We start from the raw sequence: 288,358 nt of genomic DNA, 5'->3' as shown, positions 1-288,358 counted from the left end.
TAGGAAGGAGACTAGCTCTTCAAAAGAGCCAAGTTGCATTAGTTTGAATAAGATTCAAGTAAAATCTTGCTTCTGTGGCAAGAGATATCACCTAAATCTCTTGTCTCAGCCTGAACATGTTTCCATTGTAGCAATCACATAATATGTAATGCTGTGAAGTGAATTCAGTATTGTATATCACATAACATTTGGTGGTTGAATAAAAAAAAATATGTATTACAAAGAACTCCCTCAAAACCATCGCTTCTCAGCAGTAAACAATTTTTAGATGCACAGGACAATGCAAAGAGACAGACAGTAAGATAGGGGAAGAAAGCAGGCAGTGCCAGCCCTAATAGCGGTCTGGTCTATCAAAACACACAGTAGCTTTCTCATGCGCCTTGCCAGGAGAGGTAAAATAATTCATATTTAGTAGAGATGCCTTTTCCACCTAGCATGTTTCTACATGCACAACAGTGAATCTAATGAATAACATTAAAGATTACTCTGCAGCACTTTATTATCGTTTTTAAACATGCACTTGCCTCCAGGTCACATAGATAAGCATCTTCTTCAAGGGAAAACTCAGACAGAATCTGCCAACCTACCTTCAGTCTCTGCTTTGCACCTCCCTGTCATTTATACATCCTGTTTCTCAGCTCATTTCTGTGGCATGAAGGAGAGCGTCAGATTAGCAGCTCCTTATGTCTGGAAGTTCTGCTGCCTGTGTATTTGCCATTTGCAGATCACAAAGGAGCTGATGGCACAAAAGCATTCAGCATAAAACCCGCTTATGATCTCTATGGTCTTTCAGAGACAGCTTGTCAAAACAAGAGATAAAAAGCCTGAAGACTTTGGTGCCATGGAAACAGAACAATTAACAAATGTACTTTTTCTTATTTCAGATGGAACTGTGCTTGAGCCGGTCTTTTAGCAGAAAACTGTTAAAAACCTCCCTGTGACTTAGGTAGCAATGGAGTGGACAAAAAGCACTGCAAAGAAAAGCTATTTGGGAAGTATGGAGCAGCAGGCAAGGGCAAGTGACTCAGGGAAGGAGGAAGCTTGGGGGAAAATGTCAAGGCTAGAAAGATTAGCAATCTGACACCTGACATTTTTACATAACAAAGCAACATTTATTATGATTCAGAAGTATATAGAAAAGGCAGGGGGAAGATGTGAGGGACCTCAGGCAGCCTTATTCTGTAAGGTGCTTTGCAGCAAAGGTCACTGTCTTTTCCTTCGGCACAGTACAACATTTACTAGCAGCTCCTGTTCCACAGACCTGTGACATAACAAGAGGAATACTTTTTCCCACCAATGCTCTTCACTTTGGGACTCACTAATTGACAGTGGCTTCTGGGAACACCTCTTTAAGTTAAACTAAACCAAAGGCCTCCTGCTTTACTTTCCAGCCCTGGCCATACTCTATATTATTTAACAAGGAAGAAGGAGATGACCAAGCACCATCACAGGCTTGGCAATGGGCCTGGGCACCCTGCTCTGGGTGGCCCTGCTAGAGTGGGGCTGGGACCTGATGGACCCTAAGTCCACCTCAGCCATGTTGTGACTGTGAACTTTATTAACCAGTCTGCTCTACTCTGGTACATGTCATGGTTTCTGTTTCCTTCAATGTTTTACCCTTCCTATTCCTGGTTATCTGCTATTTAGGCATCTCTAGAAGACAAAATTTGAACTGATGATTCAGTAGCCTTCGCTGCAGTTTATTAAAACACACTGAAGAAAAACTAATTGGATGTACATGGAAATCACCTCCAAGTCCCTGAGTTGAAAAAAAGAGAGAATAGGAACTAAACTGAAGGAATTCATAGAATTACCCAGGTTGGAAAAGACCTTGAAGATCATCAAGTCCAACCACAGCCTAACCAGTACCCTAACAACCCTCTGCTAAATCTTATCCCTGAGCACCACATCCAAACGGCTCTTAAACACATCCAGGGATGGCGATTCAACCACCTCCCTGGGGAGCCTATTCCAGTACTTAACTACCCTTTCTGTAAAGAAGTTCTTCCTAATATCCAACCTAAACTTACCCTGGCACAACTTGAGGCCATTTCCCCTCGTCCTGTCACTTGTCACTAGTGAGAAGAGACCTGCCCCACTCTCACTGTAAGAACCTTTCAGGTACTGGAAGATGGCAGTAAGGTCTCCCCTCAGCCTTCTTTTCCCCAGACTAAACAGCCCCAGCTTCCTTAGCCTCTCCACGTAGGGCTGATTCTCCAAGCCCTTCATGAGCCTCATTGCCCTTCTCTGGACCTGCTCCAGTACCTCCATGTCTTTCCTGTGCTGAGGTGCCCAAAACAGGACACAGTACTCGAGGTGAGGCCTCACCAATGCCGAGTACAGGAAATAGGATGAGAGAGAATGGCCTCAGGTTGAGCCAGGGGGCATTCAGATTGGATGTTAGGGAAATACTTCTCTGAGAGAGTGGTTACATGTTGGAATGAGCTGCCCAGGGAAGAAATACTGAATGTGCAATTACTACAGAATTACTGCATAACATGCCCAATGTGTTACTTGTCAAATATTCATCTTCTACCATCACCAAAATTAAGATGCTTAGAGTGGCCATATGGTTTCACCAAATTATTGGTTTCACCAAACTAGCCTCACATTAGCTTCTGGTACATCTGTTTGTTAAGCCAACATACAGAAGCAGAAATCTCTCCAAAAGAAGTCCACATGTGTAATTAGAATACTTCATCTGTTCAATTTCCCTGGGCAGCTCATTCCAATATGCCCCTATTTACATGGGAAAAGAAGCCAACCACAACCTCACCTTTAGGTTTTAGAGAGAGAGAAAATCTCCTCTAAGGCTCCTCCAGAATGAACAATCCCAGCTCCCTCAGCAACTCCTCATAAGACTTGTGCTCCAGACCCCTCACAGCTTCATTGCCTTGCTCGGATCACACTCCAGGGTCCTGATGTTCTTTCTTGTAGTGATGGACCAAAAACTGAACACAAGATGCAGCCTCAACAGGGCTGAGAATATAAGGATGATCACTTCCCTGCTCCTGCCAGCAATACTATTTCTGATACAAGCAAGGATACCACCGGCCTTCTTAGCCACCTGGATGCACTACTGGCTCACATTCAGCTAAGTGTTGACCAATACACTCAAGTCTGTTTCCTCTACACAGTCTTCCAGCCATGCTGCCCCAAGCTGGTAGTGTTGCCTGGGGTTGTTGTGGCCAAAGTACAGAACTCTCAGCCTTTGCCAAGCCATATAAGCATCCCATCTGACTATGCAGACTCCATTTTCTAGGACCATCTCATTTGAAAATCATTCTGATATTATGCCAGAACTTTGCAAAAGTATAGTGAAGACGTGTTTTGCCTATATATTGATATAGCTGTGTCAGTGTGCAACAACATGCACACTTAACTCCTACTAAATGCATCTTGAGCAGGGACCTAATGTCAGCAAATTTACAAGATTAAGTTTCAGGTTTATTTTCACTGCATTCCACAGGAGCCAGTTAAAAGTACTGCCTTTACATTTGAGTGCAACTCGGCATGATTAAGTTATTCTCTTAGATAAGAAATGCAGTTACTTGTAAGTTAATTGCATTTCATTGTCTTATGCTACTAAAATAACAATGTCATCTGTATTTTTCACAGCCAGTCTTCACCAAAAGCACATCTGTCATGATCTCAGGATGAATATCTCTTCTGCTTCACTTGTGACTTTTCTCAGTTCCCCCTTCCCTACCTTTCCCTCCCCAAGCAACATTCAAGGACTCACTTCCTTCTTCCAAATCCACCTCTGAAAAGTAATCAACTTGTCTTCCAGGAGTCAGACACATGCTGTCTTGTGCTAGCTGTTAATTTTAAAGAGTCTGCGATTTACAATTGTGCTGACATTTACTCTAGAGGATTTGTGCTCCTGAATACATTTATGTAATTTATTTAATCCCAGTTGTTTTTGAAACCTAGATAACAGTAATTCTTGATCATTACAATGTATTGGCCTTGAGTGTTTGTTAACTACTTTGAGGATCCCTTTGCTTCTTGCACCACTTCTGCAACTACTGTGCTACTTCAGCCATCCCTGAATGCTTAATAATCTAATTTAGTGCATCTTCAATAACTTTAGATAGACGGATAAACAAAAAAATGTATCATAACTCTGTATGTACAAAAAGCATCAATATAGATGCCTACTTATTAACTTGTATCTAACATGCTCCAAGATGCTTACATTACACTTGAAACATAATATAATGAAATTAAACTAAAGAATCCTAAAAGAAACAACAACAACAAAAAAATTAACTAGCTGAACAGGAATGCTTTTCAGAGATGAAATTGGAATGAATAAGATAAAAAGTCAGATTAAGCAAACGAGCATAATAGTGTGAGAGAGGGCTGGATGAAGAAAAAGAGAAAGAGCAAGTGGAATAGCAATACTAGGGAAAAAGATTTCAAGTTATAAGCCTGTAAGCTAGACAGTAGACAAGAAGCCACTGCACAGCTCCTTTTCTAACAGAAAACATATACTTCACAAGTTCAGTATAATTTAGTCTCAGTGATCTAAGAAGAGACAGACTCCATTTCAGTAGTTAGGCTCATTAAAGCTTTAGCATAACATAACTTGTTGTTAAGAAATAACTTAAAAATTCAGCTAATTTTAACTTAATCATGAAACTCATTAGGGTAAGTAAACTGTTGTTTCAGTTTTACATTTTATTAGGCTATAAAAACACAGTTTAAAAAATTCCAGTGGTAAACAAGGTCTTTTACTTCTATTGTAAGGTGTTGTGGTTTAACCCAGCAGCAACTCAGCACCATGTAGCCCTTCACTCACTGCCTCCAAATAGGATAAGGGGGAGAAATGTAAAGAAAACAGAACTTGTAGGTTGAGATGAAAAACTAATTATTAAGTCAAAAAAGGAAACTGGAAACAAAAAAATTTCAATGGTAACTATGTATCTCTAATATCTACTGATGTTACAATTACTCACCACCTGCCAACCAAAGCCCAGCTAACACCACAACTACCCATAAGCTGACAGCCCATCAGCAGCACAGCATCTCACTACTTACTGAACAATGCCTGGCAACCTTTGAACAGTGGCTACCTCCACAGTTTTATGGCCTTCTGAATGATGTCATGTGGTATGGAATAACCCTTGGTCTAATTAGTGGCAGCTGTCCCAGCCCCTCCCCACCCCCTTCCTGTTGTTGTAAAGACAGTGGCCCTTCCCTATCAATTGTTCTGGTCAGCTCCAGGTGTGCTCCCATCATTTAGCAATAGCCAAAACGTTGATGTGTTCTTAATATTTTTTCAGTTGAAATCAGGACAGAATCCATCCCTTATTGACTACCGTTTATATTACGCTTATGTTCTCCACTTACCTGTGCATCCTAATTAATCAGACAGATACCATTCTTCTAAATTGTCTATGGAGTTCATTTATTCTGTAACTTGGGTTCCATATATCATGAAAAATTATGACACATTTTGAAAATATGACATATCATAGAATCATAGAATTACCCAGGTTGAAAAAGACCTCGAAGATCATCAAGTTCAACTGCAGCCTAACCATAGTGCCCTAACTCTAACAACCCTCTGCTAAATCATATCCCTGAGCACCACATCCAATGTCATCTTTCCTTCAGAGCAGGAGAGATGCGTGGTGCTGAGTTGTTGCATGGCAGAGCCAGTTCTGGTTTGGAGAAAAAGGTCAGATTTCTTTTTTTAGTTTAGTCTGGGTGTTTTTTACTGTAATACCATTGTTTACTGGGCTGTTCTCACCCAACATTCAACTGCCTTGAAGTATGTTTCAGAACTGCCCATTCTTATGCGCTATCCACCAAGTGCACCCAGGTTCTTGAGTAAAAGTAATCCCACAGATGGTCCTAGCCAGCATGTTTTTTATGTGTGCTACAGGGACTTTATCCTTTTATGGTACATGACAGCTTTTACTGAGCAGGGCCACCTCAACTGGTAGATCCCTGACTGTTGACTGTCTACATGGCTTTTGCTGGCTTTAGAGTACACTGTGTCAATATCCATTAGAACTTATACTCCTGTGGTTCTGATGTGCCAGGTCATTGAATCCACACAATCCATGACCATATAGGTAAAACCACAGAGTGGCATGTGGTGCCACTGTACCCAATCCATTGAACAGAGGAACACTTACCTCTAATAGCTAAGACACTCTTCCATACATGTGAGGAGTAGGACATACTGTCTTTGAATTGGTGGAACTCCCAGAACAGTTTCTCCACAGCCAAGACACAGGCCCATTGGCAGGATGAGAAATTTTCTTCATATCGTCAAATCAGCCTCCATAGGTAAAACACTTGTGTTTCTTTTCCAATTTGTTTATCAATGACATCTTCCCTAGAAAGGGATCCCAGCTGCCTGGCTTCACTGCTCACTAAGTTAAGGGTATTGACCCCATTTTCCCAACACTGGAGTACACAGGTGACAGTGTGCTCCTTCGGATGTGGCTGAAGTCTTTTTGGATATCTTGCAACGTGCACATAGTTAAGGGTTGGATGGTTGTTGCCTGGATTATGAGTTCTTACTCCTCCTTCTCCCATTTTTGTGATGGCCCTGCTTCATCCTCAACTTCTTTCATTTTCATTTCAATAGGAATACTGGTGCAGATTGGTTTTCTGATAAACTCAAAGCCTACTTCAAAGTAGGCTCTTTGAAGTCAACAGTAAAAATGTTTTGTGGTTTTGTTCATATTTGTCAAAGTTAGTACTTCTAGTAGTCAGTTATGTCAATAGCTAGGTTACTTTGTTGTTCAAAGCCTAAATGAACAGCGAGCAGAAAGGAGAGAGAAAACAAGACCTTTTCTACCAGAGTAAAACATAATGGGCAAATGCAGTATCTCTATTATCAGAAAAAAACAGAACCAAAAACCGCATGAAGAATCTCCCATCATCTGTGATTGACTTCAAATACCAGTGTAAACAACAAAGTAGTTATTGCATTTGTAGTATACTTGATGACAGTAGTTTTTCCTTGTCTGACGTAGGAGCTAGATATTACAGTCAGAATAACCTGACAAACCAAACTATAGACTATAATCATTGATGTATAGACAACTTGCTCCCATGTAAGACAAAAGGTTGTGTGAAGCCCTTACATCATTTTGCAGATGTAGATGCATGTAAAAACATCCTGGAGATGCTGTTGCTGAATGCTAAGGAATCCTTGCACTGAGTTTAGCAAAAAATACTGAATTGCCCAGCTGGAAATGGATTGGAAATGGATGGAAATTGCTCTTTTACAGCACAGAAGACAGAGAAGTGAGATAGCACAGGACTGATTATTGCTGGAGCTAAATGGGGATGAGATGAGCTATTTTCTTTCAGGAATTTTTGGGGCTTGGGATAGAAGCAAAGCTGTCCCTTGAGACAAATGAGAGAAATATATTATATATAGTACGGACAAAGAAGGTAAGAAAAAGCTGTCAGGGGCTAGGAAGTTTTACTGTTAATCATTGCCCTTCTAGTGGACATTTCTAAGACCTCTGAAGTCTAATGAAAACCTGTAATTTCACAGCCACTTTACAATGACGTAGAGCAGATTCTGCTGTCAGTCTGTCTCCTTCCTGCAAGTGTTCTCTCTGCTTAGTTCCAGTAAAAACTGGGAGTGACAAAAGTAGTGTTCATGTAGAGGTACACTAAATCTCATTAAGATTATGCCAGCTTCAGGTGGTGACAAAACTCATGTTACAGTTTTGACAGAGTGAGAGTAGAATCCGGACAGCAAGTAAAAAACAAAATGCATATATCTATTATAAATTAGGAAAAAACCTTTTTCCTCACATATGTTAGTGATCATTAAAAAATTCACATTTACATTGTTTTGGTGTGGCTGTTAATCCATCTGTTCCTGTCTGAAAAGTTTGTTTTTTACTGTCCTATATGGTTGGTACATCTTTGTGTACACTTATCACACACATCTCCTCAGTTGCCAACGCTTGCAATTAAAAAATAAAGAGATATGAGAAAAATCTTTTCCAAAAAGTTTTGAATTCCATAGGTAGTGCAAGATATATTCTGTGATGTGCATCCTATTAATTTTATTTAATATCTTTTCCTGATAGAGGCTATTTGTGCGTTGGCTTTTCTCTTTCCTATTTCCTCATTGTCTTTGTTCAGACAAATGATCTCCACAGAAGATACACAACAAACGTAAGCTGTGGAGGTGTTCTCAGCATCAGTGGTAACTGGCAGATTTACAGAAGTTGTGAGCCTGTTTCATTATCACTACATATATTTGACGTGGGATTTGGTAGAGAAAAAGCTTCTATTTTAGAATTGCTAAAACAGCTTTCCAAACAGCAGCAGTTGCTTTTGTCTATTCTTTGCCATTTCAAGAACCCTTATTTGTAGGCAAAAGCATCCCCAGGCTTTGGAGTGAGGATCATAGAATCATGGAATCATAGAATGGCCAGGGTTGAAAAGGACCACAATGATCATCTAGTTTTTGCTATGTGCAGGGTCACCAACCAGCCTGCCCAAAGTCACATCAAGCCTGGCCTTGAATGCCTCCAGAGATGGGGCATCCACAACCTCTTTGGGCAACCTGTTCCAGTGTGTCACCACCCTCTGTGTGAAAGATTTCCTCCTAATATCTAACCCAAACCTCCTGGTTCCCAGGATGACAAGTATTTTCATAGCAGATCTTCAACTGGCAGAGAATGGCAATAAGTAGATAAATAAATAAATAAATAAAATAATAAAAAGAAGGCAGACGCCAAATGCCATTAGATTAGAAATACACAGACTGGAAAGGAGGAGTTGGCCAGTGCATCTCGATTTCTTCAGACAAAGTTTGGTCTTTTGATTCAATTTCTTCAGATCAGGGCTGGATGCCCTTTCTGGAAGATCGATTTTACTCAAAGACAAAATTATTGACCTCAGCAGAACAATATGTGGATGCAAGCCCAATTAAAATGAATAGCATACAGCTGCAATCACCTCACATCAATGAGGAGTGTAACTATATCCATCAGGTCTAACATAAAGCTTTCTGCCCTTCTCTCATTCTGGCCTTTCTGGGAGAAATCTGTATCTGAGGTGATGGTGGATGAAAGTCTATGACTGATGTCATAAAGGAAATTTGTCAAAAGAAAATGACAGTTCCTCTCCTATCTTATAATGTATCAATTTGTAATTACCATTAACTTTTCTAACTGTGCACAGTAACAAATATTACAAATATCACAAATATTATCAAAGCTATGCTATACGTTGCATCTATTATCAGATGCACTACTTTTGTCATTATTAAAATGCTGGAACACTCCTTCCTATTAGTAACTGTAGATCAGTGTTAACAGTCTGGTAGTAAATAATGCTGCTCATTTCAGAAAGTTTGATTCTAATGGTATTTCGGCAAGGAAAAGGAGGAAAAAATGGAGATCTATCAAAGTAAGTAGTTTCAAATATCAAAGCTTCAGCTTGGAAACGAGCCACATACGCAGAGAATTTTCAGTAAATTAATTTCAAAACCTGACTCGTCTAATTAGAATTTGCTGTTCTTTTAAAAATTTGTTCTGTAGTGATTTGTTTTATTATCGTGTAGTTTGGCAAGGTAATCTCTCTGCAGCAGCTGGGGAGAGACACGCAAACATTCAATGCAAAGAAAGATAGCAGCCTTTAGGAAGCAATTTCTAGAAGATCTGACTGTCAGATTGTTCAGATTATTTATTTATTTATCTAGGTGAATTGTTATCTTGTCAATAAGGGGGACAAAGCTTGAATACAGTTGCTTGGTGTGCAAAACATATGAGGTTTAAGGGCTTTTATGTAGGTCACCCTGAAAGTAATGGCAGCTATTTATTTCCATGGAAACTACAACAGAGACAAAGAGCACAATAACACTATTTGATAAAGCAAATTTTCAGCCACAAAACACTGCTTTTCAACAGTCATCACCAATAGGTATGCATTTTTCCTAGCAATGAACAAGAACTTACATTCCGCATTCATAATGATCTGCACCATGGAGGTGGTCCACAGTTTCACAGCTGCTATGATGGTCTGAACAGATGGAAGTTGGAAGGAGCCAAATCCAGACTATGCAGTGGGTGTGGTAGGACAGTTCATCCAGACAATGTGCTCCATCTTCTTCAAACTGGTATGGAGCTTGGCACAGTCACGTTGCTAGAGAAAGACTGTCTCCTGCTCTGGCCTTACTCTGGAAGTTTGAGCCTTCAGCTTAGTCAGAGTTGAGAGTTGATGGTGTGTCCAGTTTCCAGAAAATCCAGAAGAATCACCCTTTTCCCACCCCCAAAGTGTGCGCACAGTGCTTTATGTGCTGAGGGATGTGTCTTGAACTTTTTCTTCGATTCACATGCCACCACTCCATGAACTGCCCTTCTTACTCCATCTCATAGCAGCAACACAAAGTTTCATCACCAGTAGTGATGTTAAACAGGAAACCGTCACCTTCATCCTTGCCTTTTTTCAGAAGACAAGTTTGAATACGGTGCTCTGTTCCTTTTGTGAGCATTTGTGGGACCCATTTGTCACAAACTTTGCAACATCCCAACATTGTTACAAATGCATTAATGCTCTGTATACAGTTCCCTGGTCATAATCCACCAATTTGTGTTGATGATGAGCTGATCAAGACACTCTTCATTTTGTGGTGCAACAGCTGTGCGTGGCCATCTGGAATGTGGCTTTTCTTTCATGTTGTTGGGTACCATTCAGTCACTCAGCAATGAAAATCTGATCCCTGTTAGACACGAACACGTGACTGCATTTGTGTTGAAATACTACAGCAAACAATATGGAATTTATATCAGCTTATGCCAGGTTTTACACTATTTGCAGGATGTTATCTAACATAAGACTTACTAAGTTAACCTGTCAACATTTTCTGAAACAAAACCAACAAAACCACTTTGTATCATGAGGGTGTGGGAGTTCCCATATTGAACTATTGGCTTAATATCAGAATTTGTCATCAAATGCCATGGCTACCTCACCAGCTAGCTTTTTTTTATCTCATATATTTACAGTAATAAGCAGTATTACAAATATCTCATTCCAGTTGCAACCAAAATGCGTGAATTAAAATGCGTATGCAGAGCAGTAGAAATGCAAACTGATGTTGGTACAAAAGAGCAACAGAAAAACGTGCTTTTAAATTACATGTAAGTCACTGTCTCTGATAAATTATGACAATCATGAATTCCAAACACTTTCTATCTGCACCATAGTAGAAAAAAATTAGACTCATAAAAACCCATTGGCTCTCTAGAGCTCTAACTCTATTAATAAACTTGTGATTTCTCACTCAAACTGGTTAAAGTTGAATGATCTCTAATCCTCTCCTATTAACATTACTTAACTTTCATTACTTCCTATGCTTCTGCTTGGAAACAAACAAGGACATTTAAAGATGATTAAGCAAATACAAGAAACAAAACCTTAAGCCACTCTGATGGATAGTAATACAGCACAGTACATTTTGCCAAAAACAGACATCATTTTACAGTATCCTCACATTTACACATTGTGCGTGAAATATTTATTACCCTGTAAAATACTGCATATTTTCTTTCTTTGTTATACTCCATAGTTATGAGAATACAGTCTTGTTTTATGTGTTCAATTCATGCAGAGCTATTTCTCAGCTCCTAATACACACTTAATACATAGAAATTTAAAACGGGATAAATATATGTAATATCTAACTCTCTAAATATGGGAATTGTCTGCTCTGTCAGAGGTTTTATATGACACTTCTCTGGAGCTGCCTAGCCATCTCTGTGCCATTAGTACAAGTTAATTATCGGCTTCATCTTATGGCTAAAGTGTTGATGAGTTTGTAAATAAAAATGTAAATCATTTATCTCAGGACCTTGAGGCGTTGCCATCCCTGCCTGTTCCTGCTCACCTCTGGGTCCTGCATAGCCTGGGGCCGTCAGCCCTCAACCCAGCAAGATGTGACTTTGGCATTTTAATTCAAGTGATGAGCTCAGTGATAGCAGCCTGGTGAATGTTTTATGACAGTTTCTGATGTCGTAAGCAGAAGACATTGCACAGTTTTCTCTTGGGTATTTCTAAGACTGTCACACATGACCATCTCTTCTACTCCCCAGCTGACAAAATCCATTCTAAAAGCTAAGTAGCAAGTTTTATTCAAGCTTATAACATTGCACTCTTTCATCTGTCAGGTTATTGGTTCTACTCCAATGCCCAGAATGGCAGAGAGCAATCATGGTGACTTTCTAAAACAGTATTCTATAGCTATTGCCCATAAAACAAAATTTGGCATTACATTAACTAGTTAGGGATAACTGACCTCCATAATATACGGTTGCCTATTTTTGGATGGTACAACTGGCTGAATTTCTACAGATCAAGTACCAAGGCTTATTTCTTCTAAATAAGAGTCAAATTCTGCAGAGTACTTTATCGGGCAAAGAATTATGTATTGAGATGTACCAAATAAGGGCTCTACTAGTAATACTGTTACCACTTTTCCATTTCTGCCTTTGTGCAGAAGAGAGGCAAAGGTTCCTTGTATACAGCAAAGGAAAGTGGGTGGGAGTTGGTGGGAAAAGAGAAGAGCAACAAGAATAACTCAGCTATACAGATTTTCCATTTGTCAGTACCTGCAGGGTTCAGGGAGAAACAATGTTGAGCAGATAGAAAGGGGGAAAAGAACGGAGAAAATATATATATATTGCCTAGAGTTTGATTACTGGAAACAAGGTGTGCCAGTAAATTATAAGTCTGTACTTCCGTAAATCTGCACGACAAGTAAATTATCACCTGCCATCACTTCTATGCTACTGAGAAAGTTTCCCATTGATTCCAGTGTACTCTGTGTACAAGAAGGTCAAGTAGTCACCGTAATAAATTGCTCAGCATGTACGTACATTCACCGTGACTATGCCTTTTAACTTACCAATCTCAAGTTAAAAATATGCGTTTCCTTAAAAAAACAGAATGACATGCTGAACAATCGTATATTTAGTAAGACAACTCTTTGAAAGGAACACACTTCTTTTTTCCTAGTTTATCACAATAGAAACATGCTTCTTCAAATGTCAGAATCTGGAACTGTATTCTTATCTCATTTTCTGTTTTCTCTCTGCCATTCTTTTAAGTATTTGCCTCCAAAACATATTTTTAGCCAGCATCTCAAACTCTATAACTTACTTTCTGAGATGATAAATGCAAACCTTTAACCTAGTCAATCAACATAACATATAAAACATGTTGCTGAGGTATGAAATAATAGTTGTGCTGATAATTGTCTTGGTTACACCTAACCCCAACTTTTTTTTTATCCTTGACATCACTGTCTGGGAGAATATGATGTTTTAACTGTGAAATATAGCTTAAGGAATGTGGAAAACATTTTCTGTGTTTCGGGACTACAGTCCAGTAAAAATAATAATACAAAAAAGTATTAGATTCACACTTTAAGTTGTGCTATGGGCTAAGCTTCTATGAAAAAAATAAATAAATAAATATATTTAAATAATATATATAAATATATATATATATATATAAAGAAATAAAATCAAAGCACCCTCAGGTTTTTAAGACACACCAAATATGATGGGAAGGAGAAAGTGCCTGGTGGCCTGCACCAGGCAGCTGTGAGTGATCAGTCACTAACAGAAGTCTCTCACAGCTGTTATGCTTCAGGCTGCCATTCCAGCTCTTGATGGGAAAGATTGCCTAGGTCTTCGATAATGATCTATACTGCCAGAGCTCAGCCACTGGAAGACACTTCTCATGGGGTTTTTAGGGAACAGCAACTTGGTGTCACAGTTACATCTAGGAAGGAATACTGTCAGGGAACATCATGGCCTAGAACATCCAGTTGGTTCATTATATTAGTTATACCACTATTTTCTTGGGGTTTTTTTCTACTGAAAGTGATAGAAATGCTACCCTTTACATCAATAAAAGCACATGTTGACAAATAAGCAGTTAGGATACAAAACAGTAGATAGGAAAAAACTCTGAAGAAAGCTAAACCAAAATAAGCTTTTAAAATGTAGCAGAAAACTGCTTTGAGTGATTTCACTGAGGCTGTCTTGCAGCTGCAGTTACAGAACTCTTAGAGGTAAAATCTTGTAACACAATTAACTTCACTGAAAACCTTGTTAGAAGTAGTGAAGATTTAGCACAGTAAACAGACACGTAGAGATGCATAATGTTTTATAGACACCTACTCCAGTCTGCCTGTTTCTAGTTTAATGGAACAGAGTGTCTCAGAGCTCCTAATGAGATGATAATGCTCACAAAATGAGATGTTCTGCTGACATCTGTTTGGTATCTCTGTGAAACTTAGGTTCGTCACTTCCACTTGAATAAACCAACTTCTCTTGCTTCCTCAGGGATATTGTAGTACTAGAGCTAGTAACCAGCTCAGAGATAGGTGCAATCAAATGTGGCTGATTTACTACTAGTACTGCATGTAATTCAAACACCATATAAACATATCAGGTATAAAGAACTAGTACTGTAGAGCTATGATGTTGGTTTGTTTTTTTTGTTTGTTTGTTTTTTGTTGTTGTTGTTTTTAATAAAAATATTAACTATTAAATAAACAAAACAAAAAAAAGGAAAGGAAGCAGAAAGCATAAAGTAAACCCTGAAGCAATGCCAGGGTAAAATATAGAGAACAGTGAGCACAAATTTTCTCCAGTTTTTAAAACTAGACTAAAAATACTGATTAATATTCATTGACTCTATGAGGCTATTTTCTAATTCCTTAACTGAATTACCATTGGTATCATGCAAATTAGGTTTTTTTTAAGTCATTTTCCCTGTTTTTTGTTTTTTTGTTTGTCTGTTTTGTTTTGTTTTAGAAGTAACTACATTTATATTCATTTGGTACTAAATGATGTCATGTAATGTTCAAGCACCATCTAGCTGTTTCATTATCCCATAAATCCATGACCTTATTAAGAAGGAAGAATGAGGGAGATTGACTTGTTTAGCCTAGAGAGGAGAAGGCACTGAGGAGACCTCACTGCAGTGTTCCAGTACTTAAGGCTGAGCTTAAAAACAGACTTGTTACATGGTCTGATAGTAATAGGACAAGGGAGAATGTCTATATACTAAAAGAGGGGAATTTTAGGTTAGATGTTAGGTGGAAATATCTTACTCAGAGGATGGTGAGTCACTGGAATGAGTTGCCCAGAGAAGCTGTGGATGCTCCATCCCTAGAGGCATTCAAGACCAGGCTGGATGGAGCTCTGGGTGGCCTGATCTAGTGATTGGCAATCCCAATCACAGTAGGGTGCTGGAACTAAACGGTGTTAAGGTATCTCCCAAGCTAAGCCATTCTATAATGTGAAGCTAAAGAAATTTGAATAATTGCTAAATCACATCAGGTGATGCATCACAAAACACAATATGCTGGAGATTTGCCCAGGAGCCAAATAGTAGTTAATATGCTGGGTATCAGAATGGTTCTACCAAATAGATAACCTGAAATCCCACTTTTTCTTTAAATACCTTTTACTGTCATATATTTATGGTGTTAACTTTTACTTTCCTTCAGTAATGTCTATACAGTTAATTAAGAATAACTTCTGTTATTTAGCTGAAGTAGAGTAGAAGTTATCAATACAACTATAATATAATAGAGTTCATTTGTTAGGAAGAGTTTCATTGTTTCTTTTAATGAAAACAAGGGATGACTGACTTAGTCACCTACACAAACACACAGCAGTAATGGATTAGTTTTTCCCTTTTTTGCACTTGTATTGAACTCTCTTGACTTTCTGAATGTAATATAATACATACTTTAGAAATACAGCCTTGAAAGTTTTCTCCCTCTTCTTTCTCTCTTATATGCAATTATTTTTGGTAGGATAAAAGTAATTAAGAAATGGATTTTCAGTAACAGTATTGTATTGTGCTTTGTTGCTTTTTTTTATGGATTAGAAAAGCAGGACATGCATAGACATTCAGTTCTGTGAATTTTAATTTGTTCAATACATGTTTTTTTTAGAAATCTGTATTACGAAACAAATATTACATTCAATTTTCATCTTTCCAGCCAGGAAGAATTAAATATTACAAATATCTTTCACATAAGAAGAAATGGTTACAATTACAATTCAAATTCAAATTTTAAAAATAAAGCAGTATTTGCACCATAGCTCCTTCTATAATCATTTCCTTTGTATCAGACACAAAACAGCTGTTTATTCAGTATGTTCTTTTAAACTGATGCAAGTGATTTCATTTAAAATTGTATGAAAGTCAGTATTTCACAATGAAAAGAAAGAGAGATCACTAAATAGCATACTTAAGGACTGATAAATATTGTAAAATTCAGATCAAAAGTGGGAAAGTCCATTTACTTGCATTTGTACTGAACTAAGCCATTGATAGTAATGCTGTTTTATAAAGAGGAACTATCATTCATCTTTTCTTATTAATGGCAACTACTGAATAAATAATGTATACATAATATGCTATGTCATATACATATGACATAGAAGGCTTCCGGATACTGTGAAAATAGAAAAAACAATACAATCAAATTAAAGAGATTTCTGTGGCTACAAAACTTCCTAAACATAGAATCGTACTGTAGAATAGTTTGGATTGAAAAGATGTTTAAGATCATTCAGTTCCAACCCCCCTGCAATAGGCAAGGATGCCTCCCTCCAGACCAGGTTGCTCAAAGTCCAATTCAGCCTGGCCTTCAACACTTCCAGGGAGGGGGCATTCTCAGACTCTCTGGGCTACCTGTTCCAGTGTCCCACCATACTCACAATAAAGAATTTCTTCCTGATATCTAGTCTAAATCTACCCTCTTCCAGTTTAAAGCTATTTCCCCTTGTATTGTTGCTACCTGCCCTTATAGAAAGTCCCCTCCCAGCTTTCCTGTAGGCCTCCTTCAGGTGCTAGAAAGCTGCTATAAGGTCTCTGTAGAGCCTGTACTTCTCTAGGCTGAAGAGCCCCAGCTCTCTCAGCCTGTCCTTGCTGAGGAGGTGTTCCAGCCCCATCATCATCTTCGTGGCCCTCTTCTGTACCTGCTCCAACAACCTTGCATCCTTCTTGTGTTGGGGGCACCAGACCTAAATGCAGTACTCCAGGTGGGGTCTCATAGGTGCAGTCTAGAGGGGTCGGATCACCTCCCTCAACCTGCTCATCATACTTTTCTCAATGCAATCTGAGATGTGTTTGGCTTTGGGTGGCTAGACTGCACAATTTACAATTAGAGTCAGATTCAAGTCCTAAAGGAGAAAAGCAAAACAGGGAAGACCATTTAGGTAAATTTATATTTTTTTCCTGGAGAAAAACATTTATTAGATTTATTTAATTTATTAGAACAATTAATGAAATTTAATTATAAAGCTTGAACTTAAATTGGAAGGCTGGAAAAATTGGAAGGCTGCTATAAAGTCTCCGTGGAGCCTTTACTTCTCTAGGCTGAAGAGCCCCAACTCTTTCAGTCTGTTCTCACAGGAGAGGTGTTCTGGCCTTGTCATCATCTTTGTGTCCCTCCTCTGGACCTGCTCCACTGTCTCCATGTCCTTCTTTTGTTGGGAGCCCCAGAACAGGACTCAGGACTCCAGGTGGGGTCTCACAAGAGCAGAGTAGAGGGGAAGAATCACCTCCCTTGACTTGCTTGTCACTCATCACTTGATGCAGCCCGGGATACAGTTGGCCTTCTGGGCTGCTTGGGATTGTCCCAACCCAGGTGAAGGGCCTTGCATGCAGCTTTGTTGAATTTCATGGTGCTGACATGGGTCCACCTCTCAAGCCTGTTCAAGTCCTTCTGGATATTATTTCTTCCCTCTGCACAACTGAACTTCACGTTGTCTGCAAATTTGCAGAGAGTGCAGTCAATCCCACTGTCCATGTCACCTACAAAGATGTTAAGTAACAGCAGTCTCAGCCCCGATCCCTGAGGAGTGCCATTCAGCCAATTCCTTATCCACTGAGTGGTCTGTCCATCAAATTCATTTTTCTCCAATTTGGTGACCAGAATGTCATGAAGGACAGTGTCAAATGCTTTGCACGAACATCCTTGTTTTCTCATTAATCTGAACAGTTGTTTCTATACATATTTATGATACAGTTCTGCATTACTTTTAGCCTTAGCATTTTTCTAGCTTGGGATAATAGTATAAGCATTATTTCCTAACAAGTTGCACAAATGAGATGAAAATTATAAGTCCAGACTTGCACCTTCTTGCTGTGTGTCTTTTTCCCCCTAAGAAGCAGTGAAGCAGGGTTACTTCCCTATATGCTTAACAGATTTATACATATTTATACGTAAATAGTGCCTTGCAGAAAGGTGTCTACTGGAGGTAGATCTGGAGGTAAAATGAGCCTTTTTATTTCAAGATCACTGCAGGACTTAAAGAGAACATTTAAGTCTTCATCCATGTGAAGACAAGAGCAACTGAAAACACATATCAGAACAACTTTTTAGTGCAACAAGGGACAAGGAAATAGAAACATGACTCTGCAAGGCTTGTTCAACATCAAGAAATAACTGTAAAAATAATGATAAAAATCCAGAAGATTCTGCTCATTTATTATATTGATAAACTGCATACAAACTACGAAGAAAGCATTGTCTATGTAGAATTAAAAGTTGGAGCTCTAAATACATTCCTTTTACTAACAGTGATGTTCTCCAACATTTCCTTCACTTCTTACCCTTTCTTTTCCTCCCTCGATATTAATAAATATGTATTACTTTTCAACTGTAGCATCAGGCAACATTATCAGGATATCCTTGAATCTTTACTTACCACAGACAAAACAATGCCCTCCTGTAGCACTGGGGGTCTTACATAGGACTTTTCAGAATTCTTGGAAACAGAAGAAGTGACTTTTGCATCTATTTTCCCATATTTTAACCCCATAGGAATTTTGTGTGGCAGAAGGGCAAGGAGGAATGCAGCAGTTCATTGTGGAAGGAGTGCGTGTAGCAGATACATACATATCTAACTGCTGACAGCAGGCTAAGGAAAAGTCTTTCCAAAGGACAAGAGTTCACAATTAGAGCTCTGTACAAATCCTGCAAGTGAACAGAATTCAGGACCCAGGATATACTGAAGCTCTTAACTTACTCAGGACACCCAGAGCAAGTCCGGTTTACCTAACCAGCCAACCTGAATAAATCTCCCCAAAATGCTGACTCCTCTATCAGAGCTGTGGCAGGTCATATATGTTCATGATACCATTAGTTTTCACAACGTTCCATTTAAGTAGAACTGAAATGTAAATGTGATTATGAGAGACTTCAGCTTGTAAATATTTCCAACAGTGCTTTGCAACAGGATGGTAGAAAGCCATAGCTTTGACTGAAGGTCCAAAGCATGCTTACTGCCAGGTGCTCACAATGTGCTGGCAAGTGTCATATCATGGTGCTCACGAGAACTGTAACTTGCTGTTATGCAGTGATTACATTTGAAGTGTTTATAGCAAAAAGTAATTAAAACAAAAAGAGAACAGCATATAGCATTGTTTAACTTCTTTCTCCAACAGATGTGTGAGGAGCAGCTGAGGTCCTCTGGTTAGCTCAGCACATAGCCGAGGAACTGAGGGGAGACCTGATGGCAGCTGCAGCTCCTCACAGGGAGCGGAGGGGTGGTGCTGAGCTCTGCTCTCTGTGACAGCTACAGGGCATGAGGGAATGGCATGGAATCTAAAAGAAGGCTGTAGAGAGGTGGAGTTGGCCTCTTCACCCAGTTAACAGCAATAGAGAGAGAATGGCCTCAAATCACACCGGGGGAGGTTCAGGTTGGATATTAGGGAGAATTTCTTCTCCTAAAGAGCAGTGATGCAGTGACACAAGCTGCCCAGGGGGGTGGTGGAGTCACCATCCCTGGAGGTGTTCAGGAGCCGTGCTGATGTGGCACTGAGGGACGCGGTCAGTGGACATGCTGGGGGTGGACTGATGTCTGGACCAGATGGTCTCAGTGGTCTTTTCCAACCTAGACGATTCTGTGATTCTATGATTCTATATTGGCACAGAGGTATGTGATGTAACGGAGCTACTTACTAACCATATCTCAGATTAAAGTGAACATCATTTTGAATGTATGCTGAAACATTTAATTTGCTTTTAAAAAATACATTTCATTAGGTGTAGAACTGATTATATTCTGGTTTCATGTTCACATAGATATTTTACTGTCTTGAAACAGCCACTGCTCTATGTTATGAAAATCTGCACACAAATATACATCAATTTGACTGCCTCCTTCCAAAAGTGGAGCCTCTTAAAGGTATTTATCTAATAAAAAAAGGTGTAGATTTCATATCATTGAAGTATTTTGTTTCTATTCGTATTCAAATACATGGATCTGGTTCTGTTTGTTTGTCTCTTAAGCAACACATGAATCACAGAGATTGAAATTGCACTTGAATAAGAAATTTCAATAAGTTCCATTGATTTCAATTGACTTTGAGCAGCCTAAATGAAAGAAAGATAATACATCCTTCATTTAGGTGCTTGAAAATGAGAATGTTTTTTATATCAGTTAAATTTTCTTATGGGTATTTTCAATCTGTAATGATATCAAGCGATGAACTCTATTGAGTATCACATACTCTACTTTTCCTGGGAGTTTTCCAGAGGACACTGCTTGTTTTCAAATTCACTGCAAAAAAATGTGTAAGAAAATGACCCAGTATTTCATGTTATATAGAGAAATAGAATACAGATCTACTGGGAAAAAAAAAAAAAAAAAACAACAAAAACAACACAAAAACAAAACACTTGAATATTCATGCAAAGTACAGTATATCTTAGAACAACTGTGTTATTTTACGTTCATTATACACTGAAACAAACACAACTTTAATTTCTTCATCTTCAACATTTGTATGTGTACTGAATACATAACACAAGCACAAGCTCTTTAAGATAGAAGCTGATCTTTTCTCTGAATTTAATCTTTCCCAAAATACAACAGATATTGTTAGGTACAATGTGACACATCACACTGTAAAGCAGCCATGAGGATAATAATGTCTAAAATAATGTATTTCCAACATTGTTTTATGTAAAGATCCCTCACTTGCACTATAACGTGGGGTTTAAAGACAATTTTAACTGTGACAATAAATATACAAAGCTAAATGATTATCTCTCAGAGATAGTGATATAATTAATAACTCCCAGTTATTAATTAATTTTATTTCAAATTTATTTTTAATTAATCAAATCCCAGTGCTCAACATGATGTTATGATGTGGAATACCGATAACAAAAAGTCATAAAACCATGACGTGTATAATAGATTATGAAAAGAATAATAGCATTTAAGAAAGAATCACATATACAGAGCGAATAAAAGGCTTGAAGGATTGAAAGATATCATTAAACTGCCTTATATTGTGAAAAATTAAGTGATTGAGAAAATAAATGTTTTTTGTTTTGTTTTGTTTTGTTTTTTTGTTTGTTTGTTTGTTTTTTCAGTGTTTAAATTTAGAAAAAGTCTCTAGAACAAGTTGTAAATAACCAGTGATACAATTGATTTCATCATATAAAATACTCACAGGATGTTATGGCTACAGTTGGGAACACCTGGCTACAAAATTAGTTTGCTCCTCATCATACAATCATGATCATTTCTTACACTGGATTTCAGACAGCCTTGTTGCGCATTTATTGTTTCCTCTAGCATTCGATTTTGTTACCCACCTTAGACATGAGAAAAAATGCTAGGAGCTTCTATGTTTGTTTTTATTTATATGAAATAATTTTTATGAAATTCTGAATGTTTCTACTACATCGCAAATGTTTAATGCATACTTCTGAGTGAAAGTTATGTGTGTTTATGTGTTTATGACTCACACAGAAGCAGTCATTAAGCTTTATCTTCACTCTGAAAGAAAGTTATTATCTCCTTCAAAAGTGCTTAAAGGGGTGATAGAGTTATCTGTCAAGTTAGCACAGCTAGATGTGTAGGCAAGAAAGTTCACATCATTTTCCAGCTTATTTGCATGTGATGTATAGTATGCTTGTTAAGTGCTGATTATTATTATTATTATTATTATTATTATCATTCATTTAAATATGGATTTGAAATCTGGTGTAGTTATAGTACTCCACAGTGTGCACACGGGTCCACACTTATCTGGAAGGACACAAAATATACAGTAGACTATATTAGCTGAAGAAGAGCACAGCTGTAATTTTTTGTTCATATAACAGCTTTTACCAGACTTCAAATGCTTACCCCAGACAGGTAGGGCTAACACTGCATGAAGAACCCTAACGGAGCCATTTCCTGGTTTCTTTTAGACATTAACCTTCACAGTTCCAAAGCTCCTTTGACACAGTGTTATATTGAAATTTTCAGATTTTTTTTTAAAGCAAAACTGGTAAAAATATAAAATAAAATAAATAAAAAACAACTAAAACCTGAAATTCTAAAACATGAAATGCAAAATTGGCTGGAAACCTGCTGAAATGTCCTACTGTAACCTCAGGAGATGGACAGAACTGAGCTCTGCTACAGAGCCTGCTAAGAAATGTGCAAGAAATGAGACATTAGAATTCTCCCGTGTTTCTCTTCTAAGATACATTTTTAAGTACTGAACAACTCCTGCTGCTTGAACTGATGGGATACACTTCTACTATCGCCAGTGTTAATTGCATACTAATTATGTTTTTAATTTCAGGAGATACTTTTGAGACAGAACAAAGAGGTAGCATTTTGACTCTGTACGTGCAATGAAATTTCAGGGAGCTTATAAATAAATATGTCAGTAGCTGTTGCTTTTGGGGATCTCTAATTCTCACAATGTTTTGAAAAATACTACACATATGTACAGTACTTAAAGAGGAATTACAGAAATTATTCCTGTTGCCTATTTTAGTTGGTATGGAATAGTATTGCCTTTTTAATACAATAGAGTGGAATTTTTTTATTTTTATTTTTTTTTTTTTGCTTCATTGTACACTGAAATTAATGTTTTTGGTTACAAATGTGTAACAAAGCACATTAAACAAACAAGTGTGATGAAACTTATTCTTTGCCTTCCAAAAGAAATGATAATCTGTCAGCAAACTCAGAACTTTGAGTCAGGCAGTTTGTCAGGGGTAATCAGTGCCTGTTCCCTTGTTTTCTGCCCAAATTAGCAATGTTTCTGGCACAAATCCCTGCACAACTCTCCACCTTCTCAAGGCTTAGCCACAGTTCACAGTATTTAATACTGTTTTAACACTAACATCCTCTGGGTCACAGTGGACACATCAAAGCCATAGTAGAGATACTGACTAAAAGTGGTATGTCTTAGCCAGGAAACTGAATTCTGGAGTTGCAAATGATTCTTAATGCATCTCTGAGAAGTAAGTTGCAAGTTTTACTGACACACTCAGAAATCAGAGAGGCCACTATAAACATGTTCTTACTGCAGGCCTTCCCCACTTCTTCATCCTTAGAATTTCAAACTGATGAAGTCCTGTTACTGCCTATGATATCACTAGGTTTAAAAGGATTTACAGTCAAGAAGTGCAGTTTCCTCCTGAAATCATAAATTAGGGTTAACTTTATATTAGTGTAAGCTTGTATTTACACTGTAATTTCTTATTCAAATAATTTTTAAAAAGGAGAAAAATACAATTTTTGGAGCTGCAAGATCACCAAATATGTTATAAACTCAAGTGTAGTCTGATAGTGACTTAATAACTTGAGTGACTGGAATCTGAAAAAACTGAAAGCTCAGTATAACAGTAACATTGTGCTAGACTATTTTCCTATTGTCAAATCTAACCCAGAATCTAATCCAGCTATAGATAAGCCCTTCTTTTCCACTTTTTTTTTCTTGTATATTTTGTGCTCCTAGCAGTAACTTCAAATTGCTTCTTCATACAAAGGACTAGACACAAATGTCATGTGCGCACCAGCATGCCTTCAATATTATTTTATTGATTCCACATAGACAACACTGACATGTAAACAGGCATCTTCATTTGAGTTAACCCTCCATAACTGACCACTAAGTCTGTAAAGAAAAAGGCATCTGACAGAGCATCACAAAATTATTTAACATCTTTGAAAAGCTGGACATGAGCCACCTGTGTGTTCTTGCAGCTTGGAAGGCCCACTGCACCCAGGGCTGCATCCACAGTGGGGTGGACAGCAGGGTAAGGAAGGTGACTGTTCCCCTCTACTCTCCCTTTATGAGACCCCATCTGGAGTACTGCATCCAAGCCTGTGGCACTGAGCACAGGAAGGATGTGGAGCTCTTGGAATGGTTCCAGTGACGATGATTACAGGGCTGGAGCACCTCTCCTATGAAGAAAGTTTGAGAGTGGTGAGGAATTGAAACATGTTGCCCTGACCCACCCTGTGGATGTCCCATACCTAGAAGTGTTCAAGGCCAGGTTGTATGGGGCCCTGAGCGGCTTGATCTGGTGGCTCATCAGTTATGACTGATGAGCTGCTGAATTGTTGTCCTTGTAAATCTTCAAAACATACCTAGACAAGATGTGATATGGATGTGAGGGCAGCCCTGCCTTGAGAGGATCCCAAGAGGTTTCTTCAACTTAATTTGCTCTATGATTGCGTGGGTCATGAACATAAATGGTAAAAGTATATCACGCTACAGCTAACAATACATCCTCAAAATACTGAGGCCCTCACACTTTTTATTTATAATTTATATTACACACTTTGTACTGATTTAAGTGTATCCTTCCAAAATTCTCCATTTTAGAGTCACATTGTATCAAACCTCTATTAGAACTTTTAAAGGACTGCAGTTTTTAAACACGCATTGCTTGGATTTACTTTACGGAACATAATATTTTAAAATATATATTCATATTGCACATTTAAAACTGTACTTTCATCTCAGACTCAATAAAGTTAACAAAACACGCACACACACATAACACACATGCAACAGCTAAAGGAAAGCTTTCCTCAGACAAATTTCCATATTGATAGAACTTCACACAGGCCATAAACAAAACCTTATATAGTGTACACAAAAGTTCTGTGTATGCAGTAAGGCAGGCATACAAAGAGGTAAAAAGTACATCATCATTCACTATGTTACATTAAAAAGATAGCTGAACAGATAAAATCGGTGTTGCCTCTCTAAAGCAATCGCCTCAAATTGTATGTGGGTTATTTCAACTCAAAGTCAGATCCCAATTTTACTTTAAAAAGGGAAAAGACATTGTCAAAATAACCTGAACAGAGAATGAAACTTTTCCTCTCTGAAACTGTTGTGCCACAGTATTTCTTATCTGTAAGTCAGAAAATTTAGCCATCTCTTTGCTTCTATGGAGTAAGATGTGAGGAAATTCGGTGATTTACCCATAGCGATGAATACCTCTTGTATGTTACATTTGAATGCTTATGCACATTATGCTTAATGAACAGGAACACACACGAGTCATCACCAATGTTTTGTTTCTTCTGAATTATCTTTCAAAGGTCAGGAGCTTCATTTGGCAAAGCAACAATATAAGGGAGCAGCCCACTTTTCCTTCATACCAGTTTCATGAACATTTGCCACAAATGCCGCTTCATTACCTTAAATACCTATTAGCTTTATCAAGAAAAAGCTGTGATAAAGCTCATTGTGCTTTGTTTTTCAGAAGTGTCATTCATTCACGCAGCTGAAGAGCCAGCAAACAGGACTTTCTAAAGTTCACACATGTGTACAGTTTGTAGATGGTGGTGTATCTATCCGACTCTTATTTTCTTTAGCATCATTCAGAGGTGATTCGTTACCTATCTGGCACTTGAAAACTTGTTTGTAGGCCTTTCTAAAATTTTCAGAGAGAAATGCATAAATAATTGGGTTTACAGAAGAATTGCTGTAAGCCAGGCAGTGTGCAGCTATCCTGAAGAGAAATGAGGCTTGAGTCAGTGGGAAAACTCCAAATTCAGCCCAGAGATGAATCACATGATGTGGCAGCCAGGAGATGCCGAAAACCACTACCACCACCAACACAGTCTGTGCTGTCTGAGACAGGGAAAGGAAAACACAGATGTCTTATGAGTATTAAAAACAAGCTTATGATACCATTATTTAAATGATAATAATTATAAAAGTAGACAGATAGAACACACTTTTGAATGTTTCTTAATCATTTAACTTCATTACCTACATGGACTTTATTCTGTAGTACTGCAAGAAGAACATCAGCTTTCAAGCTCTCCTTCCTCAAAGGCAAAGAATGATGTTCCTCACTCCCTAGACAAAGTACTAGCCTCTTCTGAGGTGGACTCAGGATTTATGCAATAAATTGATAACACAGGCCTCTGGGAAATCTCATCCAGATCCAATGAATCATACTTTAATACAGTACACGAGGTTTTCTGAGCAGATTTCAAGGGAGATCTACTGTACATGGGGGCAGGTAGTGAAAGAGATAAGAGCAGTCTGATTAACCCTTTGCTCAAGAGTCTAAAGCAGGGGCAGAGGTTGCAGTCTTTATGAAGTTTCCTCTATAAGCATAAAACCTCCATTGGAATCATCCAACAGTACTCTGGGATACAACTAGGAAAACAAACAAACAAACAAATAAAAAGAACAAGATTTCTGGTAACTATACATTTAACATAAGGAGCAAAATAACCTTCATTCTACCTCTTGACTCCACTTTCAGTATTTTCACAAGAAAGAGACATTAGTTTGTTAGATCCCCTCTGACAGTATCAGTCATCACAGAGCTTTCAGTTACTGCACGTGTTTTTCCAGGCACAGTGGAGTTTGTTTGACAACATTTTCTTTAGGTTTTGTTTTCTTCCAAAACTGCAGTTACTGCTTTGCAGGTGCTGCACAAAACGCATTTCTCTAGCAAGTGCCACTTTCCCTAAGAGCCCAGTAGCAATTCCAAAGCATGTTATGTTACGGGCCATTATAACTACTCCACTAACACTTTACAACATAATTCTTCAGATAACTTCAGCTCTTATTCACAGGCAAAACTAACTCACAAAGTGATATATGCTACAACACAGACTTTTTACTGATATTACTGTTTTATCCTGATCTATACTTACTTGAATTGAATAATGCTCAGTAATGATAAAGGACTTGCTTAATTATTATGTGACTTAATCTGTAGGAACTTGAAGGGGAAAAGTCTAATTTCTGCAGCAACAGCCTGAAATAACTTATGACAAATATTGTTTCTGGTTAACAAAATCTCTAGTAAATATAATTTGTTCAGTCTCAAGGGTTCAAATTTATTCACAAGCCTTTTTTTTTTTTTTTCTTTCTTTTTTTCTTTTTTTCTATTTAACCCTATTAAGCTTAATGCAATTGATGCTAAAGCAGCCACACAAATATTTCCTCTTTCAGCTCTCATCAGGAAAGCTGCCTTCCTTGTGCTAACAAGGAGGCATTAATAAAGAACAGTTGATTCTCAGATCCCTTCAGTGCATTAATATTCCAGCTGCAAACATGCTGTCTGGTTATTGCACACACAGTTAATTCTTAAAAGGTGCATTACTTCAGTTTGTCCTTTTTTTATTATTATTGTCATTATTTTATTTTTTTATTTTTTAAATCGACACCAGGAAAATCACTGACTTTCAATAGACTGTATAAATGCAACTGAAAGCTGAGGTTGACCATGTGCCTCTCATAACTATTACACTAAGATATTTCATATTTGTGGAGTAAGTAATTTCCCATAATGAATCCTCACAGCATCTCTTTTATCCCATTATTCCTCCCAAACCTCACTTCAGAGCTTACCTTTCCACTATCATCACTATAATTTGCAACCAAGGTAACACTAAAGGGAAGCTCTTTTTTACATAACAGTATCATGCTTAGGGTTTCTCATCATCAAATAAAGAAAAAAACTTGAAATGCCTATTGATGTTTCCTGGCCAAAAAGCATAAAGAACAGCATTAAGGTACATTTATATTTTAAATTTACTTTTTAAATTCACACACGACAAATTAAGATTCTGCTACTAAGAATCTTTTTTATTGGTCTAAGCAAACTTGACACAATGATATCCATGGGCCCTGAAGGGATATACCCAAAAGTACTGAAGGACTTGGCAGAAGTGATTGCCAAGATGCTCTCTGTGATCTTTGGAAGATCATGGAGAATGAGAGAGGTGTTTGAGGACTGGAAGAAAAGCCAGCATCACTCCAAGTCTTCAAAAAGGGCTAGAAGGGTGACTCAGAAACCTATAGATCAGTCAGCCTCCCCTCCGTCCCCAGGAAGATGATGGAAAGTCTTCTGGATGCCTTCTCCAAGAAAGTGGAAGAAAAAAAGGTTATGAAGAGTAGTCAGCATGGATTCACCAAGGGAGAATCATGCTTGACTGATCTGGTAGCCTCTGAGATCTCATGACTGACTGGATAGATGTGGAGAGAGCAGTGGATGTTGTATACTTCAGCAAGGCATTTGGCGTTGCCTCTTGTAACATCCTCATAGGTAAACTCAGGAAGTGTGGGACAGTCAAGTGGATGGTGAGGTAAACTGAGAACTGGCTGACAGGCAGAGCTTATAGGGTTGTGATCAGCAGCACAGAGTCTACTTGGAGGCCTGTAGATAGTGGTGTTTTCCAGGGGTTAGTACTGGGTCTTATCTTGTTCAGCATTTTTATCAGTGATCTGGATGAAGAGATAGAGTGCAACCTGACTATGTTTGCTGGTGATACAAAGCTGGGAGGTGTGGCTGACACACCAGAAAGCTGTGCTGCCATTCAGTGAGACCTGGACAGGATGGAGACCAGATAAGGTTCAACAAGGGCAATTGTAGAGTCTGAAACATGGGGAGGAATAACCTCCTGCATCAGTATAGGTTAGAGGCTGACCTGCTGGAAAGAAACCCTGTAGAGAAGAACTTGAGTGTCCTGGTGGGCAACAGGTTGGCCATGAGCCAGCAGTGTGCCCACGTGGCCAAGAAGGCCAATGGTATCCTGGGTTGTATTAAAAAGAGTGTAGCCAGACAGTCAAGGGAGATGATCCTCCCCTTCTACCCTGCCCTGGTGAGGCCACATCTGGACCACTGTGTCAAGATCTCAGCTCCCCAGTTCAAGAAAAGTTGGGAACTTCTAGATAGAGCCTGGCAGAGGGCTGCGAAGACTATTAGGGGCCTGGAGCATTTCCTGGAGCATTTCCCCAATGAGGAAGGACTGAGACTGCTGACACTGTTCAGCCTGGAGGAGAAAAGACTAAGGAGGCTTATAAAATACTTGTAAAAATCTAATGGATGGAAGCAAGTGGATGGGGCCAGGTTCTTTTCAGTGATGCCCTGCAACAGGATGAGGGGCAATGTGCACAAACTGGAACTCTGGAAGTTCCATGAACAGGAGGAAAAACTTACCAACTTGGAGAGAGACAGAGCATGGAACAGGCCATCCAGAGAAGTTGTGGATTTTCTACCTAGGGAGATATTCAAAACCTATCTAGATACTTTTCTATGTAACATATTTCAAGGAGCCTGCTTTAGTGGGGAACTGGACTAGATGGCTTCCAGAGGTCCCTTCCTACCCATACGATTCTGTGATTCTGTGATACTAAAATTTTATAAAGCTCTGAATAAAGCTGTAGAACTGGGCCTTAAATGCTTTATTCTTAACATAAACAGCAAGGAAAAGAAGAAACGGTAACCAGACAGATAAAAGATACTAATGAAAACAGAATTATTTTGAAATCGTGAGCTAAATAAGGCCTTGGGTTCTAAGTCAAGAAAGTTTACCACTTCATCTTGTTTGCCTTTCCAGTACTGAACCCTGAGATACCTGAATAGTCCTGGACATACAATAATTTTCCATGAAACTATGAAAGCAAATTCATAGCTAGATATGATTTTTATTTGCATAAAGAGCTTGGACCTAGAGGAGATGCAGATATACCCAGTTTGAAAATAACATACATAAGAACAGGGATGCCAACATAGAGAATTCCTTTCAAAACTACAACTTTGGCCTTGATGAGATTAAATGCAAATTATTTATGTTAAGTATTTTACTGCATCAGAGACATAATGCTTTTAATTTAGAAATAGAAATCTGTTGACTAAGATATATATATATTTTAAATAGAGAATGCATAAATAATGTATTATTTATTCCCCTTTGAGCCCATGTATATCTCATTTACATTGCAGACAGTCTGCATGCCCATATGGTAATAGCAATCAGATCAAACAAAGAGCTATAGCCTAAGGGCTGTTTCTGACTCCACATTCATAAACTGAGAAGTTAGTCAAATTATTACTGTGGTCAAATCTGCTCAAAAATCAGAACAATATTATATTATCTGACAAAATATCTACACAAACACATCTTTCAAATATTGCTCTAAATTGCAAAGCAAATGTTGTGCTTCAGAGACCCTTCACAATTCCATTTGTAGGCAGTATATAAGTGAAGCCTTGAACATAAAAGAAAAAAGGTTTTATGGAAAATCGTAAAATCATGAAAGTCTCTTTTTAGACTCCTATCAGGAATTGCAATGAATCTCATTTGGAAATCTTATCATATAAGCTAGGAATCCTTCATTAACTGCTAAAAATGTTCAGCTAGTTAGGAAAACAACAACAACAACAAAAACGAGTAAAGAAAAAAAAAAAAGAGATTTACAATTTAGGGAAAAAATTCTAGTGAGGCAAAAGAAACATTTACATTAGAGAGAGGTAATCTCTTCATGACTGAATTTCACATGCTCCAGTGTTCAAAATATGGGGATTTCAAGTAATGGCTTGACCACTCTGATGGAAAATCCCGATCAGAAAAGACTCTTATTCTGCTGTGGCACTGAATATGTCATCAAATGCTCCATTTCAGATCCTTCTCTCCATTAAATCTTTGGGAACAAGCAATAGAACAGCAAATCATCTTACCCATAAAACTACAATGTAAACAAATAGGAATTGGCAATAAAAGCAATCTACCTTTTTCTTGGATGCTTCTGACTTCTTTGACATGTTTCTCAACTTTTTATGCAGATGATTAAGAACCTGAAAAGATTAATTTGCAATTTGTATTTCACCATTTTCTAAAATTCAAAACCATTTTTTTTAGAGTACATTCACCAGGACTGCATGAGTTGCTTAGAAACATTAATGATCCAATTTAAACATTTCAAAAGTCCATATTTTAAAATCTAAAGGAATTACTTATCTATACCTGTAGCTAATCAGCAAATAGGAAACATATCACAATTGAATTACACTATCAAAATACAGTTGCATTACATAACATATACACATTACAATCAAATGAGCCGATAAATTGAAACCTACCCTACAACTAGAATTAGCAATTATTCTTTCATAAAAATCTCAGTGCTCATTAATTTAGAATGACCTTTGCTGCATGTAACATAAGAAGTGTATGTTTTGAGTCAGAGCTTTTCTGAGTCACCTGCATAATTTGCTTTCTTCAGATGGATGTTTAGTTAATATAATCAGGATGTTGGCACTATTTGATCTTCGAAAGATGCCTAGGCTTTTACAAAGAATTTATACTAAGATGCATCTCCCATGAGGCGTGACCTTTATGAACAATTTGATGATACTTGCCATGTACCTTTCACAAGTAATTTTTTAATATACTTCAAAATGATTCATCAGCCGAGAGTAGCTTTTCACATAAGAGTTTGGACAGTGGATGCATAGAGGAGCATACCCTCCTCTATCTGCAGTCATTACGAGCTGAATTTAATATACTCATATAGTGTGATTTGAAGGTATGCAGGGAAGCAGGGTATATGCTCTTCAATTGAATGTGTTGAACATGTTGTAAACCATACCAAATTAAAAAATGGATATACTTAAGTATACTCAAGGGTTTAATTATAAAATGGTAAGAAGAATTTGTTTATCAATTTATACAAAAAGTCAGAACATAGAGTCTTCAGTTAGATGACTGTGATGTCAGGGTTGTGCTTGACATACCTCCAAGATGAACTGAAAACGATTAAATAGGTAAGATCATCCAGAATTAAATACGCATTAAAAGATATTCTTTTGAAGGAATAAAATGCTGAATATCAGATCTTACAAAATAGATTTCTTGAGGTGTGAAAAGTGTAGAAATTCTCTTATTCCATATGAGGATGTTTTCTCTGATTCCTTTAGAATGTACAGCTAACCACTTCCAGGACAGGATACCAAACAGGATGACAGAAATTAAATCCCACTGTGGTACTTAAGACTTACAAACATACATTATGAGTTAGGAGAAACAGAAACAGGACAATGTCTATGAGTAAATATAGCTCACAGTGAATTCCATTTTTTAAGTGTCTGCTCTTATCTACCAGTGAACCAATAATAATAATGACAACAATAATAATAACAATAAAAATAATGAATTTCAACATAATATTGGAAATGCAGATCTGCTTATATGTGCATGAATGTGTCTGTGTATGACTCAGCCCAAAAACTTCTTTCTCTGAAATACCAGCCTGGCTGCCACCTGGCCAGTCTGAACCCAGGAAAGGCAAATGTGTTTTCTCTGAGAAGGTCCAGCTTTGGCTGGATCTCAATCATTATTCCCACTCCAGGATGAAAGTGACCAGACATAAAGGACAGAAGAACCCCTGAAATGCATCACAGGACTGAGGAGATGCTCCTCTGGCTCACACATGCTTTATTCACCACGTGCAGCAGTGCTGAATTGCTTAGTCCATGGGTGTGAAAATATAAGAGCATGGGGAAAATACCATTCACTTCCCATTGCTTCTTTTTCATTTATCCTTTGCCTTCACTGGAACAGACTTCCCTGGGCAGTGTCACTGCCCCAGGCTGCTGGAGCTCCAGAAACATTTGGACAACACTTTCAGACATAGGGTCTGTTTTTGGGTGGTGCTGTTAGCAGCCAGAAACAGGACTCAACAGTCCTTATGAGTACCTCCCAATTTGGGATGTTCTAAGGTTCTGTGATTCATGTAACTTCAGTAGATGGGCTTTTTCCAAAGGACCTTTGCAGATCCTGTTTCCTGCCACCCTGAACCTGTACTATACTAATATATATTGTGATTTTCAATTTTTAAGTTAGATGCACTCTTCCAAAAACTCAGAACTGCAAAATCTTCTCTTGAAATTATAAACTTCAGTTCTCTCATTCTAAAACTTTTAACACAGCTTTTTTCATTTGAAACTTCCTCCGGTCCAAATAGAGATGTAGTAGGTAAATCCGTTACTAAAAGTTCTGTGTGAGTTGAAGATTTAGCCAGTAACTTTCCAATTAATCTTTCTCAACTCTCTGTCTTTCAGACTGTGTACATGCGCTGTGGAATAAGGATGTGCAGCCTCTGCAGTGAAAACATGCTGGCTCTGCATGGCATTGTACCAGATGGTATGCAAACCAGCAGCAAGAAACAGGCAGAATTGAATTACCGATCAACAGCTGTGGAACAGGACACAGAGCTACACAGAGAGATGCAGAGGGTTATTAAGAACCATGTTTATGCACAACCACAACAAAGCAAATTAAAGACACCTCTCCTCACCACCCTGTTTGAATTATCTCTTCTCTGGGCCAAGAAATAATTAATTGTTCCTCTAACAGCCACTTCACCTGAATGAATATTAATTCTGCCTGCTACTCTCATTTTGTCTCAGGCTATTCCTTTAAAGAAAATCTCTCTCACAATATCCACTAATACATCTACGTGTGCATATTTAACTCGGGTAGTAAAATATTAGCCCTGCTAAAAAAAGTCATAACCCGTTACATGTTTTAAAGGTTACATTTTAAAACAAGTTCATGTCCGTGTAAAAATTGGCTTTTCACATGAAACTGTTAACTCTGGCTTTCATGTAGCTGTTGATAAGATTTCACATATGGCTTCTGGGGAAGGAATATCTTTGCTGTGCTCTGGAGATGGGTTTATTCAGGACAAGAGTTATGCTTCTGTGACAAGAGGGTGTAAAAAGACTTGAAGGATGACACAAATACAACAATTCCAGGCTAGTCCAGTCTGTGCAGTCAAAATTATCACTGACAGCATTTGGAGGGGAGGCTTGCTTTTGCCTACAGACTATTACATTGTGTTTGCAGCTGTTACAGAAAGTACCTTCAGATGGCTTGGTAGCACAGACTGAGACACTATGGCCAAAAGAATCTGGAAAAGGGATTTTGTAAAAGGAAGGGGAAAAATAGCATAAGCTATCTGCGCCTACTCATACAGGCCTAGCAAATAATACAAAAGTTCGCAATCTGCACTGCTTCAAAACATGTTTCCTGTCTGTCTGTATATAACCCTTCCACTGACTACATCTTCATTATTTGTTACTTTATCCATTTAAAACATACAGCAGGAAAGCCTGCCCAAGGTCATTATCTAATAAGAGTAAACTGCTTGTTTAGCAGAGCCATAATGTGACCACTACGTTCTGAACCATATTTTGTATTATTAACCTTATTTAAATTCAAGTGTCTTTACCTGCAATCCAGTTTTTAAAGCAGTGCAGCTACTTTTATTGTCACAAAAGATCTTTCACCCTCTTTCATTTAATAGTGTCACTAATGTGTCATAACTTTTTATTTTTCTTTTCAGTGGAGTTTAGTCCTCTATAAAGTTTTCCCTCTCTGCTTAGTAAAATTTAAGATACAATATCTGTGGCTAAGAACCATATAAACGTGCTTTAATGTTAGAGCTCCTCTTTTTTTCTTTTCTATTTTTTTTTTTTGTATGGCTTATTTTTAACCAACCCTATAAATCATGCATGACTTTCTTGAATTCAGAATGTTCAGAATGATAGATAATAATGGAAACATTCTTCAGGCAAGAAATAAATTAAAAAATAGCTTTTAACATTATACATCTATAAAAGGAAAAGTTTGCTAATGATTTTAGGTGTCCAGCCTGGAGGTTTGAAAGGGTTCAAGCCTCATAATTGAGTTCTCAACAGCAGGGACACCCAAAACCCGTCATCACACTGTGCTGCCTTGACAAGTGCCGACTGGTGGAAGCTCGGTGTGCATTTATTACTTTCCCCTTTAAGAACGTATTAGTAAGTAAACATACCAATGTTATGCAACACATACTTAAAGTAACAAAATACCACGGCAAATAAAACATGATAAACTTGATAAGAATACAGACTGTCTATGCGCAGTGCTGTAACTCAACTAATGTCCATATAATGACCAGTGCTCTGCCTAAAGTTGTGAACTCCTTTAAAGAGCAGCTCTGAAGGCTCTCCATGGCCAACAAAGGCTGACTTTCTGAGGATATGTGATTTCTTGACCACAAGTTCTCAAGAAGATTAGCTTCGCTGTGAGCAAGCACTTCACAAGACCTCTTCCCCATGTGGCATGTCTGCTGTTCAGCAGCTGGGTACAGACCGACTCTTTAAAGAACACAGAAGACTGAGACTCTTTGTCTTCTACACTGGCTCCTGTTTTCACAAAACTAAGGAAATATCATGACTTCGTCTCATACCTTTACTCCCATACCACATTTAGTTAAAACTGACCCAAAGGTATCTGTGGGAGAGGGGAAATGGAGAGCTCAGAGCACACAACAGAGCATGAGCCCTGTTTTAAGAGCAGATTATTTGAGATTTCCAGTTCTAGTTCTGTGGCATATACCATTATTTCATCACTATCTATCTGTGGTTTGTAACAATACTACTGTCCACTGGGGACAGAACCCCATGAAAATGAATCTCTCCTAACACAATTTAAGAGCAACTGAGAGAGGGAAAGAACTCAGTCCCCTGTTAGAGCATCTAAAAAAATGAGACTTTCAGAACTGAAAGTTCAATTGCAATTTGCTTTAAAAGGAAACAACAGAAATGCCTTAAAGGAGCCTGGAAAAGGCAATATATTCAAATAGAGAAATGTGTCTCCTTCATCTTAATTTACTGCATCAGAAAATTGTGTTATTTAGCTGATCCACAGTTCATGAAAACCAGCAAAGTCCATAAGAAACTAATGTGTTTATCTTCGTAATACTTCTGAGGCTATTACGGAGCTGCTATCTTTTAACCCTGCATGCACTGAGAAGCCAAAATATCTATGGTACTTTACACCATTTTAGGGACATTGATAAGAGCCCTTTGAGATCACTTGGCTGGAGACCCAGGAGAGTAGCAATGGTTGTGACAAAGGGAAAATGTCAGCTCTGATTTTCAACTTCTACCGTCCTTGATTTCTCCCTCACTGTAACCCATGTGTCACAGTACTGCAGTCACAGATGTGCTCATGGCTCTTAACGAGGGCAGGGATGAGCCTTTGTGCTGCAGAGTACAAACACTTCCAATAGCTTCTTATTAGCCATGGCATTTTTTCAGCTTTATTGACACCAGTGGGAATACAACATGTCTCCTGGAATTCATTCTTCAGCTTGAGTCTGCAGCAAGCAGGGCTGTACATACAGGCTCAAAACAAATCCATCCTCAGCCCAAGCAGGGCTGAGACTCAAGACTGGCAACAGTGTGAGCATGAGATTTTATCTGTAACTTGGAGTGGCCTTGCTTTTATAGACTTTTTCTGGGTATGTATTTCACACAGCTTGTTGTTTTTTAAATACACATACTTGTATTTATATGGAGGTATTTACCATAATATGAGGGCTTTGTAACATAGTATGTTCTGTTTACTACACTTGTAGTTTTAAAAATACCCCTTATTGTAAACTATGCAGATTTGTCATAAGTTTTAAGACTTGCTTTCAGTTTTCTGTTATATAATTATATATATTTGAGGCTGGTAATTAAGCTGAAATTGAGGATAGTTTGGCTTTTCAAAATATAACAAAGAATTCATAATAGCTGAAATTCTCTCTGTATTGTTCTTAAATCTCTGATGATACAAGGCCATGGTAAGTTTCTTTCCTCTTAAAGCTGTTACATTCATCACATTAGAACAGGTGCCAGTGTATTTACCCAGGGAAACCAAAGTACAGTTTACATAAGAAAACATGTTTTGTTTTTTCTCCATTTGCCAGGCTGGACTTGTTTCACTACCAACAATAGGTTAAAAACATCATCCTTTGAGTTCTGCATAACTCAAAGTTTTAATAGAGTTGGATGCTGTTCCAACCTGAATTTCCACAATTGAACTAACTATATATATATACACGATACATACAACTGAACACAAAATTATCTGTTCAGATTAAATACATTAACTCAACCTTTTTAATGTGCTAATTAAAGATGGGACTTTGTGACACCTAAGCAGTCCCCATCTGCAAAGGTGGTTCTGTCCTCTTGAACCCAAATTACTGCCTAGGGAGAAATCCCGTGACTGATGTTGCTGACACACACTAGGAGGATCTCTGTGCAGCTCACTGGGTCACAGCCTGTGCTCAGTTTCTTCTTGATACTGCATCAAAAGCTGAAATTAACATCTGCAGAAAAACATGACCGTTTTCCAGAGCAGAAAGCCCTTAAGTACACCCATTCAGGCAAATGCACTAACTGATTTTGTACTCAGGTTCTTACTTGTTGCTTCCTAGCACCTGACCTTGCTTAATTCAGAGGTAAATCTCCCTCTTCAGAGCAGGGTGAGGTTAACAATGATCAGGCAACACTGTATTCCTTTTGTTCATAGCATTTTAATGGGATCAGACCAAATTGGTGGGATTTTGCTGTCTTGTTTTCAGCACACCTCATTTCAAAAGAGCTGCACTGCTTTGTTGGAAGCCTGAACAACTTGTTGCTTGGTTGCACTTCACTCGAGTTAAACTCCTCATGCAGCACAGCAAGGAAATGAGAGAGCTGTGGTCACAGAGGAAGCAGCAGAGCACTGGGGCTTCCTGACACTTTGTAAGGAGAGGGGACCTGTAAGTGTCTGAAGAACACACAACACCCCCAGCTACTCCATGCAACCCTCGACCTGCCTGCACCACACACAAATGTCCCCAGCTATCCCTTCCCTCCACTATAAAACCCATCCCCACAAACTCATTCTTGCCCCATCACCTCCTAATGCTGCTGGTTCCCAACAATGCCATGTCCATCAGTGCACCGGACATGTCCCCACAGCTCACGGATACCCACTACTGCTGTCACCATTGCTTTTTACAATCCCTTCCCCACCACCTGCCCTGCCCCACCTTGGCATAGCAGAAAGAGATGAGCAGCAGAGGGAGCAGATAACCGAAGACAAAGGTGCAGACCACGTAGACCTTCTTGTGGCGCGGGTTGGGCCAGTGCTCCCAGCAGAAGGTCTGGTCGCTGCCATTGCGGTGGAAGAGGCGCTGGTGATGAGCCACTGGTGAGGCCATGGCAAAGGAGAGAGCCCAGATGAGCCCGACTCCCAGCAGCGCGTTGCGGGGGACACGCAGGGTGGAGGAGCGTCGTGAGTGCACGATGGCCACATAGCGGTCCACAGACATGGCCGAGAGCGTGAAGATGCTCACCAGCATGGAGACAGTGAAGAAGTAATGGATGAACTTGCAGATGAAGGCGCCCAGCACCCAGGTGGGCAGCACATAGACCGTGGACTGGAAGGGGATGCAGAAGAGCAGGTAGGCCAGGTCGGCGATACTCAGGTTCAGGATAAAGATGTTGGTGGTGCTGCGACGCTTGCCCGGCTTGCTGCGAGCCAGCACCGTGATTACCAGCGAGTTTCCCAGCACCCCCAGGGCAAAGATCAAGCCGAAGACGATCAGGGTGATGAAGTTCTCGATGCCGATGCCGAAGAGAGGCTTCCCCTCCGTCTCCGGCAGCCCGGAGGCGTTGAACTCCCCGCGGGGCGTCTCTGCCCCCTCCTGGGAGCGGTTGAGGGGCTCCCCCGGTTCCATTCTCTCCCGTTGACGCCAAGCAAAGTTTCCGCAGTTGGAAGGCGGAGGCAAAGCCCCGCGACAGGTGGCGGCCGCCCCCGCCAGTGCAGGGCAGGGGTGGATGATTAGAGAGTAGGAGGAGGAGGAGGAAAGCACCGCCGCCGCCCAACGTACGCCGCCGGGTGCGGAGGAGGATCAGCAGCCCCGGGCAAGCTGCGCTCTCCCTCCGCTCCGCTCCGCTCCGCCTCCGCCAGGCTCGCCCCGGCTCCCGCTGTGCCGGCAGGTCGGGCAAAGCGGGGAGTAGGGGGACTTCTTTATTTCCCGATTTAGACGGTAAGCGGCTTCTCAGGGCAGCCACCTCGGAAAACTTCTTTCTGCCTCTTGTGCCGGCTGTTGGGCAGGCTGGAGCGGCGGCAGGCAGGGCTGCGGGAGTTCTGCATCGAGCTCGGACAGGTAGCAGGCAGTGGGAATTCAGACGGACTTCTCAGAGCCTGGTCTCACTGTTTTCACCTCCCTCACGGGCTGCTATTATATGTTCCGTCATGGGCGGTAGCTCGCCCGGCAAAAAGTGGCAGGCACTGTTATTTCATACAAGCAAATAAAAGACCACCTTTCACGTACCAATCACGAAGAACGCGTTCCCAAAGCTCCCCGTTGCTCTGCTCTGTGCCCTGTTAGTCAGCGATGAGCTCAGAGCCGGGCAGCAGCAGGGAGCACTTCCAGGGACCAAAATTAGAGCGTCTAAATAGCGGTTCTTGTCAGAGCTGGGCAAAATGCAGAGCCCCCCGCAGGCTGTGTGTATGAGTTCACGTAAATACTCTCACACACGTGCACCTTGCCAATAAAACAGGATTGCTAGGGAGTTCTTGAAATGTTTTCAATCTGTGTGCTACATCCGATGATAGCATTGTTTCGTCTCTCTTCTCAAGGGATGAAGCTGTGAATTGTTGCAAATCCCCTCCACCCATGTGGAGGTAAGGGCTGGGAGAGCCACGTCTTCCTTCAGATACTTCTTTTATGTGTCCTATTTACTCAAGATCTCAGTGCTACTTTGCAACACCTTTCACGTGGGGAGCAGTGGGGACAAAGAGAACCAGCTGTTCAGATGTGTTTCCTTAGGACACGAGCTTTTGTTTGCTTCCCTTTAGACCACAGTTTAGCGTTTTTTCCCCCCCACCTTTCCTTTTGCTGCTTGTTTTAAGACAACCTTTCAGAAGCTCTGCATCAGCTGACTGTAGAGCTATTGACTTCTGCAGATCTAGATGGGAATTAATACTACTTATCATCTGGTGCATTATGTCAAAAGTAAAACATTACGGGAGAGCGCAATTCAGTTTCTATAGATTTCTATGGATTTAGATTGAGCTGCTTCCTATATTCATCATGACTCAGTTTTAGAGTTACAAATAACTACAAATAAACCACTGAAGACTCCTAAGAGATTTGAGGGTTCCTATGTTGTTGTTGTTTTTAGTGTGCATACCTCATCACTATATTGACATGTTCAGTTACTGCTTGGACATACTACTAGTGTATACTTCTGTTAGGGATTTGAGAACAGATGTTCAACTTTTTTAGAATGTATCAGATACAGTGGACTTATCAGAAATACTCCAAATGTAAGGTCAAAAAAATGGAAGTATACATAAATTCCCTTAGTGTAACCGATGCCTATGTTTATTGCTACGAATTCCTTTATATGAGATACAAGAAGTTGATGTTTTGCTTTTGAATCAGAGAATATCCTGAGTTGGAAGACATCTACAAGAATCATTGAGCCCAGCTCCTGGCTCCACATGGAGCAACCAAAATTCAAACCCTTTGTCTGAAAGCAGGGACCAAACACCCCTTGAACTCCAGCCCTGGGCAACCCTTTCTATGCCCACCACCCTCAGGTGCAGAAACTTTCCTTAACCCCCAGCTGTCCCCTCCTCTGATGCAGCTCCATTCTGTTCCCTCAGGTTAATCATGTGCTGTTGCCAGACATCAGCTTTTTTTATTCTGTCAGGAGTGAAATCTTAGCCTTGCTGAAGCCAGTGCTAACATTGCATTAATTGCAACTCTCCATCTGAAATGTGTCATTAGTCCTCATTGCTCAGGCCTTCTTCTATTTTCTCAGGAAATATTTTCTTTTGAATGTTATAGTCTAAATGATGACCAAAGAATATCAGATTGTGGTACTGGAAAAATGAGCAAGGAAAATGGATACAGAAACAAAATCAGTTTTAAAAGAAAGCAACCTAAAAATTGCATTAGTGGGCTGGACTGGGGTGTTGGCTTTATTAGTTTCCTGAGATGTTTTATTGCCAGTTTTGCAGCTCAAGATCTGCTTTACTTTTATGCCTGTATAACATATATAGTAACATACACAGTTTTGTAAGGTCTCAGCTGTGAATAAGGAAAAAGAAAAAAGCAGCAAACCAAACAACAGTGAGCACAATCATGTTGTAGCTTTTCTTTCATAGGAAAGAAGTTGACAGACCCATAGGCTTTTATATCAGTAAAGTTCACATGTCGACAGAACCCATGACTCCTGTTAAAACTGATGTAAGCACACAGGTGTTGACATTTCAATCCATTGTTCTTATTATCTAGATGGAGTGAACAGCTAAAATAACAGAAAGTTCTAAAGGGAAAGTTCTTACAAAGTCAGTACAAATAATTTTATAATCAAATTTAAGAATTACCTGGGCAAGTGGGAGAAGAAAAAATCAGTACAGAACGTACATCACAGTTCAGGAAGATAATTTCCATCTCTTTCCAACAGAAATCTCTTAAGCATGTGATTCATGCATTTCCTTGGTTCTAGTTTTATTGAATCTAGTCCTGAACACAAAAAGATCTCATTTTGTCAAAAAATAGAATAGCTTATGAACTTCAGAAAGAGCAAAGCTAGATGCGTTGGGCAGATAACAGGAAATTAAATGCAATTTTCTTATGCCTGTGGACAGCATCTACAGTATTCTTTGTCAGCTCCCCAATTTTCCAAAGTAATTAGTGGTAAAAATAATGCAAAGAATCTAGAAAGTGGATGGGAACCTGAGTACCTCGTTAAGTCCAGGCTTACCCGTTTACTCCTTGGTGTATAATCAGGAAGGTAATACTGAGAGGAAACATCACAAAAATGTCCTTCCTTTCACTCACTTTAGTGATGGGCCTGGAAATGTTTTTTTTTCATATGGCTCTGATAATAAAAGTATTTGAATTACACTGGAGAATTTTTATGTCAGAAAAGAGAACTCATGATTTGACAATCCAATGAATGGATTTAAAACATTCATTACCGCTACAATCTTTGTCACTATGAAAAATATATATATAAAACATATAATCACAGTAGTGTCCCTAAAATCCATTTGTATTTGAGAATGAGTATTTAGCTAGCACCTCTTGAATATTTTAGTTAGCATGGAAACAATAAATAGCGCACGTGTTAACACACATTTCCTGCTGGGTTTTAGTTACATTCCAGCTTGTCACTTTTAGGACACAATGAGTAAGTGGGGTACAAAAATTGGATGCTGGTTATTCTTGTGTGCCCCCAGTGGCGCAGTGGTTTAAGCTGCTGCCTGCGGCACTGGAGGGCCCGGGTTCGAATCCCCCCTGTGGCGCAGGGGTAGAAGTGCCACTTCGCTACACAGAGGGCTCGAAACCCGGGAGTTGGACTCGATGATCTCTAAGGTCCCTTCCAACTCGCACGATACTATGATACTATGATATGATATGATATTCTTATGGGTACACAAATTTCTGTTTTTCTATAGTGTACCATAGAATATGGTGTTAATAATAGAGCATACAACCTTTTGTCAGAAAAAGTGTTTCAGTAAAATCTATTCACTTCTGTATAAACTCTTGAGCTGAGCTGGAGGTGAGCTTCAAGCCTCTCAACTGCACAGCAGAGTCTATATTGTTTTCATTCTACCCTACTGTACTCTGTTCTATGCTTTGTTTATAAAACACAAAGCTGAAAATAGGCTGATTTTCAAGACTGACTTTTACTTTTTATTACCACAATTGTATTCCATTATTTCTGTTTACCAAGATTCCTGGAGTAGAAATTCACATTTTAAAGGCAGATATGAACTTTAAATACCATTCAAAAGCTGAGCTAAAAGTTCATGATTCAAAAGTCACCTTTGACTCACCTGTTACACAGTTATTAGGATGGAAAAGCCAAGAATTTATTGGCATTAACTTGCCTTCTCTATATATTCTTGGGAACAGTGTAACCATGAGGTCACAGATGTCAGTACATTCAAATTTCTGTGGAGGAGATGTGTCAGTAATAAACTGAAGTTTATTGCTCCTTGCTGACATTTAGAAGGAAGCGAACATCTGTCCCTATTCATTTGAGACACTGCTATTCCATCACAGAATTTGTGCTGCATTGTTTTCCCCAGTTCTCTCTTCCAGTTCTTAAATTGCTCCCAAACAGCCTTTAGAATATAGACATTCAAAAACAGGGAATTAATTTTGAAATGATAGCTTCAAATATTCTTTAGTTTTTAAAAAGGCATTCTAAATACTCTATTTAAAAATTAAAACAGTTCCTTTGCTTGATTTGTGACAATTGCTCCATGAGATCCTTCCTAATATAGGCTGCCAAAGTGACTTGCCCGGGTGTAAATACACAACTGTGCTTTATCTAAAACAGAGAGGATCAATACCTGGTTTCTCTTGAAGTAACCAGAGTACTTTGATGAACACTTGTTACAGAGTACAACAGAGCAAGCACTGCAGACTCTGGGGAGTGCAGCAGGCACCCAGGCCATACGCAGAGCACCTACAGGAGTCATTTCGGTGGACCCTTCAAGCAGCTGCTTAAGATGGGCACCTGACACGTTTGAAGTAACAAAGGAAGAATAGAAAATGTTAAGTTCTGCAATATCAACTTTGTGTCCTTGTGCAGGAAATACAAGCTAGAAAAGATACCTCAGTCGTATGGAAAACACTGAGGTTACCCATATTAAAGGAGATAACAGTGGAAAGAAGTAGCTTGGAAAGCAAGACTGCTGCAGCAGCAGCTGCGTACTGCTGGTAGAGCAACCAAAGGGCTGCAGGCTGCTTTGCACGGGGTCAGTTCGGGGCACAGATGCTGGGAAGAAGAACAGGACCCCAGGGGACCTTGGACAGCACATCTGCTCTTTGGGCAAAGAGAGAAAACTGGCACGTAGGAGCGCATTAACCAAGAGAAAAAGGATAAGCCTCAGAAAGAGCTCTGGTGTCAGCTGCAGCCTGGCCTTGTCTTGCTGTCACCCCTGGCTTATGCTCGAGAGAAGCAAAATCCAATTTGCTAGCATTGCTGTAGAGCCTAGAGGTATCTGCAAGTACAAATCTGTGAGAAAATATAATAGGTATTGTGCAGATATAGTGTCACCAAACATGTAAACTATGTGAATCTGATTGCTCTTGGAATACTGAAAACTTGTTATATGGGTACCTATGTAAGCAGATCATTATGGTTTCCAATGAAAAGGCACAACTATTCTTCTTTGGCTATGCAAGAGCCTTGTGCAGGTGCAGCAGGGAAGAACAGGCTTGATTTTGCAGCCAAAATCTGCTAGTGTCTTCACTGTTTCTTTTACGGCAGACTGTGACCATATAAACTGTGAGGCAGGAGCAGAAAGCCTTAAGGCAGAGTCAATGGTCTCCATTAAAATTATTTTTACAATTACAAACAGATTCTGAATGCTTTATAAGACATGTTTCCTGCCAAAGGCATCCTAGTTTGTATCAGAAATAGCGCAGCCAGGAGGAGCAGGAAGGTGATCATCCCTAAGTACTCAGCACTGCTGAGGCTGCCCCTCAGTACTGTGTTCACTTTTGGGCCCCTCACCATAAGAAAGATATGGAGGACCTGGAGTGTGTTCAGAGAAGGACAGTGAAGTTGTAAAGGGTCTGCAGCACACATCTTATGGGGAGTGGCTGAGAGAACTGTGATTGTTCAGTCTGGAGAAGAGAAGGCTGAGGGGAGACTGTACCTCACTCTACAAAGACCTGAATGGAGATTGTCATGAAGTGGGGGTCAGCCTCTTCTCCTGGGTAACAGCAATAAGATGAGAGGGAGTGGCCTTAAGTTGCACCACAGAAGGCTCACGTTGGATATTAGGAAAGCTTCTTATAAAAAGCAGTAATGCAGTGGCACAGACTGCGCAGGGAGTTGGAGGGTCACTGTCCCTCCAAGTGTTCAGGAACCATATGGATGTGGCACTGAGGGACGTGGACAGTGGGCATGGTGGGGGTGGGTTGGCAGCAGAAGTCTTGCAAAGTCTTACAGGTATTTACAAGGTTGTTTTTTCTTTTTCAGAGGATTTTTTTTGCTGCTTATCACCTCACTGCAGTTATGACTTCATCTGTGTCGGAATTTAAGAAAAAAAAACAACAACATTGAAATATAGAGTTCATCGTGAAAAGGTAAAAGCAGAAAAACACACGATTGCCTTAGATCTTAACTAAAGCTCTCACAGATGCCAGGTGTCAGGCTGCTGTCGGCAAATTTCAGCAATTCCTTCTTCCAGTTCTCATCATTGTTCTGATAGAAGATAAACTGTTTTTATTTTCAGGTAATTAGTGAGACTTTGTATTGCAGTAGATGGAGGCAGCTTCCACTTGATTTTGTTTGAGCCAGACATCTCTTCTTTATTGATTCTAGTAACTACTCAAGTTGGTGCTTATTGATTCAGGCACAGCTGTACGGTATTTTAGTTTGTTCTGGGACAGGAATTTGTTGAGATTATTAGACTGATTCAGTTTTTCATTGTTCTGAGATAGGGATGTTATTACTCAGAGTTTATTTGAAGTTCTCTGTAAATCTTGCCGAGGTTGCCTTCATTTTCATTGTCTCACAAAGCTCGCTGGGTGCAAGAAGAGCAGTATGAAAGAGAGTTCTGCTGGAAGATTTCCTGCCATGCAGAAGGCACAAAGAAATAAGAACAAAGCAGATCCAATTTATGTATCACTAATCTTCAGTACTTCAGACAAGCACCTCTCTTTTTATGCTTAGGAACTCCATTGATGGAAACTCCACCACCTTTGTAGAAACTGTTTTAGTACTCAGCCATTATTTCCAGTCAGAAAGCTGATTGCTATCATCTCACATTTCCAGTGGTGCAATATGCGTGCTCTGTTCTGCTGTGTGAACATGGGAAACAGGTTTTTTTCTCCTTTTGCATTCACTTTTGAGTATCTGAAGACTCATAGTTCATGTCAGAGTTCAGAGGCAGAGGGGTCCACCTGACAGAGGGAGTTGAGGAAAGGAGATAGATCCAAACCACAAAGACAGCCTGTGCTTGTCTTTCTGGAAGGAAAACTGCAACACCTTTCTAGTAGGAAGGCATTTGGATAAAAACAGGTCATTTTTATGAAATTCAGAGGATCATAGAAGCTATCCTGAAGAAGCTCTGAAATTAGATACAAGGGAAGAATGTGGGTACTTTCTGTAGGTGTCCCACTGCAACTTTCACTTCTGTGTCACTGACCCCAATGTGGAACAAGGGAAACTGTGACCTTTCCCCCGACATTATTTTTTACATAGTTCACTGTGGAATTCACTGCGCACCTGTGAAAAGCAGCACACAACCCAGGCAGTTTCAAGCTTAGCATTTGTTGAGCATATGCAGCAAAGAAGGTTGCAGGAGTCAGTGTGAGAAAAACAACAACACTCTTTTCCTGTTACAGAGTATATGTGTCTGTTAAAGCAATCTAGTGCGTCTTTCTCAATGCTGGATAAATTGTGCAATATTTTGGAAGCCTGGTACTCTGAAAAGATTTTATTAACAGCAGGAGTGCTCTTCCATGAAAATCTGAGTCCTTCTTATCTCAGATAATCCTGAAGAAAATTATTTCAATGCTGTCTCATGAGGTAAGTCGTGTCCAGGTGCCTTAATAGATCACACTGTCAGGTCCATAGATTGAATAATATGTGTAACTTTATGAATCCCTTTATACGTGTACAGCAAGATTTGACTGTTAGATTCTAAGGTTGAAATCTGCCATTAATATAATTTGGCTCAGATGAAGTACCAATTTTGAACCCAATTCACAAATTTTCATTTATGAAAGCAACTAAACAACAAACGAAACTCTTCATTTACGTATTCATTTTAGACTTAAATGGCAATTAAATAAGAGTGATTTAATAGCAGTGGCTAAAATGCAAGATTTTTAGTTTTGTTATGGTAACCCAGACTTTTCTAAAAGATAAATTTCAACACTAAGAAGGAAAGGTATGGATACAGAAGCAAAGCAGCAAGAACAACTTTCACTGACTTCTATCTCATTTCTCATGTTTCTCATGTTCTCATATTGTGTGTACGTGCATTCACACTGAAGACATTCGAAGGAAAAATATGCAGAATTTGCATACAGAGTGTATCCATAGTTCCTTCGATCTGTATGATAACACACCGATGCTTGTTAAGCTATTTCCATAGCAAAAATATGGTTTTATTCATTTATAATTATCTCTAAATCAGAAAGATTTTAGGTAGATTTGTGTTCTACTTGAATCAGATGTTACATATAGTCTTCTGCAACAGAGTCAGAAGCTTGACCTCCTCACCAAATGGTTTAGTCTTATTTCTGTTCATCTGCAAAGGTGATGCAGACTGAGTAGACTTTGTAAAGTACGTGATCCACCATCTGTGTCTGCCTTCTGGAAAACACCACGTACTTTTTTGTACTCTGATTTAGTGAAAAGCGTGGTCAATAGAAAACTAAATAATATTGACATTTGAAAATTAAAATGCTATTTTTTTTTCCTTGTGTTTTTAGAAGTGAATTTTCATGATGTCATTCAAGGAAAGGTTTTTCTAAAATCATTTTAAAATCCAGCCCCAAATTCTCCTATGTTCATTTGCAGTATCCCAGACATCAAGTGAAAATCCACATCCACACTCCAGATAAATGGCATTGTCAGATGAGAGTGAGTATGGCAGTCCCAGTGTACCAGAGAATTTTGCCTGAATACTCACAGATATTAAAAGTTACTTAACTGAAATTGTAAATTCAGTTGTTCAGTTTGGATCATTAAGAAAGATATAATGGGATATACATTATACAATTAACCCACTGGTTAATTGTATATTTTAGTTCTCGTTTTCCAGATCCCAAAAGAATTTGACGAAAAGGAAACAAAACAACTTAAGCAGATTTTTAGAATGTTTTAGTACAGAAAATAAAGGACTACGTTCTAGATGAAAGAATTGTAGGCTACATACAGCCTCAAGCTCTAATAAATTTATCATGTCTTCATTATTATTAAGGAAAAAAAACACTCTAATGAGTTAGCAGTATGTAATCTGTGGTTTTTGGTGAGGATATGGCTGAAGCTATGATTTTCTTAGGTAACCACCAGAGGGAGCCTGGTGAATCTGTACAGAGAAAAAACAAAACCTGAGTAGAAAAAATGTAGAAAAGGAAGAGGAAAGAAAAAAGAAAACAGAAAAAAACAAAAAAAAAAAAAAAAAAAAAAAAAGTTAATTAATCTTTCTTTTTTATTTTTATTTTTGCCTTCCTCCTATACTTGAAAGCAGCTTAAAAGCAGGAGGGGGACTGAAATTTTATATGAGTAGATAGTGATAGAATTAGGGAGAATGGCTTTAAACTAAAAGAGGGGAGAGTTAGATTGGATATTAGGAGGAAATTCTTTACTCAGAGGGTGGTGAGGCGCTGGCACAGCTGCCCAGAGAAGCTGTGGTGCCCCATCCCTGCAGGAGTTCAAGGCCAGGTTGGATGGGGCCCTAGGCAGCTGAGCTGGTGGGGGGCAGCCCTGCCCATGACATGGGGTGGGGATGGGTGGGCTTTGAGATCTCTTCCAGGCCAAGCCATCCTGTTACTCTATGATTTTCCTGTACAAGAAGCTTAAGAATTTTCTGCACAAGCTGATGTTTCCACTGATTCTTGCAGTAAAATCTGAATGCCTGACCAGTGTCCCGAGTGAAATTCTGCAAGATGGCAATGAATATTAAATGATGCATCTTCTTTTATTTAAATCACAAACACAGACTTTTCTTTAATTGATTGTGCATTGCATAAACAGTAGCTAAAATGCTTCCTCCTAGAAACTTGTGATTCATAAGGGCTATCCTTAATTTAATATAGACAGCAAATGAAAGGACTTCATTCTGAAAACTCAAACATGTTTTTTTTGTTTGGTTCTGGTAATACCCCTCATAACAGAATGAAACTATAACTAGTGAAACTAAGGTAACATAACTGTATTAATGAAATTGTTAAGTAAAGAGTTGAAAACATCCTAGACACAGTTTTCTGGTTTACCAGAGGCCCAATGTAAAAGTCTACTAATGTACAGAATGGAATAGCAGCCAGAAGTTTTACTTTAGTCCTTTTTAATAATTTCAGCAGTTATCTAAATTGCAGAATAAAAAATAGAATCAGTAAATTTTTGACAGCTTTTTTGTCACTACTTTGAAGAGTAGGTTTGAAATACAAAAAGATCTGAAATAATCTGAACAGTATCACTTTGTGGTGGAACGGTATCTGTGCTAACGTAGGTGAGGAGCAACAGGTGAGGAAACAGTGCTGTAGGAAAACAGTCTAGGAGTCACAGTGGGTAGTAAGCCACACCATGAATAAACAATGTGATATAATTATGAAAAAGCAAATAGATATTGGAATGAATGAATAAATCTGTCTTCTGAAAATCTTGGCTAAAATAAGTTACTATGTGCTTTATGAACTGATGAAAATACAGTGATAGAAAAGTTCATTACTGAAAGACTTCTAGCTTATAAGTGTCTTCTTCAAATATACATATAAGGAAAATGAGTATTCTTCCACCTTCTTACTGCTTTGGCACTAATTACAGAATTTATGTGGAGTACTCTGTCCGTCTGGAGTACTGCATCCAGGCCTGGGGCCCCCAACACAAGAAAGACATGAAATTCTTAGAACAGGTCCTCTGGAGGGCCACTAAGATGATCAGTGGGCTGGAGCACCTCTCCTATGAAGAAAGGTTGAGTGAACTGGGCTTGTTCACCTTGGGGAAGGCTCAGGGGAGACCTCATTGTGGCCTTCCTGTACTTGAAGGGAGCAGATAAACAGGAGAAGGAGCAGCTGTCAACACGGATGGATAGTGATAGGACAAGGGGGAATTGGTTCAAACTAAGAGAGGGGAGGTTTAGGTTAGATATTAGAAGGAATAATAAACATCAGGTGAAATACTACTTTAATTGTGGTTGTAGCTAAGGCAGTGAAAATACCCCAGAAGAAGCTTCAATGATTTATGAGTGTATGCACCGACATTTTGACACCAACTCAATAAATGGACTTTGTAAAACTCATAATGATTGCATGGTACAAGGAATATGAATGTGTTTTATCAAAACAGTTCCTCTCAGAGCTAAGCATTGATTTTTATTCAATACCACATAAATTCAGTTCCCAACACCAGAATGAACGCTTATACCTTGTCCACTGAGAACCACGGTAAAGGTACAATATTCTGTTCCGTGTGCAATAGTTTCCCTCCAGCAGTCTCTCCAACTGGCAGTACGTATGGAATGAAAAGTAATGCACTGAACCAAGCCTGCAGAAAAGAAACTGAACTTCAGTTTGTGAAACGTTATGTTCCTTGCGTTACGGTACAGTATCTCTGATTCAGAAATTGTTCCATGATGTGACAAAATCCATGAGACCAGAAGTGAATAAAAGTTTCACTATGGTTAGATCTCCTGCACTGTTGGTAAGAAATAGGGGAAAATAGTAAGAATTCTCTTGGCTTGTCTTATATGTTGTAAGTCACAAAAGAAAATTGCTATGCCTGGGAAAAGGCTTAAAGCTGAAAGACTGACTGAGTGATGTAGGCTCAATTCTTCCCACGGCAGCATTTTTTTGTGCAATACTGAGAAACTGATCAGAATCCGTGTTTTTCTCCCTTGCCATTAGTAAATTTCCAGTTGGTTCTTCAGATGCTCATATACACTGCTCACCTCAGAGACAGACAAGTACTGCTCAGAGACAGACAAATACCCCATGTAGAAAATGGTCAATATAATTTTTTCTTCTAGACCCAATGGCAACAGGTAAAATGAACTGTGTTTCAGTTCCCTGCTTGTATTGTTGCGTTATTGTTCCTCTCCAAACCAGAATGTATCTTCATTTCCTACAAAGTGAAAAGGAACTGATTAATAAAGAGAACAGTAACCCTGAGCTCCAAACTGAAATTGCAGTATCATTCAAGCATGCAGCTGTTTGATCTTTCTAAGCAATTCCCTCTTTTGATCAATTCTAAAAACTCTTCTGGGTTTTATTTGTTCTAAAAAGGCAACATCTTCCAATTGTTAAATTCCTACCATTTTGATAAGTGTCTGCGATCAAACAATATCTAATTACTCCTCACACTTAAAGGAAATGCAAATATTCAGTTGCTACTTGGATAGTCATGAAGCAAATGCCAAGATGTGTAGAAAGTTACATAGCTTCTATAGATAGGACCATCATGGGACTTCACGCTGATTTCAGTAGAACAAACAGAATAGCTAATTTTGTGCTAAAATGTTATAGCATGACCAAATCCTTGGAAGATATTTTGATACACTGGTGTAAAGCCAAATAACCATGCAAAAAGGTTTTAATTTTCTATTGTCCTTATTTTTCCATCTAACTTACCATAAATAGCATGATATATAAAAAAAAAAAAATAAAATCCCTTCAATCAGTACACTTTTATCACTAACAACAGTCAAACCTCAGGAAGTGGAGCTCTTGCCTACTTAGGAAGATTTATAAAAGAGCACTTGTTGCCTTTCATGATTGGAATAGCAAAAGTATTATGGCCCACTTCACAGATGAAGATTGGGCTGAGCTCAGTTCTTACAGAAGTGAGCATTTGTTGTCTGCACTGCATTTGATGTTACAACCTGCCAGAAACAAAAGTGATAATAAAAATAATATAAAAATAGCAGAATATAGAAATACAATAAGAAGCAGGAGGGATCATACGGCGTCTCATTGACTGCAACTGTGCACTCACTGTCTTTCAACACAGGGAAACTTCAGGGTCAAATGAAATATTTACTGCAGTACAAATTCCTTCAATCACGCAGCCTTTTAACATAAATTAAAATCCTCCATCATAGACATGAACTGTCAGTAGAATTATTTTCATTTAAATTTAACCTACAGACCAAAATTTATCTAGAATACACCAGTAAGGAAGGAAATTGGCTCCCAAATCCAGTGACATGGAAAACAAGCAGAATTACATATAATGGTGCAACCTTCAATTCAGCAGTTGCCTGCAACATGTTTTGTAAAATCTACATAGGAGGTTATTGCCTAAATAAATAAACCCTCAGTACAGCAAAAGAGAAAATTAATTTGATTCTGCAGTACTGAAGTCAAAGGGAGTATTTTCCAACAAGGTGCTTGGAAAGTGAATCAAATGTCATACTGTTGTCATTTGGTTTATCACAGTTTCCATATTTTCTGCAAATGAGGTCAAAATTATACTAGACAAGGATGATGTTTTGCAGGGCTGTTTAAGCTGATATATGTTCGTAGTGACTGATTCTAATACTGCCATGTTTTATGATCAAACTCAGGACATGCTGATTAAGAAAGACCTAGTGTAATGAGATGTCGTTTCCTCAGAAATCTCTAACTTTAGGGTAATACTTCTGAAAGTATCTGTCTCTATAGGGCTTTGTATTACTTGTATTGATAACAAGCAAATAATAATAAGCAATGTGTCCTTTCCACTGAGAAGGCTGACAGAATTCTTGGCCACATTAGTCTGGAAGAAGTGATCCCTCCTCTCTGTTCAAAACTGATGATTTTGCAACTGGAGCACTGTTTCCAGTTCTGGGGGATCCGGTTCTCCACCCCAGTGCAAGAGAGATGTGGACATACCAGAAAGAGTCCTATGAAGTGCTACCAAGATGATCAGCAAGCTGGAGTACCTCTCCTGTGAGGAAAGTCTGAGAGAGCTGGAAGTGTTCAGCCAGGAGAAAAAGAGGCTTAGAGGATCTCATCGAAGTTTACAAATACCTGAAGGGAGAGTACAAAGAAGATGGAATCAGTCTCTTTTCAGTGGTATCCAGTGCCAGGACTAGAGGCAATGAGCACAAACCGGAAGAGAGGAGGTTCTGCCAAGACACCAGGCAGCAGTTATTCGGTGTGTGGATAACCAAGCTTTGGTACAGGGTGCCCAGGTGGTGTCTCCTCCTCAGAGATCTTCAGACTCCACCTGGCCATGGGCCTGGGCACCCTGCTCTGGGAGGTCCTGCCGGGGCTGGTTTGGGACCTGATGGACCCAGAGGGCCCTGCCCATCTTAGCCATGCTGTGTCTGTGATTCTGTATCACTGCTACATTGTTTCTCTGGGATACAATTTTTCTAATTTCTAATTATTCAGAGATTAAATCTGTGTTGGAAAGGAAGCATTATTGGTTATGGTTTCAAAAGTGACATGAAATTTATGGAAAAAGAACCAAGAAGTCTAAAAGGAAAAGAGAAGCTGCTTAAAAATATTGATCCCATAATGATGCTAAATATTTTGATGCAAGGAAAGTATATATGAGCATATAGAATTAAAACCTGTAACAGCAGATAAAGTCAGACTGCAAATTGGAATGCTAAAGGCTTAAGTAGCTGTAACAGCAGGCATAGCAATCTCTGTATTTTAGGTTCTTCACATTAAAAACCATCATGATCAAGATCAGATAGACGTAGATCTCTTTCTATTTGAAGAACCCACCTGTTTCCACGTGAGTAACAGGCCGAAATATACTAGCTGTCCATTGAGATCTAAACTATGTACACTGTTCCTATGCACTGTGTACATATCTGTTCATGCCAAAGAGTGGGCACCAGCTCTAGACCACAGGTCAGTTCATCAGACATCTGCTATTTCAAGAGCAGCACCTTTATGCTTACATTCGCCTTTCACATTGTGTACCTCATTGAGCCTGTAGACATGTAAAGCACAGAAGTACACAGAATACTGGAAATACAATATTGTAGTTGATGCAAAACTTGACAGTATCTCACATATTTTTAGGCAGGACTGTGAACCTCCGTATCTAATACTAGAACATGCTGTCCAGGTCCCCATCCAACCAGGCCTTGTACACCTCCAGGGGCACATGCACACAGCCTTTCTGGGCAGCCTGTTCCAGCACTTCACCACTCTTGGTAAAGAATTTCCCCGATATCCAACCTAAGGCTGAGGCCAGTACAAAAATATTTGAAGCATAAAATGCCACTGCTTGATTAACTATTGTTTATCACTTTAGAGAAGGTCTGATATTCTTCACATAAATGCAATAGCAATCACAGAAATACAGTTAAGCATATTTTTGAAGCTCTAGCCATTGCCTTCTTTTCATGCTGGCCATAGTGTTGAACTCTATTTTTCTTTGAGGTTTCTTTTTTGTTAAGTTTCCCTCTCACACACCAAAAAAGAAATACTTGCAGTGTGCTAGACATCAAACTCATTAGCTTGAGCAGAATTATCAATACAGATAACACAAAATGTCAAAATATCTGCACAACAAGGTCCATATTTATTTTAAAGTCTAGTGTGTAGTCTAGTGAATAACAACTAGGAACTAAGCAATTGGAAGGGCGCTCCAGTGAGTTTCATTGAAATAGGAAACTTGTTAAAGAATTGTGTCCAAAGAAAAATCCCTGCAGCAGATCAATGTCATATGTCCAAATACCTTTGGGTAAGCTTACTCTCCCTACATCTACAGTCCCAAACCTGCCACAGGTATGAGCCTGAATAAATTAGGCACTGGAGATTTACTCACAGTAATTCTTGCCTAAGTTCTTACCAAGGGCAGTAGTGAAGAATGTGAAAATCACTTAAATTAAAGCTTTCTGCAAAGAAACCCAGGGGTTCACTTAGAGCATGGCTGCATTATAGATTTAACTTAAGGCTGCTCATCTGTTGATTTGTAAATGACCTGTTGGGTCTGACAGACAGGTTCCCTTTGTACCGTGCTAAGTGGCACCACAACACAGCTACCATCCAGTTCTTCCCCGAAGGTGGGATAAAAACCATGGAGCAGTAGCTAGTCTGATGCACAGGTGAAGCAATTTATTTAGTCTGAGCCTCAGTTTGTTGCCTTAGGTTAAACAGAGGTACATTTTGTACTAAGTAGAATACTTCCAGCAGTTTTTGTTTCTGAGAATAAGTATGAAGTCATTAGCCTTGGCCTGTGCGTCCTTCCTGGATGGATCTGCTTGAGGTAATGTGTGTGACACTCAGGATCTGCCCCTGTATCTCCTTTACTGACAGTAATGAAGAATAGTAAAATTTTGAAAAACAAAGAAACATTTGCACCAGTAGTTTGTAACTTGCATTCTTATTCAGCTGCTGAAACTATAGTGAAAAATTATTAGTTATCTTCTCTCATTCTTGTCTTCCAGAACAAAAGCATGTTCATAAGGCTAATCTTAGAGATTTAGTGTTGTTCAGTAGAAAATTCCTAAGAAAAACAGATTTGAGCAGTGCTTGCCTGAGCAAGCCTATTAATCATTCCTGCTGAAAGATTCCCCGCTTAAGACTCTGTATTAAAAAAATATATCTCAGTGGGAAATAATGAAGTTGAGCTTCTTGCATTGTTAGAATCACTTAATGAGTTATTAAAAGTCAGGGCTGCTCGTATCAAACTTTATTAATTGCAGAAAATAGGGATGTAGTGATAAACCCAGACACTACTTACTGTAAACTCATAATGGCTTACAACAAGCTTTGTTCTTCACAGAAAATTAATAATTAGCAGCAGCTGTGAGTCTTTTTATTTTAAAATGCCAAATAGTTTCCTTCTTCATATGCATAATACAACTGCTGTAAAGATGCTTCTCTGAGAAACAATGAGCAGAAATGAAAGTGATTCAAATTAATTTATTTGTCAGTTATCTGAAGTAATTCAAGTCTGGAAAGTACCTCCAGGTCAAATGCATTGCGGGTAATCACTGCAGAAAGATAACATATGTTCCTCTTTCAGTATCAAGGAGCAGCAGCAATTTCATCGTTATTAGTGAAGTATGGCTTCCTCAAAAATATCCATTTTATTCATTTCCTTTCCCCAAAGCCCTAGTGCCCTAGTTCTTAGCAAACGTTGATTGAAAGCAACAACAACAACAAAGACCTTCATTGAACATTTAAAGGATCTAAATACAACACACAAAGTTCGTTCTTTGGTTCTCTACCTAAACTTTGAAACTTCAGGTTTTATGTAGTTAATTTTCTAAGCATCTTGGGAATGTAGAGCTCTGTGTGTGTGTGTGTGTGTGTGTGTGTGTGTGTAAGTGCAGGCACGTGCTTAGGCTGCAGTCCAGGAAATAGAAATGTTTCAGATCACATTAATCAAAACGACAGAAAAATGTTAATACAACTAAGACTCTAGGCAGTAAAAACAAAACAAAACAAGCAAACAAAAAACAACCAATGCATGTAAAAATAAACTTTCAAAAATAAATCAGAGGCATCAACAACTACAGAGATTTGGCTGCTTTGCCAAAACTCGCACCCACAATTCAACCTCTGAGTACAAATTTTAGTCAGTGACCCTTTTACCTCACGGCTACTCATGAAGATAGACAACATTGTATGTAATTTTCCTACTAATTAATCAAGTAACATTGTATGTAATTTTCCTACTAATTAATCAAGTAACTTTGCATTTTTGTGGCTTTCGTTTTAGGAATTCTAGAATCACTGAACCGAAATTTGAGAAGTTGTGGCATACAGTCTGGTATTTGCAAGTTTTATTTCATGTTATTATCACAATTTCTGATATCAAGTTGGCTGTCATTTAATAATTTGAATACCAATAAAGGACTTTTTTTACATCTAGAGAAAAGCATAATCAGCAGCAAAAGATTCCATTCTTTGTACATCACATCATTGCTCACTGCAACAATTCTTACAGGTGAAATGGGTTAGAAAAGCAAATGTTTTCAAGACACATTTAAAAGAGCTTCTCAGTAATTTATACTAATGAGGATATTCTGATACATACATGTTCGAGGGTACATTCGAGAGTAGATCAAGCTTTACAATTAAATTTCATTTTTACCTCTGTCTTGCTCTAATAAATTCAATAAATCTAATAAATGTTTTTCTCCAGGAAAAAATATAAATTTACCTAAATGGTCTTCCCTGCTTTGCTTTTTTCCTTTTGAACTTGAATCTGACTCTAATTGTAAATTGTGCAGATGGTCAGGCACTGGAATGGGCTGCCCAGGGAGGTGGTGGAGTCACCGACCCTGCAGGCATTCAAGAAATTTTAGATGTTGTACTGAGGGACATGGTTTAGTGGGAACTACTGGTAGTAGGTGGGTGCTTGGACTGGATGATCTTGCAGGTCTTTTCAAAACTTGTTGATTCTATAGTTCTGTGGTTCTATAACTTACTGCTGCTACCTCAGAAAGAGAAACTTCAGGTAGTCTTTATTTTATTGTCAGAAGTACAAACTTGCATTTGTAGTGCAGATATAGCTTCATAACTTCAAGTTCTGTTTTATCCTGGATTACTTTATGTATCTCCTTTTTTAACAGTTTCAGCAATTTTATTCTCAAGATGCACTGCATAGCTTAGCACAGCAATACTTTGTGTATCTCTGTGTATGAGACATAATTTTTTTGAGGTTAAAAATAAACAGAATAAACTATAAAACAAAGTAAAGAAATATTTATAACTTATTGGAGCTACTTATTTTTTAAGGAGAAATTCTCCTGAGATTTCCTCAAGCAGAAAGTAAAATTAATACTGCTTCCATCTGTCCCAGCATCCACCACACAGAACTGAAAGCTGTTGAAAAGTCTGCACGTCTCCCTTGATTACAATTGCTGGCAGTAGAATGAAAACAATTAAGTATTATTAGGCATTTTGAATTTTGTTTCAGCAGAACATTTTAGTGTGTGTAAACATTGCTCTGTGTATTCCCAACACCGCACTTAGTGTGGTAAGAGCTGACCCTGAGTGATCGCTACCTGAGGGCTGAGAGTGCTCAGTAGCAATCTGCAGAAGTCACTGGCTTTCCTGCTACCTTCCAGCACCTTTGAGTGATCTTTCACCTACCTGAGTGCAAAGTTGGACCACAGCTGATATTTTGATGACATTCTTCCTCACCGCATGGCTTTCTCTTTCCATAAATAAATTGCCTCTGTGGGTTTTTTGTTTGCTTGTTTTTGACAGTATTTTTAATGAATATGAAGTAGCAGTTATGGATGTGAAATACTAATTTCATCTTGTTCTCATCTTCACAATTATTTTACTCACTCTCTCTTGTTTATTGACTCACAATAATTGCATTATTAATATGCTTATGCTGATCTCTTGTATTGCTTAGTAGGTAGCCTTCTTTCTTCAAACAAGGTTGATCTTAAAATCAACATATTCCCCTCAGACTGAGAAAGAGGAATTACTTATTTGAAATTCAAGTACAAGATGCATTCTAACCCAGCTAGTCTTTTATGGTAGCTTCATAAAAGCATGCTACTAGGGAGTCAATTCCTCAGAGAAGCTGCAGGAGCAGGAACTGTTCTCAGCTTTCTCCCCAAACAGCATGTGCTCAAGGCAACTTATTTGTTCTGCTGATTTTTGTTATTTAAACTCAACTCGTAACTTATGCAGAGGTTGTGAGTTGGTTTTTGTTTGTTGGTGGTTTTGGTTTTTACTATTATTTATTTATTTTGAGGTGGGCTGTGGAGGGAGAGCTTGTAGAATCACAGTATCATAGAATAGGGTTGGAAAAGACCACTAAGCTTCAAATACAACAGTCAACGCCCACTAATCATGTCCCTTCATGCCACATGGTTCTTGAACATCTCCTGGGATGCTGATTCTACCACCTCCCTGGGAAAGCAGAGTTATAGGGTTCAGTTAGTGTTCAGTCTGCTGTATTTAAATAGACCACTGTGAACCCTTTCCCTAACCGCCACTCCCAGTGGAAAAGACATGGTGTGGCAGAAGGGCCACCACTTGAACTACCTGTTAAGCTATTGCTATTGAAGATGCACTCACTATATTAGATATTTTCTGATTTGGGTAATATAAGACACCATAAATGACTCTTCTTGCCTGTAATTTTCAAGTTTTGACACTTCATACAATGATTCATTTTCTGGAAGTTCTTTGTGGATCTCATATTTATTTTGTCTAGGAGGACGAGAGTTAAAAAAATACATAGCTGGTGTCTCTTCTTACCACAGTTTTTTAGAATTCTTCTAATGAAGCAACATGAAAAAGGCATTTTAAAAATTTACCTCATTGAATGTCCTCAAAAACATTAAAAAATAATTAAAAAAAATACTTTTGAAGGAGTTTTGTATAAGTTATTCATAGGAGATAAGGTCACAATCTTTATAGTTACCTGAACAAAAAAGTATTGCTAGTGAATTTCTTCTTTATTAATTTTGCATGCAATCTAAATCTCCACGGTGTTATGAAAAAGCTTTTGTATGATTCAGCTTAGAAAGGACTCTGGAACAACTCTCATTCTTTATTCTGACTGAAAAATGTGTTTGATAAAATATACTGACTCAATTTTTTTTGAGACGTATCTGGCCTAATATCCTAACAACTCCCAGTGGTGTTCTATTGTTATACACAGGAGCAGAACAAAGATATTTTTTCTGTATTTGACAATGCAGCATTTGGTCTCCCTGGGTCTTGGGATAGTAAAAATAAAAAGAGCCTGTTTTTAAAGTTAGCATAAATTCTTACCCATAAAATTGGATTTGGGACCTTTTGTTAACTGATAGTGCAAACATTTGTAATACGTTGAGAGAAGTTATCTCCCACATAACTAGTGATAGGACAAGAAGTAATAGCCATATGCTGCACAAGGGGAGGTTCTGATTAGATATTAGGAAAAAATTTCCAGAAAGAGCAGTGAGGCAGAGGCCCAGGCTGCCCAGGGAGGTGGTGGAGTCATTACCCCTGGAGGTGTTCAAGGAATGTGACACTGAGGGACATAGTTCAGTGGTATGATTATGGGGCAGTGGTTAGACTAAATGGTCTTAGTAGCTCTTTCCAATCTTAACAATTCTATGATTTTAAGTGCAAAGGAGAAATATGCTAAGAAGTAGACTAGAAAAGGTGTCTCTTCATAGGCAGACATGGCCTAGCTTCTAGAGACAGAGGTGCAGCTATTATCAATTTTCCTGGTGAATATTTCTAAAAGCTGAGGTATTCCTAGCAGGGAGTAGAGAAACGGGAAAATCCTATTAGGAACAGTAGCAATTTTTTCTTATAAAGCATGAGAACTGAATGTCCCAAATGAAAGAGACAGCATCTTTCCTCATTTTGAAATGAGCTTGTTAGCTGAAGTTCAGGAAAATAATTAGTTACTGACAATCTTTAACTGGCAGAATTATCCCAAAGGAGCTTAGTTCAAACTGCAATCATCACATTTAAAAACTCATACTATTGTATGTCCTGCTTTTGAATTATTCATTCTTCAAGCCTTGTAAACTAAAGTTTTGACAAGGCAGTTAAGCATACAATTGTAAGGTGAAAATAATACAAAGATGGTAATAATACAAGAAGGATGGTAATAAATATCCAAAAGGTTATCTATAGGAAAGACTCACCAGTATAGAAGCCTTCAGTCTGGCTGGAAACTGATAAGACAATCTCCACAAAGAAGCAATCTCCAAGAGATGCTGTGTTAGTAGTGGTCAGCCCTTAAATGAAGACTAGAAAAGGTGGAGTCAAGCTCCACCCCTTCTGGGAGCACAGCTGAATTACCCTCATCTGTGTTCCCACAGCTGACCTGGCAGTTGCCTCAGCTGATTAATCAGAGGTCCAGGCTGTGATTACCAGTTTCCCATAAGACAATGTGTGCTTTTCCCCACATATACTGACAAGAACTTCTTCTTCAGCATTGAAGAACCTAAATTTTTCAAATTTTATGAACATTTATCATGAAATGTCCTCAAAGCACCTCCATTTCTGTTTACTCTTCAGCCATTAATTTTGGATGTATCTTGTTATAAATGTATTTTTCTGCAATTTGATCCATTTGGGGTTAACTGTAGTTTACATCCCAAAATGCCCAGTCATACGCCTACTTTATTTTCTCTTGAAATACATCCGTCTCAAGTGTCTTGCTACAGGCCTGTAGGAACAGTTACGAACCTGACTGATGGATAAGTAGGTTCCTTGTATATCTGAAGATACTGCCTAAGGTGGCCTGATTCTCCAAGAGACTTTGTAATGAAAGTGCCATGCTGCACTTCCTCCTGCCGTTTCTTCTACGTCATTTTGAATCTCAACTCACATTTCACATTTCTCACATATGTGAGATTCCTCAAACAGCCTTCAACTATGTGTCAAGAAAGCTGTTTCTTTCTAGAAAAGTATTTATGTTGTTTTTCAGCTGTGAACAGTTTGCTGCGTCACTGTCAAAGATGGATGAGATCTCCGTTGCTTGCTTTCTTCTATCCACAGCCATATTTCAGGGGTTGGTGAAATGTAAATGAAGATAAAAAGGTAATTACACAGAAAAGTTGCAAGTTTGTGGAAGAGTTAGTGATACCACAGACAAAAACAAGTAGTGCTTCTTAGCAAATCACTGTATTCAAATTGCTTGGAAGAAAACTTTTAAAGATTTGAGGTAGAAGCTGTGGAAATTCATTCTACAAATCAATTCTATAAAATTTATTAAAGCATTATACATTTTCCATCCAACAATTTTGTTTTTATTTCTGTAAAATGAAAATGAAATGTGTAAGTATAATGCCATTCTCTGCTTTGAGACTACGTGATTACCAGTGTTGGGTGGACTGTGCTGTGCAGTGCTTCTGGAAAATGCTGATGGAAAAATAGATCACGCAACCTCCTGCAAAATCATCCATGAGAGATGGTAGGACCTTTGGCACAACCCATGCCTTCATGGGTTGCTGATGGCCACCTTTGCAGATCATCATAGTATCATAGTATCATAGTATCGTGCGAGTTGGAAGGGACCTTAGAGATCATCGAGTCCAACTCCCGGGTTTCGAGCCCTCTGTGTAGCGAAGTGGCACTTCTACCCCTGCGCCACAGGGGGGATTCGAACCCGGGCCCTCCAGTGCCGCAGGCAGCAGCTTAAACCACTGCGCCACTGGGGGCACACAGTGCCACTGTGTGGGTATCACAGCCAGCACTCTACCTGTTGTCCTTAATGTACTGAAGGTAGGGACAAATGAATAGTACTTTCAGAGACACAAGAAAGATTGAAAGCATTGCTCAAGGTCTCTCACTCTTGTACCAAAACTTATCCATGGACTCATTGCTACGTAATGCCAGTTAACCCTATTCTGATTTTTTTTCCCTTCTCTGTATTCTCCATCTTAAATCCAAGACTGCAAAGTAATCTCTAAATCATATCCCTGATACATTTTTCATCATTTCTCATGGTGCGTTCCACCTACTGCAGACCGCATCATCAAGAAAAAAATGCCCCAGCGTGTTTAACAGAGTTCACATAGCAGCTATTTCTCTGGGAGCATTGGCTGCAGTTTGCCTATAATGATTGTAATTTTTTAATAGCAAAAGTATTTGAGAAAACTTTACAATATGTAATTAAAAATTTCGGTTGATTGCAGCAACATGTGAGTTGAAGAGTGCTTGTGATGCAAAGCATGCAGTGATTACACTGTCTTCTACAAATAACAAGGAAATGAATTAACTTTAGTAGAGGAAACGGCTTTACAAGGAAAAGCACTGTTCCCTTTCAAAATTGGAATAATCTCATATAATTTACAACCCTTATTATAATCTCATTTATAACTTGGAATGTATACAATGACTTGATTTGTCACCACAGACTTTTCCATCTTTGTCTCGTTTTTCCTTAGTTCATTGAATATAACATTTTGGGAGCAGCCAGGGGATTTGTTCAAAGCCTGGCATATGCACTTGTTCAAAGTCCCTATAACAAAGACATTATCCACGGTGTCCCTATAGGTATTACAGCAAAATAAATAGCTTCAGAGACAAGAACATTCAAGAATATATATTAGGGGACATTTAAAGAAAATGCCATGAAAAGTAGGGAAATAAAATGGAAACCATTCTTCTCATTGACAGCTTTTAAAAGAAATGTTCTAATAGAAATGTTTTCACACAAACAGACTACTAATGTTTCTTGTGTTCATACTTTTGTCCGCTTTTGAGCGGACTGTATCTTTCCTTTAAGAACAATATTTTTTTCTTTAAGAAGAGTAACTTATAATAGAAATGTACTCTTAGAATTAAAGCATCAGCTGTTGCAGAGGCTACAGGATCATAAGCCAGTCACATGCTATGTATCAGCTGGGGACTTGAAAACTCCTGCGCCACTTGTAGCTAATTTTTCCTACTTTGGATAGCTCAAGTTTGTTGAATAAACTAATAAAAAACCATCATTTTTTTTCTTTTCTTTTCAAAGAAAAATAATATTGTTAACAGAATATTGTGGAGTATAAATGGCCTTCATATATAGTGTTCGTATACAGACATTCATTAACATATCCTTTTTCTTCCTTTTTTTCTTTGCTTCGTTTCTTTTTTCAAAGGATTATTGGTATTAAAAGTAATCAAAACAGTACTTTTATTTCATGAAGAGTTTTCACAGTCTCAGTTCCTCTGTAGATAGAAACAAAGCCAACAATATTTTTCTTGCTTCATAGTTTAGCTAAAATTAATGAATTAAATTTTAAAAATTAACTTTACAGAATACTGCTTTTGTTAAAGTATTTTGTACTATACCATATTACTTACTGCTACTCCAAACAACTTCATAAAAATTATATCATGTTCTGTGGTTCTATGATGCCATGAGTTGATGTAAAAAAATGAAATGAAATCTGTGTTGATTCTATTTCTCAAGTTTTCCAAAACAAATACTCATTCATTCAATGAAGTTCCATCTGTAATGTTTTTTGTTGTTATTTGTGGGAGTTTTTACCCATACTGCTATTACGTTTTGTGGAAAAAGACCCGAATTAAATGCAACCAAAAATTTCTTTGAGGTGCCCTGGTGACCAGTGTGATCACTGTGCATAACCTTCAGTGGAGACTGAAGATCTGCCCAGTGCTCTCACAACTGCTGCTTGGGTGAGTGCATGGTGTAGCTCCTCAGATACAGAGCACAGCAGGGCCCTGGAAGTCTGACTGATGCAGACACTTACCCCTCTTACTAACCAAGTGCACAGTAATCACTATCATTTATAATGGCAAATTTTATTTTTTCCTCCTGGGCATCTTTTTCTAAAGAGTATTTCTATATGTCTTTTATTTGTCTGGCACCATGATGCAAAGACAACTAAAGGTTGCTATTGGAGTTTAACCCATATCCAAGCAAAGATGCTGGCAGTTTTCCATCATACTGAGCTTTGTTTGAAGGAAACCAATTGTATTCACACTTTCTGTAAGCACAAAGACTAATATCTATTTTGAGAGTACATCATCATAGTGAACAGTATGTTCTCTGTTTAATGTGTCTCTACTGCCTGGAACAGAAGATAAAACACAAAGTGGAGGGGAAACTCTATTAAAAGTAATATGAAGGTGGCCCACATAATTTTATTCAGGTTCTCATATATGTCATGTTTTACAAAAATCATTTAAGGTATAAGGAGGATTATGTTACCTTTGTTTAAAATAACCTGTAACATTAGAGTAAGGCTTTTATCTGGCTCCACAGTGTCATAGAAGAAAGGTTGTTCAAGACCCAGGACTGTGTCACATGATGAAACTTCCAACAGGCAGGGAAAACACTGATAGTCTAAGACATAACACATGCTCATAGGATTACTCTTCCAGAGTGGTAATTCCCACCCACCAGAGGTAAAGACACATGGCCCCTGTTCATCACAAGGGAGTTGGACTAGATGACCTTTCATGGTCTCTTCCAATTGAAATGATTCCCTGATTCTGTGGTAATGATTCTGACTCCACAGCTCCCTGACAGGAGCTCAGGGAAGCAGGCTCTTCTCCCTTGCCACCAATGGCAGGATGCACAAAGCTGCACCATTAGAGGTTCAGACTGGACATGAGGTAGAAGTTATTCTCTTCCATTAGAGTATTTGATGTAAATATCATTTTCAGCCTCTCTGAAGAAGTGTTATAATTTTCTTTCTATACCAATTACACTTAGAAAGGTAAAAAAATAAGTAAAGGCTGATGCCTGCATCCAGTTCCCATATGCTTTGTAATTACATACAGACATCCTTACCAGCTTTATCACCATCATTCACAGTGCACAAGAACAAAAGGCAGGAAGCTTTCTGTTGGCTATGATATAATGAAGAAATAAAACCAAATGTTAGGGAGACAATCCAATTTCCACATCACAGCAGTACAGATCAGCCAATGCACTTACTTGTCTAGCAACTACAAGGAACAATGAGAAGAGCAGAATCATTGAATCATAGAATCATTATATTATAGAATGTCCTGGGTTGAAAAGAACCACAATGGTTGCGTAGTTTCAACCCCCCATCTGTGTGCAGGGTCGCCAATCACCAGACCAAGCTGCCCAGAGCCACATCCAGCCTGGCCTTGAATGCCTCCAGGGATGGGGCATCCACAGCCTCTTGTGCAACCTGTTTCAGTGCATCACCACCCTCTGTGTGAAAAACTTCCTTCTAACATCTAACTCAAACCTCCCCTCTCTTAGTTTAAAACCATTCCCCCTTGTCCTATCACTGTCCACCCATGTAAACAGTTCTCCCTCCTGCTTACCTGCTCCCTTCAAGTACTGGAAGGCCACAGTGAGGTCTCCCGAGACTTCTCTTCTCCAAGCTAAACAAGCCCAGTTCACTCAACCTTTCTTCACAAGAGAGGTGCTTGAGCCCTCTGATATCTCAGTGGCCCTCCTCTTGACTTATTCCAAGAGCTCCATGTCTTTCTTGTGTTGGGGACCCCAGGCCTGGATACAGTACTCCAGATGGGGCCTCACAAGAGCTGAGTAGAGGGGGACAATCACCTCCCTCTCCCTGCTGGCCACCCCTTTTTTAATGCAGCCCAGAACACAGTTGGCCTTCCGGACTGCAAGTGCACACTGCTGGCTCATGTCCAGCTTCTTGTCCACCAAAATCCCAGAGGAAAGGTGACAGGTCCAGCATTCCTACATGTATATTTTCAGTGGATTGTGGTCATTACTGTTAGAAGAATAATGGTTGGTTTAAACTAGCTTATATGGTATCCTTCTGTAAGTGGGAGACTAGAATTAAGCAAGCTGACTTCTTAATAGCCAATTGCAGAATGAAAGAAAAAGGATAGAATAAAACACCTCAACATGTGATGAATATTAGATATCCCCCATTTTTTAAATTTTCTGAAGATTAAAAAACGTGCCCAGAGGCCAGGATTTGCCTGATCTCCTGTTGGCTTTCTACAGATGGGCAATTTACTCTTCCTGTCCTACTTTCTACCTCAACTGCCTGCCTCTTAGCCATTAAGACATACAAAGAGAGACAATGTCACATATACATAACATGCTTATGTGCTGACCTAGTGTTAGCATCTTTTACCAAAATTGTCAGGCATCATAAGAAGCTAGTTTTTTACAAATAGTATGCACTATTGCTAATAAGCAGTTATTCTCCATTCAAGTATCTGTCTCAAGCACAGAAATTTGCAGAAGTCTCTGCCCAGATGGTTCAGCTACTTCTGAGAAGAAGAAAATCCATAGCACATATCCAAATTAAAAATAAACCTGATCACCCTTTCAGAATGGTGTCATATTTATATCCATTCAGGAGATGCGAGGAAGATCTTTGGCTGCTACAAAGCTTTCTGAACACTACTGACTTCCCACAGGAACCAGTATAAGCAAAAGATAGGAGAGTCTTAAATTAAGCATAAAAATATTCTCATTTTCTCACCAGAAGAGTTTAGCTGGGTCCATTCTGCACGTACATTTGGTGCATAGCATGAAGGGCCTTTTCTGGTTGTGGAATTCACTTGTTTCAGCTGCTTGCAATAGAAATAAATAATAAAATAAAATGTGGATCAGCCTACTTCCCCTGGGTTGATGGAAAAATTCTTGGTCTCTTGGTTTACATTTCTACTATGCAATATTATTTTGTACTGTAAAGCTCAGCATCCTTTCTTTTACAATAAGCTAGTAACTTGATGTTAGTATGAGACTCTCCCTGTGTACAGAAAGGAAGGCAGCAGGACGTCTCTTCACTAACACTGGCCCTAACAAAGTATGAATGAGTCCAAAGGGTTCAAAAAGTATTCTGTTAACAAAGAGGAGTTAGTAAATGAAGCAATTAATGAAGTTTTAAAGGTTTCATATGCTTTGTTATCTGAAACTGTATCCTGTTCATAGACTGACACTGGAAGAATCTAAATAGAGCTAATTAGCAGGTATTTTGGATGTCTGCTCAGTTTAATTCTCTTTCTGCTTCCTGAGTACCCAGAGAGTAATCATGAAGAAGCCTTGGTAAATCCTCTTTTCGCTGTGTGGCTGTACATCCTGAGTGACTGCTCTTACACCCTCACAGCACATATTATTTTATTACCTAGTTGAGTGGATTTTGCTATTAGAGATGCAAGAAAACACTTACCTGTACTGGTAAGGCTGAGAAACAGAAGGAACATTTTTAATTGATTCAGTTACTTAGAAAAAACTACAATACAGCCAGAGCTTTCAGGTGGTATTTTGTTACCAGACTCATCTGAGCCTCTCAAACAGAAGGTGCAAAAATAATGGCTTAACAAATCAGAATGATTTCTCAGGGTAATAGTGGAAGTTATAATTGAAATGCATAAATACAGTCTAGACAGCTTATGAGCATACAGAGACTTTGCTGGCTATCCCACACTCACGCAGAAGGCTTCCATGTCACAACAAGGGCTAGTGAGGAAAAGAGGCACACCTTTGGGCAAGTGGTATCCCTTTTTAAATGTAAATATTATGCAGTACAGTCTTTAGATCTGCATAATGTCACTGGAACCATCTGCAGATCTTCACTTTCCTCCAATCTTATTACTTTCCAGACAGCCATAAACTGATGCTTCAAAATGCAACACGCTTAACCACAGCCAAAAAGGTTTCCACCCACCAAATAAAATTCTTCTGCTGGAGAAACAGTCCTGTGGCAACAGCAAGAATAAGCTAGGGTTTGTGGCCTTGTCATGAAGAGTGGAGAGAAGTCACTCACAGTTCTTGTTAATTTTTGAAAGTTTCACTTCTCTACCATGACCTTTCAGATACCAGCATGCTTTTTTTCCCCTTAAATCATCAGCTGATTGTATCACTTGACTGCAACTTCTACAGCATTATTATTCCTTCTGTAGACAATTAAAAAGCCAGATCACAAGGGAAACATATCCACACCTCTACTGTAATAAGTCTCTACCACCTTTAAATCAGTTGCATGGCTTTAGATGCTGGATGGGTAAGATTTCATCTTGACATATTAGAATATTTGGGCTTGCAGTGTTTGAGTAAATGCAAAGTAGTTGCAGATGTGCTGGGATAACCTGCTGAAATATCCATAGATGCAACGATGGCTGTTGAGTGTAACTTTCTGCAAACCACATCGTTTCTGGAAATTTAAATAAGAACAGATTTTGTTTTTAGATTAACTCATTTCATTTAACCATTATAATTTTATTAAGTACATATTGGTTTAATTGAAACTAGGAAGAAACTGTTGTTATATTAAATGTTTATGCATTGAAATCAAGCTTTTAGAAGCATTGATAGATGGGATTTAACTGGTTTTACTGGTAGATTTTATGCTGTAGGCTGAATCTTCTGCAGGAGGTAAAAACAAGTAGAATGATAGTTCTTCCAGCATTAATCTTGAAAAGTAGTTTTTAAGTCAGTTGTCTTTAAGTCAGTTGATACAGATGTGCATTTAGGTGTGAATCTCCCTACAAAACAAGAAAATAATTAGACTAAAAGTTCAAAATTATTCGACAAAAGCATGTTGAACATTTTTAGCAAATTAGAGGAAAACTGAATTTGCATAAAACTGCTGTGTGATGAAAGCCAGTTTTAGTGACAGTAGAGGTGGGGGAATTACTGTCCCTGGAGGTGTTCAGAACTGTGTGGATGTGGCACTGAGGAATGTGGTCAGTGGGCGTGGTGGGGGTGGGGTGATGGTTGGGCTAGATGGTCTTAGAGGTCTTTTCCAGCAAAAAGAATTTCAGAACACTGAGCTTTCTGTCTTTCATCTTGCAAATGAAGGATCTTTATCTACATTCAGCAAGTAACAAATATGGGAAGCAAAGCTATCTCCTCATTCCTTTGATTCTCTCTTTAAACCAATGGATCAATGAGGATATACTTTTCCAGTCAGAAGTAGCTGCTTCAGAACATAAGATAAAAATATGAGATAGATAGATAGATAGATAGATAGATAGATAGATAGATAGATAGATAGATAGATAGATAGATAGATACATTTTTAAAAAACAGTGAAAATGTCATCCAATTCAGGGCATTTTATGATTCTATGATATGTTCCTTTTCTTCCAATTCAGATGAAGTTTATCTATCTTCCAATCTTATTCTGTATATCATGGGTAGACAGGTCTTTTGCCTAATTCCAGAGGATGTCAGGTGCAGATAATAAATGTGAGATAATATGTTGCTTCCTGTAAAATGTGAATGTGCTACTCTAAGGTAACACCATTTGACCTCTTCATCTTAGATAACTACTCAATTTTTGACAGAAGTAAAAACTCAGACTGTGAGCAAAAGGCCCTTTGCTTCTTCACTTGCATGAGAAAGTGAATTGTATTTGTCCGATTTCATATTGTTTTATAATTAAAAATCCTGAAAATTTTGCAAATTTTGTGCTACAGACTGATTGCATCATTAATATAACTCAAACTGTAACTGCCATATGGTTTGTAAAAGCCAGTTTGTAGCCACTGTCCCTGATGTGCATGACTGCAATTACTGTAATCTCATCTCCCATTTCAGTAGTACAAACAGCCTTGTGAAATACGGACACTTTTTTTTCCATAATCACAAATCAGTGCAAACTGCAATTCTTATTTAGAAAATCTGAGAGCCCACCAACATACAGGCAAAGTAGTTACAGTGGGGGTCACAGTTTCATCCCACATCAGAGCTGAAAGTTTTGATCTATATTTAATACAGGTCACAGTGTAAGAGGAGGCAGTCCTTTCCCAAACTGTGCAGCTGAACAGCGATGTCTACACCTTGCATACTAATAGAGCTTAATTTTATGCTTCTTTACTATCAAAACCCCTGAGTGGATGACATTCTTGCATCTGTTGCTGGAATCTCTCTGGTTACCTTATTCCTTATCTTGTTGACAGCTCCTTCTGACATAACAACAGATCATTGTAAATGTCAAATCCCCCCAAACAAATTGTTATGAGGATAGAATCAAACTTTTAAAGAACTTCTTAGTAGAAGAACTTTTTGCTTAAACCAGGCATGTCCAACCCAGGGGCCACATGGCCCAGCACAGTCCATCCTGTTGCCACCCCCTGCCCCATTTCACCATGGCACTGTCTCTGCCTCACTGAGCACCCATTGCACAGCAACAACCAAACATCGATGTGCTATTAATGCTGTCTGGGCTGAAACCAGGACACAGGGAGGGCAGTGCTGTGCCATGCTGACTCAAGTGATGGCAAGTAATTGTATGCATTTTGATACACTGAGTAAACACTGTTCTGTGAGCAGTGAAAAATAGGCAGCCTTGCTTCCTGATTTGATTAAGGAATGTGAGAAGAACTTCCAAGATTGCTGAAAAAAAAAAAATCATCAGTATTTTTCTTTAGTGGAGATTCCATTCTCCATTGATATAAATAAATAGCCTGCACATTTTCAAATGGAATGTATAGAGCTACAAGCAGATATTTAATTCAAAAATCTGATTTTTACCAGACTTTTATAGACTTATCTTACCAGAGAAACCCTCATTTCACAACCACACCTTATTCGTGTTATCACTTTTGACAGTACTCACATTTGTGAACAATTGTTTTCAAGGGTGAAGCACAGGAAGAACAAAATTGCATCAAAAATCTCTGAATAACACCCTGAGAACTCATTAGAAGTGCAACTGCTTCCACTGAACCAGGCTGATGGATTAGTTATATGAAAACAAGATTGGCTGTCCTCCTAGTTCTATGTCTTATGGCTCTCTTTTTAAAAACGTTTTTATAAAAACATAAAAAATAAATGTTGTTACTTATACATATTAAAAATATATATTTTATATGCAGCCCAAGACAATTCCTTTGCACTGAGTGTGGCCCAGGCAAGCCAACAGGCTAGACACTCAGGGCTTAAATGTAAGTACTGCATAGCAAACTTGATTAAATCTTAATGCAGTAAAACCAAGTGTGAAAATAAGTTGCATGTTCATATCACCAAGCTTATAAAATCTCCATTAGAAGAATGAAAAAAGCAATTTTAAGTTCATCCTCTTTTCCGCTGTGGTAGCACACATATAAACTAGAACTGTCATTGAAATACCTAAATGGAAATGGAAAAGCACTGCCACTTTTCCTTTTAAGTCTATCTACAAGAGTTATTATAGTTTCTCATTTTTATAAATGCACGACATTCAAATTGCCATCTCACTTTCCTTATTTTTGTAACAGGTTTTTATCAGAGACTTGAGATAGACCAGATGTGCTGAGATTGAAATAGGGAAAAATTAGAGGTTTCTTGCTAATGTTCATAAATAAAGCTGAGAAAGGTTCTAGGAAGGTAGCCTTCAATCCTGTCCTCTCAGAATAATACCATACTGCAGAAAGCATTGTGCTTTTCTGTGGGGTGACAGAAGAAGCAGTAGCAACCTCTGTTTGTGCAGGAAATTGTTACCTCTGGCCATGAGAAAATCTTGTAGTTATCACTGTCAGTCCTGCAATTTTGCCTGCTTTTCTTCTGGGCATACAGTGTGCTGGTTACGTGGGATGATAGTTTATATAACCACACTATATTTGTTCACGGAAGCGTAGTCTCACTAAGTGAGACTGTGAAACCCTATGGGCTAAATTGAATCCTTCTGTTCTCAGCTCCACAAGTACAAGCTAAGTCAAGGAGCCCTGTGCTTTATACATTCAAAATGTGACACTGGAGATGTAGACATTTCAGACTGCGTATCTAAATTAATAAAAATTTATGTATTTAAATTCTGGCTGTATGCTTCATGCTGTGAAAAATAATCACAGATTCGTATCTGTCCTTGTATCATATAAGAGTTTGAGAAACATCCTTTACAAGTATGCTACATTTACAAGCAGTATTAATATTCATGAGAAGATAAACAATTCTGGTTTTAGAACAGCGCAGGGTAGATACGATAAATAAGACATAGTAGGCATTACCTGCACGTTGAGTGGTTAAAACCAGCCAAAATAGTGAATAGCTGTCTATTTCTAGAACACTGTCCAGTCCATTTTCTGGAGAAAGCATGGATTCTGATGAAAGATATTGTTATGTACTTTGAGAGTGGTGGTCCTCGTCCTTATATTCCTTAATTTGATACTGACTTAACAACTCTCCTATCTTTGGGTAAGAGATTTTGGAAGCGTCAAGGAATGCTGAAGTTCTTGTAACATAGTAAACAACAATTAAGATAGTGTTCACATGTCCTTACTTGGCACTCTTGTAATGATGACTTCTTTCATATCACCTAATAATAATCTCAAAGGAAGAGGCAGGGGAACATTCACATCTGTTACAGAAAAATGTAATAGCTTTGTAGTGTTATACCATTCATTCAATTTTTTTCTTTCCCTTTCTCTTCTTCCTGTTAACATTCATTTGGGATTGGTCTTTTCTGCTTCTCCATCCTATGTTGTCACCTGTATTTCAGGAATGTTACCGCTGAAAATATATCTAAATATCATAATAAAAATAAAAATGCAGAAAGTGATTTGGAAGTTCAGAATTCTGGCTTTTTCCATGTAATATGTTTTCAAAGGTGCAAGAATTTCACTAATGAGAGGAAAAAGAGAATAATGAGGAAAAAATACTTTGGGGAAAAAAAAGACACACTGTACTCACATTTAGAAGAATGGCTTTCATTGTTAAACTGCTAAATTTCTGTCAAAATCACTACTAAAGTACTGCATGAATTGCTGGACAATTAATTACATAGCTGAAATAAAAATCAAATGCATTATGAGTATTTAAGGTAAAATCAGTAGAAGGCATGAAAAAAATACATTACAAATGCTATTTGTAATAACAAGATCCAAAATTTTCCAGCTTGCATTCAGAAATGACTGCACGTATTGTTCTCAGGGCTGAATTGTTATCTGAATTCTGACACAGATCTGTAATATTTATTTCAAAATAGCTCACAGCCTAAGAATTCAGTAGCGTCTCCTTTCTTCAGTTTTGTCAAGTTTCCAAGCCATTTCCTACTGTAAATTTCAATACTGTACTTCCCCTTTCAGATGTGACAACAATAGCTGCTGTGAGATACACATACATCAAAACTAAGAAGCTTGTGATTGACAACCTGGTAACACTGTAAACGCTTGCCATCAGTCTGTAGACAAAGCCCCTCATTTCTGTGTTGTAATAGTTCATAAAAAATAGCAGATTCATTCAGTGCAAAGAGAAAAGGAAAAACCTGTAGAGTTGCATAAATATTCGGTTACTAGAAAATGTTTAAAGCTAATAAACAATTACTTATCTTTATATAAATTTATGTCATATTTGCTAAAGGTCATCATCTAAAACAAAATTAAACTGTCCTGTAGGACTAATATGTCAGCAATGCACAGCAGATTTCCATGTTTTGCACAGTTTGTAGCTGAATGCATGCCATCTGCATGGCAGTGGCAAGTTGCCACGGAAATGTCAGATTCCCTGGCCTTAAAATGGCATGATGAGGACGGCACATGTGCATCAGTGCAAAACTGAAAAGAATTCAGGAAGAATAGGGTTCAGTGATCATTTTACAGAACACCGGTTTTCTTTGTTTTTACTAAAGAAGGACAAAACCAACACCAGCATTAAGTTCAATTGTACCTCTCAGGAAAGTAAGTATAGAATCATATTATCATCAAGGCTGGAAAAGACCAACAAGATCATCCAATCCAACCATCCACCTATTACCGATAAAATAGTATTTTAATGTTTCACAGAGCTAATGTCTCTTGTGTCACTAAGCACAAACAAATATCATAAGACAAAGGGATCCGAGTTGATAAGAGAAAGGTTTAAACCTTAAGAGAAAGGTGTCAGTGGGTGTTGGCTGGAAGGCCAAGCCCAGAAAAGGCACACTAGCAGTAGATGGCAGAGATGCTTATTTAGGGTGGTGGCACAGAGTGGTAGTAGAACAGAGACACATAGCAAGGCAGAAGCTACTGCTGCTAATGGAGCATAGCTGCCTGGGAGAGCACCTACTGCCACCCTAAGGTGCAACTCAGACACAAAACAATTGTTAAAGATTATTGTAGCAAAACGGTTTTGTCTTTTAGGGCATTAGCTGTGACATGTTTTCTCTGATTAGCCTTCATAAATCAGGCCTAAAACAGCTGTTGGATAAAAGACTGATGTTTGTCTGGGTTCTTCTGCCCGGAGGCTTCTCCTTTTTGCTGCTTTTCTGTTAGTTTCCTGCTTTGGGTGAATGAGTGACATTATGGATAATGAATGTACTGACTGAAACTTCTGTTAGCCATTAAGTTGTAATAAACATTTGCCCTCTGTGTGGGTGGAAGAAGCTGGGTTTCATTATGGGATCAGAAGGAAAGATCAATGTATTAATTACTGTATTAGAAAATGACAGCCAGGATCTCTGGATCTGATTTCAGGCTCTATTATAGCTGCAGTATCTTACACAATGGTTTTTCAAGATATAGTCAGAGTTTGTTCCATTAGAAGACTGTTCACATTCCCAATTTGAATTAATTTCTATTAAGCTCCACACTAATAGCTGATAGTCATCCTTAGAAATATTGACATATTCATCACTGTAGATCACTGTCACGACTCCAGTAACATCAGTGCAAAATCAAAAGTGAAAGCGAGATGGAATTATTTTCTGTATTCTTGTAATAGGTTTACCAGAACACTGAAAAATGGAAATATTCCATTTATAGTGACTGCCTTTGTTAAGGAAAGTCTTGTTATCTTTATTTTGTGTCCCTCTACACTTGATGCATACGCTGATAAAGAAATTTCACAGCTCTTGGCTCCATAGCTGGACTACAGTATTTGCCTTCTAATTACTAATCTTTAAAGCATTAAAAACTCATATGCATGAGCATGCTTGCTTCTTGAAATGTGAAGCTTTCTCAGAGAAAATCCTTGTGCATACCACTGACTTCTTTTTGCTTGCTGGTATCCTTCCTTTCTTGCCCTTCTATCACCTCTCTAGTCCATGAGTTCCCTCAGGCATAGTCATTATAATTTTTCATGCATTCACTTTGTTCATTTTCGCTAGAATGTATTTGGTTCTCTTTAAATGTGTTTTGAATGGTAATCTCAAGACAAGGATTCTTTATCGGTTTTACCTGTAGTTTTAAACTGTTTGTAAAATACTCATTTAACTGCTTTTAAGACTGTTTCCCTACAGGATTTTTCTTCACCTTCGAGAGTAACTTCTTAGGTTCTGAAATCATTGACAGCTTTTCACCACTGTCCAGATGCTGCTAAAACTCAATCTCATATTCAATGGTTCTCATTAGGAACTAAATCATTTCTTATATCCATTAATTTAAATGTTCTTTGGCAAGAGATGCTTATTCCACAGTTATTAATATTCTACTCTCATACTGCTCATCTCTGAGTGACTGCAGCTACCACTAAGTATTCCAAGAGGCGTGTAATTAATGAGAACCAGAAGTGTGTTTGGTTAACTAAAAAAACATTAGAGAATGAATTAAATGTCCTCTGCTGAGTAATATTATTCTATCTAAGGAAAGGAAAGCTGATGTACCTGGATGTTGTTCATTTAATTATATGCATTCAAAAGGGATTTTGCTTTTCTTATTAGTGGCAGGAGGCGCAGAACATTTTGTGCTATAGTGTCTCACTTGGGATCTTTCCTTCACCTGCTGTCCATTACAGTTAGAGTTTTCTCTCTCCATCCTTCTCCTTCAATATTTCTGTGTATCTGAAGTAAACGGGGTGTATAAAAATGGACAGGAAGAAACCTAGAGGTCTAAATTGTTGTGGGTACATTTCAGATGAGGAAAACTGAGTTTCAAACTGACCTATTTTTTGTATTTAAATTGAGCTGAGTCTTAGAAAATGCATCCCCTTCCTTCTGTTCAGCAGTAGCAGCTCAAGTCATCCTGAAAGTTTTTCAGTAGCCTATTTATTTCCTCCCTGCTGGTTTCCAGGCATCTTGGAGGTCAAGATCATTAAGGGCTCCCCATAGCGTCCACCAAGACAGGGCCTAGCTGGCAGAGGCCATCTCACTGCTGCAGCCAGGGCACAGAGATAGCCCCAAAACCAGGCATTGAGCATCTCACTGAGAAAGGGTCAAGGCTGGGTCTGGATGTGGGCCTGTAGTAGGGTCTGGCTGTGTGAATCTGGAGCCCAGCCCTACTGTGGCCTTGCTGGGGCAGGGTCCGGTTTCCCCAGGACTGATACAGGGACCTGGGCTATGAGAGAACCCTGGGAATGGACAAGGACAACCAGGGCTGCTCATGCCTTGTGACACTGCAGTTAGAAACTAATGGATGGTTTCAGCTTCTTTCCCACAAAGAGAAAAATACTATGTGTATAAACATGACCAGGAAACTATTTAAATTGCTGAAGATATTCAACTACAAATAACCTCAGTGAGGAAATGGCTGTACACACTTCCATGCAAAAGTTGCAGAGTATTGACATTAATGCATGTAGCGGAATGGTACCATCTCTTTCCATATAGCAGAAGAGCCTGTTGAGGTGAAAGCATCCTAAATGATCCTAAATGTGGAGAAGGCTGAACCAAACTTAGTGTATGTCTCTGCTGCTATGAAACAAAAAACAAGAAACTGTTTCCTTCTGTTTTGCCTATCATTCAAAAATGGGGAAATCTCCATATTTAACTGTCATTTAAACTTCTTATTTATCTATATTCCCCATTCTATATTTATCCCCATTTGTGGTGATTCAAAACTACATAGGATAGTTTTTTAGAATTAAATAATTAGAATTAATAAGACATCAGAGCAGATCCTGACTGCTGGTGCAATCACCACATGCTTCAAAATTACTTGCTGATAAAACTTCAGACAGTAAAATCTCAAGAGTGCTATTTTTTTCCCTAAATATTACCCAGAAAGGTTGGATACAGCTTTGTCAACCTGCCACAGTTATATACCACTGGACACAGTAATAGTAGTAAGTTGACCAAAAAAAATGACAAAGAATAAATGGATTGTACATATTCACCCACTTATTATTAGCCTGCAATCCATTTATTTTTCCTGTTGATCTCTTTTGAAGTCTCGAACAAGGTATTTTGCACCAGATAGTAAACAGTATATGTTTTATGTTGAATGAAAATAAACTCCTTTTTCCTCTCCTCTCCATTTCCCTCCCCTCCTCCAACATCTCCTCTACTCTCCTCCCTTCCCTTCCTCCTCCCCTTCTCTTCCTTCCCTTCCCTCTCCTTAAGAAAAATGAAAATTGTAACATATCTTGTCTGTCATTTTTTTTTACCTTTTAGTCACACTCTTGTTAAAACCGTGTTAGACACTGAAGACAAAAAACATCTGTAACATTTTCTAATAACTGTTCTCAATTAGGATACCAGAGCTCTTCATATAATAAGCATTCCGAAATGAAATACACTGTATTTTCCAGTTCATAAATGGGAAAGAATGAACTTAGCTATTCTATTATTGATGTCAGCTCTCTGACTTGGACTCCTTCATCTTCATAAATAAGCAAGCCATGCACCAAAACACAGATGCCTGGTTTTGACTGCTTTATTCTGAAATGTATCTACTCTCTGTCCCCATTGCATAGCACCCAAAATTAGGCTGGGAATGTTTTTTTTAAACCATGTTGGATTTCATTATCTTTGTTCATACAAAGTACTTAACAATATGTACCTTATGCTAAGTGCTACATAGGGTTTTCTACCTAAGAATTGGGTCTATCAAACAGTTTCAGTTGGCATATGGGAAATCTAGCAGTTGTCTGGATTAATTTTTCTGTATTTGTGAAGAGCCACTCATGTTCCCTGCCCACATGGGCCTGTGCATGTTTTTCATTACCTCTTAGCTACTGTGTGCTATGGTATCTTCCTCCTGATTTGAGCCCTCAGCCAGTAGTTAAGGATTATGTAGCTCGTGATGCTTTCTCTTTGCCATTGACATGTGCTTCAGGGAAAATTTGCTTATAAACTGTCATCTGATTCATTATTTTTTTCCATTCATAAGTTCATTTCTGCACAGAATGCTACAGTTTTTCATGATCTGGGGATAATATCAGCAAGCTCAAGGGAAAAATTGAAAAAAGGAGAAGTAGTTTAATAAAACAGAAATGATGAGCATGGGCTGATTCATTGTTATAATTTTGCCCCCAAGTATATTTTGTGTAACACTTTGATTTGTGTAATTTGGATAAACTGCAGACTTCAGATGTGTGCTCAAACTACTTCAAAAATACATGTGACATGTTAGTTTTAGTAAGTTGTGAGCTTTCTTTAGGCACAGTGGCAGATAAATTCCAGTTGTCTGTTAACTTGTCTTGTTCACTCTGGCTGTTTTTCATCTTGCACAGCAGTTATTACTGTGGTTTTTGACTCTGCCACTATAACAGGCAAATATAATCTTGTCAATTTCTTGCAAGCAACAGTAATTTAAAAATATAATACTGACACATACTTGATGACTAAACATTATCTTAATGATTATTTAGTTTTTACAAATGATACAGAACACAGAAGGAAAAAGTTTCTTGCTGCACATACAGCTTTGTTAGCCAAGAGGTTGCAGCCTATTTATATCTAGCTAGTAGACAGTACTTTCCTTGAGTAAAATTTCTTTTACCTTTATGCATAATTTTGAACAAGTTGCATTGAAAAGAGTAAAATCAAAACCATGCTGGAAAGATGTAATCCATCATTTCATTTCAAAAGTGAAAGTGGCAGATTTTCTCTGAAATAAAGCTAGCAATGTTGAAAAACTGCATAGGATGAGAAAATGGTGGTTTTGAGATGGAGCTGAAGGAATTATCAATACCAGGGACGGTGATGGTGCTGTCTTCTAAAAAATCATTGGGTTTTCTTTGGCATAAGTCACCTACCTGAATCACAATACCCAGAAGAATTAAGCTCCTTAGAATATAAGTGGCTTAATGTAAATTTTAATTTCCTATTGTTGCTGCTGTGTAATCCAATGTATATGCATGAGCCTTCCCACTAATGAAAAATGTTTTGGTCAATGTCTAGGTTTGGTAATTGCCTCAGTACTAGGGCTCTGACAAGGTTTAGAGAGCCCACTCTTCTATTACATGAAAGATCTTACATCTAATATATTCATTATCTCAAAAGTGAGTAATTTTATGAGCATTTCCCTTCAGTCTCCTAGACTACTTGAGGTACTTATCCCAAACACTTGTGATGGGAAGCCTCAACCAGAGACTTCTTCATAAGATCTCAATATAAAAATGGAAAAATACAGGGAAAAAAAAAAAAAAAAAACCTATTGCCATTTCATTTTGTGATTGCAGTCAAAAAGCACTGCCAACAGTTACACAACTCTACTGCTAACTTTTTGTCTTGCTCTGAAAAGAGAACAAAATTTACAATGGACTTGGGGGAGGGTAAGCAGTTTCATAATCAGTAAAAAGTTTTGTGCATCAAAACAGCCGATGGGTATGTCAGGTGCTAATAGTTTTGCATGAACTCTGTGAGAAGCATCATAGTGCTTTCTTTCTGAATGTCTTTTTCTGGAGCAAAAATTGACTGAGGAAGTGCTAGCAATAAAGCACCTGTCTGCCTGCTATTTGATTGCTTTCCTTGTAGTTGAATCATCAAAAGAACCTTGGCTTAGAAAATGTTCTCAGTTTCTGTAATGGAAAAGCTATTTTGAAAAAGAATAATAGAAAAAAAAAAAAAAAAAAAAGTTATCCTTCTGAAGGCTTTAATTAATTCTAAAATAAATTATTTTCTAAACTAAAACATTCTTTCTTTCTTTCTCTTGAGTCTCCCAAATCATCTGCATTTATTGCTCAGTTACAGCATATTTATCTTCTTTTACAGGCAGGAAAAGTAAAGGAAAGCATTTGGACTTTTTCACTGACAGGACTGCTTTTAGAGGAGCAGAAGGTAAATTACACTTTTCTTAAAAAAAAAAAAAAAAACACAAAAAAAACCTCCGAAATATGTCAAATGACAAGAAAGTCTTTCATCACTTGCCCCAGAAAAGTGTCGAATACACTATTTTTATCTCTTTTCAGAGTAGTTCAATCTGAAGCCTGCCATCATAGCTGAAAAGTTAATTTTCAGTTTCAGTGGAAGCTGGACGTCGAATTGGGCCTTAGAAGCTGAGGACTTAACTCGCAGATAGCCTTGAAGTGGAATGACGGCAACAGTTTCTGCAGAAAAAGGCAGGTGGCAGTGCTATATTAGTTAGTTTTCTAATCATGTAGACAGGCAGAGACACTCTCCTAGACCTATTAGTTCAACACCTCTTGAGCAGATCATGTGCTTGTGTGAGCAGATCATGTGCTTATGAGAGACTCTTGATAAGACGGATCCCTGCACAAAGGCAATTTCACCTAACCTCACACCTCATATACTGAAGAAAAATTGCAATTAATGTCACTGTTTTCAATGGGAGTGTTTGTGGGATAAGTACTCCTCACCACATTAAGAAGTTGAAAGATCCAACTGTAATGAAAACTTTTTTCCAAGTGCAGGCGTGAGATAAAAGTGCACTGTGTCAGTAATTGTGTCAGTAATTTTCACTAACGTTGGATAAAGTAGAAGTACTTATTTTCTTTTTTTCTTCTAAAATTTAATGTGTGGAGGGAGAGAGAGTGATTGACCACACAGAAATAATTTTCTTCCCAGTGTAGTACTTTATGAAATCAGAAAGTGTTATTCTGTTAATGGCCAAAGACTTAATTAACAGACAGTGCTGAGTGAGAGACATGTACAGTGTCTATAAGTGCTTGTTTGTGCTTGATATACTTCAATTTAAGTTAGTATTTCACTTAAACAGCAACCTGCTGACAAAGGTTATCACAAAAAAATCTTAATAAAAAGGTTTCCAGTTCATAGCTACTACCATCATCCTGAATTAGATCCCTGACAGCAGGCTGGATGCTGCACATGACAGAAAATTCAATTCCTCTCCCTGAAGAGCTTAATGACTGACTTAGCTCCCATCAAAATCAATGAAGATTTGCTCATTAACTTAAGAGAACGGGCCTGATTACATCGGTCCCAGTTCTGACTTCAGGATCACAGTCACATATTGCTTTGGGTAGGCAGTTTCAGTGAATCTAAGACCAGGATGACATTCAGCAAGCTTCTTTGCAAGTGGAATACCTACTGAAAGCACTTTTTCCCCACTCAAAAATATGCTTTCAAATGAAAAGAGTAAAATGGTTTTGGTGCCAGGCACTGCATTCAGCACATGCTGAGCAAGATACAAGATGAGGTGGAAAAGATGCTGCTCAGCTTGCTCAGCCGTCAGAATCAACAGAAGAGGCCTGATCCTGAAAGGAGTCCTTTAATTTTTTGCAGTTTAGTTTCAATGGAACAAAAGCAGAAATTTATCCTAGAAATCTATTGCTGTTTCCATTCATTGATTTATTTAAAGGCATGCATATGATTTTCTAACAAGTGATTTAGGTAAATTCTCTCCCTTTCTGTAGGAAAAACAAAAACTAAGGGCCATGAACTAAATATGTTTGCTCATTGTTAAAACATGGGTTTTTTTTTTGTTATTTTTCTTTCCATCTGTCTGAAAAGTAGATCATATTGGAGCCCTTTGTTTGTGCCAAACCAGCAGGAGGTAGGCATTTTCATTAAACACGTAGGAGCACAGAATTCTTCAAAGATTTTCATGAACTACAATCCCACAGCACGTGAAACTGATGTAGTCAAAAGAAAGTGAAAAAAAATAATCTCTAATAAAAGTGTGCTAGCTGTAATAGTGTTTCTTAACGTCAGGATGAACCCAAGGTAGCTTTGTAATAAATGCTTTTTCCAACATGAAAGTAAAAGCTGGTTATTACTACAAAGACTTTAAATATTAGACAAGACAGCAGATGGACACAAGCAGATGGGAAGGAGTATAAAGAGACAGGTCACAAATACTGTCCATCAGCTTGCCTGGCAGTTATCTCAGTACACCAAGAGCTTAACTATAGCTGTGCTTTGGGTGGGTGTGATTGTTTAGGGCATGACTGACTGGGTGTTTTAGGGGTTCTGTTTTATCTTTTATTATTTTTTTGTTTGTTTTAAATGCAAGCATTATTGCAACTGAAGGTATTAAAGCAACTTGAAGCAGGATAATGAAATAACTCTGTAGATACTGACAGGGAGAATCAAGGGCACAGATAATCCCACAATGTCATTGCTACTTTCCTCTCTAAGGATTTGTGTCACTTTTATACACTCAATAAGTAAATAAATGGCTTCAGACCATCCTGCTTGCTATTATACCCCTTCCTTAATTGTGGTATCAGAGAACTTTAATTGCATGAATTAATTTGAATCTTGATATTGCGTATGTATATACAGTTCTGAGGACTTTCTGATTTTATTCAGGTTTTCACAAACTTGATAAAAAATTGTAGGAGAGGAACATGGCCTAACTTCACACTTCTACCAAAACTGAAATTTAATGCAACATTAAACAATGATTTATGAAATGTGAGGGAAATGATACACAAACTAGTAGTCGATACATACAGTATTAACTCATTAAAGATGACTCAAACAGAGCTCCTTTCAGAAAAAGATTTCCTTGGCCTAAGGCTGAACTGCAGAGAAGGGTGGTCTGAAATAAAAGTTCTTACACTGATATTTTCACAGGGATAGTTTTAGCCATTGGCAGTTGTCCAGCTGATGTTCATTTTTCCAATGATTTACATCTATCACTGTATAATTACAACCTGTAGCTATAAATATTGGCCTCCATGGGTTTTATTGATTCAGAAAGACATGGCTGAATAATCTGGGTTGAAACTTTAAGATTTGAATGCATTTATGGAATTATAAAATATGTCATTGTTTATTAACACATTCATGACAGTTCTAAGCTCCATGACTCACTGAATTTGGCCATTCCCTAATGGAGGTGCTGGTGCTACTTTAAAATAAGTTATCACAAAGATAACTTGATCAGTTTGATTGCCATTTTTTATGTTTCTTCTTGGAAATTCAATGTTGCACAGACAAGTAACTCACAGATATTCCTGTTTTCCATTCTAAATGGTTATTTTTCCCTTGAAATGTCAAGTTTCCAGTTTATATCATTTCTCTTGGTGATGAACAGATCTCAGTCTTTCTAAAGCTGTGTAAGCTGTGCAACAATGGAGTAAACTTTGCAATTTCTTCATTTGAGAAAAAGGGCATTCTTCCAAAACACTGAACACTGCATGCTTCATCACACTAACCAAAGACAGCACACAGACACTGATTTATGAATTATTTAAAGCTAGTTCTGCCTCTTCAACACTGTTGTTACCCGTCTCTTTATGGGCAACCCTTGCCTGTAATTAGCATGCTAACATCCTAATGTCTTGTGTTTCATTTCCATACAAAAACCAACATCCTTATTTCATCTATGAGCAGAAGTGGAACAGAGATACCATATTTGTACACAGTCTTTTTCTTCCAGTGTTTAGCCTTTCCCTAATTTTGATTTCCACATTTAAGAAAACAAACCTTCAAATATCATTTCTATTCAGAAAAATAACAACAATAATAATAATAAAAATGGCAAGAAAGATTATGTTCTGCTTATTAGTTCTCTCAGCCAGCATTAGCACAACACCTTCTTTAGACTTCTATATGACATTTAACCAAAAGATTTCTTCCCAATATATAGTATTTAATCCTTTGCCAGTTTTTTGGAACACTTTATGTTGTCTCCATAAGAAAGTAACATCAGTTGTGGTCTGGTGCCATGGCTGCATTCTTACCTCAATAAGCACTATTACTCCTGATTTGTCCTCATAGGGATATTCTGGGCTACCAAAAAGATCATGCATTCACTAAAGAGAGGCCTATGTAGATTAACACAGCTTGCAGAATCACTGTTTAGTAAAGGTTATTCACTTATTGTCCCATATTGAAATACAGCTCAAAAAAGAGTTACAAAACTGATTTGAGGTCTCAAATGTACGTATTACTGTGAAAGATACAGAGGTCAGTCTACTTGAAGGTTAGGAAGGATTTGATGTTAACTTCCAAAGAAGGGCAGCAAGTCTGTGGAGGGTCTGAAGCACAAGTCTTATGGGGAGCAATTGAGGGAGCTATTGTTCAGTCTGGAGGAGGCTCAGGGGAGACTTGAATTGCTCTCTATAGTCACCTGAGAGGAGGTTGCATTGAGGTAGAGTCAGCCTCTCATGAACAGAGATACTGTTAAAAACTGTGATACTGTCAGTCTTTAGTATCTTTAGTAGTATCTTTAAAGATACTACTGACGTCTGTGCTTTCTGGACCTGCTGGTGATGCAGCACCCTACAAGGGTGTCATATCCTCCTTTTTAAAAAGCAGGTGGAAATGGCTTCCTTTTCTTCTTCACCCTGATTTTGAAGATGTAGACTTTAAGGGAGGGAACACTGCACACTGCCAAAGCCAGCTAAAGTCAGTAGCAGAACAAAGTTAGGCACACTTAATTAACATGTATTATTTAACAAGTGCAGTTGACAGAATTCCTTATTTACATCGTGCTAGCTGCTTAATCTGCTCAGACTGAAAGATGAGTAGTTAACACTTGCCACGTATGAAAAAGTAGTTCCCAGTGAAGAAAAAGAAGGCAGTGCAAGCAGATATGTGTCCTGTAATCATGCATTTAGCATGGATTTATACTGAAAACTGCTTTTTGTTTTGAAATCCCTCTAGATGATGCACTAGAAAATCAGGAAAATGGAATGCTTTTCCATCTTGCGAAACTGAAACCCAGCTGCAATTTGTCATTGTTTTTGTACTATGAGAAGATACAGTAGAAACTGAAAGGCCTCAGCTCAACTATTAGAATTTTTTGCTGTTTTTTCCTATGCTGATTCAGCAGCAGATGTATTCAGGCAGTACGTTTTATTTCTGAGACTGGTTGACTTCCTCCCATTGGAAATGCTCTGAATAGCAATAAAGCAGCACTTTGTAGATGTCTGCCCACACAGTGACTACAGCCTTTTCTCTCTTTAGCAGTAGGAGAAAGCCTAATGATGGCTATCATGTTTCAGATTTATAGAGTATGTATTACTTAGCATGAAATCAATCTGAGCACACGTTGCATTTTTTCTGGAAATAATTATATTCCATCTGCATTCTGTGTTTAAGTTTCCAAATGCACTTAATCCAGAAACCGGGTGATCCAAAATCACACGCAGCACACATACTAAATATTGTGGATTTTTGATTCCAGAATCACACTGTTTCCAGAAAAAAAGTAGTATATTTTCATCCTATACCATATACTTTAATGTATCTTCTGTCTCCCTTATATAAACTAATTAGCAGATTTCAAATACCAGAATCTTATAGTTACCTGAAAAATCCTTTGGAAGTCACTACACTGTGGGCACCAGGCAATTGCTGGTAATTACTTTAAATGTGTTTTTATATTCTACATCCAATTACTCTTATGGGAATCTTTCACCTGGGGAGTTGCAAATCTTCTTTTTTTAAACTGAGCAAAACACGTTCTTCCTTCTTTTTTTTTTTTTTTTCTTTTTTTTTTTTTTTTTCTTTATTTCTATGAGGAAAAGGGTGAAGAACTCCCAGTTGGACATCCTTGCATATAGCATTTCCAAATTCAGTGAGACGAGAGGCTTTCAGAAGGCTTGCTTTCAGAAATCAAGCTTATCTGTCTGAATGGCTTCCATCAGACTTGCGTTACAAACGAACAGGCACTTCAGCACACTGCAGCTTGATCTGCGAGAATGGATCTTGGAAGAGGACGCATCAGCTTGCTTGTCTAGAAATATATATGCTGAAATAGAGGAAGCATTCTGTGGGCTCTCACAGAGAAGTTCCAATTCTGAAGAACAAGCTATATAAAAGCAAAGGTATAAGAAGTGGAAAAGGAAAATGAGCAGCACTTCAATGGAGATGGAGTACTGTATGCATCCTCTAAAAGTCAGCTTTCTGCCAGTGCATGGAAACCTTTAGTACGTGTGGTTTCAGAAAAACAGGATGCACATCAATAATACAGATGTACATGTGTGTGTGCTTACAAGTACTTAGTGAGAACACATACACATTAATTTGTAGAAGAGAAGAGGAATTGACACACAGGCTTGCTTTCTATTCATTTGTTTGTGAATTAACTGAGCACATCAGGCATATTTTCTCTGAATTAAGTGCCGGTGAACAACAGAAACGTGGTAACATGCTTAATAGCGCTTGAACACGCCAGGTATTTCTGACTGACTTTTCCAATAGCTGGAATGTTTGTGCTAGAACAAACAAAAGAGTAAAAATGGCTTTTATCGTAGAAACAGACTTTGTTAGACCAAGACTGCAGCAGCATATGCGATCTGTTTGAAATATCCTGTCAGATGATCAGTTTTAGAGAAAATGGGGTTATCAGAGGCAACAATTAGATGAAGACAAAGAACTACAAAACATAGAAAATGATTTCGAAAGTCTGCCTTGTTCTGCTTCACAGAGCCATGCTTCCAAAGCTGTCTGATATACAGCATTTTGATCCTTTTCAGAAAACAGACTATTGGTGGTGTCATAAAAATAAAGTTCCTCTCTTGAAAAACACTTTGTAACTTGAAGATAAAATATTTAGGGAAACATTTCTGAACAAAAATTCATGTATGATTATTGTTATTTCTGCTCTACAGTGCTGTATGGGAAATTGGTAATCACAGCTTAAAACTCTGCTTAATCAGCTGAGGCAACTGTCGGTCAGATGTGGGAGCACAGGTGAGAGTAATTTAGCAGTGCTCCCGAAAGGGGTGGAGCTTGACTCCACCTCCTCTAGACCTCATTTAAGGGCTGACCACCACTAAGGCAGCATCTCTTGGAGACTGTTCCCTGGTAGAGGTTGCCTCAGAATTTCCCAGTGAAGGTGTCCATATTGGTGAGTATTTGTTAAAGAAGGACATATTCTGATTTTTATTTTTTCCCCATTTGATAGAGATCTCGTAATGTTTGGCCACCACAGCTGTACAGAAATTCTTAGCAACCAAGTCCATTTTTGGGATTTGTTAATGACTAAATCATAGTTCCCAGTCTGTGATAGAACTCTGCTTCTGCATATTATAGTATCCTGTTTGAGATTACTCAAATAAGCAATTACAGAGCTGACATTCTTATACTGAAATTTGCTTGCAAAAATCTCATTCTAGTTCTGCTTATAGAAGTATTTTTAGTCTTGTGTTATTATTTCCAAACGATCAAATACAAAGCAGATTTATGAAATACTGAGACCTTGTAGGTCTTTATAACTAATATTCAATTATAAGACTTAAATGAAAGAGTTATCATCCAGAGTTCACTGAAGGTTCATTCATGAAAAATTTTGCATGGGATCATAATTGGATCTAGATTATGTTTCCTTCATACTTAATGCTCAGTGTGGTGAATCTTGCATTGGCAATCAGCATTGTCTCACTGATGGCTGGTTCCTCCTTACAGCATTTGCCATTTGCTATGTTCAGCTTTTGAATAGCCATTCTTCATTTTAATTAAATAACATTCTATGAATTTTAATTAAATCATTCTTTGAGTTTATCCAATAGTGATCTGGTTACCCATTATCAGGCTTTCATACTTGAACTATAGTTTCCCTGCAAAGTCTAATATGTTGGACAATCAGGTCAATTGTTCCACATTGATAGTAATAAATGGTCAGTTCTAGTACAAACACATAAGTATTATGCAAATTCTGCTATCATTCCATTCCCTCTTCTTAATTTGCAGAAAGGAAACTTGACTCAAGCAATTTTTACCAGACCAATCACTGTGGCATTTTGCTAACAAAAAGATTAATTTCCCTGTCTTGCTAATCTTTACAACTTTCATTTTTCCAGGTAGAGCTCTCAACAGCGGCCGAAAGAACAGAGATGAAACAGCGTGGAGGAATATCTTAAAATGTGATATTTTTCTCTTCACTCAATAGGAAGTAAACAGAAGAAATGGTACTGGCTTTGTGGGCCTGGACATATAACTGCTGCTGAATATACATATGTACATGCTTCCTTCATGAGCTTTTCGGGAGCTACTCATTAGTAGCAAAATCATAAGGGAAATAAGGATGTCTAAATTTGTAGCTACAAATGCTGCCCAATGACTCTAGTGTTCTTGCAGAAGTTTAACATTGATGAGTACGTATACATTTGCCTACATCCCTCAAATTCCAAGAGAGACTAAGGAAGCTGCAATCTGAAAAGTTGTGTGTTCTTCAATATATTAAGAGAGCTGGTACAAGCATGCCATATCACAGCTGTAAAAAGGCAAGGATTTAAAAAAAACCCACAGATTTCCACGTGCAATATGATAACCCACCACATTCTGCAACTGCAGCCCTCTACCAACCTTTAGGCCTCAATTAAGTAAATGTGTGTAAGTGTGTGTAGGCTCTTTGCTATGACTTTATAACTTGTTGTCTTAGCGTGCTGTCTAATAAGAGTTCAAACTTAATTTTACATTACAATTTTATATAACTAAGGGCAGAGGTGCTTATCTGAGGACTGAAATTCAGTGTTGCCTTTCAAAGTTGATAATTGTTTAAAATCGTGCCAAAAGTGAACAGTTATCCTTGAAAACTATGCATAAAGCCTAATCAACTCCTTTAACATGCTCCTCAAATTTCCATGACAAGAAAGTGGTATTTTTCACAAGCGAAGGAGTGTGGGAAAAGAGAGCAGCTCAAAATAGTGTTGCCTGTCCTTCAAATATGAAATTCCCAAACTTCTGAGCATGTGTACTGCTGATATTCCACCTATTCCTTTCCTCTGCAATCCTTTCTTACACCTGTGATTATATTTTTTTAATCTCGTACCTCAGTGTTCTAAGCAGTCAGTATGGTAGCCTATATATTACTATTAATAAAGGCTCACACTGCGAACTTCTCACTGTGAGGCATTACTTATAGGAAGTTCCCTCCATACAGTGAAAGTATTTATCCAAATGACTGCTCATCTGTAAGAGCCTACAGTTTATAAAGTGACCAAAAATATTGTCTAAAACCTCCTCCATCTTCATAGACGAGCAGCAAGCCAAAAAAAGATTTACATACTGAGGAATTAGTGGGTAGTTGACATAATAACTCTCCATCTGCCAAGGCTTAAACATGATGCACTTGACAGGTGCAACAGATAAATAGAGAAATCACAATAAGCCTCCCAAACATTTGTTTAAAAAAAATAAAAAATAGTAAATTTGAAAGAAAAAAAAAAAGAAAAATATATATATATAAATTTACTTCCTATTTCTGAAGAAGTAACCCATAATATGAAAAAATATTTATACTTAACACTTGCACAGGACAGAAACAAACATGACTTGTCCAAGACACTCATCGATGTGAACTTCCCTTCCAAATTCAGATGAAATTAAAAGGGTAGTTTCTCTTTCTGCTAGGATACTGAGCACCGTGAGGGCTTGTGCTTTCAGACTTCTCCCCACAGACGTGGCCTAATTTTGACTGTGACACCAAGCCACGGACCAGGTGGGATTTACCACGGGGTAAATCGAGGCCTGGCGAGGCAGAAAGTTATGCCAACAGTCTCTGCCTGACCAGGCACAGCACAGGGTTCCATTTGCTGGCACACGACTTATGACTTTTCTCCATGAGGCCAACTGCCATGAGTGACGGGTACCCAGGGCTGCCAGACCGCAGAAAGCAGCAAGCAGGCAGGCGGCCGCTTTTTGCTTCCCCACAGCCCTGAGGAGGCAGGAACTCCCGCACTCCAGGGGGAGGTCGGAGCCCCAGGGGCAAGCCCGTGCCTCCCGATCTCGCTCGCTTTCCCCGAGTTGAGCAGCAGGACGCCCGGTCTCCCCGCGGGGCAGAAGGGGCTCCTCAGCCCCGGCTCCTCCGGGCGGAGCGGGGCACGACGGTTCCCCCTCCCGCTGCCTCTTCCTGGTCGGAGACTGCCGTGCGCGGCGGGGAGCGGCGCTGCAGCCACCGGGACGCACCTCCGGCACAGGTAGCGGGGCCACGACTGGAGCACCGTGCTGCTCGAAGGAAGGAGGCAGGGCGCGGGGTAAGGAGGCGGCGAGATAGCGACCCGCTGGTACGACCCCGGAGCGCCGGCAGCGAGCGGGAGGAGCCGTTTCGGACGGAGGAAGGGAGACGCACGCAGCGGAGCGGAGCGCGGATCACCTCTCTCGGCCGCCACCAGGAGAGAGGGGCTGCCTGCCCTCTCGCCCGCACCCGGCTGCCCCCGTCCGCGGCGGATGCAGAGCGCAGCCCCTGGAGCGCCTCAAGCCAGAAGGAGACGCCGGTGCGTTGCCATATACTGCTCCGCTTGGGTTTATTATTGTTTTTCCTTCCGGCGGGTAGTTGCGGGAGGTGGTGCGCTGCGGGGAGCGGACCGAGCGGCTCCCCCGGGGCGGAGTGAGCAGCGTTGTGATTTGCTCTTCATCACGAGCCCGAGCCCCTCGGAGCACAAGAGGGGCGGCCGGCGCCGCGGGACACCCGGGGTGTAGCTCAGCGCAGGTGGTTCCGACACAGCAGGTGGCTCCGGGCCGCCCGCTGCCCGCCCGCGGGACAGGTACGCGGGGATGGCCGTCGGGCGGGGCGCGGGGCTGCTCCCTAGGCGGGTGCCGTGCATTACACTACGGCCCGGGAAGGGGGGACGGGTCCCGGCCGGCAGCGGGAGGCCCTCGCTCGGCCCCGTGGGCTTCCGGTTTCACATCGCGGCCGTGCCCAGAGTTTTGCTGCTTAACAGCGAACTTCTGCTTTTTAACGTTAACCCCTGATAGGCGAGCTGCGCCGCAGGCGCCCACGGTGGGCTGAGGAGCGAGGCAGATGCTGGCCGTGGGGCCGGTGCTCACGTCTCTCTCCTTTCTGTCCCGGTGTCTTTTAAATGATCTTTAATACATATATATATATGTATTTAAACTGCCGTACCCTCGGTGTGCTGAAGCCGAGCGATTTCTAGGTAGGGTTCGGCAGTGTTTACACTAAGTGTTATCAGCTTGTTTGTGGTGCTACCGGCTGCTGGGTTACCAGACTGCGGTTTCGGGGTGTTTTTCTCTTTTAGTGTGTTCGTGGGGACTTGTGGAAAATCGCTCCGTGGTTTATCCTGGAAGGAATGTAAACGCTTGTCTTTGTAGTTTGGAATAGGTTATTCGTGGCAGTATTTCTTACGAGCATCGCATTGATCCCTCAGAGCACCTAGGGCTGCATTCGGAATGCAGCTGGCTTTTGTAAAAGAAAGAGGAAGCAGTGAAAGGGTATTATGAAATTACAACATTTGAAAATGCTGGGAGCATTCTTGCTGAGGAACTGAAATTTTTCCCTTTCTTGTTTGGGCCAGAACTGGGTCTCAGGTGGGTGGGACTAACAATGCGTATATCACACTTTTTGTCGTGTCTGGTAGTTGTTTTCAAAATGCTGACATTGCGAAGTATAAGGCTGTGTCTGTAAAATCATAGAATGATTCAGGTTGAAAAAGACCTCTAAGATCATCCAGTCCAACCATCAGCCACCCCCACCGTGCCCTCTGACCACATCCTTCAGTGCCACATCTACACAGTGCTTTAACACCTCCAGGGATGGTGACTCCACCACCTCCCTGGGCAGCTTCTGGCACTGCCTCACCGCCCTTTCTGAGAAGAGATTTTTCCCAGTACCCAGCCTTACTTAATACTCTCCCCTGGCACAACTGGAGCCTTTCTTGTTCCCGGGCAGGTAGACTTAAACTGTAAATTGTGAGGTGATTGTATCTAAACTGTTGGCTGGAAGTGATGACAAAGTGCTCTCTGTCATTCAAGGTGAATAACAATGGAGCAAGAGAGCTGTCTTAAGGTTTGTGTTAATGATTTGTTGATCACTGCTGGCAGCTGAACAGGAAACAGACTTTGATGGTCTTGGACCAGTCGATGGTGACTATCAAAGCTCTCCAGCATTGTGGGGTTTTTTTACATTGGCTCTGCCTATATGCATTGTGAATTATTAAAAACACCCCAGCAGGATATACCATAGCTTCTTCTGGAGCAGGCAAGAGCAGATGCCAGAGGAAGGCTCACAGGGATCTCTAACCAGGTACCTGTGGTTCAGAGAGTCCCTCAGGTGAAGAGTTGTTGCCTTTGTGTTGGACAAACCTTTGTCTTTCTGTGGTAGGCTTGAACCCATTTAAGCTTCTAGTAAGAAAAAAGGAAGTTACCTGAGGAAGTAAGCAGTATTACAAATGTTATTGATCAAATGGGACAGTTGAAAGTCAATTTCTGGTTTGTAAAAGCCAGTGCCTAAGAGTTATATTAATGAATATTGACTTACTGAAGAATGTCCATGCACTGGGCTATGAAATTATCCATTTTAGATAAAGCTTGGCGTCTATAACAAGCAACAATAAGAAGTAGTGTTACACTCTTACAGTGCATCCTAATGCAGTGAATTCAAGTTCGTTCTCACTGAGCAGTAGACAAATTTGAAGTTATGTTATCTTCAGTGGATTTATACTAACTAGACAACTAAAAGCAGAACTTGAGCATTTACACCATTTTTAAACCAGACTATACATTAACAACAACAAAAAAGGCACGCACACTTTCCAAGTCCCAAGTCCTGTAATGATAATAACTATGAGTAAGATAGTGGGTATTTATAACATGTCTGGTCATTATCATAGTGATAATGTAATAATAATATCACAGTCCTCCACAGACCTTTATAACAGGAATTTTAGGAACTTAAAAATCGTTTCAGGTTTTTTAGTCACTTAATTTTGTGCATTTGTGAAAATTTTATTGACAAAGTGGTTCTTGCATTGGACTTTATTAACTTGTTGTTGTACAACATCTAGAGTAAGCTGAGGCCTTCCATCATCTTGGAAGACAAGCCTGTTGGAAGTACAACAATACCAGATGCAAGATATTCTGCACATGCTGAGAAGAATAGTGTCCGCTTTCCAGGCATGGCAGCAGCCAGGGCTTATCACTGATCACCTCAGAAATTAATAGCAGAACTAGGACATGCTTCCACTGCTTTCCAGCTTTCCCTGCTTTCCAGCTCTGAGAGTTTGAGAAGATGAGTGTTAGCGGTGTGTTGGATTAGAAATGAGCTTACGTAGAATAGTAGTGGTAGGATCAGGCAGAAGAGCAGCTTGGCCTTGGGGAATGCCAGTGAGCTCTGTGAGCATTGCTGGGAGAAACACAGAATGTGGAAAATTGATGCTCGATGTCTCAGTGTTGCTGCATATGCGCAAATTTCCCGTTTGTTCTTTTTTGTGATGTTTTTATTCAGTACTCCATATAAATTATTCATAAGATTGAAATAGCCACCTCAGTTATTTATTCCATCAAATAGAACATATCATTATAGTTTAGGCTCTAATTTTTTCTGCTACTTGATTGTTATGACTGAAGAAACACTTTCATTATGAACTGTTGAGAGAATACAGATTAAACTGAAACCCACATCTCATACTTACTTGCAGCATAAATAGCAAAAGTTGTAAATGTTCAAATGGTACACTGCCCATTTTCTGTTAACTTCTTCCCTGCCAGAAAGCAGTGATGTGAAGTAGATGGGTGCTTGTATATCAGAACACTGAGCAATTTGATTCCAGTTTTTACTTACCAGAACTAAATTAAGTTAGTCTTGATGAATACAAGCAGTTTAAGTATTCAGCAAAACATACTCAGAATTTTATGTGGGAGAAACCTAGTGTTCCTTGCCATAGGCACTGACAGCCTGTGTTTGGCAAGGGAGGAGTCTAGAACGTTTGCAATTCAAGACTCCGATCCTGCATAGAGGTTTAAAGTGTAAAGTCTATCACAGATTAAAGGGTAGCACAGTTTAACTGGTGAGGTGCCCAGATGCGTAGTGATGTTACCTATGCACTGCTGGCAGCAGTAGGGCTAGAATGTCTAGATGCAGTTTTGATGCAGCCAGATGATACCATTGTATGAAACAAGAGTTTCCATCCTTTCTTTAAAATGCTCCGATGAAGGTGGCAAATGTAAAAGCTGATTCGATGCTCTAGAATTGGTAGGTGCTGCCAAAAAACCCAACAAAACAAAAAACCAGCGGGACACTGTCATTTTTGAAGAAGCCTGGATTTATTTATTTATTTATTTATAATGTATAAAGTAGAGGTAACAACCAATGGAAGAAGGATCAGAAAAAGGATATGTGCTCTAAGTTCTTCACTGCTCAAATATTGGGAGTTTCAGGCAGATAACACTGAAATCTGGTACTGTATTTATTACTTCTATTAATAGCCATTTTCAGGGGCACCCAGCCTTCTGCATAAACTGTTTAATTTGGATCTAATTAGATATTGAGTGTAAAATAAACAAGTTAGTCTCTGAGAGACTAATTCAGTTGTTCCCGATGCCCGAGGCAGTCACTGGCTTCAGTGGAGATTACATTATAACTGTATTACCGTACCCTTTGGTCATGGTTCTGGGTCTTCTTACGCTAATTGCTCCACAGGAAGATTGCTCCTTCCCTGAGGATCAAGCAAATGCTGCATTTGAACTAAGTAAGCCCAGTATAGAGATCTTTATCAGGCAGTAAATTAAAATGGCAGAATAGAAATCTAGTTCTCCAGGGATTTCGCCCACCCAAGAATTTAGACAAAATGTTCTTAGTTATGCTAAGCACTGTAGGATTAGCTGTGGTAGAAAGGGATTGCATGAAACTTTACTGACATCCCTCCTCCAGTGAGGCAACGATAGTGTCTGATCTTCCATAGTGTCTGATCTTCCGTACTTAGTGACTCTAAATAAAGGGTCTGTCACACTGTTTTAGCTGTTTGTTTGTTTTTTAACTTAGTTATCGCATACACATCATTCGTTTTTTTCTGTTTATTTCTCTAGTTATTTTCACATATTAGAACACACAAAACAATTTCTCTGTCCAACCATCTAATCACCATTCAAATACCGAGCATAATCCCTCTTGAGCCCACGTGTGGGCTTTTGCGTAGTGAACAATTCTCATGTCTGTTACATAGATAATGCATAGCAATTTCATTAGCTTTTCTGAAGAACAAATTGTACTCATGTTTTCTTGCTCTCCCAGCTGTTTTCAGGGTTGTGTTCTGTTTGTTCTTTTTTTCCCTTGAATTCCAGAAAATGGCAGTAACTCTCATCTTTGCTAACTGCACCCCATCTTCTTCAGGAGGTTTCCAGTTGATCGTAATGAGTTTAACTTTTCTTTAGGAATCAGTATAATCTGCTGTTTGCTTTAAAAGATTCATTGTCTGTTGAGAACAATTATTTGTGGCTAAAGTATTTCTAAGTAACTTATATGTAAGCAGTTCCAGACCGTAATATTTGGATTTAAACATTCTGTTTCTCATATTTAGAAAATAAAGAATAAGATGTATGCTTCTTGAAATGCTCATTTATAAATAATAGGAGAAATTTTTGGTTAATAAAGTGGATACATTTTTTTTGAGGCTTCTTGCATCAGTTGAAGTGAGATCCCAGCTCTGCTGCTTGGAATAGCTATAAATCTTGGACAAGTCCCAGGAAAGCCCACACAAAGGGCAAGTGAGAGAAAAACAAGAAATAACGTGGAAATTTCCAGCTATTTTCTTTCTTCTGTTTCGAAATGATTTTGAAATAACTTAGTAATGAAGTTAGTTTTCTATGTCTTCATTTCACCATTGATTTTTTTTTTCCCCCTTAAATTCTAGTGAAGTCTTCCAAAGGGGAGAAGTGAGTCAAGTAATAGATCTGAAAAGGTTGCTCAAATCAGACTTTCCCTCTCTGAAGTACACTAGGACTGCACTGAAGGAGCAGTAGTGGTTCTTCTGTTTTCTCAACTGTCTCCAGTCAGTGTATCTGCTGTAATAAGTTTGCTTTGTGCATTGGAAAGAAAGACTTTTTCTTATAAATTTTGTTCCAGCATATGCAAAATTTCTTAGTGTATTATTTTAATTCTTAATATGTCATTTCTTAAACATTTTGAGGAAGCGTAAACATCTGGAAACGCTGAACTTCAATCTTTTCTACTACAGATTGGAAACATTAACAGCTGAGAGAATTTAGCATCGAACTATTATGTTTTGAAAGTGAGAGGGAAAACAAAGCACATATACAGCAACAGATATTCCTAAAATTGATTTGGGGTTGTAGTATATATGTAATATCTTTACCTAGTGCGTTATCTTCAGCTTCTGCTTAGTGTTGAAATCTTTGGGTCACGTGTGAAGATGTTTTTGTTCTTAGTCTTCTTGTTTAGAAGTCAAAATTCAGGTAGTGTAATGCAGCTGGACGAGTTATAGCTGTCTTTGGAATTCAGTAACTTGAAAAAAAAAAAAAAAGTCTTGGCAGTGCGAAAGATCAGTATTAATAGACACACATAAAGCTCTTATGTTCTTTTAAGTTCTGCCTACGTATTGTTTGTAATCTTTCTACTTGGTTTTAATGGTTGCTTTTAATCCTTTCTGGAAGCATTTCTTCAGGAATAAAGGAGAGGGAATGTTGTTGACAAAAATACAAATATGTTCTTGGCACTTGGCTATGTTTCTCAGTTTGTTTTCTTCATCATAGTTCTGTGAATAGAGACAAGATCATGAAAAATAATGCCTATTTGCAGCGGACTATGTTAGATTAAGGAATTGGGTATTGCAACAGCAGCCCACCATCTTAATTGAAAATATGTGTGTTCCAAAGATTTAAAAAACCCTGAAAAACATCTGTTACATAGAGGATGGTGCCCAGACGACTTTTTCAGTTCTAAATTGGACCATGAAATTTAAGGCTTTTTCAGATTAGAAGGCATTGCTTTATATCCAGAGGTCTTTCAGAGGACAGTGTGTAGTTGCTCCTGTTGTCTAGGGATCTATTGTCAGCCCTTTCTGGAAACAGTGTTGCCTGTGTGCAGTGGCGGTAGGAAGCAGCATGGAGGTAAGTTCGTCTTGGGGCATAAAATGTTTCACTAGTAAAAGCATCACAGTATAATCATAGTTTCCAATGTAATAACTTCAGTCTGAAGTTGTCCTGTGCCTTCTCCTTAGTATTTTCATGCATAGTTTTCTTTGCTAGATAAGATTTCCTGCACTGATGTAAGGTGGAGTCTTATTTTCTTCTTCCTATGATATTTTGAAGTAATTTATATTCATACTGCTATCACCATGGCCATCTGTAGGAGAGTTGACGTCCATAACAGCAATTGCTCTTACCTAGCCAGATGCAGATTATTAAATATTGTCTTGGCCTACATTGGCATCTGATATTCCAGACACATCACTGAAGTATAGATTTAGATTGGCTAATACTGATTTAGTAGTAGAGGTGATCTTTGTCCTCAAATTTTCTTCCTCACCCATCTATCAGTATCAACTTCATTTTGACTTCATTTTGACTACAACTGACCAATCTCATTCATTCCCCAGCCTTCACATAGCCTGGGTTAGTGTCATACAGTCTGTATAAATGTATATATATTTTTTAATGCCGAAATTCTGTAGATCTCAGTGACAGCCACTGTTGTACTCCAGCCTCAAAATCTGCACGTGAAGATGAGTGTCATCCATATACCTCTAACTCACTTCTATTTTCTTCTGACTAGTATATTTAGAGTTTTGGGTGGCTTTCCGTGGCACCCACCCCCAGGAAGTGCTCCTGGAGTTTGTAACAAATTCCCTGCATGACCTGTACTTAGCCAATCTAAGAAGAGACTCATCAGCTTCTGGGATCAAGGTTAAGTCCACAGCATGAAAGGCAGTCCAAAAGATGCTGAATTATTGTGGAAGCAGTCTCTTGATTATTATAGGTTCATGAAACACTCTATAAATGAGAAAAAATGGTAATATTGAAGATGGGCAGCACTTCTTCACATTTCTGAAGTCAGCTTTGGTGTGAACTGTTCTTTTATTTTTCTGAAAGCAAAAAGAAAACAGTGATATTTTATTTGTGATTATTTCTTGGCTTGCAATATTTGTTGAAGTAGTTAGAACAGACTTGGAGGGGAACACAATTATCATTTACTTTGGCTCTTGTGCCTTTTACTCTTGGACTCTCTCCCCCAATGGCAGGAATTAAGTGTATCAAGGGTCTTCTTGGTAGACAAAGTGTGTAATCTGTAAAAAACATTAGCTCTCTGGCTTGGTTTTTGTCATCATTTTCCTGTGCTATTACTTTGCCTTGACTTGTTTCTGGAGAAGAGATAAGTATAAGATTCTACATGGCTTTCATAGTCTGAATCAGCACTATTTACCTGGAGGGCAAGCAATAATTTAGCTTTGTTTTGTTCTTCAGAAAATCTTGTCCAATGGAAAAGAGCCTGTAAAAGTATCACATGGGAAAGTTGTACTTATTGGTTTTCTTTTTTTTTTTTTTTTTTTTTTTTTTAAAGGGTGCTTTTCAACTGAATGCAGTATTGTTGATATAGAAAAGTTTGTCTAAAATCTTGGCTGACTGCTAGAGTGGATGTGTGGATTGTGAAATGTTCTTTTCTTCTTGTCTTGTGGTTAAAAAAAAAAAAAAAGAAACAAGCTTTATATGTGGAAATATTGTAATTCTTATTTATTTATTTTTTTAATTCTGACTACTGAATTCAACAACCTTCTTTAGTATCGGGTTCTAAATAAAGGCTGTAGCCACAAGTAATAATTCTGTGTACCCCTAGAAAGCACGCTGAGGGTTGAGAAATACTCTTCATTACTTGTAATTGGCCTTTTATTGTTAACAGCTTGTAAATTTCATCTCTTTGTGAGTAATATTTTGTCCTACTAATAAGCTTTAGTAGGAGGGCTGATGTGTGCCACTCGCAAATAGCATACAGCAAAATGCAGCAACAACAAAAGTATGCTCCTTGCCTTAATGCAGTTATCTGATGCCATGCTGAGTATCAGCATATTCAGAGTTCTTAACTGCATTTTTCACTGTGCCATAAAGGACTTTTGTAGCTGCCATGAAGCATACACTTTACCTGTAGTCTCTTCCTTATAATTAGCTTCTGATTTTGGCTTTTCTTTCCTTTCTTTTTTTTTTCTTTTCTCTCTCTCTCTCTCTCTCTCTCTTTATTTTTTTTTTTTTTTTTCTTCTTTATTTCCTTTTATAACTGCAGAGCTGCTGAGTGAGTTTTGGGGTTAATTGTGACTGAGGCTGTTCAGTTTTCCCTGTCGCAGTGAACCAAGAAGCATTACAGAGGTTTTGAAGGACGAATTCCAGTTAAATGAATACATGCATGGGCAGATTTTGTGATCTGTGTAAGTGGATAAAACTCAGAACAGTGAAGGTTTTTGAATCATACTGCTTGTATGTGGATTGTTTGTGCTGTATCTATTGTGGATGCTTGAAGTTTCTCTGTCTGCTTGGATGTGTTGTGCTTAAATGTGCATGCTGTGTGTAGCATGTTTATGTAATTCCAGCATTGGTTCATAGGGCAATTCAGTTTAGAAGAGACCTCAAGCTAGCTTGGGCATGGAAAACTCCAAGGATGGAGGTTTCACTGTGTTTCAGGGCCAATCTCTTCCAATGCTTGATCATCCTCACAGTAACTTTTTTTTTTTTTTTTTTTTTTTTTTTTTTTTTTCTCATTTTATCTGATAAATACATAGTAAATATCTACCTGCCTATAGCTTACACTGTTCTCCATCTAAGCACCTCAGTGAAAATTTAGGCTCTACCTTTTCAATAATCTACTCCTAGATACTGGAAAGTTGCTATTAAGTGCTTCAGAACCTTCTCCAAGCTGAACAACCCCAGTGGCTTCAGCCTTTCCTCTTAGGGCATATCCTTATGGTTTTTCACTTACCTTGCTTCAGTTGGCTGATGCCTCAGGTTGGGCCTTTGGAAGCAGACACACTGCTCCAGATACAAGAGTAGTAGATGCTGCGTGAAGCCCCCATTGCTGCCAGATGGGCTGCTCACTTATGAAATGGCATTCAGTTGGGCTTATGTCTGAACATAACACAGGGAAAACCTGAGAGACTAACTACCAGTGCAAGTGTTCTGGACTGTGATGCTTTCTTTCCCAGTGACCCTTCAGAACTGGTAGCTTGTGTGCGATCCGTTTTCCGCACTCCTTTTCTGGATGCCCAGTTGTTGTCCAGCTATAGGTACTGAGTCACAGGATGGGCACCTGAATCTTGGGAAAGTGGTGATGAATCCACTGGGACTTCATATGGCCTGGGGAAACACACTTGTTAGGAACAGGATGCTGCTGCTAGAGTAGTTCTTATTGCTTGTGTGTGCAAGAAAGGGGGGTGGCAGCAGGAATGACAGTATAATAATTTTCTTAGTTTGAACTCTTATAGTCAGGGGGCTTTGTCTTAGAATCTCTTTGGTATTGATTTAATTCCATAATCTTACCATTAGGCTGATAATAACAAGAAACACATATGCATGTGTCTGTGAGAGGACATGTGGAAGTCCTTATTTGCCTTCTGATTGGTGTTTAAAGTTTCACCAGTCCTGTGGTGCTTTTTTTTTTTTTTCTTTTACCATTTTGATAGTCCCTTACTACTCATATACTGTTGGATGGTCTTTGGAAAGCAGGAACCAATCTCACATGTAGAAAGACTTTATTTGAATCTAGGAGGAAATGAACAAATTTAGCCTGATGGTATGGTACTCCATTAAGTTCACAAGAACTTATTGGGGAACTCAGTATTCTTCAGATCTTATCATTGGCACCATGTGATCCATTTTGGTTGAGGCCTTTGCATTGGTGAACAGTGGTTACTCTGTGTAGTCCATCATGTATCAAAATAGTTTCATCATATGATGACGGTTGCCTCTAGCTTTGTGCTATGTGGAGTTAAGTGCTATGTTTTGTATATTCATTTTTATTAACTGTGTTATCGTTTAGGATCTGAAAAACCTCTTGGGAGTAAGGTTATAAATGTGCTTAATGAAATGTTTTTCTGCAGAGCCAGCAGCTGAACTGAATGTAACGGTAGTTATGTTTTATAATTAGAAATGTTGTAGTAACAATACTATTAGCAATAAATTCATCACAAATACAGCTTTCCTAATATGCTTTGAATGGCATGTATAAGTAGCTCAATTTTAATGCTTTTAACAGTGCTTAGTTTCAGTAAGACTTTAATACCTTAGAAAAAAATCATAGCAGATTGCAAATAATCTCAAGTATTTAAACTCTATTTTATGTGTTTTCAAAAATCTCAGTGTAATCATTTATTTTATTATACAATGAAGATGTGTGAACTGAAAATGTGTATATGGGAAGGAAAAAAAAGGCAGATGCTAAATAGTAAGTAGTACCTGAGGAGCTGATTTTAGAAACTTGCACATTTATGGATCTTATGCTTTAGGAATCTGTTTATTGGACTTGAACTGTTTGTGAAGTGAAAGATCACATTTTTTCTGTCCAGCTTAGTAAATGAATAAAAGATTAACATGTAGATAAAACCTTGGTGCAGTATTACATTTAAAGATGGCCAAACGATTAAAGGTATTTCACAATCAGCCAGTTCTCTACTTTAACCTGGGAAGAATAACCAGAGCTTTGGCAAGAGAGCAATTAAGTAATTTCATAATCACACATGCATTACAGCAAAGACTACTGGTGCACATAAGCATGAAAGCTGGTTTTGCAGTGTATACCTGGTGCAAAGTGACATTGTAGTCTTCTGTGGGTTTGCTTGTGTGAGATCAGACCACTCAGCTGAGTACAGCCAAATGATTTTATGGTAATTCTGATCTCATGTATCTCACTGATGTGTTGCATATATGCAAGAAGGCTTTATGTCAGTGTTTGTTTTCACACTGGTTTTAAATGCATAACAGAGAGCTTATTCTGCATATGTCTTTTTGAGGTATTGAATCATCTTGTGACAATTTCTTTTATTGATTGAGAGAGGCACTTGAGCATCTTGGCTCAATTCCAGTGTATAATTGCATTCTGTATATAAAATTTTCTCTTGTAGCGTCAGTTGAGTCAGTTGGCTGTAATTTACTCTTTTAGAGGCTTTAGGTATTCTCAATGTTTTAAAGATTTCTGCAGTTCAGAGAATCATAGAGTGGCTTGGATTGGAAGGGACCTCAAGGATCATCCTCTTCTAAGCCCTCTCCCACAGACAAGTCTGCCAGCCACTAGATCAAGTACTAGACCAGATTGCTCAGGGTCTCATCCAACCTGGCCTTATTCTTAATTGTTTAGTGTTGGGAACCCTGTGCTTGAAAGATATTTGAACAGATTTTTATCTTTATTGCAACTGAAATTGCCACTCATTTTTACAGGGATGTTCTATGATCTAATGGTCTGACTCTATACAGAAACCCAAATTTAAATAGTCTAGTATCACCCAAGTTCCTTTAAGCTATCATTAGATAAAACTAACAAAATACACTTACATTGTCATACTTCAGTCTCTGTTGTAAAGGATAAGACTCTTGCAGTGCTGTGCATACAATGTAAGGTCAGGCATGCATGGTGGAAGGGGAAGCACGGTGTAGATGTCTCAGTTGTGCAGAATGGTGTGTCCTGGCTGTGGGCAAGCCTCAGCATCCAGAGGGTGAGCAAACACTAAGCAAGCTGCTGGCATGGCAGGAGTGATAGGACTTTAAATGAGTAAAATAGTAATTGATACCAAAGTGACTGGGTTCCCTTGTTTCTGCTGAGTTGTGAGTGTGTGATATTGTTCTTGTGCCAGGCCACACGTATCCCAGTGGTACTTAGTGTGAAGTGGCTGCCTCCATCATTAGCTGCCTGTACTTCTTTGCCATGTGGCACCTGAGAGAACGTGCATGAAATGATCTGCAACACTCCTCCACTGCAGCAGATAGCACTATAGTGCTTATGGACTATTCATATGAAGTAGCTGGCAAAGTAGGGGGAAGCTCACATCCGTTACTAACTGAATTTGAGGGTGAATTAAAGTGAACTCTTATGCCTCCGAACAGAGGAAATGTTCGCATGCGGCTTTGTTTAAAAACAAACACACAATTTCTATCATAACTGGTTTCTGTTTGCTTTCTACTTTGCAGTCTTTGTATGTTTTTCATGTTAAGTGGAGCTGTTAGTGTGTGTTTTCAAACACCCTTAGCAGATGCTAAGAAGCCTGTGGTTTGGGAGTGGGGCAGTGCTGTGGTTTGAGTTTTTTTTTTCTGTTTGAGTGAATATGGCATGCTTCAAGGTAAAAAGTGGGGAAACATTTTTTCTTTCTTTGCTATACCCTAGCAATATTTTGGTTTTGATGTTGACATTAAATTTAGCAGGTGTTTAAACATCACACTTAGAATGGATTTATTAGTAAATACTTCCACATAGCAATGCATTAAGCTCATTGGGTGTACCAAAAGAAGATTGTTATAACTGTAACATTAACATTGTAATGGCAGGTTTGACCATCCAGAATTATTCTAAGTTTTAGAATATCACATATTAAATATTCGGGACTGTGGCTGGACAATGCTGGCATAAAGGAGGGACTGGTTCTGTGCATACAAGTCATCAGCAACTGTTCAGGAGGGAAAGCTCCAGCTGCAACATTCTCATTAAGCATTGATTTAGAATTGCCAAATTTCCGGTTAAAGAAGAAGAAAAAAGTTATAAAACAGCTAAACTTCGGTGTAATATTGCTTGCAACTGACCTCTTACAGATTTCAATGAGAGCCGTTTTAAGCAAGATGCTATGTTTGATAAAAGACCTGTTGTTTTCACTGATAAATAATTCATGAAAGTGTTAAGTGACTGGGCTTCTTGATTCAAGTATCATATGATTTGTACTTAAGAAAGTAACTTGAATTATTGACTACCCTTTAAGTGTTACAAGCTGTTGTTTCTTGAGAGCGCTGTAGGTGAACTAAGGTCTGATAGGAGCGCGCTAGGTGGAGTTACTGTTTGAGGTAGGAAAGAAGGAATTTATCCAAATGAGCTCTTCAGTATCTGTTTTCTGAAAGTCTTTCTTCAAGCTTCTGCAAAGGCAGAGGCACCCTTATTAGCTGGATCAGCTATATGATGTTGCGAGCTTGTTATGGCTGTTGTTGGAGGTTTTGTCAAGGTCAGCTGTCAGTAGGTGATTCAGTCAGGTGGGTGATTCAGTCAGAAGTTGGTTCTGGCCCTCCCCTGCCCTGTCATGCCCCTTGTGTGCTGTCAAGAGATGGACATCCTCAGGCAAAAGGATTCCCTGTATCTGCTGGGTCTGCTCTCTGGGCTGTGCCATGGCCCTGACATTCACACAGTCCCTGAAATAGTGATTACACTCTTGTCTTTGATCTGGAAGGCAGTAAGGTTTTCTGTTCTCCACGGGTTCTTCCTGACTCTTGCTCTCTTCCTGTTTAGAAGCGCTCTGACATCCATCTTAGGTTTATACCTGGACAGCATATATTTTCTTCCAACACTGTCTTTTAACCTTGCTTTTCTTAAGTTTGACGTGTCATGGGTTTTTGTCTTATCCCTGTATAATGAGCTCCTATTGCTTTCATCATTCTGACATCTCTTCTAGTAAGATGTTCACTCTGCTACATGGGGCTGAGCCCTGCACCTTGCATTCAGCTGCAGTTGTGCTTGTGGGTTGTGTGGTGACATCAGTTCTTCCCTGCCTTAACTGGGAATATCCCCTCGTGACTCAACATAGGTCTTTCTTTTTTTTTTTTCCCCTGCCAGATCACATTGGTGACTCACAGTTGTCCTGTGATCACCTCCTAGACTGATCTTTCCCCTTGGTACCTTCTAAAATGATGGCTGGTTTCCCACATCCTGTGTGAGTATGCTAATCACAAGCTCGTAATTGAATGGTGGAGCCGTTTATAAAAGGCAGGCCGGGGATGGTACTGTGGTTGCTGTTCTGCCTTGTGATAAGCCTGAGCCCAATGGTTAGCACAATGCATGCTGAGAAATTCTACTGAAATATGACTGTATGCGGCAGAATACCTTGTTGTGTTTTGATGGGGTCTCGGCGTAAAATGCTGTGATGCTGCTTCACCATGTCATCGTGGCTGTCAGAACTTGAAGTACTCAAGGAGCTTTTAAAAGATGAGAGGAGACACTGGTTGTGATTGCAGTCCTAGAATGATGCAGTAGCTGAAAAGGGCCTCCTGAATTACAGCTCTGGATTTAAGTTTCTAATGTCTGCTGGGCTGTAAATCATTTTTCTTGCTGTCTTTCCTCTCTGTGTTCTATATCTATGATACGGTGTAAAGGCTTGCCTTCTGCTCATGTGTTTTGTGCCCTTAAGTTGCCAGACCTTTAGGGAAGGAATGTTCATTCTGTCTTTTTGTGCAGTTTGGCATCATAAGACTCGGTTTCACAGCTGTGAACCCTGTCACAAGTTTAATGATTATAATTGAAACATTTTCTTCATTATTCTAGAAACATTCAGTTAACAATAAAAATAGAATACTTTATGCCTGCATATCTCACAAGGGAAACTTTTCAAGGATGATGTGATATTGTGATGGGTGCTGTGAATACCTTTTAAGAGTACTTAGCTTTTAATCGTATAGAGAATTCAAGGTTGCATTTTGGTAATCATCTTTGAAAATGAATATGCTGCTGCTTATCTTATTAAAACATGAGTTTCTTACTCTGTTATTTTGTCACATTGCAAGATTTACTTATTTATTGTAGCCTGAATAAAATATGTATTTTGTGTAAATGCTGAACTGAATCACAGAATCATAAAAGTTGAAGAAAGTAGTGTTTGGCCTGGCACATTTCTTTGTGTTCCTTTTAACATGAAGCAGTCTGATTTCCTTTTTAATGAATGAAGGGGAAACAATTGTCTTGTGTGTGTTTTGTATGTTGCCATGTTCAAGTAGAATTATATTTTCCTGGATCTATTCTCTTCAGTAGTAATTCAGTAATGGTTATTTCTGTATTCTTTATACATAGCCCGTATAAAAGCTGGGAGTACTACATTTAGTACATGAAATTTAAGATTGAAATGAAGCAATATCTGAGTGTGATGCAAAATGACTCTCTTAAAGCATATTTGTTGAGGTACACAGCTACAGTACTGCTATCAGGGTGATGTACAGGCCTAAGTGTTTTCTCATGCAGATTTCAGTGACGGGCTTGTTGCTGTTACTCATAAATAATTTGAAGTTCCAGGTGCAACAACTCACAGCTGAGTGACTGTAACCTGCTGAGCCTCTGACCTCAAGTGAATAAAGGCCAAAGTACCCAGCGTAAAATTCCATTTGGAAAGGAGCCAAATCTGTTGATTTCTCAGGTGTATCATTGTCCTTAGCAAAAGGTCTTTTTGCTTTTTGAGTTCAGAAGAGAAAGCAAGCCACAGTATCACTGGCAGACAAAATCCAAAATTGAAGTCAGTCTAGACCAGGCTCTGAGCAACCTGATCTAGCTGTAGATCATGGAATGGTTTGGGTTGAAAGATGTCCCTGTTCATTGCAGGAGAGTTGGACTAGCTGACCTTTAAAGGTCCATTCTAACTCAAATGATTCCGTGATTCTATGAGAATCCCAGAACAGTGTCATAGTATCTGTGTTGCCACAAGTAGAAAAATTGCTTCTCTGTAGCCCTGTAAGCCACTTTGCTCCTGGAATTAGTTTATTGATTTAGAGGCAGGGCAGTTTGCACTTACCTGCTGAAGCTTCTTGAGTGTCACTTGCAGCTTGTAAGTGGCTTTGTGCTGGACAGTCTCATTTGTGCTTGTGTTAATGAACTGTGGATGATAGTGACCTGCTGGGAGGTTGTCACAAGATCCTTAAATCTTAAGCACAAATTAAAAAGTTGGGGTCTAAATTTCTGTGAAATTACTTCAAATTTAAAAAATAAAATAAAAAATACTTTCAAAGAATAGTTTCAAGTGTGACTGCTCAAGCAGTCAGGCTAGGAAAAGAGAAGGCAACAAGAAGAGAGAAACTTAACACATAAACAGTGAGGAACCTAAGGGTATTTGTTAAGGATGCATGCTTTCATGTCTGGAAAACCACATTCAGTTTTGTGCCTCCTTGGCAGTATCTTTATGGGAAGGCTTTACAGCAGTAGACTGAGCCAAGAGGGAGTCAACGAGGAGTAGGGTGAAAAGTCAGAGAGCCTTTCGTAATGCCTATATTTATGCCAAATGTAATAGAGGAGCATTTACAGGAAACCCAACTCTAGGTCGGGTATGTTTACAGTATGGAGAGATTATATATGAAGTCAGAACAGAGAAAGGTGGGGCAGAGAGTCTTTTTATTTATTTATTTTTTTTTTTCGTTGTTATTTAAATGAGAAAGATAGAGTGGTTCATTGTTTTCTGACAGTAATGTTAACGGTGTCTGGAGAGGATGAATCATCTTCTTGTCCTGTCAGTCACTTGAATATGAGAAGATAAGAACCAGCATACAGTGCCTTGGTGCCTTTGATTCCTGAGCATTCAGATCTGCAGGTGTGCATTTTGACATCAGTCTCTGTGGTGCGTTAATGCAACACTGATCATCGAAGTAACTGTGTTGCTGGGCAGCCTCGGTGACCTGACTTGCTTATAAAGAGAAAATATACTGCTCACCACTGGGAGAGGACTTCTTGTTTTTCTAAGTAAAGACGCAGAAAAATGTGAGTCTTCAAATGTACCTTGGTTTGATTTTCACGGTATCTCTATTTTTATGTGCAAACAGGTGCTAGATCTTCTCTAGTTGCAGAGTACTGTAAGTTCAAAACTTGAAAGTCTCCAAGTAACAAATAACAGTTCTTGCTGTGTGACTTCTTGATTGCTCCTTGCTTTTTCTACCAGTGTTAATAGGAAGATCATAGTTGTGGCCTGAAATTATTGAGTGAAACTGAATTCTGTTTTTCTTGTTTTCCTGGCTATGTTTATATTATGTTTCTTTGCTCACTACTTTCTCTCGCTTTGAATTCTTCATCATTTAGGACAGGTGTGTCCTTCAGTTGCTGATTCATTGAGGCCAAGAGGTTAAGTCTGTTGCTGCTGAAGTACACTCTTGAGGGGGACATCCTGAGTGATGTATACCACTAAGGGACTGCAGAAGTATAGACAATGAAATGTGCTGGGCTTAAGAGCATACTGCACTTATTGTGTGTACTGTGTACAGAATAAGCAAGATTATGGCATGTCTGTTCTTTCATACACTCTGTAATTTACTGTGCTGTTGTTTGTTTGTTTGTTTTTTCTCTCATTATTTATTAAACTGCAGCGTCAAAATATTTTGTCCCTTGAGTGCACAAGCGCCGGGGAAAAATCCACCAGTTATTCTGAGTGTTCTCATTGAGTTGTAACAAGTTCATACTTGCTCCTCAGTTTTGTATGCTGTGCAGACCTAAAAGATCCTGCAGAAAAATGAGAGGAAATAAGTAAATGTAACAAATAAAAGGCAAGATGATTTCCTTATAGGACAGATGGAAAATTGTAATCAAAGCAGTTCGAAAAGGTACAATAATAAAAAGAAATGTACAGACATTTCAATTATTTTGGTGTTTTGTGATGGTATATAAAAGTGTACGTAAACTCCTGAGATACTGTGTGAGCACGGGGGAGCACTTTCTTAGATCAGCAGTGCTTCAGAACTCAACCCATCTCTTGGAGAGCTGCTGTTTTAAGTCTAAGGTTCTCACTAAGGAGCATGTGTTTATCTATAAGCATGAAAATGCCTGTAATGTTTTGATAGGCCTGGAAGACCAGGATTCTGCTATGCAAGGCTCTGTATGAACATAGTTTAAAATGCACATGTTGATACTTACTGCTGGTAACTTCTCTGATCTATGTATTATGAATGCCACTAAAATCTTGGGCTTGATCATTCACGATGGATAAATGTATGTAGAATAATGTGCATTTCCCTCAGGAAGGGTTCCTCACAGACATTACCATGGCAGAAGTCAGAAGTGAAATAAGGTTTGGTCTAGCAGGGATTGCACACTTTCATGTTTAATGAAAAATTAAATTAAATAATGATGACACTTGAAAGGGATATGAAGCACTATGTTTCATAAAGTAATTTAACACTTGAATTTCAAGAGGGCGGAAATTCTAGGAAGCAGTTTGTCCCTGAGGTGAATTACTTTTATGACAGGGTTGCTTGCATCTGTCTCTGGCTGTGAATGCTGATGCAATTAGCTACAGGTCAGTCACCTGAGACTGCCAGCGGTTTTCTTTCTTGATACATCCTAAATCCTAATCCTAAATTACTGTGGTGAGAGAACATTGAAGAAGTAGTCAAGGTTTGCCCAGTATCTCAGTCTATTTCAAGACAAAGGCTGAAGGACTTCTTTCTAAAGATGTATGTCACACTGAGAGCCTTAAAACTACTGCAGCATTTCCAAGAAGTTTGAAGTAGATTTCTGTTATGGTTTTATATTCCCTGCTGACTCTTCCCATATGCGAGTAAGCACTTGGGAAGCGTATCTAGCAGTGCAGCTCTGCACCATTACTCACCAACATCAGTCCGTGGTGAATACGTATTCCTCGACAAGGTAGTGCAAGGTAATAATTATGATTGGGTACTTGTAAATATGTAAGTACTTGCGTACCTCCATTATTCTAAGTAGTTCTGTTGAGCCATACTTAAGTGTGTGGGAAGAGGTAGGACTGAACCCTTATTTTACATAACTAAGTTACTCTTCAAAGATAATATTTAACAATCCATTTTCAGCATCCTGTGATTTACATTAGGTAGTAGATGTGTTTCAAAAATAAATCACCATTAATATTCAATAGAGGTGCACTTGTATTGAATAAGCATTGGCTTATACCCTTGTGTAATTCCTGAATTGGTATCACTTTTTAGCTGTTATGATCAGCTAGCTCCCGGGCTGAAGTGTATTGATCTTATTTAGAGTATGGAAAGGTGATGGTAAGAAAGACTCCTTTGGAGTCTGACAATTAGAAGGAGTGGACTTTTCTCAGTCTTCGGTCAGTGTATGAATCTATGCAGCCAAAACAGCATGACCTGCAAAAATCTGATACCAGTGTGTTTCTTGGTGTATTCAGAAAGTTTCAAGGAACACATTTCTGACTTTCAGTGAAAATTCTGAATCACAATTTAAACCTCTGTCTAGGACAGTGTATGTGTCTGGAAAGATGATTAGAACCCTCTTTTTTTTAAACTGCAAATATTCATTTAGCAAATAGAAAGGAGGGGTTTCTCTCTTTGGGTGAGGCAGTGGCATTTTTGGTGTTGGTAGCTGGAATACTACAGTTTCCTATCATGGAGAAAACGGAGAGGAAGGCTTGGCCATCAGGTTACCTGCTAGCCTGGCTCCCTGAGGTAGGTGATGTGAAGGGAAAAGGCAGTTGAATTGATTTCCCCAGGAGGAATCCCTGGGCTCTTTCCTAGAGTTACTGGAAGTAGCCTGGGTAGCTGGGGTAATTCCTGCATCAGTCTGCGTTTGGACAATGCTGGGTTTTGGCAACAGAGCCCCATCCAGCTAGTTCCTGGACTGGGCAGATCTGTGGCCCTTTGCAGTGCCTCTCTTCAGCTTCCTGGGGAGTTGCTGCTGCACTCAGGTCCCTTCCAGTCTGCACTGGTGGAGTCTCCTTGTGCTCTGTGACTTATGGTCATGTGCCAAATCTTTCATCTCACAGGAATTATGAAACTCAATGGGTTTCACCAGGAGGGTGGGAGGGCTCATGCCATTGTGGTCATGAGCTTGATCTCGTGCTCAGGCCTATTTTGGAAACTCGCTGTAATGTCTGATTCATGTTTGATTCAATGAGGATTCCTGCATTTTTATAATAGTTCTGTTTTCACATTGTTTTGGAAGCTTCGTGACTGTTCCTGTGATGGTTTATCAGTGCTAAAGCATGTAAGGACTCCTTTGCAAACAAGGCTGTGGATGGGTTAATGCTCGTTAATAACTGCTGCTTTGCTGTGTGCAGATCTGCTTAGTCTGGCAACCTGAATGTTATGAAAGTGACTAAAAGAAAATACAAATCTTTTACCACCTCAGATTCTTTGAATACTTGGCTGCAGGTTCCTACAAGGATTGCACAGTGAGTAATCCCATTGAAGTCAGTGACTCAACTCATTGCATAAAGATCAGTGCACACAGAAACTGTGCAGCGGGGCTTCCTCAGAGCAGCAAGAGTCAAATAATTGCTATTTGTCTTAACGGCAGCCTGCGCATGCATTCTGAAGTGAAAATGACCTGTGTTCTCAGGTTTTAATCAAGTAAGCCAGACTTCTGCTCAAGTGTAAAATGAAAAATCAGGTTTTCCTGTCACTGTAAATTATTCTGATGTTTCCCAGCTTGTGTCTACTGGTGCTGTCCTCTGGTCATTGCAGATCTGCGTTGTGTCCCCTCAAAATTCAAGTTTTTGCTTCCTAAGCAGGTATCTACAGAACAATTTGCACTGCACATTTCCACTTCATATTCACATTAGAGTGAAATTTTTGAGTCTTTTTCCCTGAAGGATTAGTTACAGATTTCTCCATTTATTAAGTAGTGCAAAGAATTTTGTTACTTTTAAGGCATATTTCCAAACAGGCTGTTGGCTTTTGTCTCCTTGGCTAGAAATTAGCTTTATCCTTACATAAGGAATTTGAATCAGATCCCGTAGAGAAACCTGACGCTGAGAACAGACATAGGTGTACTTTCAGTTCCTACTCCTGAAGTCTGAATAGCATTTTGTGTTTCCTTTTCTCCAAGCCTATTTTTTGGTTTTGCATTTAATTCCTTTTGGTGTGCAATATTTAGCATCTTTCTGAATGATTTATTCAGACTGGAATTGGGAGCGCACTGACAAACAGCTTGCCTTTGGTGTTTCACTTCACATGCTTGTCACTTTGCTGTTTTTTCCACCTTGTTTACTTTGTGCAGACACTTGAGAATAAACTTTTCTTATCATCTGCAAGTTGTGGTAGCATAAAAATTTTGTTATTCTTTCCACTGGCCAGCAAATTATTTTAAACATTTATCTGATTTAGGTTTACATCGTGGTATATCAGTGGTTCATCAGTGTGGTTCATCAGTGCCTGGTGTCATTTTTTACCTTGGCAGCTTGGGACTGGGGCTCTGCTGCTGTCTGTTTCTTCTGAAATCAGGGAACGTTTTGAATTGAAAGGGGCATTAGAGATCTCATCCAGTTCCCAAACCCCTGCCTTAGAGGCCTTACCAAGGCCCCATCCAGTTTGGCCTTGAACACCTCCAGAGATGGGGCATCCACGGCTTCTCTGGGCAACCTGTGCCAACACCTCACCACCCTCTCTGTGAAAGCCTTCCCCCTGACTTCTAACCTAAATCTTCCCTCTTTCAGTTTAAAGCCATCACTATCTGGTCATATAAAAAGCCAGCCACCCTCCTGCTTGTAAGCTCACTTTAAGTAGTGTAAGACCACGCTGAGCTCTTCCTAGAGCCTTCTAGTCTCCAGAGGAAGTATAAAGAGTGTATGGCATTCTGTTTATTGCATAGTAATAAATATTATGACTAGTACCATTAAGCTGAACTGCATGAGTGAAAGTTCATTATTCTGAGGAGGAAATGCTTGTTTGAAACTTCTTTTGCATGTTGTTTTAAGTTTCAGGGCTTTAAATGATACCTTGCTCTGCATTAAACTGTCTGAAGGAAGCAGCTGTGCAAGATACTCTAAATAAACACATGCCTCTATGGGAAGAAATATGTAGTGTAACCACAGGTGTTAAACTAAAAGCTGAAATTTGAGTGTTGTGGTTTAACCTGCAGAAGCTGTGTTAGAGCTGAGATACAACGTGGTGAGCCAGAAAATTTGAAGAGGGGCTGGCATTACTTTCTTATGTTTTTGCTGTGAGAGTCAATACTATGAAGAATATATCCATTCCTACCTCTATGGCAAATTGTTACCTGCTCAGTATAGTGGTTTTTTGTGGTGTTGTTGTTGTTGGCAATTGTTGTTTATGTAATGGAGAATGTGAATTGTAAAGAACTTACCTGATCTCTTAAGAAGATTTTCAGTTAGAGATCAATTGATAACAGCAGGGCTTCTGCCTAAATGCTAGTAGTCCTGGCTTATGTGTGAATTAAATGCTTCATTTTTCCTCCTTTGTGTCTTTTTAGAACAGGGAAAGCTTTTTACTATTGCCATTTATTGTATGAGAGCTGTTTCTTTGTTTTATCAGATGAAAAATGAATTTGTATTTCATCATGAGTGTATTGATTCAAAAATCTCTGTTTTGTTTTTATTCTGTTTCAGAATTTGAAGTTCTGGTGATCCACCATGGGGAACCATGTAGGAAAACGAGAGCACAGCACTGACAAGTCAGCCAAGGTAAGAGCAGAAAAAAGAAGCAAGACCACCTCAGAAATGTAGAATTGTGGAATCATAGAATCATTGGAGTTGAAAAGGACCTTTAAAGGTCACCTAGTCTGTCTAACTACGCTGCAATAAACAGGGGCACCTACAGCTGCAGCAGGTTGCTCAGTGCCTAATTCAGCCTGATCTTGAATGTCTCCAGGGGATGGGTATCCACCACCTCTCTGGGCAACCTGTGCCAGGGCTTCAGTATGTTATGATTTATGCTATGAAATGAAGATTTCATACATAAATGTGTTTACCAGATCACTTTCACCATTACAATTTTGTAATTGTCATTGTAAATAATGACTGCATTTTTTTAAAGAGGGGCCTATGAAATATAGCCAAAGCAGGGTTTTGCTGCAGAGGATTTAATGAGGGATACCATGTTTTTGTTTGCTTCAGATCCATAGCTTATAAAGCACTTCTCATTGTGGTGGAAATGGATACATTCAGCCTTAGAAGCAGGAAATTGCAGAAATTTTTAAAGAGAGAAGGAGGTGATTAATGTTTTACTTGTTGACAGCTTTCCATTCTGGGAGCCATTTGCTTTATCCATGAGGAGGAAACTGTTTAGAAACATATAAAATAAGGGAATTCTAATGGAAAAGGGTTGTCAGTCTCAGTATGTACAGCTTTAAAGATCTCTACCAGTAGAATGATGGGGATCATCAGAATGTTCATTAAAGCTAGCATTTGCTTTCTGTGCCTCTGCTGGCACTCTGTATTTTACATGTTGTGTGGTATTCTATTTGTCTTGTGATATCTTATTTGTGTTTCTGCATTGTGCAGGAGGAGAACATATCTTAAAAAAAAAAAAAAAAAGATGCATTAAAAAGTTGCTTCTTGTTCCTAGCTATTGCTGAATTCTCTCCACCTGTCCCCACCCAAAAATAACAGTTCATACTCTGTGTGTGAAGTACTTGCTCTCTGCATCGGACAGATGATGTAAACAGATCTGCAGGTATTTCTCATTGCTGTGGTACAGATAAGCAGCTATGTCTAAATAGTGTATGCAGACTAGAATTCATAGAGCTGCTATTTCTCTGACTCCTTTTACATAAGCACACTGGAGGGATTACAGCAGGAAGAGAGGACAACTGGTGACATACGTTTATGTTTCATATTTATGCAGTATTTTACAAAATGGTTTCGGTTTCAGTACAAATATTATGACTCCCAAGTTGTGTTCTTCTTCTTAATGTTTTTTTGTTACTTCCCCTCTAGAAAATAGCCTGGTGCAGTTCCAGCAATGTCACATGGACCTAACATACATATTTAACCAAATATTTTGATTCTTTCTGACCAAGTGTGCAGGTGTGGCAGGTATGCATCCTAGTACATGGCACACAATTGCTCATCACACTCTATGTGCCTCTGCTTGGCTCTTTGAGCACAAAATCTGGTCAGAAAAATATGGCAAAGCAATTTTTACACTTTGAGGTCGTATGTCTTACACATCTTCTTCTTTTTCCTTATGAGGCCATGGAGAGTAGTTGATCCTGAAATAAAAATAACATTCATTTACCAGAAATGTTTTAAATGGAAACTTAATTCTGTAGTCTTCTGTAGATTAATTCTGTAGATTCTGCCTATCACTCATCCTTTCTGAGTTCAAAAATAAAACAGCCCCCTAAAAATTAAAATGGATAATGCCTGATCAAGATCTCCCTTTACTCAGTGAAGACAGCAATAATGTTGCAAGAAATGATAAAACCATATATTTTAAATCAGTAAATACATGGCTGAGCTGCTACTATGTATTCTGTGTAGCCAATCAATTTTGATTGGGTTTGTAAAGGCAATAGTGTCATTCCTACCAACAATAATAACTGTTTGTACTATACATTGTTGTTTGTTGTTGTTGTTTTTATCCTTTTAAGCTGAAGTCTCTCATCTTCGTTCAATACAGCTGTAAATTAGAACTGTTTTCCCACCGGTCTTGTGGTATCACATGAGAAGCAATTGCTGGAGGCTTGTAGAGGCTGCAGTGGAAACACTGATCTGCCTCTCTCTGCTCCTAGCAGTAGAACTTCAATGCAGAAGGCTAACAGCTCATGAAAGCTCTTTGTAAAATTTATCGCTTGTAACTCTAGGCTGTTTTCATGCCCAAAAATGTAGTGCCAAAGAGTATCATCTTAGGCAGCTGATTTGAACCCATGATAATCAGTTTTGCTGCACAAATGCTGTACTGGTTCCTCAACAGCTAGTCCAGTTAGCTAGATGGCTATTTAATGTATAGTGACATTAAAGATGCTGCTACTAAACTGTAACTCTTGGTTGTACATTAAATGTCCTACAGCACAGCAATTGCTGTGGTTTTGTTGTGCTGCTGTTGTTTGTTTGAGTTGGCATCAAGCTTTGTTTTACTTTCAGTAAATGTAGGTATTTGATGACAAAAAGTGGAGAATCAGAAGGCAGTTATTTCATCAAATGAAACTCTGATGTTTTCAAATAGGGAAATCTGCAAAACGTGACAAGATGGCTTCCCATCTCAGAAATTTGTCTCATTTCTTCTACCTCAGATGGTTTTAGACTATGTGGTCAACTGTGTGCACTGCCAAATGTGTAAATATTGATACTGTTTAATATTGCTCTTAGTAGTAATACTTGGCTTAAATTTACAGAAATATATCTGGGAACAACAAAACAAAAAATAGTGATCTGTCCTCTATGCCCTGAATTTCTTTAAATTCTCTGAGGGGTAAATGTGGAAATAAATAGAGTAGGTGACCAAAATTTTATTGATCTTTGTTCTGAGTTGTAATTGGTGCGTATTAATTTGGCAGTACAAAGAGACACGTGTTCTTTCTTAATGACCAAACCTGCCTTTAAGTATTGCATTAGAACAGTTCCCTGCCGCTGCTTATTTTGCGTATTTCACTTAGAGAGTTCTGTTCAGCTCGTATATGACCGTCCCTAAATATCTGAACCTTTTTGGTACTCATCAGAACTGGCTCTTACCTTCAGTGCTGATTGTTTAGGCCGATGGGAAGAAGTTTTTTGGTCATTGTCAACAACAGCTACCCTAATGAGCAAGATGACAGAGCATGATTTCTCTGTACTGTGTGCCACATAGTACAGTGAACAGCTGGAAAGTAAGCTTGTTTGGATGTGGTGCTCAGGGATATGGTTTAGCAGAGGGTTGTTAGAGTTAGGGCACTATGGTTAGGCTGTGGTTGGACTTGATGATCTTCAAGGTCTTTTCCAACCTGGGTAATTCTATGATTCTATGAAGGACTAAAAGTCACTGCCCTGCCATGTAAATAGATTGCTCAAGATCGTGTACACCTGGAACATTACTGGAAATGCTGGATCATCTACCTGTTTCATGTCCTTGATGTGCTGTGAATAACACTGAGGAACCAAAACCAGTTGCTGTCTGTGATGTTGAGCTCTGGGGAACTTTGGGAAAATTAGCTGCAGTATACTGATTTTTCACAGACTGAAAATGAAAACAGATGTAGTGATGATAAAGCACTCAGCCTACGGCTAATACTTTTTTCAAGCTACATAAGCGATCTGCTAACAGTGACCAAATCTTTCTGGGTAGCAAGTATAGACTTTCGTGTTACTTTGATTTTGTACTATGTTTTGAAGAGATACATTTGTTAATTGTAACAAACTAACTAGTGCTCAGTGTTTAAGTCAACTCCGCAGGAGAAGTTCAAGCTACATTGTTACATTTAGGTAGAGCATGTATCTATAAGTCAATAGTTTCTACTCTGATTCTGAACAGATTCTTCCTCTTTTTCCTACTGCTACTTGTCTTGCTAATGTTCGGAGATCTTGTACCTTCTGCAGCCTTACTCCTCATGATACCGACAGAAAGTTTTCTGTCTCTCCCTGATAAGAGACAGGTGAAGTTCTAAAGCAGGCTGACTCAGTACAGTAGTTATACATTTCACCTCATAGACACTCTACAATCAGCAAACAAAAAGGTTTTCACGCTGAGCTCCACTTATGCCCTACCTCAGGCTGCTAAGAATGCTTGAAGACCTACACCATACATCTGCGTGGATACTTGTGCGTTGGTTTGGTTTTTGTTGGTTTGCTGTTGTTGTTGGGTTTTTTTCTTAAGTATTTGCTTTGTTTTTTACACCAGGTGCTTCCTCTTGGTATGCATGATAAAGTACCAGGAAAGAAGAAGAAAAAAAAAAAGAAAAAAAAAAAAGCCACAGATGAAGTAATTTGTTTTGTTAATTGCACTGAAGTGTTATTTTTATGAGATAAAGATTTATTTTTGAATACACGTGGCTGAAAGATACTTGATATACAGATTATGTAAGTTATGAAGCCTGGGATGTGCTTTTCCTTTTTAAAGCAGAAATCATACATTATATTGGATTATAATATGTTTAAATTAAATATTATTAGAACACAAAAAAGAAAGAAGAAAAAAAAAAAAGCTTATTCCCTTTCCATTTTCCTCTAGCAAAGTTGTACAGGACTGATCTATTCTTATTTTCCTGTTTTTGTTTTTGTTTTTTTCTCTCAGTTTTACCTTCTGCTGTAAAACAAAGAGAACGGGAGCTCTAGTGGTATATTCCTCTTTGTAATTTGATGTATGTATTCAAATACTCCCTCCCAAGTCTCAATACATTTCTGAAGGTAAAGGAAGAATAGAGTGAGAGTGAGAAAAATAAGAGTTTTCACCAACCAGTTTTACAGGTTGCATGTTGTAAAAATTCTCTTGAACCACCAGCATCTGGTCAAACCAGTGTCTGGTACAAGGAAAGGTTGCTTTAAGAAAAGGCAATCCCCTTCTATGGAGTGAAGGACGGTTCTGTAAAGCTGGGTTAAGCAAGACTGGTTCAATTTGACGGATGTCTGCTTTCTTCAGATTCTATCATCAACTGAGATTTGGCCCTGAGCAAATTCCTTTATGTTGGCTTTATCCTCCTGTTTCATTTCCTAACCTTCATACTGACTAACTAGACTGCTTGCTGGGATGGATGCAGTGCCATTCTGTATTAATGGCAGTGCTTTGAGACCTTGAGTGGGGCCTTCAGGCACTGATGTGCTTCAGACAGTGAGATGATATCACAGAGGTACAGAGAGGACAGTGCTGTTTGAAGCGTCTGAGAATGCCAGGCTATGACATCTTTCATCAAACATTAACCTGAAGACCATTGTTCAGTATGGTATTGATGCCCATTCAATGTTTAAACAGGCAAGTTGCTCTACTATAGAGGGACCAATTTAGGTGTCCAAATTGAAGTCATGTGTTTAAATACGTAGGCTGCTCCAAAAGTAATGCCTACTATGTATTTCCATACAACGCATACAAGAAGTACACTCTTTGATAGAACAAATTCTCAGCCACAAAACACTGTTCTTCATCATAATCACCACCATTAGCTGTGTGTTTTTGGGAGCAACAAGCAAGAGTCTGTATGCCATACAGACATAGCAAATGTGAGTGAAGAACAAGTTCTGGTCAGCATCACAGCACCTATTGAACATATTGAAGGATTTGAATGAATTGTGACATTTGAAAAAATTCCCCTAGATCTGCATTACAATGAAATAGTGAGTAAATATGTTGGTACAGTTTATATCGAGTACACTGTAAGCATGTTTTTCTGTTGTGCACGCAACTGCTAAGTACTAATGTTTCTTGATTTAAGACTGGAGCTGTTTGAACTTGTAGGGGTGTAAAAGGAAGAGGTACTGTCACTGTGGTTTTGGCTGGGGAGGAGGAAGGGTCGTAGGCTTTATGCTCCAGCCCAGCCTACAGAACTGACTAGCAGAAGATGGAAGACCTTTTAAAAGGCTTGTGTGTCATAAGCCAAGCTGCTGTGGTATAGTTTCCTACAGTTTCCTTCATGTCTGTTTCTTGCTAACTTTGATACAGAACTACATAAATGTCAAATGAGTGTAACAGTAGCACCACTTAAATTAGCAAGGAGCTGGAAGGACAGGGCTGTGATGCCCTCCTGTTCTTTGTGACCTCCCTGTGAGCTGGGCTGGCTGCTGAACTGGCTTCTGTGGTTAGAGTCAGCCCTTAATGCAGCCTGAGAAAGAAGGTGGTGTTCATTGCTCTTGCAACTTCACACCAGAAAAATGAAGATGAACTTGTTTATAATCTTGAGAAAGTCTGAAGTGTGTTTCTACTTTCAGGTGGTTTGTAGATCAGTGTGCTATTGTGTGGCAAGAAGTTTTATCAGCTTTTCTGAAACTGGATAAGATAGGTCAAAGAAACAAATCAGCATTTCCAGTCGTTATATGTGATAAGATTATACATTAAATATATATATTAACATATATATATATTGTGCAATAATGTATTACCTTCAAATACAGTTATGTCTGTAACATCAGGCAGAGTGAGGAGCATTTTCCTGTTAGAGCAGAATTGCTGAGCTTCACTTGTGGAACCAAACCACAGCAGAATCTCCCATTTCTGTGACTAGCACATAGAGTCATAGAGTGGCCTGGGTTGAAAAGGACCACAATGACCATCTATTGTCAACCCCCCTGCTGTGTGCAGGATTGCCCACCAGACCAGGCTGCAGAGCCACATATCTAACCTAAACCTCCTCCATCTCAGTTTAAAACCATTCCCCCTTGTCCTATCACTATTTACCCTCATAAACAATCATTAAATATCTTCCTTGTGATGCTTTTTGAAGTACTAAACCCCACTAAAAATGTGTTGTGAAATCTGTCTTCATCTTATTCCCCTAATGAAACTCCTGTTCTCTGATGTTCCTGGACATCAACTGGAAAGGAGCATGTTGGAGCCATGTTTTATCTGGCTTCTCTGTTTCACCTGGGCTTGTATTTCTGATAGTGTAATTGACTGTGAAGTTGAGTCAGTGAAACTTGTCAGTAGATACAGTTTTACACCATGCATCAGTACAAAGTCAAAACAGAAGCACTGCTAAAATCTGATGCTAAATATTCTGCCATGAGAAAAGAGGAACTCTGCATTGCTAAGCGAGGTGTCTTTACTTGTAAAATCAGCGGAAATGGACATCAGAAGGAAGGGGATACAAGGTGTTTTTTACAAAGTGTCACTTTAATAGTGCCTTCTCTTTTCTCTTCAGAAGCTGTAGATGAATGACAAAAAGCAATTTCTAATGCAATTACAGTCGCTCATACACTGAATAAATATAACTTGTTTGCAGCTGCAGTTCAAAAACTTATTTTCCACTTTGAGTGAAGACCTCTTGGAATGTTTTTTTGGTTTTAGGTTACTTTCCTATGACCTCAGCTCTAAGATGACAGAAATAGTTTAGTAGTATTTGCTGGAGGAAAAAGTATTGCGAAAGAGGAAATTGAAAAAGCACTACGGAAAGTAATACGGCTTCGTTCTTGATTAGTGTGATAAGGTTAACTTGAAAAACAATCTGATCTTTCAGTGCATCATCCCGTGTATGTGGCCATAACAATTTTGCACGAACTAAAAGCCACACGGTATGTACCATTTACATTGGATAAGTAGGGGGACTGCTGAACACCTGTTATGATCAAGAAGAGACAGTAATGGAAATTACGTGGCTTTCTTTTTTTTCCCCACAGTACTACAGGGTGACTTTCAGGTTGGTGTTGCCAAACTCACCTGTAAATAGAATTGTAGGATATGTTGTGCTGAATATAGTGAGGTGTAGAAGCTCGCTTGTGAACTCCATGCAGCAGAAAAGAACCCAGAGCAAGAAACTGTACTAAGTCTCTCACAAGTGAGATTTAAACAAGATACTTATTAGCAAAAAGAGAAGAATGAAAAAAATGACGCAATTTTGGGGTCCTAAGTAAATACCATTCCGTGTAAGAGCTTCATGGCTGGATTCACTGACTGGTAGTGCTGAGGTTTTCACATGAGTCATGGAAATCCCAACGTACTGGCAACGTCTTGGTTAGAAGATACCATCTGTGTCTGTTACTTTGAAATCTGAGAGATTTATGGTTTTGTGGTCATAACTGACTTACTAAATGTCTAGCACATTTTCCTAGTCCTTCACCTCCTTTCTTCCTCCTCTCTCTTCTCCATCCCCGTACTCCTGACACCCACTGTATCTTTTAGCACGCTATTTCCTGCTAGCATCTCCATCACTGACATGGTCTAAATTCAGATTCATGTTTTGATTTCCTGTGGCATTACAAGTACTAATTAATCATTAACAGTACAGTAGCACAGCTAGAAACAATGGGGAAAAAAAAAAACCAGCCAACAGACAGTCAGTCTTATTGGGAAGGTGGGAACACCATGGAAGGGAAAATTTGCACCTCTAGAACAATACCTGTACACTTGAAAAGTTATTTTCCAGCCAAAAAAATCAGCGAGTGTATTTTTGAATATATTTACTTTGCAGCCACTTGGGGATATAAGCAGCATGCTCATTGCCATAGCTTGAAGAGGTGAGATGAGCAGGCTTACTCCAAGGGAGTTTTCTTCCTGTTCTGACCTTCCTCGTGAACTACAGGCTACATTGTCTCTTAATGTTGAGCCAGGGCTTTCTTCTGCAGAAGAAAGTTGCCTTATGGTTCACAATGAGAAAGCCTGTAAATGCTTTATTTTTCCTTTTTCTCATCCATCTGAAATCCCATTTGTTTTTATGAGACTTGGCAGATGAAGGATGGTGAGTATGGAACTGAATCGGAACCTCAACGTAGGGACTGTAAGGAATGAGGAATGCTAATATCTCATAAAACTTGTTTCAATATTTGCTACTGCTATCTATTTGTTAAATATTTAGCAACATATTTAGTATCTTAAATATGTAATAATTGAATATATCAGTATATCTTAGTATTCATTTAAAGGCTTCAGAGCTCACAATAGGTGAGGCTCGCTATGTAAAGTAACAGTTGTTTTGTCTTGTGTTTACTGCTATGCATAAAAGTCAGCATGTTTAGGAGGATTGATGTTATTTCTGGAGCTCAGTCACATGGGATGAGATTCTAGGTCAAAAGCTGTGCATAATGAAGACTAAAACTCAGGGGGTTTTTTTATGCTGAAAGAAATAATTTGCCTTGTGCAGCAGGTAGGTTATTTGCTGGTAGGAAGAGGCCCTCTCCTATGATACAGTGCTAATCTACAGCTTCTTTCAAAAGCAAATATGCCATCAAAAAATGTATGTAATGTATTTTAGTTGACATAGATCTGAATCAGAGTAATCTGTTTTATTCACATGTGATTTAAATGAAGCTACATTGATTTGTAGGTACTGAAAACATGGAATTGTAACATTTTGCTTTAAGATTCTTGCAGATTCAATGTTTCAAGAACATGTAATTCTTCATATTTCCTTCAGAAAATTTCTTATGAATGAGGGTACTGGTAACTAGAGAAAATAGGTGAAATATTTATTTACAATTAAGCTTTAACACTTTTTCCTCTTTTTTAAGCCTTAATGCATTTTGTTATCCTGTTCTGCAGCCCTCCTGGAAGGAGAGGGAACATAACTCCATTCTGGAATTTCTTCAGTGCACTTCTCTGTCTGTTAAAACCTTCTTTTCTCTGGCATTTTTTCCTGTTACTTATTATTATTTTATGATTATTCTATTATACTATGTTATACGGGCCTTACAAAGATAGATAAAATATCTTACACTGAAAGTTTTACAGAGATCAAGGGAAAGGAGGCTAGAGGTCCCTACCAGTGGATGCCCTGAGAGTTTCAGGAGCTCTGTGCTCTAATACCCTCCCAGGAGATTGTGTAGGCATCCTGGCAGTCATGTTCAACAGCAAGAGCTTGACCAGCCATGGAAACAAGCGCTATCACTGTCGTTGAGGAGGGATGCTCAGTTTTTTCAGGCATCAAATTCTACTCTGGGATTGTGCAGAGAGAGTGATAGTAGAATGCAGTTAATTTGTAATGATGTTGCAGCTCTTGAGTCACTGGACTGTGGTAGAATAAAAGATTTGTGGTAACTTGGATGCTTACAGTGCTTAAAATGTTCTTCAAATCAATTAAATTTAGTGTATTTGGTTACTTTGCAATTCAGTCTTGCTGCTTGCTGTATATTGAAACTAGAGACATTCTGAATATGGAGCCCATGAGGGAGATGGCTGCACCAGGAGCAGGGTTTGGCTTCAATCCCAGCTTCTGAGCGCTGGTCTCAGCAGTAGACAAGTTGTTCTGGTTTTGCCCTGATCAGCTTGCTTGAATCAATTAGGCTACAGACTATGGGCTGATGAAGCAGGTGCAGAGCTGCTTTCTTCCGTGCAGAGAACCAGATGGCCTGCTAATTGCCCCAATCACCGAATGAGACTTGGCCAAGTCTCCTGTGCAGATTTCAATTCAGCTGGTGTGCTGCCAAACTGGGTCTTAGGGCTTTAAGAAAATCATGTCTGTAGGGACATCTTGGAGTGTCTGGTGTAGTCAGTCTTCAGTTGGGTTAATTCAGATCTCAAAATGGTTCCTAGCTGTTGGATTTTATTGAGGTATGATTGCAGCAGAAAAATTTCTAAGTAGCAACCCATGTTTTGAAGCACTGATTCTTCAGGATTTTGCCATGAGAATTTGTATTGAGTTACCTGTTACAGCAGAAAAATTGCAGGGGGGAGATCCAGTAAGACAATACTTGGTTTGGCTATGGTTTCTAAAATTCCTTTTGAGGATCTATTAAAAATCCGAAGACTTTTAATTCTTTGGATGAAATAGGAAATGTTTGTTTGAATGCTGTAGTTGAGAGAATACGTCAGACTTCTTGTAATGGGTTATAAGCTTGCTAACAGAAATGTAAGTGACAGTTATTTGCTTATCAGAATGCTTCTACTGAATGTAATACTGCAATTATACACGTAACCTCTCCATGTGAATATATTTGTGAAATGCAATATGTGTAACTCAATCAAATGCTTGTAAGTCAAGACAATTTAGAAAAGAAAAATACATTATAGAAGGATGAAACTTTTGGGAGCTAGAGGCAAGGGACTGGACAAAGCAGACTAGTGGTGTGTTCTTCTGCAGTGATGTGGAGTTGAATAAAAACAATTCCTAGATACTTCCAGCAGGCTTTCTGAAAAGGCTGTCCGTTGATCCAAAGAGATTCTACAGTCTGGTGTTGGTAGTTTGGATGCTCTTGTCAGCAAATTCACAAGCAGACTGCATATCGCTCAAAGATATAAGTTAGTACAAAGTAGCTATTAATGTCTTTAGATTTAGAGTTGATGAATTCTTGTCTCTTTTTATTTTTTATTATTATTATTATTATTTTTATTTTGCTTTTGGTAGCATTTTGTTTTGACTGTGGATTTTATACTACCAGTCCTAGCTGGAAGATATATAGCCAGTAGATTATACTACCTCTAGGGGAGAAGGTCGAGAGCTTTGTGTAGTCTCTGTTTGGCTTGTGTCTGAAGTTTGCAATGCACAATTGATGAGCAATAGCAGAAAAATCTGTCTGAGGTCTACCTTCTTTGAAGTTGTCTGTGTCCCTATTTTGTGATGACATACCAGAAAGGGTATGGCAGTGGAAGTACCTCTCTGCTTATGTACAGGTTTTCTCTCTCCCTTTAAACTCCCTACCCAGAGAAGCAGCTGAACGTAGCCAGTGAGAGTGTTATTTACAGTTCCCTGCATGACTTTTTTGGTTCTGGCTCTCCTGTAGAATTGAGGCATAAATTTTAGCCTTCCCAACACACATGCAGTCATGTAAAATTCTATTTATGTGCTGGGGGTTACTAAGTAACAGTTGCTGAGGGAAATGCAGTCTTTTAACTTCATGACGTCTGTGCACTTGAAACAGCCAGCCAAATAGTGCATTAACATAGATTTTGCACATTAATGTAATGTGATTTGCTGTGGGCTATGTGCAAGAAAAACCTTTGGAAAAACCAGCAGCAATGTGGTTTGTAGAGCTGGAGTCTGTCTGCACCCTGGTCTTATGAATAAGAAGTGAAACTCAGTTTTCCCCTTTTTCCTCCTTCTTTCTATGAAACACAATACTTACAAATCCTGATATACATGCATGTTTATATATTTATCTGCCTGTAGATACAGCTATAAGGGTTTAATCTGTATGTTTTGCATTTGTATCTTTCTTGAAGTGTAGAATGGTTGAGCAGAAAGCAATCTAAAAGCATATTGTGACTCAGCCATAGGCTGGCTGTTGATAATACAAGGAGAAGTTTACCTTGAGCCATGTCTCCTCTAGTAACTGTGTTTACCTCTAATATTGCACAGGTGTTATCAGAGCTTTTGTTTTTTTCTCTGAATTTATTTTCAAGGAACTTTACTTCAAGAAATCACGTGTCTAGGCTGGTAGATAAGCTGAATCTTATCTACTGAATTTCAACTAAAGTAAGCAATCTTTGCATTAAACCAAGTCCAGTATAACTTACATTAGGGCTTGAGCTGGAGGCCTTGGTATAATGATGAAAATGCCTTGATGGTCTGTCATTAATTCCTACAGCTTTTGACTCATTTCTCTGCTATAAAGCTATTTCTTGTCCTTTTATGTGTACATAAATAAGTATTACGGTGTAAAGATAACATGAGTTGTATGTTTTTCTAATTATATGTTACATAGAACTTCATTTCAGGGAAATTTTTGTATTAGTTATATCTTTTGAATTGTAAGGAGCTTTAAAGATCATCTAGTCTAATTCCCCTGCAGTGAACAGGGACACACCTACAACTACAGCTCAGAGCGCTGTCCAGCCTGACCTCGGATGTCACCAGGGATGGGGCATCTACCACCTCTCTGGACAACCTGTGCCTGTGCTTCAGTACCCTTATCAGAAAAGCTTCTTCCTTTTGTCCAATCTAATTTTTCCCTCATTTAGTTTGAAACCATTTTCCCTTGTTTTGTTACAACAGACCCTGGTAAAGAGCCTGTCCCCTTCCTTCTTGTAGCCCCCTATAGATACTGACAGGCTGCTCTCAGGTCTCTCCAGAGCCTTCTTTTCTCCATGCTGAACAGTCCCAGCTCTCTCAGCCTGTCCTCATAGGAGAGGTTTTCCAACCCTTGAATCATGTTCGTGACCCTCCTCTGGACGTCGTCCAACAGGTCTGTGTCTCTCCTGTACTGAGGACTCCACATCTGGCCACAGTACTGCAGGTGAGACCTCACCAGCACAGATTAGAAGTGCAGGATCACCTCCCTCTGCCTGCTGGCCATGCTTCTTTTGATGTAGCCTAGGTTACGGTTGGCTTTTAGGGCTGTGAGAGTATACTGCCAGTTCATGTCCAGCTTGCCATCCACCAGTGCCCCCAAGTCCTTTTTGGCAGGGCTGTGCTCTATCCTTATATACCCCAGCTTGTAGTGGGTGGATAGTGGGGGTTGCTGTGACCCAGATGAAAGACTTTGTACTTTATTGAACCTCATGAGTCTGTCTAGATCATATTGTTAGTGTACATAAAAGGTATGTAGCTACTGCCACAGTCCTTTTGTAAAGTAATGTAAATATCAGTAAGGAAAAGTCATTAAACTCATAGGTTTGTTTTTTTTTGTATCATCTTAGCTGAATTCAAGTATTGTATTTGCTAATCACTGAGAACTGTGTTATAGCTCGGGTATGACAACATGTTGTCCCAGGTAAATGACATTTATCACTCCTGTGTGAATAGTATAGTAACTTATCACTCCTGTGTGAATGGTATAGTAACTTGCAGACTTTGAAAAACACACTTTTCTTGTTCTCTCATGGTAATTGATTGTGTTTTTTGTTTTTCTGTTTTCCTTTCTATGGATGATTTGTCAAAAAAGTCAACCAAAGAAAAAATCACAACCAAATAAACAAACCTCCTCGTATCACCATTGCTTTAGAAACTCTGTACATTGATTGATTATTTTTTATTTATTTATTTATTGTGTGTGTCTGACATTATAATACCCTTGTTGTTGTTTTTGATGCGTTATGATTCTTAAGTACTGTTTGCATTTTGTTTGCCTGTGATTGCGACAGTGCAACATCTGAGCTCTTTTGTAATCTCTCATCCAGTCTTCCCATTTTGGTTTTGAGGCCACAAACCTTTCCCTCTGGGGAGAAATCAGCCCTGAGTTCTTGATTGCTCAGTCAGGCTGCTGTTTTTCTGTACCTCTGTGAGCAGCCATGACTGCTCAAGTGTTTTTAAATTTATATGTTATCCACACGCAGCTTTTCTCCTTGAGAGGCTGTCATCTCTGGTGACAATATTGGCTCCAAGCAAAGTATCTTTAAAATCTGTGAAAGTAGAAAAGCAGAACAAGGAAAACAGCTCTAAGTAGACATTTGTTCTTCCATTCCCATCTCTTTTTCACTATATGGGGACCGACATGGGTCTTTTCTTTCAAATTACCAAGTTAGGGAAAATGGGTTCCATTTTCTTGCTAATGCTTCCTTACTTTGCCATGTACTTTGGGAACTGTTCTTCAGTTCCAATCATGTGTAATACAGTCGTTTACAGTCATGTAACTTAAACTGGTGCAAAACATAAACATGGCCTTCACGACTACATTCTGGCCATCTGACTCCCAGCTTGTACTGGTGAATGGGGTTTACATTTACTGAACTTCATGAGAGTCTTGCTTGCCTGCTTCTGTACCCTATCAAGGTCTCTCTGAGTAGCAGTTCTACCCTTCAGTATGCTGAAAGACTGCCTTGCCGTTTTTATCATCTGGGTCTCTATTAAAGACACTGAGTAGTATTGGCTGTGGCAGCGATCCCTCAGAGATGCAGCTGCTGACTATTGGCCAATTTCAATTGGTGCTTTTGATTGCAGTTCTCTGAGCTCAGTGGTGCAACCAGTTAACCACCTCTGGCATTCCACCCACCTGAACCTTATCTTTCATTTGACTGTACAAGTAAAGCAGCAGACTGTGGGAGGCTGCGGTGCATATGACATGTCTGGGTCTGTGAAGGAAGCAATATCATTGTGGGAGACAGCCTAGTAGATCAGACCCTGTGTGCACATGGCATAACCAAATAGGCCATTGCACCCACCTTCTTTATCTATGGAAAATAGGTACTGTTTAGACTGTGCAGTCATCAGCTTTTAACAAAAAGATAAAAAGAGTCGGGCATTTGAAATACTATATTTTACGTATGGCTTTTGCTTTACCAGTGCACTGGTTCCCTTTCACTGCAGATGCAAGTGTTCTGCTGAAGATAGAACGAATATAAAAGACTGTTAGAGTACGATAAAGCACTGTGCTTAGGGCTCAATGGCAACGCAAAAAAAGGTGGAGATGAGTTGCTTTTCATATACACAGTTCTCTTTCATTCAAGACAGATCCTTATAATGGAGAGAAGAGGCATAAAGCGTAATTTGTAGCTGGATGGTGATCTTTTACTTACTTGAAATATTTCTGCTGGAGAGATAGATGCTGGTTATAACTTCACAAAAGATCTGAAAAATAAGCACTGAAGAAGAAATGGTGGAAGCTGAGAGAACAAGTGTTTCTACTTGGAGCTTGAGACAGACCCAGGCAGTGAATAGAAGTGCCTGCTGGTAATGCTGCTTTCTTCCCCCGGGGAGTCTGTGACTTGCACAGATGATCAGTAGAAATGCTGCAAGTCTAATACTTACTCTAAGCACGAACAAAATAGTAAACTTGTTTTTTTTGTCGTATAGCTCTTGAATTTCCCCATGAAATAGACTTATCTTTGTGCCCATTTAACTCCACCATGATACTTTTCTTCTGAAGGTGCATGGAAATTTTAGTAGAACCAAATTAATGAATCTCCTTCTGATAAACTGAATCATCTTCTTAAAATCTAGTTTCTGTTTGCTTTTTGTCTCACTAAGTGAAAAGGTGGCTGCTTGTAGGTGTGGCTGCATTACTGGTATTACCATTTCTCCCATCTTATGTGAACATGAGCCTTTCATTTTCATCACTTCTGGGATTTCTGTACCTTGGTAGTACATTGATGGACTTCTATTTTTACAGTCAGTTGGAAATTTCTGTTACTCAGTCCTTCTCAGGTGTTATGTCTCTGTTTGACTCTACAGTACTGCCTCTGTGAACTGTTCTACTTTGGGGAAGGAGTTTATAAAAAAAAACAAAAGACTAAAATAAAATGCTTATGAAGAATAGGATTGTGAGTAGCACAGTTGGTGTATTTCTAATTCAGTGATTAGATTGTATGTTCATATGTGTCAAGACATATAGAAACAGCTTTTCAGAACACTTATATTATGGACCATGTATCTTACCATACTGGACATTTGAAGACAGTCTTGGAAAAAAAAAGCTTCCTGATCATACCTTTTTTTTTTTTTTTTTTTTTTTTTTTTTTTTTTTTTCTTTTTTTAATTTGGTGTACATAAAGGGAAGCAATTAAATCTGCAGGTAAACCTCCCCTGTTTCCAGGTGAGTAGCAGTGTGTATTTGCTGATGAATCAAGTGTCACCTGTTACTGAAGAAGCACTAAGTGTGAGATTTAGCTGAGTCATCTCCTTGGGCTCTTCAAGCTTTGTTTCACCACTGGCTTGTTGGAGTAAGCAAGAGTATTTGAAGTGACTGTTACTGAGAGTTAGGAATGTGCTGAATGCTTGATCTGAAGGAAAAAATGCAACATTTTACCTGTACTTGTTGCATAACAAATTACCGAGATGTGGTAGAAACTAGCAACATGACTTTACTGACGTTTGGATGAGCATTAGTAAGGTTATGTATGTAAGTATTCATATTTGTATATCTGGACTGTATTGGGGTGTAAGTGGGCTCCGGGGGAGGTCCCCAATATCTGAAGGTGACAGTGGAACTGATACAGCAGATTACTCAGTGGCCACATGTCCAGAACTTGCTGAGTTCTGGCTGTCACACATACCCTGTAAGATGTCCAAAATGCTGGTGAGATCAGGTGCTCTGGCTCAGTTTAATGTATGCACTCATTAAAGCATATTGATATTGTTGTGGAATGAAACAATGCATCCTCTTACCTTGCATCCTGCTTCTTGCTTTAGAGGACCTTTATACACAAACTGTGTGGCAAGTAATGAAATTGGCCTGTGCCCTTCCATTAATCTCTGTCATTCTTCTAGTTTTGTTTTCTTGCTGTTGCTAGACTGGGATCAGTGTAATTAAAATGTCAGTTTAAACACTGATTGAAAAGCTGCCTGAAAATAAGCGATAAAATTGTCACCTCCTTGGGTACCTTTCTCTAAACATTTGTTTGTGGGGTTTTTTTCCCCCTATTAAGTTTTGCCTCTGAGAATTCAGAGATGTTAAAGTTCAGTTATTGGAGGTGCAATTCAGTATTTCAGCTTGTTAGCTTACAGCACATATTACAATGGCCCATTTTTCTTCCAATCATATTTGTGCAATTGTAACTGCACAGTTTTTTTTTGTGAGGGTGCCTGTGTTGCTTAGGAGCACGGAAGAAAGCATTGTTTGCTTATTTTGATTTCAGAAAGCAGAATCTTGGAATTAGAAGGAAAATTATTGGAAGAAGGTACCAGTTTTTACATGAATCATTTACATAATGCCATTTATACTGAGGTGGTTGACAAATTTTGCTATCAAGGCAATCCGCTTTGTGGAAAAAATGATCAGGCTTTAATGGTCAGTACAGCAGAGCCACTTGCTGTTGGTGTCTCAGGGCTTGTAATTCTCATGGTAAGTTGCTCATAAAGAAGCCATGACAGAAAGAAATACCAATTTCTGTGTTATGTCGGGCTTCCTGAGAAAAAAGGGATCTGTGTGTGTCCTACCTGGCAACTCTCTGAAGGCTCTGAAAGGACCTGTAAGACTCACAAAGAATGAGCTTCCTAGCTTTCCTCTCTGAGTATAATAATAGTGCACCGTGATCCTAGTACGTATGAACACTGTGAAAGGGAAATGATCATAGCAGTAAAAGGGGATGCCTCCTTTTCTGCAGAGCAGAAAACAAATGTTCAGAAAGTTAGGAGAGTGCGCATTTCAGTGTTTGTTCATTGGCGATAGGATGATTTTTCCTACTCATGGAGAAAATACTTGATGTTTTCCTCTGTTCTAGTAAGTTGTTATATTTAATTATCACTGACAGCTATGATTTAACATTTAGTCTACCTGAGACTTTCAGTGGCCTGCTGCTAGGAAGGTCTGCCCTTCATGGAACTGAGGGTGACCAGATCCCTGGGGTGGTGCTGTAGCTTTCTGAAAAGGTAGTTACTCCTGCCAAATAATTTTCACTGTCAAAATTCAACATTCAGTTTAAGCTTTATGTTGCCTCCTGTTGATTGTCTGATACAAAAGTTGAAGTTGATAATAGCTGATAGACAAAGTCTCTTCCTTCAAATGGTGAATTTTGTATTTTAAAACATAGTGCTAGAGAAATGTGGTTGAGTCTTTATTCACTGGGTTTCTTTGAAGGAGTGAGAAACCTTTTATGCTACGAAGGAATAAAGATGTTCTACAGGAAGCATTATTGATAAAACATTTTCTTTTAATTAATTAATTTATTTTTTTAATTGAGTTGCGGCTTTCTGATTTAATTTGAAGGGGGAAGAGAACAGACAAACCAGACTGACTACCTGAAACCATTTCTCTCCTCCTTCTGGCTGGCCTTGCTTGATCACAATCCAGTGTTGATTTAAGCTTCAGTTTTGGAGCCCTTACAAAGCCATATACTTTTGAAGTGAACAGGACGTGTGTACATTTGTATAAGTTTCCTTAAGTAGGAGTTGAACTGTTTGCTACAGTTGCACTCTATTTTGTGCCTTTATCAGTTTCCTTCTACTACAAAGCCTTATTGCCAGCTGTATTTCACAATGGATATATGAAAAAACTATTTACACATGGAAATGGGCAATCTTGTCTTGATTGTTATGTGATCATAACCCCCATAGAACAAGACATTTGAAAATAATGTCTTTTAGCTGGTGAGTGCATTTATTTGCCCTGCTTGCAGGTCCCATGTGGGAGCACTGTTAAATAACAGTCAGCTTCTTTCAGGATTTTCTTTTAATGTATAAGGCTATTTAAATCAAATAAGGGGAGAGGAAGAACTTGCATCATTCAGCTATACAGTCCAGCCTTTTCTATTTTAGCAGGATGAATGGGGCCATAGGAAAGCCTCGTGGTCTTCACTTGGCTTCTCTCCTGGCCTTAAGAAAGATGCACACGTGGGGGATGGGGCAGCAAAGAGCTGAAACTTTTTGTTTTTTCTGGGCTAAAATATTTTGCCGCTTGAAAAGACAGAAGAGTCTTTTTTTCTCACCAACAACAAAACACAACTGACCATTTTGGAACTGGAATAAGCTATAAAATCTATTCAGTAATTTTCAGTAATTTAATAGCTTTGGCCTGGAAGTAAATTTCATAAGACGGGATTGTCAAGTGATGTAAAGCACTGAGATTGCTTTTGCTTCCACATCATTATATAAGGATAAAATCACATAGCAGCTTGTGGGTTTTCTTTTCTCATGAGCTAAGATTTTGGAAATTAAAATTAAGTTAAATTCAAGAGGTTGAAAGTCCATGATTGGAGTTTAGTGGAAGTTTCCAGGCATGTTTTCTGCTCATGATATTAAGCTCAGAGAGGATCTGAGTTAGTCTGATAGATTGCTACAAGTAGAACAGTGACTGTTGTGAATGTTAAAATGTGCCTACTCCTTTTGGTACCCTCTTAACACAGACCAAGCACTAAGAGGTTACTCATGTTATTCAGTAAAGTCCACCTTCAACTGCCTGTAGAGATAACCTCAAGGTATACACTGTCATATGTATTTTGTACCCTGATGTACTAGTGCATCATAAAATGATTTAAGATTATAGTGCAATAAGAATAATGCATTACATGCATACAATGAATTAAGAATAAAATTCCCCAAGTGAAATGGTAGCCTGCCTGAAATCCGGTCTGGTGCTGGGGAGCTGAGCAGAGCTCAACTGTTGTCAGGAGCTGCTTTTCTTCTGCGTGTGTCTAGTCGGCACAACTATGCTTCAGCTCTTTGTAGCTCACAATTGCATGTGTTCTGTTTTGCTTTTGGAAGCCTGCAGAGTTAACAATTTACACTGACAAGCTAAACCTTCCATATTTCCTCATAACAATGGTAATGCTGGTTTCATAGTCGAAATGTCAGTTGTGTAGCCTTATTGTTTGTTTGCTTTTTGTCAAAAATGCCTGTCCGCTGTCAGTTAAAGAGCTGCAAAAGTAAGAAGGTTTTCACAGCTGAAGGCCAGAAAAGAGGTTTGTTACTGAGAAAGTGGCAGACTGATCTATTTCTGTTAGTCTTGTAACCTTCTTAGGTTTGACGTTTCTACACTGCATATGTCAAGGATGCTCCATGGGAACTTACGTTTCTAGACAGGTTTTGTTCTTTTGAGTACTTTAAGTCCATGTAATACATTTCCCCTAACAAAGAGGAAGAAACTTTGATTTAGCTACATATTTTCAGTGCCTTTGATGCTCAATGCTGCTGTGCAGAGGTGCACACACAAGTGCTGTGCAGTGATCCTTGCAGCAATGTTTTGAAGTAAGTTTGTACCACTGTGGAATGCTGTGCTGCACCATGCTCTGCACAGTGAGCTGCCATCTGCTTTACCTTGCTTCTCTCTTCCTGTGGGTAAAAGGGGCAAACCTTCCACAGCCAGGCCTCTGTGTAGACCTCGACTATGGAGTCAGAGCTGAGGATCTCAAATAGCTTGTGCAGTGAGTGACAAGTGTTATGCAAGACTACTACCAAACTCAAACCCATGATACAAGAAGATTGGTGTGCAAGGCTGAAAGCTAATTTTTGTCTGAAAAACAAAATACTCTTAATCCTATGTCCCTGACTGGTGAATTTAGTTTGCACTGTTTTGATGGACACGGCTTTGCTTATTTTTCTTTAAGTGTTGTGCCTTGTTCTGTCACTAGTTGCTAGTTTTTGCATATCTGTTGTATTTTGTCCTTTTAGCACGCATAGTGTTCAGACACTTAAGTGACTTTTGTCTTCTGGTGTATCAGGTATTTGTAATCATTTTTAAAATACTTTTATATATATGAAGTTGAAGTATATCGATGGTTTCACTAGCAGGAGGAAATAGAGTTGTTTTTGTGCACTTTTTCTTTATTATTGCTCTTCAGAAAGACCTCTTGTGGTGGCATTTGAAAATTACTAGGCCTCTGTATTTCAGTGCTGCCCTGGTTTGATGTACTTATGAAAGAAAGATTCTGAGAGATTTCAAGTTGTAGCATTGACACTGCATTTCTAACTTACATCATATCGTTGTATTGAAAAAAGAGGGAGTGAAATATTTGTGTTTCTTCAACATGGGGCTAAAAGTAATGCTTGAAGGAGCCAAAATTGAAAAAGACTATATCTGCATAGATTAAAGGAGATGAGTGGCCTGGGAAAACAACAGTGTTGATGACTGTTCTTCAGACTACCTTGGAAATCTGCTTAAACACCTTTGGCGAAAGAGATTTGCTTTTGTGCTCAGAGTCCAAAGTTCCTGCTTAGCTCAACAAGGATTGTTACAGCTCCTATGATTCATTAGATTAAATGTCCGTGAGGTATTGTTCACTGTGGCACTTGAAGAAAAATGCTTGGGTTTGGAGTGAGGAATGTATGTTCTTTAATTACATTAGTGTCAGGTCAAGTGCTCTGGAGGTTATCAAAAGCCAGTGTATTTCCACGAACAATATTGGAGCCTTATAGTGATCTTCACAGCTTGGTATTGGCTGTGCTAGTGGGCTTATTGTACAGCTGATGTGCCTTGCCATGTCTGATATGAGTGGGACCAGGAGGGGAAATAGCGATTCACTTTTCTGTCTGCACTTGCCCTCATTGGCTATGATTCACGTTCAGGTTTCCTGTGTATGGTTTCAGCATTAGTGTTGCATAGAGTGAAAGACATGTGACAGGATTCTTGCTTCACATCGAAAATATTGATCTGAAGCATATTTTTGTGTCTTGTCTTAACTTGTTTTTCGAATTCCATGCTGCTTTATGAGAATTGCCAATACTGTCAGTGTCTCAGTACCTACAGAGCAGTAACTGATGCAGCTTTTTCCTCTCCTTCTGCCCCTTGGATACAAGAGTCTGTTTGCTATTGCAGAGAGGCTACTAAGATGATGTAGGACTTGGAAGATAACATGTATGAGGAGCAGTTGAGGTCCCTGTGTTGGCTCAGCCCCATGGGAATGGCATGGAGGGAGGGGCAGCTGGGGGTGAGGGACAGAGTCTGCACCAGAGGTCGGTGGGCATGGAACAGGCTGCACAGGGCTGTAGGCACAGCACTGAGCTGCTGGCATTCAAGGAGCGTTTGGACACCATTCTCAGACATAGTGCTTGAATTTTGGGTGTTCCTGGATGCAGCCAGGTGTTGGAATCTGGACCTTGTGGTCCTTTCCAACTGGGGATATTCCATGATTTTCGCACCTTCTTTCCAAATGCAACTATCCTGTGTCAGTGGATTGAACACAGGAAATGTAAGCAGTTATTTTCTCCCTGTGGCATGCCTGAACCTCCCTTTTCAGCATTAAAGAATACATTATGGACTATAAAGGCAAATTAGCAGCTTACCGTGGATCTGTAAATTGTTTTTATCTCTTGTACTCTGTTTTGTGCTGGAAAGATTTAGGCCAGTTAGAAAATGTTAAGAACTCTGGAAAAGGATTCTTTTCTCAAAATGAAACAGAATTGCTATGGAAGCAAAATGTTTTGTATATTAACCAAGTTTGTGAAAATGTCCTTTTTCAAAAGGCATTTGTCTGCCTGGAGGGTTAGTGATGGGACCTTTCTGTTTGAAACTTTTGAAGTTCTTCAGCTGGGGACAAGAGCAGCCTTAGTACTGTATTGCTAAAGCTGAGATTTCAGAGAAATGGAAAGTTGTCCTTGGAGTACTTTATCCATCCCTGTCACTTTTTCATCTCAGATGATATTTTGACATGCGGGAACATAAAAATGTGCTGTATAGAAGTCACCGAATAGAGAATATTAAAAGTATTGCATTTCAGAAATGGGAGGTAAAGGATCTGTAGAAATGAAAACTGAATTGACAGCATGAGGTCTACTAGAAAACTGGAGATCATGGTTGTGATTAGCTGGCTGTTTGAAAAAGTACTTTATTTATTTGAAAATTATTGGGAAAATTTTGACATTTTAATTGCTGGTGGGGAATGAAGAAGGATCTGTTGTAAAAGTTCCCTGGAGCATTTTCAATAACTCAAAGCTCTGGAGATAATATGAGCCCAAGTTCTGTCTGGCATAACTGTGTTGTATGTGATGGCAGTAGCCTCACTTGAGGAAGTGTGTATGAGTTTCTGTATTAATGAAATGGATTACGACTCTCTATAGTTAAGAGGAATAAATGGCTGACTTCAGGAAGGTGCTTGAATACATTATTAATCTAGGTACAGAAGATCTGTGGCCACTTGGAGAAAGACAGGTGGTATGCCATGAATTCTTGCTGTACAGGGTTGTCCACAGTATGTTCGATTGTGTGGTACTGGTGGAGTCCTTGAAAAGGAAATAATATGAAACTTTTCTTACTCATTCTAATGAGGCTTACATGGTAGTACTGCTGTTAGTACTTAATCTGGGGATGCAGAACATGATGACAAAGTAAAAGGAAAATTATCCCTGTTAAGAGGGACTGTAGCCCTGCAACTCCTACCTATTTCAGCCATATTCTTTACTTAGAAAAATGTTTGTGTGTTTCAGATTTACTAATGATGATAATGCTTCTCTATCATGTTATCATGTTAAACTGCAATGTATCTATGATTTAAAGATTTACTTTTCTTCTCCTGCTGGAACTCTGGAAGGTTGCTGAGAAGAGGCAATGTGTATAATGTCCTAAGGGTGAACTGTAACCTGGCCAATGTGAATCCATAATGTAAATATTAAATGGAATGCAGCCTTACATTATAGAAATAAGATGAATATCACTGCAGAAGTGGAATATCAGGAATGGTTTTCTGAGTTCTTCAGTTGAGCCTGGAGTTGCGTGATTTACTGCTATGGTTACAGATTACGTTATTAAGATTATTGTTGCCTGCAGCGATTTATACTTTTTCAGTTCTTCCAAAATGGAGGCTTATTGGCAGTTAAATCAGTTTTCATCTGCTTGAAATTTTTGTCTGTCTTTTGAGGTGGTGTCAGTTGTTTGTATTAAAATATTTTTTGTAAATCTAGCATAGAGGAGGAATCACATGTTTTACCACATTAAGTGCAGGGAAGGTAACCTCCTGTGGGCAGTAGCAAGTGAAGAAAAGATGTAAATGGACAGATGGCTATGATGCCAAAGCAATTGTTTGTGTATACACAGTTTGTGGAGGGTTGTTGTTTTTTATCCCTGCAGTTATAGCTTTTGATTTCAGTGTTGTACTGAAAATAAAGGAAACTTAAGTCTATTCTAATTTCTGCAGTTGAGATTGAGCTAATGCACTGTCTGGTTGTAAGAGACAGAAATGGGAATGTGAGAACTATCCATATAAATAGTATAAAGATCTACTTTGAATAGGATTGTATCTATCATTTTCTCTTTTGGATATAATACTAATCCTTCTTAAATACTTATTTGGTTTCTGATGAGAAGTTTTGACGTATCTCTGTGTTTTTCCTTTGCAAAATGAAGTCCTGAAGTAAAAGTTGTATAGTTGAAGTAAAAGAAGCAAGACCTTCCTAAATAACATGCAAAAATGGCAAAGTAGCTTAGAAGTTGGCTTAAGTACTCAGGAGTACAATCCTTCATTTCTGAGTCCTCTCTTGAGGAAATAAGCTGCTTCAGTAAATGCAACATGCTTTCTTGTACTTTCTAACCTGATCCATTGCTGCACGGTTCATTGTAACTCATCATTTCTTAATATTTCCCATTCAGGTAAAGATCTCTTAAATACACATTGATAGCAGCAAAATAATAATAATTTTTAAAAAGCCTTCTTGCACTAATGTGTGTGTACATAGCCAGAATATGATTTTGTTGTTGGTATTAGTTGGTGGCAAATATTTGGATAGCTACCAGTTATTTCTATATTTACCTATCAAAATTCTTAAATGTTATGTAACATGGAGACTGCAGTGTTCACTTGCTCATGACTATAATGCAATGCAACAGCTGTGATGGAAAGCAGATAAACTGAGTCACAAGGAAATAGTGGTCTGCTACAATGGGAAACCGGGCCAATAGGTCCTCTGGTTTCTCTGCTGATATCAGAGCAGCTGCAGGGTTGGGGACATCTTTGTCAGTTCCCTGAGGTGCAACACATGCAAAGTACTTGTCTCATCTCAGGACTTGAATTCCAGTTTGAAGCAAGTTTTTTATATATTCATAGTGATACTTTGGGGAGAGAGAGAGAGAGAACATCTGTGAACTTATTTAAATATGAAATCATATAATCATAGAATTGCTCAGGTTGGAAAAGACCTTAAAGATCATCAAGTCCAACCTCACCCAACTGTACTACCCTAACTCTAACAACCCTTTACTAAATCATGTCCCTGAGCACCACATCCAAATGGTTTTAAACACATCCAGGGATGGTGACTCAACCACCTCCCTGGGGAGCCTATTCTCTAATGTTTTTCCTGATATTCACCTAAACTTCCCCTGGCACAGCTTGAGGCCATTTTGCCTTGTTGTGTCACCAGTGAGAAGAGACCAACCCTGCTCTCACTGCAGTCACATTTTGGATGTTTGAAGGGAGCAATAAAGTTTCCCCTTAACCTCCTTTTCCCAGACTAAACAGCCCCAATTCATTCAGTTGCTCCTCATAGGGCATATTCTCTAAGCCCTTCACAAGCCTTGTTGCCCTTCTTTGGACCTGCTCCAGCACCTCAGTGTCCTGTCCTTTCTGTACTGACGTGCCCAAAACTGAACACAGTACTCAAGATGAGGCCTCACCAATGCTGAGTACAGGGACAAGATGACTTCCCAAGTCCTGCTCACCACACCATTCCTGATACAAGCCAGGATGCCACTGGCCTTCTTGACCACCTGGGCACACTGCTGGCTCATAATCAGCTGACTGTCCATCAGTACACCAAGGTTCCTTTCTCTCAGGCAGCTTTTCAGCCACTCCTTTCCAAGCCTATAGGGTTGCCTGTGGTTGTTGTGACCAAAATGCAGGACCTGACAGTTGGCCCTATTGAAACTCATACAGTTTACCTTGGCCCATCGATCCAGTCTATCCAAATCCCCCTGTAGTATCTTTCTACCCTCCAGCAGATCAACACTCCCTCCCTTCTTAGTGTTGTCTGCAAACTTACTGAGGGCACACTCAATCCCCCCATCAAGATCACTGATAAAGATATACAGATATATAGGTATAGGATGTAAGGATATGTAGGTCCAAATCTGATATAACCAATAGTTATATAAAGTAAACTTATTCTGCTAGTCTGTCCTGAAAGTGCATTGAGTGCTCAACCTGAAAGTCAGATCTAGATAGAATTATAATGCTTGGTACAAAGGAGCTTTATTTTATAATCTGCCGCTAGCACTTTGTAACTGTAGGTAATGAATCCATCCTGGCACAGCTCAAGCACTGTAAAGGAATAAGTTTTGAATTGTTCTGTCAATCGTTTGGAGAGGCTGAGACACCTGAAATTTTTAGGATACTGGAAGAAAGAATTAAACAGATGGGTATATCTTGCCTTTTAAAAATCTGTTTTGTAGTAGAAATTGTCTTTAGAATATCTGGATCATTAATCATTCTTTTTCAGTGATTTTTCATGTGTCATATTTGGTTATAAAATTGTAGCTATATCAGTAATAATGACATTTTAATTTCAATGCGAATAATAAAGCAAAATAAGTATTTTTAAGGCTTTTTTTTTTCTTTTCTTTTTTTTTTTTTTTTAGGGCTAGCATTTTGTTTAAGGAGCTATGCCAAAGAGATTTACATCCTGCCATGTCTTGTCATGTTTTAGACTTATATTCTGAGGCAACTTTTCTGTTGACATCTTGGAGCTGACATCTGTCAACACCAGCAATGCAGCTTATCCAGGGAACCTGAGCTACCATGTAGTTTTCACTGTGATTTAACTCAACCCAAAATATCTCAGTACTTCATTTATCTGACTTAGCTGAGAATGCCAAAAACATGTTTTTAGAGGAATGGATGTTAACATCTCCCTAGAAAGTACATAGTATGACAAATCATTTGTAGTCACTGTCTACTGAGTATGTGTTGCCGCATGTTCATGACCCAGGTATTTCCCATGAAGAACAATAACATGGGAAATAGCAACTCTTCTCCTTCGGCTTTAAAGAGCAGTAAGAAAAGATCAGTACCTGTCATTTCAAAAGCATAGGCATACCACATTCCTTTTTCTTTTCCAGCTCATATTTAACTCCTTCTAGCAATATTTAATATTGCATCAGTCAATTCATATCCTTCACTCATGAGCTGCACTGCTGCAAGCATATACATTTCTTCTGAGTACCTAATTCAAACATGCTGAAAACATGAAGCGCTTCTTTTGTTTTTAGAGTTCTGTGTAGTAGCAATATAACTTTAGAACTCAGTGTTCCATGAGTTAGGTCTTTTCTTTTGCAGCTTTCAGTCTTTTTTAATTAGGAGCTGAAATGCTTTGAATTCTGGCAGCTCAAATTCTGAAACTGTTGGCTTATCTTTGGTCTCAGGTTAACACTATGTATTTAATTGGCAAATTTGTTTCAGAACTAATTAAGTGCTTGTGCTTCAGATGGTCATTTAGTTGATTAAGGACTTAAGAATGGCTGCTATCAAGCAGTAGAACCTCTCCTTAGCTGGTTGACATTTCTTCTGTCAGGAGAAATATTTTTGCCCTGTGTTCTTGGTCCAGTATGTCAACAGTGGGAAATGTCAATAAAAAGAAGGAGAACTATGAGAGGGAAAGGTGGAAACTTGAAAGTCTGTCATAGTTTTTCAGTATCTCACTTCTATTCTGCCTAATTTAGATGTCTTCCATAGTCCTATAGAGGGTGGTCATTTGGACAAAATAAGAGTGTGAATTGTAAAGTGCTGTTTTAAACTCATTGCTGCTAGCTGAGATTCAAAGTGTGAGATAGGAGGAAGGGTGACCTTACTGCTGTATGAGTGCAAAGCTGTTTTTACAGAAATTTCTATCTCTGACAAACTTATTAAAATAATCTCTAGCAGAAATCTTAAAAAGTCCATAAATCAAATGTTTGATAAGGAACTGGATCTGCTAAATTCTTATTACGTAGAATTGTTCTGAAGAGTTTAGAAATGCCATTTCCACTGTGCCCCTCTCCTCCCAGTCAACTTTAAATAAGATGGATATGAAAGCTGTATTTGATCTTATTTGCTTATGTTTTTACAAAGACCAGGTCTTCAGTGATGGCTAGGCCCATAAGAATACTGATTTCAATAAGAGTTTTGCCAATGGCATTAGAGCTTCACTTACATTCTCTTTCCAGTGCATTTGGTGAATAGACAGGTGAAGCAAACATAGTAGATGTCTGAGCAAGGTATCAAAGATGCACAGCTTTGTTTTGAATATATGTATATATTTATCTCCCACACACACATAAGCACATCCAAGTTATATGCTGTACACTGACAATGCTTTTGTTAGCATGCCAGCTAAATGAAGTATGAGATGGGAGAGGAGCAATATGCTTATCAAATGTGATGGTTTGACTTTAAGTTGAAGTGCAAGAAAATAACTAATGAAGATACTGTGTAATTTTCTCTTACTGTTTCATTATTGAGTCTTAAGAAACAATGACTGTAAAGATGGGGAAAAAAAAAGGTAAATGAAAGTTCTATTTAAAACACTCAACAACCTCCCCACCCCCCAAGAGTTTTTCCTCAATATTTTGCAAAAACACATATACGTGAAATTAAGAAGATGGAAAAACCCTTCATGTTAATGCTTCTGTGTTCATTTAAGAATGTGATTCTTGCATAATTAATATGTTTGAAGAATGTTTCTGGTTAGCGACCTTAAAAGATGACTTGATCTCAAAGAGTGGTTTGTTTTACAGAGTGCTGAAACCAAGGTGGAGGAAGCAGCTAAGGAGAGTCCAAAAGCAGCAAGACTAACACAGCAGTCTTCAGAGGACAACGAAGTATTTGGTGAGTTACTCAGACCATTGGAAAATATTACTTGATCAGTTAGTTTTGTATGTATGTTGTTGTGTAGGGCTTTTTTTCTTTTTTTTTTTTTTTTTTTTTTTTTTTTTTTTTTTTTTTTTTTTTTTTTTTTTTTTTCTGAGAAACAGCAAAAATGTCTTGTCATCTACTGACTGTTAGTAAAGAGCATCCGGGTATGGGCAGTACAGCTCCAAAAAGAAGTGGAAAGGCTGAGGAAAAGACCAAGAAGAAAACGGGGGATCAACGGTCTGGAACATATATCTGAAGAAAGATTAGTATTTGGTTACTGTAGAGAAGAAAGATTGAATGCAAGTGTTTAAATTAAGGGTGGTGTACAGTGAGAGGGAAAGTCATCTTTTCTCTGTCCATGATGGATAGAACAAACAGTGATTTCTTCAAATTGTGGTTGGGTAGGGGAATCCTAAAACAAATACTGAAACACTGGCATGCATCATCTTAGCAGATAGAGATTCATCATCATGGGCCTTTAAAAGCAAGTTAGATAAGTTACTGTGTAAACTGATACAATATAGTTCCACTTGTGGCAGAAGTGGATAGGCTAACTATCTGATCAACTATGAGGTCATTAGATTTTAGATGAGCTCCTCTTGCTGGCTTGCTGCGACTAATTCCACACATCCCACCCCCCATAGGTTTTGCTGATAGCTTTCATACCACATAAGAAAAGGCCAGATATAGTTTTATTCTGCATTAAGATTTGGAAAACTGGGAGCAAACCTTTGTTTTTCTGACTTTATGCTGACTTTATGCTAATAGAACTCCACAGGTAGAAAGCAATAGCCTAAAGTTCCTGGAAGGGCTAAAGGTTTGTCAGTAAGTGTATGTAACGTTTAGCTCCGTCATGTTTTGGCATGTAAACTACAACTGTAAAAATCATGTGGATTTTATTAAGGCTGACTAACTTAACATTTTGGATGATTCAACTACTTATGAACATGGTAAGGAAATATTCTCCCTCTTTCGAGGTACAGTAGGAGTGGAGCACCAATAACTAAATCTTTCTTACTATATGTGGAAACAATGCATATCCATTTAGACAGGCTTTGGCTAAAATCTGCTTTCCTGTATGAATTAATGCAATGTGATTAACACGTGAGCCTGAATTCCCTGTATGAATGCTTCCAGCACTGATCAGATATTGCCAGAGGCTGAAGAATCCACGAGTGGAGTGGACGTAAGAAGTAGGTTTACGCTTCATTAATTTTGTGGTGAGATTATTACCTCATTTCCTCTACATCTGCTCCACTAGTCATTTGCAGTAGATCCGGTTCTACTGGTTACGGAGCCCCACGGCACTGTATTATGCATGTCCCAAACTATGTCCTTTCTCAGTGTGAATCTCTCCAGCACTCTTCCTGTGAGAAAGATGGAGACACTAAGGAGGGAGAAAACAGCCAACTTCTTTCTACCAGCAAAAACTCAGGCCTTTACAGTGCCTCTGGGACCGACATTAGACTGATCGCTAGCCCCAAATTACTGTATCAAACTAAACTAGCACTTGATTGTACAGACCTGTCCCATGTGGAGATGGTGAACTTAAAGACAAACAAACAAAACCCACAAAACAAAACAACAGGAATTAAAATAGTGGAGTTCACTGTTGGTGGAGTTATATTCACACTACAGTGATTTTACAGTGATGCACAACCTTGCTGTAAATTATTTTGCTAATTTAAAAAGTGGGCATGCAGTCAGCTTCCTAAATGCTCTTTAAAGGTAATGATTTACTAACAAATTGCTAAACATTTCCATGTCCCAAATTTGTAAACTGAACTGCTTATCTAAGATAAGCAAGAAATCAACCTTTGCTAGCTAGCTTGGTATCACGAGGAGGAAAACTTCTTTCCAAATCCAAAAAGAAGTCATCATCTTTTATCAACCCTTTTACCACTTTACAAATGGAAGTCTAGTTTGTTTGCTTTCTAAATTAGATTAAAGCTGTTAAGAAGGAAGAGGCAGTATGGACCAAATAGCCTGTAAACTGGTTAAGTGAAGAATTCAAAGTAGGCACCTTCAGTGTGAAGCTCTCTGAGAGTCAGGGAAGAAATGTGTTCAGATACAAGTTTCATGTGTCTGAGAATGGCACTGCTGTATGAAACTGCCTTATCCTGCAGTTCTGGGCAAGTTTTTTTTTAAGAGATTCAGATCCATCTTGTAGAAGGTAAATGATTACAAGCTTCAGACAGCTTTCCCTAGGTGAGGTGTTTGTTTTATAGTCTCCTCCCTCTGTCCTGATGCATTTCAAGCCATCCTTCATTTCTTCTTTCTTTTTTTCTCTATGGTGAAGTTAATTATAATGAGTGTCAAATGTGCACCAGTGGCAGGTTAATTTAGAGCACTTCTAGTCAAAGAGCTGAAGCTATTCCTAGGAATTTTAAATAGCCTCTAGTCTTTTTGACAGACTGCAGCACAGGGTGTTCGTGTTTTTTTGTTTTTATCCATGAATCACTGTCTTCTGTGCTTGCTTTATTCATTTTAGACAAAAATCACTATCTGTGGCTTTTTTCAGGACAGTGCCATCTCCTACAGAAAAAGAGGAATCAGTGAATTTAATTCCTGCCTGAAACAGCCCCTTTTGGACAGGGGATGCTCATGCGTTGATTCCTGTTGTACTTCTTCCTTGCTGTGCTTTTCTGTTCAATGCATGAGCTCAAGGGGTTCAGAAGAACCTGCACCCCCCGGGGTCCCTGTGGCTGTCCCTCTATTCTTAGCCACCCGGGGGCAGCAACTGCCAGTTCCCTGCAGCCAGTAGCTTGTGCCTGGACAGCCACAGCAAAGCAGGCAGCAATCTTACTCCATTCTTATTTCCCCCCTTTCTAGCGTTAGTGTTGTTTTGGACCAGTGGAAAATGTGATCTGTCAGAAGGGAACCTTTGTACTGCAGACAGCACAGAAGACGTGCTGTTCCTAGTGGTTGTTATATGGAGTTGTTGTCAGGGAAGAATTTGCTTCTAGAGAAAGTGTGGTTTCTGCACTGCTTATTGCTTGAGTGTTGTTTTGGAGGGAGGCACAGTGTTATTGATTGAAAATGCTGTGGTAATAAAGAACCAGGTGTGGATATCTCTTTCATGTCTGCTAGACCCGGTAGTGCTCTCTGTAAATACAAGTAAAGATCGATCCACTACTGTGAAATGGCCTCTTGGGAAATGAACATGAACGTCTTTGTTTTCTTCTTCATGAGCTGGATCCAGGAATTATTATTTTGGAAGGTATTTTTTGTTTGCTTTGAGTTTTTCCTTTGTTTTCATTTAATATTAGTTTTTATACTGAGATATAGCTGACATTTCCTCAGCAACAATGGAGGCTCATTGTATGAGATGCTTTACTTAAAAAAAGAAGAGCGTCAGAAATGGGCTGTATTTCAGAGAGCTAATTCTCAGAGGTGATGAGTTTTTAACACAGAGTAAAGAAATGGAGCCTAAGGGTAAGGATATGGAAGTAAAAGGGAATTGAGTCTGTATGGTAGTCCTATGTGTAACTATCAAATTCTGAATTAACAGGAGTTAGTTTTGTTTGTGCACTGAAAGGATTTGCTTGTGACACCCAACAGGGTTCTGTTGTCTGTTCTAACACTGAATATTCATCTGTGCTGTGGATCTATAATGTGCTGCTTCAAACTTCTGTTGAACTTGCATGTAGTCAACATGATTACAGTTGCAACTAGTATGTAGTCAGAAAAGGGTCTTGAATGACTCAGTATAGGAGAGAGAAAGGAAATGGCTGGGTAGAGCACTGTGCATTTAAAGGTATGGATCAGGAGTTACTGTGCTGGCTTTGCTTGTAAAGGCAATTATAAAATTATGTGTGGGTTTTTTAGATCCACTGCTGCTATTGTGAGGCAAAAGCAGGGGACCAGACTGACTGTTGCTGGCTAGAAGGATGGGACCTTCATTTGTACAGTCCTCTGAGTTGGAGAAGGACAACTTCAGACTTCTATAGATACTTCTACTGGGATGAACAGCATAAAATTACAAGAAGTTCTCCATGTAGGAACTGTGGCATTTTGACAGCAAGTTCTCCTCTCTGATAGCAATGAAGAGTTAATGTACTAACTAGCATTTTAACAGTTTTTTAACAAAAGCAAAAAGGCAAAATTGACTTTTTTTTTCCTGACAATGCCTGGATTGTGGAGTTTTTTCCCCCTTTCCCTGAAGCAGGAGGTAAGCTCTGCTGTGAATTTGTCAAAGCAACACTGAGCAGAGCATTGTCTGTTGTTCTGCCATTTTTAGCTGCAGCTCTGGGTTAGGTTCCAAGGTCGCTTTTGTATGCGCAGCTCAGGGAAATAGCTCAAAACTGTGCAGTCAGCACAATTCCACAGCAACCCTGCCTGACCCTGGTTCATTACTTATGCTGACACCCACTTCTGTGTCCTACACGTTGAACTCCTGTGGGTATTTGTATAACCCTTCGCAGGTTGAGGAACTTTTGTCTCTACTGGGGTGCCATCTATAATGTTTTGACAGATGCAGGCAATGCTGCTGTTGGTACAAGGGTTACCACAGTTGCTGTCACACCATGTCCACATCTGGAACATTTTTGTGTTTTTGTGGTTTTTTTGGATGCTGATATTGAAGGCAAGGTTCTGTTTTTGGGTTGGGTTTTCTTTCTTTTTCTTATGTTCCCATTCTGTTTGGGATGTAATAACAATAAATAAAGCATATTCCCTGAAAACAGTAGGCAATGTTCATCTCTTACAAGGGGCTGTACAGAATATACTTGGGAGGTGGGCATATATATGATTATGTGCAAAACCTGTATGGAGTTCACACGTGCTTCTAGAATTTGTTTTTGCTTTTATTGTCTCATTTAAAAGGAGAAGGGTCAGAATACAAAAGGAGGAGCTTGAAAGAATTTAGCAGCTCCTGACTACACGATCCCTCTCTCAGGAGGTGATGCAACAGTGATAGGAACTAGCAAAAGCTGTGTGTCACTGTAGTTCAGTGACCTTCTTACAAGGGAGTTTCTCTCATTGTAAACACCACTGACTGTGGGATGCAGAGTATGACTTTAATGAAAAATAATGGCAAGCTGACATGAAAAAATCAATCCTGTGATACAGCAGATTGTTCTAGAATTGATGTTTTAACCATGGTGCAGTTATTCCCTCTGGCATGAGAGGGAAATGGGTGAATTCAGTCTTTCATAGTTTTTCATTATAAGCTTAAGCAACAGTTCTGTTATTCCAGCTGTCTATATATTTCTACTTCCCTTCACCATCTTTTTCCCGTTCCCGATTGCTCGCGAGTCTTGGCCTGCCTGCTTCTGGAGAGCATTTCTTTATCAAAATGGCACCGGAAACACTGGAATAATTTCCTGAACTAGAAAAAAAAAGAGATTTACATTTTAACAAAAAATTGTCATTTTTTCTATGTAGTGGTAAGTAGCTGATGAGCACTGCTTGCATCTTTTTCTTTGGTTTGGTTGTTTGTTTGGTTGTTTTTTGCCTACCTAAAGCTTTTTTTATTATTATTCAGAGAAAGGGTTGAAATTCTGTTCTTGCAAGGTCTTGTGTGTCATAACACTTCTTGCTAGCTGGGCATAGGGGAACCTTTCCCTGTGCCTTATGCATTAGAGAACTGTTGGGGTGGAAAGAGACCCAGAGGATTTCAGATCCAGCAGGTGGTTGACCTTCTAGTTGTTATTTTAGGGTTTGAAGCTTTTTATAAAGTACAAAGATTTGCATTTTGATGCTATTTCTGTAGTTAGTTTGGTTATGGCTCGTTAGGTGACTACTCATCTTTATGGATTTTTCTAATAACAATATTCAAGTTTTATTTCTGGCAACCATTTGATGCATGATGGTAGCTCCTGGGTATCTAACTAGTTAATATGCAAGCACAATTACCATACTACTCTACAGTATCATCTAGACCTGTGAGATTGCCTGCAATATGGCTTTGATGTTTACCACACAATTAGTGCACATGCTGTAGGGCTTTTTAACAAATATGATCCCAGATGGGTTTTTTTTCTGATCTGTACCATACACAACCTGCATGTCTAAAAGAGGCCTGAGGTTTTTCTCCCTGTTATGGGGACTGATTTTGTTACTAGATTTGTTAACATAGGCAGGGACCAGAGCCAAGTGATGCCTTCTGCACTTTCAATAGTGCTGGCCCGATGGTGTGCGCTCACTGTAGTTTATCAACACAGTAACAGTACAATAAATGATTCATGATTTTAATGGTTGCTATACAGCGGGCAGAATCTGCTGAAATTTTTCCCCTTGTTTATTCAGTGAGTCTGTATAAGAGATGGGGGGAAGCACAATAGGCGTTCAACATCCTATTGTTATCCCCAGCACACATTGTGGCTGATTGTAAAAGTTAGGATGGGGAAGGGTTGCCCAGTGTCACATGGTGCTGTGTGGTGATTGAGGCCTTTTGCTAATTAGCTAACCATGAACAGAAGTTATTCCTTTCCAAGTGCATTTTGCTGCCTTTGTCCTGATAGCAGGCTGCAACCCAAGGGAGTTTTCTGTTTGCACAGAAGAAACAGAATCCTTAGTGTTTTCCATTACTGGTCCTTATGTAGCAGTCAGTTTTGGTAAGGCAGGATTTGAGCTGCAAATGAATTACAAGTGCTTCTGAAAGATCTTTATTTTGGAGAAAGTAGCCGGGATGTTGCTGTTGTCCCATTTCCAGTTTGCTGAGCTGAATAAATGCTCAGTCCTGGTTTGAGTGAAATGAGCCATAGAATAATAAGCCATAGAACACTCTGTGGGCCAACTGCTCCACTGTCTTCTTAGCTGAAACAGATGTTGGCATTAAAGTTTAATTACGCTGTGACTCACTTTTGATGTCATGGCTAGAAGAAAACCAGAGTGAATTTCTGTACCATTTATTTTGAGAATATATGCCTAGAAAAATCAACTGGGATTTAAATATATATATATATATATATATATATATATATATATATAAAAGAAAGTAATACAGATATATTTATGTGTATGCCACTTATTGTAAAAACAAACAAACATTCCTCTTATCCAGTCTAAATCTTCACTCTTTAGGTTGAAACTATTTCTCCGTGTCCTATTAGAACAGACCCTGCTTTTCTATACAGATCTTCTTTCCTTTGGCTTCCCTTTAGGTAGAGCTGTGTTCTCAAAAGTATCAAACTCGGTTTGTAATGAACCAAGATGTGAAAGCATTAAAGGGCAAGCTGAGCAGCAGTAAGCCCACCAGGAGCAGGCTATGCCAGAGGAGAAGACAGTAGGCTATAAACACTCTCTGCAAGTTGCGCTCTCATGACCCTGGCAACATAATTTTACTTCTGTGCTGAGTTAATCTACATAATGCTTCAGTCTGTGTATGACATTTCTAACTGTGTCCACAGGACTGAAAATGAATCTGATGATGATGTGGAAAGTGGAGAGGGGAAAGTGCTGACAGGGAGGTACACAGCAGAAAGTCACATCTGAAGTGTCTGTTTTTGGTGAGGAAAATAGAAGTGAAAAGGACCAGTGTACACTGGTGTGCACCCCCTGGTACTTGCACAGAAACATCCTGGTGGTGACAAGACTGCAGTTGCTCACAAGCAGAGAACAGCCATGATAATGCTGCTCTTTATTTCCAGAGCTGTTCAGAGCAGGCTCACTCTCTAGAGCCTCTCGTATAAAAAGCCAATAAAAAACTTGGCTTTCTGTAGACCTTCTAATATTTTTATTTAATTAGAAAAAACCATTTTTCTGCCAATTAGAAGGTATCTCCATCCAACAGGAACTTTAAATTAGCCTGAGTGGTTTAGTAGCTGTCATCTGCAGTAGTTTGGGTGGGTTTTCTTTTGTTTGTTTGACACCTTGACCCCCCGTGCGGCACTACATATATGTTCTGAAAATTTACTTGTATTTTAGCATATTGGGCAAAATTTCCTGAAATAACTTCTCTTATCTGTTTCAAAATACCAAGACATGAAAGCAAACCTGTTTTGATATTCAGGCTGAAAACTCCCTGAACCAAAAGCCATCAGGGTCCCCCAGAAAATGAAAGTTTCTCACTTGTTTCTCCACTAAAGTACTTGGCTCCTTCTATGAGGATGCAGGGCTGGGCAGCATCGTTGTGGACTGCGCAGCCTACAAAGCAGATGAGGTTTAACAAAAGTAAGTGTAGAGTCTTGAACCTAGGGAAGAATAATTGTATGCATCAGTACAGGTTGGGGAGTGACCTGCTGGAGAGGAGCTCTGCAGAGAGGAACCTGGGCGTCCTGGTGGACAACAGGTTGGCCATGAGCCAGCAGTGTGCCCTTGTAGCCAAAAAGGCCAATGGCATTCTGGGGTGCATTAAAAAGAGCGTGGCCAGCAGGTCGAGGGAGGTGATCCTCCCCCTCTACTCTGCCCTGGTGAGGCCTCATCTGGAATACTGTGTCCCGTTCTGGGCTCCCCAGTACAAAAAAGACAGGGATCTCTTGGAAAGAGTCCAGCGGAGGGCCACAAAGATGGTGAAGGACCTGGAGCATCTCCCCTACGAGGAGAGACTTAGGGAACTGGGTCTGTTTAAGCCTTGAGAAAAGAAGGCTGAGAGGGGACCTGATCCAGTTCTATAAATATCTGAGGTGTGGGGGGCAAAGTGGCGAGGCCAGACTCTTTTCAGCAATGTGTGGAGACAGGACAAGGGGAAATGGCCAGAAACTGGAGCATAGGAAGTTCTGCATGAATGTGCACAAATCTTCTTTATGGTGAGGGTGACGGAGCACTGGAATAGGCTGTCCAGGGTGGTTGTGGAGTCTCCTTCTCTGCCTGGATGCCTACCTGTGCGACCTGGTGTAGGGAACCTGCTTTGGCAGGGGGGTTGGACTTGATCTCTGGAGGTCCCTTCCAACCCCTACCATTCTGTGATTCTGTGAAAGGAATGATGAGTGATGAGACTGAACAGAGGAACAACAAATCTGGCTTCAATTTCAAAATCACTGCCCACGAGATTATAGCAGTTTGTATGTAGTGGCCTGGTTTCAGGAGGTAAATTGAATCAGTCTAACTGATTCAGTGGTTGACTCTGAACTCATAAACTAAAATAACATAGAATAATTAAACTAAACTCACAAACAGGATTTTTGGAAAATGAGAATTTGAGGAGGTGAGACTTTTGTGGGCACACTTGGGATTTTGACATTTCATTCCTTTCATACACAACTGTCTCCCCTATTGCTGAAGCATCACAGTCCAAGAGTGGACTTACTATAGCACTATTTTGGTTATTACACATGCTGCAGAAGCACCTAGCTGAGGATTAGGACAGAAGGGGAAGAATATGAGGAAGGCTGACTGCAGCCATCACAGCCCGTGTTTCCTAGAGCAAGTTCCTCCTCTGCCAGTCCAACTACTTTTGCACCAAGGAGATTGCTGCTCACTAACTGCAGTACAAGAATCAAATTGCTGCAGTTTTTGCAGGGGATCTGCAGACTGTTCTGCTTGAGAAAACTCAGTAGCAGAATTCCAGCAGTGTAATTATTCTCATTACAGGGGTGCTCAAGTAGCACCCTCTGTACATGCTATTTCTACCCGGACACATTTACCGCTGCACTGTTATCCTTATGCCAGTAGTGTTTTGCCAGTCATTTTTTCCTGAAGGCAAACATTTAAATTATTTCTCTTTCCTCTTCATCTCATCAGCAATCTTTTAAAATTGATTTGTAATTATTCTTTTGATTGCAAATAATTATAAGGGTTGAAAAATGCCTTACTTGTTTCATTTTTCCCACCCATGTGGTTTTTTTTTTTTTAACATATGTGTTTATTACAAATGTCTCCTGCAGTGAAAATATGTGTTCCTTTCTAATAAATGTTCTGGCATCCCTTGTGAAAGTGCTCTTTTTGGCTCTACATAAGGTCTATGTACCTATTATGACTTCTGAATGTTCTTGCAAGTTTCATTTTTTGAGATCCCATGAAAAAGGAATTAAGGAAAGCATGCAGAGCTTGTCCCCTCATGAAAACGTGAGTACACTGAAATTACCATGTTGTTAAAAATCGCACACTGCTTTGACTGATCAGCATGACTGCCAACCTCTTTGTAATAAATCGCTGTTGACATATACAGATATCTGATCTTTATAATCAGTTCCCCTTGTTTTTAAGTGTATCATAAGCATGTGCTTTATCAGCAATGAAGTGTGGGAAAAAGCTCGCGTTGTCATTTGTACACAGGCTGCACGAAAGCTGCTTGGATGCGGGGGACTATAAAAATGAAACATTTTCTCTACCACCTATATTAGTTTGCTTTATACTGACGTAGTTGGGATGTACAACTGCAAGGTAAAGACTTGTGCTGAAGTGACACGAATCAGAGGTGTTGGTTGGTTTTTTATTGCTGTTGTTTTGGTTTGGTTTTTTTTTAATGTAGTGTATATACAAATAAGTGGCCAAACGCTTTTTGGAATTACTGGTGAATAGCAGTATTTTTAATGGAACAATTCAGAAATCATTACAATCCATCACTAGGCATGACTTGCAGAACGGACTAACATGAAATACATAGCGGAGAACTCACTTGTACACGTACACCTTCTAAGGTAGCCCAGTGGTCTGCGAATACAACTGTTGTCAGAAAATGCAGAATATGGATTCCAGGTCAACAAGAAGCCTTTCCTTAAGCCATTCTGCCAGCAGTTCTACCTCAGCCTTTATGTTTGATAGCTGGCATATCTCAGATGATCTCAACTCCAAGGGGAACATGAGAATAGAGGCATTCTCTGAGTGCATGAGTGCTTAGAATAACACTAAGCTTAGTGATCAAATGAACAATCCCTTTGAGCTTTCGAGATAGTACCCCCTCTCACAGGGCGTTGGAAAGCATTTCTTTAACAATTATGCAGCAACAAAGCACAATGGGATTGCTGGTTGCTATAATTTCTTTCAGAGGAGAAAAGTCATAGTTTGTATATTACCTTCTCAAATTGAGCTAGTTTGGCAGTCAGGGAATACAACTTTGTCTGCTGTCGCATCCCTACTATTAGCGGAATAGGCTGCAACATAGATGTTTACAATTTTTAACATTCTAAGGTAGAATTTTTACAAATGAATTACCTTCCTGCTGCTTGTTGCGTCCAATCAGTTTTTTTTTTCCTGCCTGCTTTACATTCAGGAGTTTAAAAATCCTCCAGGTGTAAAGAGAATCTGTACTGCTAGCAGTGCATTTCTTATGCTCTCAGACACTTCTTCAACACATTGTTCTTCCTGATTGCTGTGACTTATTCCCAGTGTGTGACTGTGATATGTTATCGATCTCACATCTCCAGTATTTTCCCTGTACTTTCTCCCTATATTTTCCTCTTACCCACTGCTCCATTTCTCTCTGTCAGATATGCTTTTGCAGCATTTTTTTTTCTCATTACTCTCTTCATGTCTTTGCATTGTGATTTATTTATTTTTTTAACTGCCAGAGATCAGATCTACCGCATATGCTTTGTAGCAACTCCTCTTCCAAACAGCCACCCTAAGTCTCTATATTTAGGGTCAATTTTAAAGTTAGTTATACGTTAGCATATATACACACATATATATGTCTAAAAAGGCAAAAGCCTTTCTTTACCTGCAAAAAGTTGATACGACATATCTTACCTGTGAGATCTTGCAAGCCATATTTCAGCGATTGGTTGGATGAATTGCTGTCGAGATGACTTGGGTTAACAGCACTGCTCAGTGACATTCTGCTGAGAGAACAAATTCTATTCAAGACTCGAGTCTTATTCTGGAATGAAACAGCCTTTAAAATATTCTGTGAAGAAATCCAAACAAACTGTTTCTTTTCGGATAGAAGCCTGCGTAATGTCAGTTGTTCATCAGCTTTTGAGCCTAAGATGTACAGAATGAGAACACAAACAAGCATAGTTTCTTTCCAATTTTAAAAGTAAATGCTAAGTAAAACTGTAGGTAAGTTCTGCTACAAGTTGTTCATACCTCCCACTACTTCAAGTATTGCTGTACTACAAATAAATCCAAATCTCAAGTGAAATTGAAATCTAATCTGCTGCCTTTAATCTGCTTGTCAGACACGGTCCTCTTATTTGTAATTGCTTAGGAGTAAGAGTTGTTTCAGTACAACTATGCCAGCAGGGACAAAAGATATTTTGCTGTATTTGCTGAAGTTTTTGCATTCTGAAGTGCATTTCAGAAACCATAAACTGCTTGTATATCACAGCGCACAGGTCTTCTTAACCTGTTGTGACTGAGCCACTGTAGCTGCAACTAATAGATAGTTAAGTATTTAGTTTTTATGGATACCCACAGAACTTTTATTAAATGGTTTTAGCAATACATACCATGCCTGAAAAGCTGAAAATTAAAGCAGTGCTAGCTTGCCATCTGTCTCCTTAACATGTAATAGACCATTCCTTTGGCTCTTGACAGTGAGCGTTGGGTGATAGGGAGAAAAGAGAGGTGAACTGGACTAAGAGAGGCCTTCAAGTGAATGTGGGTATCCCTTGTGTTTGTAAGTTTAATTTCTTCCTTTTCTTTTCATCTCTCCCTGCTCATTAGATTGCTGCTGCCAGCTTACCATCCTCAGAACATAAAGAATCTCACTTTACTTTCATGTTCATGCTATTTATTCACACTTTAGGGTTATGTTCACATTTTAGGGAAGGGAATGAATTTCAGTCTTAAGAGAGATCTGGAGTTTGTCCTCATTATGTGTTCTTGTTGTTGCTAATTTGAGAAAAGCTTTTACTCTGTTAGTAGTTTAAAAGTATCTTGTTTGTCTTCAGTCCTTGTGTTCCTACTGGTCCAGAAAGATCCACTCTTAGCTGTTGTCTGTATATGAACAGTGCTATGTCCTGTTCTGCTTCAGAACCCCACTGTGCTATTTAACCCAGCCAAATCAGGCTGATGTATGTATGCCTGCAGCTTCTTTGGTCTGAAATCAAGCTCTGTGTAGAGAGAGATGTTTGTAGCCCACACCCTAATGAGGTGGTTAATTTATCAAGAACTTGGTTCCACTGTACAGAGTTTAAATGTTTCTTCTACGAAAAGAAATTGCTGCAATTTCCCCATGTTGTTTTATTTGCATTTCAATGAAAATAGAAGTCTATGTTTTATTAAAGCAACGTCTTGCATAGTTTAGTAATAAAAGAGACTGATAGTTGGCTATGAGCCATTTGCTACAAGGAAATGAATTTGTTGGATTTTGCATTGTTGGAGTGCAGAGCCTGGAAATGGGTGCATATCAATTTGATGCTTGATTTGATGTTCTTTATACATTGTCTTTATGTTCTCATTGGTTGGTTGTTTGCTTTCCCATCAGCTCTAGTCGTTCACCTTGCAGGCCTATGCAGAGGTGCCTTGGATGCTGAATTATCAGTTCTTGACTTGGAAACATCTTAGAGGCAGCAAAGAACATTTTGCACAGTGTTGCTGGGTTTAGCAATCACATGCTGTAAAGCCTGCCACAAGCTGTGCCTTATGCTCCTTGCTGAGTGAAGCCACACGTTTGTCTTGTCTTGATGTTATTTTCTCCTGTTAGAGCAGAACACCTCAAATAATGAGTCTTTAGGTGGCAACAAAATGCTTTATAACCGTTACCCCAAGGGAGAAATCTGTGCCGATTTTATTCTCATGGAGGGCAGTTAGCTCAGCCAGTGCGCTATTATCTTGCTTCAGATTTGAAATTTAAATAGCACAGATGAAAATGCATGATAAATTGACAGCGTACAACCCTGTCTATTCAAGTATGAGACTGGTACAAAATAGAAAAAAAAACGGTAGATTCAGAATTGTTAAGCATGCAATTTCTATGTTGTGGGTGGATCTTCTGTAATAGCCAAAGGAAATTTGTTTTTTAATGTTCTTGAAGTATCTGAAAAAAAAAAACGCCTTAAACCGTATGTGTTGTAAACAATGCAGAAGACTAAGCAGGGAGATGAGATGTACGGAAATATCCAAAAGCACTTCTGCATTCACAGCTCAGTCTGAAAGAACACAATTGTAAGTGGAAGGGAAGAACTACAGAACTCTGGATCCTGCAGGTGTTGGTAATGAGCACCGTGCCAATAGCCTCAGAGTTTAGAGAAGCAGAATAACTGTTGGCGTTTGGAAGTTAGTATAAGTCTTTTTTGGATGGGCTGAAGTTAAAAATAACTGTTTAACCTGAAGGCTGAAATATGGACAGCACTAACATTTTCAATATGACTGTAATAGTGCCTCTAGCTGTGTGGTGTTTTGTGTAACAATGCTAGATACAGCCAAGCAAGTGGCTAAAGCACCTGTACTCCTAGCAGCATTAGACCATAAGTTCTAGTTTCACTTGGCTAAGTGCTAATCTGTGACTCTGCTACTACTGTTTTCTTTTTTTTTTCTGAACACATTGTAGTCTCATTGGGCTGGTTAAGTTAGCAAGGGTAGACGAAGGCAGAACTCAACAGCCATTGCTTTACTACCAGCTCTTCTACACAATCAACTTCAAAGAGACTATTTTCAGGATAGGGTGATTAGACATTTGGCTTGTTTGCTTTTAATTGCCATTAGACTTTGCTGCCAAAACAACGTGGGATACTAGTGGCATAGATGAAAGTTTGCTTGCTGACAGTTATCATTATTTGCTTTGAGAAGCACAAGTCGTCTCCAAGCAGAGAGGTATTTTAAGGCAAGAACCACACAGTTTTTAGAAAAAATGCTTAATTCCATTTTTAGAGGCCTTCTACTTTTAAATTGCTTTGGATGAATGTGCTGCACTGCATGCTGAAAGAAGAGGCAGAGCTGCATGGGGCTAGAAGAGAGGGGATACAAAAGAATGGTGCTGCTGTGGAAGGTGCATTTCTGATGGTAGGTAAATGGGGCATCTCCTCTTTCTGCAGCTGGAGCTTGGTGTGAAATTCACAGCATGTGTTTCTCACGTGGTCTGTGACCATGGGTGGAAAGCTCTGAGTACTTGGCTCAGTTCTGCCTGGCTGCTTGTTTCTGAGAGACACAATGTCAGAGTGTTCCCATCCAAAGTGGGTTAGGAAAGTTGGCTGATCAAGCACATAACTGATCCTGGAATCTAAAGATTTATTTCTGCACTTGAAAATCCTGTCTCAGTGAGTGATTTATTTTATATATGCACCGTTAAAAACAAAGAAGCCATTTTTCTCTTCTGTTGAAGCAGAGGAATAACCAGATGCAAAGGATTCCTCTAGTCTGCAGGATCCCAAGGATGTTTTACTTGAGTCTGACGGCTGCCTTCTCCTTACGTTCATGTGCATGCAGCCCCTTCTTCACTTCGGCATGCATGTCTTTCTTTCCATGTCACAGAAACCTCAGTGTTCAGGCTGGTGTCACAACTTAACTCTCCTGCTCCATGCAATATCAGTACAGCAATGTCATCTGACTATATCAAATACAAGCAGACAGGATACACTGTTTTTCCATGGCGAGATCATTGAGGATCTGGATAAGGCTCTTTCCAATTTTTTTTCAGATTTGCAACAGTGACTAGCCTCGAGCAGTTAACAGTTTGTGTGGTAGATGCATAAAAGCATCTAAAACACTATGGGTGGTTCCCAGGCATGGATCCACTCCATTCCAAAGCATGGTACTGAGTGATTCCTGTCAGGTGGGTGAAGTGCATTGTCATAGGCACATGTATGCTTGGTCAGAGATAGAAAAGATTCACTTCTTTTTGTTGTTGTTGTTTTTTAAGACTTTACGGATCGTGTAATGCAAACAGTCTCTCTGTAGAGGAGGAAAAGACATTGCTGTAGCTGTTTCTGTGGTATCACTGGCATCACTGGCATCTCTCCAGTCAGCATTCAAGTGCAATGGTACTCATTTTTTCAAAGCAGAGCCTCTTGCTCTTTTTCAGCTGGTGTTATAAAACATGAAAAGGCAGACTCTTCAAAAAATTTCCTTTTTTTTTCCCAGTCATTGGCACTTTAACTGTTTTTTGAATCGTTCTCTGGCTACTGTTCAAGATGTATTTGAGCTAGCTAACTAAACTCTCTGCTGCTGGTATTCCTGAGTATTAATGCTCACGTTTTGTTACTGTTAGAAAAGCTTCATTGGCAGGGGGTGACCTGGCACATTCACTGATCAGGGCCATGCTGTACTGGAGCACATCCACCCTTGCTGACAGTTATGCATTTGCTTAAAGTTTGTCTGCTAAGGGAATTGCCTTTATCCAGGCAGTAGGTAGGCTAGCAGTTACTAATTACATTGATTGTGTGTATGTGTGCATGCACATTAATGGTGATGAGATTCCTAGGTGCAAAATTGAATAGTTCTGTTGCACACAGTGTCTCAGTTGTCTCTCGGTCTATAGTGTCAGTGCTGTACAGATGTGCCTTTTTTATTCTTGGTGGAATAGTTCAGATCTGTGGTCATATTTATCTCCCTCTCCAATTCTGTTAAAGTGCCTGTGAATAGGGGTGACGTCTCAGGTCCTTCCACTAGCATAAGCAGCTTGTAATGACTTGGGTACCATTGAAAATAATCTTTATAATATATAAACTAGCAGATCTGTACTACAGCAAAAACACAACAGTGGCTAAGGGTTAAGTAGTCTTTCTTCTGGCTGGTGGGAGTGGAGGTGATGCTTAGCACTCAGCCTGCCCCTTACTGCTGCAAAGGGCAGCACAACCAGTTCATAGTGGGATGTGGGCTTCTCTTCCATTTCACTTTTATTGCATTCAGGAAGTTTGAAGCCTTTTATGAAGTGCGGCAAACATGTCACTGAAGAGAAAAAGCTGTAACCAGCATGGCATCAACTTGTAATCATCTTGTCAAACTGTAACAAATCACAAATCAGGTTTATATTGGAATAAATGCCAAGATAACATACAAGTCACGTTATTCTGCATCTTCTCATTTTCTATATGCAGTGCAACACACTGTTTGTACCGTCAGTAGAAGTGCAGGATAATTTGACAATTACTGATTTCAGCCAAGTTGGTGTCAGCCACCTGCAAAGAATATAGGCCTTAATTTTTTTCCTTTTAGGCACAAAGGCAATATTTTCCTTGTCAGAATAGAAAATTCTGAGTTCGGAAATGGAGTGGATGTTCTTCTGATCTGAATATTTGGTCTCTCCTGATTTCTTTGTTGTTTGATGGGCCTGTTGTTGTTAATATCATAAAAAGAGTTGTCAGGAGGAGGTGCGGGTAGGAAAGAGGGAATTTCTTTCATTAAGTGCTCGCGGTTACGCTTTCTGAAAGGCAAGGAGTCAGAACTCTGGGCTTTTGCAATTGCAAGTTTTTGCTCTAATTCTGAATTACTTACATTTTGAATGAAGAAAACGTCTTGGCTTGTTAACTGCTATGTGATTGCTGTCTTTTTTTTTTGCTTTCATTTCTCAGGCAATGCTATTTCTAGTGGGCTTCATTGCTGCTACTGGAAGGAATATCTATAAGGTTCAACTACCTCTGCCAAGGGTCTCATTTTATTTATGTAGTTAAGTGATTCATCTTCTGAAGGCAGTTCTGCATAAATCCAAATTGCAGTTTGAAACAAGATGAAACCTTCTATTATTCTTGCGCTTATCAGTTTGGATACTGATGAGTTTTCTTTCAGTAGCATTTGAAAGACAAAGATAATAAAGGAGGACTCCAAAACCTCTGTATTCACTTCTCTTGCTTCCAGACTGAGAAAGAAGCAGGAGTGGCCTGCCCAAGGTGAGTACTGGGACCCAGGGTAGCAGCAGGGCAGCTCAGCTTTGCCGCTACAAACAGAGCAGAGCAGGACCAGGGCTGATGTCAATGTTGGATACCATCCAGTGGCCACCAGGCAGGTCTCACCTTAATGAGGTGTGAGGCACAGATGTTGCTGTAGTGCAACTGAGTGTGTCACAAAACCATGACATGAGGCCAGGCAGCCCTGTAGGGTTCTGAGTTATTTCCCAGCAGTCTGAGACCCAGACAACAGTCATCCCATAGCACAGCTGGCCTCAAGCACTGGCAGATAAACTCCATGTGTGGGGGAATGGGGCTGCAGAGCCTGCTGTGGTGCCCCATCCCTGGAGGTGTTCAGTGCCAGGTTGGATGGGGCCCTGGGCAGCTGAGCTGCTGGGGGGCAGCCCTGCTTTGGTGAGCTTTGGAGCCCTTCCAGTCCAAACCATTCTGTGTTTCTGTGATTCACTACAGTTGATTACCTCCTAACACTGAGAATTGAACCAAATCAAAGGGGCTTTATAAATAAATTGTGTCATTTATGTATTTCCAAAAGGACACATAGAGATAGGATGAAGACTGTGAATAGGAGAGACTTCTTATTTTGCCAGACAGCCACAACTTGTGGGTACAGAAAAGTCCCTGAAGCATTTACCTGGAAAATAGATGACCTTTTATTTTCAGAGATAACACAGCTATTTTCTGTCTATGGAACATTTTATATCATTCATGAGTTGTCTGCACAGCTTCCTATGAGGCAGAAAAACAAAAATTACCTGCTGAGAAAATTGAGGCAGAGTTTTTGTCTTTTAGTTCCAGAAAAGCACAGTGACTTGCAGACAGGCACTCAGGTGTGTTTATCATCTCATGGGTGCAAACAGGTTATTGCTTGGAACTACTGACTGCTCAGTAGTTTGCAGGTAGGCATGGGGTCAGCTGGTGGCTGTGAATGCCTGGTCAGTGCAGCACCAAGCCCCCTCCCTGCATCAGGACTGTGCTGAGGTCTGTGCCAGGACCTGTGCTGGCCTGGGGCACAAACAGAGCAAAAGGGGAGGCAGCTTGCATCTGCACTTAGGGTAATCAGGGATGTGCTTTTTTTGTGTATATGCACTGTCTTCTTGTCTTCCTCCTGGTGGAACCAAGTGAATCACTCTGTAAGTCATTCCTGAAGGGGTGGTTTTTATCTTTATCGATCATCAATCCAAATTTACACTTGGAAAAATGCGTTCATAACATTTCTTGCCCGTTTCAATATTTCAGATGTGTGGCTTTCTCACACCATCCTTTTAGTCAGAACCGATACAGCTTTTTGTGAAGTGTTTTATTCAGCACACAAGAAGTGACTTTATTTTGCTATTTGAGTGCATAGAAAGTTTGTGCGTTCTTTTTTTCTTTATTTTTTCTTTTCTTTTTCTTTTTTTTTTTTCTTTTTTTTCTTGCTTAATAGCAGTAACTCCCACGAACTGGTACAAGGCTCAGTACTGTGCAAGCAGTTTTTCACTCTTAGAATGCTGCTACTGAAAAGCAGATATTGTGCAAAGTACCATCGATCACTGCTGCGGTTTTATACAGTTTGTCACCATTGTTCTTCGTATAGCATTGAGTCACATTTAGGGCTATGGTACAGCTCACAAGTGTTCAGCAGGGAAAAAAGTGCTTGTTTTTCAGTTTTGTTTTTTTTTTCTTTTTAATTAAAAAGAAAAAAAAAAAAAGCCCTTGTTATTTATGATCTAGTGTTAGCGATTTGTTACTGTATAGAAAATAAGTCTAATGCAGCCTTCCTGCCTAGATAACGTGTTTAATATTAATATATATAAAAGTGTATGATGACGTTTATAACAATGGATTAGGATGGAGCCTCTGAAGAGCCCAAGTAGCTGAGGTTAGATACTGAAATATTAAAGAAGAAATCTAAAATGCTGTTCCACCAGATGGTTAGCTCAGGGCAAAAATGAACTTTTGCTGTGTCTCCAGATTTACTGAACTTCTCACTTTAACTGTGGGATTTCCTAATCATTTCCTGGAATATACTTTTTATGACTGAGAACGCAATGTATCCAAGGACTCTTAGCTAAAATCCAACTGAAAGCTAAGCGTGTATCTTTAGATAAGAGACGAGTGGTGTAGATTTAGGTGTTTTATATTGAAGCTCTTATTCTAACAGCACCACAGAGTTGGTGGATATGCTTCTGGGGTCCATGTCAGCTAAGAATCTAAAGGTCCTGAAGTTCAGTTCTTTAAAAAGCATTTACCATCCAGACCTTGAAATAAGCAGAAATAATGAAAAGTTGAAAGGATTAGAAAAGTTTGTTTTTTGTTTTCGGAACGTGCATATAAAAAGCACGTAATAAAAATATGTTCTCCTTACTGATAGACTTCACAGTGCAAACTTTAGTTGTGCATCAAATTTACAAGTAATTCTAATGAAGGATGAGTACCAAGCTGCTCTTGAGGGCTTAAAAGTAATGAGAGCTGAATGCTTCTGTGCAAAGCACATCTCCAGGTTTTCCCTTGATTTTCCAGGAAAATAATATTGAGGAATTAGTGATTGCCCATGCCATGTGCTGAAAATTGATCCACAGAAAGAAGGAAACTGCAGTAGGTCTATGTGCTACGCTCCTGTCTGCTTTGTGCGTGTAGTGGGACTGGAGCTTGACTACGCTGTTTCTTTGCTAGCAGGGGAATACTGGATTAGCACCCTGCTGAGCTTCAGTTCTTTGCCAGGATCTGTTCGGATGGAGCTGCTTGTGCCTCCAAGCCTTTGCAAATCTGCACAGCCTCCAGTTGGCCTAAAGTACACGGTGAACAAGATAACTTTGGACTGTGATGTAGGCAGAGCACATTTGCCTAGCCTTGAAAGCACCCTGTAAATATGCCTTTTGGAAACTGGAGATTTCATGCTGCGCAGATGGTGCCAGCCTACTACGTAAACCTCTAATTTTGTCCCCTCCGCTAGCTAGTATAGAAATGTGTTTTTCTTAGAAGGAAAGGTTTGTTGTAAAATGAGATGAGGACACAGTGAAGGCATCTCTGTATGATCACTATATAGCACAGCCACTTGCATTCCTTTGGGATGGATGAGAAGTGTGTTGTTTCTTTTCTCAGTGCAGAACGGATGAAGTTTCCTGAAAGGCTCAATCTGTGGTTCTAAGCCAGCAACACTTCAAGTTGGGTAAGAGCTGCAGTCAGGAGGCAATCCTGAAGTGCCCCCTTAGCAGAGTGATGGAATATCACTGGAAAGGCATTTGTGAAATGTGTTGTGAAGCAACACTGATGGCTCTTAGGATATCTGGAATACTGATATTTGTCTGTGCTTTGAGAAACTGGCAAACCTCAGGCAGTATTTGTTTTCTAAGTGGGAACCCTTTGAATTTAGAGACGTGGTGATAAATCCTCCTATCTAAAATATGCATGGTTTTTAAGCATTTAACAGTGCAGGTTACGAAAGGTAACATTTTAAGCTTTTGACTCTTATAATTGTTTTTAAAGTATGTCTTTTCTTCCCATGTTAGCTATTGACAGCTCTGACTGCTATTGAGCAGGTGGGTTTTGCAACCTGGAGAGGTTTCCTAGGTGAATTTGCTGGTGAAATTAGTGAATTTTATCCAGAAGTCTACTAAAGCCTCTAGCAGTATGGCAAGGGAATGCATTTCTTCACTCAGAGGGCTGTGAAGTGTTGTCACGGCTGCCTAGAGAAGCTGTGATGCCCCATCCCCAGAGGCGCTCAAGGCCAGGTTGGATGGAGCCCTGGACAGCTGAGCTGGTAGGGGACAGCCCTGCCCATGGCACAGGGTTGGGAATGGGTGGGCTTTGAGGGCCCTTCCAGCCCAAACTGTTCTGTGATTTGTATCTGTCTGTAAAGGTCTGGGTTCATCCTTCTCTTTAACCTGTTAGTCATCAAAAGAAATGCTCATCACTTTCTTTCAGATACTTTTATTTCAAATATCTTAGTTAGATCTCTCTGCTGAAATGATTTTCTGTGGAGTAATTTCCCTGTGCCAATTCAGTCAGTGCAGACTGTTTTAGTTCTTTGTACTTATTGCTGCATTTGCTGGAACTTCCTGCTTTGTTTCAAGTATTCTTTATTCTAGCTGCAGTTGAGGTTGTTATGAAGAAGCTATTGCCTGCTGTAAACCCTGTGATAAATTCCAGAGATAAGATTTCCTTCTTGAGCCTTTTTGACAGACAAAAGGAGACATTTTAATCAGATCAGATATCAATTCTTTAGATGCATGAGTTTGCTTCTGAAAAATATTTCATTGGACACCATATTTTGTTACCAAGGAAATCTTAAATTTTTATAGTAAATTAAAAATGCTGGGAAGGCTCTGAAAAATTTATCACTGCTATATGATCCAAAGTGCTTCTTTTCTCTTGTATGGATTATCTTAGGATCTTTTCATAGCCTCTACTTATTTATCCTGCAGCAATTCCTAGATATGTGCTGATGCTGTCCATCACGCAGCCGCTAAACAAAGCTGTTTTGAAAAGCAAGGCAGAGCATGGTGGCAAAAATCTGTTCCCTTCTTTTATGGCAGGATGCAGAGTCCCCAGGAACTGAGTTCCTTGCAGCAGGGAACTTTTAAAACTGTGAGACTTAGCCTCACACAGCCTTGAGATCCTATGCATCAGTAGCATCATTGTCACTAATGTGCTTTGGTGCGGGGAATTTTGGCATGCAACTTCAGATATAGCAGGGCAAACTTGTCCTCTGAGTAAGCTGGCATTTGGGCCTATTTTCTTTAGCTCAGAGTGACAGTTTCAATAGTGAACCTCTAGAAGACTCATAACATGAATAAAAACTTAAATAAGCTGTATAGAGGAAATGCCAAGCAGCCAAAATCCCAAATCTGAAATGCTAAACTGATATATTGGCTAAGTACTTACTGTACTTTTTGAAACGAGCATTTAGCTGCTGATCTTCTAAGCAGAATGACTTTTTTCCTCATTTTAGCAGTAGTTGGGATTTGACTGCGCTGGTGATAAAAATGTTTCAAATATTTATTCAAAGAGTTTGGCCTGGTATGACTCCATACTTTATTGCATTTGCGGGAATAGTGCTGCAGTCAAAATCTATAAAGCTCTAATGAAGAAAGCAGAAGATGGCTGACTAAATATGTGATGGAGAACTTTTTCATGTTTCATTTATATCCCTTCAGAAGTGGTACATAATGAAGTGATTGGAATACCAGGTGCCAAACTGTCTTGTTAACTTAAAAAGGCATCGGCTTGTTCCCCAGGGAATATGTAAGATGCTTGAAAGATGTTACCCATAAAAATTGGGTATTTTCCTTTCTTAGTCTTCACACCACATGTAATATGGTATAATGGTTTACACTTTGGTAGTTCCCCAACTACTGCTTTCTCCATCTCATGCTCACCTGAAATCATCAGACAGGCAGCTGCAGGAAACAAAGTAGAGAAGCAGAGCAGCAGGCTGTGAAGAAGAGCGGTGTTTCCTTGCTGAGAGAGCTGGACAGAGAAATAAGAGAAAGCAGAACTACAGTTGTGCACAGGGATGTGGGAGATTAGGGATGGGAAAGCAGCTGTGTTGAATTTTATACTGATTATCCAGAGCTGGAGACATGGTTCACTATTTCCCAGGCCCAAAGATATCTGCTGTTGCAGAAGAGAGTTTTGAGGACAAGAGAGTTTGAAAGGACTTGTTCCAGTCTGCCCTGCCAAGGATCATTGCTTCTCAGCTAACAGGTCAGTGACAGGCCAGGAGGTGAGGAAGGTCAGGGAAGGGGAGAGAAGCACATTTTCATTGAGGCTAGAGGTAGAAGAACCCTTTGATTTGTAGTGAAGGTCTTTTTGGGAGGCCTGAGGTGGAATGAAAATGTAAAGCTGGCTTGTCCAGAGAAAAGACCACTCAGCAAGCCATAATGCTCCTTATGCAGCAACTTGTTTCCAGAGTTTGCTTTTGAGCCTGATACCAGCTCTGCCATTTCCCTGATCACCTTCAAAGCCCCCTCCACCAGCTGATAACTCATGCTGGCAGTTCTCATCCACAAGGTAATCTGAGATGCCACTGATGGAGGAGCTCTGTTTGCTCAGTGCCATGTGAGCCATGAGTTCACATGCTGGGAGGAACAAAAGCAGTCAGACTGCTCTGTTGGTGACTGGCCCTCTATATTATGGGCACTTGACTGGTCAAAGCCCTTGGCCATGGGCCTTGGGCATTCTCTGTGTGTCTAGAGTAAGCATACCAAAGGCTGCTGTAGTCCCCAGCACTGCTTTCAGTATCTTAGCCATTCAAGGAGCTGTTCTTACTGTCCATAGCAAAGGCAGAGCTTGTGTTCCAGATGACTACTGTGTGCTGTTTCCATGTTGGACAGGGATTGTCTGTCACTGTCAGCATCTTACAGAATCACTTAGGTTGGAAAAGACCTTCAAGATCACAAAGTCCAACCATCTTGAACTGAAAGTATAGTTCATGACCTGGTTCTGTTTCCCCACAGGGTAACATTGGAGTCCTGAGCTTCTTTTCCTGTCACAGGCAGAGTGGGAGGATGTGGGTCTTCTGGGCCTCTGCCTCCCAGAGATTCATGCTTTGACACAGCTGGTCCAATGCAATTATGCAGCTGAAAGAAACACCTGCAGTCTTTTCCTCCTCTGTCCTTTTACTACAGGTGAAAATTAATTCCAAAGTGAAGATAATGCCGGACTTATACAGTATCTGACAGCTGTGCAATTGTTCTGACCATTGAGAACTGTAGTTCACATAACTTTAAATGTCTCTCTGGACCCCTTTTGGTTTTAGAAGGTGCTGAGTACTTTTTTAATCAACTCAAGTGGAGAGAATGTAAAACAGTCTAAAGGCTTATTTGTATCCTGTTGTTTCAAATATGTTTAGAAACGTTAGCAAAGAGTGTACTGGATAGCAAATATTAATCTAAATGTCCTGTAGGGCACTGTTCTGTATCTTATAAAAATTTTCTTCTGAAATCTAAGTAACTCCCCTCACTGCAAATTCTATAACGATGGTAACTCTGAGTTCAAGTGGACCTTTTAGTGAAAGCTTCAATTCAGAACACATTAATGGTGGGGAAAAAAAAAAGGAATGCATGTTGATTGCAGTATCCTGCAGGTACTTTGCAGAAACTGAGTACCAATAATCAGTTCTACTCCTTAGAACCGAAAAGCAGTTCATTTTAATAAGGCCTTATATGTGCCTGTATGTAGTTTTCCTGTGGTCACGATCAAAGCATGTTTCTTAAACCGTACTTGGTTAGCGTAGTTACAAGTGTATTTTATTTTGCAAGGTATGCTTCATAAATATAATTTGTCTCACATATACTTAACCCTGATTTAAAAAACAAACAAAAAAACAAAACCACCCAATAACCCAGTAATGTTTTGAATAACCAAGTGCTGTTTCAAAGCAGCTGCATCGTGATTTTTAACAGCATATATTCTACAGCTGGCTTTGCATGTTTCCTATCATGCTCTGAGCCTTTGAATGAGCTAGCTCAGTCACTGCCCTGAGCTCACAATGAAAGAACTCTAATACTGTGTATTCAGTTTTACTAACAGGAATAGGTTATTTCTCAGAAAAAAAGAAAAAGAAACAAGAACAACAAAAAAAAACTATGGCTGATGTGGAAAATACAAACCATAGCATGAGCTGTTGCGCAATCTGATTGAAATGCTAGTCATTTTGCAGGAGTGGTACGTACAGGTTTTGCAACATAACTGCTGTTCATGCTCAAGGTGGCTGTAACAAAGATAAACAATCAAGCAATCCTTCATTTAACACTGGTCGGTTGTACAAATTGTGAGGATATAGCAGAGGGCTGGAACTAGATGATCTGAAAGGTCCCTTCCAACCCAAGCCATTCTATGATAACAAATGCTGATGGATCAGACAGGTGATTTCATTTTTCCTCTGAGTACACAAAATGGTTTGTTACAAATGATGCCCCAGCTCATTTCACTGTGGGACGATGGTCTTTTGTAAGCTACTTAAGATTAAACCAAACCTGTATGTTCTAGTAATAACAAAGGGACGTTTTTCTTTGAAACTGGTGGGTGGATAAAATTCTTTTAAGTTTTGTTTTCTTTTTTCTACTTTTAAAAATAAACCTTCTGCGGGTTGTATGGAGAGCTGCCACATGCTTCTCATAGATTCCAAATTTCTGCCATAGCAAGTCCCACTGGTTTCAACCACAGGCTTTTTTGTTTTCTGTACCCTCCTTTGTAACCCTCAGCAAAGGGAGGCAATGCCAGATTTGCTGGAAAACAAGAGCGAGCGGCTGCAAGCCAGGCCTACACTGCTGCATTCCTCTACAATGGTAGGCCACCGTGTGGGCTTCGCTTCGACTCCTCATTGTGAGCCAGGGGCAGAGAGAACCAGCGGGGTGAAAACAGGCAGAGAGCAGGACTCTCAGGCATTAATTGCAGTCCTGATCAAAAAATGACTTTCCCATGGGGTATATTTTTAACTTTTTGGAATGCTTTATTATTTTTTTCTTGTGAAATTTGTTAATTTCAGCATGTTCATAAGCATACCACACCTTCTTGCAGCCAGGAGGCAAATGACAAGGTCCAGAACAGAAATGACAAGGTCCAGAACAGTTCTCTCTTTGTTACATGTGCTCTCACACTGTTGGCTTTCTTCACCTAACAGCACTGAATGTAAAGGCAGTACGTGGCTGAATAGAAGATCTTTCTGCAAGACCTCAGAAGTAGGGAGTAACTGGTAATTTCATACAACGATGCATCACTGCTTTGCAGAAATATATAGCCTGTAATATAAAAACCAACTAGAACAGGGGAAGAGGAGGAAATGCAGTTCAGTGCAGCCACAGATAACGATTTTCTCCCTGCCCCCTGCTAACTTCTTGTGTGTTGAGTCTGGAGGTACTGCATGACTTTTAGAGTAATTTTGAGAAGAAAGGCCTGTTGTATTTCTGGTTTTAAGCTTCAGCATCATCAGTAATGAGAGAAGACATAGTTGCTATGCAACTACTGCTACCACCGTTTGAAAAACATAGCAGGCTGTCTTTCTGTGATCCATTTCCTTTGACGTGTCCATAATGAACAAAGCTATTTCAGCTGGTGCCACAACTCATTTTGCTGCTTTAATTGAGTGTCTGTGTGATGAAGTGCTAAATTTCTTTAGTAAGAGGATACTTGAAGATATAAACAGCACAGGGTGTACAACTTTGAAGATGGTGTGGTGTTGTTTTTCCTCCATCAAGTCTAAAACCTGGCTCCCAGAGCAGCCTCTTGCAGCGGGTCACAGGACATCAACACATTTCTGCCCACAGCAACCACATGTGCTTCCTGTTAATAGTCAGACTCTGGGCACTGACTACAACACAGGGTTATTGCTGCACAGACTACAAGTGTTTTCTCATCTCTGACATGCAGATGTCAGGAGTTACGTGTCCATTGGGGAAAAGCTTGATGATAGACCAGATTTTTCCACAAGTGGGTCTCCTGTGATGGTATATCCAAAATCTCTGACACAGCATTGCTAGTTTTTTACTCAGGGGTGCTGTAGAACTTAGGTGCCTTCAGCGGAATGGTAATGCTGAACCTCAGCTGTAATGGATGCATGGTGTATTTTTATTTGTTGCATAGAACCAGTTCTCTTAAACCATAAAGTTGTCAGCAGGGGCTGTAGAAATTATGTAGTTTGTTTAATCACAAAGTAAGACTTACTGTTAACTCATTGTTATTAGTGTCACCATTCCAGATGAATGCCACATTCTTACGTGTTTTCGTCTGGTCATTTGTTCTACCTTGGTTTTCCCTCATAAGTTGAAAAGATCAGTGTAGTTACCCTACCACAACACAACACTAGTTTCACCTGCTTACTATGGAGATCTCTTCTACTCTGTGTTCATCATCTAACTTTAAAACCTTGGGCCCCTGAAGTGAAGGAGGGAAGCTTAGGGAAGCAGGTAAGGCAAATGGTCCTTGCTGTTAAACAACATAATTTACTGCTTGTGTTGCTTGTAATTTTATAGTGTGCCTCCATATGGCATGGCTTTGAATTTGTTGCTGCCAGCTAAGTGTCTTTATTTTAAGCAGATTCAGTGGAATCCTTGTAAACTGCTGCTGCTTGCATGAACATTGCAGTGATGGGGCCCAGTACTCAAAATCTGGAAGTCCTTTGTTGTGCCCCAGGCAGCAAAATGTCAAAATGGAAATTAATATTAGAGGACCAGGAGCAGCAAAATGAGATCCAGCTGCATACAGACAGTCTGTTTTTACAGGATATTAGAAGCTTTTGTTTCCCCCCTGGTTAGTCCTGTATTTTTAAAGGAACTGACACAAAATTGGGTAATACTACTTACTTACAAAGAGTTGTGTGCATGTAACCAGTCTTCTGTTATCAGTAACTCTCTGGATAGACCATTTCACAGACAGACTTTTCCAGCTCTGTTGAATGAGCTCTGGGAATTGTGTTTCATACAGCTGAGAGAACGCCTGAAAATGGTGCAGCTCAGATTTGCAGTTAGACCTGCTTTCCTTTTGGCAATGAAGAGTCTGAGAAGAAACCGTCAGGTCAGCATGGATCTTTCTCAGTGTTGGAAGTAAGCTTTTCCTTGACTAGTCCCATCAGAAGTCTGCCAGTTATTTCAAAGGGAGATCTTATTGGGTGCCTTACACAGTAAAACAGCTGTAGTCATTAACATTCAGCAATTCTTCCAGTTGCTACACTCCTATGCAAAGAGGATTTGTCTCCCATTTTATACTAAGAAGCCCACAAAAAGTGGGTATAACCCCAACCCCTCCTATTCTACCTGATGCAATGCAGTACTTATTTTCTTCAAAATGTGAGCATAAATGATGTAGACACTGTCATTCCTTTATCTTGCTAAGTTTCTGAGGACAAGTATTTCCTTGAGAGGATGTGAGCTGACCCTGCCCTTCTCCTCATTAAAACCTTTCTGTGTTTTCATGCAAGCTGTGCTGCAAGGACAAATTCTGCTCTGCAAGAGTCCTGCTTCAGTGGGAGAGGTTCAGGGAAGGCTTGCAGAGGAGAGGAGTTTCTTCAGTCAGGAAGGAGCTATGCCAAGATATTAGCAATGGTCTAGCCATTAATAAATTTGATCTGTCAGTTTTTAGTCTGCCTGTAGGTGCAAGATAGAACAATGCTGCCTGCATAGGTTGACTGGGACCTACTGTTCTATAAGTCACCAGGGGTTCAAGGAAGGCAGTGTTTGTCAGGCTTTTCACCTTGTGAAATTCCAAGGGAAAGCTTCACAGGAATGCAATGTAAATGTTGGTTCTAAAACTCTGTCATGCCTCTACTAACAGCAGAAAAATCATTTTCTACACGCTTAGCCATTTATCTTGATTAACCCAAGTTGTAGTACAGAATTAATCTTGGTCTGTTATTCAACCTAGTTCAATAGAAGTAAATGCAACACTGCTGGTAATATAGCTAGTAAAGAGTCTGTACTGGGCCAGATGTTGGGTGTTTCTTCCTTTTCATTTCTTACCCTATTCTTTTATTTCTTACCCTATTCTTTCATTACTCTATATTTAGTACTAAGTTGTAGGGTTTTTTTGTGAGGGAAATTGTGTCCCATTATACCATTACTCAACTGCTGTGTATGAGAGGGGTAGATAGAGGTGCACCCTGCTAACCAGTGGAATGGAAATGTCCTATATTCTTGTCTGATAGGAGTGTTATGCTCTGTAATGTCTAATGTATGCAGCAAGGGAAGAGTCAAAGGAGTGCCTGTTGTGCTTAGTAGATGGTTTCTTGTTTTTGTGGAGCTTTGGTTTACAGTTTGACAAGCTCACAGGGAAAGATGTATTTCCTAAGTAGAGAAATATTCATTTTATGCTATGAAATTGTATTGAAGCTACAGAGAACGCTTATCTTTGGGTGGAGTGTTTCCCGCAGAAGCAATAAGATTTGGTAAGGAGGGGAGGAGGAGAGCAGCCTGTAATGGAAGTGGTCTCTTAGCTAACCACAATAGTTGAACTCATGTGAATTTGTTATGATGGCATTTCTCTGTATTGGTTTTGCTATTGTAGCAAATGGGGAAACTGTTTGTAGAAAGGCTTAATGCAGTAGTAGCTCTGTTCTGGTTTTGTTTGGAGCTATGACCAACTGTTTTTCAAACTAGTGTACTGTGTGCAGTCTATTCCAGACAGAAATATTTGTTCAGAATTGACTTTCAACAATTTGACAAGCATTAGACAAACCTAGTAATTAGCTCTTGAAGTAAAATGTCTGATGGCATGCTGCCTTCTAACACAGATCCTTAAAGTTAGGCTGAGAGCCATTTTTTTGTCTGCAGTATCTCAGCATACAAACTGAGGAGAATTCGAGCTTTGCATCTTCAGGTAATTTGACCAGATAACTCCTTTCTTCAGCCATGTTTAACAGGTTCAACAATGTTCGCCACACTTGCCTTTGATACTTGAGACTGCTGAGCGCCATGTAGTTGAAGTCTATTTCTGAGGAAATTAAATGTTGAATTGGCCTGGTTTTGTTTCATAGAATCATAGAACCATTAAGGTTGGAAAAGACCATTAGGATCATCTAGTCCAACCATCTACCTACCACCAACATCGACGACTAAACCGTGTCCCTGAATGCTACATCTACCCTTTCCATGAACACCTCCAGGGAAGGTGACTCCACCACCTCCCGGAGCAGCCTGTTCCAGTGCCTGACCAATGTTTCTGAGAAGAAATTCTTCCTAATATCCAACCTGAACCTCCCCTGGCTCAACTTGAAGCCGTTCCCTCTAGTCCTACTGCCAGCTAGTTAGTGATCTGCGCTTTGTATAAAACAGGTTCTGACAGTAGCAATTGTTCAAACAGGGCTGAGAGGTCCCAACTAACTTGAGGCTTATTCGGGGATGTCGTTTTGATTGTCAAGAGATGGGATGAATCACTTGTTGCCAAGTTGAGCTTTAAGGCACAGTGGTTTTGAGCATAGTGAGGTGTGGCTTGACTCCTATTAAAGACAATGGAGGTTAGTTTTAATATTGGTTCACTGAAAGTCCCCTCAGAGTTTCCATTCATTTTATTTTATTAAATAGCTGTTTGGATTTTTCTGGTTCATCTATATTGCTTCATTTTGGAAACAGATGGCTTGTCCGCTCAGACCAACAGAGTACAATTTAATAGTCTTCCAGTTATGCTTATGGCAATGCAATGTGCTGTATTTACTCTTAAAATTAACCTAATTTGCAAGATTTATTTTATTTTATTTTATTTTTTGTAAAAATAATGCCTGCAACCCTCTTCTTCCCTGACAGCTTTCTCTTGTACTAAAGATGTGTCATAGGAAGCTATTCTTGCTTTTTTGAAGTTTTATACAGCCTTGTCAAAGCAGAACTTCATATTGCAGGAAGAAACAAATGAAAAACACATCAGTATAACTTGCCCTGTGTTTATGCTGGGCCTTAGTAGAAGTCTAAGTACTTGTTTCTAACTGAGCCTATGAGCAAACATTTGCATGTTCCATTATTTCTGGGTCTCTTAAAGGTGACTGCTCTCTCAAAATGTGCTTCAAGACTTCACTTAGTTATATCAAATATTATTATTTATGTATTTTTACACCTTAAATAACACTTAAGCATGAAGAAAATCTAGAAGAAAACTTACTTAAATGTATGCTTTCATTACTGAAATAGAACATACAGAAAGATTTATGCTTCACAGCTCACAGAAGCAACTTTTATTGCACAAATGCCCTTCTTTGTTGCTTACCAATACACGTATTCAGTGACACAAAGCACAACTGTTGTAAAAAATATTAGTATGCAGATGCTCTGGTGTCTTGTTAATGCATTTAATTAAATACAATAGCTCTTTTGTTTATTTTTCTTTTTCTGTCCTTGAATGGATTTGTATTATGGTATAGAATCCAGGGTTATGGTTGCTATTTAAAATGTTTTGCAGTTTCAGAAAGTGTCACGTATTGGTGATGCTATTTTATCTTTCATTTGATTAAGGAAAAACAGTTGAGGTTTATTAACTGGTAAGGAATCCAAAAGCATCTTCTCAGGAGAACTAAAATCACAGTGGTGCCAGCAAATATCTTCCTCTTCTCCGCTGATGAGGTCTTAAGTTACAATCAGCAGTGGTTAAACAAGTGTAATCCTGAGAAATACTTCCAAGTGTTTTAACCAAAGGAAAATCTAAGTTTCCCTAACGTAGTCTGGGTAGTATTCAAAGTCACACATCAGAATTGCACAAAATATTTTCATATGAGAAGCTGTGTTAGAACTGCAGCAGGCTGATAACAACAAATTGTCACTTGGTAAGTACTAGGTATGTAGTTGTAGAAATCATAATTTCTGTCTTGTGCTTTTACCCTTTAATTTACTTCAGAAATGCTCTCAGCCTGAGAAGAGGTTTCTTCAGTGCCCTGTGGGTGGGAAAAGTGGCATGAAATGACTTCATCAGGTCCAAAATTGCTTTGAAGTACTGGAGCCCTAGCTATTTAGGAAATGTAACAGTATTTGCCGGATTCTGTCCCTCACATAGCATCAAAGGCCAGAGCAAAGGGAGATTTAATGAGGTAATGAGGAGACCCTAAAAGTAACACGTGACTAACTAGAACTTCTGTCTGAAATTTCAGGCTTTATTAACTCCAAAAAACTTTATATTTGTGACATGGGGTTTGTGTGTGAGAAGTGTTTGCTCTGAGACTGATTCTCAAGCAGTAATCTACCAACAGGTTTGGTTTGGTTTTGTATTCCTGGGAAGGCGTATTAGATGCAGTATGCGTCTACATGTTTTAGTCTACAATGGAGGAAGAGAAACAAAAAACTCAGTTTTCTGTCAACATTGAGCATGTGTTAAGTACTATGTGTGCTGTAATGGATTTATTATGCAAGTAATTCAGTGCCTGCATCAGAACCCAGCTGTAGAGAAGACAGCAAATATTGACACAGGTCAAGGAGATCTGTCTTGGAGCCTCTCTTGGAAAAATGCTCACTGGGTTCTGTGAATCCTTTTTAATCACTTCTCATAAATACTAAATGCAATTAGGACAGCTTTGCTCATGGCCTTCAGCATCAGATAGTCTGGGGAACGTAGGGAGAAAAACTATCCTGGGAGGCAAAGATGAGGTTGCAGTTGACTATTCTTTACTTGTTTGAAGGGATGATAATTTAAGTCGTAAATAAATCTCTCGCACCTCATTTTGATTTTGTTCATGAATTTAATGAAATTGCTTCATTGTCAAAGTGAGAAATTCAAAGCAGGGGCAGAACCTTCAGCTGGAGAAGCTCTGACAGTGCAGAGGGGGAGCATGCTCTGGAAAATGCTCTGTCCTGCTACGTCGCTTGAACTGCTTTCCCCCGTTTAGGAGACAAAAAACATGCTTTAGAGTTCCAGTCCCCAGTGGAAAGTACTGAAAATCTGACTGTCCAGACGTTGTAGCTGAAAGCCTCAGGGTCACTAAGCCTTCCACGTAAACCAAATTAATTTAATTCAGTTAATGCTTCTAACAAATCAATCTATTTACAAATACTTGTAATTTAAAAACAAGCAAACAAACAAACAAACAAACACAAAAAAAGCACCTAGAACTACTGCAAATTTCATGTGAGAACATCACTGCAGTTTCAGTTCCAAGATAGCTTAATGTTCTTGCAGGCTGCTAGAGAACATAGTTGCGTCGCAACAGCACATATTACGGGTTTTGTATGAAATGGCCATCTCAAGGCAGTGGAAAGAAAGCAGCATTGTTCCCGGGCTGTTTTTCACAGGCCTGTATTCATATCTCATCCTTGTTGTTTGCAGGAGAGGCAGATGTGAACCAGAACAATGGGACCTCCACGAAGAGCCCAGCGGTGACAGACTCCAAAGGCACAGCGGATCCGAAGAATGCCTGGCCCCAGTCCCACCCAGCTGACACGGCCGGTCGCCCCCACTTGATCCGCCTCTTTTCCCGAGATGCCCCAGGGAGAGAAGACAACACCTTCAAAGATCGGCCCTCGGAGTCAGACGAGCTACAGACCATCCAAGAGGACAGTGCAGCAGCTTCAGAGAATTCGGATTTGATGGCTTCACAAAAACGCTCCTCTTTCCGGCACGGATCAAAAATGGCATCGGCAAGCACTACAGACCATGCTCGACATGGATCTCCAAGGCACAGAGACTCGGGTCTACTTGACTCGCTGGGCAGATTCTTTGGAGGTGACAGACACGTTCCCCGGCGGGGCTTTGGCAAGGTGAGCTCTGAGGAATAGAGAACTGCACAGCTCCAGGAAAAAAAATATATATACAATTAAAGAGGAAGGGTGGGACTGAGAAGAAGGTGTAACTGCTAGAATGCAAGAGTTGACTTAGCCAGCAAGACTGTACTTGCAGTTGTGTAACTTAATGCTTGGCTTTGATCTGAAAATAACAAAAAACCAAACCAACGTAGATCTGAGAAACGCAAGGAGCTGTCTCTGGGTTGTGACGAGGAGTATTAGAAATCCAGGTGGCTCTAGAAACATTACCAAGCAGAATTTTGATGAGCATTTTATACGGCGTGCTGTGTGCATTTGTATGCTGTGCTGTTTAGGGAGAGACGTGAGCCTGCTTTTGTGTTGTTTTTAAATATTTGTGAAACTGAGCTGGATGAAAGCACTAAATGCAAAGTGATGGCTCTATGGTTGGGCAATAACTGTGGGACAGACTTAGAAATATATGATGGAAAAAGAACAGCGGCCAGATTCTCAGCCTGTTTGCACAAGGGCACATTTTAAGGTCAAGCTGATAGCATTGCAGAGGGGACAGGCTGACAGGCGTGCAAAAAAAGTCCAGCTAAGACTTATATTCTAAGCACTTAACATCAGAAATTGTGTAATAAAATCATGCATTAATTCTGAATTGAAAATCAAGGTATAGATGAAAGGAATACCATATCGTTTCCTCTCCTACTATTCATCAGCATCCTTTGATAGATACTATATGTTGTTCACTGTTCCTGGAGAGCCAAAACTCATGTTATCATTTACATAGCAAAGGGTACAATGAAAATAAGCAGTCTTGTGTTTGTGTGTTTACACACTACAAAACCATTTGAACTGCTCCCCAAACCCTCATTTTAGCTAAATGTATTGTTTGGTACAGTTGCTTAAATTGTATTTGTTACAAACAGCAATGCTCCTACTTGCTAGCAAGCCACAAATTTTTCAATAACCTTTGAGAACCTGTGCTATCTGCTCCCCCATGATGCTTGCTGGGGTGGGTCACTACACACAGCTTTTCCAGACCGGCTGTATCATGATGTCATTACATTAGGGCACGGTGTTTTAATGGGGATTTGTGATCGTGTGACACCTGCAGGCTGTCAGCGCACTGTTCAGCTCTGCACTTGGAAACACATCTTGCACTTGTGCTTCCCTAAAGAGCTGGTGCACTGTGTAGACCACTGGATGAAAAATGCTCTAGAACTTCAGGATCAGAGCTACAGCAGCTTCTTAATGTTGGCACTAGGACTAAGCAAGCTGGGTATTCTGGTCTTCTTGTTTCTCAAACTGGAGTCAATCAGGCTTATGACAATAATGCTTACAGCAAAGATTCGTCTAGTAAAGATGGAGATGTTCATATGACTGTCACTGGAACATGCAACAAATGGTTGCTGTGATTAATTCTTACTTTTCTAAACTCTGGTTATCACAAATTGTTCCCAACAATGCTATGTTCTGCAACCTCACTGGCTAGCTCAACTCTTGCTCTTTTATCCACATATTGCATTACTCAATGACAAATCGTTTATGAAATGCTCTTAATGCCAAGAAAACATAACCAAAAACTTAGGCTGTACAGAGGTGTGTGTACGCCCTTGCTTAGCAATAAAACAAACCAACCAACCCGCTTTTTTGTAGCGATGACTAAATCATGGCTGCGAGTTGTACAGTGTTCTGTATTGTATCCTTTTGGGTAAACATGATCACTATGGTTCTCTGCAGATCTCTACATAATCCATCATGTGAGAGGACAGAGTGCCATCTGTCTTATCTCTGTTGCTGTTCAGTGAATTTAATTTGAGGCACTTAATGTTTGCACAACCGGTACAGAATTGTGGATGGTTAACACTATTTGCTTGGTAGAAGGAATTCCTTTAAAAAAAGAAAAGACTACATTTAATGTTTGGAGTCCTGGCTTACATATTTCAGCTGGAAGCACAGAGCAGCTTTGTCATCTTGGCAAAAGCCAGTCACATCAGCACTGACTTCAGTGCCAAAGCATCTTAATCCCAGTTTATCACAATGATAATATTGACACATGAAAACATATCTTGGGGATCTATTCCGTAGGAGAGTTTCAGTGCTGAAGATGCTGAACAAGTACCACAAACAGTTCTCTTGTTTATTCAATTATTATTTATTTAGGCTTTGAATCAATGCCTTTTGGTTTCTTGTATCAAGGAAGGCTTGTGGTGTCATTTATTTATATGTGTGTATACAGAAGACATCGAGGTGGCAAAATAATCTTATTTGTACTTAAAACCTGAATAGCTGTAATTTGCTGGATTCTGTAGAGTGTCCAAGCAGTGACACACCTGAGGTGTTCAAGGAAGAGCTGAACAAGAATGATGCCTTCTGGCAGTTTTTCAAAGTCTGCTAAGGAAACAGAGCTTTGCTAAATAAGATACTACCCCCCAAAAAACACCTTAAAATAGAGAAGTTCCTGTACTGTTCATGTGTTTGTTTGCAGTTAAGTTTTGAAGCTTTTTAAAAGCAATTCTGCATCTGCCTTCCTTGTACCCATCCTTCACACGAGCTGTGCCCAGTGGGAGCACGCATCTCAACTGCCCACACCAGCAAGCACTGGAATGCAAAGACAACACTCGCTCTTTGTACAAATTTAGGGCTGACATTCAAGCAAAACACAGTATAAATTCTTTGTGGAGGCATTTTCATCTTTCAGCCATAGCTGGAAAGCACATAAATGAATAATATTCACTATTGTGTAAGGGAAGGTGGGGTAGGAATAAAGCAGCAACTGTTCAGTGGCCTCCTTTTCTCCCTTGGAGCAGATTTCTCCTTTATCATGGAATTCTGAAGTTAAATTAAGAGCCTGTGGGCGTCCCATGGGAGTAAATAAAAACAGAAGCACTGGAATGTACAGAAATACTTTCTCCTCTATAGGGCCGCAGTGCATTTGCTGTTGTTTTCTCCACCCCTGCCCCATCTAGATTTTGATAAGAAACCTCGGTCAAAAGCACAGCTTGAATTTCAGACTTACAGAACTTGATTAAGGTGGAATATTCCAAGCACAGCTACTGTTACCCACAGCCTAATTTTAGTCATGTTACAGAAGACATTAAAAAGGTGATAAAAAGAACCTGCAGTGCAGACATTTCCAGAAGCACACAACACAGCAGTGTAACTATCAAGTACCTTCTTTCTAATCTTTATGGAATATTTATCTAAACATCAGTGAAGTGTATGAGCAACATTTATGTTACAGTGATCAAACCTCTCCCTGCCTCGTAGGTCTTAGCCTGTATTCAGCTTCAGTATGTGCTAAGTGCTCTTTTGTTTCTTTATGGGAACACCTGTGACTAAATCAGTTGGTTATGCTTTCATAATTCTTTTCTTTATGATTTTTTTTTTTTTTTTGGACTGTGAAACAGAAACTTTGGTCCGGATTTAACATTATGTATTAACAAACTAAACTTTAAACTACACTTGTGACGAATGCAGCAGAGCAAAACATGGTGAGTGGCGGTGAATGAGAGGCTTGGAGAGAGAAAAATGGATCGAGTCATCTTTCATATTTTGCTTCAGTTTTCTGTATAACCTTGTGAAGTTCTCCTGTGGCCTGTATGAAGCCTTGCACCTACCCACTCAGTGTGTTTGGGTACAAAGGGTATGGAAGGTGGACATGGATTTCCTACCCTAGGGCTAGCAGTTCTGTGCTCCTCAGGGAGAGCAGAAGCAGGGATGATTGTAATGGGGATCTGAAGAAAAGGCTGCAGATAAAGATGCAGATGCATAAGGCCTCAAAGAACAACATGGGCCTACATGATTGCCAGAGTACCCATTGATCTTTTCTGTCTTAGCACATGAACTCAGTCTGATCTTTTGCGCAAGCTTTGATGTACCCTATGGCACTGTGAGAATGCTCAAAAGTAGTTACAGCAATGCTAGTTTGCCTCATCCATGATGTGCTGTCAGTCAATACTGTGATCTTTTACTTCCAAGTCTTGGTTTTCAGGGAGTGGCATTGCTCACCAGACTCTGGCTTTGTAAACCTGCCGCGCAAGCAACGTGCGTTGTAAATATTTCGGGTATAACTTGTGGTGATTGACTGTAACAACTCGGTTTTAAGCTTTTGCTTTCTGTGTGCTTTGTTTATGTACTCATTAAACTGTTTTCATGACAAAACTGGCGTACTAATGATTTAATTTATTTTAAATACTTTTAATATATTAACAGAAACCACAACAAACCACTTCATAGTACAAGAGGGCATACGAAGTAATTAAAAGTAACTAAATGTGTGGGAAGCGTATTTGACAAAGGAATAAAGCTTACCTTTTAGATGGAGATGATAGGTTTTCATTAACCAAGGCTGCTCCCTCCGGTGTTCACACACATCCACCTCGGGTGAGCCGAATGTGGCTTCTTGTTTTCACAGCACATAGTAAGGGGTGATGCAGCACCTAACAGTGAATTAGCATCAGAATTCCCAGTTTCACCAACGTTTGGTCAGTCTGTAAGGCCTCCAAGCACTTGAGATTTGTCTGCCTAAAAAAAACCCAAGTAACCTGTACATAAGAAGCAAGTATTAACAGGTAAGTACTGCATAACACCTGACGAGTGGAAGGCTCAGGAGGCAACATCGCACAAGACATAGTTTAACATCTCCATTTAACACACATAACCCATATCTGTTATACGTGCTTAACATTTAACACATGATTTCATGCACTGGAGCCAATTCTCTCTTGCATTTTAAGAAAATTACTGCATGAAACAATCACTCCTATGAATTTAGAATTAGTTCAAATGAGATACTTAAAAGAGTGAGCGGTAATTCTTGGTAAAGTATTGGTTTTGTATCTTGTCCTGGCTGCAGGAATGGGGCAAAGCGCAGTCAGAAATGGGACAAAGCAGCAGCCACAGATTTCAATGAGAATTTGAAGGGGAAATCACCATTGGACAGCAGGAAAAAGCCTGTGCATTTAACTGCTTTTAGAATATTTTATCCACTCAGATACCAGTCAGTCAACCAAAGCATGGTAAAAATCACTGTTTCTGGTCATTCTACAGCAAAAAATTTCCCCTTTTTATGACATTTTTAACAGTATGTTCTACCTCAGTTTCTGCTGACTTGCTTCTGGAGACTTCTACCCACCAGCTCACGTAATACTGTGTTTAAAAAGGAGATAACGGTGTTCCCCAGAAACCCAACCATGCCTTATCTGGGTTTAAACAAGTGGGAAAGGCAGGGAGGGAACCTGGAGCTCACACACAGGTCCAATGAACACGTTCAAAGTTTAGCACAGTGCTTTGCTCTACCCAACGTTACATCTTTCTCACTATGTCTGCTTTCTCTGCTGGAACCAAGCCAACTTATTTGTAAATAAATCACTTTATATTTTAATCCATTCCATTGTTTTTCTTCTATCTATGTGATATTCTATCTCAATTCCTCACAAACCATGAGTTATCCTTAGCACTTTTGCCATCCTGGAGTTCCCAAATCAGTGATGTTTTGAACTTTAGAGCCATTTTGAAGTTGCAACTAAGTAAATGCTCCCTAATAAGAAAACTGAGAAAAAAGTTAACAGTCTGTTGTGCTGATCTTATTTTTGTACCACCACCATCACATGTTATTAGCAGCAGTTGGTGGCTTTCATTTCATGTACTGATGTAAAATACCTGATGGAGCTCCTGAGATGCCATCAGGGTAGATGCGCACACAATAAAGTGACCGGGTTTCATTCGAGCTACATCAAGTCCCTCACCACTGCCTTAAGACGCTGTTATTGGATCTCACCCATCTTTCATTCCTAACACAGTTACTCACTTTTTCATTTCATACAATTAACACGCCTTGGGGGAAACCTCGGGGTTTGGGGGCTACTTTTTCTCCCTCCCTCCTCGTTTTATAGTAACTGTATCATTGGCATTTTCACCTCTGATAGTATTTCTTTCGAAGAAATACGCTGTTAACTATGCCACGTTTGATTACTGTATAATAGTTTTCTCTGTTTCCTGCTATATCCTTCTCCTAAATTAGGCAGCTATCAGCAATAATACATACAAACAACCTGCACATGAGTTCAGCAGTTGTTTTTTTAACCCATTATAGGCAGAAAAGAAACAGAATATGGCTAGTGTCTTCAAATAAGAGCAGTGATAAAAGCAGTGTAAGGTTTGAGGGATGGGCATTGTGCTGTTGTTAGCAATTTGAGAGAGGATGTGTTTCATGAAATGAGACCAGCACCACTTACGCTCAGGGCTGCAATCTTCTTCATCACCATTTTTCTGGTCAGCAGTTGTATGGTGATAGCATACACTTAGTGTTTACGTAGCTCGGTTTTTCAAATCATTATCATCTTTTATCACATTTGCTTCTTGATTATATGCAAATATTAGGCATTGGGCCTCCTCAATGTTTTCACATATTTCTGCTATCTTGCTAATATTCATAACCACAATGTTACGTTCTTTTGACATCGCCTTGCCCAAACATGTAGGCTGTCAGCAACACTCAGTGATAAACATCTTATCTGTGATTCCATCCATGTTGTGGCTATGCACATCTAAGTCCTTACGGCTGGGAGGTTTGTTGGTGACAAAAGCTACCAGGAGACTACCCTGAGAATCCCTATCCACAACCTATTCTGTTGGAATGACTCTTCTCAAGGAAGACTTAAGCTGGGTTTCTATGGGGATAGTTTCCATAAGGCTCCATTCACAATCAAGGACAAATCAACCACAACCAAGGAATTAAGGAGTAAAAGGGTTTTAGAGAAGCACGGTTCTGGATTAATGGTACTCGCTTACCTTTCCTGATGGACTGTACTCCATTGCTTCCTTCTTCAGGCTGTCCCTGCATAATCTTTAGGTTCCTTTTCAATCATCTCTGTTCTTTCCTCCAGTGTGTTTTGTTCCCATCTTTGTTTTGGTTCCTCCTCTTTGTTTTCACCATGTATTTCAAAGCAAAAGAGTGCAATCCTGAGCTCAAGATGCACCACGAGAGGTCAAGGTTGGATATTAGGAAAAACTTCTCGCAAAGAGCAGTGATGCAGTGGCACAGGCTGTCCAGGGAGGTGGTAGTATTCAGTGTCCATGGAGGTGTTCAGGAACCATGTGGATGTGGCACTGAGGGATGTGGTCAGTGGGCAATATTGGTGGTAGGTGAACAGTTGAGCTTGATGATCTTAGGGGTCTTTTCCAACCTTAATGATTCTGTAATTCCACATAGGACTGGAAGCCACGATCTCCAAGACTCTCCATCTTTCTTCCTACCCATCTGCTCTGTTTCTTCCAGCAGCTCATTTTGGTTCTGTCTTAATTTCTGCGAGAAATTTATGGCACCGTGACAAGGATACGCGGCTCATCCTTTCTGAAGTGATTAGAAAGGTTCACTGAGTTAGATGATAAATGTTTATAGAACACTTACAATGTCTCCTTTGGACCAGCAGGGGGAGAATGGGTCGGCTTTTCCCTCATTTATTGCAACAGGTCATTAAATTGTGGACAGGCTGGAAGAAACACCATCAGCTCTGCTGAGGAAGTGCTGAGGCAAACACTATATACAAAACAACTCTGAATTCTGAAATGAAACAAATTCCATATCCAAACATTTGTCAGCCTTCCCATGATTGCTCTGCTCAAGCTACACATTTGCTCTTGTGTAAAAGGAAAGAAGTGTATATAACCACTGAAAGGACGCGTCTCTCTATTCCTACGCGGAAGTCTGTTTTGAAACACTTAATGTTTAATGGACATTTTAATTCTACTTGCACTGCTGCAAATTTCTTATTGGGGTTAAGCATCACTTCCCACAGTGGGACAGTTTGGTTTTATATGGCAATCTGAATGTACTTTTTGTATCTCTAGCTTTTTTAAGTGCACTGATTTCTTATGATCCATGCACAGTGACTTCTGTGAAGGCAACCCACTGAAAACAATGGAACCCAGTGAACCCATGAAGAACATCCATTGCCTTTTACTCTTTCTCATGTCAAAAATGTGTACAAGGTTTGATTTTAAGTCAGTTATTTTCCAGTTTCATATGCATCTTGGTTTTACCAGGCAACAAAGCTACACATTAATCATAGCGATAGGAGTCTAAAAAGCTGTAAATTCAGTACTCCAGAGCTAAAACACCGTAATGTCACTGTTGTCACTAATACATATCATCTACTGCTTGGGAATTAGAAGCTCTAAGTTTGCCCTATACTTGTATGTGCAGTCTCTATTTATAAGTGATCTCAATGGGAACAAGAGGCTTTAGAACTTATAAGAGTTGCAAGACTCATTGCTTACACCAAGCAAAAGCAGAGACACACTTCACAGGATCTCAGTGTCACTAAATGCTGCTACTGCTCAACTGCACTTTTACACTCACCATCATATCTGACGGCAAAATCAAGTGGGACACTTACAGCACTTAATTGCAATTGCTTTAAATGAAAGTGAATCTAATCAACCAAATCTCATTGTTCTCATTAGACAAACGTATCACGAAACAGGTTTATCAAACTCAGCATCCAACGTTTGAAGCAAAAAGCCTCTATTGCATTTACCAAAATCCCTAAGACCTTTCCCTCTCACCTGCCTGGAATGGCTGCCCAGGGAGGTGGTGCAGTCACCGTCCCTGGCAGTGTTCAAGAGGTGTCTGGATGAGGAGCTACAAGATATAGTTTAGTGGCTTGTGGTAGCAACGGTAATGGGAGGATGGTTGGACTGAATGATCTTGTAGGTCCTTTCCAGCCTTGTGATTCTATGATTTCTGCAGTCAGAGTGTGGGCAGTAACACCACTCAGCAATTACAAAGTGCCACAGAGAACATCAGGAGAACTGGTCAGGCCTACTGCGTCAGAAAAGTGCGGGATATTCACCACAGTCAGAGATGTAATATTCATGCAGGAAAAGCCAAAGTGGGACACGTGCTGAACTGCATGTAGATTCTTGTGACTGTGTGAGAGAGATGGCAATTGGCACACAACACCCTAACAGCTCTGCCAAGGTTTTCAATACAGACTATGCTGATAGATTTGAATAACTTGATGTGAAAATGCCTGGAGTAGAACAAGGAATGAAATGTCCTTGTACAGCTACTGTTAAAATACCTGATGCTTTTCTTTGCTCTATACTAAAAGCTTCTGTAGTGTCTTAGTGGCCAACTCACATAATACACTGGCACAGGGAAATAACCCAACTTCCCAGTATACTACAAGAAAGAGCCACAAAGCACTCCCATATTGAATCAGCCCTGAATACAGAATAATCATGGGTATTTGACAGACATACACGTGCTCATGTTTACATTAATAATCCTTACACTGAATTTTACAATGGATTTGCAAACTTTGTCATTCTATCTCCCACACACAGCCTAAGCAAATACCCAGCGCTGGCCAATATTGGATATTAACATTATTTAGATTGAGGGATCTTTCCCCTGTGGCTTTATTTATTTATGGCACATGTATAGCCAAGCTGGCTTAGCTGTCAAGCACAAAGTTAACAGGTAGTGGTTGAAAGATGAGCATTCCTCTCTGTCCTGACTGGTTTCTGCAAACTGCTGTTTGCTGCAAACCATCTCACTGCCCCCAGAAGTTGCACAAGTGCGTAGGAACCTCTGTTTCAATGTTCGTAACCAGAACCCAAGAGGCCTAAATCTTTTTCTACAGGCAAGATGGGGACCCCATCAGGGTCTGTGGTGACAGAACAAGGGGAAATGGTTTTAAGTTCAGGGAGGGTAGATTTAGGTTAAATATAAGGAAAAAAGCCTTTTACAGTGAGGGTGGTGAGGCACAAGTTGTCCAGTGATGCGGTTGTTGCCCCATCCCTGGAGACTTTCAAGGTGAGGCTGTATCAGGCCCTGGGCAACCTGATCTATCTGTGGTGTCCCTGTTTTGTTACAGGGGAGTTGGACTAGATGGCCTTCTGAGGTCCCTTCCAACTCTAAGGATTCTATGATACTAAATTCAGGACTCTCCTTTGCAATTGTTCTTTATAATCGACTGCAAAGTTTGCTTTCCATTGGCAACACTCAAAAAGCTGAAAGGCAGAAAAACCCTGTAATTACATGAACACGCTCAGATTTAATTTTTAACACCTATGGGTATTCAGTTATTGCTCTTCTGGGGGAAATGACTTTTGTAGATCATGGATGTGGCAACCTCAGGAAAATATAAACCACTGAGCTTTTCCTTCTCCCCTTCAGGACTCCAGAAATTGAAAGGACACACTACAGGTGGAAGAGAGAGTCCAACAGCTTATACACAAAAGGGAAACGTGCAGTTTAGATTTAGAATACTGGAAGATTCAGCACACAGATCAAACTTCTGATCATATGAAAGAAAAGCCCATGATTTGTAACAGTGGGTAACGTTGTCTTAAATTCATACAAAACCATCCTTATCCTTAAAAATAGATTCAGATTTGCTACTGCTGATTCACTATAAAGGGGACCCAAGCAAAGACTATTCCAAAACTTGGCACCACAGACCCAAGAAAGTTTGCAGTCACTACACGGTAACATTTTTCAATGAGCTAAATTATTAGTGCCTAATGATGGACCAGAATGCTAAAACCGAGTAACTCAGACTCCACTACTCCACCACACTCATAAAACAGAATTATTCCCACCTTTTTGTGCCTGGTGGCAACCCGTTGCCCACTGCAGAACAGCAAAATACATCTGCTCACAATCATGTAGATTGACAGCAATCTGCTGGTAAGACACTGTGATCTGCAACACTGCTGAAGAAGTGTAACAGAACACAGATCAGGGTGTCTGTGATAAACACATATCAATGTTCTCTTTAAATATAGACTTAAAAGGCAACATGGCGGAGGTAACTTGTTCTGAGCACGTGTTGATGCCTTACTGGCTCTCCTCATTGCAACACTGCTCCCAAGCCAGGAGTCCCACTGCAACAACCTGACCAAGTCCTTCTGTAGCAAGCTGAGCCGTGATCTTCTATGTGACAAAAATGAAATGTATTCTAAGTAACTGCTCATACTGCTCCAGAGTCACATGTTCATTCTGTTTGGAAGAGCTTATTTTCTCTCAACACAGATCTCTATTTCTGTTTAGAGGCCGATGAAATCTGTATCACCCACATGGCACTTACAAGAGATGCCACTGTTATTTTCATTCTCTCCTACCTTCCCTGTTGAGCACAGCTGGGATCCATTGTGCTGGGAGTGAAGCATTATACCTTGACACTGGCAATGATGGACAGATGTTTGTCATCTGGGTCAACTCATAGGGACCAATTAGCTTTTCAAACTTAGTCCTGCTGCATCCATTGAGAAATAGACACACTTTTTTTGACACCATTTTCAGTGCAGCAGCTGCATCGCACTCTCAATATTCACTCTTCACAATGTCATTGTTTGTGTCCTTTTGTCCTCAGTGAGTGCACTTTCCTGCACTGCTACAGGAACACCACTGAAAACAGAAATACTGTCAGTCTCACTTCAATCCTTCACTCCAAAATACAGTTGATCTTGCAGTTCATTGGTGCTATGCAGTCTGTGACAACGGAGAAAATCAGATACGACCCATTCCTTCTCTCACATGGAGGATGATCCAGCTTAAGTTTTCTCAGGATTTATCTCTAAAATTACATCCTATGATCCAACTTTGAAGGAAGTGAAAATTGTAAAGTTTCTGCAATCAGAATTGTCCCAGGTTCAGTCCCACACTGGGCTGTAATGTTACAAACACGAGCACCATTATATAAATACATACACACAACATATGTATGCATTTGGTACAATAGCATATTTGCCATTGTATCAAAAAAAAAAAATTGTTCCTTTGCAGCACTGATAACTTTCAGACTCAATCCCCACAGATTTCCAAGGCACTCCCCTCTCCTTTCTCTCCCACAAAGTGAGCCTTTCCCAACAGCTGCTGTTCTCCTTCCTCCCTGCTGACCAGACTCTGCTGTTGTTGCAGGATATACATGCAGCCAGGGCCAGCCATGTAGGCTCCATCCCCCAGAGGTCTCAGCACGGCCGGCCTGGTGATGACAACCCCGTAGTCCACTTCTTCAAGAACATTGTAAGTTCCACTTCTCATTCTTCTTCACATTCTTCTCATCTGTCCTTCAGATCAACCTATAACCAAATATCCCACAGTCATTACCCTTTACTAATGAATTCTTCTACACCTTTGAGCTTACCATGCAATTCAATGTAATTTCACCTGGAAACAAGAACAGTGCCGAAATGTTACACCTAAGTGGCTGAACCCTCAGTTAGCACAGTCATTTTTCAAGAGCAGTTGTTGTAATTATGCAGCTTCACCATTTACAAGGTTTATGCTGCTGTCTTTGGCAACCAGCGTCTTTCTTTAGAAAGAGATTTAAAAATGTTCACACAACAATAAAGAGAAGAACGAAATTAACAACTAATACATAAGGACTAATAACTCCTGAAGACATTCAACGTTTCCTGGACACACTCAAGGTCAGGCTGGATGGGGCTCTGAGCGGCTGTTGGAGCTGTAGGCGTTCCTGCTTATTGCAGGGGAGTTGGACTAAGTGACCCTTGAGGGTCTCTTCCAATTCAAACCATTCTATGATTCCCTGAATTTACTTGTTGATTATCTCCATTTATTGTTGCTTTGGCTCTATAACTTTTTTTGTTGGTTTATAGGTCTCACCCCGTACTCCTCCTCCAATGCAAGCAAAGGTAAGATCTGGCCAGGGCTCAGGCAGTGCCCATGGGTTTTTGGGATCATTTATACCACTTCAACTACAAGTCCATTTGTTTTCTTTAATCATGCTAAATATAAATCAGGAGTTGCCTTTGGGAATATCCCAAGCCAGGGACTAAGACAAAAAAACCATGGCTCCCATTTCCTGATTTGCTGCATGACACCTAAATTAAAGCCAAATGTTGGGGTCTTTATATATTAGAACTTTTTTTGTTGTGGGTGTTTCACACATTATATTAACAATAGGTAGAGCTGTCAGCCAAGCCTCAACCTCCAGGAACTGTTCTCACATTGATAAGCTGACATGGCTCCCACAGCCCATGACTGATGAACCACGGCAAGAGATGGAAGCTCTTGTGATTCTGATTGAGAACTTTGCCTTTTTCATTTTATGGAATGACTGATGCTTCATTATTTGGCCAGTTTGTCATTGTTTTTCACTGCATTCTCAACAACTTCTGATCCAATGTTCTGTAGTGACCATTGTGTCATTGTTTCTGTTTCTTCCACGTGCAGGGAAGAGGACTGTCCCTCACCAGATTTAGCTGGGTAGGTGATGAATGTGCTTTCGGAAACAGCCATTTTATTTACCAGGCCAAAGCATACCTTGCTCTACTGCCTCAAGCTGCTGCAGCAACACGATAATTTTGTTTCATTTCTGTTTTGCTATTTTGCTTTTCCTGGTCTATTTTCCTCCCTCCTCCCACAGCACTTTAAGATGGTAATCGAGTCGCTCGCTCTTATTCAGCGCACTGACAGCCTCGCAACAAATATTTCTTCTGCTTCAGCATGAAGGGAACAAAATCCACTGCATGACAAAGCTGTCTTCCTTTAAACCTCCTGGGAGACTCACTGATGCAGGTTTCTTCTCATGGGAAAGACAAGGATGGGAGGGCAAGTGGTGTCCAGGCAGGGATCTGTCCCCAGTAAGCCCTACAGAACTACCACCACCACTAATTCAAGTTTTTGGTCTCACCTTTCTTCACCACCTCTTCCATTGCGAAGAGATCGGCTCAAGATAGGCAAGTTCCTCCTTTAGTTATCACAGCTGATTAAATCCTACTTCTCTGCTGCAGGTTTGGTTCTGTAATGAGAAGAACACGTACATTTTAAGTTAAAAAAAAAAATTACTACAGCCTTCAAGCTGGATTTGTTTTTTTTAAGTTTTGTCATGCAGGTTAACGCTCTGAGCATCCGCTTTTGATTATTAGTTCTTCTTTTACAGATTGTTTCCCTCAGGTGTCAGCACACCAAGAAAACCTCCTAATGCTTGCCTTCACCCCGGCTTTTTACTTAAAAGACCATTTTATTGCAACTTCCTCTAAGATTCTGTTTCAGCGATGACAAAGAAAGATTACCACGTGAATATGAACTTAATGTCAATATGCTGATCTGAAACGTACACCAAACTCTTTCTTTGCAGGGTGGTGAAGGACACAAGCCAGGATACGGAAGTGGAAAGTTCTATGAGCACAAATCTGCTCACAAGGGACATAAGGGATCCTATCACGAGGGCCAGGGCACTCTTTCCAAAATCTTTAAACTGGTAAAGTACAATTCAAGTTAATGTAAGTTCAAACAGTTGAGCCCAGGGAAAAGCTGAGCGCAGCCCAACCTCTCTAGGAGCTGCCATGTTTGGAACAAACATGTTTCCACAAAGCTATGGAAAGAAGTAGGCATTCTCAAAGAAACTGATCTTATAAAATTGCCTCATAAATAGGTAAATCATTTGACAAGAGGTTAGGCTTCAGGTAAATGGTCCCTTTAGTTTGTTTCTGACAAAGAAGAAAACAAAAACAAGGCAACTGAAAATGCAGAATACTTCAGTTTTATGCTTGGAATCTAAAGATATAGAAGTGAAATACTTCAGTTATCCTGAAACATACGCTTATAAATCATTCCCAGTTCAAGTATTTCAGAAGAGCTCCAATCCACTACTTGCTTTAAGAATCAAAACAACTAAGAGTTGAGCCTGGCCTTCACCTGTGTAAATGTCCAAAAGAAAGTTTCTCACCATGCAAGTCTCTGCCTGGTGCAAGTCCAGAGCATCTCAGCAGAACATACCCCAGGCTTCTTTAATCTTCTAATCAAGGATGAGAGCTACTTTTTTTTTTTGGATGCACAAGAAAACATGGCACTTGCATAAGGAAGGCCTCAATAAGAACAAGCATGTACAACTAACTCACAGAATCATAGAATCACAAGGTTGGAAAGGACCTACAAGATCATCCTCCCATTATTGTTGTTGCCACAAACCACTAACCCATATCTCATAGCTCCTCATCCAGATGCCTCTTGAACACTGTCAGGGACGGTGACTGCACCTCCTCCCTGGGCAGCCATTCCAGTGGCTGACCACTCTCTGAGAGAAAAAGTTCCTCCTTAAGTCCAGTCTAAACTTCCTCTGGTACAACTTGCAGCCATTTCCTCGGGTCCTGTTTGTTGCCTGGGAGAAGAGGCCAAGCCCCTCCTCATCACAACTTTCCTTTAGGAAGCTGTAGAGTTCAATGAGGTCTCCCCTGAGTCTTCTCTTCTCCAGACTAAACAATCCCTGCTACCTCAGCCACTCCTTATAAGACTTGTGCTCCAGACCCCTCACCAGTTTCATTGCCCTTCTCTGGACATGTTCCAGGGCCTTGATGTCTTTCTTGCAGTGAGGAGCCCAAAACTGAACACAATACATGCCTAGCTACGTATGAGAAATTTAATGAGAATAAATTAATCCTATGTGAAATATATATATGAGAAGCAATTGGTTCATGTAAAAATTCAAATAAGACTTCAATTATAATAAATACCAGAGTCATTTTCATTAGATATGTGAGGTTTTGTATTGGACTGATATTTTTCCAACATGTAGCCCTATGCACACAGTACCTTGTTGCGAATTAACTCCATTCCTCCTTCCCCAGGGTGGCTCTGGCTCCCGGCCTGGATCGCGGTCTGGCTCACCAGTTGCGAGACACTGAAGCTCTATGATGCCATTCAAGGACCATGCACTCTGCTTCATAATCTAACTGCCTTAAAATTAATAACAACTGCAAGAATTACCTAGTTAGATGCAGTCCATTACTTAGTGCCAATTAGGCTCTGCATGCAGTAGATGATACAAACTTCTATTGGCAATCCCTGACCAACAGTTGAATGAAAAGAACACACCAAGTAGCTTTACTAGCTGTTCCCCCCTATTTTATGTAGAGTAACGACACGTCTGACTACTCCATTCTCCTCCAGGGTGCCCTAACTGTATTCTGAACTTCATTCTTTCTCCCAAGCATCTAATACGAGCTCCAGCCTCCTGGTTTCATTTTAATGAATGTGAGAATCGCAAATAAAGAGTTAACGTCTTGAATACTGAGCACTGCCGTTAATGAGCTTTCGAAACGCTGCTGTAAAAACAAACACAAAATCCACCATGTGCAGAAGTTGTAAGGACTGTTTATCCAAATCCTTTTTATTTTTTTGATTTGGGACTTTGGTTTGGTTTCTGTTTTGTTTTAATCTTCCTTCTCTCACTCACAAAATAATTAATTTTCATAACAGGATTAGGCAGTCACGGAAAGGTTCACCAAATATTGCGAGTTCAAGGCATGTGAAACGTGGGAGGGGGCAGATGTTGTAGAATCAATACGATGCAGAGCAATGGCAATAAGGAAACGCTTTCCGCACCACAATTTGCTCACCGCATCCAAACCATTAGAATTAAGAGTAGATGAGGGAGAGAAAGAGGATTTCAAATTTGAGTTAGACTAATGCTAAGAAACAAGGGATAATTCCCAGCGACGAAACACCAGATTGCACATGTGACCACTGGACGTCACTGTTGCTCCACACAAACTCTGCTGCAACAGCATAAACTTTGCAGTAAAGTAAGTAATTAAAAATACACGTGAATAAGTCTAATTTCTGAAAGAGAGCCCTTCAGTACTGGTGTCTCAGATAGTCCTGCACATCTTGTGAGGGAACTTCAAACCTTGCTCTTGATATTGCAGCAGCCTTATATTTGGTTGTCTCTTCTTTTGCCCAAGTAACATCTGGATACCTTTTAAGGGCAGTGCACCAAAGCATACTTATAGTAAACTACTGTGAACATTTAACTGTTGTACTGTAGTTGCCTCATAGAAATGAGTTATAACAGAGTTAGATTTAGATATTAATTGTTCACAGATAACTAAAATGAGTGTGTGGCAATGGTATTTCCAACCACACGGAGGAAAATACAAGGCTCTTCTGAATTGCACTGTTTTATTACTTAAACTCACCCTTCCTTCAAGCTCTTCTCTAAGCGTCTGATTAATTACTTTCTTTTTTAGTTTTAGCCCGTGTTGTAGACTGAGGTTAGTGCTTCCCGAGTTGAAACTGCATCTATGTGTCCAGTAGAAGTTACCTATACACGTGTGTGTTAATTCACGTCTAAATCTATCGTAGGTTTATATTCAGCGTCAATTAATACAAAGCAAGGGAAGATGGAGAATAGAAAATAGAGACTAAGGAAAACAAAACCACCAAAATTATTAAGTATATACACATGTATTACATCTTCTGTTACCTGCATTGTTTGCTATGTGTATTTTTCTATTGTAGCTTCATCCAGATTTATACTCGGCAACATAATAGTGGATTTAATTTAAAGACATATTGTTCTTATAGGAACAAAGCTTTTACAATTTATCAAAATAAATAATTGATGTGTAATAAAACTGGTCCAGGTTTTGTCTTTTGTAACTTAGGCTGTGTACAAAAAATGATCCATTTTTCTCCTCCTGCTGTTCATTCAGAGTGCTGAAGATACTGGAAAATACCTCAGCTGCATACAGCCTTCTTGTGACTTTGGTGGTACCTGAGCATGGCCCACAAGGCTGATGCCATAACACAGGCACACCTATGAGGGCACTCCTATGCCCTGTTCCCTTACTCACAACACGATCTGATTCTTCACCCAAGTCCTTGGATAAAATACGACATTAAAAAACACGTTTTAGAAAGTCTATTCACTCTAACTGACAGGAGTGCAAGCACTAAAGGAGAAGCAGACTGCATTGAGGAGAGGTGTCAGGGGATTACACAGCTCATATTGTCTGTTTGTCACTTGCGGGATTTGGAACATATGCTCACTACCTCTAATCAAGACAAAACACTTGAGAAGTGACTGTTTTATAACTGCATCCCTTTACATGTGACATAACCTGCTTTTAGTACATATTCTCTTAATGTCAGTCACCACCACTCATTACTTGCTGGCAAAGCAATCACAGCCAGAGCAGGATGAATATCCCCCTGCAAGCAGTCAGCAATCACACTGCCATTAGCAAGTAAGGAACTGCATTTAGATGTGACCAGCTGTAAATCATCTTCTGTCATCACCTATGCAACAAACCATCTCCAGTCAACTTTCCTGTGCATTGACAAACTATTCTCTGCAAGTGTAGCACAATGGTTTTATACATGTTATATACCATACAGCCCATCAGAACTGATTGAGGATTACTCAGCTTCTCATTCTATGTAATTAAGCATAAAAAGCATGCTATGCAAGGGGTTTAGCATGACTTCAGAGAACAACTGTAAAAGATATCCTTCTTGTATAGCTGGAAAGGCGCTGCTGGGAAATCTTCACATGTGCTCTTTAAATAAAACAGAGGTGTGCTTCTGTTAAACTGTTTTCAGTTTCCTAGAATCCAAGATGAAATAAATAAAAAAAAATACACAAAACAGGATTAGGAAAAGAGTAATATTATTTAACATGTTTTTGAATTAAATATTCCACATAACAAAAGTGTTATTTTCATGTCAACAACTATATTACTTATATACATATGCCAAAAGAGATAACAAAAGAAGAAAGAGGTGCCCTATTGAAAAAACAGTAATTTCTTGTTTCAGCAACCTGAAATAACTAGTGTATATCATAGACAAAGTATAGACAATATTTACAAAAGAGAGAATTTGGGATCTGAGAGCAAACATCTTTCAGAAGGTAAATTAAAGTTCAGCTCTGTATTATAGTACAATGAAACCACCACTGATCTAGGAGTACTTGCAGCAAACCGAAAAGATGAACTTCCTGCAACCAGGATTAGTATTTACAAAATATACTGATCAGCCACACAGAGGCTCATATAACTTTAAATATACATATATATATATACACACAAGCACACATATATATCTATATATATATGTAACATATAAATAAAATTCAAAGGAACAAGGAAAAAAGAAGAAAAGAGCTTGTCTTTGGAATGTCTAAAAGATGACCATGTCTTTACTCCAGTGTTTCTTTGCTATGAATAAATTTAAGTGGCACCTTTCAAAGCATTGCTTAGTCACCTAGGTAGTTTTGATGAAACGATGACTTAAACAACAAATAAAAGTAACATATTTCCAAAACCCACAAAGAAAACAATGAACAATTTACAGATTTGAAGTAACTGTTTACAGCACTGGGGAATTCTGTATAATATACGTGACCTAGCGTGCATCTCACTTTCTGACTTCTAACACAAAACCGTATGTTGACTTCCCAAATTTAGCATATGGCTGTGCCTTCCACAGACACTGGGATATGTACCTGCTAATCTGATACAGCAAACATAAAAGAGGCCTCCCTCGTAACCTTTCCTGGTTTGAATTCTCTTTAGATAATTACCGCTGAGTTTAAAGCCTCAAGCACTTTTATGTAGAAACAACCACCTGCCTCTGCGGTTGGAATGGAAATGAACACGCTCCCTCAAGAGCTTAACTCAAGAAAAGCCATACATTCAATGGCAATTTATTTCAACATTCTGAAAAACGCACTAACTTTAAACAAAAATACAGCCTTTTCCTGTGCTTTGTAAAAAGAAAAGAACTACTTTTTACTGCATGCATCTACTTGTAACGTTTTGTTTCCAAACTCAATTATTTCTTTAAATAGGTAAAAAGAAAAAAACAAAACAAAAAAAAAAGCCAACAGCTTCATGGTTTTCCCATGAAGTTGTTCTTCCCCTCCTTTAAAAATTCTACTCTAGAATGAAGTTCCAGTTCATTTTTCCAATAGATATACTGGCTGTGAATTAGAAGATGAAACTGTATACAGTATTACCTGAGTTCATTCATTCACAGACAACTTAGCACAGATTAAGTGATGATTTCACAATATTTTTCTACAAGCTTAAAAAAAAAAACAAAAAAAAACCAAGACATTGATTCCTTAAGTAATTTTTGCAAATAATTAAAAATCCTATAATATATTATCATATTGTTAATACTTCCAATGCTTGAAGCTTCAACTGTAAAATCCATCTTTTTCCTTCTCTGAAAACTTTAGAGGAATTTAAGTTCCAAACAAAAAAGTCAGCTTTCAGACATCGAGGTGTCATCGAAAAACACTGCCTATATTTTGCCATTCATTTGACGATTCTTGTACCACTTCTTCTAAATTCAGAGCACGACTAAAATCTTCCCCTTCTTGTTCTGGATTATTAGCAGGTTCTTGGACAGGACCTACCAAAGCATAAGGAAAAAAAAAATGAGCATTACTGGATGGGTAATGTAAGAACAATGGAAATATGCTGAGAATTATTACTTGTAAATAAAAGAATTACGGTTGGAAAACAATGATGCAACAACTTCATAAAGAGGCACCATACAAATACCTCGGATTCTATAGACACTATTTAGAAAAAAAAAAGAAACCTTTTGGGAAAAGCTACCCACAAAACCAAATATAATCAACTGTTCCCCTATAGCAGGTTTTGAACGTTCTATTTTAGTAGTATAGGGCTGCACCACAACCACAGAGCCATAAGCAGTAACCCGTGTGTTTCAAAGTGTTATTTGGGTCACATTCAACTATTAGTTCACTTCAGCTTATTGATATCTAATTCCTCATTGACTTAGGGTAAACATTTTTTGATTTCCTGTGCAACTTCCTGCACTTGCCACTGCTATCATTGCACTACATACCAGTGTAACCATGAGCCCGTTTCATATGAAGTTTCATATTGCTCTTCTGTGTAAATCCCATTGCACAGTAATCACATTTATAAGGCCTTTCTCCTGTGTGCTTTTTCATGTGAACTTGAAGAGCACTCTTCTGGTTAAAAGCCTTTTCACACAGCGTACACTGAAATGGCCGTTCCCCTAAAAGAGAAAAATGTAATTAATGTTCATTTAAACATACAAAGTTCCAAATTCAATAAAATAATTAAGATGACCTAGAAATTAAATAGACGCAAACACAATTTGTTTCCTTACATCTCTCTCAAATAGTGCTACGACTCCATATAATCAGCAACACATCCTAAATGAAATATCAGAATATTGACATGAATCTCTTAAGATTACAGCATGGATGGGAAAAGGGGCTCTTGATCTAGAAACATGAACTGCAGCACAAAAGTGTTCTTTATTTTTGTTACGGATGGTTTCACTTGTTTGAGTTAGAAATGTTTCTTCCAATACTTTCAGTTTTCTGTTCTAAAATAAGCAGCCATTTTGGTGCTGTGTAAGTGATCACGCCAAATGGCTTCTTCTACCAGCAGTGGAATCACTCACTTCCCTCTAATTTCTACAGTGTTTATTCAAACTGATCTTCACTGATAAGACCTGAATGCGTAAGATAATTAAAGGATGCAAAGAAAGAGACTCAAGTTGTGTAGGGGAGATTTCAATTGGATATTAGGAAGAATTTGTTCACAGAAGGGGTGGTTAGGCACTGGGGGAAGCTGCCTAGGAAGAAGTGGAGCTTCCATGGAATGTAGTTTAGTGATGGGACTCAGAAGGCCAAGTTCATGTATGGACTTGATGATCTTCAAGGTCTTTGTCAACTCTGTCAATTCTATGATTTTACTCAGAAGAAAATGTGCTTTTCTTTGAGCCATGAATTCAGTAAATACTGTGTATTACAAATTATTATAAGCGTTTAATCAAGACAGGAATCTCAGTTTCTCACAGACAAGGAACATTCCTTTAGGAAAGTCAATTGGTTTAGGCTTAACCTTAGCTGCTTTTACACGTAATAGTCTTTCCTATCAATCTAAAGACTTCTTTGCAGGACATTTTCACTTGCCTGGTCTTCAGAGATTTTTAGAACAGCCTCTTTTGAAGGAATGACTACCATGTTACAGCAGCAGGTGAGCCCACAACTTCAAACAACAGCCGAGAATATAATTCAGCAAGGACTTATCAGCTTGTGGGCACTCCCAGCGTCTGCGTGCTCATACGCAAGAAACCCAAAAATATCTGAAGATTTACAAAGTAAATTACAAATGATTCCAAAATAGAAATAATTTCTTCTATGATGGTGCAGATTTATTAGAAACAGATGTATAAAGGGGCTCTGGTCTCTTCACAGCCTTCCTGAAGTGCTATTATATTTTATAATGGACAGCATGAGCCAAAGCAGGAAGGAAACTGTCTTGTTCCCTGCTATCCGACTATCTGTGGGACTCTCACAGCACTGCTTTTTATTAACATCTGAATTATTTAAACCAGTTAAACAGAAAGCAAGCTATTATGGAATTTTGAAGGCTGTTAATCATCATTGATCGCAACTTCTGCCTTTCTCTTCCTGCCTTCAATATAATGAGAATGTTCCTTTCTACCACAGTAACCATAAAGAAGCTGTACTCCCTTTCTTTGTTTTACTCTCAAAAAGAAGAGTCATCACTCACAACAACTGAAATTCTCTTTGAGTAAGGTATGGAGGAATGAAAGCAGACAGCCCATTAGATTAGAATGCACAGGATCAGCAGAAACCTCTAAAACATGAGAACAGCTGTACCATATCAGCTTACCCATTACTCCTTTTCAGGACTTAATGCTCATCTACCAGGAGCTGATTTGCTCTAAGTGGATGACTCAGACCACTAATATTAAAGTCTATCCTATTACACCTGCACCGAAAACTTACTCCTCAGCAGACACAAGGAGGACACCCTTTTTACACCCCTATCTATCCATGCCTTTCCAGTATACAATCTCTGAAGCTGCTCTCAGAATTTCCAAATCTCAAAATTTCCTTAGCAAAAATATTTGAAACATAAATTAACCACGTTCATGAATCCTCTTTTTCCATCCTCCTGCCTTTTCCTGCTAGGGTTCTCAGCAGAGAAGCAACAGAATGAGATGTGCAAAAAGACAAGCAGCACCTGGAACTTCTGAATCTCAGCTGCCTGGTAAATGCTAATAACTCAACTCTTGTAATTATTTACTTTTGACAGTATGCAGAGTATGTGCTGAATTAGTCAAGTGAATCAGCCAAATTCATTGTAACCAATCAAGCAATGCCATAGTGGGCTATACATTATATAGGTCTGATCTAATTCATCCATCAACACATGGATTCTTGAATACTTCTTCTTAAATTCTTTTTTCATAGTAAAAAGCAAGACTATGTTCATTTATTTGCAAACTTCATGATACATTCCAAAAGCCTGCAAGAAAGCACAGATAGAGAAGGTATACCTTGATCTCAGTACCTGCTTATCCACAATGGTAAATATGAAGTATTCTAACTCTAATCAAAGTCATTTATCACTGAACAATCTTAATTTTAATCTTCTATTATGTTTTCAGCTTCATCTGCTTTTTCACCCATCATCTTCCATTGGAAATCCTGTCATTTATTATTCGTAACACCACAATGCAGTCTAAATGCAGACTAAATGTAGACTAAAATTCCACCACATTAAGTCCTTCATGAACAAAGAGTAGAAGCAGATGCAACTTTTAAGAATCTGCCATAAATATGAGAAAATAATGAAAACATAGCAAGTATGTAACAGCATAATCAGGTAATCTAAATAATCAATACTGGCAATGATCCTTACACATCAACAACTTGCCAGAAGTCACATAAAGAATTTAAAGGTGCTTTTCAGCACTCAAAAAGCATATTCAGTCCCCTCAACATTTGGGGCAGCATGTTAGAATGCACGCAGATGTGTGGAGGAGAATTTTAAACAGGGAGAGAAATGTGCTGATCATGATCATGTGCTGATTAGAGACAGGAATAAAGAGCTCCACATGGATCACTTGGTGTAGAGAGGGAAGAAGGAAGCAAGGAAAGACAGACATATGAGCAGACAGGGAAAGCAACAGGAGGAGATAGTGAGATTGAGAGAATGTGATTAAGTGCAGCTCAAAGTCACTTGAGTGTGAAGACAGTTTGCAGCTGGTGCAAAACATAGAAGAACAAAGGTGCATAAATGGAAGTCCAGCATGATACAGAGGCATCTGGCAGTGAGTTCTGCAGAAAAGCCAAAGCAGTTCAAATGGATCTGAATAATACACTTATTTGTTAAAGTCAGAGAAAAGAAAATTCTAATATTTTGAGATATATGAAATGAGAGCACACACAGCTGAATATATGGGCAAGCCTATACCATACTTAAAATTACAAGACTGAATCTGTGATTACAAAGTGAAGATCCAACCAAAAGATTATACCTCATGAGACAAGCAAGTGATACCAACTAAGGAAAAATGACAAAGCTAACAAGACAGCTTCAATAAAGAGATTAGAGATTTTGCTTTCAATTCACAAACAGTAGCCAAAAGCTACATAAGACTTTAAGTGATACTGCAGAAAGAGAAAGCTCTGGTTGACTCACTGAAGGAAACAGTGATCATGTTTCAAGAGTCCTCCTATGCTACAGCACAGTTATGCTCCTTAGTCTTCTGCAGCTTAGAAGCAATATAGATCACTTTATCCATTCCTTTTTACTTCCAGCACACATGACAGCAATTAATTGGTAGCAGTGGCATGGAAGAAAGAAGTTGTTTCAGAGGAGTGACTCCAGTGTTTAAAACTCATGTTGTTAATACCTACAAGGTGAAGGGGAAGGTAGACGGGCTCTATTACACATGGCTTTCTCCTTGTGGCAGGCCAAAAACTGCAGCCTGAAGAGCACTTTATCAAGGGAAATACATGCTCCCTAGGAGGAGACAGTGTAGTATAATTATAGAATCACAGATCAAGAAAATAACTCAGTGGTAAAGAGCACAACACTGTACTCTGGCAGCAGACACAGATGAACTGACTAGTAGTTGAACTAACCACGTAGCACCACATGCATTTAACATCACTGAATACACCAAGACATTTGCTCATTCTATTATAGTCTTGAAGATAGCCAGCATTTTTAAACAATGCCTTAAAACATCCTTTTACTAATCTATTTCAACGACAAAATTTTCAACATAAGCTCATGCATTCACATCACTGTTGCAAGTACCAATATATGGAGATACTTAGCCTCACTGCTAAGCATAGATTTAAACAGAACATCACGCTACTTGAGATTTCAAGTTTGCTCTTATTTTAACCTTCTTATTTTCTTTTTTCTTTTCTTTGTTATTTAAATGCAGTTACCTGCATCCAAGAGCAAACACTCCAAAATATAACAGTCACATAGGCATGAGAAAATGCTATGAGATGAAGATCATTTCTGATGTCACACCTGTGTGAATGCGACAGTGTCTCTCCAGTTGACTTGGTTTCGCAAAAGCTTTTTCACAGGTATCACACTTAAACACCCGAGGCTTCTGGGAACTCAGTGAAGGTCCAGCCTGATGGGTTTGCATGTGCTCCTAAGGTAGCATAGAGAAAGATGACATCTTAGAACCATTTCAAACATCTTTAGTATATAGCACAGAAATATATTCACATTTTGAAGATAAAAGCAGATGATCTTAGTCATCAACAGAAAACAAAAGATGGAAGCCTGCATCTTTCTTTTTCCTAAGAGAGATACTTTTTTGTATATCATCTCTTTGTAGGACTGAGGCATCAGCAGCTTTACATTTCTGAAGGCCTCTGTCAAGAACTATTTATTTTGCACACATTAGTACCATCACAAGTTATCTGAAGTAAAATAATATAACGTTAGTCATGAAAACCAGCGCTCTTAGAATGTTTTCTTCACTTACAAACATAGATTTTGGTCAACTATGCATCATAAGCTAGCACTGGAGATATTTTCCCCCTCACTACAGTAGCCATCTTCCCCTCAATGTGCCTGATACACACGCATTTGTACCCAGGACCCAAATTTTAAAACTTACAGAACAGAATACCCAGAAATCAAATAATAGGATTTTGCTTTGAATTTTACAATTACAAAAAGCCTATCTGGAAAACAACGTAAGTAACAACACATATAAGAGAAAAGAATAAACATCTTTTTTCTGACACCACTGCTTATACGACGGGTACCCACGTTCTTCTTTTTGTGGGCAGCATATGCATTAAAAACTTCCCCATGCTCCATGAAAGAGTTATCGCAGCGTATGTTGTCATTTAAATTCCCCCTCTCAGTACTTCACACACAGGAACAGGCAGGGAAAGTAAAGAGCCAGCAGGTATCCTTCAGTAACATGGCAACAATTCCAGAACAAAAGAACAAGTTAACAATCCACTGTTATTACCAAATACCTTGAGATGCGTTGCCCGCTTAAAGGCTTTATTGCAGACATGACAAACATGTATTCTTTCCTTGCCATGGACCTCTTTACTGTGATGCATCAACATGGTGGCTGACGAAAAGGTTTGACTACATTCAAAACACTGGTGCACACGACCTTCTTTTTCTGCTTGATTGCTTTTAGTCACATTAGGAGAAACCTCTGTCACCTATAATGATTTATAAAACACAGTCAAATAATTACTTAAGTTCACTCACAGCAGACTGGGTGGTTGTTCTGAATGTTGCTTTGACGTGGCCAATTTTTGGAGAATGCTTGCAAGCACCTTATCAACACAAAGGAAAGACAAGTTGTCTGTAAACATAAACATGTATTTCACTGCTTTTAAGAATGACCAAATTTTAAGGAAACAAAAGATTAGCTATGCTCAAATTCATTTATGTTGTAACAAATCCAATGTGTTTGAGCACATAAATATTTTCTTACACTCGGTTTTATATTCCTGAGATCTGAGATGATTCTCACCAAACAAAATTCAAAGCCAAAGAAGTGTCAGATAAAAAAAAAAAAAAAGAGAGAAAGCATCTCTGATATTTATGAAGGAAAATGTTTGTTTTTCCATATGGTTCATTGATTCATCAGGGGTTCTATTACAGTAAGTAGGCAGTTTTGAGCTACTAACACAGTCTCAGATTAACTGAAATAACAATGAAAAACTGAGAGGGTCTGGGCATGGTTTTACTGTGTTCACTTTCCTCGAATAAGATAACAGAAAACTTGTTCAACTTCAAAGAACTTTTTTCTTTAAAAAGAAATATATGAGAATACAGAAAAGAAACTAAGTGCTTTCCTAAGTAACTTATTCAGGAAGAACTAAACTTGAGAAAGGTACAGAGCACTGCAGAACGTTACCCATAGTAGAAGGCAGGAACAGTAACAAAATTAGTAATAATGCAATATCAAACCAACTGAAAGAAGGGATTATAAAAAACCTTTTATCTCACACACTTATTTATACATTTCCAACTGGTTGGAAAGTCTCATGAAACTGCTGAAATGTTTACTAGTCAATTAACAATCACCAGAAAGGAAAGTAATCTTCATTAGTGTTACATTTGGACTGCTACCATATGGCTACTCAGGAACTGTCACAGTTTGCAGGTGACACTCCATTCCAGTAAGCCTTATGAGACGCTACCTTTATGAAAGCAGATATAGATTGAATAAAATTAGATTTAGAAGAGAGACAATATGGTCAAGTAAAATTTTAGATCATTTATTTTCACAGAGAATATGAACCCTGCAAAATTGTTCAGAATTCGCAATCAGCCACATGCAAATATTAAAAGAATGTGCATGAGATGTTAATAGAATATCTCAAGTTGGAGGGGATGTCTTGTGATCATGTGTTCCAAAATTCCTAGAGCAGGCTCATGGCCATGTCCAGACAGGTTCTAAACATGGTTGAGTTTAGAAACTCCTCAGCCTCTCTTGAGAGCCTGTCCAGGGTTTAACCACCTTCAATCACAGCGAAACAAGTGTTATTGCCTGTTATTCTTTCACTAGGCACCACTGAAATCTGTCTGGCTCTGTCTGTTTTACTCCCTCGCATCAGACACTGTGCACACTGTTAAGAACAACCTCACCACCAACAACCACTGTGATGGCTTTTATCAGGCTGAACAGTCCCTGCACTCTGTCATCCTATGACAGACACTTACACAGTCATCTCTGGGGCCCTTCACTTCACTCCCTCCCATATGTTCATGTTCTTCTTCTACTGGTGTGCTCATGACTGGACAAATGACTCCAGATCATGGCCTTTCATTGGGGCTAAATAAAGGGGAAGGACCATCTCCTTTTGCCCTACTGGCAATCACAGAATCATAGAATGGCCTGGGTTGCAAAAGGACCACAGTCATCATCGAGTTTCAACTGCCCTGCTGTGTGCAAGAGCACTGATCACCAGACCAGGCTGCCCAGAGCCACATCCAGCCTGGTCTCGAATACCCTCAGGGAAGGGGCATCCACAACCTCCTTGGGCAACCTGTTCCAGTGTGATAACACCCTCTGTGCAAAAAACTTCCTCCTTATATCTAACCTAAACCTCCCGTGTCCCAGGACAAGAGGAAATGGTTTTAAACTCTCACTATCCACCCATGTAAACAGCCATTCCCCCTCCTGCTTATACGTTCCCATCAAATACTGAAAGGCCACAATGAGGTCTCCCTGGAACCTTCTCCTTTTCAAGCTAAACAAGCCCATTTCCCTCAAGCTTTCTTCATAGGAGAGGTGCTTCTACCATCTGATCATCTTAGTGGCCCTCCCCTGGAACCACTCCAAGAGCTCTGCATCTTTCTTGTGGTGGGGGCTCCAGGCGTGGACACAGTACTCCAGATGGGGTCTTACAAGAGCTGAGTAGAGGGGAACAATCACCTCCCTCCCAATCCTCCTCTTAAATAAATCCAAGGATGCTGTTGGCACTGCAAGAGCACACTAACTCATGGTTAACTACTTGTTCACTAGTACCCCTTCCCACCCCCCCCCAACCAGTCCTGCTCTACTAAGCTGACTTCCAGCATGTACCAGTGCAAAGGTTTATTTTCCTCCAGGAACTGAACTCTGCATTTCCCTAAGTGGAATTTCACAAGGTTCCTGTTGGCTCAGTTCTCCAGCCTTTCAATTTGCTTCTGAATAGCAGCACAACTATCCAGTCTATCAAAAACTCCTCAGAGTTTTCTATAACCTGCAAATCAGTTGAGCTCTCTGTTCTGTTGTGCAGGTCATTCAACCCTGAGGTATGCCACTAGCAATTGGCCTTGGCACTGACTCTGTTACAAAGGTAACAACATTGTTGAGTGCAGCAATTCAGTCTTTGTTTTTTGTTTGTTTCCTCCTCTCTGGTGCCTGAACTCTGTTACCTGTAGTCTTAGACCTTTGTGAGAGAGGTTAGTTTTACCCTACTGATGATGTGTTGTTGCGCTAGTAATTCTGGAACCAAGGGCGTTCCTGACATTCATATTCCCAACCAGTTCTTCCTTGTAATCCCACTGTAGTCTTGTCCTGTCCTAAAAAGCCATCATCCTATCAAAGCTGTGCTTCATTTGTGTGTGTGCTCTACCTTCTTTCTGTGATACCCGTCAAATTGCAGACTCCAGTTGCATCTATCATTGTACAGATGTGTCAGAGAGGTATGCATTTCTGACAGTTTCCAAGAAGCCTGAGGGAGTTTCCTTTACTATTTTGTCATCTCACTACCCTTATGAGCACAAATTAGAGGAGGGTCCCCTCTTTTCGAGGTCTTTCATGTTTGAAGTTTCTCTCACTCATATCAGTCACAACTTGCCTACATGTTGACTTCTGCTAGCCAATTCAGTTCCCCACTTCTTTTGGCTATTAGTCATCATCTTCCTCTACCATGTTTCCCAGTTTAGAGATTATGCAACCAGGTTGGAAAAAAACATTAATTCTAACTTCAACAAGACTGAGCTACCTCTTCTGATATTAGTGCTGACATTAAACATGTGTAACAGACTGTGGAAGCTCAAGATGAAGAGTTTATACTCCATTATTAAAACAATTTGGCTGAAAAAAAAAAAAAAAACAAAAAAAAAAAACAACAAAAAACCCACCCAGAAAGAAAAGATATTGCAATAGGTACTGCTTTTCCCCATAGCTCTTAACTTCTTTTATTTATTATCTAACAAATTTACTTGTGATTTTATTTTTATTTTTGGAGAAAATTGCTGAGTACACAGTGCTACAGTTTGTAGAAAGAAACACATTATTTGACTTATTTCTCTTTTCTATATGATGAAGCTTTTTCAGCTCAAAATTTAAACACAATCTGGCTGACAAGGAAGTCACAATGAACCTCTTCCCAATGGTCTTACTTGGGAATGACATCAGCCTTCCTACCTCAGTATAACAAGGAATTATTCTAATATTTTTATTAATAACATTCTTGACCCACAAGAGATACAGAAATATATTGTATCTACCTGATACGTTATTTCATCAGAGTTTGCAGTTGCTGAATGGGGTGTATGGCTCACCAATATGACTTGCTGTGAGCCTGACCCACTTTGGCTAGCGATACTGGAATCTGCGAGTATAGCAGGGAACTGCTGACCCTGTCAAAGAGGGGAGGGAAAAAAAAAAAAAGAAAAAAAAGGAAGAGTAACTACATTTAAACAACTAATTGCCGTCACACGACTTATTTTTATACCTCAAAACTCCTTTTTTTTCTTGAAAAAGACCATGACAACTTATTTGAACAACTGCTATAAGCTTTCTCTTTTCTCCTCCCATTTTAAATATACCAAAGTAAGCGTAAGAACAACTGGAAGTCCGTAAAAAGGCAGAACTGCTAATTTTTCCCAGTCCTGCATCAATTGCTGAATATTTCAACCTTCATTTGTCTTTTGCCTCTTCAGGTGATGCTTTCCACAATGCTATTTTTTGCTTTTGTGTGGTCCTCCCACAATTTTTTTTCTTTTTTGAATCTATTAATCAAACACACTTCCAAAACACATGAAAGTCAAAATATGAAGTAACAAATTAAGTTTCAGAATTTTAAAAATCATGCTACTTCTATTTCTCCATTACCATTAAAGTTTTCTACATCTCCCAAGTAAATGTATGTTAATGTTACGTACTACCAGCCCATTAATCAAGATTCATACAACATAGTGTGATTGTGCAGCGTCCAATTTTTTACTTAGCTTAGTATTAAGAATAGTGTCTGTCCTATTAATAAACATCAACACTGCTAAATTTACATTGCTTAAATTATCACAAAGTCTGAAATGAAACTGTATGTTGCTCCTTTACTCTGCAATGTCAGAAGTCCTCAACAGTTCACAAGAATCACGCAAGAAGCCTTCCCACAACCTTTTCTTGACTTTGGCTTTTGATGACACTACAAAAATTTTATGTTATGATAAAAATGAAATTAATACTGAAGCTGCTTGGGAGATGATAGTCAAGTGGCACTGTTCTTGACTAACTTCTTCTAACTCTAACTCTTTAATCACAGAACATCTTGCATTGGAAAGGGCCATCTATCTAGTTTCAACACACCTTCCATGGGCAAGAACACATTCCACTAGATCAAAGCCCCATCCTACCTGGCTTCAAATTCCTCCAGGCACCCACAGCTTCTCTGGGCAGTCTCAGTGCCTCATCACCCTCTGAGTGAAGAACTTCCCCCTAACGTCTAATCTAAATCTCTCTTATTTAAAACTGTCCTCTCACTATTAGGCTGCGTAAAGTCAGTCTCCATCTTTTTCATAAGCTCCCTTTAAGTACTGAAAGGGTACAGTACAATTCTCCCCAAATCCTTCTCTTCTCCAGGCTTAACATCCCCAACTCTCAGCCTCTCTTGATAGTAGAGGTGCTCCAGCTCTCTAATCATCTCAATGGCCCTAGCCTGGATCCATTTCCAGACAGTATAATTAATTTAAACATTTTCACGCTGCTGTGAAAAGACCCGTCTCAATTACTCTTCAGAAGTTTGTATGTTCACGAGCACGCACAAGGTAAAAGAATGCTCTTATTTAGGTCTCCAGGATGCAGGACCTCAAGGAAAGTACTACACTACAGTCTTCATAATGTGTCCTATTACTAAAGATTAACTATTCTTCCTCAGATAATTTTAAAACTGCTTTTCAGTTCTCTCCAATACAGTTTCTTGTTTTGATTATATTGTCCTATCTTTTGAAGAGCGGGAATAAAAAAAAACAACAGGTTTTGCTACTTTGCCAACCAGAACAAGCAATTCATTAAGAATGACAAAACAGTTTCACTCACAACCACAAAGAACAAAGATACAGCCAAAGTTTAACGAGGAGGAAAAAAAAATAAAGCAAACAGACAATCATCTTTTTCACTATTTATCCTGCATGTACCTTACCTTAGTTAGATTTGCTATTAACATTTCTGAAAACATTTTTACTCTAACATTTATGCCAGTCCTTGAGAAAATAACATCTATCGGTTTTACAATTAGGTAACAACTAATCCAAGAGTACCCACAAATATTCTTTACTCATCCCCCTTTTTATTTAAAGAGAAAAACAAAAAAAAGTTACAATTGGAAGATGTTAAGTTTCTTGTATTTTAACAGGTCTTGACAGCTTTTGCCTTCTAAAGAATTAGTTTCAGAACCCATATAACCCATATATAAAACCAGTTTATCACAAAAAAATGATCCCAAAAGTATTTTCTAAGAAAAATTCTAAATTCCAGCCCTCTAAGACAACAATGTTAGTTTACCTGTCAGTTCAGAAAAACACTTCTTACCTGTGATGTGATATTAAGCGTAACCGCATCAAGACCACCTGACAACATTCCCTGAGTATCAGCAAGAGTCAAAGTGACACTACCATCTCCTCCAACTGCTGATGAAGACATGACCAAATTCTGGGCAGAAACTGTAGACTGAGACATGGGTGTCGTTGAGGGGAGGTTTGTTCCACTTGTTGTATTAAGTTCTGGAAAATATGCAAAAAAACAAATAAACAATGTACAGAATATCCAAGGGGTAAGCATTTCCTTCATGTTCTGTGGAGTGAATAATTTAAATTGGTACAGCAATTTTAAACTAGTGAGAAGACATCTAAATCTTGTTACTTAATTGTAATGTGCAAAATGGTATTATTCCTGCTATACACTTTTTAACAAACTTATTTTTTGTAAGATGATCACAGGAAACATACCTGGAGCATTTAGTGAAGTGCCCTGAGAAAGAAGGTGGTCGTTGCTTATAGTTAATGTTGCACCTGTACTCTGATTGTTGATGGTTGGTGCTGTCAGCCTTAAGCTACTATTCAGATCGCTGCTTCCAGAATTATGCTGAATAAGATCTTGACCTAAAACAGAAATTAGTCCTATTACAGCCAGAAATATCTCAATATTATTCTACTATTGTACTTAATTTTTTTTTAAGTGATCATAAATTAAAAGCAGAAGATAAAAACAAAACAAGATTCATTTCTTCACATGCACATTTTTACACAAAACTTCAACATGTTCTTAATACAGATTTAGAAGGCAATACACAAATGCCTGTACTTCTTAATGTTTAGACAAATATTGATTGATCTTAAATTTAAGGCATGAACTTCATGGAACTATACAAGCTAGCAAACTAAAGGCTAATAGTTAAAATACAGGATCTATTTAAGAAATGTAATTAAACAAAAGTATCATTAAAGGAAGTGAACAGCTAATCACATTGTATGTAAAATCAGTTTCTTAAAGGCAGTACAGGCAGTTAGTCTAAATGTGTTTAAAGACATCTAGAGTACTAACTAGTTACTATAGGGACCGAACAGTACACATCCAAGAATGGTCAGAACATCTATTGGAATATGCACTAGAACAGGTATGTAAGTAAATTTAGATTAAACAAACTCAACCTCAATGCCTACCTTGAGCTGCTTGCTCCTATCCAACCCAGTATTACCTAGGAGTTGCACTAAGCCAAATGAGGCACAGCAAGGAAATAAGAACTGGTTACACACACCCCTGAGAAATATCTGTTGAAATAAGACTATGAATAAAACAGGAAACTAATCTAACATTCATACTCACTGCAATTGCATTTGGTTTACAAAGGTAGGTACTTCTAAAAGCTGATGAATAAAAGAATAACCCACAGGAATGTAGCTGACAGCAAAAATATGCTCAAATACTGTACCAGCCTATGAATCAGAGATGTGGTACCACAAAAAAATCATCAGAAATACCAACCAGATATTGTAAGAGTGATTTCTTGAGGACTTCCTGATGAGCTTGCAGTAGTAGAACCTGTAGCGTGAGCTAGAACTTGGCTCAAACTGGAATTATTTATGGTCAATGTTATCTCATGCTGTCCATTTGAAGATGACACCATACCCTGGGAAGTCATGACCTGGGAGATGTCCTGTGTACCTAAATATAAAAAGGTAGAACAAAAAATTCTAAGAATATCCTTTCTTTATGACATATATTTTGTACAACTACAATCAATACATTATTTTTTGAATGACTATAAAAGACTTCACCAAGGTAAGATGCTAGAACTTATAATCTAAAGCAAAAAATATTTCCACAGTCTAATTTATACTTCTACAACTTAAAATTTTCAGAATAAAGCTTTTAGGTTCCTAAAATATTCTTCTATTCTGTAGCCTACACTATGAAACCTTTGTATTTGAAAGTGATAACAGTTGTAGAATTCAACAAATGTGCTGTTGCAAGAAGGGTATACCTAAATTACTACATGAACTGATAAAAAAATAAGTGTAATAAAATCAATGCTAAGGAATTCAAAGCATAAGACTAATAGCACTACTTACCACTAGCACTGGTCGTCAGCACAGACTCTTGCTCAGATAGGGATCCAATTGTCATGCTAGCTGAAGATGTTACTGTAGGCTGCAAAGACAGACCTGATATAGGCTGAATAACCACATTAGCTGGGACTGCATTTTCTGTTGTCTGGAGGGAAGGATTCTGTGGAGCCATATTGGGATCTCCAGTTAGCTGCTGAGCAAGTATATTACTCTGCTGTAAGGTTTGCTGTAGAATGCTTGGATCAATCTGAAAAACAAATTCTCAATCTGATCAATTCAACTTAATTCAGGGTTACCTGAATATTTATAACAAATCCATAATTCAAAAAGGTGAAATTAGAATATATAATATTTAAGCTTACCAATAAAAAAAATAACACAAAAATTTTGAAGTATCTATATGTATGATGTCTATTCAACCTCAGTGTTTGGGAAATCACGATCACAGCTACAAATAGGCATACTGAGTACCTACTAAATCGACATTTTGCAGTGTATTATTGTTGCATGCAAGACTTACTGCTTTCTAGTTATTGAAAGTGAAAAGGTAAGGAGCAGAAGGGAAAAACACTATCAGAAATGACCTGTTTTTCAGCCTCTATGGGTCATAAAAGTCCCAGTTCACCAGAAAAATCTGTTTTCAATATTTAAATATACACTGTTCCCCTTTTAGGGATGAGTGCTTGGGAATTAAAACAAAACTAGAATATAGTTTCTTTTATTTTTGGCTATAATATTTTTAAGTAGAGAGACTTCAAATAAACCAATGCAACTTAGAAGATGGTCTTCTCTTGACCTAGGAGTTGGACAGGTCTTTTCCAGCCTAAAAACAATACTCTTAAACTGTCAAACCCGACTGATTTCATCAAAATTGTTCTTTCATGTCGTTTTGAGTTTTCAAATTTAATCATCTCACCTCCTTTGGCGTAAAGTATTTCTACTGTTCATTTTACAAGTTCAAATGGCATTTGAATTGTGAATCTGAATATTTAAAACTAGACAAATAAAGCAGGTGTCGCGGGTAAGGAAAATTCTCAGTAATCATTTGAGTTATTTTGTTTTGAGAAGGAAGGTGACTGGGAAGATGTTGCCTAAAATGTTTTTTAAAGTGAAAAGACAAAATACCATAAGAAGAAAAGAAATATATGGATTTTAAAGAAATGTGACAAAATCCCAGAGAGGTAAAAATTTGAAAAACTTGAAGAGAAAATATAAAACAAAAAATCCCACCATGCACCTAAGTATTAATGAGATACAAATGAAACAGCATGGATTTGTCAGAAGCTTCACTCAAAGGCACTACTCCAGAAGTACATATACTCATTAAACGTCCTTCAGTCTTCAAACTGACTCTATAAAATCAATGAACTGAAAGCAACCTACCTGTAATGTGATGTTGTTAATACTAGAAGCATCTATTCCAGAGATTTGAACATTTTGTCCAACCAGATTAGCAGCAAGTTGTAACTGTATTCCTTCAAGAGTGGCCAAGCTACCATCTGTCAAGGACACAGTTAAGTCACCTCCAGCTACCAAAGAAAACAGTTGTATTATGTTTTTCTTTATCATTACTGACCACCTCTTTTAGCTTGCTTAATTTTATAAATAAAATCAATAAAGAAACTACATACATACAACGTTCCAGCTGGCTAGCTTAGAATGTTATAATTCCATGTAATTTAGGGTTATTATTTAAGCAGTAGCTGGCATCCTCCAAAACAAGAACCATTCCAGAGCAAGTACAAAAATGAATCTGAAGAAATTTGCTTTAAGTGCTCTTAATTGTATGCCACCCCTAAAAACAAGAGGCAATTGGACAAACGAGATATGTACATCCTGACTCTCAAAACACGAGTTGTTACCATATTTATGCATTGCACATAAATATTGTACAAGGGATCAATGTACATCCTAAGTAATAACATGGGTCAAAAATAAAGTGCATTAGCATTTGAAAATTGAAATCTTAATGACTTAGAAAGCTAACATTAAGAATTGAAGAGACAATCTCTAAAAAAGCTCCTAAAAGGTGAAAAGATCTCTTTGTGTTTAACACACAACCTCCAAAAACACCTTTATTAAAACCAGCTTCCTTTGGTGGATGCCCCAAAATCATCCTCCTTTGTGTATAAGAAATCCTTTAGCATAGAAACATCTTTGCAAGAAATATCTACTCAGGGCAAAATGTGAATCACAAGCCTGGGTTTCAGAAGTTTCCTCCCTCTTCCTAGGATTTCTGAGCATACTATAAATGCCTCATTCTGTTTACTCAGAAATCCAAGCCAACATTTTAGACATAAGGAAAAACATTTTCTCTCAGAGAGTGAGGCGCCAGAATGGCTGCCCAGGGAGGTGGTAGAGTCACTGCCCCTGGCAGTGTTCAAGAGGCGTCTGGATGAGGAACTACGAGATATGGTTTAGGGGTTTGCTGTAGCTACGGAAATGCGAGGGCAGTTGGACTAGATGATCTTGTAGGTCCTTTCCAACCTTGTGATTCTATGATTCTATAATTGTATGATTAGGTAGTTTCAGAGTAATGTATCACTCCCATATTTAACTCTAGTAATTTGAGCTCATCTTGTGATTTACTCTAAACAGTTATCTAAATCCAGCCAAATGAGTTTGGAAGATACTGGTAAATGTTATTTGATAAGTTTGATTTGTGATAAATGAGGTATTAAAAATTGTTTTGCTTCTCTCCTTTTTAGGGAAAGGTAAGAATATTACCAAATAGAATACAAGTAGTCTACCTACTTATTATCAGCATTTTTTTCCTTTCTACAGTCCAACACCACAGCAGACTTGAAGAGAACCTTCTAGGTTAACTGTGACTACCGTTAACATTTTCACTTTCATTCTCAAATAAATAAATTTCTATTTATGTCATCACTGTGCATCAAGTTATCACTCAACACAACACTGACCTGTTTGGAAGTAGTGTTAGATGAGTTTCTCAACTCTTAACAGAAAACAAGGTTCAATACTTGATTTAAATACCACCACCAAAAAAGTCATCCATTTTTACCTGACACAGAAGCAGGCAGGATAGCTTGGCCCACAAGACCTTGCTGAAGTAAATTCTGATCAAACTGACTTGTCAAGACAGAGTTATTCATGATGAATACATTAGGATCTGTTGAAGATGAATTAAGAAGGCTGACTGGCTGCAGTCCCTCAGCTGAAGTACGGGCAACCGGCTTCCTAACCTTCTTTGTTTCTGGTTTATAATGACATTGTATGTGGGTTTTTCTGCGCCCAGAAGTACGAAACCGTAAATCACAGTGTGGACATTTAAATGGCTTTGCTCCTGTATGTAGACGCATGTGGACCTTTAGACTTCCTTTTGTAGAAAAAGAATTACTGCACACATGACAACTGAAGAGCTTCTGACCTGGAAAAAAAGAAGTAAAACAGATCAATGAGAATAACTTTAAAATTCAACAGCCCTGCACAAACAATATAAGAAAATATTGATTCTAAGCTATTATGAAAAGAATTTAAAATAACTAGCCTTTTCCTTTATACTTTGGCTGGTTTTCAAATGAACCAATAACCTAAATTAAGTCTATCTTTACTTTCTCTTTATTTCAGAAACCTAGTTTATTTTTCATTCAGAATCAGGTCACCTTGATGCCTCTTATCTTCACTAACATCTCTCAAATTCCTCACTAACCAAGTAGTTTCAAAAAAAAAATTAAAAAAAAATCACCTCAATTTGAAAAAAAAACAGACAAATTCTACTTTCTGGTCAGAACTGCACTACTATTATCTGGAGATGTTCATTATTTACAGCTGATGAGATCACAATTAAGAAACAGTGCATGCAGTTTCTCCTATCGAGCTCCATGTTTCACTTATGCAGAAGAATTTCCCATCAAATTTCTGAATTTTAGTTCAACCTATTTCAGATTATAGATTCAGGTTACAAAATCCTAACACTTATGTCACTTTTTGCTTAACAAAAACACAATCTCTGGTAATGCTCAAGTTCAGCAGAAACAACCTAAGAATAACACAAACCAATGTAGTTCACGAAGACAACAGAGACATGGATTGCAAGCACAGGCATCTCCCACATTAAGAGAACCATGGAAAAAAACATTTTGCAGTCTCTCCCACTAAAACCAAAACAAACCTGGGGAAAAAAAGGGCAGGGTGAAAAGGAAGACAAGGAGACAATGAAAGAATCAAAACAGTTCAACTGGCATTTGGATAATGCCCTTAATGATATGCTTTCACTTCTGTTTAGTCTTGAAGCAGACAGTTTGACTTCACCTTCGTAGGTCCCTTCAAAGTGAACTACTCTATTCTAAAGAAAGGTTAAATAAACTTCAGATGTTGATCTGAAGTCCTGTTTAAACAGGAGAATAAATATTCAAGTTAAGACCTGATGTGATTTTTGTAAAAAAAAAAACCAAACAAACCAAAATTCTGAAGAGTGAAAAGGATGGATGGACTGCAATGTTGAACTTCAACTATGAACAGGGATCTAAGGGTCAAAACAGATACCTAGAAGACTATAACAAATTGGCATGAAAAGACACATGCGAACGCCAAATGCTAAAGTAGCATGAAAATGTAATTAAATGTCCTTTATTGCATCTACAAGACTATGTCATATTGCTTGCTACCCAATTAAAACATTAGAAGGAACCATTACATACACAAGAAATTAATAGGCAATGAAGCATGAGTATAATAACGTGTGTTATGCCACCCACGCTATATATGCTAATTCAAAATGAGACACTAGAAGTAAATATTTAGTCAAAGAACCAAATCTCACATCCTTTAGCCCTATGTAAGACCTGGTTTTATGTATTACAATGAAGGGTCTCTGTACAGTAACCACAGTACAAAGGCCAAGAGCATCCAATAGAAAACCCCTTCCATGGATGCATTCAAGCCAGGCTGGATGAGACCTGACCTAGAGGGAGGTAGCCCTGCTTATAGCAGTGGGGTTGGAATTGGATGATCTTTAAAGGTCCCTTCCAACCCTAACCATCCTAATAACATTAACAGAAAGGAAGCATGTCCCTTCCAACCCTAACCATCCTAATAACATTAACAGAAAGGAAGCATAATTGAAGGTTGCTCAAAGAAAGTTAAAACAATTATCTCAAATCTTAAGTTTTTGCAAACAATGTGGCATTTTTAACAACCACCACAAACTCAAACTTCTACAATTTTAAAAATTGTATAATTTTTATTTATTTTTAACTCCACCCTCTTGCTCAAGAAAACTACTTTGCACTGAGATATTACCGCTGATTTAAAATTAAATTACTATAGATATATACATACGTTTTCCATGATCAAAGACTCATGCTAAGGCTCATCCTAAGCCCACTTAGTATAGGCCACTGAAACAATATGATGGTATTCTGAGTAAATATCTTTAACTCGATGCTGTAAGCACCAAATGTCACCTAGCAATGGCACTCATGTCATATATTTCACTATGATGCGAGGAAAATAATTCCTTCCAAAACCTTTAAGCTAAAACAGCTATGAAAGTAAGTAGCTTCTCAGCAAAGATACTCAAAAATCATACTGACCTGTATGTGTTTTAACATGACAATCCAGAGTGGATTTTACAGTGAAACTCTTCCCACATTCATCACACTTATAAGGCTTCTCTCCAGTATGAATTCGAACATGCCTAATAATTCCAAAATACACATATAAGTGAATTTCTGTCTTTATGTCAGCTTCTAGGAATATCTTCTATGTTATTAACTTTAGAAATCTTCAACAATTAATATCAGCGTTATAGTAAGGAAGACAATTCAAACTTAAGACAATTTGTCAAAATGAAAGAATATTTTTTGTTTTTATATTCAAGTCCTATTGTAAAAAACAAAATAATTTATTCTAAAACCATTAAAAAAAGGTTTTAATAGCGCAGGAAACCAGAAATATGAAAAGGCTGTTTTAGAGCACACAACAATTTGATACACATTTTTAAACCATTCTGAAAAAGATAAATTTACATAAGCCCAAGTCAGGACTTAGCTTAGGCATTACAAGTTAAAACAATCTTCTACTACCAAATATCTACTGAAGAATTTAGAAAATTGAAAAGATACGAAGTTTTCAATTTCTTACCTGACTAAATCACTGGGCTTTTTAAAGCTTTTGGGGCAGTAACTACAACAGTTGGCATATTTAGGCTCTGCTTCCAATTCTGCCTGCTTATCTTTGATCTCACTTATTCTGTCTTTCTCTGCAGCAGACTGAACAAGAACTTTTTCTGAGACAGTAGCACTTTCTCGAGGCCTAATTTTTGCCAGTTCTGCTGTTTCTTCTTCAGTAAAAGTTATGACACCAGGACGAGATTTTCTGGAAGCTCTTTCACAATTTTCATCATCATCTTCAACGCATGCAACTACAAAAATATACATATACATACACGCACGTATGTTTAGTTTAATCTGTTATTTGAAATTACAAAAACATATGTTTATTATTAAATATATTAATACATTATTAAACAAGGCCACTGTGCAGTCCCTCTTTAGGAGATCTAACAAGTTATATTTCTTTTAAATAGCACTAGATTTATTACTCTTATTATTACAATAATGCAGGTATCAGTTATTTAGAATGAAAGATTCCTACTTCAGTGGCACAAAAAGTTGTTATGTAACATACAATACTTTGAGTATACTGGATAGACTACTGGCAGACTGATTTCTTTAAACAACTTAGACAAAAAAGCACTTCCAGTAGCCTTGGACATTAGATGTCACCCATGCTTTAAGGTTAATTTATAGAATTACTGTTAGAGCATTAATGTAACCTACTGAAACATTTGTACTTGTTATACAGTAAGGACTGTAAAAGTAAAAATGAAATTACCTCCCCCTCCTGTTTCTGTAGCTGCTGCTACAGCTGAGGAGACTGTTTGATGCTTTTTCATATGCTTTTTGCAGTGAACAGTTGTTCGAAAGCTTTCATCACAGAATGGGCACTTGTAAGGCTTCATGCTCATGTGAGTTGCCATGTGCCTTGTAAGGCTGCCATTGGTTGTGAAGGATGTACTGCAAATGCTACAGCTGAATGCTTTAACTCCTTAAAGTAACAGAAACAAACAAGTAACATGCAGTTGTTCCATTTACTTACACAAGTTTGGGTACAGCAAATATTCTGACTTAAGGAAATACTGGCATACTCTGTTACCTGTATGAGTCTTTTCATGTGACTTAAGAACTCCTGAGGAAACAAAGCCACGGCCACATAGTTGGCATTTATAAGGCTTCTCACCAGTATGCGATCGTACATGTTGTTTCAAATGGCTGGATTTCTTAAAGCCCTTGTTGCAATATTCACATCTATTAAAACAAAATTATTAGTTGCATACAGTTAGTAGCCATAAGACATCCAGGAAATTCTATGGCTGAACCTAATAGTAAAGCATAACAAACCTATAGGAACGCCTGCTTTGATCTTCACTGTCCTCAAGAAAATGAGGCCTTTGGGCATGCAATTCAAGCTCTTCTTGTGATGACTGATCTTGTATCAAGCGAGTAGTCTAGAAATCAAAGCCTCAAGTAAATTTCAACAAAACACTACTATAAAGCCACACAAGCAGGCAACGAAAAATTACAGCATTTAAAGTAGAAAACATAACAAAGCCAGAGATCTATTCTTTCCCAAATTCATGACAAGAAATTGAGTGTAATACAATACCTTAACTCTTTCACAAGGAGAAGAAGAAAAATGTGCATCTACTGAATCAGAAGAAAATGTAAAGGAGGTGCAAGTGCACCTCGACAAGTCTAGAAAAAAAAGCCTCACATCTTCCTAAATTTTACGGTGTTTGAAGGATTGAATTTAACCCTGAAGTAGACTTATTAAGCAGAGAAGACCCACACTGAGCAGCAAAATACCCACTAGTACTGACAGTCTTCAGTACTTTCTGGGGAAGTTCTTCCTCTGAGAAACAACTACAGAAAAATCCTCCAGAACATGTTTGAAGAAAATTTCAGAGACTGAATTTCAGATCTTAAAATCCACTTCACTTCCTTGACCAGATTTTGTCTTTTACAAGTTCAGTATAGCAAAGACAGTCCCCATTACTAGAGATGTTCTTCATGCTATCTGCTGTTAATATAAAAAAAATGCAAATTTTAAACTGTGGAGCTTTTTTAAGCAACTGAACTGCTTTACAAATTTAACCAGATGGGAACCATGAAAGAACAACATACTATACAACCTCAATGACTGATGACTTATAGAATTGTAATGTTGCTTTTATTACTTTATCATACCTTTAATAATTTAAAAATTAGGAAATAATATCTTGCATTATTGCATTCTGTTATTTTATAATGCTAAGTCACATGAGAAGACTCATAGGGGTTCCTCAGTTCCAGGTTCACAATTTTACTTTATAGCATTAGATCCTTTTATAAGTCTTGAGCAAAGTGTACAATCCTTAAGGAAACAAGAACCAATTACATCACCCCCCTTTTTCCCAGCTGTTGAACAAAAGCAACCTAGGAAAGACATTGTGAAACTTTCCTGATTTCTCAGTTCATGTAATCATTTATGAAGAACTTAGAAGAAAATCCTCACTGAACTCAACACAGTGGATTATGTCATCTAGCAGTACTTACTACATTAATAGCATCTGTATTAGGAACTTGAAGAAGGGATGGTGGATGGTAACTTGTTGAAAGAGCCTGAGATTCAAGTGTGCTTGAATCCTGCAGCTGCTGTACAGCTGGAAACTGAGTCTGTTGATTGTAGCTCTCATTAACTGCAAACCCTGCCAGAAACATAAAATCACAAAACCAGAAAATACACTGAATTGAACTCTGAATAATACCACATTTCTTGAAGATTACCTTCAAAATAGATAAAATAGTATTACCACACAGTAATATTCATTTTATTTCTTCACTGCTGAGTGGCAAAATACACAACTGTTTTTGGCATAATTGCATAATTGGGTTACTTACCATTAGCTGGAATTCTATTGGACAATCTCCTCCACAGAAAAACACTGTTTGAAGTTTCTTCAGAGTGTCACAATTACCTTAGAGCCATTGAAATTTTGAATTTCTTGTACGTAAGCATGCATGTGTCAAACAGGTTGACCCATCTCCCTTTATCCACGTTGGTACCACGCTCCCTTAACTACACTGGAAGCCGATCACAAGGATGCAAAGCTCAGTGGGGAGGATGGCGGGTGAGTGGAGGAGATGACCCAATAGGAGAACTCCAGTTTCTGATAAAGTAACCCCACTGTCTCCTACTTTGGATCTCCTCCACGTACTCCCACTCTTTAGATAATAGTAAAGTATGGCCTCTCAAAGGCAAACTGCAAAGTAAAAATGAACATTTTCATTCACATTTCCAGTCAAAAGATCTGACATTTATTTAGTTTTGTTCTTCTAGAACATCAGATCTCAATTACCTCATTTTCTAAATGAATGAACAAATGGATCATATAACTGATTCAAAGCCAGGAAAATATATTTCAGATTGCATTTTTTTTATGCTAATAGACATGCTCTTTTGTTGGCCCTTCCAGGCTCTAATATTTTTAATATATATAAATAAACAAGTAAATGGTATGTAGGGGGAAAAAAAAAAAAAAAAAAAAGCGAGAGAGAATCCACAAGTATTTATAATTAATAATGGTAGTAATTAATTTTATTATTTCTGTGCAGTTTGCCTTCAATGGACAAAAAGGGTAAAGATTATGAAAACAGGGTAGAAACGAACCCATATCAGATTATCACAGCATCAGAGGCCAAAAAGCAGTGCTTAGAGAATGTTTTGAATTACAGAATATCAAACACTGGGATGTGTTAAGCATAAGTAGAAGTTGCCCCAAATGATATTTTTCACAGCAAAAGAACACTATAAACTATATAGAAAAGTAATCTACTTATGTGCTACTGCTTATACCATAGAATGAAAAGTCACAAATGTAAACCAATCTTGAAAGCACCATTAGTTAGGTAGGAATTTAGAACAAAACCTAATGCTGCATCTCTTGTATTAGATTCTCTTTTTCAACTACCAAGATTATAGGAAATAAAAAGATTGTACAGACTAAATCTTGTAGCTAAATTATTTAGTGAAATGACAAACTAGGAGCAGTATGAAGAACAGCCATGAAAAAGCTTTATGGTCATTAGAGGGCCACTAACTGCTGTTTTCAAACAAAATATTAGAAGCACTGTTATGGGAAACACAGTATTCTTGCTAAGCTTGCTAAGAATACACACACTCAAAAAAGGCCTCAATAAACAGAGGGAAAAAGAGAGATGCCACTTTCATGCCCTCCATTCAAAAATGGACATAACTATCAAACATAGAAACAAACAACAGTGTGAAAACATATGTATAATTTAATCACTAACTAATTTTTAGTAAAAAGAAGTAAAAAAGCTATTTTGCCATTACCCGTTTCATTTTACAGTATTTTAATATTTTACTGTCTTTTTCCATACCATTTTTTTTTCCCTTCCAGAAATTAAAAAAAAATAAATAAATTCCCAAAGTGCTTAGAAAGCAAAGTTGTGAATTTGGAGTTATTTTGGGACAAACTGAAAAAAGAAATACTACTTTTGAATGTAGTTCAGGGATAAATAGAAAGCAATGTATGACAGAAATATATACACATTATGTTGCTCAGCACCTAGGCTGAAGGTCAATGTCCACTCAGAAGTTGAAAGGATCTGACAACTCTGAAAATGCAAACAATTGCCAGCATCACACTATTTTCACAGAATAGTTTAAGAGAGACTGAGGAGACAGAAGTACAACTCAGAGCCTTTAATTTCTGCTCTTATTTTCCATCACTACCTATCACCTTCCTGAAACCTTGGCCTAACCTTTCTTTGCCAAGCAAAGAACAGAAAACAACTTAGGCTTTATAATATAGAGACTCTTATGACAGTTTTCTAAACATGGAAAGACCTTTTATATTCGCTGTAAGAAATCACAATATTCACTACTTCCTGGCTTTGTAACATCACCCAACCTACTCTCTCTTCACACTGATAGAAGTAAATGAAAATATTTTATATTTTGTAAATCAGTTCATGAGCAGAGAGGAGAACCAGATATCAAACTGTATAATAGTTCATAAAAAATACGCTATCTTGGTTTGTACTGACAACTCAAAGTCTTTGTTGTCCAAACTGACAGGTCATTCAAATTCTAACACTACAAATGCATCTACATGCACTTGTTGCTCCTTGTGAAGATCAATGACCAGCAATCAGATGTTCTGCAAGTTTGCTTCATAGGCAACTTTTAGAACCAACAGAACAGTATCCACTGGAACCCATGTGTAAACAGGTCATTTTCAGAGCAAAAGTACAAAGTCCTAAGACTGTAAATCAACTTCTTAAGAAAGCAGAACAGCAGTCTGGTGGCAAGGGCATATTCATATGGGCTACAGAATAATAGTATTTGAAATTCCCACAGTATTTCAAAAACACTCTACCCATTACCACTAATTTAATCATTAACATTGAACCATGCTTCCAGAGAGATTTCAAAGGAAGAAAGGGTGACATAATCTTTATGAAAAGATGTTTGGTAACAGATGATGTTCAAGAACCCAAAGACATGCCTGATAGAAAGATCCATCTGGTTGTTCTGACCTCACTAAAAATGAGGATACCTGAATATTTAAGATTAGAAAGAACACAACAGTGCTTTTACTGTCTTTAAAACTAGCTAAAATGAATATCAGATGAATAACAGAAACACACTCAAAATATATGCACTTCTCAACAAGTCTGAACATGTCAAAAAGAAACCATCTCAACAAACTAGAAATTCTGTAGAAATACTGCAAACAAACGCGAAGGAAAGAACCCGTCCAGAGAGGTCTACACAGACCTACACGTCAGCCATCTGTATGAAATGTATTCTCCTTTTCTTTAAAATAAATAAAACAAAAATAAAACCTACTGAAGATTTTCTAGGAACTCTGATGTTGTTCTATTAATAAATACTGAGCCAAAAGCTTTTAACAAGAATACAGCCTAAAAATGCCAAGAAAATAATTAAAAAAAAAATGTCTTGAACTTGAATGTTCTGTCTAGCTGATAGGAAAAAGAAAATAGGAGCATGAAGCACAGATGCAGACATAGGGAGAGGGTCGACCAATTTAACGCATGCATCCGCGCAAATGCTTACCTACCTGAAATTCAAAAATTTTGTAGGGCTCCAGGATCTTCAAGGAAACTTCAAAGAGTTGAGAATCTGTGGATGAGATTCCAAGTAGAACAGGAAACATCTTATACAAATGAGCATTAGAAAAAAAACAACCACCATGTTTTGATCCTCCCGTACCAATTTTATAATGCGCTGATGATCAGCCTATATTTCGGATGAAAAAACTGTTTTGTAGGACCTAGAAATACTGTCCTTCCCTGAAAAAAGCATTAAGTATTCAACGCTTACTTAAAGGGGAAGATAAAACACACTAAAAATCGAATTCTACCTAAAACTGCAAAACAAGATTTAAACAATGTTGGATTTTTTTTAATTCAAAAAAGCTGTACAAATCCAAAAGAAAAAAGCCACCACCACACTGAAAGTAACATTGAGGGTGAAAGTTTTCACATTTATTCTGTAGTCTCTTATTGCTCATTGAGATCACTGTGAAAGGTAACTAATATTAATCTATAGGGTTTTAATAGGATCTGTTCCAGTCCTACTTAATAAAGGCAGAGTGTAATCTATTTTCTGAGCACATAAAGTAGCACAAACTAGAAATTAAAATCTGGAACAAATTGCCCTGTTTCTTCACAGTTCCACGCAACTTAGCAATAGAATTTTATAAAAAGCTCTATACAATTAAACAGGGAATGAAATGAAGAATAGAGAAGTTTAATCATCAGGCATATCAACTGCTGATTACCAGTTACGTAAAAAGTCCTTTGCTGGAGTCAGAAACAAACAAAACTCCGTGAATGTAACACATCATAACCCGCCAAACAAAAAAAAAACTGGTATCTTCATGTAAAGCACCAACCCAAGAGAGCCAACAGCCAAAAGCAAAGAAACAGTAATTTCTTCATTCTCTGCAAACTACATAAGCATTCCTTACGCACACTTCTGAGTATGTTATAGCTAAAACAACGAAGTTTCCAAATGTTTATGATCTCTTCATTTGTCATGCATGTAGCTTTATAACAATACAAAAGCAACTGCTGTCCTAAGGTGAAACTAATTTTTTACATGATCATATATTTCACACTTTATACTGAATCTCAGCAGCAACTTAGTCAAATCTTAGACTGTTTCTGATCTTCACAGGTTCTGAACAAGTACAGCTAGAGCTTTCACAGTGATTACAAAAAGAATCACGGAAGGAATATAAAATGCCTGACTATAAACTTCATAATTTTATGACTAAATATCAGCTTATAAAAGGAAAAGCTTATTATATTTAAGTATTCAAAATATTCTACAACGTATAGCTTCAAAAGAGTAATTAAAAAATGTTTTTGCAGGTTTTCTTATATTGCACTTGCTCCAACTGTGGATGCTCAGTTTCGAAATGCCTTATGATAGCTATGCTGCAAATCCAAACTTATAAAGATTACTTTCAAAAGCTTCATAAAATTCTTACTTATTACTAACCTTGTGATAAGCCCTGTTGATCAAATGACTGCTGTGTTATAGATTGTTGCTCAAATTGAGTGATGTTTTCCTGTAAAGCATGCTGGGATGTCACAAATCTATCTGAAATGCGGAAGAGAAAGGAATTGGAGGGAAAACAGAAATAGAAAAAAAATAAAGATGTAACTAACAGTATAATTCATCTGCTCCCAACAAGTTATATTTTATAGTGATCCAAATTTTTCCTTTACTAAAATTAAAAAAAAAACAACCAACAAGCTGAATACGTATTTGAACTATTGATTATTGCAGGCTGTAGTAATTACTAACCAATTACACAATGCAAAATACCAAACAGAAACATGAAATATGTACAAGTTTTGTGCCAGTATTTTTTTTTCCCATATATTTCATACTTTCACTTGATACAGATAAATAGTGCAAAGTTTAATATATACTACCTTTTTAACAACATACCTATTATAATATTGCATATTATATCAAGTAGTGAGCTTTTATTCCCTTTACTACTCTGGTTATTTTCATACACTCACCTTCATCTTGTTCTAAAGGCTGATCAGCCAATTGTTGTTCAAGTGCTGTTTCCTCTGTGCCTCCTACTGGCTGCTGGTCTAACTCTAAAATTGCTTGCTGATCTGTTGCAACAGCTTCTGACTGCTGCAGCTCATCACTTTCAATCTCTACTTGCATCTGTGCAGAAACATGAATGCCCTGTTGATCTACTGTGGAATCATCTATTGAAGAAGACTGCTGATGTTGCTGAAGTTGCTGTGCAAGTTCATACCTGCAATTAAGGGCAATAAAGTCTTTTTACAGCTCAGACACTAACTATTTCTGTTAGAATTTTTATTAAACAACAATCTACTTCAGAGTTAGTTGAGTATTTGCTACCCATAAGTATGCTTCTGGATTATTAGCGTTTACTGAGTCAAGTTGTCTTTCAAAGTACTGTTAAGGAAGAACTGCCAAAGTATGTTGAAGGATACATACAAAAATAGTAAACGTACCTATGAGTCTTCATGTGTTTTTTACAGTTTAAGGAGGTTTTGAATGTTTTTTGACAATACGGGCACATATATGGCCGAAGGTCATTATGGATTCCCATGTGCCGCCTGAGGCTACCACCAGTAGTGAAGGCCCCGTTGCATATAAGACACTTAAAAGCTTTCAGTCCAGTATGTGTTCTAATATGCGCTTTCAGAACTCCCGCTGACACAAAACCTCTTCCACATTGAGAGCACTTAAAGGGCTTTTCACCAGTATGTGACCTTTTTAAGAGAAAATAAAAGTCAATTTGTTTAATTTTAAGAGATATTAAGATATTAAATTAACAAAAAAAAAAAAAAAGGAAAATAAAGACACTAAGGCAACTGTTGCATGGATGGAAGAAGCCTCAGTCAAAAAAGTCTGGATATTAAAGCTTTAATAACTAATATATGTCCTACATACTATCAATGGCAGAGCTAGAAGTAGCACTTTCTCATCAGACTTGACTGAATTAAAAAAAAAAAAATGAGTTCAAATGAATATTCTATGGATTAAGATATTACAATTTACACGTGGTCTGCTCATTTCAACTAAAACCGCGTCCACAGAACTTCAGAATAAAACAATTCTTTCCTTAAATCATAGTCATCTTTCCCCCCCACCCTCCCCCCCTCAGTATTTTCTTCTTTAGTTATTCATAGATTATAGAACAGGAAGCAGTTCTTGATAGCCTGACTAAATGTCAAAGACCATGGACTATAAAACTTTCTCATGGCTTGGAGCAATCTGATCCAACTTTGAAGCATGCCATTCTTTTTCACACACTGTTGGATTAGTTACCACCACCGGTTCCCCTTCAAATGTAATTTTTCTATGAATTTGTGATATTTATGGTTGTAACAAACACCCACTTATACAGAACATCAAGCAACATCAAGCAACAAAATGACCTCCAAAAGTATGCTCAATTGCACTGTAAATTTTTAGATTTAATACATTTAAAAAATGGACAAAGAATGAAAAGCTGATTTCCTCCCCAAATAACAGCAGTTACATACAAAGCAGATTATTTGGAGTATGCTATTAAGAGCTATTACAAGAATTTGCATGTAATGCCTGCAATTTTCTATAAATTGATCAGTAAAAAAAGGACCTCAAGTGTTAATGAGCTGCACAGCAAACACAACCACATGTACTGCCAGGATTACATACAGACACAAGTTATTCCAAATTTCTCCTTCAGCACTACCAGAAAAATCACTTATCACTGGCTCATTCCTTAAAAGCCAATAAGAACAGAAACAGCCTCTTCTGGCTTCCCTTTTTCAGAACACACTGTAAACATCATGCTTTTCGTTAAGAATTTGTTCATACATTTACTTTCTCCTTTGTATTTGTTTTACCTGATATGTTGTTTAAGATGACAAGATTTTTTATAGGCTCGATGGCAATAAAAACATTTATATGGTCTGTCTGCATCATTCACAAAATTATTGTTAAAATAATTTTGGAAGAACTGGCTATTCCTTGGAATTGGTTGGATAAGACCTGCACATACAAATACACAAAAAAAGAACAAATAATTGTTAAAGATATTTGCAGTTATCTAGAAATGTAGTATTTGAAAAATAACAAACAACAGCTAGACTTTTGGCAAGTTAGGATATGGTAGAAACATCACATTTTCATCACCTTCTTAAAAGGTCTGCATGAATCTATTTAGCATTACACATACTGTATCATTTATGCTATCTTAGTGATAATTTGTATATAGGTCAGCCTCATTATACTGAGCCTCAGGAATATCCAACACACTGACTTGCAAGAAAGTCAACAGTTAAGAATTCACTGCTGAACAGATGTTTCACATTTAGTCAAGTACCAAATATATATCTTGTCAAATATTTAATAAGCATTTGGTCTACTACAGTTTGCCATGACATATATATATCTTGTTACGTGCTGTACTCTGAAGTCACTTGAAAGTGTAGTTCTGGAAAACCAGTTAAGAGTTTCCCCTACTAAACATCCAACCACCGACACAAGAGTATTCTGTCTCTATATATCTGTATATTCTGTATATCACTGCAACCAGAGAGCAGAGATCAGCGCTTGCCAATTTACTTCTGTAGTGAGGAAGTTGTAGTCCGACATAAGATCTCCCTTCTACCTCCTCTTCTCTAGGCTGAACCAACTATGTGACCTCAGCTACCCCTCATACCTCTTGCTCTCCAGACTCTTCACTATCACCATAACACTTTCTTGGACACTCTCTAGCAGTTTTACATCCCTTTTATATTGTGACACCCAAACCTGCACTCAGTCTGTACATTCATGTATAGTGACAGTAATGCGAAGATGGTACAAAGAGAGGTGGTGATAAATAACCAAAAGATTATTTAAAGGAAAGACTCACCCAATAGAGGCCTTCAGCCTGCTGGAAAATGCTGAAGCAATCTCCACCAAGGAGTGATCTCAAAGAGATGCTGCTTCAGTGGGGTCAGCCCTTAAATGAGGTCTAGAGGGGGTGGAGTCAGGCTCCACCCCTTCCGGGAGCACAGCTGAATTACCCTCACCTGTGTTCCCACAGCTGACCTGAAACTTGCCTCAGCTGATTAATCAGAGGTTCAGGCTGTGATTATAAATTTCCCATACAAGCACTCAAGGTGAGACTGCACTAAAAATCTCGGACATAAATTGTATGTCACCTTTTCTATACCAAGGATCTAGAAATAGTTAAAAGTTCTTCAACTTACATACTGTAAAGATTAATATAATTCTTATTGGTAAGGCTTATACAATTCCTGCATAAATAAAAAAGACTTTGTAATTCTGAAAGGACAGAAGAGGTGTAACGTAAGAAACTATGAAGTACAGCATTGAGTTAAAGCCTGATTTCTGATTACCTACTTCAATGTACAACATTTTCACTAAGGCGTAGTTGTGTTTGCTTTATTAAATTCTAACCTCTATCTTCCAGTGAAACCCAAACTTCATGTTTACAAGAAAGCACAGGTTTACAGACTCTTTACCTAAATCAGTGATGAGTATTGGCTCTTGCAAAGGGATATCTGGTACAGGAACACTTGACTTTCCTACTCGAACTTTTGCAGGTTTACGTTGATGTCGCATCTTTCTTAGTTCACTATGTTTAAAATGTGAAGCGATATGAGTTTTCCTGTGGCCAGATGTTCGAAACTTTTTGTCACAGTGAGGACAAGCAAAAGGCCTGACACCTACAAGAGATTTAAAAAAAAAATTAGTTTCAAAATTTTATTTCCACCTTCCTAGAAATGAGCAGTTTGGGAATATAGATTCTCTTTTCTCTATTTTCTGTTTTGGTTTCCATCTGGGAGTTCATTGTTAAATATGTTTTCAGAGAAGATCGATAAAATGTAATCAACAGTAAATATAAAACTGCCAAGCTACCAACTAGTTCTAACGCTTCAAGCAAACTTATTATCAAGGAAAAAAGAAGTGACAGCAGTTCTCAAAGGTTGCCAGAAGCTATCAAAGAATTGCTTTGGTCAAATATCCTTCCAAAACAATCCACGGAAAACTGTGAGAAAAAACAATCAGTAAACACAAAGGCAATTTAAACATTATAGGACAAAACACTTGAATAGTGATGTAATATTTTAAAGAAATTCTGTATCAGTCTCTGACAATGTCGACAGTATTAGATGGCAGTCAAATAAGCATGCCAACAACAATTTTTTAAAGTAAGACATTTTCACTACAAAATCCAGTAGCATTTTGAACAGAATATTCAGATCTGGGCACTTGCTCTACTTGGAATACATACTGGAGAACTTGGGAAGATACAGAAACAGGCAAAGCTGATGCATTCAACTTCTGCCCAAGAAGAAGTCTTGAATTTACAAGGCTAGAAAATATGACTGGGTACACCACGAAGAAAATCATAAGAGGAAAAAAAAAGCACAAGAACATGCTGTTCTTCATAATAGAATAACAAAGAAATTTCAAATGAAACTACTGGCCAGAATATTTAAAGCAACAGAAAGTCAGCACAGAGCGCAAGGTGAACCTTTAACTTGACTCGACAAACCTAATGTGATTGACAGAGAAAAAACAGCAAATGCCCATCTCTGATAGGTAGCCATATAGTTATATGATGAAGCTCCACAAGCACTGAACTACCTTATTTTTCAAATCAAACAGTGCTTTGAATGATCAAATAAGTTTGATTTCTTGAATATTTACTTTAAATTAAAAGAAAAAAGACAAGTTTACTAGCTTGAAGTTAAAAAAATAAAATATTAAGATGTTCTGCAGATGGATTCAACATCAATATTTCATGGGTTAAAGGCATCAGACTAAGAACATACTGAACACCGAATATACATAACCAACGAATGAAACAGGAAAAGTTTTGCTACAACTCTGAACTCATACAAGGTTTTTAAAGTATTTAAGTTGGTGAAACTACCACAGATCTTATGGCAGAAGATGTATCAACCTTAAAAGAAGAGCTGATTCATCAGAAAAGTGAACACTAGAAAGCTAGAGAAAAAAATCATGTTCGTCATACATTACTAGAAGTGATTTCTATGGTAGATATCAATAATACGATGGACACATATGTTATTAAGCAATTAAAATTGTGTCTTTTCTTTTGAGGTCTCATTCACATTATAGAAAACACAAACGCAACTTTGAGACCTTACCTGTATGTAGACGTATATGAACTTTTAAACTCCCTGAGGTGGAAAAGCATTTCATACAAAATTGGCACTTGAAAGCTTTAATGCCAGTATGTGTTTTTATGTGTGCTGTGAGAGTACTCTTAACGGCAAACGCACGAAAACACTGGGGACACTTGAATGGCTTCTCATGGGTATGAATGCGAATGTGACGTACTAAGTCACTTGGTTTTTTAAATTCTTTAGAGCAGTACGGACAAACATGCCACCTTATTCCATTTTCTTCACGTATGGAACCTAGAAAAAAAAAATCAAAACATTTGTAGTTGAATGATTTTAACTGTTTCTTGTTTCTAAATTTCACTGCACTGTCACTATCATACTCAGTAATCAGAAAGAACATGAAAACATTTTGCAGATGCTACTAAAAAAAACACTCTGTAGGACAATTCACTTCTTTGTCAGATATGTTCAATAGCAATGAGCTGGAACGAGAAAATCAAAATCCAAGAAGAAAAACAGAGCTAAAAAATGCAATTTCACAGAATAGGAAGAAACAGTTCACAGGCCACTTTGAATGTAAGCGTAAAACGATCCAACATACCACTTGACTTAGAAATCTCACATCTAACAAAAATTTATCTAGCAGTGAATATAACTCCAGAATCATAGCCACACCTAACAACTGGATAGGATATTTTATATGGATCTTCTCAATATTCAGTAAAGCTATGAATCCCTCACAGTTCTCATCTGCCAGTACAATATTCTGCTTTAACTCTATTTTTTAATTCAGCTGATGTGTATATTTACTAATATTGAAAGCAGCATTTGGATGATATAAAGGCAATGCTGATTTTTAGCACAGGACAAGCTGAGTTTTCTAATTCTGCATTCCTTGCAAAATAAAAAAATGCATCATGAATGTATTTATTAAGTTACTAGGGACACAGCAAAATGATTGGCCATTACACAGCCATCTCCAACAGGCCAGCTACCGAAGCATGATGGCCATACTCGGAACAAAGAACTTCTAGCAACCTGAAGGTCCAAGCAACTGTAACATTAAAACTGCACTGAAGCACACAGTGAGATAATACAGACTTGTACATACAAAATAAAGTGTGGAGTCAGAATATTAATCTGCATCTACGATGACATAATCACATGAGTACTTTGATGAAAACTATGTTTGGGATCACAAGTACTATCCACAATGCCAATCTTTACTCTTCCTTATACAGGCTGTATCAGTGGCGATTATCTGTATGAGGCAGCAGCACTATACCTCTACCTATGTGAGGCCTCACTTCCAAAGACAAGAAGAAGAGCTTGCAACAACTCTCTACCCCAGGAGATACCACGAAATCCCAATTATCCTCAAAGAACAATGGGGAAAAAGGTATGGAAGATTTGCATTTTATAGTTTTATGTCTTCAATTTTCTGTCCTGTTCCAAGAACTTTCTGAAGATTTAATAGTACAACTTCATTTATTGCTACTGTAAACTAATGAAATCCATAAATGACGTTAACCACAACTTACACAAACACTGTATTTTAGATAAAAGAGATGATCCACAATATGTTTTGAGAAATCCCTTTATGAAGTCATCAACATCCCCAGAAATACTGCAGTCCTTACTGCACAATAAGTAGCAAACGGTAGCAACATTACCAGGTAAAAATGGCGATTTTTTCTTAATAACCTTTTTTTCCTTTTTATCCAGTTTATCTGTAGTCTCTTGTTCCTTATCTTGTTCTGCATTATTAGAGTCAGCCTGATGATTTGAGAGAGTCTGGACATCTGTGGTCTGATCCTGGGTCCCAGGAGTCTTAGCTTGGCTGCAGTCAGTAGAATGTGCAGAGACAGGAATTGAAGACAGTCCGCTGTTCTCTAAAGCTTGCTAGATGAGGGAAAATAAAATCTTCAGACTTGAAAAGAAGCATTCTCCATTTGCACTAACTTTTCTCAAATGACTATTCAGAAGATACAACGCAAATGCAATTAAAGGACTCACCTTTCAAAAATGGGCCAGCAGTCTCTATGGAGTCAAACATTTGCCAGGAATACATAGCTATAGTCTTATACCCACTATGTAAGATAATAGTGACCCATTAGCATTCAAATTTGAAGCCCATCAGCTTGGAGAGAAGTCATAATTGGTATAAAGAAAATGGAAGACAGCTATAATGAAAAAGGAAGTCAGCTATGGAATCACCTTCCCTAGAGGTGTTCAAGAAGTATTTAGATGAGGGACATGGCAGTGCACCCATTTTATGTACATCCAAAGGAACAGAGAGAGAACACCTTGATGGATGCTACTGTGTTTGAGAAGGTCCTGGATCAGAGACCACAAGAATTCATTTCAACAGGATGGCACAAATATTTAATCACTTGGAATAAACCATTTTCCTTTTATTCTATACAATATGTTTAGTATACTGAATGTTCATACCTCAAACATTACTTTTTCCTTTCTTTTCAATATAGCTATCAAGACTACAGATATAATTTTGTATGGTAATTTGTTGCACCTACACACAATTTTCCACATATTAGAGACTTGGTACAGATAACACAGTGAACCTGAACAGAGCAACATAAAACATGCAGGTCATCCAAAAGAGAAATGCAAGTGGTGTTTATCAGGCTAGATAAAAATTAAAGGTTTTCAGGATATCAGCAACGCTAAAGGTGAATACAATCTGCCTGTTCTTCCACCCTGTTTGCATCTTTATGCAACAGAGGCTGCAAAACAAAAAAGACATAGTTGAACTACTGCCCTACAGCTCTTCCACTACACAGTATTTCCTACTGCTAACATCAAGGTCATATGATGGGTTAAACAAAACACAACCTAGGAAGGAATTTGCAAAGACAGTAAAGATTCAAGTAGCCCATATTAATTTTAGGAATCATTACCAATAAACATGTGACAAGCTGCTTCTAGGCAACAGAGAAAGAAAAAGGAACCAAAACATCCACATACTGGTCTGCGCACAGCTTTCTTCTGTCACATAATCAGTATCTGCAACCTTCCTTTTCAATATTATATAAAGCCGTACCTTGGCATGTTCCATTCCTACTCATTTACAGGTCTTTCTTAACCATTTCTTAACTATTTAAAAATGCTGAAGGAATGCTACCTTTGAAAATACTGAAGCCAAATTTCACTAAAATAAAAATGATGAGTAAAACCATTGAAATGTAAAGCTGTTATCATACACAGCTCTTACCTGCAAAATATCTCTGTTGAGTCCCACAGCAATATTGAGTTGTTGACCAGGTTGTTGAGGCTGGTTATTTTCTACAGCACCTGGTTCTGATAATTCAAGGAGCTGCTGGATGACATCAGTTACAGCCTGTTGTCCCTGATTAGAAGTAGCTGAAGACACCTGGTTTTCTGTCTGCTGGAGAAGCGGAGACCGGAAATGTGTGGCCTGAAACATATAGTAGTACATTTTTAAAGGAAAATGAAAATATACATGAACAATAACTGTTGGGCTCCTTATCAGCATGCATACGCAAGGAAGAAGCTGAAATTTATCTATGTAAATAATAACTGAACCTTAAACTAGTTTACAGAACCCAGAGATCAACTACTGAATTCCACATGTATATGTCACAAGAAATACAATTATGAAACAGACACACAATGCTGCCGTGGGTTTCTTTTCATAATTCGCATTCTACTGAAACAAGTTCTTTCAACAAGTTACCCTCTATAAGCTGAGATTTTTTTTGTATGATATCACCAGTACTGTTATACCGAAACACTTCAGACCAACCAAACTTCAGCTTTCAACCTTCTAAATCTCTTAGCTTTAAGTGGATCTGTTCATACTTTATAAGTTAAAATACACACAGAGCTCTATCAAAATAATAATAATAAAAAAAACCTTAGTCTTGAAATCAAATGAATTCAGCTCTGATTAGATCACTGTATCTTAAGCCACCTTAGTAACAAACAGTAGAAATGAGACTGAAAAAAATCAGTATTTCCTTTAAAAATTCCGTTTCCTCTCATTCACATACTTCTCTTTCCAATAAGAAAGACTGCAAGAGTCTACTGTTATTGAAACAACTGCTTTTAATCATTTTACTGCAAAAAAGATATATTCATATGTCAACAGGCGCCGTAAGTCTGTTTCTCTATAACACACCAGATATCTGCCTCTAACATTCACTTCCCTACCTGCAAAATAATCACTTCCAATCACAAGGATACATATAAAATGCTATATTCTTCTGGATCATTTCTGACAAGAACATCATATTTCTTTAAGTCAGAAAACTCCCCAGAGATTTTTATTATATTGATGTACTACACTGGTTAGTTAAAATAACACTGTCCCCACATTTGAGGATTAATGATGAAAAATTAGCTTTGTACCTGTGATGCCTTGAATATTAGGTATTATTAATGTTATTAATGTTTTTGCACAAAAGAATATAAAGTACACCCTTATCTCATTACTCTTGCATGTACACAACAGAATGGCACTTGCTATTCTATTGGTTTTACCCTTATTTAGTCTTTTTCATCTCATTGGTGAGAGAAGATGAAAAAAAAAGATGAAGTCTTTTCATATTCCAATTTAGCAAAAATACAAAAGTACAACATTTAGAAAAATAAAATATATCATGTGACATTTTCACTGAAACAACACTGAAGCAAAGCATGTAACAGCTCCTCATAGAAACCACTTTTCTCCCCAAAGCAGGGAAGCTCTTTAACACAGTGGGAAGCGGAGACTAAAAGATCTGCAAAATCTGTCAGGGCTCTCACAAGAGAAAGAAAAGTGTTAAAATAAGGAACTGCTTGACATCATCTTGAAAGTTACAGCATAACATATCTTTAGCCAGTTTGTCCACATTTTATACAGCACTTCAGTCTCATTAAGGTAATCCTTTTTGAAAAACAATATGTACGCATACAAAGTTTGTTATTAATCCTATTAAGTTAGCTTCTTCATTATGAAGAGTTTCAGTCGTCTATTTCTTGGTCCTCCTCAAAATACTTAAATATCTGAGTACCAAGATGCACAAAGAACAAAGTATCATATTATTACTTTGTAATTTCACATTTCTTCATTTAGAATAATGAACCTCATGATCACACTTGGGCTGTCTGACCTGCTGTGTAAGACAGAGCACTGCTCCAAATCAATTACTTCCCTAAGGACATGAACTGTAAGAAAAACTATCGTAATTTCCATAATCTAATCCTTCACTGTGGCAGCTTTTTCCATTGCTATCAAACTTCAGGAAGTTACTCCAACAGTACATCATCCAGACTAAATTCCATACATTCAGTGTTAATTTGTCTACCTTAGGTCCTCAAATTCTTTTTCTTCCTCTTTTAATAAAAAGGTTATAGATTTTTCCCTTTTCCGCAAAACTGAAAATCAAGTGATTATTAAATATTTCACCCGATGGGCAAGTAGATCAATCTCCTTTAATCTTACAGATAAAAAACTCATTGTGCTAAACTTTGGCAACTCTGATTGGTCTCTTGTATCTTTGAATACAGTTCAGAAAAAGCAGACACTATAAGCAGACACGATAAAAGAACTGTCAGAATGGAATAGAGAATGCAGATAAATTTTTCACTTTGCCTTAAGCAAAGACTTTCCACAGTCTTTGCAGGCAAGGAAAACTTCAGTTTTAGCTGACATATTATTTATGACCTATTCAATCCCTACTTTAATGGGATTTTATGTCCTTTGAATATGGCCTTCTACAGCATGTGATTTTACTCTTGTATCAGAACACATACTGTACCCAAATTACCAAGTAATCCACATCTTTCTGTATCATTGATTTGTCCTCTTTATAAACTACTTCAACTATCATATCATACTGATCAATGGTGATTTCATATTTTCTTCCAGGTTGCTTATAAAAATACTAACTTATTTAGTGAAAACTATTAAATCCTAAAAGACTTGATCAGAAACACAGTGGTGACCCCCTACAAACCCTATTAAAAATCATCTGAAAGTTTTCATCACTTACGGCGCATAGCAGTAAATATTACGTACCATTCCATTTGAAAGTGCAAAACATTTTTGCTTTTCAGTACAAGAAGGAAAAGAAGACTCATTAAGGGTGCAACAAGAAAACTAGCTCTACTTACGAAGAAAAAAAAAGATGCTACATACCAGAAAAGCACTTTATATTATTATATAAATATTATAATTAATAATTAATAATATATATAATATATATAATAATAATATAATTAATAATTTTTATTATTTAAAGCCACATATGATACATCATACAGTAGCATGGAAGAATCACAGCCTACATTCTAGGTCAACAAATCAACAGGAACTGTACATAAAACAAGCAAGCTGTGTATCTGACAGCATGGAAAGAACAGGTTTTTACATTGAAAGACATTTGAAAACAGAGCAAAATTGCTGTTGATTCCCCTTAGTTTAAAGGTTAATAGTTTTAGCTGATGTCATATGCTCTTTTTCCTCTAAATTCCTATAAATGTTACAATCTATCATTACTTTTTTAAAAAATAGAAGCTACCCTAGCAAGGGACAGGGAATTCAGGGAGCTCTTCTCTGCTGAACAAGAGTCAGGCTTTTTTCTCCCTGCTTTACTAGAACTAGTACACATAAGTTGAAGCTGATTCTGCAAAATTGCATACAAACCACTTGGTGGCCCAGCAGCTACTAAGCCATACTCTTGCAAAGATTCAGGCTTGAAGAACCTAAGGCTAAGACTGAAATTGGAGCCAGCACCCTCACTTGCTAGGCAAGAATATCAGGCAGCTCTTGGAGGAGGGAGCAGTAAGATCCATTGCTTCCAACTGGCACCTATCAGTGGGATACACAAAAGCACTTGCCACCATTCTGAAGAACTACAGTGCTTTGATAAGAATTTTGAGCTAAAAACTGTATAATATGTGTGGGAATACAATCCACGTAAGACCTGTTCAATTCCTAAATACCCAGCTGCATTGATCAGGAAGTCTGCCTTCATCTATTAGCTAATGAACCTATCACAGAGGACAACTGCAAATCTTTTATTCACCAAGAAGTTGACAAAGTCTGCAAAAGTTCTGCCTGTTTTTAGTCTTGACACAGAAATACAACAAAAACTCCATACTTACGTTCTTCCACTTATTATCAACAGGTTGTAAAAGATTAGCAGGAGATGTTGTTAAAGGCTGGGTGACAGAGTCCTACAAATAAAAAGTATTGTAAGACTTACCACAAGAAGATAAAAAAACGACAAAAACAGCTTAAGTTCCACAGTTTATTTTCCCCACAATATAGGGACAGAAAAAAAATATGAGAAAAATACAATTGCACATAGAATCACCAGTGTTGCTTCATAGTTAGTGTACATTAAATAAGCACAAATTACAGGAACTGGTATCAGTTTCACCTGAGCTACCAGTACTGATGCTGCAGAAGACAATATAAGCCTTACAGTAAGTATATTTTACAAGTATGAGAACAATATGAATTCTTTAGTGATCAATTCAAGTGACTTCAAATTTTGGAACCCATATTCTAAGGACAATCAATGCCCATCCTCACAACCATATCAAAGGATGGCAGAGATGTACCACAGATTTCAGAACAGGACAAATACAATGGAGATTAGTTGTTAGAGAAGCTCTGCAAGTTGTGACCAGAACGAGGAAGGCTGTTCTTATCACAGAACACCAGTGCTACCATCTTTCTACAGCAATAAAAAAATCCATCATTTCAACCCCCGTAACTTCAGATACTAAATTAAATACAAAGGGTGTAACACTCTTGCAAGATGCAATACATCAGTCAATTTTGTTCTAGTTGTTGAGCTTAATGGCATCTCTTTTTAAGATGAATACTTTTTCTTCTATTTTGCTTATGCTTTTGTAGAGATATATATAGATACATATATGCCTTTTCATTGCCTTCAGGCAAGCAAAGATGGATACACAAGGGAAAAATAAAGGCAACACACTTCTGTAATATCAATATGCAATTCACAAGCAAAATAATCAATCAGGCTAAACAAAGCAAGAAAATCAAAGCTGGCCAGGGAAAGGAAACATTTGGTAGTATGAAGGAATCCTTTTCTACTCTGCTTTTAAAATTATTGTGAGTGCAGAGATCTACAAAAAGATGCAGAGATGAGATGTACTTGCAAGTAAACAGGGCAGGCTTTTTTTAATTAACCTGGAGAGACAAATAACTTCTGCCATACAAAAAATAAAAAAAAAAAAATAAAATAAAATAAAAAAATAAAAAAATAAAAAAATAAAAAAATAAAAAAATAAAAAAATAAAAAAAAATAAAAAAATAAAAAAGTAAAAAAATAAAAAAGTAAAAAAATAGGCTTTATGAAATTTAAAGCAAAAAAAAAAAATTAAAATAGTTCTCCAAACAATACTGCTAAACATTGTATCGTCAACAAGATACAGTTGCACAATAAAGCTGAGACTTATCTATAATCTTATTCTCTAAACTCTAAATTTAAATTGAACTTCAGATTGAACTTCAGAGCACAGAAGTTTGAAACAAGAAACAGGGTGGAAGAAAGGCACAAAAGAATCCACTGACTTAGAAAAAATAGTCAAATGACAGCAGAAGCATTTTCTGGATTTTAGCTTTTCTTATATTCCAGCAAGGAAAGAAAAACATTCTCTGAAAAAAGTAAGCTAAGTTCAGAATTGTATCAGTAATTAACTTCTGGAAATCAGTTAACATTTATATATAATTTGGAAAGCCTAGCTTTCATTGTTCTAGAAAAACCTTCCAATTAGTTTTGTTACATAGAGGGGAAACAGAACATCCTACACAACCTTCAAGTACCAGAGCTATACTTTAATAAGACATAGAATAAAATAGTCAAATTTTCACATTGTTTTTTAAATGGCAGAACTTTAAAAGAGCAGAAGACATAAGAGAGGTCAAAACTAAAAAGAACTGTAACCGTGTGAAGAATTACTGGTTAAAACACAGACCTACTTAAATGCTTAAGGGGATTTTTGTGATGTATCAAGTGAAGCTTACCGCTGTAACATGAGATACATCTGTTGAAGAGCTTGCAGAATTCTGTGGACCACCCATGTGCATCTTGCTGATATGCGTATTTAAACTACCCAAGCTTTTGAAGACACAGCTACATTCTGTACAGTTGTACGTAGGGCCATTCTTCACCTTTAGGAAAAGAAAAAAGTTTAAGTACATTTTCCCTGAATCTATCTATTATTTTTATCATTATTTATCTAACTAACAATCATACACTGCCATCATAAAAGACAAAATATTTTATTTCTCCAATTTACTGATATTCATTTATAGAATCAATTTGGTATCTCCTGTCACGGTTTAACCATGCAAAACCTTGACATCTTCCTACTACTAAGTTAACTGTAATCTGCCTGCATTACTCACCACCTATTATTACTTCTCAGTGTTTAAAAGCACCAGAGAGGAAAACAAATGTCATCTGGCATATGAAGTTTCAGGCTCTTTCCTTATTATTTTCTACTATTACAGAAAAAGCAAAACGCATGGAAAAAAAGCAGTGATGAGCAGAAAAGTGTAATGTACAGCTGGAACTAAGAACGTGATTGGCAACAACTTGGTTGGGATCTCCGGGGAAAGGGCTGAAGGGACACAAAGTCATTAAGGCAATTAAATTTGCAGTTTCTAGCCATCCTCACTTCTCACTCCTCCTCAGTCTGACACACAGCAGTAAGATACAGTGCAGTATTTTCAATATTATAAGACAACAAAGTCTTCAAATGTAAATATGCTGCGTGGCTTGTTATGCAATATGGAACTCCATATTTTCTGATACTAAGCTTTAACAGGTAACTCAACATTTCAGTAGGAGATACCAACTATTAAAATACAGTTAAGACCAAACAGTGATATAGATAAGTGGGAATCAACCTGCTTCATAATTCACCTGGAACAATTTTTTTGACTCTTTCAGGATCAAATGTAGAATTAATAGAGTTCTCCATGCAATCTTGAAAGAAATACAGTGACAGCAAGAAATTAAAATAAAACAAATTTAAAAAGAAAAAGCCAAAGCAGTAACTACAATGTAGGCTCAGCATCATGCAACACTACACGGGATGTGGTGCAGATGCAGCATTTATGACATAACAGAGACAAAAGTGAAGAATATACTTGACTGGATCCCTAACAACTCTGTAATAATAAGGAAACCCATGCAAATTATGAAATTAATACTGATGCAGTTCTTTCACACAGCAACAGCTATCAAATACACAGAGTTGTCAATAATGGAGCCTAGCCACAAAGGCCCATGTGAAGTGTAAAAATACGATTTAATATAATTAAGCTTAATACAAAATACTAAGACATTATATGAAAGACTGTAGCCTACAAATAAGAAACTATCACACTAAAAGACCCTTAGTAAATAGTTCAATAAATACTATCTATCACCAATGAAAATTTGAAAATGTGAATGTACGGAGTCACACAGAGTTAGCAGAAAGAGAATAAAGATGATATTCTACATGCAGCAAAAAGAAAAACAGCTGCCTCTACATACGTATACCTCCAAAATCAAAGCTAGGTCTCTTTTTATGAATACTGCCATCAACAAAACACTGAAATCAGAAAGATAATGACTGAAAAAGGTTGCTCAGCCAACACTGCTCAGAAGACCACATTACAATATCACTCTTCAAAGACAAATATCAACTGTGCTTTATATTAGAGTTAGCAGGTTGCTGTTGGGCTTGAAATTACTCAACATTTCCTACTTTTCTGTTTATGGCTCACTTTGATCTGATTCTAGCCCTCAATCTCCTGAAACTGCCACAAAAGCCATTTTTAGCTATTAAAAAAATAAATAAATCACAATCATGTTTTCATATTTGAATGTACTGAAAAAGCAACAGTAAATGAAGGCAGTTTATGCAGATAAAGTTATTTTAGGAAAGCTTAATTTGCAGGTAAAACCAAGAAACCAATAACTACTAAAACAGAAAATCTACATTGGCTGCAGAAAGCACCAGTACACACAGGAATAGCAAACAAGACGTTTTAAATACTGGAAACAAAAGGTTAAACACCAATAAGCAGTATATTAGCACTGACCACTTTATGAATAACTGTATTTACCTCTGAATGAACTCTCTGTATGTGTGATTGAAGATTGCCTTTCTGAGAAAAGGCAGCAGGACAAAAGGCACAAGCATGGGGTTTTTCACCAGTGTGCTTGATCATATGGGTCTGCAACGCCCCCTTCTGGTTAAAGGCTTTTCCACATTCACTACATTTAAACGGTCTTTCACCTAAAGGAAAAAAAAGAAGCTTAAGAGAATTTCAACATGCAATAGGAGCTTCCTGTATGTATAATGAAATTCTTTCAGCTAAAATAAAGTACTGCATACAGATACAGGCATGTACATAAATACAGCTTTAAAACAGAAACACATTAGTAGGTGATATTTTTGGGAAGATTGTTCAGAACTTCCCTTAGTTCAGAAAGCAGCTATGCAAAGGCACAGGAAAAACAAATGTGAAAAGGAAAGAAGCCTGGCCTTAAATATTCTTACAGGATCATTGGGAAAGATGTATAGCCTCCACCCTCAATGAGTATTAACAGTTATTCAATTCTTTGCAACCACCTATCCACAAAAAGTGAAGTCAAATGTCACTAATCAAGATACTGAATAGCCTTGAATGTTCTCTTTCAATAGTTCATATTAGTACTGAACAGGAGAAAAAAATCCTAGGTAATGACTTTTTGAGAATCTGTTACAATTCCCTGCTGTTAAGTGTTTTCAATGTTGTGGAAATAACTGTAAGTATGTACACTGATAGAACAAATAAAAAACTCCCCAGAAATCTTAAATGATGGAATGTAGCGGAACTCCATTAACATGATACAAAGCAGTTATAAACTGCCATTAAGCACAAAACGCAGTACCTTGCAAGCTCGTGTCTCAACTGACTCCTGGAAAACTCCACTGTAAATTCAGCATTATTTTTCTATTTTAATGAAAGAGTTTAACAGTGACAAGTCCAAGACACTGAAAAAAAAATGTCTTACTTTGCTTTTGCATACTTCTATAGCAAAATCACTACAGACATGCTACATCTGACTAAAGGATGTGAGTAATAGCATGTGATAAATATTAGACAAATAAATTATTTAAATGAATGTTTTACATTACAATGCAATTACGATACCAGCATACACACTGAAATAGCACCACAGGCATGTTCTTTCCAAACTTAAAAGAATACATACTCTAAACTCTTACAAATATTTTGTAGTACTTCAAGTAACTGGACACCAGACAGACTTGTCTGTGAATATATAGTAATAATATGCTTCCAACTGAACTAGTATTTCCAAGCTGCTTGAAACTTAGAGTGACCCACAGTCACGTGCAGATGTGGATCTAATTTCTGTCTCTGGTCTGCATTCTTCAAAAGAACTACAAATGCACTTAAGCTTCACAGAAGTGTCCTCAGTCAATGGTAGTTTTGCCTCTTCAATTCTGTTTAAAATAAGTGTAGCAATGTATCTACACAGACTCTAAAACAGTAAAACTATTTTTCAATGACATCTGTGAATATTCTTTTGATGTAACCTTTAAAGCAGGTATAAGAGTGACCTCCTGTGTCACTGTATCATGACTAACATCTATAAAACTTGAAAAGACTCCTATAAAAGTGTAACACAATGGAATTCTATAGGAATTTTTATTTCTCTGTTGGTCAAGTCATTTCCATGTACAGTGACTCATGACATGATTGCCTGGAACACATGGGTAATGCAAAGAACATTAGGCACTTACCTAATTTATTACTTTTAATAGCAAAAAAAATTAGACAAATAGCAATTTATTCACAAGACAGCAAACAATGTTACATCACTGGAGAACCTTCTGTGAAGGTCTGGATGAAAGCCAAACTCATACTATATCATGTGTGGCTGGTTAGAACTAATACCACAGGTACATGTCCTCCTAAACTCTTGCAGTATTTTCTACTGTACATTTTTAGTTATTAATATTGTTTAAGGGTTAAACAAATACATATATTTATTACAATAATTTAGCAAAAAACCCTGCTAATCATTCCACAAAAGTAAAATGGTCACCACCTTTTCTTCAATTAACCAATCTGAAGTTTAAGCTTACCCCTCCTAAGCTCACTTTGGGCATCCTGAACGTGGCAATTACATTAAGTTCAGAAAACAGATGGCAGTAACAGTATTATTCACCCTCATAGACTTCCACTGTCTTTGTGATGGTAAATTTCAGAATCTGTTTGTAATTTAAGATCTTAATTAGAATAGTAGACTAGCCTTGATCTAGAAACTCAAATTTTATGGCCCACTAAACTAAGTACCAAAACTGGTATTCTGTAAAACAAACAAAAACATGAGAACTATGAAGTACATAATTCTTTCATAATAACAAGCCAAACATATCCATAGTACTTTGCATCCCAACAGAGAGAAAAGTATTCAGCATCTGGCAGGTTAACGAAACTCTGTAAAATAATGATTTCTACAGTCTTACCTGTATGTATTCTAACGTGTCGAGTTAACTGACTTGGTTTCTGGAACGTCTTTCCACAGTGAGGACAGGAATAGGTGAACCCACTTCTGTCAATATTTCTGTTATAAGATCTGGTATTTGATACCCTGTCATTAAATAACAAACAACATTAAATAACATAAAATAAAAACAAACAAACCCTTAACGTTAAATTATTCATTTGAAGGAGCTCATTTTACAGCATAATTTTTTTTTTTAACAAACTTGAAAATTGATGACAATATATAGCATCAGCTGTATCAGTGAAAATAAAATCTTTAATAATATTGAATGACTGATGGAAAGTACTTGGGAATACTTTCCTAGGCCTACCTAGATAATACAAATAATTTTACAGTTATTTCAGCAATAAAATTGATAGATCTTACAGGTTCTCTAGAGAATTTCATTGTAAATTCAGCTAGAATGACTTCACAGCTATACTTTCTGTTGGAACTTCCAACGCCGCAAACTAATTCCCTTAACTACATACCAGTGTTTTATGAACCACAGCACAAACACAGTTGCTTAAGTCTAACAAGAACAGGTTAAGGATTTAATATCCCAAGTATCCATCACGATCTCAACAGACAAAGTAACAGATACATAGACACTTAATTGATCTCTGTACAGATCAAGCATATCAGCGATGTAGAAAAAGAACAACTGATTTTACCTAGGGGGAGGAAAAGTCAAAAACCTCAGGTGACCTTAAAGACCATTACAACAACTCACTGGAAACAAGAAGGCAGTTAGCAAAACAATGTGACATCTACAGCACTCCACTATTTCTGTGAAAATTTACATCTATATGGTAATTAAGCTCGGCAGTTCTGCTTGAAGGTAACCGAAATTACCGAGTTTTCCTGAAAACCAGAGAAATAAGAATTAGCTAATATGGCTCAGATGTACAAAAATATATAAGCACCTTGAAGCACAAGCTGGTAAAGCAACATGAAAAACAGCAGGGAAGTAACATTCTGTGCAGGAGGAAATCTACACTCCTCAAATGATGCATTCTTCTACTCTAAGAGAATCAATGTCAATTTAGGAGGCAGTACCATTTTCTTTTCTAGTTACTTGAAATTTTATGTGCATTTTAAAACTTTTTTTTTTTTCCTTTTTTTCTTTTTAATATTCTTGCTGAACAAGTAAAGTTTGGGAGAAATTGTTACTAATACACATTAACTGTATCTACTACAATTTACTGTAGTATCCAGAGTAAAATCTGCTGAAGACTTGAAGAGCAGTAGAGACCATTACACCTCTGTCACTAGAGGTGTTCAAGGCAAGGTTGGATGTTTGGGCAGCCTGGTCTAGAATTAAATGTGGAGGCTGGCAGCCCTGCCTGCGGCGGGGGTTGGAGCTTTATGATCCTTGAGGTTCCTTCCAACCCAAGCCATGATTTTATGAGAAGGATATATATTAGAAACCATCCTTCCTTCCATCTCAGGATGACAGATGTACACCAGACTGACACACTCTTTGAGGAGAAATTACTTGTTTAAACTACAGCTGCAGTATTTTAATAAGGAAATACATTACACACTCTAACTTGGATACAGCTGAAGGGATAATCCTTCAAGTCCAGGTCATCTTTTAAAATATTTCAGCATTTACAGGTATATTGATAATTTTAAAATTATGACTTTGTAATAGTTCCTATTCAATTATTTCAGAGACAGAACAGATACTTCTAAAAAAGGGAAACGACATTCTATTTTCTGGAAAGAAAAAACTGATACTATGAAAAGCTGTGTTTCCTTTACTCCTAACAAAATCCTTGAAGCTTATTTTATAATGAAAAGAAGGAATTAAATAGTAAGATTTTTTTCCTACATATGTAGGTCCTTGAACCTTAAATAAATATTACACAGTATACTGTTAGGCTAATTAGATGAAACATTAACTTCTCATACTTTCTCTGAACAATATGAGAGGATTGAGTCAAATGTAAATTCAGAATTTCCACTAAAGAATGGAAGATCAGAGCTATGTGAGCTTTTCCATGAGGTAGCTCCTGCAACTGGCTCACATATTCAAGTTGCTTTGGAACTGCTGGTAGAAGGACAGTAAATATCTATTGTAGTCAATAATTCCTTGAACACAAATGCAATGTTTCCACACCTGAATTGATAAATAAAGCAGATCTCATAAAAGGAGACTCTAAATTAATATATATATATATGCTCAAGAAAACAAAGATAAACAAATGTTTTCTTCAGTACTGCTACTGGACTTCAAAATCACACGAACACACTTCAGAATGCAGTCTGTATGAAAAAAACACCTCACAAACCTGTATACTTAACCTGTATACAGGCAGAACTGTGCTTAGCATGGGCCCCCAAATACAAAAACAGCATCCACAAATAATCACTTAGTTTAGCAAGGATTTACAAACCAATGCCATTTCAGAAAAGCATACTGAACAAAGGAAACAACTAGCACAGGTCATGGTACTTTACTGTCTGGAAATGCTACTCCTGTCTTCTTAGTTGTCACCTTCAAAGTCACAGTTTTGTAACAAAATGAGAAGATGTTATTGTCACCTTATCTTATAGTGAGTTTTCATATGTTCCTTCAGCTGTGAGGAAGTCTCAAATTCCTTTTTGCAAGACTTGCAGCTGTGGACCCTACTGCCTGCCAATTCTTGACGATGTTCTTCCATGTGTATGGACAGCTGACTCTGTAACGTAAATTCATCTCCACACTCTGAACAGATAAGATTCTGAAACAGATAATGGAGACTGATTTTTAAGAAGATCCACAAATAGAAGTTCTTGCTCAAGTAGGTACATGTATGTTTTTAAGGACTTTGGCAGCTAGAAGCAAATACCAATAAAAGTACACAAGTGAAAAAAGTTTCAGATGTAATATAAATCCCAAACCACTGTGCGCTTATGGTAATACTTCAACAAAACTCCAACTGAACTGATCTGTGCATAAGTTTGTAAGTAACAGCAGCAAGCAGTTCAGTACTATTATGTCATCTCTACTCTCTATTTCTTTGGTCACATCTTTCAAGATATACACCATAACTTACCTCAATGCTAGAAATCTACATAAACATCTGAGCAAAAAAACAAAAACAAACAAACAACAACAACATAAACAATCACACACCCAAAATACTTCCTAACTAAAAACATTTTAACAGCAGATTTAAGATTTTACACTTTTACTGGTTAAAAAGATACAGAATATCACTCTTTAAAAGTATACCCACCACAGTCACTACTGACTTACCCTTAAGCTATCCGCACAAACAAAATAATAGAAATGAGCAGGGGCACAACAAGGGAAAGGAAGTGATAGCAAACAAACCAGAGAACCTCCTCCATTGTTAATTTAACTTCTTATACTGCTCATCTTGAAAAACTGCTTAATGACAACCAGGACCATGTTCTATAAACTTGAACTATACCCTATAGTTCAAATTCCAGTTCTCCAAGGACAAGGCCACATGCACAATCACTGGGAAAGTCACTCTTGCAATTCTCTAAATTAATTACTAAGTTCATCTCTGTTTTAGCACAGAATTGTGTTACAAGCACATACTCATTAGCAACTGAAAAGCACTGATATTTTTCTATGCTTGATTTTTAAGCTGCAGATTAATTTATTTCTTCTTTTTAATTGGGAGGCATCACAATCTAGTCTTCTGACATCTGCACCAAATATGAAAATCCAAGTAGACAAAGTGTAGAAATAAGTAACAGAAATCACTCTTCAGCATCCTCTTGCTGTTCAATTTTCTTATTCTTGCACTTCTAGCAATCAAAAAATCAAGGTCCCTCAATAAATTGAACTGTTTAGCGTTATAAACACATTAATACTCCAAACTGCAGAAGTGGAACACTTGTTTCTATCTGATATGTTAATTTATGCTACTACTATTAAAATAGTTTCCCCACTAAACATGCTGTTGTTCTTGTAAATGACATCATTCAGTCAGTCTTCCGATCTAAAATACATAGCTGAGAGATTAAGTACAATCACCACACATTCACCTTTTTAAAACTTAAATGATGAGATACACTGCATTACCTCTTCTTTCTCATGCAGCATTATATGAGCTTTCAGGCTGGCCACTCTGGAGAATTTCTTGTTGCACACAGGACACGTAGGATCTTCGCCATTGTGAGTACATTTATGAAGTGTCAAGTTGAATTCAACATTAAACGACATTGAACACTGGTCACATCGGTGAGGCTGTTTGTTAAAAACCCGAAAATAAAGGAAAATTCAATCATCCCAAAAGTTAAATGTAATACAAATGACACATAACTAGAACTCAAAATTAAAAAAAAAAACAACCTTAACACCCACACACACAGCAGTAATAACATATAATAGCACCAGTTTAAAATATTTCCTCTTCTTCAGGTTTCACAATGGGAAATGCTAGTACTTTGTGTTCCATAGCATTTAGCAAAAGAAAGCCTAGGAATTAAAGAAAGCAGAGACTCAAAATTGAGACTCTCTGAGGAGAATGAAATTAGCAGGAGAACAGAACAAGCAAGAGACAGATAAGCTAGTTTTTCTGCTTTAAAACTGAGATACGGAATTATCCTTAAACTCGATTAATTACTCAACCGGAGAAGAAAAGAGCTTAGCTTATGCTACGATTCAGTGTTCTTCAGTAGCCATCTGCACAACTACTCTTAGGTAGAAAAGCTCTTTTGCAAGCACAGAATGTAATAGTTTTAACAACATGAATTTCCAGTTTTTATGGATGAGTTTTGTAACATGGAAACTTGGATTTTAAGAAGTATTTGGACAACACCCTCAGAAATATGGTTTGGATTTTGAGCAATCCTGTGGGGAACCACACATTGGACTCGATGATCATTGTGAGTGCTTTCCAACTCAGGATGTTCTATGATTCTGCGATTACATAAGTAGCTCATTATATATTAATTAACATCCCTAAGTTAAAAGTTTCCTAAGACTTCATTTACAACTGCAACTACCTTAAACAGTATAAGAATTTTTCCAATCCCACGTTGACTTTATTGAAAACAGATACAAGAGTCAAGCTGGGTCCAGACAATCAATATAATCATTTTATTTTTATTGCTAATGTAGAGTCAGTTTGCAACAATTAAAAGATCCTGTGTTTTCTTATTTACGTATTTCATAAAGAAAACAGCTAAAAATAAAAATTGCTGAACTGAAAACAATACATGACATTAAAGGAATTCCTTATCTCAAAGGAAACGTGCCAAGTAAAAGGAACAGCCTCATAAAACTCCCAAGTTTCTAAGACATAATAACTAGTGATGTAACAACAACACCTGAAAATGATTACTTGTCAGTATATGAAAGTATCAAGACACGCTAATATTTCTTAAGTTTACATTTGTAATTCATAAAAGTCATACCTTGTCATTTTGCTCATGATCCCTCATATGGCGCTGGAACTGGGTTTCTTTTGGGAAAGACAGCAAACAGATCTCACACTTAGGGAAGCTGGGTACTTGGTAGGGAAAATTACCGTTCTCTATATTCGGTGTCAGCACACCATCTACAAAACAAGCATGGAAACATTTTGTATGGAGCCCCATTCCATTTACTTATAAGGTATTGTAAAAACAAGTGTTCTTTAAAGAAGAAACCACTCTAATTCCTGCAAGTTTTTGACAAGACAGTAACTGCACTGGAGCTGGAAGATCTCAAGCATAAAGGACATTGCTATTTCCATTCACACTAGTCCACAGGAATACATCCATCCCTAATGCCAGTTCTTGAGGCTATGGTCACCTTTTTCCTTTTAATTATAAACTGTTTCTTCCCTTGTTTCATAAAATCCCTTTAATTTCACAGCACAATGAAATGCTGACAAACGTACTGGGAAGGAGATTAAAAACACTGACAGAGGTTACTTGTAATAATATTATACCATCTGTTTCAAATGCAACAACAGTCAGCAGCTCTGCCCACCTGTGTTTCTGCACCCCTGCCCACCCCCAGCTCCCCCCATGTTTTCTTTTCCCTATTTCAGATCATTTTAAGCATCTTTTGTCTCTAATATTTCTGGCAGTGTAAAATCTTCATTGCTTACTGTTGTGAAAACCAACACTAATGTTTCAAATAGCCAAGAAAGATGCAATAAATTGCAAGTCACGTGAATTCAATCAAGAAAATGTTTTTTAATAGATCCAGTCCAGAAACATACAGTTTTCTTGTTCTGAATGCCCAGCATAATGCAACTTTTGATACGTACGTTGAAAGCTTCAATATTCTCTCAGAGTGAAGAAATCAGTTCTATTAATATCTTCCTTTTATCTCAAATATTTAACAAAAAAAAACCAAACAAACAAAAAACAGCCAAACTGAAAACTGATTTTATTATCTAGACTTGCAAGGCATGATGCGTCCCCTGCCAATGCCTCCCTCCTTGTTTGTAAGAATAAGGCATAGGAAGTAGCAACACAACTAGGAATTTACAGCATCCTGTTTACATTTCCTCTAAGAGGCAAATTCATAGCAAACTTCTGCTCAGTACAATCCTCATCTCTGAGCCTCATATGATGCAACACATCATTTACATGGGGAAAAAAATATATATAAATAGCACCTTATGCCATGACCACCTTTTCTTCCCACTGAAATCCTCAGAAGCAACTTTAGAAAGCTCATAGTTAAGGAAGCTCTTCATAACGTTTCAGAACAAGATGCATCAGCGAGAAATCATAACTGAAAACCGCAGCCTGGGAACTTAGGTTTCTCACTGTTGGGCTATCCAGCTCCCCCAATTAACTCTCACTTCACAGAGTTGCTTTTCACCTCTTTCTGTTTAGAGACATAATAATATAAGTACCACAAAACTTGGCCATGCGTACGTCTACTGCATCCTTTAAAGAACTCCCTCTGGTAAATCCTCAGTACCTCTCCCCAGGGAGGTAGTTGAGTCGCCATCCCTGGATGTGTTTAAGAACCGTCTGGATGTGGTGCTCAGGGATATGATTTAGCAGAGGGTTTTTAGAGTTAGGGTACTATGGTTAGGCTGCGGTTGGACTTGATGATCTTCAAGGGCTTTTCCAACCTGGGTAATTCTATGATTCTATATGCAGACAGTACCAGTAATGCTGGCAAAACATGAAAAATAAATACATAAACAAATGAAGGAATGAAAGTTAAAAAGAAGAGGAAAAGTGAAAAGAAAATCTACTCCAACACTTGGACAACATGGACCAGAAAGTTTTCTTCCGTGGAAAAGGGAATTAATTGTTCAACCCAATGAAGATCTGACCTCTCTCTTAATTGAGAGCTGAAAAAATTCTCCACAAACCCAAGATTATAATCTTTGAACATTCACTCTTGAGATCAAACAGAGCAGACAACACACTAAAACAGTGCTGCAGCAACTGAACTAGCAGGAGTGACTTTCACACAACTAAAGTACCAACTTTCCTGCAATCTGAGTCAAAGAGAGCTACATTTTCATTCCCCTGTGCAACTAGTAACTAGATCCCAAGTCAGTTACTTTCCGGGTCAATGATATTTATATGCTGTTTTTATTAGTGTGTATCATATCTGCATGAAGCACAATAATAATTAGTCTACAGGCTGCATATCTTCTTAAGAATTCAAGAAAGACTTCAGTGGAACTGTATATTAATTAAAAACTGAATGTCTTGCAGCAGAATTTCATAGGAAAGAATAGAGAAACAGCCTAAACTCTGGCAAATCAGCAGCTCAGCATATCACAGCCCACACAGAAGTGCCAAGAATTTCTCAAGAGCGAGAACAAACCCAGAGCTGCCTGGAAGCCTTTCCAGCTCCCTAGAGGCCCTCATGCTCCCAGGAGAGAAGGCACGCACTTAGAAAATCCACTGCATTACATGAGTAACATCTTAAGTGTTTCTCTTTCAAAGGAAAGCTTTGTAGCTCTTTGCAAAGCCAAATTTCACAATCTTATGATTATATCTTTCATAGTGCCTCAAAGAGGAATAGGAAGAAGCCTGGGGAATCGGGACTGGGTCTGAGACTCAATGATTGGACTGCACAGTACACTGAAAAGAGGCAGCTTGGCAGAGGGCTCCTACTGCAGAAATGCATCAGAAGGACTTAGGGATAAGGCGCAGCACACAAATATAGGTTAGATTCCAGAAATCTCCACTACTGAAGACGAGCTCTAAGTAGTTACAGGCAGCATAAGCAGAAAAACAGTCTCATTTAAACTTAAAAGAACTTTGAAACCTCAATTGTTTCACTTCTATCCAAAGATAGGACTGAGATCTAATGCAGATTAGAATTAGAACATATTCATTTCTTTCTTATCACTCTATCTGCAATAGCTTAAGGGAAAGATGAAATTCTTACAATCTTTTTTCCTCTTATATTGCCACTAAGATCCAGTTTGTTCTCTATAACCAGCCAAACACAGGGTATTTCTAAGAGCCACATAGCTCCCTTTCTATTAAAGACACAGGTTGTGACTTTTTATCTCATTCTTCTAGGAATAAAGGAAGTATTCAAAACAATATCACCATAGAAATCCAGAAATTTGAAAACAGCAAGGACAAAACGTTACATATTTCAAGTCAGAAAGACAAAAACAGAGAAGACATTGTCGACAAAAGAAGTAACAAGTGAGATAGACCAAAACTTTTCCAGCAGGCAACACAGACTCCAGGTGTGGTTTAGGGATGCTGTCATTTAGATATGAAAATGAAGCAACAGCTTGACAATTTTTTGTGCAAAGAATTAATAAGAAGATAAAGCCAGTATTCACACTGCTATCTCATTCTCACAGCAAGTCAAAGTATTAATCTGCATTGCCATATTTCTGGGAAATCCTCAATAAAACCCATGTGCGTCATCATCATTACTTAATTCAAAGCACCAATACTTTTAAATGTATCATGGGCCATGAAACAAGCCCAACGCTGAAAACTACTGAACCAAATATAGGTCTGTAGCTTTGAAGACCCCAAAACTGACAATGCTAATTCAGCAAGTCAGAAATAGCATACAGAGATCCCTGCTTACTAAAGGGGAAAAGAAACCACACACAAATACTGATGCAGATGATAAAGCATCTGATTGTCACAATTAGCAACTCTATCATAAATACTCAATATGGTGCTTAAGCTCCCAGAAAAATGTAAATATTGGGTACACAGATTAAGCCATCTGTTTGTCTTAGATATACTCTGTCCAGATGACAACACAATTGTGCTGCATGCTAACAAAGAGGCAAGAACGCTATTCAATTCAACAAAGAACTAAGTTTGATTTCTTTGAATATATTACAGAGAATAGGTTAACTCACTAAGGATATTACTTCTATTTTAAAAAAATAATAACACAAAAAACACACAAAAAACCACATGAAAACGTGGCATTCTCCTGCTAGAGAGATGCTGTTTACTGATGTCCCACAAACACACACACAAGGCACAAAATGAATATCAGATTAACAAATGCCCTGAGAAACAAACGTTGCTGTCATACTTCAACATATGATAAACCTTACCAAGCAAGACTGAAGTTCAAACCACTCTCATTGATTAACATTAACTTCACGAAAACAATTCAAAAGCATTAGTGCATGAATGCGATTTAAATGTTTCTCCAGTGATAACATAAACCAACTACATCATAGCCTGAGACAGACAGTCACCTATTGTTGCAATTAAACTGAACAGGTAGCACCGAGCTCATTGTGCAGTACCAAACTAAGACTTGTTCTAAAGGAGAGCTACAGGAAAAGTAAGGGACTCTTCAGCAGGGTCTGTGGTGACAGAACAAGGGGAAATGGTTTCACGTTCAAAGAGGGTAGATTTAGGTTAGATATAAGGAAAAAGTCTTTTACAGTGAGGTGGCGAGGCAATGGAACAGGTTACCTAGTGTTGTAGTTGATGCCTGATCCCTGGAGACTTTCAAGGTAAGGCTGTATCAGGCCTCAGGCAACCTGATCTAGCTATGTTGTCCCTGTTCACTGCAGGGGAGTTGGACTAGATGGCCTTCTGAGGTCTCTTCCAAGTGTAAGGATTCTGTGATTCTATTTGAGCACCATGAATGCTACAGCCTTCAACTCTTTGTCCCTCATGGAGCATCAGCCATGAAGTTCCAGCTAAGCTCAGCTACAGATCTCTGTGATTCTGCCTTCAGAGCAATCAGCTTCAGGATGTGAGTCAGCAGGCAGGTGCCCTCTGCCCTAAGCCACTGATACAACCTCAGCACGGATGGAGGAAGACAGAATTAGAGCACTCCTGAACATTTCTTCCATACGTAAGCAGCACTGTGCCTCATGGCAGAATGCAGTTCTCTGTGCAAGGCGCAGATGGGCTCATTCAGCTGTAAACACGGCACAGCCTTATTACATCTCTAATAGCCTGCCAGCATCAGGCTGAGAAGACAATTCCACACAACACAGCCCATGGAATTTGTCGATGAAAATCTGCCACTGCAGTTACCTGGCAGCTGGAAAGTCTAGGGACGAAAGGGTCCAACCCTGTTAAAGCCTATTACCTAATTTATGAATTAAAAAAAGTGGTAGAACAAGAGACCAAAAGAGGGATAGCAATATTGATGTTTCCTCATACCCGACCAGAAATCACAATAATGAATAATAATATACGAGTCATTAAAACATTCTGCTTAGCTCTGCAATCATGAAAGAATCGGACTTGTGTAAACTTAACTCAGCACTTTCTTCAATAAAAACAGCAAACAGTAATTCCTCACAGCTTCTGATGGGAGAAGCAGGGGAGGAGCTCAACTCTCAGCCTGTGCAATAGACCAAAACAGAGACTAATAAGGACTAACTATATATTTTAGAAGGTAGTTTTCATTATTTTTGGTCAACATTCAACCCAGAATTTAAGCAGTACCAGTACAGACATTCAGCTCCCAGAAGAACACTGCTGAGAAGGATGTTCAGATGCCAGCTGTCCCAACTGTTTGTCAGCACAAAGCAGCCACATTTCCTTCTGGAGCACCCAAGTCTCCCTGAGTTTCATGGCCACGCTGCAGGTGGCAGAGGAGCCTGATGGGATACAGAAGGAACAGCTCCATTATATCTGGCTTGATGCAACCTAGACAGCAATGGGACTTGCTGGGATAGAGTTAATTTTGTCATAAGCAGCCTGTATAGCACCACGTTTTAGACTGGTGGCAAAAACAGTGCTTATTACACGCCAATGTTTCATTCCTGCTGCTTGCAGAGCATGAACGCAGCCTGCTTCTCACTCCACTGCCCCAGTGAACATGAGGCCAGGAGGGGACAGCTGCCAAGAGGATGGCCACGCTATCCAACAGCATGCTCAGCAAAAAAAAGAATACAACTCAGGGCAGTCCTTCCAAGGACTGACCATCAGTCTACTCATGAGAGGCAGGAATTGATTGCCTTTCACAGCATTTTCCAACCTCTCTTTTTTTCCATCTTCCTTCATTTACTGATGTATCCTTATCTCAAGCTGCAAGCTTTCTCTCACTTTTGTTCTTCTAATTCTGTTCTGCAGAGAAGTGAAGGAAACGTGTGAGTTTTAGCAAGTCAGGGTGAAATGGATCACGTAAATAGGCCAACCACATTACCCTAAGCTACACAGGTACACAACAATTGACATTCCCTTAACCAAATTTGATACTTTCATTAGATGTTCAAGTAAATACTGCTTAATATTCTAAAATAGAAATCACATTTTTTGGACAGCTGCATATTTGACACCAAACTAGAGCTTTTCAGAGGTTTGCTTTTACACCATTTGGACTTTGACCTTTACCTATGCCCAGGCGCTACAATGTCAATAGAAACTTAAGAAGGAACCAAGTAATTTGTTAGGTGACCTTCCCTCTCTCTGAGAGGACGCGTAACCCAATCAGAGCAGAAAAACTCAAAAAGGAAAGTCTGAGAGGTCTGAAATAGCAGTCTAATACTGCATAGGAATGAATGAGGTATGAAGGTGTGAGTGCAATTGCAACAGGGAACAAAATAATGAGCACCTCCAACCAGCAGAAAGATACAGAGAAGGACAGAATGAGGACCAAAGTTAACACACAGGCAGAACTTCCACACAGGTTGTTAAACTGCTTGATTACTGGGAAAAAGGCACAGATTCATTACAAACATAGCGAGGAACTGAACAACACCAGGGCAACCTAAGGCTGTCTTCTTCCAGCAAAAACCCAACACACCCCTCATGCATAAGCTTAGATTTGGTACTTGTAGAATACTGAGATGACAGAACAAAATGATCACAACTAAAGCCAAAAGATTCTCTTTCTTACCAAAAGATTTTGGTTAGATGGTCCTCGGGTATGTTTTAAGAAGAAATTGCCTATATCCATCAAAAATTGTAAGACATAGCTCACATCACAGAAGTACCACAACCCCTTCCTTCTTGCCTGCACAACATCATTCACCTATCCGTACTTCCAGAAGGCAATACACAAAATCCTAGTCCACAACTACTGAAGAAATCAAAACTTAAGTCTTTACTGGCCAGGTTAAGTTGCATTTCTTTTCAACCATACAACACTGGAGAGTAAAGCAAGAAACTGAACTGCCCCGAATTTAATATATTCACACTTTAACTCATGCTAGAGAACTGACAGGTAGAAAACAAAATGCAGCCAGTTCTGCATAGGCAGATTTTAAGCTATAGTGCCCTCTTTACATTTCCCAACAGCGTGTATGTGCCACCCTTCACATGTGGACTTCATTAAGCCTTATGCCATGCAAAGGCACAAAATATTCAGTATGGAACTCAGTTTAAACCTGCACAAAAGTAGTTGTGCTGAACATGCACATAGAATTAGCTCCCACTCAACTGGAACCCTGTGAGACTCACAACCAGTTTTCCAAGTCTGCTAGCCTATACCTGAGGGGGACAAGGAGCCAAATGTCCTGGGAACATTGTTTCCCTCTATTCAAGCTGTCCTGTTTAGCCAGTTTCTTCATTCAAGCTTTTTTTTTCAGCCAAACATACAGGCAGAAAAGCATACTATGGCTGACAACACTGACATTACACAGAATCACAGAATTGTAGGGGTTGGAAGGGACCTCTAGAGATCATCGAGTCCAACCCCCCTGCCAAAGCAGGCTCCCTACACCACGTCACACAGGTAGGCGTCCAGGCGGGTCTTGAATATCTCCAGAGAAGGAGATTCCACCACCTCCCTGGGCAGCCTGTTCCAGTGCTCCGTCACCCTCACCGTAAAGAAGTTCTTGCGCACATTCGTGCGGAACTTCCTATGCTGAAGTTTCAGCCCATTTCCCCTAGTCCTGTCCCCACACACTACTGAAAAGAGACCAGCCTCGCCACTATGGCTCCCACACTTCAGGTATTTATAAACCTGGATCAAGTCCCCTCTCAGCCTTCTTTTCTCAAGTCTAAACAGACCCAGTTCCCTAAGTCTCTCCTCATAGGGGAGATGCTCCAGGCCCTTCACCAGCATACTCTCACAAAGCGTTATCGAAAAATTAAGCTGCCATTCTAGTTAAAATGAGCTTAAAAAAATAAATAAACCTCAACTTCTAAGACTCATAGAAGCCAGACCTCTTTGAGCCCTTTATGTTCCTACGCTTATTGTGCCAAGAAAACATAAAGGAAAATCTTCTGATAGGAACCTGGGGACTGTTTGGTTTCTGCATAGGGGAAAATACTTTATCCAGTTGGTTATGTCGCAGTACAATTTTGGACAGCTTTTCTTTGCCTGTCGGCACATTTCAGTCCCACAGAAAGGATTCCAGGCAGAAGGCTTACCTACACATTCCTCTTGAAGAGCCAGAGCTAATCAGCATGCGCTCAGAGAACCCGACATTTTAAATACACGCCGCAAACATTAATTAGCCGACTCCTCACAACTGAGATTACATGGCATGTGAATGACGGTGTATGATTTTTTTCCCCATCTTAGCTGGAAAAAACAAACAAACCATAGCTTCACAGCTACATGCTTGTGCAGGACCAGAAGTCACGGCAGAGACCTTCTAACTGCTAGCACTGTGTGGCTCCGATTCACAGAGCAGGGATGGGCCCCGTAGCACGGGCAGGATGCGCCACACAAAAGGCCCCACCGAATCCTCGCATTCAGCCCTAAGGCGCTGTCAGAAACCCGAGCCCACCACACCGAGCCCGTCCCGGGGCGTTTGGAAGGCAATAAAACAAGCAAGAAACGACAGAAAGCGCGAGACAAACTCATACTTGGTTGGGAACACAAAAAATCTGTTTTAATACATGAGCTCACGAATAAGAATTTTAAAGCCTCCAAAAAGAAATAATAATAATAATAATAATAAAAATAAAAAGCCTCCTTCCAGTAACGAGAAGGACGGGAAGCCATCCGCAGCCCTCCCTCAGCTCCCCACGCACCCCAAGCACGGAAGGCCCCCCGCCCTGCCCCGCTCCCCCCGGGCCGCAGGCAGGCAATGCGAGGCCCGCACCCAGGCCCTGCCTCCCGCCCGGCGCCAGGCCACGGCTCCACCGCCTCCGTATCATTCCGCAGGGCCGGGCCGCGCTGCCTCCTTCCCCTCCCCTCTCTCCCATACACCCGCACAATAGACCCGGCCTTCCCCCCCTCGCCATATCCGGGGACTATATGCGCAGCCCGCGGAGGTTTCCCCTACTCCTCGCCGCTCGCGGCCGCGCCCCGCTCTACCCACCCGCGCCATTTACCTGCCCGGGCGCCGGCCGTGCCGCTGTCCCCGCTGGCGCTGGGAGGCCGCCCCCTCGGCATGGCGGCCCCCTCCCTCCCCCCGCCCCCCCCCAGCGCGCACGCACACACACACACACGCACACACACACACACACAGAGCCAGGCACAGCCGACGGTTGGCGGAAGGAGGAGAAGGGGGCGGGGAAGAGAAGAACGGACCCGACCCTGCGCGCCGACCGCGGGGACTCGGCGCCCTGGGAGCACACGAGGCGGGCGGGCAGCGCAGGCGCACACGGGCCCGCTGGGGTTGTGCGGCGCTGGGAACGGAGAGAGGGGAAGAAGCGCACTCACGGCGAGGCCGAGCGGCGCAGGCGCGCTGCGGGAGGGAAACGGGAGCTGGGTGCGCATGCGTAGGGAGTAAGGCTTGCCTTGGGAGGGGGCGCATGCGTGGAGGTGGGGTGGAGGATTGGAGTGGGGGGGGTCTGGAGTGTATAGTGTGGTCGTGATGGATTCGTAGCGTTAAAGTTAGAGAGGAGGTGCTTCGCCGACATCTCCTTCTAGCTCTTGGTGGCCTTCAATGCTTCCTATGGAACTGAGTTCCCTGTTAGAATTCACCAAGCTTCCACTTTTACATTGATGTCTTTATCGTGCCATAATAAACTCAAACCTTTCAACGCTTCTGAAGGTTGACTACACTGAGCTTTTGTCATTAGCTGGACAGCTTGACCTGTTTCAAGTTCTAAGGCTTCTGCACCTTTATAATTTCAAGTACTCAAGATAGGTTGTGTTTTCACTCAGAGGATGGCAAGGCGCTGGCACAGCTGCCCAGAGAAGCTGTGGTGCCCCATCCCTGTAGGCACTCCAGTCCAGGTTGGATGGGGCCCTGGGCAGCTGAGCTGGTGGGGGCAGCCCTGCCCATGGCACGGGGTGGGGATAGGTGGGCTTTGAGGGCCCTTCCAACCCATTATGTGATGATTTCTGTATGAAGGGGACTGCTATAAGGATGCTGCCTGCAGTGATAAAACTGTATTTTAAGGCTACACAGTCTTCATCACTTACTGCTTTTATATCACTTTCAGTATTTCTCTGGAAATATAATTAAATACGTACCAGTGATAATAATAATAAAGTACAGTATTCAGTTTTCTCTGCAGAAGTGCAGCATTGATGCATAGATAGGGAAAACGAGGGTTGCAACTGCTCTGACTCTTGCCCGCGGCTTCTTGCAGCTGCCTGCTTGCCAAGAGCCCAGCTGCACGCAGAAAAAAGGCGAAGAGCAGCAGTGGCCTCTGGTGGTGATAGGCTTGTTCTGTCCTGAATGTTGTTAGAGTTGTAGGGCATTTCAGCAGTTAAATGCAGCTTACAGTTCCATTGGGTAAAGAAGCACCTGTTCACAAGATTTCTAGACCCTAAGACAGGATTCTGAAACAAGGAAACCCAACTGAATTGCTATCTTAAAAACCCTTTGCACAAGCTCGTTATTCCAACTTCTAGTTCTTTGTTTTGTTCTAAGTTAGCCATAGGATTATCTGTATTTTACATGTATTTTACATTAGAATTAAGCACTTTGAATTGTGAGTTCTGTTGCAGTTTTGCATGGAACTGGCAGGTACTTCACAGGAAAGCAAGCAGGACAGTTTGTGCAGCACCTTCTGTCTGGACTGATATTAGCAAAGATTGTATGTCATTTTTCAAGTCCAATGCAAAAGACAACCTCCGTTTCTATACTGGTTTCTCAGCATTATTGTTCCCTGCATGTCTTTCAGTCTTCAGCATAGTACATACAATCATGATTAATTTTGTACCACAAAAGTCTGTGTGTCTCAAATTTATGTTGTATGTCAGTGCATATCAGTGTTCAGCATCGCTTTCATTCCTTACAAAATTAGCTTTGCTTAAGAGCTGAAGAGACATCAAATTTTGCTTCAGACCTTCAAGGAGCCCCTGGTGTTGGAAGAGAAAAGTAACTCTTTTATGAAGAATATATGGAACAGATGTCGAAGAGCACATAAAAATAACTTTTTATTAATAAGGAAGTGCTAACTCAGATGTCTAAAATAATGTCTTTGAATTTACAGCCATTTTCAGTCTACCAAAGCTATTTAATCTGCGTGACTTGCATTCTTTGTCTATATGATTGACATATTTTCCAGCTGCACTTGCAGCTCCTGGAAGAAAGGCACTTAATGCATAGCTAAAAGTGTTGCTCTGCGTGTTGAGTGAATGTGTTTGAAGAAATGCTGGTATTTCAATGTATTTTAAAAACGTTGCGTTCTGTAAAGAATAAAATAACCTACAGCAGTTTCTCTTTAAAGTCTGTTGCGTTATTCTGGAGGTGCTGCACAGAACTTTCCAGGTTTTGGGTGTTCCCTTGTGTTACAAGCCAGTGCCTTTTCAGGTGAGAGCCTTGCAGACCATTAGTCACGCTGTGCTTTCCATGCAAAGGAAACACGGGTCTGCTCCCCAGAGGGAATCTGTAATGTAATACAGGGAGAGTGCTAGTCAGATGGTTGGCCTTTAGCTCCTTCCATCGTGAATTTTATCTGCTGTTGCTAATTTCTAGGAAGGCAAGCAGCTAGCATCAGACCTAAAATTACACACACACACACACACAAAAGTTATGCTTGCTTTTTGACTACAGATGAAGAACACAAAAGCTACAAAAGGCATGAGGCTGACACAAGACCCCAGAACAAATTGAATTCTAGGTTTTACTAAATTTTAAGGCAAACGTGAAATCTGGTGAACCATCTCTAATGCTATTTATGAAGTAGAGTGCCATTTAATGTGACAGTAGTCAGATCCTCTGTCGTTGTAACTTGCTATCTCCGGTTGCATATGCACTTGTACCGTTTGGACTAAAATTTGCATGCTGCATAACTTCACTTTGGATTTGGATAATTTGAATAGATCATTTGTATTTGTCAGATCATGTTTCAGCTGTTCTTTCTCAGAGGAGATGGAAATTTACTGGCTGCACTAAGAAGCTATAGCACTTACCAGTGACACCAAATTTTCTCTCTGGCACAAATTTTAAGTTAGCATGAGTCCATTAATCTCTCCAGGAAAATTTCAATCAAATGTACCCCTTTGAAAGTGTTTTGATGTGCTCTATAAAGATTTCTTTTTCTTTTTAAAGACCTGAGTTATGTAACAAATGTCTGCCCATATTTTTCAAGCAGTGGCGGTGGCAGCAGCACAGTGCTTTCCCTGAGTTAGCTGTAGGTTGGTGAATCCCTCCACAGTTTGTTCAAAATTGTTGTGTTTATGTAAGTATAACACCTTTGGAGTTCTTTTTATTTGCTTTCTTACTTTTGAATTCTCTTTTCTTACCCCTTGTGCTGCTGAATGCCTGTGAACTTGGAGAGTGCTAACAAATGTGGATTTGTATCATAGTTTGACTTCAGGGATTAGTATATGAAAAAAATAAGTCACAAGATTCACAGCAATCTCAGAGACAGAAATACTAATTGCCAGAGGTGACAGAAGTAAAGGCCAGCATAATATCTTACATACCCAGGATAGCCAAGCATCCACACAGAGGTTTTTTGGTGGCTGTACCAGCACAATTACCTATTGTGGACATAAAGCAGTGGACGCAGTTAGGACTTTATACCTGTTACCAAAATGAAATAAGCTACATTAAGAAGACAAATGTTATGCATATAGGACATAGTCTGATCTAGAACTTGCGGTAATGTGGAAATGCCATTAAAAACAGCAGTCTTCTTTTGTACTGATAAAATAGCAAAAAGAAATAGACCTGGTGTGTATTTGGCCTGTAGGTAACTGCTGAAATTATGCAGCGCAAGAACTGCAGTATAAATTTTGTATGAGGAATTTCACTAAAGAAACAATTTTCCAATAGTAATATATTAATTCCCAAAGAAAGATTAATGTTTTCAGCTTCGCTGAGATGCTCCGTTCATTTATCAAAGACAGGGGCCTCCTACTCTTTCTTGGTTTGCTTTTGTTTGGATGGCAGACTTGGGTTTCCAGCCCTGGCAACTTGCTTCTGAAAGTGCTATTCCAGTGGAAAATATTTTGATAAAAAATTAATACTCGGTAAACATCTAATGTTCATACTTATTAAAAAAATAATGATGATTGAAGAGGTAACTGAAAATACTTCATCCACTTGAATAATATCCATGAAGTTCTCATTCTTGGCTACAAAGCTGCATGCACAGTTCAGTACTTTGAGAGAAAATAAATTAGAATACTGAGATACGCTGCATGGCAGTTCTAGGGTGGTAGAACTGCGCAACAGCTGAAATCTTGAATTCTGTGACTGAGATCCAGTAAGAACATAAAATCCAGCAGCCTCTTAATGTGTACAGCTAAACTTAGATATGCTGACTTTTATGACTTTCATCTGCTATTGATTAACTCTAGCCAGTTGTCTAAAAGAAAAAACAATTCCTTACCGATGTTGGAGATATAATCGATAGCTATATGTATCCCTACAGAAAAAGTTATCTGTTGGGTCCTACACTGAGTTTTTAAGGCTTGTTACGCCTTTGAAACTAACCAAGGATGTCACAATTCACTTGGCCAGCTTTCCTGAATGTCCAAGGATTTGTGACTAGAGATGTGCCATTTCTGTTGCATTTGTTTCTTCCATCTTGTGGTGCAAGTACTCCACTGGCTTTTGATGTAACGTGCCTGGGAGACATTCAGTCCTTCAAAGATAACAATCCTAATCTTTCAGCAGCTTTGCTGCAGAGATGCCAAAGTATACTGTCCATACCAGGTAGTACAGAGTTTGGGTTCTGTTTTACTTTTGAATAAGCTTCAAGTTACTTACCAGAAGCTTACTATATTAAGTTTCCTGCTTTTTTTTTTGGTGACATTCGTTTGTGTTATCTGTACTAGCAGAAATTCCAGCCTCTAAGCTTTTTCTTTACATTTTCTTTGTGTATGGAATTATTATTGTTTTGTAATTACACAATCATTGTGGGTTTTGTTCCCGCATTGTGTAATTTAAATCTTTTTGTCACTGCAATTTTGCTTTCTATGTTCAAGTAATAATAGAGGAGTCTTCATAACCTACCAGGTTCACTGATGCTTTACTGTGTATTTGGCATTTAATTTCCTGTTTCTATGCTGCCTTGTCGTGATGTCTTATGATAGGCTGAAGTTGATGTTTTCTATTTTATGTTGCCTTTTGTTTTTATCTCCTCCTCTTTCTTCTTTCTTTCTTTCTTTCTTTTTTAATAGAAGACTTGTGTTTGGACACATTATTGAACTCTGTTTTGTATCCAGATGCTGTGTATAGACAGCAGAAGCTTCACAAGTCAAGTGTATGGGAATTGTCCAGAAACTTTTTCAGTGAAAGCAACCTTCCAGACTTGGCAGCACTACTTGTAGGAGTTGCTCTGTAATACGAATTTAGGATAAACATTTTAATCCCAGCAAATTAGAAAATGAGTTTTTCTGGCTTCAGTGAGCAAGGGGGGAGATCGTAGCTGCAGCATGCAAACAGTGCTTATTCATAATTTATGTAGACAGGCTGCTAAGGGATTTTTAGTTTCGTGGATATATATTTTTCTTACTTGTTGATGACAGTGTCACACTATCACATGTAGTATTTATTAATATAAATGAACCCACAGTGAGGAAAAAAAACACAAAAAGGAAGTATGTATGTGCTTGCAGGGGGGGTAAAAATAGGAGAATAAGCAATAATATTTCCTCAAAAAGCAGAAATGTGTTTATTACAAAAATCTGATAGTAGTATTTCTGTTTTAAACCTAAGCCTGACGTTTTGTAAGTCAGTATATTTAGTTGAATGTTGGCATTCATAGTCTAGTAACTTTCAAAACTTGTGATTACAAACAATATATAGGACTTAATTACTTTGCATTTTTATAGTGTTAATTCATGTGCAGGTGCACTGTGGTTTACAAAGTACTTGGGATGTAGTAAATGCACACTGTGGAGTCATTCGATGGCTGTTTTCACTCAGAAATTCCCTCACTGATTTTTCCTCTCCCTACAGCTTGTCACCCTTAGTTTTGCTGACCTCTTTGTGGGAAGGAGGGGGCCACGATTGAGATATAGTACCAAACTGATTTTAAAGCATATTTGTTGTGCTTTTTGCAAGCGTAAAAATACTGGTGCCAAACACAAACATCATCTCCTCAGCAATATGTTGTAACTGCAAAAATCAGGGAGTCAGGTTTACCAAGCGTTGGGAATCTGCCTCAGTACAGTGAGGCTGTGTGAGAGGGTTGGACCTCTTCTAAGGAAGGCAGGTTTGGGGCACTTTAATCACAGAAAAATTCGTGAACGAACTTTTAAGCTAAAAAGTAGTGAGAAAGCCAATAGGTGCAGAAGAAGATAGTTTGAAATGAAACCTTACACAGTTATGGGATTTCTGATACATCAGTCAGAAAGAAACCAGCCACAGAGGAAGTGGAGGCAGATTGTCAGTTAATGAAGAAAGCATGGCAGATACGAGTTCTTGAAATGTAAGATCCTGCATGGGGAAGTGAGTCTTGCCCTAAATGAAAGAAGTGACAATGTATACATATGGGAAGCTTGACTGGAGAAAATAACCCACGGAAGACTGAAGTCATAGAATAATAACAATTTGAAGAGGATGAAAGAGGAAGTAAGCCTTCTTGGTGGTGATATAGTGTTATATACATTAAAAAAAAATCATAACCTAATTATGCTAAGAAACTCCCCACTTTGGCAAGCAAAGTGAATTCACTGATGAATTCGCACATGTTGAAACTTGAATCCAAAATTTTAAAGACGTACTGTTGGATTTATATAACCCAGTCCAACAAGGGAAACTCAGCACCATCTCATAAAATGGAAGATCCTTGTATGGTTAGATGGTTGGAAGACAGAAATAAATGGTTTGTATTCACAGTGGATGGCAGTGACAGATGAGGTTCCATAAGACCTGTGTTAGGACCTTTGCTGTTCAACATATTCATAAATGACTGGAAAGCATATTAGCAATGAGGTAATCAAGTTTGATTATGTAATTTATTCAGGGTAGTAAAATTTAGTGACTGAGCAATAAATGACAGCTGAAATTTCGTGCAGGTAATTGAACAGTGATGTGCATAACGGGAAGAAACCCTAATTTCACTTACATGAGCTCTGAGCTGACTGGAGTGAGAGCTGGGAGTTATGATAGATAGTCATACAGAAACATCACTCAGTGCTCAGTAGAGATTGAAAGAGTAAATCAAATGTTAGGAGTCATTAGGAGAATAATGAACAGAAGAGAAAATGTCACTGCCATTATGTAAATCTGTGATTTTACCACATCTGTAATATGTTGTACAGTTCTGGCCTAGTTCTCCCTTACCATCTTAAACAATACAAGGGTCTGGAGAATGTTTGGGAAGGGCAAGAGGGATGGTCAGAGATATAGAGTAACTTCCACATGAGAAATAAGTGAGCTACAACTATTTAGGCTGAAAGGAGATTATTTTAATGATAACGAATTTAATGATAACGGATTATTTTAATGATACAGAAAAATGATCCAGGAGAAAACTAACTTATTAATGAGAACAAATAATGGGAAAAAAAGAGATTCAAATGAAGAGTCAAAGGGTAAAACAACAGAAATAGGAAACTACAGATCCTGAGATGCTCAGAAGAATAACTTTTAATAGCACTCATTGTTCCATTGGGGATTGGATTCTAGGTAGAATTTCTTTACAGAAAGGATGGTTAGGCATTGGAACAGGCTCCCCAGGGAGGTGGCGGTGTCATCATCCCTGGAGGTATTTGAGAGGTGTGAGGATACGGTGCTAAGGGACATGGTTTATCAGTGGTGGACTTGTAGTGTTAGGTGGATGGCTAGACTTGATCTTGGTGGTCTTTTCCAACTTAAGTGATTCTATGATTCAAGCATTCAAAGACTTGGTGAATGCTGCCCAGCAGTTCTGTACACAGAGACATAGCTAGACCTATGGCCACAGCTAGCCTCCTGACACTAGACTGAATTATTATTATTTTTTTAATAGTTACATTATTTTTATGCTCTTTCTTACCTGTGCGATAGTGTTGGGTTTTTTTTGTTGTTTGTTTGTTTTTCTGTCATAATTCTTTTTCCTCTCTTAACTGTTTTGTTGAAAAGCAAGTGATAATCACATAGCTTTTTATTTGTTTCAGAATCCAACCTCACATTAAGCTTTTGGATCCCCTTCTGGCACCTTGAACTAAACCCGTGAAAGAGTTGCTATTAATGAATGACTTATTCTCTGTAATTATAGGTATAGGAATTTGAAGACTATGTCAGCCTGAAAATGTATCAGTCAACATCATAACAAGTATTTAATATCCTTCCTTATTTAAATAAGGAAAATAAATCAATTATTCATCAATTTTCCATCTTAACAGTGGGACAGAGGCAACAAGATTATAGCTGCTAGCCTAATGTAAATCATTAGTGGGTAAATCACCTTGGCTGTGGTTAAAATCACCGCAGGTGTTCTACTTAACGAAGTGTTAGTTAGGTGGCAGATGACCATAAAACGCTGGGGTTGTGTGAGTTGTCAGTACAAGAGAAGAAAAGTGTGAGTGCCAAGCTGTGTTTCATCAAAGGCAGATACTGAGGATTGCCCTTTACTGATGCTAATTGCCGTCTTTGCTACATTCAGCAGCTGCTGAGCTGGACCAAAATGTAGTTGCTAAGGTATAAGCAGAATGGTCTCTGTGTTAGTAGCAAGTCACATTCGTTTACATCTGTTTTATAAATGCTGTAGACAGCAGAGGCAGATGTAAATTGTGAATTTTCAAAAGCAAAACAAAAAACAAACCAGTGGCAAATGCAGAGTTAAAACCCAAGCTTCCCGATCACAAATTCAGTGAGGAGAGAAAAAAGTATAAAACCTTCCTAATTAAAAACCAAACAATTTCATATGCAAGTCTTAGCAAATGAACACTCTGCAATCGTGTTTTTAACAATATTGGTAATTTAAAATATATTTCTTTTACAAAGGGTCTTTTAGAGTTGCTGCATAATGTGAACTGAGTAATATCACTTTAATGAGAAGAATAAATGATTTTGTAATAGCATGTATCTAGATGGAGGGTCTAGTATGTAGTGAACTGCATGGAAATCCAATGCTGACTTTTCCCGGGGAAGGTGAGAACAGCTGCATGCTGATATTTCAGGAGAGTTGACTGCTGGGGCTCTTAGTTACCAGCACAGAACTTCATCCTTATTCTATTAATGTATGTATGTATTTGTTCTTTTTTCAGTGCCCACAAGCATTGTCTGCTTTGCCGAGCTTGTATTTCCTTCTTCAGTGTCACGTTTCCCATTGCTACACCTCGGTCCACGTCGTTCTACCTGCTTGGTCCATGAATGCATTCCCCAACTATCTTTTTTTCACTCCTTGCAATTAATCAGGAGTACATGCAATTGGAATCTTCAAAGAAGAAAGCTACAAAACTGAAATACCCAACCACTTATATCAGAGGGCATTGCCTGATTTTTCTGAGGCTCATAGCCTGGCCAGCTATGGATGCCTTTCTATGGACTCCCGTCAAGGATAATCCTGTTAGCTCTCAAGTTCTTGTTCCAAGAGGTGTAAGTAACTGATATTTTATTTAAATGAAGCAACTGAAAGACAGTCCAGACAAAGTAAGTGGCTGTTACCTCACTGGGTCATTCTTCAAAAGCACAAAAACATTTTATCTGAAAACCTAACTCTTGTATTTTTTTTCTTTGAAATAAACCTCAAAATGACAGCAGACCCAGAAAAATTCAACCTACTGTGTTGGCAATGAGATTGAAACTTTTTTTATAGCGGGAAAAGTTAGGCAGTCTTAACATCAGGCGTCAGTGTGAACTCCACCTGTATAATAAAGGGCAAAAATAATCTGATTCACATCTTTTAGTGCTCTCATATGCTATCCTGTTGTATATGTTAAAAGCTGCTTTGTCATTGGAAAGTACATTCCAAATATCGTCTCGGGTCTCAAATCTACCAAATAGTTACAGTATCATAATCATGCTTTTTTTCTGTCTTGTCAGCAATTTCCACCACCAGCAGCATCCTAATGATTACTTTGAAATCAAACCTCTGAAAGCAGCAACCATACATGTAAATGTCCAATATTGTGTTATATTTGCCCTGTAGAAGACTGTGCTAAATAAATAAGGTTGATTGAGAAGGCAGTCTAAACTCTGAAAAGAGAAACAAAGCAATATAATTTTAAAGAGATTTGTAGAGCTGTGTTGTAAATGGAAAAAATCTAGCATAGAAAGGCACTGAAGCATATAGTAATAAAAATCAATTGTCTGCAGACCTGGCTGAACGAGTTATAAGAAGTTAATGAAATGAATTAAATGAGAAACACCTGGTAACTAGTAAAATAGGTTGCTCTTGTTTTGTTTTCCATAGAGAAAGGAATGAACACACAATTTTATCTTGAAATCTATTTAGGTATTCCCCCTTCCTGCTTTTAGGAGGGGATATCTTCAGCCACCTGTTTCTGTGCTGCATACAAAAGCTATTTTGTGTTATTGCCAAACTTTGGGGTTCCTATCTGCGTTTATTCTCAGGTATATGTATTCCAGCCATGATATTTACGCTGTATTTTTCTGAGAAGAGAGATTATTTTTATCCACGTGGTAGCTTAAAAATCTACTGAGGGTAATCACTGATCAGGCAGCTGCAGGTTTTATTCCGTACTAGACCAGATATGAAGTAAAAATCTTAGTCAAACCAGAAGACATATGGAAGATAATTATTCCTTTAAAAGTTTTGTTATACCTATATGCATGTATATATATATAGCCGCAGAGGGAGAAGGCCGGCAGGCAGCCAGGCTTTCCCAGCTGAGAATTCCCCTGGCACTGGGAAATCAGCTGGCACCCTGCCTGCTGTTGGCTTCTGTCCCGTTCTGCTCCTGTACTGCAGAGCTGTGAGCACCTTGCCCCAAGCTATATGCTCAGCTGGTGTACATAAAGCTTTCAGGATGTAGGGCAGGGCATGTCTGTCCTGAGAGTCAATGATCCAGAACTGCCTCCCTCTTTCTGCCCCATCTGCACTGCCAAACACATTTAATCTCTTCGGTTGCATGTTTTGTGTGGCTCCCACTTATGGCCTAAGTGACTCCAAAATATGAGTGTTACTTTTCCAGTCCCTGCAAGGTAGAAAAGTTCTGCTACAACCCATGCTACCCCTGAGGAAATAAGGCAGTGCTTTGTTTGTAATGTCTTTGAAATCCGTGTTTGAATACAAAGATCCAAATGGCTCAAATAGCATCTGCATGGCCTGGAGGAGCATAAGCTCAGGTGCCAGTCAGTCCGGCTCTCAGTTCCAGGTTCCCTTTTTGGAGAGGCACACAGTTCTTCCCAGGCAAGAATCATAGTGAGAGTCAATGTGCAGGCAGGGTAAGCATCCATAATTTCATCATAGGGTAACTAAATTTTGTGAGACTGCCTCTCAGGAGTGGAATCCAAAACAGAATAGAGATACTAGACAGAGTTAGGATAATCGTCCCAAAGAATTATTCACTTAAAATTATTGAAAAAGTACTGGAAATACAGGTTTGTCTGAAAACTCATTCTCATAAGGACTTACAGAATTATTGCAAGACTGCAAGGTAAGAATCTGGAGCCTGGAGTCTGGAGACAGGTGGCATTGGAGCTTCTACTTTGTCTCCCTTCAGTTGCAAATGCTCTTGAAGTCTGCATGCCTCTAGGGATGCCTTTAAAGTGGACTACTGGGTGGTCTCCTTTGGGGTATCGCCTTATTGCAGCCTTACCTCCAGAGAGGCATGTTAAATGCATTGTGTTGGATGAAATTTAGATTAGGAGAAATTAATTACTCAGAAGGTGGTGAGGTGCTGGTACAGCTGCCCAGAGAAGCTGTGGTGCCTTATCCCTGGAGCCACTCAAGGCCAGGTTGGATGGGGCCCTGGGAAGCCTGAGCTTAGGCTGGCTGGGCTTTAATGTCCCTTCCAACCCGAACTATTCTGTAGTTCAATTAATGTGGTCTTGTGACTTACAGGACAGTGCTGGAAGTGGTGGGTAGTCATTTCTAGTGACTTAAAAAGTGGGATAGTGATGTATGCTGCCTTGAAACATAACACCAGACATTCTGCATGGGGTTAATCAAGATACAGAATAAAAGCCTGTTACATCTCATACTGCCTTCTGGTTTTAGTTGAACACTGTGCAGCCTGTGTTGCAGTGGGATTAAAGAAATGGGAATGCAGTCTGCTAGAAGAATGCAAAAAGTGCTATCTTTATGAATTTGACTGTCAAGAGTGATTCCAGCTGACTGAAGCTTTACAGCTTTGGTATTTATCCTCCTGAAGCCTACTGCTCTGGTGGGGAAGGGGTATAACTGTCTCTGCTAGCAAATTAAGCAGTTCCCAGGCATGGAGGCCAACTGGCACTGGCTGCCTCACTGGTGGAGCGGTAAACAAACACAGCCTCCAGAGGAGGGTGCCTGAATGCAAATCCTCTGGCAGTAATGGGCTGTGGGATGCTCTAACACCTAGCTCATGCCTGGGGGTTGCTTGTGAGACAGCTTGCTGGTACAGACCAGAAGCATGCTGGCAACTGCACTCCAAGTCCCAGAGCAGCTGAATTCCTGCTCTTGGGAACACTCAATCACAGTCTGATTCCCTGAGATGAAGCCTGAGATTGACCAACTTATCCCACTAGCTAGTGCAAAAATGATGAGTACACTTTACAGTAAGGGTGACAGAGCACTGGGACAGGTTGCCTTTCTTCTGCAGAGATATTCCAGATCTGTCTGGATGCCTACCTGTGTGACATATTATAGGCAGCGAGCTTTAGCAGGGGGTTGGACTCAGTCATCTCTCAAGGTCCCTTCCTAGCCCTGCAGTTCTGTAATACTGGTTATGTTTGGTGAGGAACCATTTAAAATGTTTCAAATACTTATTTTAGTGAAGCTCTTAACTCTTGACAGATACAGATTTATAGCTTGGTCCTGGATTTCTGGTATTTCTATATTTATCTTGTTAGCGCAGCCAACCTTTTAATGAGTCACAGAGACTTGTAAAACATCCTGAAGAAGTCTACTGGTTTTAGGATTAATTTTGAGACCTTGTGGGGGAAATTTAGGAGCAGATGACTAAATATTCAGTATTCTATGTCATTCTTAACATGCAGAAGCTCTCTTCGGTGTCTAATCTCTCCAGCAGCTATTAGTATCTGTTACCATACTTATTTAGAAGTTGATACAACTGTAAAGCTATCTTTAGAGGTCCTTAATTTGGGACACCGGATAGCATATTATTTGTAGCTGTCATTAATACCTGTAGATAAAAATAGTTGCTGATCTGATTATAGATATTAATTTGTTAATTGTCACACAATACAGACTGATAATTCCTACTTCCTACTGCTCACTAAATTCATTTGTTGCACCCTCTGTTTGATTAGCTAAAAAGGAAGGGATAATCCACCATAAATTTTAAAATCTATTTGTAAGCACCCAGAACATGAAAAATAACTGACCTGTTATTTATATAGCTTATTTTCCTTCTGATTTTGATAGCATTGTGACTGCAAATCTTGTGGCCAAGAGAGGAAGAGGTTTTGTTGTTTTTTTTTTACCCTCATCAAATACCATTTTCTTTTCCAAAAGAAAATGTACTTGGCTTAAAATAATAATAATAATAATAATAATAACAATAATAATAAAAAGCATAAAGAAATTCAACTATAACCAGAATAAAATGATTCTCTTTTTCTCTAAGTTATTTGTCCATTCAAATATCTTTATCTTTGGATTATTCTTTACTTACAGAACTAATTTAAATCCCTTTGAGGAAGAAAAGGTCAGATTAAAACTTCTGTCAAAGCCCTAATAGCCTTCATGAGTTGCTTTGTACTTTTTTCTTTTCAGATCATTATGCTAAAAGAGGAAGGTCCTAAGAGGATCACTCTGAGGAGCCTCTGGACACTCTTGTAGGATATTATCTTACCTTTTGTGACTGAATGATGTCTACACATTTCAAAGACTAACACTGACAGAAAACTAGTCCATAAAATCATTCTGAGGTAATAACATGAAGTCACAATAGTAAGAAAATGGCTGTTTTTATTGCAACATATTCTTTATAGGCCTTTTGGTACCCAACTATTGGGACAGGTATGGAGCACTAGATGAGGTGGTATCACAGTTTGTATAGTGTTGCGCCTACTAACAAACAAGAACAGTGAACTAAATAGGAATTAATACAAGCATTGAAAGATCCAAAGATAGTGATCTAATAAAAGCAAAGCTAAAGAAACAAGCAATAAAAATACATTTATATTCTTCAGGTATACTATATCCTACCATCAACTGAAACTCTGCTTTCCTCATTCTGTTTCAGCATTACTACTAACAGACCCCCTATTCCAATGCTATTCCAAAATATTGGAAGACTATTAATGTAAACGTAGAGCAACTGTTGGGTCATGGCATGAAATGGCAATTGAGCACCTGGTAAAGGAGTGTGCATGGCCCAGGGAGCACAGGCACATTTTTTGCACCTGTGTTCCCCACCTGATCAGAAGGGGATGACCCACAGTGGAGCCACCACAGGCTTATATAAGGAGCAGCCACTAAAGGGAAAAGCTTTCTTAGACTTATGCTGCTTCTGAAGAAGGAATGCTGTGAGAATCCCTTCATCAGCTTGGGTGAGTTCAGCTCTTCTTTCTGTATGTGACTATTAGTCTACCTGTGAATACTTTACTTGGTGTTGCCAATAACCTGTCAGAAATAGTTTTGGTTCTTTGTCAGCAAAATATAAATATAGTGACAAAAGATATATAATTACATGGCAAATAGGAATAATGGTTAGAGGACTCTATTTTTAGATGCTTCATTTCTGTTTGTATTACACCAAACCACTTCTTCCAGAACTGAAAGTCCAGAAATCCTTGATTCAGAGAACTTCAACTAACGTTAAAACTTACAGCGTTCTCTCTCAATTTCCCATCTAATTTCAAAGCAGATAGGAGGTTTCAATGGCTGGTGGAGGGTGATTTGGTTCAAGTCTGTGTCACCTGTGCTTTATTGCAGTTTGTAGTTTACAATCTTCTCTGGAGGAGCTAAGTGAAGAAGACAGCATGTAGCTGAAACATCTTGCTTTTAATTGCAGCTAATGGACAATTAACTGCTGAGATTTAACAATGGAAGTAGTGGATGTTGGAGAAAGTACAGTGACTATAAAATCAAAGAAATAAAGAATATTAAAAATTGTTTTTTTAATAGTGAGTTGAAGCAGATACAGTTTTCTTTTTACATTTTAGGAAATTTGATCTGAATTGATCTTTTACTCACAGAACTAATTTAAACACCACATGTCTTTAAATGGTTAGAAACTTAATAGTCTTCATAAGTTAGTGTACATTTTCATGTTCACATAAATTGTTGTTGGCCCAATATGACATGTCCAAAAAAACCCCTCCCTGATCTATTATTAAAAACATACAAGGGATAGAAAAATAGTGACTTTAATGCAAGAAAATCTGACTGAAAATAGAACAGATGTGAAAGGCACTCAATGCAGAAGCAATAGGATATATTTTCTAATCTTGAATTGGTACCTGATGGAAATTAGCTACTGATGAAGTGTTGCCAGACAGAAGAAAAGATCTGAGGATTAGCACTGCAGCTGGAGGATTGGTGAGAGTGATATGAAAATACAGGGCAAAGGAGGGGAGAGAGGAGGCTGTGTAGGCAACTTGAAATTTACAGACACCTAATAAAAGAGATGACGTGGAGAAGAGATGCTTGTATGAGTTGGATGACCCAAAGCACATATGTCATGAAGTCAGAATGGAGAAAGAGATCACCAGTGGATGAAGAGCACAGCTGAAAAACAGGTTTAAATTACTGAAGAGCACTAGCAAAAAAAAACCAAACCCAACAAACAAAAATCACCAAAAAGTCAACCAAAACCAGGTAGAAATAGAAGATTTGTTTCTGGGGAGAAAGTGAGTGAGGTTTCTGAGAAGTGGTGGGAAGTGGAAACACCACCAGGGAACACAACAGAAGAGATAACAATGCAGTATGGGAATCTGTGATTTAAAATCTGGAGATACACAAGTGTTGGTTGGAGAGACCTCTGGAAGCCACCTCCATTCTCCTGCTGTATTGAAGCAGAACTTTCCAACAGCTGATCAGGTCAGCAGTGAGTTTTTCTAGCCAAGTTTTGAAAACCTTCAAGAACGGAGTTTGTGTAACTTCTCTGTTCCAGTCCTGTGTTCCAGTGAAGATATTTATAGTGATGCCCAACTGGAACTTCTCATGCTGCACGTGGCTGCTGACAACCCTTACAGTACCACCCGCCAAGTTTTGCTCTGTCATCTTTGTACTTCCCCTTCAAGTGTCTATAGGCTGCTGTTGGATCTCACCATATTTTTTCTTCACAAAACTAAACAGAGTGCTTCTCACATATATGAGGAACTATCTTCTTGGCTCATTTCCATCCTCATGTCCCTCTGTTCTGGTTTCTCAACTCAGCCAGGAAGTGTAACGGGTGAAACAAGACACCATATTCCAGGTATGGCTTCACCAGCACCAACAAAAGGGGAATAACAACCTGTCTCCATCTGCCAGTCACTCACCTCTTAATGCAGCCCAATTGGATACTGTTGTTTCTCCTGCGGAGACAACTTGGCACCCTCTGTCCCCCCCAGATTGCACTTCAGTGATTTAGAATCTGGAAGGGAAAAGTAGAAGATTAATAACAACATCAGAAAGAGAGAGGTCTACATGATTGTAGTCTCCTTTTTAAGTAGAATGGATAGGTGTGTCACAAGGGTGGGTCTGGAGGGAAAAAGTAAAAACACAGCCTTTTTCCATGAGGGAAGGTAATCCACTAGATGGGAAGCGTCTCTTCATCAGCTTCTAAAACAACACTAGCAGACACTTCGATATATTTTCAGAGTTACAGTGGGAAGGTAAAGTTAGAAACTCAGCTTATGCTAGAACCACAGTTTAATTTAGATTGGCTCATTGTTTGTGATGTTGAATAAGGGGTGGTATTCCACATCATGACATCATGTAGTGCACTGGGGGTTAGAGAGTTAATGCTCCAGTTCTGTGGACTGTTGATATTTCCAGGTACCTTTCTCAGAAAAGAAGAACTCCAGCTCCCAGATGATTTCACTGTTCCATTTCTGTTTTCCATTCAGAGGTTTTGGACACACTCTCTCCTTTGTTTAATTTGTTAGCTTCAGTTCCAATTGCATTGTACTGCATTACCTTGCATTCTGCTTTCATATGTAGTAAATAGTTTTTTTCCCTTAGCTTATTGCTATGGGTTTTTGTTGTTGTTGTCTTGGTTGGTTGGTTGGGTTTTTTTAGGCCTACCTTCCCCTTTCCTGGGGAGTAAGTCACCTCACCCCATTATTCATGGAAACAGGCCAAATGGGGCTGGAACAGTGACAGACTGGAAAGCAGTTGTCTATAGCCTGGTCAAAGCAGGGACAAATCTGAAGGTACATTAGGTTGCTCAGGACCTTGTCCAGTTGAGTTTTTAATAACATCAGTGATGGAGATTTCAGAACTTGCATGTGCAGTTGACTTCAGTGTATGACTATTCTCTTGGTGAAAGCCTCTTTTCTAAGACTGGGACAAAATTTCTGTTGTTGTGACTCAGGGTTATTGCTTCCAACTTCTTCACTGTGTACCAAGAAACTGTCCCCATCACCCTACAGACATGAGAACAAAACAATTAGCCCCCTCATTAGATTTCTCTTTTCCAGGTTGAAGAAATATGACTCCATCACCTCCTTGAATGTGATGTTCCCTTGCTTTGTGGTCATCTTGGTAGCCCTCCACCATGCTCATTGTGTTGTATCCATATCCTTCTGTTACTGTGTGGACTGAAACTGAACATATGCACAAGATGGGTCTTGTATATATAAAATAAAGGAGAAAAATCATGTACTGTGACTTGCTGGCTACGCTATTCCTAGTACAGTGCAGGATGCGGTTAGCCTTAATCACCACAAGGATACAGGGAAGTCTCTTTAGTCCTTTGAGAGGAAAAGGCTGTGGTATATGAAATCAATAAAATCAAACAGATTCTTAGGGCTGCTTTTCAGAGGAGAGTTTTGGTTATGTGTGCTCAGTCACAGTCATTGAACAGTTTTTCAAGCAGAGGAATTTCACTGCCAGTGAACTCCCCTTAACTGTTGGGTGCAGTCCTGACTCAGCTTAGAACAGATCTAAAATAATAAAAGCTTTAAACCTTTGTTGTGTGTTAGTTTAAAAAGTAGTGTAGCTGTACATAAACTATTTCACATGATGGAAGCAGCCTGGCTACGACAATATGCAGCACAAGATTAGTTTGCTTACGATCTTCAACCTGATGTTTAGAAATCGCACAGCAGGAGAGCAGTGACATGGAGATTCATGTTGATTTCCATACTTGGCAAAAGTACAGAGGAAGAAGAATGTTAGAAAAATAAAGAGACTGTGGTGGGAAGAAAAAGTAAAATTAAATCAGAACAACTTCATTCAATACCCTTACATTTGATTTTCAGTAGATTTGAAGTATATAGTTTGGTAATTGCGTGGGGAGTTGGAAAATAAAACACAGATTGAGGTTAAACAAATAAATGTTTCAGAAAATGAGTTCTTTACTCTCTGATCTCTTAGGTCTTTTCTGTACTCCCTTCAGACTTAAAGCAATAGTCCCAGATGCTGCTCAGCTGCAATTCCAATAAAATCCTTGTGAGTGCTGCTTTGAGAAGGCAGAGGTAGTGAGTGCCTCTGCAGTACCTTGACTCAGGTATTCTGTTTTCCCTTTGCCCATTGGTCTGAATGCTATCAATACATTTCCATCTACAAGTACCCAAATCAGAGCAAAGTCTTCAAGCACAGCAGTCTGCATTTTTAAGCTCTTACATTTCATTAGATAACTCCATGAAATCATATGTTTAAACAATATTTCTAGTCCTGTCTTGCACTGTTGATGCTTCCAAAGTATATGAAATCAACGTATTTTATGCTGCTTTTGCCATAATTGTTAAAGAAAATAGTAACTAATGCTGATTGGAAGTGCAGGCCCCTGAAAGATTCTATCCTGAATATACATATATATATATATTTTTAATGATACTGTGCTGTTTGGGTAGTAGAAGGCTAGATTTACTGTAACATTAAATACACTTGAAACCGAAGCTTTTTGGCACTACATCGGTTTCTGTTGTTACATAAATAAAAAATATGTAAACATAACCCTGCTTTCTTGACACCGAGTGTTCTGTATCTTAATAAGAGAGGAAGAATAATTTCTGCGTAGTTTTCGTTTTGAATTAACTAGCACGTTGTCTTTTTACAGCTCAAAAAAAATTGAGTTTCTGACATAGAGACGGTGGCACAAAAAAGCTATGAATTGAGCAGTTGTTAGTTTAAAATGCCAAGGCAACATTTGGGGTGAATATCTGTAGCAGTTTGACCCTGGCTGTTAGCCAACCACCCACCCAGCTGCTTGCTTCCTGCCCAGAAAGAGATCATTTACCAGTACTGTTGTGGGCAAAACAGATTCAGTTTAGGGAATTTAATTAAAGATGTTTAGTTACTGATTTGGGTATCAGGAAGGAAATAAAGGAGGCGGGCATTTAAAGACTTGGGGAAAACACCTTTCTCCTCCCTTTCCCAGGCTCAGCTTCCTGCCAGACACCTTGCCTGCCCACTTACGATCGCCACTCCCCTTGGTGTCACAGCTGGTTATGCTCAGTTCCATTGGTGATGCAGGAGGTTGGGGTCAGGATGTAGAGATGTCTTTTTTGCCATGCCTTCCTTTTAACTGTTTTCTTCTATTGCTTCTTGTTTCCTCGATTCTGGCATGGGTTATTCATGGGGCGGCAGATCTTAGGGTTACCTGCTCTGGCATGGTTGTACCTTGGGCCGTGGTTCTTCCAGAGGTGTTACTAGGCCCAGCATGGAATACCTCTCACTCCTCTGGCCTTGGTATTCCTTCTGGCATTTACTGCCATTTCTAAATACATTCTCACAGGGGAACCACAAACTCCTCTGACTGATTCTCCAACCTTGATGGGTTAAGATGCATCTTGTGGTGAAGATGGCTGGAAACAGCATGAGGTAACCCTTGGTCTTTTCTCATAAAGTCCACCCTTGCAGCTCACCCACTATCAAAAACTTGTCATCTCCCCCTTATACAATATTAAAAAATGGCTTAAGGACATGACAAACCACTGTGGGCATCCTAAATCCAACCAGTGTCACCTTTAGGATATCCTTTAAAGAACAATGCAGCACTCAGCATGGTGGAGATTTCAAGCAACACAGCCAACCACAGAGCAGCCCCATGAGATAGCCATAACTTAATCAGACTGTCTAAACTACACCAGAAATCAGGTAGGAGCTGAGACTAAGGGTAGACAGTGTGGGCACATAGCTGTCTTTGTTTTCTCTGTAAAGAGCATGAGTGCTTTTCCACATCTGTCTCAGACACAGCATGTTTGTCACTTTAGAAAGTAAATTGTGTTTGGGGGAAAAATAATCAGATTATCAGTCACATTGCAGATGGAGTAAATCATTCTGGATGAACTGCCCAAACATATCCAGATTGGGGCAAATGTCTCATGGAAGTAGTTAGCATAATAGACTTTTTTAGAAAGGCATGGGGTTAAAATACTACCAAGTGTTGTGAAACATGCAAATATTACTTTGGCAGTAGTTCCATAAAAGCTTAGAAGGTGATCTTTTTCACTGTTGCTTGTTAAAAGCAAATTCGTTGACTTGGGTAGAAGTGGGTAGCTGTATTTAGAGGCACCACTGCATCAGGAAAAGAAAAGGAGAGCGATCCAATAGTGGCAACCTTGGCTGTTCAAAAGAAAGTAAACAACATCTCACTTTCTAGGAAATATTAGAAAGAGTCACAATGAAGCACATTCTTTGTTTAGAAATCACAGCCTGCCTGGCTCTCTAGAAATCTTGCTCCCAAATAACCCTACGTGTCTTGCTCTCGTAGGTATGCCCTTGAAATTTCTTGCTTTATTCTGGGTTTCTGCTCTTCTCATATACATCGATAATCAGTTTCCCAACACCCAAGAGACCTTCTCCATCTCTCTCATCTTCTTAAATTGCAACCTATTTAGTTAGTTACTTAGTTACCATTCCCCAAAGAGGCTCTTGCTTGCTCCTTCTGGTTAGTCTGTTCAAGAGCTAGTTTCTGCCCCCTTTTAATTTTACTTCTACTGCAGAGAAAATGGCTATTATCAACATCCAAAGTACAAAAATTCTGCATTTTTTTCCTCCATAAATGAACAGTGTGAGTTGTTGTTCATTGTCCTCACACTTACATTGGAGTAGCTGTTAGCCCTTATCTAAGTGTTGGAGCAAAATGAGAAGGATAGAGCACCCATTCTTTTCACATGTATCTTGATGCTATCACACTAACAGTACTGTGCTGCACATTAAGCATGCCAGCTGCTGAGCTTTCGTTATCAGTTCTAACAATAATTGAGTATTTAGCTGGGAGGATGAGGGAGTTAAACACAAGGGACTGGATAAACTTAAACTATAATTTTAAGTAAAGGCTGACACAAGATGTGCCTAACCAGTAGATTTCTGGAGGAGGAACAATATTCCTCATAAAATTTTTACTACACCTGATCTGTTTTATCTGGGACATATTCAATTCTGTCTTAACTTCTCAGTGTGTGTCTTTTACCTCAAGTAAAAGTGAACTAGTCTATCATGCTTTAATTGTTAGGATAACTACCCATAAATGTATTGCATCCACAAATGTTCATGTGGAGATTACCTCACAGGTGGTGACACATGGCAACTTAACTCTCTATAGTAGTTTTGCATGTCGAAGTGTTATGACTTTAAAATGGTATTTTGTTATATTTTAATTCTCTACGTTGAACAGACTGTATATTCATTGCTTGAAATCACTGGTGAGCCAGACTTACAGTGACTGTATCTTGAGATTTTGACTGTAGGAAGACTTATGAGTGTTTGTAATGATTTAGTTGATGATGAAAGTTGCAGCAAAAGTGACCAGTATACATAGTGACTGGATATAATTTTTGTAAAGATTATGTCCACCAGTGCCAGCATGCTTCTAGCACTTTATTCAGCTGTGTGTCCTTTTGGTTCAGTATTTCTTTTTTACAAGAACATTTAATTTCTATCAGCACCCTGTATACACAAAGTTAGTCAAAGTAAGTTCAAGCTTTGAAACCATTAAAAACTAAATTTCATGCTGCTGAGTATAAATACTTGTCATAAAAATTCCAGGCAGAAGATACTCTAGTGATGCTATCATGCCACAGAAATTGTTATTTTATAGCTGATCAAAGCACTACCCTTATCTAAGAAGTTTCTGATTATACAGAAAATTGACAGACTCTCACTTCCAAAATCCTGTTCTACTGTCAAGTTATTACTGCCATAAATAAAACCTTTGGTAAACAATCTGATATTAATAGTACTTTATGGTTACATCAAGTACGGGAATCAACGTCAGCATCTTGGCTTTATTTCTTCCTTTAAATCCCATGCCTCGCTTTTACAAAGAATGAAATGTAGAACAAAACTAAAATTATATCTAGACATCCATTTAATCAGGAAGAATGACTGACCATTAGCGGTGAAGTTCATGGTATCAGACAGAAAACTTTTGCCTTCTGATATAGGTCATGTTTACAACAAAAATAATACTAATGGAAAGAACCAAGAAGAAAGCAAAAAAATAAACCACAAATTGAGCAGAGAGGTAAAAGGATACCTCAGCAGGAGAAAAAACAAAATAATTTCTATAGATGGATTGGCAGGGCAGGTAAATGACTACTCAATAGGTTTTACACAAGGACTAGTTGATCTGATGTCATTGTATGGCCCCTCTCAATAATCTTGGAAACATCAAGATAACTAGAAGAGGTTCCTGAGGACTTGAAACAAGCAAATATCACTCTTATCTTTAGAAAGGGATACTTGGAAGATGCCAAGAGCTATAGGTCAGTCACCCTCATTTCAGTTCCTGGGAAGGTGATGGAGAAAATAATCCTGGAAGATATATTCAAGAAAGTAACTGGAAGTAGCCAGCAGCTATTTATGGAGAGGAAAACACTGGTGAACAAGTAGTTATCCATGAGTTAGCATTATGCTCTTGAAGCAGAGGTGGCAAATGGCAACCTTGGATACATTAAGGGGAGCATTGCCAGCAGACCAAGAGGGGATAATCCTTCCCCTTTCTTCAGCAGTGAGAAGACATTGTGAAATGCTGTATCTACTTGAGATTTTGGAGTCTTCCTGCTTTGTGATACTCAGAAGCCCGCTAGACATAGTCCTGAGTAACCTGCTGTAGTTCCCCCTACTGTAAGGAATGAATCAGCCCAATTCAGCTGTCCTTTGATTCTGTGACCACATATCCTGGTTGTTAAAACAAGTCATTTTGTGCATGTTATATTTGCATGCCTGTTCAGTTTTTCAATGTAAAAGAAGAAACTATAAACAATAACTAACTGCAAAATAAAGGAAAAAAATCAAGGAATAAATTTCTATGACATGTGAAGCCCACAGTAAACACGAATGAGGAACATACAGAGTAGGGAACATTAGATTTCTGTATTTAATTCACTGCTTGTTGAAAATTTGATGTGATTGTAAATGTTAAGCAGAAGTGTTAAAGTATGAGGTATCTTCATATTGAGTTGATGTTTTGACTTATTGAATAACCAATTCATAAGGAAAAAACAAACAAAAAAAACAACCACACCTTTCTCCCTAAGGATTTTCACAGAAACAGAGGATTTGTTTTCTTAAAAATAAATAAATAAATAAAACTGGCAAATAATCAGAAGGAATTGCTTTTGTCATGTTTGATGCAATTATAAGGGAACGCATAATCAATAGCAATGAAACATATGGTTTTATTAAAAATAAAATACAGAGTATAGAGAGGGACCGCAGATGAATCTAGGTGTATTAAAATGAAAATAGAAATGTACTAGTAAAATATGGTAGTAGTGGAGAGCCTAAATATAGCTCCTCTTAACTGGGGAAAAAGAGGTAATCCTGTTTAAAATGGAAAACACTTTGGTGAATGCACAGAAAGATGAATTAATCATAGAAAGGTTTGTGTTGGAATGGACCTAATATTAGAAATCTATTAATTTTACTGTCTTAAAGAGTAATGATCCTAGCATATACACATGAAGCATTTCTAGCAATTTGGTAGAGACAATGGGAGAGTACTCAAGGTGAATTTCACTAGATTATGCATTGTGTCCCTCATGTTGCCACTCAGCAATCAGACACTCCAGTAGGTTTCTGTACACCTCTGTTGATGGAGCCAGAAGGCTGAGGTCTTACAGATTACTTGGCATCCAAAAGAATGGAGCTGTCGTTTTCTTCTTCTATGTGCAAAGAGTTTTAGGGAGTCAGAATCACCACTGCATTCAGACATCTGTGGATAGAGAGCATGTGATTACCAACCATGGTTGGCAAATTTACTTAAAGACATCCCAGGAACTTGTTACATTGTCCATAAAAATAAATGGTATGAATAACATATTTAAAATATGAAATGAAACACATAAGGGTCTTCTTCAAGCAAGCTGTGAACCTGAAATGCATGACATAGTGAGTAGATGTAGATTGAATGTAGCTAATGAACTAAAATAATGCCCATAAATGCTGTGCTCATACATTTACTTACTAAGTTGCATTCAACATCTAAAACTGTCCAAACTGAGTAAAATAAAGGTAAACCATAAGTGGCCTAAGGCAAGCCTCTTTCTTTCTTCTGCATTAGGAATATCCCATTAGAGGAGACAATACAGACTGTAGGAAGTCAGAGATAAAACCATCTGTGCCCCCTAAAACTTTACGTTACTTGCATCTATTCAAATAAAGCCTCACTGAGAGAATAAATATCCCATTATTTTGTTACCATTCATGATAGTGGAAGAAAGCTATATCAAAGATAAAATTAAACTCTAAACACATTGTGGTAAAGCACTGGAACAGGTTGCCCAAGGAGCTTGTGGATGCCCCATCCCTGGTGGCATTCAAGGCCAGGCTGGATGTGGCTTTGGGCAGCCTGGTCTGGTGGCTGGTAACCCTGCACATAACAGGGGTGTTGAAACCAGATGATCATTGTGGTCCCTTTCAACCCAGGCCACTCTATGATTCTATGATATTGCTCAAATGGAGGAAGCAATATAGACAAACAGCAAAACGTGAGGAATTTCATAAAACCTCTCACGTTTAGACATCTGTAAGGTGGAATAATACAAAGATGGTAACAGATATTCAAAAGCTTATTTATAGGGAAAAACTCACCAATATGGATGCCTTCAGTCCACTGAGAAACACAGAGACAATCTCCAAGAGATGCTGCCTTAGTGGTGGTCAGCCCTTTAATGAGGTCTAGAGGAGGTGGAATCAAGCTCCACCGCTTCTGGGAGCACAGCTAAATTACTCTCACCTGTGCTCCCACAGCTGACCTGACACTTGCCTCAGCTGATTAATCAGAGGTTCAGGCTGTGATTACCAGTTTCCCATACAACATCAGATAACCAACATAACTTTTTTGAAGAGACTGGAACTGTATCGGAGCTGAGCTGAGTCCTCAGTTACCTGAGGTCTTGGTAGATCATTTGTGGGAAGAACAAAGTATTATTTCCTCTGTTCATGAAGCTCATAGTAACTATACAGACAGATAGGAATCCACAAGTACTAAATGGATAGCCACCGTTCCAGCTTGTACAAATGAATATTTAATAACTTGTTTATATATTTTGCATATCACTGCTGAATAACATTTCATGTTTTTTTCTTCCAAATCAAATAACCAAGAAGAATGTAAGTATATTTTTTTCTTGTCGTCCAGATAGATAACACATACATCATGTGGATATCTAAATCCCATTATGTTGCAATGAAATTTTGAAGGCAATCAAAAGGGTTTTTTTATTATTTTTGGGTTTGTTTTTCTTTTCAGTTTCTTTCTTTTCAGCTTTGTTAATGCTCATCTAATGTCCTTAGTACTTCCTTATACACACATTTCAGTAAACATTATGGACTTTAGTTCATGTTTTGGTTCTTCTCCCTTTTACTGTTCTAAACAATTGACATCAAACTGAAATGCGAAAAAGGTTTTAGGAAAGTTTTCCATGTAGGAGAAACAACTTTGCATTTGTCATTTTCTGTATAAAAACAACTATTGGATATCTCTCAGCCATACACAACACCATGCATTTGGATTTTGGCAAGAAGAGTTACGTCACCTGAGCTGGCTAATGCTTTGTCCAACTCCAAGCAGCACTCACACTGTAATGTTTATTATTATCCACTAGACACATCCCCTCCCCCACATGCTACTTTAATCCTTTTTTAAGACCATTTTTCTGGAGTCCATCTGGCATTTTCAGACACCTCTCACAACTGTGCTTTGCTGTCACATTACTGGGGTATGCTGTAGCCTGTGTGAAGTTCTGCTTCATAACAGAAACTCGGTGGCAACATAAGTGCTTTTTATTCCTACCCCTCTGTATGTTATCTATAACCTGATTTCAAACATGTTAATGCTAAATCATGACTTCCAACTACTACTTTTATTTATCCACTTAAAGCTTTTTTTCAGTCATGGCTTTATTGGCTACAGACGTTTATAAATTACAACCCCCAGGCAAAGTTCTCTAATGCTTCATTTAAGAAACATTAGTTACTCTGATCTGTGGAAATTAACTAAGATATACTGTTGTCTTTTTAATACAATTTCTTTATATCCATTTTAAGTATCAAAGACTGAAACACTAGTGGCATTTGTAAAGCATTTGAAGATAAAATAAGAAACAAATCATTAAAAACGAGATTCAGTTTACATCGTTTTAAGACTGATCTATCCAGCTTCATAAAAGGAGGACAGGATAAAGGACAAAACAGTACAGTCTTCCTATATGAAAACTGGCCAACAGACAATATCTAGAGCTGTGCTTTTCCAGGCAATAAATAGAGTTGTAAAAAGCAGTGTAACTCTTCTGAAATTCTGACTTTAGCTAATAGTTTCACCAGGGATTATTTCCTCTTGGGAGCTCAAGTCCCAAAGCTGCCAGAGAATAGAATGATTATCTTCTATCTACATGACTATTGAGAGAAAGATATATAGAGAGACTTAGATTTCAGCAGTGGCACAGGTTGGCCAGAGAGGTGGTGAATGCCCCATCCCTGGAGATACTCAAGGTCAGGCTGGATGGGGCTCTGAGCAACCTGGTACAGCTGTAGGCATCCCTGTTCATTGCAGGGGTGTTCAACTGGATGACCTTTAAAGGTCTCTTCAAACTATTCCATGATTCTATTTCATGATTTTATTATATAGTCTCCCCCTGTTTGAAGGGACTTGAAGTTGTAAAGAATAACATGCCCCAAAGCTTCCTGATACATGCAGTCTGGGGAGACACTACCTTTGATTCCTCCATCTCTATATAAATACTCAAACATTCCCTAATAGAAGTTGTCTGACTCATATGTGTCTTTCTTCAGCATCATACCACAGGCTACTTGAACGCATGTCTTCCTCCATCTGTTTTTACTGCTTCAGTTTCAGAAAAATTCTTAAATGCCCACTGATGCAAGAACCTGCAGCCTGAAGCTGTTGATGCTGAACTCAATCCTACATTCTAGAAGGGGGTTCTAAGCTAATAATGGAACCACAATCAATAGTACTGTTTATAGTGAAGAATATAATTTCAACCACAGTATCTGTGGCATCCAAAGTGAGTTCAGACGTTATTTGGTAAATGCTGTCATGGAAACCTCTTCTGTAAATTAATGATATTTTTCACATAAAATTTGAAATTAATTATTGGCATCTTCTCTAGCCCGGGGAACGTAGCATTTGAAACTGTTCATCAAATTCACAAATTTTCTGTGAGTTGCAGGGTGTAATGCTATAACATGATGGAAAGTACAGCAATAATAGCAGAACACCACAATCCTAGGCTACAGCCTCCAGTAGGCAAGGATCTTCAGCAATAGACACCCTTACCTCCATTGCCAACCCCTAAATGAGGTCTTGGAAGGGATGGATCCTGGCTTCACCCCTTCCACTCACTCATCTGCAATGCATGCAGCTCCCCTGGGTTGGTCCTGCCTTCCCACCAGGTGCTTAGTCACTGGTTCTGGCCATGACTCAGCATTTCCACTACACAGGGCAAAGCAAATATTTCAGCTCTCTATTTACATACATAAAAAGACAGTACCTGAGGGAAATTTGTTTCAGTATTCAAGAAATAACTCTGATTCTGTGGGAAGCTGAACCACAATTCTGAGACTTTCAGCTGAGTTTTTTTGTATGGAAAAACAAATGAATGGCAAGTCAGTTATTTAACTCATGTAACTTCTACACTGAAAAATCATACAGAAATTTACTTTCTAGGAGTAACAACAGAGGGCAGAAAGGTAATTTCATTGGACAGCTCTGTTCTGCAACAAAGCATCACTCGGATAACATTAAATTTTCCACAGCCTCTTTCTCTAGTAGAGAGAAAGATTAGAACTGATGCCACGCCAAATCCAGAAATACCTACCACAGTCAGAAATGTCTCACCATCTTTCTGCTCATGATTACTTCATTCTCCTCTGAAACAGATGAATCAGGTCTATCAATCACTACCACGAATGCTTCAGAATGATACCAGCTGAGTAGCTCTTAAAGCCTTGCTGAGTTTCATGGCACCCAGGTAACTGCACTGAACAGAATGAGGGGCTCTCACAAATTGTTTCACTGCATCAGCTGAAGAGCCAACAGTTTCCAGCTGAAGAGTCATTCAAATATCAGGGGGTAGAGGAATAAGAGTAGGTACTGTGGTTATTTCTACAGCCTTTTCTGTGTTTCCTTCCCTTGTTCATTCTGTAGCTTAAGGGATCTTAAAGGATTACAGTGACAGAGAGAAAGAAAAATACAATTTTCTGGTCGTTGCTAATTACTGTTTGGCATAATACTCTCCAAAGGGTTCTCCTGGATGTTTATGCATCTTTAACCTTCAGCATGCCTAAATTATTCTGTAATACCTTTGACTTCATAGCAATTAGCATTCCAGCTTTTTTAGTTCAAAACAATTATTTTTATACAAGGTTTTAATGACTGTAGAGATATCTTGCAATAAAATGATAATTATACAGTGCACAGCATCTATTTTGCTGTGTTTGCTTCCTTACTTTCATTGAATTACTGACATTTTCCTTGTTTCACCCCTTTTGAAATGCCCTTTTCTAGTGTTCAACAGTGAAGCTCATGGACTGTCTGAAAGCCAAAACAATTGGGTTTTTTTGGTCTTTTTTCCCCCCTACTTATGGGTTTTACCTGCAAGAAATAAAATCCAGTGAAATCAAAATGATCTGAAGCAAAAATCAAAAGCGACTGAATTTATAGACCTGTTTTCCCACATTACTTCAGATGTTATCTGTTATGTTCATACCACAAATAAGCTGGAGGAAAACACTTGGAGTGTCACACAGGTCAATAAACATCTGGCTTATGAAGTGTTGCCCTGCTGCCTGTATTGTGTTGATAAAATTACTTCAGTCAGGAGAAAGAAATATAAAGTACAAAGTACAAGTGGTAAATTTTCCCATCTTGACATATGGAAGATTTGCATGTTTAATTTACATTGGCATCAATTTCATTTTATCAAAATGAAATTCTACTGAAAAATCTGAAAGAAAAAGAAGCATGGGGGGAGCACGTTTAGGGAGTGCACCTCCATCTCAGTGTGGGCATAGATAGGCCTGTGGGTCCTCGGTATATTGAGATGTGACACTTAATGTGAACTTCATCTTTCTACAAGCAAAACATATAAAGGCACTGTTGGTTTTTTGTTCATGGCGGTGGTTTTCTTTTGTTTTTCCTTTTTTTCTTTTTATCTACTACAAAACCAATTTTGATGTGCTCTAAATACAGATCAGTGGTGGAACCCTGCAGCTATATGTGTTCCCGTAGTCATGTTCTTCTCTGAATTCTTCTTTTTTATCTCTCACGCTTTGCAAATATTTGAAATTCCTGGAGGAAGAAGTCTTTACCTGCACCCAGTAATGCATCCGCTGAAAGAGTATTTAATGAGAAAGTACTGTGTTGTCTGTGTTATCTGAAACAGCATGCTTAGCTTTCTTTAATTCACGTGGCAGATAACTGCTTTTATGATAAGTCAGTTCTCTTATTTTTCTACAGTTGTTCTTTGCACGGCTTTTATGTCCTCTTATGATGTTACTAAACACTTTGCCTGAATGAAGACTGGGCTGTGTGCTGGAGCTCTGTAAACTTTCTGCATGAAAATAAACAAATAAATGGTTGGAGCTAGAGTTTTTTTTTCTTTATTTTAAGATGGAAAATTCTTTCTGGCTTCAAATCAGAACTTCGGGGATTACCTGTCCAAGAAAAATGAATCTATGATAAAGAAAGAGGTTTCTGACGTCTCCCTTGGCTAGGAGTGGTGATCACATATTTGAACGGTGTGCTGCCTAGAATGGATCCAGGAAAACAGACGTTACTTTATGAACTCCAGTTATTGTTCAACTGAAGTGCAGTGATATTGCCCAATATCACAGTATCACAGTATCACAGTATCACAGTATCACAGTATCGTGCGAGTTGGAAGGGACCTTAGAGATCATCGAGTCCAACTCCCAGGATTCGAGCCTTTCTGTGTAGCAGAGCAGCATTTCTGCCACTTACGCCACAGGGGGGATTCGAACCCCGGGCCTCTGGTGTTGCAAGCAGCAACTCATACCACTGCGCCACCGGAGGCACAATATGCTTAGGCGGGAAGCTTTTGTCCAGAGGATGGACAATGGAAATCAGTAGACGTGGTAAAAACAAGAAGGATATTCCTGTGTTAACAAAAG

The 288,358-nt window shown here is 38.7% G+C and overlaps 3 protein-coding genes and 1 pseudogene across 8 annotated transcripts; 2 read left to right on the top strand and 2 right to left on the bottom strand.

Annotated features, from left to right (window-relative positions):
• Nucleotides 1-22,894: 22,894 nt before the first annotated feature.
• On the bottom strand, nucleotides 22,895-38,859 carry GALR1 (galanin receptor 1). The gene is made up of 3 exons (XM_072329330.1): nucleotides 37,963-38,859; nucleotides 30,836-30,901; nucleotides 22,895-25,929 (listed from the first exon to the last, which is right to left on the bottom strand). The coding sequence occupies exons 1-3, from the start codon at nucleotides 38,650-38,652 to the stop codon at nucleotides 25,612-25,614; spliced, it is 1,074 nt and encodes a 357-aa protein (XP_072185431.1). The 5' UTR covers nucleotides 38,653-38,859; the 3' UTR covers nucleotides 22,895-25,611.
• Nucleotides 38,860-89,448: 50,589 nt separating this feature from the next.
• Nucleotides 89,449-99,029, top strand: LOC140248928 (uncharacterized; annotated as a pseudogene).
• MBP (myelin basic protein) lies at nucleotides 89,881-192,666 on the top strand. 3 transcript variants are annotated; one of them, XM_072330063.1, is made up of 9 exons: nucleotides 89,881-90,409; nucleotides 112,862-112,936; nucleotides 141,749-141,839; nucleotides 175,187-175,617; nucleotides 187,544-187,648; nucleotides 188,245-188,280; nucleotides 188,822-188,854; nucleotides 189,729-189,851; nucleotides 191,218-192,666. In XM_072330063.1, the coding sequence occupies exons 2-9, from the start codon at nucleotides 112,886-112,888 to the stop codon at nucleotides 191,272-191,274; spliced, it is 927 nt and encodes a 308-aa protein (XP_072186164.1). In that variant the 5' UTR covers nucleotides 89,881-90,409; nucleotides 112,862-112,885; the 3' UTR covers nucleotides 191,275-192,666. The 3 variants fall into 3 exon arrangements, with proteins under 3 accessions (XP_072186164.1, XP_072186165.1, XP_072186166.1); XM_072330064.1 differs by lacking the exon at nucleotides 89,881-90,409 and adding an exon at nucleotides 104,448-104,494; XM_072330065.1 differs by lacking the exons at nucleotides 89,881-90,409; nucleotides 112,862-112,936; nucleotides 141,749-141,839 and adding an exon at nucleotides 144,745-145,086.
• A 1,362-nt stretch (nucleotides 192,667-194,028) lies between these two features.
• On the bottom strand, nucleotides 194,029-257,861 carry ZNF236 (zinc finger protein 236). Of its 4 annotated transcripts, none has more exons than XM_072329725.1 (33): nucleotides 257,525-257,861; nucleotides 248,279-248,421; nucleotides 246,942-247,106; nucleotides 245,444-245,622; nucleotides 242,874-242,998; nucleotides 240,457-240,629; nucleotides 238,360-238,506; nucleotides 236,463-236,534; nucleotides 232,567-232,770; nucleotides 231,005-231,233; nucleotides 229,353-229,625; nucleotides 227,697-227,900; nucleotides 226,068-226,212; nucleotides 224,685-224,945; nucleotides 224,211-224,461; nucleotides 223,678-223,779; nucleotides 218,676-218,827; nucleotides 217,482-217,588; nucleotides 217,237-217,388; nucleotides 216,916-217,128; nucleotides 216,163-216,442; nucleotides 215,613-215,716; nucleotides 213,080-213,445; nucleotides 211,438-211,583; nucleotides 210,058-210,301; nucleotides 209,471-209,650; nucleotides 208,435-208,587; nucleotides 208,019-208,209; nucleotides 205,717-205,848; nucleotides 201,726-201,923; nucleotides 200,752-200,881; nucleotides 196,253-196,429; nucleotides 194,029-195,790 (listed from the first exon to the last, which is right to left on the bottom strand). In XM_072329725.1, exons 1-33 carry the CDS (start codon nucleotides 257,583-257,585, stop codon nucleotides 195,663-195,665), a joined length of 5,787 nt encoding a protein of 1,928 aa, XP_072185826.1. In that variant the 5' UTR covers nucleotides 257,586-257,861; the 3' UTR covers nucleotides 194,029-195,662. The 4 variants fall into 4 exon arrangements, with proteins under 4 accessions (XP_072185826.1, XP_072185827.1, XP_072185824.1 ...); XM_072329726.1 differs by having other exon boundaries at nucleotides 257,724-257,823; XM_072329723.1 differs by having other exon boundaries at nucleotides 211,438-211,553; nucleotides 257,525-257,724.
• Between the last annotated feature and the right edge of the window lie 30,497 nt (nucleotides 257,862-288,358).

The sequence above is a fragment of the Excalfactoria chinensis genome, chromosome 2, assembly GCF_039878825.1.
Source record: "Excalfactoria chinensis isolate bCotChi1 chromosome 2, bCotChi1.hap2, whole genome shotgun sequence".
Taxonomy (NCBI): domain Eukaryota; kingdom Metazoa; phylum Chordata; class Aves; order Galliformes; family Phasianidae; genus Excalfactoria; species Excalfactoria chinensis.
This window is presented reverse-complemented; position numbering and strand designations above follow the sequence as displayed.

Bases quoted from the DNA above. Each gene is read 5' to 3' on its own strand.
- GALR1 (XM_072329330.1), bottom strand. From the start codon at position 38,652: ATGGAACCGGGGGAGCCCCTCAACCGCTCCCAGGAGGGGGCAGAGACG. The intron at 30,902-37,962 runs GTGGGGCAGGGC...TAATCTTTTCAG, and splicing joins TCTCTTTCTGCTATGCCAAG to GTTCTTAATCATCTGCATAA. The intron at 25,930-30,835 runs GTAGATTGCTTT...TCCCTGTCTCAG, and splicing joins CAGAAGCATCCAAGAAAAAG to ACAGCACAGACTGTGTTGGT.
- MBP (XM_072330063.1), top strand. From the start codon at position 112,886: ATGGGGAACCATGTAGGAAAACGAGAGCACAGCACTGACAAGTCAGCC. The intron at 175,618-187,543 runs GTGAGCTCTGAG...CTGTTGTTGCAG, and splicing joins CCCGGCGGGGCTTTGGCAAG to GATATACATGCAGCCAGGGC. The intron at 188,281-188,821 runs GTAAGATCTGGC...TTCCACGTGCAG, and splicing joins CTCCTCCAATGCAAGCAAAG to GGAAGAGGACTGTCCCTCAC.
- ZNF236 (XM_072329725.1), bottom strand. From the start codon at position 257,585: ATGCCGAGGGGGCGGCCTCCCAGCGCCAGCGGGGACAGCGGCACGGCC. The intron at 240,630-242,873 runs GTAAGACTGTAG...TTTTTCCTTTAG, and splicing joins ACACGTTAGAATACATACAG to GTGAAAGACCGTTTAAATGT. The intron at 236,535-238,359 runs GTAAGCTTCACT...TTTTATTTGTAG, and splicing joins ATGTATCTCATGTTACAGCG to GACTCTGTCACCCAGCCTTT.